We start from the raw sequence: 243,793 nt of genomic DNA on the forward strand, positions 1-243,793 counted from the left end.
GAATAGTTTTTTTTTTGTATGTATATACAAGATTGAGATATGCTAAATCTGTCTCAATAAGTAGTAAAGAGTTCTTTCAATAAATATACAGTAAAAAGTCATAATAAAAGAGCATTTTTGTCTTGGCTTAATTGGCAGCTTCCCTCCACCCCCCCCCCCCCCCAAACACAGTGGCACCCGAAATAATGGGAAAATACACCCATTGACTGTTAGGAACAATGAAGTACTGCAATAGTGGGAGCAGCCACATTGCATATTTCTAGATTGTGATGTGAATAGTTCCCTGAAGTTGCACAATGGGGAGACCCCGGTATTAGGTTACAAGTGCCTACAGGGGCTTCATAGTTGATACTGTCACCACAGATGTCATTTCATTTAACTGCTCACAGGGTGTTCAACTTAAGTGTGAGTGAAGTCTGCCGCTTGGGGTTCCCTAAATCTAGTGAAGGTTACTGAGCCAGAGGCATTTACTCGATGCTAACCGTGATATATTTGATCAGCTAACTCTCAAAAATAGAAGGACCTGAGATGTTACCTTACTGGAAAGCTGACAAGTTAGCCTGGTACAGGTTTGATGGTTGCTTCCAGGAGACACAGAATGCCTGGGTAGAAACAAGGGACTTGATTACTCATAGCAAAGCAGGCAGCATGAGCTTCAAGTCTGCACAGGTTCCCCTTGCCCACCTAGTGCCATGGGGCAATGCAGGGCATCCAGTGGATGCTCACCACATAATAGTGGCTCCATGAGGAGCCCCGAGCATAGGGAACTTCAGTCTTTAAAGGCGTGCAAGCAAATGTGTCTAACTTTGCCCCAGAGGGAGACATTATCTTTTTTATCCTGGACATCAAACTAATGTGCCTTCAGCTCTGGAGGGAGATACTCTTTCCATCTTCCAAGGATCTGTAGGACCTTCACAAAAAGATAGCCCAGAGTGCTGTCAGGTTCTCTGCTGAGAGGACGATGCCCACAGAGAATTGTTTCCTAACAGGAACACAGGTTCAGTTGTCAACTGGGAATGTAATTTTGAGTGGAGAGTAATATCTGTCCCTCATTTGGTCCCCAGCTGACATAGTCTTCCTATATGTCCAACAAACCTGTTTCTTTTTTGTCTGGACTGACAGACTTCCCTACCTCCCTTGAAGTTTGGCCATGAATTAGTTGGCCAAAGAAACATAAATAGAAGTGATGTTGCCATCTTTAGGCATGACCCATAAACCCTCTTACAAAATTCTCTGTGCCCCCATTTTCCCACCCTTTTCTAGCTCTGGTTGAATGCAGAAAAGGGCACTTCCTAAAAGGTGTTGGAGTCTTATGATGTAAGACAATTGGGTCCTTGAATGATTGCATAGAGTTTTCCCTAATATGCATCAAACTGTGAAGCAGATGAAAACTAAACCAAAGACTTTTTAGTGGCTCAACCATAAAAGTTAATTCTGGTGATGGACAGGGAGGCCTGGCCTGCTGCGATTCATGGGGTCGCAAAGAGTCAGACACGACTGAGTGACTGAACTGAAGTGAGCAATAGGTACTGTAAATAATACATCAGCTTTACCCGTATGTCATCCCCATATTAAATCTCTCTCCTCATTTCTCTCCCTGTCCATCGGGCCTAAATGGGCATCAGTATCTGTTTTCTTTTTAATAGCCCTGTACAGGTTTCCCAGGCAGCACTACTGGTAAAGAACCTGCCTGCCAATGCAGGAGACCTAAGAGATGTAGGTTCAATCCCTGGGTCAGGAAGTTCCCCTGGAGGAGGACATGGCAACCCACTCCAGTATCCTTGCCTGGAGAATCCAATGGACAGAGGAGCCTGGCGGGCTACAGGCCGTAGGGTCGCAGAGAGTCAGACACGCCTGAAGTGACTTAGCATGCATGCAGATGTTACAACATGAGAAGCTTTTGACTATATTTGCTATGAATATAGTGTAATTTGTGTAGGTTTTAGAAGCAAACAATGCCACTCTCTGGTAGTGCAAGGTTGTACCAGACACAGGTGAGGGCAAGAGGTAGGGGACTTGGCATCTAAAGGGCTGAGCAGAGCCCTGCTCTTTCACCTGGCAGAGCAGGTCACTGTCTGGAGGTACCACGGCTTATTTATTTATTCACCTACTGAAGGACATCTTGGTTGCTTTCAAGGGTTGATGATTATGAAAAAAAGCCACTAGAAACATCTGTATGCAGGTTTTTGTGTGAACATAAGTTTTGAACTCCTTTGGTAGATGCCAAGGAGCACAGTTGTTGGACTGTATAACAAGAGTGCATTTAGTTTTATAAGGAACTGCTGAACTGTCTTCCAAAGTGGCTGTACCATTTTGCATCCCCATCAGCAATGAATGAGCATTCCTATTGCTCCACATCCTCAATAGCATTTGGCGTTGTCATTGTTTTGGACTTTGGCGATTCTAGTAAGTGTATGGAGAAATCTAATTATTGTTTTTTCATTTCCCTGATGAATTACGATGTAGAGCATCTTTTCATTTGCTTCTTGCCACCTCTATATCTTCTTTGATGAGGTGTCTGTTAAGCTCTTTGGTCCATTTTTTAAGTTGGGTTGTATGTGTTCTTACTGTTAAGTTTTAAGAGTGTTTGTATATTTGGATGACCGTCCTTCAGCAGATGTGTCTTTGGCAAATGTTTCCTCTCAGGCTATGGCTGATCTTCTCATTCTCCTGACATTATTTTTCACAGAGCAGAAATAATCTAATTTTAATGAAGTCTATTTTTTCCACGGATCGTGTCTTTGGTGTTGTATCTAAGAAGTCATCACCATACCCAGGGCTATCTAGGTTTTCTCCTACATTATCATCTAGAGCTTTATAGCTTTGCATTTTACAATTAGTCTGTGATTGTCTGTTTTTGTAAATGAAGTCATACCGGAGCACAGCCACACTTTACTGTTTAGCAGATTATCTGTGGCCACTTTCCTGCTATAGCATCAGGGTAGATGCCATGGAGACCCGCCAAACCTAAGATATTTAGTCTCTGGCCCTTTAGAGGAGAAGTTTGCTGACCCGTGGTATAAAGTCATAATTAAGTTCATTGCATATATATAGAAACTGAGGGTCTATTTATAGACCCTATATGTATATTTAAACAACTGGATTTAATTCACAGAACCTGTCAGTGGTCAAGCCAGTCAGCTAGAAATTTAGATTCCATCTAAGACTCCTTCTGCCTGCACATGCTGTTAGAAATTCTCTACATATCTACTTAGCCTAGAGTGTGTGTTTGATTTAAAAATAAAAAAGCTAGAACATAGTATGTATGCTATTCCTGGCACACCTCTTTTCCATTCTTGACTGTCTCAAGAACTAAGGTGACTTCACCCATCCTGGAAGAAGAAGGAAAATAACAAGAACAACAAAACAAAACAGACTTTTTCAAAACCCCTGACTGAAGGAAAACTGAGGTGGTCTCAGAGTCTTAGAGACAACTTTGGAGACAGAGGGATGGCCAGTAACCCCCAGGGAGCCTTCTGTCCAAAGAATCCAGCTGCACTGACAGGACCCCCAGGCAGATGAAGCCTTGGTGACATGTCTCATATTTCTGAGGCTGGTGGGAGGTTTTTAGTTGTTTACTGGGTTGTTATCAAGCTCACCGCTTCCCCAGTGGCTCAGTGCTAAAGAATCTGCCTGCCAGTGGAAGAGACATGGGTTCAATCTCTGGATTGGGAAGACCCCCTGGAGAAGGAAATGGCAACCCACTCCAGTGTTCTTGCCTGGGAAATCCCATGGACAGAGGAGCCTTGTGTGCTACAGTCTATGGAGTTGCAAAAGAGGCAGGCACAACTTAGCAACTGAAACAACAGCAACATCAAGCCTACTATGACCTGTGTGTCATAACGTGTTCATTGAGAAAACAGGACCTGGGAAACCCCCTTCCATCACTGTCTCACTCTGAATTTTAAATGCCAATATCTCACCCTCTCCCTTTCTTGCTAGCTTTGTCTCTCTAGCTCACTGCATCTCTCTCACTGTCTCTTGGCAGCATTCACAGTCTCCTCTTCCTCCCACCCAACCTTCGATGAGTTCTTCTGAACATTCAGTCCCTGAACTGCTCCATTTTTATCTTACTGTATCAGCTCCCTTCTGAATTCCCAGCTTCCTCATCCATCATTTCAAGCCCTCTGTCACCCTCGGCTTGCACCTTGCCTAGTTGTCCTCACAGGCCAATCCTCCAACTTTGGATCAATCCTGTCATTCACCTCCTCTCCTACCACCAGCCTGCTGCGGACAGTCATAAAACCAAGAGGTATGCAGCCACTACAGATTTCTCTGTTCCATGAGCATCAGAACCCTACCTGAGCACAACACACCTTTGAAGCCACCCTACTTCCTGGGTGGGACTCGAACCCAGCCAAAACTCAGATTAGGACTCAAGCCTACGGACTGGGACTTGAACCCACCCACATCTCAGTTTGAGACTTGAACCCATGATCCCTGACTAGAAAGGAACTAGAACCCACTGTCTTTTGATTACAACCACTCATTTGGTGTCAGAACTCACTGATGCTTGGGTTCCTTTGTTTCATCACAGCAAGAATTCAGTATGAGGCAAAGTGGCAAAGAGTGAGTTTGTTAACATAGGATGCTTGTGGGAGATATTAATGCAAGCAGGCAGGCAAGGGAGCTCAGTGGCCCCCAAAACAAAGAGGGCTACTCTTTTATAATAAAAGAAACAGCCGGGAGAGGAGAAGACCACCTTCTTCCTCATTTCTGGGCAGACACTAAGGCTGACATAATTAGTTTTTCCTTTGGCCCTATGTGGTCTAATCAGGACTGCCATGGTGCTATTTAAATCATGTGTGAAAGTCGCTCAGTTCGTGTCTAACTTTTGCAACTCCATGGACTGTAGCCCACCAGGCTCCTCTATCCATGGAATTCTCCAGGCAAGAATACTGGAGTGGGTAGCCGTTTCCTTCTCCAAGGGAATCTTCCTGAACCAGGGATCAAACTCAGGTCTTCTGCATTGTAGGCAGATTCTTTACTGTCTGAGCCACCAGAGAAACCCATTTAAATTATATGTGTATATATATGTGTGTGTGTGTGTGTGTGTATTATGATAGCAACCAGGTGGTAACATATATGAAAATATGGTAATTCATTTCAGGTTTCAGTATAATGTCCCCTTTCACCTAGCTTCTTTCCTTTTTTACCTATATTTCTGTCTTGGCTCCATGCAGAAATGTTACTCTTCCTTGAATGTAACTCTCTGACTTCATGTAACAAGATTCAGACACCCACATCTATTGTCCTGTATTTTAAACATCAGGGTTTGTGGTTTGAGTATGTTTGGTGCTTGAATCCACCTGGTCTTCCTTTAAGGTAGTATAGATTGTTGCTAGGTTACTAGATTTCTTTCTTGAGTGGTCATTGGCTTACAACAGTCGCTAAACTCATTTAAAATTTCCTTTCTGTCCTTAATACCCTAGTGCAGTTTCTAAACTACTTAATTATCCTACTCTACCCCTGTCACCTTGACAAATGTTTCAACAGTTGCTGCTCACATTTTCCCCGGAAATGAACTATGGTGGACATTTTGTTGGTTGACTTACTGCATCTGTTCCCTGCCACCCTCCACCTCAACCTTTTCCTCCAAAAGCACCCAAGTTTTCCTTTAAGGCAGTGCCCCTCCCCCAGTCTCAGTGCTGTTATTTGGGTGGGTTTGGCTTCGGCTTCATTTGCATTTCCAGCAGTGGGCTTCGGCCAATCAGCTCTCCTGTTTCTCTGGATATGGTGATTGGTTCATCACCCAATTTGGACCAATGAGACACCAAGAGACAATTGTAGGGGCTTCTGGGAAATAAGCATCCCCTGTCTTCTGCTGGAGTCCTAAAGGAGACCACATCCCTCTGTATTGCAGTGAGGACGTGGTGCTTATAACTGCGAGGGCGAGAAGGTGAGGTTCAGAAGTCAGATGGAATCCTGACACTCTGAGTCAAACGATGCCTGCATCCAAGTCTGCCTTTAGACTGGCAGGTTGTATCAGTCAATCTACTCATTTTCTTTTATAAAAACAATTTTGCTTCCATTATTTATGGCTGTGCTGAGTATTCCTTGCTGCATGCCGGCTTTCTCCAGTTGCGTCGAGCAGGGGCTCCTCTCTTGTTGCGGTGTGCGGGCTCAATAGTTGTGGCACACGGACTCGGTTTCTCTGCAGCCTGTGGGGTCTTCCCGGACCAGGGATCGAACCCGTGTCTCCTGCATTGGCAGGTGGATTCTTAACCACTGGACCACCGGGGAATTCCCTCCACCTTCTTTTCTTAAAGCCAGCTTGTGTTGTGCTTTCCATTGTCGCAGCCTAACCGGTGCCCCATTCCAAAAGTCCTCCGTTTCACTCTACCCCCAGCAAAAGATCTAGCTTCCTGGTTCAAGCAGGAAATAGGCTAACTAGCGGGGGTGACATCAGTATATTTCCCTGGCACCTGCAAGTATCTGAATCTGAACTTTCCTTCTTCCTTTTAATCATTCCCCTCTGCCTTCTCAGAACCTCATCTTCTCCCATATCTTTGCCACCTTTCTTTTCACTAGTTTCCTCCATTCACCTTTCATTTGGTTAGCATACTTACCGAGGTAGAGATGGTCAGAACCGTGTCCAACCCCACCTCCTCACATTCCTGCCTCTCTTCTTCTATCCTTCTCTTCCAGACTTCTTAGGGGGAAAATGTACCACCACAAAGACTTCAGTTGGTGAATGCATATTCAGTCACTCAATCCTATCCGACTCTTTGCGACCCCATGGATTGTAGCCCACCAGGCTCCTCAGTCCATGGAATTCTCCAGGCAAGAATATTGAAATGGGTTGTCATTCCCTTCTCCAGGAGATCTTCCCGACCCACAGATCGAACCCAAGTCTTTTGAGTCTCCTGTATTGGTAGGCAGGTTCTTTACCACTGAGCCATCTGTGAAGCCCTATCTGAGGACGCACGGAACATTCAAGAGGCTCCATCCAGTAGGCAGGTTTGCATAGGAGGAGTGCTCGACCCAGAGGTCTGGCCGGGATGGGAGGATGGGGGCATCACTGGCATTTGTTGGAATGGAAACCAGTGAAGTTGGTGGTCCCCCAGGGAATGCGAGGAGTGAGAGGAGAAGAGGGCTAGGGAGGGGCTTTGGGGAATGTGGATGCCTAAGTGGAAAGTGGAAAAAAAAAAAAGGCATCTTTGAATGAGACCATGGGAAGAGGAAAGCTTACCACCAGAAATTTCCATTGCAAGAGGAAAATGGGAGAGAAGGCTGTCCCCGAAGCCAGGAAAGGAGTGTGCGCCAAGGAGGAAATGGTCCGTCAATTGGTACCTGGAGGTCAAGTGTGATAGAACAGGATCCCTGGATTTGGCAAGAACTGGCGATTCCAACTGGCAGGGACAGAGTCAGCTCTCAGTGGGATGGGAGAGTAAATGAGACATGAGAGGAGGAGAGAGAAGCTAGCGACGATTTTATTTTCCTCTCCAACTGCCTTAGTATAGGTTTCTCCAAAATTGACCGTGGACGAGTATTCGGGTACAGGTAGTATGCGGAAGGTGAAACCGGAAGCACAGTGAAGCAGGGTGAAGGAGGCGGGGACGAAAGAAAAGGCAGGACGGCGGGGTCCTCACAGGCAAGACAGCCATGCACAACGAGGATGCAGTCCTTCCGCCCGCCCCCTCGGGAACGGTGTGACCCAGGCCTCTGGACGGCTCCCCCAGCCATGGATCTGCTGCCTCCTGTGAGCCCGCTGGGTGAGGGTTGCCTCTGGGCGTCCCCACCACCAACACTGACCAGCTGACCACCTCGCCCTTGCCAAGTGAGCTCCCCTGGCTTCTGAGAAAACCCTCGGGCTCCAGGTGGGAAGAACTGTTGTGCTGGGGCTGAAAACCACACCTGCTGTGCACCCGGGCATCAGCCCACACATGACCCCATCAGTCACATGGTTAAGGTGATAGGAGGGAGCCTTTTGAAGTGTAATTAGAGGCAGGCATGAGAGAGAGGTTTTAGCATAATTGAGGAGAGGAGAAATACAGCTTGCCAGCAGGAGATGAATCCTGGCAGAGGTGGGAGAGGTCTGATCTGGGTTGTAGATAAAAAGTTTTCTCAGCCTTGCATTGTTCTCTTCTTGGAACTGGGGCAGGAGGAGGGGGCGGTGCAGAGGCTGTGGCAGTGCTCTGCCCTTTGACCCTTTGCTGCAGAAACACGGGGACACATGGTCATCCCCTTGTTTGTCAGGTCATCTTCCCACATTTTTCCTCCCTGTGACTGACCTCTGTGTACACTGCGTTCAATTAGAGAGCCCGATGACTTGATCTTTCTTTTCTTGACTGCACCTGCATTGTAACTGATCATGCACCATGTGCTAGGAGCTGGGGAAAAAGTTTATCTTAAAAGTGAGCAATGAACCAAGAAATGGCAGCTGCAGAAGCAACACAGCCTTGAAGCCAGCGTAGACGCCAGATGAACTAGCCAGCGTCAATCACTCTTTTTTTCTCTCTCCACTTTTATCCCTTTTCCTGAAGGTCAAGGGTAGAAGACAAACAAGGTGTGACTGGGGAAGGAGTAAAACTGGGGTGGCGGGTGGGGGTGGAAGAGGCTGGCAGGGCCGAAAGCTGGTAGAGTGTTGAGTCCCATGAACAATTTCCAGTTGCCCAGAAGGTCTCCCTTCTAGTGTATCATAGAGGCAGAACTCTAGGGCACATCCATGCCTTCTGACTATATACACTCTGAGGGGGGGAAAGACAGCCAAAGAATGAAAAGCCAGACGACCAAGAGGTCATCTCTTAGGAAGAATGATTCCTGCGGAGGCCACAGGAAGGGAACTGAATGATTGGATGCCTGCCCTCTTGGGTCTGTCCTGGATGACCTTGCCCTTGACATCTTTGCCTGATCACTGGACCCCTCACACATTTCTGGGGGCCCTTCCTGTGTCTCAAAAAATAGACCCAGGGGTAACAACACATGAGGAAGAAGCATGCTTATTTGCAGGATAGGGAAAAATGGGAAAGGGAAATCATAAACAGAAAGGTATAGGTGAAGCTCCAAGGGAAAGTGCAGTGTCCTGGAGCAGGTGACTCAATGTGTGTGAGTGTGTGTGTGTGTGTGTGTGTGTGTGTGTTGGGGGTAGGCCTGAAGGAACAAGGAAGAGGGGACAGATAGCAGACTCCAACAAGGAGAAAGTCATGTTGGAGAGGATGCCTTGACAGAAGCTGTGACTGCAGCTGAAGGACACAGGCCTCCCAGGGCAGCCACACGAGAGCCCAGGGACTGGCACCCAGCCACTGCCCTTCCCCACTCCCAGCTCCTGCCAGACTCCCCACTGGATGAGTCCCATCAGAAGCTAGGGCCAAAGGTTGCCCCTGTAGGTCAGCTTTCTGAGGCCCAGAGCAAGGTGAAGAAGATGGAAGGGGGTCTGGAGGTGCAAAGAGAAGCTATTTCCACCTCCAAAAGCAAACACTCTGATGTCTTTCTTAGGGTCAGTGTTTCAGAGTATAAGGACTGCCCCAGTCTACCAAACTACAAGGGGAAAAAAAGATCTCTTTCATCTTGACCTGGGGAGGGGACAGAGCTGGAAACTGCATCGTCCTTCCCAAGGAAGTAACTAGAACTAGAAGGGGGAAGAATGTGCTCCTCCCTCTGATAAAAGTTTATTAGGTTTATTACCCTTGGTCCGATTCTGATTCTGTATTACCCCATGCCCACAATCTTTTATCTCTAATTCTCCAAGCCAAGCTACTTCTGAAAAATAAAGTTCTCCATTTGTCAACATAACATGACCTACTGATATGAACTACTTATCACCATGACCTATTCCACTTAGTGTGAATGTCTGTTTTCTTGAGAAAAAATGTTTGGTTTCTGAAGGCTTCCCTAGACCCTGTGTTATGTAGCATATTCATATACTTTTGTGTACACATAAGTGTATAATATACTAAGTAAGACTTTTCAAAACCCAGAAACATTCCTAAATTCTGAAATCTATCTGGCCTCTAGGCCTTCCAATAAGAGATCTTCGACTTGCATTTTCATTCACATTAGCTTCATAATATCTAGGAAAAAAGGGAATGTTATGTTTTTCATTTATAATTAATATACTTTACCTAGAATTCAGCTCTGATATAAAATGTAAAGTTCTTTTAACTCAAAACTATTTTTTAATTTTCAGTCTCTTTTTTCATCTTTTGTAAGATTGTGAACAACCATAGACTATAGTGCAGAAATAAAGCAGGAAAGAAGTGACAGCTCTAGAGAGACACTCAGGGAATAACTGAAGGGACTCTCTGAGGGATGTGGTCAAGGTCAAGGCTACCAACAGGGCAGAGTGCCTAAGAGCATGGATTCTAGAGCCAAACTTTCTGGGTTCAAATCCCAGCTTCACCATGTGCTATCCATGTGTTCTTGGCCTACTTCCTTAAGCTCTTTGTGCCTCATCTTATGTTTAATAACCCAGCCAAATTATATTTAACTGATTTTTTTCCATAACCACCAGCCCATGAAGTAGATAAGACAAACCAATTTCCTTTTGAAAACCCAAGAAGTTATTTGCCCACGGCTAGGCAGTGAACTTGCAAGTGAGGACAGGCAGCCAGGTCTCCCTGCTGCCAAGCCAAACCACTTCTCAATCTAGCACCCACCTTATTCAGAGGCTTGCCCCTCCCTGACTGCTCTAGCAAGGGAATGTGTCACGTGCAGCGTTCTCAGTTCAGTCAATCTCAGCTAAGTCCCAAAGAGCAGGAAGGCCTTCTGAGGTATTTCCAGAAGCATCTGTCTTTGATACTCCTTGTTTCAGTTCTCCACCCTGATAATTACCCCAATTTAATTTAACAAACAATCACATAATCTAGAGTGTGAGACTTAATTTTGCTTGCAGAGGAATCAGGCTTGCGTAAGTGGATCTTATTGCCTTCAGGGAGTTACAGGCTGTTTTCCAGTTCAAAAGAAGAACTGAATCTAGAGGGAATCGATTTTCTTTTAAATGCATGAACCTTAACGGGGTCCTTGCTCTGTAGGTCTGGGTAAAACAAAGCCACGTGCAATATCATCTCTTGCCTCCCTAGGCTGGTGGGAAGGAAATCAGAGTCAAAGGGATAGATGTCCAGACCTCTCTCTTGTCCCGCCTTCTGCTCCCCTACCAGTGTTTTCCATAGATGGAACCAACCAGAAGCCTGAGGGCAAGGGAGTCCACACAATCAACCTCTTAAGAGAAGAGCAGACAGATGGAAAATGATCCCACATAAGTGTGGGGTAAAATGGAGAGCAAACAACTCAGAATTCCACTGATACAGATATCAAGTTTACTTCAGTTGCTCAGACATGTCCAGTTCTTTGAGACCCCATGGACTACTGCACGCCAGGCTTCCCTGTCTATCACCAGCTCCCAGAGGTTGCTCAAACTCATGTCCATTGAGTCGGTGATGTCATCCAACCATCTCATCCTTGTCACCCCCTACTCCTCCTGCCTTCAATCTTTCCCAGCATCAGGGTCTTTTGCAATGAGTCAATTCTTCACATCAGGTGGCCAAAGTATTGGAGTTTCAGCTTCAGCATTAGTCCTTCCCATGAATATTCAGGACTGATTTCCTTTAGGATGGACTGGTTTGATCTCCTTGCAGTTCAAGGGACTCTCAAGAGTCTTCTCCAACATCACAGTTCAAAAGCATCAATTCTTCAGCACTCAGCTTTCTTTATACTTCAACTCTCACATCCATACATGACTAATGGAAAAACCATAGCTTTGACTAGATGGACCTTTGTTGGCAAAGTAATGTCTCTGCTCTTCAATATGCTGTCTAGGTTGGTCATAACTTCCAAGGAGCAAGTGTTTTTTAATTTCACGGCTGCAGTCACCATCTGCAGTGATTTTGGAGCCCAAGAAAATAAACTCTGTCACTGTTTCCGTTGTTTCCCCATTTATTTGCTATTAAGTGATGGGACCAGATGCCATAATCTTAGTTTTTTGAATGTTGAGTTTTGAGCCAGCTTTTCACTCTCCTTTTTCACTTTCATCAAGAGGCTCTTTAATTCCTCTTTGCTTTCTTCCATAAGGGTGTTGTCATCTGCATATCTGAGGTTATTGATATTTCTCCCATCAGTCTTGTTTCCGGCTTGTGCTTCATCTAGCCTAGCATTTTGCATGATGTTCACTGCATAAAAGTTAAATAATCAGGGTGACAATATACACACTTGATATACTCCTTTCCCAATTTGGAACCAGTCCATTGTTCCATGTCCAGTTCTAACTGTTACTTCTTGACCTGCATACAGGTTTCTCAGGAGGCAGGTAAGGTGGTCTGGTATTCCCATCTCTAAGAATTTTCCACAGTGTGTTGTAAACAACACAGTCAAAGGCTTTGGCATAGTCAGTGAAGCAGAAGTAGATTTTTTTTTTGGAACTCACTTGCTTTTTCGATGATCCAGTGGATGTTGGCAATTTGATCTCTGGTTCCTCTAACTTTTTAAAATCCAGCTTGAACATCTGGAAGTTCTCAGTTTACAAACTATTGAAACCTCGCTTGGAGAATTTTGAGCATTACTTTGCTAGCATGTGAGATGAGTGCAACTTTTGCTAATTTGAACATTCTTTGGCACTCCTTTCTTTGGGATTGGAAAGAAATCTGACCTTTTCCAGTTCTGTGGCCACTGCTGAGTTTTCCAAATTTGCTGGCATATTGAGTGCAGCACTATCACAGCGTCATCTTTTAGGATTTGAAATAGCTCAGCTGGAATTCCATCACCTCCACTAGCTTTGTCTATAGTGATGCTTCCTAAGGCCCACTTGACTTTGCATTCCAGGATGTCTGGCTCTAGGCGAGTGATCACACCATCATGGTTATCTGGATTGTTAAGATCTTTTTTGTATAGTTCTGTGTATTCTTGCCATGTCTTCTTGATATCTTCTTCTATTATGTCCATGCTGTTTCTTTCCTTTGTTGTGTGCATCTTTGCATGAAATACTCCCTTAGTGTCTCTAATTTTCTTGAAGAGATCTCTAATCTATCCCATTCTATTGTTTGCCTCTATTTCTTTGCATTTATCACTTAGGAAGACTTTGTTATCTCTCCTTGTTATTCTTTGGAACTCTGCATTCAGATGGATATATTTTTCCTTTCCAACAAAAGTTGTCTTTCTCTTCTCTTTTCTCTGCTATTTGTAAGGCCTCTTTAGAAAACAATTTTGCATTTCTTCTTCTTGGGAATGGTTTTGATTGCCACCCCCTTTATAATGTTACAAACCTCCACCCATAGTTCTTCAGGCACTCTATCAGATCTAATCCCTTGAATCTATTTGTCACTTCGACTGTATAAACATAAGGGATTTGATTCAGGTCATACCTGAAAGGTCTAGTGGTTTCCCCTACTTTCTTCAATTTAAGTCTTAATTTTGCAAAAAGGAGTTCATGGTCTGAGCCACAGTCAGCTCCTGGTCTTGCTTTTGCTGACTGAATAGAGTTTCTCTATCTTTGGCTGCAAAGAATATAATCAATCTGATTTCAGTATTGACCATCTGGTAATGTCCATGTGTAGAGTTGTCTCTTGTGTTGTTAGAAGAGGGTGTTTGCTATGACCAGTGCATTCTCTTGGCAAAACTGTGTTAGCCTTCTTGGCAAAACTGTGTTAGACTTAGCCCTGCTTCATTTTGTACTCCAAGGCCAAACTTGCTTGCTATTCCAGGTATCTTTTGACTTCCAACTTTAGCATTCCAGTCCCCTATGGTGAAAAGGGCATCTTTTTTTGGTGTTAGTTCTAGAAGGTCTTGTAGGTTTTCATAGAACCGTTCAACTTCAGCTTCTTTGGCATTAGTGGTTGGGGCATAGACTTGGATTACTGTGGTATTGAGTGGTTTGCCTTGGAAACAGAGATCACTCTGTCATTTTTGAGACTGCACCCAAATACTGCATTTCAGACATTTTTGTTGAGTATGAGGGCTACTACATTTCTTCTAAGGGATTCTTGCCCACAGTAGTAGATATGATGGTCATCTGAATTAAATTCGCCCATTCCAGATCATTTTAGTTCACTGATTCCTAAAATGTTGATGTTCATTCTTGCCATTTCCTGTTTGACCACTTCCAATTTACTTTGATTCATGGACTTAACATTCCAGGTTCCTATGCAATATTATTCTTTAAAGCATCAGATTTTATTTCTATCACCAATCACATCCACAACTGCACATTGTTTTTGCTTTGACTCAGCCTCCGCGTTCTTTCTGGAGCTATTTCTTCAGTCTCCTCCTGTAGCATATCGGGCACCTACTGACCTGGGGAGTTCATCTTTCAGGGTTGTATCTTTTTGCCTTTTCATACTGTTCATGGGGTTCTCAAGGCAAGAACAGTGAGGTGGTTTTCCATTCCCTTCTCCAGTGGACCACATTTTGTCAGAACTCTCCACCATGACCCATCTGTCTTGGGTGGTCCTACTTGGCGTGGCTCATAATTTCATTGAGTTAGACAAGGCTGTGATCCAAGTGATCATTTTGGTTAGTTTTCTGTAATTGTGGTTTCCATTCTGTCTGCCCTCTGATGGATAAAGCTAAGAGGCTTGTGGAAGCTTTCTGATGGGAGGGACTGGCTGTGAGGGAATCTTGGTCTTGCTCTGATGAGCAGGGCAATGCTTGGTAAATCTTTAATCCAATTTTCTGTTGATGGGTGGGTCTGTGTTCCCTCCCTGTAGTTTGGCCTGAGGTCAAACTATGGTAGGGGTAATAGCAGTAATATGCAACCTCCTTTAAAAGGACTTATGCCAAGACTGTTTTATCAGTGCCCCTGACCCTACAGCAGGCCATTCTTGACCCATGTCTCTGCCAGAGATTCCTGGACACTCACAGGCAAGTCTGGCTCAGTTTCTTGTGGGGTCACTGCTCCTTTTTCCTGGGTCCTGGTGCACACAAGGTTTTGTGCCCTCCAAGAGTCTGTTTCCCAAGTCCTGTGGAAGTTCTATAATCAAATCCCACTGGCCTTCAAAGTCAAATTCTCTGGGGGTTCTCAGTCCCTTTGCTAGATCCCCAGGTTGGGAAATCTGTTGTGCACCCTAGAACTGTGAGAACAGTGCGAGAACTTCTTTGGTATAACTGTTCTTCAGATTGTCTGCTGGGTGGCTCCATGGTGGGGCTCACAGGCCACACCTCCCTGGTCTGCAGCAGTCAGAGCACCAGTCCCCGCGGCAGACCACTGCTGACCTGCGCCTCCACAGGAGACACTCAGACACTCAAAGGCAGGCCAGCTCAGTCTCTTGGGGGATCCCCAAGTCCCGGTGCACACAAGGTTTTGTTTGAGCCCTCTGGGCATCTCTGGCAGGTATGGGGTTTGATTCTAAATGAGTTTTGCCCCTCCTACCATCTTGTTGGGGCTTCTCCTTTGCCCTTGGATGTGGGATATCTTTTTTGGTGGGATCCAACATTCTCCTGTTGATGGTTGTTCAGCGGTTAGTTGCAATTTTGGAGTTCTCACAGGAGAAGATGAGCGCATGTCCTTCTACTCTGCCATCTTAGCAAGAATATGCTGTCAAAGGGCACCCCTTTCCTGTAATTGGGCCAGGCAATATATATATATATTTTTTTCTATTTATTTTTATTAGTTGGAGGCTAATTATTTTACAATATTGTAGTGGTTTTTGTCATACATTGACATGAATCAGCCAAATAATAACACACAGGAGGAATTTGCATACTGTATTAATTATCCAGGGCTGTGTAACAAGTTACCCCAAAAGTAGTGGCTTGAAACAAACATTTTCTCACACAGTTTCTGAGGATCATGACTCTTGCAGTGGCCAGCAGTGTGATTCCGGCTCAGGTATTCCAAGAGATTGCAGTAAGATACCCACAGAAGCTGCAGTCATTGGAAGGTTCAACTGGGGGTGAAGGGTCTGAGTTCAAGATTGCTCACTCACAAGGCTGTTGGCTGGAGGCACAGTTCCTCACCAGCTGTCAGCAGGAGGTGTCCTTTCCTGGCCTCTCCAAAGTGCTGCTCACAACATGGTAACTGGATTCTCCCAGAAAGTGAGTGATGAGACAGCAAAGAGGAAGCTGCTTGCCTTTCACAAACTACCCTCCAGAAGCCTAATACCAGCACCTTTGCCACATTCCATTGCTACTCTTCCTAAATCCAGCCCACATTTAAGGGGAGGGAATATAGGCTCTACCTTAAACAAAAACAGAAAACTAGTGTGTTCATTTTTTTATTTTAAATTTATTTTTTTAATTGAAGGATAATTGCTTTACAGAATTCTGTTGCTTTAAGCCAAACATCAACATGAATCAGTAGGTATACATAGTCCCCTCTCTCTTGAACTTCCCTCCCACCTTCCTCTCCATCCCACCCCTCCAGGTTGATCCAGAGCCCCAGTTTGACTTCCCTGAGCCATACAGCAAATTCCCACTGGCTATCTCTTTTACATATGGGAATGTAAGTTTCCACATTATTCTCTCCATACATCCCACCCTCTCAGTTTCTTTTGCCTTGCTGCATGTCAAGCAGGATCTTAGTTCCTCGACCAGGGATTGAACCTGAGCCCCTGGCAGTGAAACCTCTGAGTCCTAACCACTAGACCACCAGGGAATTCCTGGCTCCACCTTTTGAAGTAAGGAGTATTTCAGAATTTATGGGACTTCCCTGGAGGTCCAGTGGTTAAGAATCCACCTGCCAATGCAGGGGGACACATGTTTGACCCCTGGTCTGGGAAGATTCCATGTGCCATGGGGGCAACAAAGCCCATGTGCCACAACTACTGAGCCTGTGTGCCCTGGAGACGATGCTGTGCAACTAGAGAAACTGGCCCAACAAGACGCCCGTGCACTGCAAATAGAGAGTAGCCTCCACTCACTGCATCTAGAGAAAGCCCCGGTTTATCAATGAAGACCTAGCACAACCAAAAATAAATAAAATTAAAAAAAAAAAATATGGACCAATCCTAAACCACCTTACAGTCAGAAAGAGATTAGGAGAAAGAGTTCAGAGTAACTTCCTAGCAGGGGTGGGAAGGTCTCACAAGGTTCTCCGCGCCCTTCCACACCTTCCTCTTCTCCCACGTGCCGAGGGTCACAGGGCTCCCTGGTAGTTGGTTTGCCGCTGGGACCCATCCTTCCTGGCAATCCCTTCTCAACTTTCCCAACTCATTATCATACCTACCTCATTTCTCATGATTGCTATTGGCTACCTACCCTTGGAAAGCAGTTAAGCTATTTTGATTTGGGGTGTTCATAGTGTGGACTCACAGACCCCTGGAGAATTAATGAACCCAATGGAATCAATCTAATCTCTTTCATGTGGGGCGAATATGGTTTTGGTGACACTGGTAAGGCACTCTTTGCTCCTAAACAAATTATAAAAACAATAGAGCTGTTGCTTATGCATTATGATTTAATCCTAGGGAAACTGAAAACGTGTTTATGATTCCTAACTGATGAGGAACCTGAATCAAATGAACAGAAAGTGACTAAATGGCAGAGGTTATACCTGAAGTGGGGTTGGTTTCCAGTGTGGGGCTCCTTCATTGAACCCAGTTTCCTAGGGAGGATTCCCTGAAACCATCATCCCACCACCATCCTCTTCATAAAACAGATAGCCTACCAGGAGCCCAGGGAAATAGGGAATTGGTCTGAGGTTTTATTTTTGTTTTTTTTTTTATGGTTTAGGTAAGATGATGTGATCAGAGAGTAATTATAAAGCACTATTAGGATGCCTCTGGGTCTACAGAAGATGAAAAGGCTAAGGCAGAAATTCTCAACCTTTTTGTCAAGAACCCTTTCTACTCTTTAAAAGTACAAAAGACCTATAGAATTTTTGCTTCCGTGTGTTATGTTTATTTAATATATATTTAGTATGCCAATTTATATTTATCATATTAGAAAGTAAGACAGAAATTTTAAAATATTTAACTCATTTAAAAATAACAAAATCACTACCTATTATAAGCATTTTTACTAAAATATCTATATTTTCCAAAAATTAGGAAGAAAGGTGGCATTGTGTTCTATTTTTGCAGATCTCTTTGCTGAGCTTCATAGAAAAGCTGGATTTTCATATCTGCTTTTGCATTCAATCTGTTTTGAAACCACTATTGCATAAGCTGTTTAAAATTCGTCTATAAAACCATAGGAGCATGAGAATGGAAAAGGCAGATGGTATCTTAGCAGTATTAGGAAGACGGTTGACCTTGGAAACCCACTTTAAGAACCATTGAATTAAAGACATACTACAAACTCTCCCCGCTAATTTTGCTGATGACAGACAACTGAATGGTGAAGTCAGCACTTCCTAGCACTGGGACTATGGTGACATGTGCAGACACATAAAACCTCCATGGTTGGTTTCAGTATATAATGCAAACCACAGGGATGAATAAAGGCAAGAGTTGTCCAGGGGAACAGAACAGCTTGGATGATATTGCATTAAAACACAAGGGGAAGTTTGTTCCCTTGGTAAAATTTTTACTGTTCACCAATATCTGCTTCCCCTCTCTGCCAGGAAGCTAAACTTCTCTTCCCTTTGAAATTGTATGTAGCCACATGACTTCCTTGAAGCGGAATGATGTGTGGCCTTTCCAGGAAGAGGTTCTAAGAGCTGGTTTGCTCCTCTGCACACTCCTTCTCTCTCCACATGTTCTGTGTGGATATCAGCTTCCCCACCAACCTGGGGCTCAGAGTCAGGATAACACCAATGGGAAACAATTTTCAGCCAACCCTTACTGGGCATGTAACACACTTGAGAAACACTTGTGGTTTTCAGCCATTGAGATGTTGGGATTAGTGGTTATACCAGCACAATCTAGCCCATCCTGACTAATACAGCCACTTCACTGGAAAGGCAAATCAAAGGCATAGAATATACTATTTAATGCCCATTTATTGGGAGATTACTGTGCATTAAACACCATGCTAGGTGTTGTGATTACAGATGACTTAAATTTGGCAGCAGCCCTCAAAGAACTTACACTGCAGAAGGTACGTAGATAAACTGTTGCCCTACTGTAATTACCACTATCAACAAGGGTGAATCTAGGCTACTATGGGAGGGAAACATCCTTGAATCCTTTATCAGTCTTGGAACCAGCAAGAAACTGACAGTACATTTAGGTGGGATTTCCAAAGGGATCATTTTTGAGGTGTGGGCAGAGTCCAAATGGCTACAGGGATGCTGAGGCATCTGTGACCATCAGCAGAGGAAAGCCAACCCCGCCCCAGCTTGAAGGGAGGATGGCTAGAAACCGTGTTGTTGGACCTGGTGTTACTGGACTCAAGATGGAAGGGCCATTTAATTACAGTCGTAGAAAAGGACAGTCAGCGCCAGCCCACAGCAAAACAGGCAGGAGGAATAAACACTCTGATTTATCTCTCTTTCTCGTCTCTAGTCTCCTGCCTATGCCTCCTGCTAGTCAGGAAACCAGAGACAAGGGAGCCTAGGTGATGCCATCAAACAGCTGGTAGACACCAATATTCTAGTCCTCAGAGCAGGGTGGGGAGGGTCACAGGGAATCTGGAGAGGCAAATGGAGAACAGCATGAATAAGGTTCAAACAACATAGACATTAAATGAATTGTTGAAATAATATTTTTCAAAACTTTAAAAAATTTCACTGCTTAATTAAAATGCCTAAATTTGCAGAGTCCACAGCTACCGATGGAGTGAAGAGGGATTTGAATGAGTGTAGAGGGTACTTACTTGAGGCTTCTATTATGAGAGAGAGAGGCAATGGGCATAGAGCCAGAAAACCAATTGTGGGTTTTTGTTGAATAAAGACTTTGTTTTTTAGAGAAGTTTTAGGTTCACAGAAATATTGAGAAAAAGTTACAGAGATTTTCCACATACCTACTGCCTCTATACATGCACAGGCTTGTCCACTGTCAACATCCCCCACCAGGGTGGTACACGTTACAACTGATGAACCTATCCTGACACAACATAGCTATCCAGAGTTCATCATTTACAATTTGGTTAATTCTTAGTGTTGTTTTGATACATCCTGTGTTTTTGGACAGATGAATAATGATCTGTACCATCATTGTGGTATTATAGGAAATAGTTTCCCCTTCCTAAAAATGCTCTGTGCTCCACCTATTGATCCTTTCCCACTAAACCCTGGAAACCACTGATCTTTTTACTCTCTTCATAGTTCTGCCTTTTCCAGAATGTTCTATAGTTGGAAACATACAGTCATATGTAGCCTTTTCAGATTGATTTCTTTCACTTAGTAGCATGCATTTAAGGTTCCTCCATATCTTTTCATGGATCACTAGCTTATTTCTTTTTAGTACTGAAATAATATTGCATTGTCTAGGTATACCACAGCTTATTAACCCATTTAACCCACTGAAGGACATCTTGGTTGCTTTCAAAAGTTTTGTCCCGGGTCCTTTTTGGGAGTCGGGGGTGGTTGGGAAGAGGAAAGACAGGCATCAAACTTAGCTATGGACAGAGCTTGAACATCCTTCATGGGTTCTCAGGCCCTTTTCAAATAGATTTCCATCAGGCCTGTCCCACTGTTTCAAATGTACCCAAACACACTTTCAACCCCTGCATATATTGTCTGAACTTTGACTGAAACATACTACCTACCAAGTGTGTATTAGGAAATAAGGATACAGTTCCTGGTCTTAAAAAGCTGATAGACTAGTGGAGAGGAAAAGATAACTGACAATAATTGATTTGTACAAATGCAGTGAGACTTTCAGAAAAGCTTCAAATTGAAGGTGAGTTTCCAATGATGTTTTTCAGTGTTTGGTTCTAGCAGTTCTATAGTGATATAACAGACAGGCAGCCTATTTGAGTATAAGGATTCTTAGTACATAGATTCATTACTGAGGGTGCATTCCATGGAAAGTTTTAAAGATATACTCTTTGTTTTTGAGAGAGAGAAAGGGACCCTTCTCCCAGTTCCTGACACATACTGAATCTTGACTTTAGAAATCATATTGTCTTGGGTTTAAAGCCCAGTTTTGCCAGCTATCAACCACGTGACTCTGGAAAAATTACCTATCCTCTCCAAGCTTCTGTTTCCTAAGTTGCAAAGCTGGCATTCTATTTTCTGCAGGACTATTGTAAGTATTAAGTGATGCTTAGCATGGTGTTTGGTGTGTAGGGAGCATTCCAAAGATGATATCCACTTATTCTATGACTTCTTGCTACATATGTTTTTGAACACAGATGCCAAGATTGTTAGTGTCCTTTGGGGCACTAACAATTGGAGAAGTGTACCCTGAAGGAGGGAGCTGACCATCTTACAACCAGGGCCTAGACTCCGTGAAAGGAGTTAGGTAAGTCATAAATGTGCAGGCTCAGATATTGTTTTTTTAAAAAAATTGATTAAGAACTATTCAATAAACACTATGGGAAAGGTGCTGTGCTGAGCACTGTAGGTGATACAAAAATGACCGTGAGCATTGATCCCTTCTTTCTAGAAGACTGCAGTCACTAAGTACAGGAGCATTACAAATATATATAAAAGTATACTACCTACCATAATAGGTTAAAGGATTTGTGACAAAGGAAGAAATAAAAGCCTAAAAGTTTCAGGAAAAGAGAGAACATTTGGTTGAGTATGTGTTTAGGGCTGAGGGCACTGTTGAGATTAGTGAAACGGAATTTCTTCTGTGTCTGAGCATGGATGACCTTTAAATCGGCAGAGATGGGCAGAGGTGGATAGGTAGGAAAGCACAGTTGAGGAAATGGCCAATAATCCTGTGTCAGGGAATGCAGGACATACTTTGGGGAGAAATGGGTGATAATGCTAGAAAGATGGTGAGGGAAAAGCCTACAGCTATTACTCAGCTATGTGTTTTTTCCTCATATCTTTTTATGTAAAACGTTGATACTTTGTTCATTGTTTTGCTTTGTTTTGTTTTGGCATTCTGGCTTTTTGAGATATTGCATTAAAACATTATCTTGAAAACCTACTTTTTTGGCACCTCCTTAAATTTCATTCACCTGGCCCTAAAGCACTTAGGTCGTGGTATAAGACTGGCACAAAGTCCAGAGCTACCCGTAGGAAAAGACTCAGGATCTTTGGCTGAGTTTGCACTTGGCATTTTCCAAGCCCTCCCTAGATAGAGCACAGCCTGCCTGGGAAAAGGAGCCGCCGGGGTGGACTACAATTCCCAGAAGGCCGTGCGACCCGGCACCCACGCCGATTGGCTGCTTGGGCCCCGCCTCCGCCCCGCCCCTGCCTCGAGGACCCGGGGCGGCGAGTCCCGGGCTAGCGTTCTCCCGAATCGGCTACCCTGTGGGATCTTGCACTGCCGGCAGGCTTCAATGGCGGCCCAGCCAGTGTCCCGGGTGGTGCGGCGGGTCCTGAGAGCCGGCGTCCGAAGCTGCAGCTCTGGGGCTCCGGTGACGCAGCCATGCCCTGGGGAGCCTGTCGTGGAGGTGAGCCCGTCCGCATCCACACTTTTCCTGGGGGAGCCAGTGGCCAGGCAGCTAGCTGCCCAGAAGCACCCCGGCCCCTCCGCGGCAGCTGCTTCTGAAAGTGGTGTCCGCTCCTGGGAGGGACCCCCCTCGGCGCTTAATTAGGGGCACAGGGAGAAGTGTGGAAAGATATTCTCTAGATCGACCGCCCAGTCCCACCTGGAATCCCAACTGGAGGTGAAGGGGTGGGGGTGCTCCCTGGGGTCTGACTCAGAAGCTTCCCTGCCCACCCGGCCAGGCAACCTCCTTCCAGGTCTGAGTGACTCCCAGAGATGGGGGAGCAGGCGGGCAGGCAGGACTCTGGGACCAGTGTGATGTTATTAGCACCCCTCTCAGCCCTGCCTCACACCCCTAAACAGCTTCTTCCTGAAACAGTTTCCACCTTGTACCCCCCGGGGAGGTTGTCTGTGCGATCAGGTGTTTCTGTGACACCTACTTCATAATGTGGCACTGACTAAAAATGTCACTTTGTAGTCACCTGGCTGTGTGACCCGTCCTTCACTGGCTCTTTGTGTTACATCTTCATTTCCCTTAGGAGGGTTCAGCCTGATTCTGGAGCAGAGTGGAGCCCAGAACCTGGGCTCTTGCAGGATTGGGAATCTGCTGTCTCTTTAGGGTTAGGATAGCACCCCCACCCCCACGCCTGAGTCCTTAGCAGCATCTCAGAGGGATTTTTGGCGTGACAAGTTTTCAATTTGTTTTGCCCATCTTGTCAGGGTATCATTTTGGGAGAAGTCTCTTTTTATTTGGTGGAACCTCTTCTGGGTCCATTTGGTCATTCCTTTCCCACCCCCTGGCACAGGACTTCAGGTTCAGGGGCTCAGCAGGTCAACAGACTGAGCACCTGCTGTTGCTCAATCAGGAGGAGAGTCTCAGGTTAAATGGCTTTCCTCAATTCTGACCTCCCTCCTCACCCTCAGGATCCTTAGATAAGCAGTTCTCATTGCTGGGAGGTGAAGAAGTGTGTCCAAATTCTTGAACTCTGAACGTCATGGAGGGGAAAATGGGGAAACCAAGATGACTGAGAGGTCTTTAAAGAGTTCAGGAAAAGGGAAGTTTCTCCTCTCCACCCCCAGCCCCTAACTTACGTTGTACTTTTCAGCCTGTGCTAAGAGGCTTCATTTATGGTCTCACAGAGGCCTCATAGTAAACCACCTGAGGTGAGTAGAGTTTGTATCTTCAGTTGAGGGAGCCCATGGAAGTGAACTTCTCTGGACGCCCCTGAGCTGTAAAGTAAGTGAGCAGAGGCTCAAACGCTTGCATCTGTGCTCCGGCTTCTTTTCCGCAGGGAGGGTGGGGGAGGCTGCTCCCACCCTTTCCTTTGCACTGTGAGGGAGGAGGGATCATTGCAGGTAGGAAGGTGGACTTGGGCAGAATGCCTCAATTTGAATCCCAGCCCTGCCACTTATTAGGTATGTGAACTTCAGCAAGTCCCTCTCCCTCAGTGCCTCAGTCTTCTCCTCTGTAAAATGGGGATAACAGTGTCTCCTTCTTAGGGTGGTTATAGAGATTAAAGGAGTTAATGTAATGTGTATACACACTTGAAAAGTCTGGCCCGTGTACATGCTGTGCATGTGTATTTCATGTTTGTCTTCATTATTATCCTTGCCACCATTGTCACATGCTGTGTCCCGTAAGTCCCCTCCCACCTGGACACTCAGGACACTCATTCTGTCACCTGTTTGCTCACAGACCCCCCCACCCTGGACATCCCCTACCAGGGTTATCCTCCGCAGACAGGTTGCTCCCCTGTGTTTCTGGGCCGTGGAGGCAGCAGATATATGGGGCCAAGCTTTCACACTCGCCGTGCCCCCAGCGTGACCCAGCTCCTGGGCCTGTGGCTTCCCCTCTTTTCAGGTCTTTAAGACCAGGCCATCTGTACGCAGTTGAGGGAGGGCATGGCATGTCCTTCGGGGAGACTCAGAGGTGAGCAAGTCTTGGAGACAGGTGTGTTCTGCCCATCCACTGAGCTTGCCAGTTGGTGGGACCAAGGGTGGGGGATCCTGGAATCCCTGACCTCCCTTCCCTTCCAGCAGGGCGCCTTCCCCACACTGGGCCCTGGAGGTCTGGTTTGGGATGGGAGGTGCTGGGAGAGACAAGGGGAAGCCAGGAGGTGATGTGTGTCTGTCAGGGTGTGGGCGGGAGCTGGCTGCAAGGATGCTGGAAGGGGCCTTGGGCTGGGTCCACTGGCAGCTTGAGGAGCTTCTCCAGGGGCACAGGGGAGGTGCGTGGGTACACGGGGAGGTGAGTAGGGGAGATGGAGCTCCCTGCCAGCCTGGTTGGCACAGTCGGGACAGAGGGCTTCCCACAGTTGCAAGCACTACACCCCTTTTTCTCCGTCTCAGGCTCCGTGCAGGCTTTGTTGGGGTGACACGGTGCTGGCCTCAGGGCCCGGGCCTGCTGCCTTGGTTCAGGGGAGAGGCTGACTCCATGCCAGCGGCACTTAGTTATTCAGGGAGCCGGGAAGAACACGTGTTGGACAGGTTCATGCAGGGAGGGACTGGGTACATGAGGAGGATGGCCGGGCCAGGCCTGGGGCAGTCACCCTCGGGAGGAAGGCAGACTTTTCAGGAGGCCTGTCTGAACATCCAACCTTCCCAGCTCCTCAGAGGCTTCGTTTCAGTGAAGTGTGACTCTCCCTACAGATGTAAAGACCTCAGACTTAGGGTGGGGCTGGAGGGCAAGTGGAGGTCAAGGCCTGGGGCTGGGCACTTTGCCCAGGTTCCCTCATTTAATAGAGATGAATTTTGAACATCCCTGGGTATAGCTCTTCCCAAAGAGGGTATAAATTGGGCCAGTGATATTTGGATTTGGCCTGTCTCTTTGTCCCCCCCGCTCCTCTGGTACCTACCCTCCAGAGCTGTTTGGAGGTTGGCCTTCATCAGTCAAATCAAAGGCCCGATGTTACTGGATACCAGGGAAGGCACGTGGGGGGCAGGCCCCTCCCTAAACTGACTCCTTCCACTATCCTTCCCCACCTCGCCCAGTCTGTACTGGTGGGAGACGACACGTAACCAGTAGCATATGGCCGGCTGCCTTGTGCCCAGTTACTCACACTGGTGTCCATGGTCCCTGGGTGGCTCAGACCCTGCTTGCCCTGCTTCGAGTGGTGTGAGGGCAGCTCTGGAAACCCCAGCCTTGGGCCCTCTGCCATTAAGTAGGGCTTTGCAAGACTAGGGAAACTGATGTGAGTGGGAAAACTAGTCATAGTGTATACAACTAGTGCCCTTCCATGGATATATGATGACCGGATATTTCTAAGCAGGAGTTAGAGTAAGTGAATTGGAGCAGTCTCTTCCTGAACCCCTACTGTGTGCCAGGAGGTCCTGCAGTTGACTTAGGTAGGATTATTCTCCATACTTTATGGACGAGGAAGCTAAAGCTGAAAGGGTAGTAGGCAGCCGGGCCTGTCGTTCGGGTTTCCCTGCCTCCAAAGCCAATGCTCAGAACTGGAATCACCCAGCTTAACATGTCACCGGATTCTGGTGTGGCTGGGCCAATGGTTCTCAACCTGGGCTACAGAGAAGAATAGGAACGCTGTAAACAAAGCCAGGGCCCCAACTCAGAGCAGCTGAGACAGAATCTTTGGTCTGGGGCTCTGGCATCAGTACTGCTCAGAAGTTCTTCAGGTTATTTTAATGTGTAACAGGAGTTGAGAGTCCCTGTTAGAGGCTAAACCATTTGTTTTTTTAAACTTTGGAGAAGGGCATGGCAACCCACTCTAGTATTCTTGCCTGGAGAAGCCCCCAGACAGAGGAGCCTGGTGGGCTATATAGTCCATGGGGCCGCAAAGAGTCGGACACAACTGAAGCGATTAACACACATTGTCGCTTTACAGCGTTGTACCACAAAGTGAGTGAGCTATATGTATACATTTACTCTTTCCCTCTTGGCCCTCCGTGGGGCTAAAGCATTTTGACAGTAGAGATAAGCCTAGCAATGAGAGGCTACCCCAGTGTAACTAGGTTTTACACATACCACCTTTCTCTCTAGATTGGGGACCTGCCTGTCTGTCCATTGATACAGTTGGTTCGACACCTGCTATGACACGGGGATGCTGAGTCAAGCAGGAAGACTTCCCACCCCAGGCTGGGCCCGGGGAGTCTGAGCAGCCAAGGGTGTTCTGCTTGTGACATGTCCTAGCCTCTCCTGGGCGAGAGGCTTCACTGTCTAATCTGCCCGGTAATTCTTCCTGGATTCCAATCTCCTTTGACTGGTGCTAATATTTTTTTTTTTCCCCTTCAGGGGGTTTAAAGGAAAGGAAAACAAGAAAAAAATGGAAGAATGAAAGTAGGACATGTAGTGTTGGAGGAGAGAGGAGGCAGGGATGAGGCGTGTTAATATCCAAGTGATGAGTTTGCAGTCCTGGCTGGGAGAGGGAGAGGAGAGATGTGTTTTGTGTGTGTTTAGGAGGCTGCCTCAGGTACTGGCTATAGGATCTGAATGAATGTAGATAAGGTCCCTCTTGGTTTCAAAAATGAAATCTGGCCTGCCCCACCCTTGGCCAGAACAGAGGGCCCAATTCCTTGCTGAGTTGCCCCATTCCACATCCCCTCTCCGGTTTCTGCTGAGTCATTCGCCTCTGTCCTGTCACTGGCTCCCATTCTGAGATTCATTCAGGTTCCTCCCTCACCCAGCCACCTCCCCCAGGATGTTCAGATTAGGGTGAGGAGGACATCGTGGGAGGAGGGGCCCTGGAGTGATTAACCAGTTACTGAATTGTGAATAGCTGTTGATTTCTGGGTGTCTGGGCTCCTGGACTCTGGTGGGCAGTGGGGATGGGACTCTTGATTCTGCTGTGTGTCCCTGCCCCACCCGAAAGGGCATGGGTGGAAAGGCAGTGGGGTGAGTAGGGAGGGAGGAGGAAGCACTGTTGTGATTATTTCAGACTGCAATTCAGGAAAGTGACGGCTACTTTCTGGTCCCTGGACCATGAGCAGAGTTTCTTAGAGGATTGGGAAGCCGGTCCTGGAGTGAGCAGAGCGAGGTCAGTTTTATGGACCCAGGAAAAACCCGAAGCACCCCCTGTTCTCTCTCTTTCTCTCTCTCTCTCTCTCATTCCTTCTGCCTCTTGAGTCAGTCAGTGGCCCTTGACCTTGGCCGTACGTTAGAATCGCCCAGAGAGATGAAAAACACAGGCACCTGGAGATCTGAATTCAACTGGTCTCCACGGGAATGTTTTTCTTCAATTCCCAAGATGGTTCTAACATGCAGCCAGGGCTGGGGAGGTCCCCGAAGTAAATGTTTCTCTTTCCTGGACTGCAGGAGACCCAGACACCTGCTTTCTTTCTTTTTTAAACTTTTTAAAAAAATTTTTATTGGAATATAGTTGATTTACAATGTGCTGTATAGCAAAGTGACTCACTTATACATACATCCACTCTTCTTCAGATTCTTTTCCCATATAGGCCATGACAGAGTGCCGTTCCCTGTGCTATACAGTAGGTCTTTGCTAGATCTATTTTATAAAAAGTAGTGTGTATACCGGCTTCCCTGGTGGCTCAGTGGTAAGAGAATCCGCCTGCTGATGCAGAAGATATGAGTTGGATCCCTGGATCAGGAGGATCCCCTGGGGAAGGAAACGGCAGCTCAGCTGTGCATTCTTGCCTGGAAAACCCCATGGACAGAGAGGGGAGCCTGGCAGGCTACAGCCCGTGGAGTCCAAGAGCGTCAGACATGACTTAGCAACTGCGTGCACGGCACAGCAGTGTGTGCCTGTCAGCACACACACTTTATAAGCCTTCCAACTTGTCCCTTCCCCCTTTCTCCCGTGGCAACCGTAAGATTGTTTTCTACATCTGTAACTTTTTTTTTTCCTATTTTGTAAATAAGTTCATTTGTACCATTTTTTTTTTTTTAGATTCCACATGTAATTGATATGATATTTGTCCTTCTCTGTCTGACTTCATTCAGTATGACACTCTCAAGGTCTATCCATGTTACTATAAATGGCATTATTTGTTCTTTTTTATGGCTGAGTCATCTTCCATTGGGTATAAGTACCACATCTTCTTTATCCATTCCAGAGGCCTGCTTTATTCGGTTATAAGATGGTGATAATCTGGGGTGTTTCTCTGCCAGCATCCTGACTAACCCCCTCTCTTACAGCAGGACACTTTTACCCCATAACTGTCCTTGTTTTATAGCTGGGACAGCAGACCAAGGGGAGTCAGAGAGCTTTGCCAGTCTGTCAGGGCACACAGAGCCCGGAAATCAGGGTTCTTGCCCCCAGTCCAAAGCTCTATCCGTAGACCTCACAGATGACCACCACGGTCATGATTTCATTGTTTTAAAGACTCCAGAGAAATGACTTCTCCCTGCTCTGTATTCCATCCTGTGTACCTTCTTGGACACACCCTATGCAGTTAGGGGGAAGACTGCAGAACTTAGAAGACCTGGTTTTGAGACCTGGTTCCACCAGGGGTGTTTGTGGGCCCCATCCAAGCATTGGTTATAATAATCCTTTCAGGTGTGGGGATGGAGCAGAGAACATTCTTTGGAAACCTCAAGATGCCTTGCAGATGTTATTTCTGTGGGGCAGTTATCATCAACATCTGTCATGATCTAGGGGTGTGCTCTAAATCAGGGGTCCCCAACCTTTTTGCCACCAGGGACCAATTTCATGGAAGACAGTTTTCTACAGACTGGGGCTGGGGGTGGTTTGGGGATGATTCAAGTGCATTATGTTTACTGTGCACTTTATTTCTAATCTAATGCTGCCACTGATCTTATAGGATGTATCGGTCCACAGCCTGGACTTCGGGGACCCCTGCTCTAAAGGGAGGGGGGGAGACAGAGCAGATGATCTCAGACTTGGGAAAGGGGGAGGGAGGTTGGCTGCCTCCTTTCCCTCCCCCAGGATGAGTTTGCGCCTTGTGAGTAGCCTTCAGCAATCCCTTACCCCCTCCCAGTGGGTCCTTAATCCTTTCTGCTGGCAGTGGGTAGGTGAAGGGTAAGGACTGATGTAATCTGGGCATGGGGTTAGCACGGTGGCCATCCTGGCACCTCCACCCTCCCTTCCTGGGGACTGGTGGCCTCATTCCCTCTGTGGGTCCGCCTGGTTGTACTGTCCTTACCCCAGGGCCTTCTACAGGAGGGAAGACCCCCGTCGCAGGTGTACCACCCCTGGCTGGCTGCGGCCCCCAGCTGCTCCTGGGGGTGTAGTCTGTTGGGTCCTCCTGGGCAGTGGGAGGGCTCCAGAGAGCGCCGCCCCCCCCCATCACCAAGGGGGAGGCAGCTTGTGTGACCCCCTCTGCCACAAGGAGTAATTGCTTTGAGCTCAAGGTAAGAAGGGCTTCCCTTGTGGCTCAGCTGGTAAAGAATCTGCCTGCAATATGGGAGACCTGAGTTCAATCCCTGGGTTGGGAAGATCCCCTGGAGAAGGGAAAGGCTGCCCACTCCAGTATTCTGGCCTGGAGAGTTCCATGGACTGTATAGTCCATGGGGTCGCATAGAGTCAGACACGACTGAGCGACTTTCAGTTTCATTTTTAAGGTAAGGAAGGGGAAGCCTGGGTTGGAGAATCGGTTCCAAGCCAGTGGCCCTCTCAGCTGCCTGCTCCTCCCTCCTCATTTCTGGATGTGTTTCTTGGGAACTGAGAGGCACATGCCCTCCCGGTGACCCATCCAAAAGATGCTAGGGATGGCTGTTCCTGGATGGGCATCCTTTGAGGGAGGCGTGACAGGGAGGAGGTGGGGGCTGGGTGGGGTCTAGTGCCCTTTGCCCTGTCCTGATGCCCAAGCAGCTGCACCCCAGCAGAGGCCCTGCACCCCCAGGGCTGAGTGTGAGGCTTGGAGGGGCAGGTCCTTCCTTCTAGACCTGTCTCTCATCCTGTGAATGAGGGGAGACTTCCGGGCCCCCAGAACCGTGGAGCCCACATATGGATGGAAAGGCAGTGTGTGCGGCTGTCAGAGGTGAAGGAGGGGGAGGTTGATGGGAGGGTCTTGTCCCAGAGGTGGGCTCTCCCCACACCTGCCCCCCAGCCCATGGTTCCTCCCACCCCACTGCAGGTGCCGTCCAGGCCGAGGCCGTTCCTGAGGGAGGGCACCGCCCCCTTCTCCGCCTTCCTCACCGACAGCTTCGGCCGGCGCCACAGCTACCTGCGGATCTCCCTCACCGAGAGGTGCAACCTCAGATGTGAGTCTCCCCCCCGCCCCCTCCCTGGGGGGCCCTCTCTGGACACCTGTCCCTCTTCTGCAGTGGCCCCTGCAATCACCCCCAGTCCAGGAATCCCCTTCCCCATTCCTCTTTCTAGAAAACTCCACCCAGCCTTCTTCCTTGCTTGTCAAGTGGGGTTCAGGGGCAAGCTGGCGATCAAGAGTGAGTTTTGTGATCCTGGAAGCTGGGTTCTCCTTGGAATTAGGCTGGAGAACAGAATTGCTGCTGGGTTCAGGATCGAGGCTGACCTGGGACCTACCACGGGCTCGGGACTCTTCCTCCCTCCCTCCTATTTCCCTGAGGTCCGCACAGTGCAGGCCACAGCATGGGGCCCGCCGGCCACTGTAAACAGGTGAAAGAGGCCAGTGCCCTTGGCCTGCGCTGCCAGGTATAGCAAAACACTCCAGTTGCATCAGACAAGTCGTCTGGGGCCAGTCCTCATTGCATAACATCATATAGAAAGCTCTGGGGCAGATCCACTGCTGGAGGGACTTCCAAAGTGTGTGCGTCCATCTGTCCTGCCTTTCTTCCATCTTTCCTCCCTCCCTCCCTTCCTCCTACTATAACTCACAGTAAGAAATGTATTTACTTCATGGCCCAATAAACACTTGCCTGTGTCGTAAATGTTCAACCTAACAATACTTACCCCATGCAGTACTGATGTTCTTACCTAATCTGTTCCATCTTCAAAGACCAATTCTAGACCCTTCCCTAACCTGCCTGACTCCCTCGCAGGTCCTGACCACTAGCGCTAAACCTGTCCCACGGGAACTGAAGGGAGGAAATGGTGCGCCTTTCACCAGCCAGGGCTCACCTCGTTCTCCCCTTTTGCTGCCTTGCCCTGAACAGGCGGAACCTCAGTCTTCCAGCCTGTGAAATGGGACCGGTGTTCGGTCACCTGGAGGATGTAGCCTGGGTGTGGGAACACGTGTTGCCACAGAGGGGCGTGGCTTTGCCCAGGGCAGGGGGCACCTCCTGGCCTCCTGCACCTCAGGACACACAGAGGGCGGGGCTCACTGTTGGTCAAAAGCAGATGAGGTGAAGGAACTGAATGATTCGGGCCCTGGCCTTCCGGGCAGACCCCGCCCAGCAGCCCCTCACAGAGGGAGTCGGTCTGCCCCTGCCCCTACCTCCAGCCAGGTTGCCCTGGCGGCTCGTTTACCATCTTTAACCCATGGAGGACAGCAAGGCCAGATGGGGAGGGCTGTAGATGAGGAAGGTGAGCCTCAGAGAGAACCTGGCCTAGGGTTTGTGCCACCTCAGACCTGGCCGGGTCTTTCCTCCTGGCCGGATTCCGGAGAAACTTACAGCATGGTGGGCGAGTTGGGGACCGGAGGCCTCGCAGTCTGACCGCCGCACTCACTCCCTTCCTCCGCGTCCCCTCCCTTCCCTCAGGTCAATACTGCATGCCCGAGGAGGGGGTCCCTCTGACCCCTAAGGCTGACCTGCTGACCACAGAGGAGATTCTGACCCTGGCCCGGCTCTTTGTGAAAGAAGGCGTGGACAAGATCCGGCTCACGGGCGGGGAGCCGCTCATCCGGCCGGATGTGGTGGACATCGTGGGTGAGTTGACTAAAGTTGTCACCACCTCTCCCAGGTCCTGCTTCATCCAGCTTGATTCGAATACAAATATCAGAAGCCAACACTCCATTGGGATGTTATGCTCACAGAGTCCTGCCGCCCTCTGGAAATAGGCACCATTGTTATTCTCATTTTTGTTAAGAAATGAGGCACAGAGCTGTTGGAGAGTTCGCCCAAGGTCGCAAAGCTAGGAAGTGCGGGAGCCCAGTGTTTTGACGTCAGATTTAGATTAAAGTCCTCCCCCGGGGCTTGGAGGCCCCTGTGATCTGGTTCCATCAACCGCAAAGACCTCTCTCCTTCCCTCTGCCCCCATCCTCCCCCGCATTCACGCAACCAAGCCTTTCCACGTGCCTTTGCGCCTCCGCTGGGAGCAGAGGGCTGCCAGCCTGTCTCCTTCAGGGCTCTGCACCAGTGTCATTTCCTTAGGGGCGCCCTCCTTGACCGCTCTGTCTAAAGTCCCTCCCCGCATACACCCCCAGCCGTTCTGCCTCCCAGGAGCTGGCAAGATACAGCCCACGGACAGAACACGGCCACCACATGCTTGTGTGTAGCCTGTAAGCTAAGAATAGTTTCTCTGTTTCTAAATGTGATCGAAAAAGAAAATCAAAAGAATAACATCTGTGGCACATCAAAAGTATATGAAATTTTTAATTCACCAGCCATTAATAAAGTTTTATTGGCACGTAACCACACCCACTCATTTACATATCTCCCATGCTGCAAAGCTGAGGCATTGTCGCAAAGAGCATACCGCTGGCAAAGTCAGAAATATTTACTCTCTGGTCTTTCCGACAGAAAAGGTGTGGCAACCCTACTCTGCCACATTATGTTCTTTGGTTGGTTTTTTTCTTCTTCTTAACTAGCCTGAGAGCTCTCAGGGATCTGGGTGGGTTCTGTTCATAGCTGTGTTTTGAGCACCTAGGAAAGTGCCTGGCACACAGCTGGTGCTCACCAGTGTTTGCTGAATGAATGAAGGTGGTTCCAAGTGCAATCTCTGAAGTACAATACGCCCTTGTGGGGATCTCAGCTGCGCCTGTATACTACTATTAACAGTCGTATATCTTGGGAAACTTTTATAGTCCATCCTGAGCCTTCAGATGAAGAGGGTATCCTAACTTATAGGCTGGAGCTGGGGAAGAAATAAAAAGGCAGTATCCAGCAAGTGGCAAGTGCTGTGCGTGGGGTGGCCCTTGCTGTAGGCTGGTTCTAAGCCCTGAGGTCGGGCAGGGACTGTGAGTGTGCAATTATAGATGAAGTCAGAGGAGAATAAGGTTTCATTCTCTTGACTGCTGAGGCCCCCTCCCCTGCTGTCCGCCTCATTGGCTGGTTCAATGCACGTTCTCTAGAGTGCCTGCTTGGGTGCCTGGCACTGTGTTGGGGTCGAAGGGGAGTGATCGCAGGCCCCACCTTCGAGGATCCCAGCCCACTGGCAGGAATAGCAGCCATGGGGGTTCTGAGGAGGGGTCCAGGGACCCCTGCCAGCTCTTTCCTCCCCCTGCCCTGAGGCCAGCTCCCTACCATCCCCCGCTGGTCACTTGACCTGAAATCCTGGCATCATTCCTGGGGTGCACGCTCTGGCCAAGGGGAGCTGACCTGACCTGCCCTGTTCCAGGACACTTCTTAGGGCCTGATGGGCAGATTGGGTTCCAGGAAGGGGCCCGACCTGGCTGGCTGCCCTCGGTTGGGGCGCTACCTCTGCTGTCTGTCCAGGGCCTGTGGGTGAGTCAGGGGGTGGGGATCACTGCTGGCCAGAGAGGGCTGGCTGAGCACAGTCAGGGGGACACGGAGCTCTCCTCGCAGAGGAGGTGGCCAGGGAGCCAGCAGAGGTGGCAGCCGCGTTGCTACTCTGGGCTCTTCCACCCCCTTGCCGTGTGAACTTGGGCAGGTTCCTGCCCCACTCTGGGCTCAGTGTCATGATCTACACAGTGGTCAGCTCGGGGGTTCTCCTGCTCTGGTGGCCCTGGGTTACTGGTCCTGACTGTAGCGTGAGGATGGTCAAGGGTTGATCACTATATAGATGCTGGTTTGGGCAAGGAACCGGCTACAGTGACCTACTGCGAATGATTTATCTCTTCAAGGGTGTGTATTGGGGCGGGGCCGGGGGACTGTACCCCCTACCCCACCCAGCTCTCCCCCAACCCTCCCCCAGTGTTCTGAGACAATGGCAGTCCTAGGGCCTTGAATTCCCCTGCTGCCGTGTTTGCTGCCACTTTGACATCTCCCAGCCCAGCTTATTTGATTGGCAGAGGTGGTACTTCAGAGTAAAACTGCCCTGCAGGTCAGGGTAAGTGGGGCTAGTGAGGAAGAAAGGCTGGAGGGGGAGGGGAGGGGGCAGTAGGCAGAGCTGAGATGTTCACAAGCACTTGTCCCCCACCCTCCAGATGAGAGTTTTTAGGGACCCCATCCAGGGGGCAGAGTGAAGGGGTTGTGGGTTTCACTAAGTCAGCCGTCTTAGTCTCTCCGGGTCCCTGTGTGAGGCTGTCAGCTCTGGGACTGATGCTGCAGAACTCCCCCTGAGAAGACAGCTCAGCTTGGGAGCCCCTCCAACAATCCAGAGCTGATCCTGCTCTGCTCCTCCTGGCTAGGGTATGAGCAAGTTCCTCCCTTCTTGTCGTGGGTTTAGGGCAGTGCTGGCCGGTAGAACTTCCCGGGATGATGAAAATGTTCTATGTGTTGTCTGATACAGTAGGCAGCCTTGGGCTTCAGATGCTGCTACTGTGACCGAGAAACTGAATTTTTAACTTTATTACAGTTTCACTGATTTAAATGGCCATGTGTGGTTAGCAACTGCCACTGTTGGATGGTGACGGTTTGCGATTTTCAAAAAAAGGAAGCATCAAGTAGGCACACCTTACTTGATGATGCTTCGCTTTACTGTACTTCACAGATACTGTGTTTTTCTACAAATGGAAGGTTTGTGGCAACTCTGCATTGAGCACATCTATTGGTGACATTTTTCCAACAGCATTCACTCACTTTGTGTCACATTTTGTTAATTCTCACAATATTTCCAACTCTTTTTTGTTGTTACCTTTGTGATGGTGATCTGTGATCAGTTTTTTTTTTTTTAATATTTATTTATTTGGCTGTACTGGATCTTAGTTGTGGCATTCAGGATCTTCAATCTTTGTTATGACATGTGAGATCTTAGTTCCCTGACCAGGTATTGAACCTGGACTCCCTGCCTTGGGAGCTCGAAGTCTTTTAGCCACTGGACTGCCAGGGAAATCCCATGTGATCGGTTGTTTTAGATGTTGCTACTGCAACTGCCTGAAGGCTTAATAGTATTAATTTTTAGCAATAAAGTATTTTTAAATTAAAGTATGTACATTTGCTTAGACTAATGCTATTGTACACTCAACAGACTACAGGATAGTGTAAACATAATTTTTTTTTTTTTTGACCGCACTGGGTCTTTGTTGCTCCGAACAGGCTTTCTCTAGCTGTGGCCAGTGGGGGCTATTCTTGGTTGAGGTGCATGGGTTTCTCATTGCAGAGCATGGACTGTAGGTGCTCGGACTCAGTAGTTGTGGTGCACAGGCTTAGTTGCTCCGTGGCGTGTGGGATCTTTCCAGACCAGGGATAGAACCCATGTCGCCAGCATTGGCAGATGGATTCTTTATCGCTGAACCACCAGGGAAGTCCCACATAATTTTTACATGCACTAGAAAACTAGGAAAACCTGTGTGACTTGCGTTATTGTGATGCTTGCCTTAGTACAGTGGCCTTGGAATCAGCCCCACAGTATCCCTGAGATATGCCTGTGAACACACAAGTCCTGTGATGGTGTTGGCAGTGTTTGCAGGGCACTTGTTTTGGCTTCTGACTTCAACACTGACTTGTCACTGTCAGATAACAGCTTAGATGGAGAATCGCTCAGTCCTGCAGGCTTTCACTTTTTTGTTTTGTTCTTCCCTCCTCCGTTCTGTTCTGTCATTATGTTGAACAAATGAAATGTGGAGCATCCAGGTCTCAAAGTTTAGAGCCCATGGTAAGAGGCCTGATGCAATGAAGAGGCATGAATGATTTTTTGAAACGGGGTGAAGATTTTTCAATTTATTTTTGATGGACTCTAGTTACATAGAATTTTAGAGTAAATCCTAATCCTGGGTTCGTTAAATAATCTCATTATTGATCCATGCATGGCCTTTTTTACTTTATTCATACAAATGTATTTACATGTTTTGATAACCCTATGAATTCCTAAGGAAACCCACTACCTCATCAATTTTTTTTTTTTTTTTTTGAAGAATCAGATCCCTGGCAAAAACCTTTGTCCACCTCTGTGGACTTCACTACCTTGTATTTCTCCTTCCTAAGAAAACACTTTTAAATGCCGTGTTTATCATTCCTTTGCTCTTTAAGAATGAGATCATGTTCCTGAATTTGTAAGTATTGTGCTGTGTGCAGTCTTTCAGGACTTACTCTTTTGACGCAACTGAAATTCACAGACGTCACCGTGAGTTGTGGTTCGTTCCTTTTCACTTCAATCTTTTCTCTTCAGTCTCCTGTTACATTATGTGAATATACCACACTTCCTGTTAGTGAATGTTTGGATTGTTTCCAGTTTCTTGATGTTATAAACACTGCTGCTTTAAACACTTGTATTCTCATTCATGCATCTTGGTGTACAGTTTCTGTAGGAATGGAATTGCCAAGGTATGGAATATGTGAATGTTTAACCTTGGCAAACAATTCAGCATTGTCTTACAGTGGTTGTACAACTTTACACTCTCCCTAGCAGTACCTAAGTATCTTTTGGATCCTTCCCAGCATTCAGTATTATCATTCTGGACTTTTTCCAGTGGACTGTGTATAAAATGCCATTTTATTGTGATCTTGCTTTGTACTTCCCTGTTGAGAATGAGGTCAGGTGTCTTGTCATGTGTTTATTAGCTATATATATATATATATTTATTTATTTCTGTGTGTCATACCAGATCATGTCGTGTACCCATTTTTCTCTTTGGTTTTTCATATTGGTATGGTCCAAGTTCTTGATATGTGTTGCAAATATCTTCTCCCAGTTTGAAAAAGCAAGCCATACTTTGTGTAACAACTTTTTTTGATCAGTAGTAGCTCTTGAATTTATTAGTTTTGTCTTTTAATGGTTAGTGCTTTTTGTACTTAGTGAAACACGTCACTCAGGTCAGAATAATACCTATGGTTTTACTAAAATATTTGAAGTTTTGTTTTTGCATTTAAGTCCTTAGTTAATCTGTGGGTAACTTCAGGGAATCCAGTTTCATTCTTTTCCATGTGAATAGTCACTTTTTCTAGTTCCATCTATTGAATAATTTCTACTTCCTCCATAAATCGACTGTGTGTGGACTGGTCTGCTTTGGGTTTGTTTTATTCTATTTAGTTTGTCTATCTGTATGCCAGTATCACAGAGTCTTAATCTCTATAGCTTCCTAAGTCCATTATCTGATAAGGGAAGTCTGTTTTAATCTTCAACAGTGCTTTAGCTAGCTATACCAAGCTTTGTCTATGAGAATTTTAGAATCTGATAACCACGTTCCCTGGAAAATTCTGTTGGGATATCCCCCCTCCTTTTTTTATTGTGTTTAAATACACATAACAGAAAATTTACCATCTTACTTAAATGTACAGCACAGTGGTAGTCAGTACATTCACATTATTATGTAGTCATCACCACCATCTATGCCTATTATACATCTGAAATTCTACTCCTATTAAACAGTGACTCCCCATTCTCTTCTTCCCCAGCCCCTGGCAACCATTATACTTTCTATCTTCATGGTTTGGGCTGCTCTAAGACCCATAGCAGGAAAGCTATCACAAACCTAGACAGTGTGTTGAAAAGCAGAGACATTACTCTGCTGACAAAGGTCCATATAGTCAAGGCTGTGGTCTTCTCAGTGGTCATGTTCGGTTGTGAGAGCTGGACCATAGAGAAGGCAAAAAGCCAAAGAATTGATGCCTCAAACTGTGGTGCTGGAGAAGACTCCTGAAAGTCCCTTGGACTGCAAGGAGATCAAACCAGTCATTCTTAAAGGAGATCAACCCTGAATATTCCCTGGAAGGACTGATGCTGAACCTGAAGCTCCAGTATTTTCCTCATCTGATGCAAACAGACAACTCTTTGGGAAAGTCCGTGCTGCTGGGAAAGATTGAGAGCAGAAGAAGGAAGGTGTCAGAGGATGAGATGGCTGGATGGCATCACTGATGCAATGGCCATGAACTTGGGTAAACTTTGGGAGATGGTGAGGAAAGGGAGGCCTGGCATGCTGCAGTCCATGGGGTCACAGAGTCGGACACAACTGGGCAACTGAATAAGAACCTCATAGAAGTGAAATCCTGTAGTATTTGTGTGTGTATGTGTGTGTGTGTGTGTGTGTGATTGGCTTATTTCATTTAGCAAAGGTCCTCAAGATTCATTCATGTTGTAGTGTATTGAAGAATTTCCTTTCTTTTTAAAGCTAAATAATATTCCACTGGATGAACGTGCTACATTTTGGTAATTCATTCATTGATCAGCTTGGATTGTTTCCATGTTTTAGCTGTTGTGGATAATGCTGCTGTGATCATGGATGTACAGATATCTCTTTGAGACTCTACTTTGAATTCTTTTGGGTGTATACCCAGAAGTGGACTTGCTGGGTCATATGGTAATTCTGTTTTTAATTTTCTGAGGAAGTTCAGCACTGTTTGTAGGGAAGTCAGCTTCCCAGTTGGCACTAGTGGTAAAAAAAAAAAACAAAAAAAAAACCTGCCTGTTAATGCAGGAGATACAAGAGATGAGGACTTTAATTCATAGTTTTATTAAAGTGTAATTTAATTATATGGCCAGAGAATCCTATCTGTATGAAACTTACCCTTTCAAATTTATTGAGGATTGCTTTATGACCTAGTATATTGGCAATTTTTATGTTTTTTTAAAATTCTTGAGCAGCTTATCCTTTAATTATTACATGAAGAAATCTATATTTGTTTATTGGACCCAGCAGGTTAATTTTCTTATCTAAACCTTTGGTTATGTCAGTCTCTGCTGACTTTCTATCTGCTTGGCCTGCCAATAATAAATAAGTGGGTGGATTTGTTCGTTTCTCTCAGAGGTCCTGTTGCTTTTTATTTTATCTATAGTTGAGGTGATTTTATTAGGTTCATATGTGGTTAGAATTGTTATGTCTTCTTCATAAATTGGATCTTTTATCACTAAGTAGTAGGTCTCTCTCCATAATGATATTTTTGGTCTTAAGGTTTATGTATTTGATTTTACTCAAGCTATATCAGCTTGCTTTTAGCTTTCATAAGATGATTTTATCTGTTTTCATCTATTCATTTTTAACCACTATGTGTTCTTATTCCTTCGGTATGTCTCTTTCAATAACACATAGCTATTACTTTGATCAAATTTGACAATCTGTGACTTTTAACTGGCAAGTTTATTCTAGTTGCCTTTGTTGTAATTATTGAGATAGTTGGACTCATTTCAACAGCTTTTAAAAATCTGTTGTACTTTTTTGTGTTTTTTCCTGCTTTTTGGCTTTTACATAAATGACCACCTGCTTTTCTTCCAAACAAGGCAAAAGCTTTAGCACACCCTTAGGCCTTTGATTTTTTTTTTCAACCTTCCCCACTGTTATTGTTGATGTTTTCTAGAATTTTGCTTTCAGGTTATTACGAATAGTCTGCCCCTCTGTGTCTCTTGTAAGCACCCTCTCTGTCTTTTTAAGATAACTTTACCAAGATGTTTGATCCTGTGTAAATGCACATTGCTTTGCATTACCTCTTAGGTTTATTTCTCTTCTTATATGAATATTTTTGTTGTGGTTTCTAATGGTGACTCCAATATTGATCGTGAATCTAATTAAATCTGATGTGCCAAGTAGTTTTTATAAGGTTTTAAAGCAGTTCAGTTCAGTCGCTTAGTCGTGTCCAACTCTTTGCGACCCATGGACTGCAGTACGCCAGGCCTCCCTGTCCATCACCAACTCCCGGAGTTTACTCAAACTCATGTCCATTAAGTCAGTGATGCCATCCAACTATCTCATCCTCTGTCGTCCCCTTTTCCTCCCGCCTTCAATCTTTCCCAGCATCAGGGTCTTTTCAAATGAGTCAGTTCTTCGCATCAGGTCGCCAAAGTATTGGAGTTTCCACTTCACCATCAGTCCTTCCAATGAATGTTCAGGACTGTTTTGCTTTAGGATGGACTGTTTGGATCTCCTTGTAGACCAAGGGACTCTCAAGAGTTTTCTCCAACACCACAGTTTTATAATATTAAAGTAGTAATTTTATAATATTATTTGAATGCATATACAATTTTGTATTCAAGGTTCATTCCTTCATTATGTTAAGAATGTCACTGCATTGTCTCCTTAATCAGTCTGGTTATTGGGAGAAGTCTTATGTCAGTCTGGTTTTTGCTGTTGGTCATATGTTCTTCTTCTCTGGGTCGAGTGTCGCCTTTGTTGTCTAATTTCCTTACATTTACTATAATATGTCTAGGATAAGCTTTTCCTCATCTGTCCTGTTGGCATTCAATGAAATTTTTCTGATATAGGGAAATTTTTTTCCATTATTCTATTCCTTCTCCCAAGTTTAATTTTTTTCTTTTTCTGGAACCTCTATTTGGATGTTGACCCATCTACTTAGATCCTCCACTCTTCTTAAATTATATTTTGGTGTCTTATTCTCTTCGTCTTTTTCCTAGAAGTGCCCTTTAGTCTTACCTTCCAGCTCATCAGTTTCTCCTTTTGTGTGGATGTTACCATTTATCTTCTTGTGTTATTTATTTCACAACAATGTTTTTAGCTACTGCTTTCCCTTGTTCCCTTTTACCATGAAAAATTCTGTTTCATTTTGTTAAAAGCCTCTGTTATTTGTTTTGTTATATTTGTATTTCTCTTACAGTCTTGGTCTGTTTTATCATTTTTTTTTTGCCTATTGATATGAATGGAGGGTTGGAGTTTTTTTGTTTTTGGTCGGGGAGGCACTAGATGTACTTCTCAAGGGTCTCCTTAGTTTAGCCAGTAAATTTCCTTCCCTGAGGATATGAGCTGTTCTGTATGACACTTAGTAGGAAAAGGTTCAAGGCCAGATCATAGTCTTTGATAGGCCCAGAGAGCTCAAGATGCCAGAATATCACAGTTATTCACTTATGTTTGTAATGCTCCCCACCAGGGACCAGCCTAACCCTAAACCCTAACCCAAAACAAGTCTCTGGCGTTCTCACTAAATAAGGTCTTGATACTGTCTCTACTCAGGTCACTGACACTGCCTGTAATAGTGGCCTGACTCTCTTCTAAACACACTGATGCTGTCCTAACTCACTCCCTGTCTCTGGTCATAACTATAGCCTTAATGCTTGCCCCAACAAAGGCCCTGACAATGTCCCTAATAGCCTTAAATACCCCTCACTATCCCCCTAATCTTGTCCCTAACTAAGCCCCTGATGCTGTCCTTAACTAACAACCTGTCTCTTACTAGGGCCCTCAAGTTTTCTCCAACAGAGGCCCAAATACTGTCCCTAACTAAGGCCCTGAGGCTGGCCCTAACTAATGTCCTGACTATGGCTCTAACTAATGCCCTGACGCTGGCACTATTAATTCCCTGATGCTGGCCCTTACTGAGGCCCCGAGGCCCTTCCTAACTAAGGATGCTAATGTCAGACTGTGCAGGTTGTATACTGGGCAACTCCAGGAGATGCTGTCCACCTAGAGCCTGATGAGAACGGCACCTCCCGGAGTGATGTAATCCTGTGGTCCAGCAGGCCTTCTGCCCTCGGGGAGAAGCAGGTTGGAAGGAAGCAGTGACTCTCAGTGGGCTTTGGAGGAGGAAAGTGGAGGAATGGATGCCTGAGGCCAGACGGTCCCCCACTGTGGTCTTCGACTCCCAGCAGGACATTGACAGCTTCCCACCGCTCCCCCCCACCCACCTGACCCCCACCCACCTGACCTCTAGTGAATTCCTGAGCTAGTTCTCTGGTGCTCCTATCACCTATCACCAGATTCTTCAGTAAGGGGACAAGCAGTTATCATGCTGAGGCATCAGTGGATAAGGGCAGGGAGAAAGTTTACCTGCCCACCCCCCACCCCCGCTGGCTTCCTCTTAACTGCTTTCATTCCCAGTCCCCTTCAGCTCCACGCCCCCTTCCCCATACCAGCTCAAAAGGGACTGTCCATCATCCTGTGAGTTTCTCAAGACTGTCTTTTTTTTTAAGTTTCTAGATTTCTGTGTTTGTTCAGGGTTGATTTGCTGGAGGGAGCCAAGAACTACTACTAATTTTTTCACATTGGCAGAGTCCCCAGAGTAAAGTTCTTCACTTTGTTTTTAAAACAACAACTTTTATTTTTACACTTTGATTTTCTTATTGCAAAAGTAATATGTGTTTATTTCAGATAAGCAAAAATGACATCACTGCTGCCCAACTGAAACTGCTGTCAACATTTTGGTTTGGCGACCTGCCTGTCCTTTTTTCTTCTCTCCCTAATTTTTAACTACTGTTTTTAACCTGCACTCTGGATTTTGTGTATTTCCCAGCAACCTGACATATTTTGGTGCATTTTTAATTTCATGATATTCCATCATCTAGACAAAGCATAATTTACCAGTTGTCTGTTTTTGACCACCTGGATGTTTTCCTACTTCCCTTTATTATGTATTGCTCATTGATCAATACATATTTGTCGACGATATTGTTCACATCCATGATTATTGGTGGTTTTTTTTTTTTAGTTTTTTGGTTTAATTTAGATTCCATGTTTAAGTGAGATTATGTAATATTTGTCTTCTCTGACTTATTTTCATTTAACATGATGCTCTCAGGGTCCATCCATGCTGTTGCAAATGGCCAGATTTCTTTCGTTTTATGGCTGAATGATATTCCATTGTGTGTGTGTATACCACATTTTAATTATCCATTTATCCATTAATGGACAAGTCTGGGTTATTATAAATAATGCTACAGTGAACATAGGGTGCATATATCTTTTCAAGTTAATGTTTTCACTTTCTTCGGATAAATACGCAGAAGTGAAATTGCTGATCCCGGGGTAGTTCTATTTTTAAATTTGTAAAGAATCTTTGCTCTGTTTTCCATGGGGGCTGCACCAATTTACGTTCCTACCAGCAATGCACAGGGGTGCCCTTTTCGCCACATCCTTGCCAACCCTTGTTATTTCTTGTCTTCTTGATCATAGCCATTCTAACAAATGTGAAGTGATATCATTATGACTTTGATTTGTATTTCCTTGATGATTATTAACGTTGAGCACCTTTTCATGTATCTGTTGGCCATCTGTAGACCTTCTTTGGAAGAATGTCTATTCAGATCCTCTGTCCATTTTTTAATCAGGAGGTGGTTTTTGTTTGTTCATTTGTTTGGTGTTGAGGTGTATGACTTCTTTGTATATTTTGGGTGTTAACCCTTCATCAAATGTATCACTTGCAGATACCCTCTGCTGTTCAGTAGGCGGACTTAAGTCCACCATTTGCTTTGCTGTGTGCATGCATGTTCCTTTGATGTAGTCCCACTTACTTATTTTTGTTTCTGTTGCCCTTGCTTTTGGTGTCTGATGCAAAAAAATCATCACCAAGATCAGTGTCGAAGTAAAGCCCCTTTGACTTACTGCCTGTTTCCTCTTAGGAGTCCTATGGTTTTACATCAAGATTTAATCCATTTTGAGTTGAGTTTGATTTTTGTGTATGGCATAATAGAGTGGTCCAATTTCATTCCTCTGCACTTAGCTATGTAGTTTTCCCTGTCCTTTCCCCATTGTATATTTCTGGCTTCCTTGTAAATTAGTTGACCGCACATGCATGGGTTTATCTCTGGACTGTGTTCTGTTCCATTGATCCATGTAGCTTTGTTTATTTATGTGGCTGCTCTGGGTTTTAGTTGCAGCACGTGGGATCTTTAGTTGCTGTATGTGGGATCTAGTTCCCCAACCTGCGATTGAGCCCAAGTCCCCTTCATTGGGAGTGTGGAGTCTTAGCCACTGGACCACCAAGGGAATCCTTCACGGGTCTTTTTTTATTCCAATACTATACCATTTTGATTGCTACAGCTTTGTAATATAGTTTGAAATCAGGGAGTGTGATGCTTCAAGCCTTGTTCTCCTTTCTCAAAATTGCTTTGACTACTGAGAGTCTTCTGTGGTACCATACATATTTTAAGATTGTTTGTTCTCTCTCTGAAAAATGCCATTGGAATTTTGATAGAGATTGCATTGAAATTTGATAGAGATTGCATTGAATCTGAAGATTGCTTTGGGTTAGGATGGTGCATTTTAACAATGTCGATTCTTTAATCCACGAGCAGAGAATATCTTTCCATTTATTTGCATGGTCTTCCGTTTCTCTCATCCTTGTGTCATAGTTTTCACTGTCTTCTGACTGTCTGCAGCTACTCAGGGTTGCCCCCACCCCCTTCAGCTGGCTAAAGTGCTGTAGCCTTGGGATAAAAGCTGCTGCCTTCCCCCTGCTGGTGGGGATGCGAGGGCGGCCAGTACACCCAATCATCCCTGCACAGTTCCCTAGAAGGCGGCCTCCCTGCCACACGCAGGGCCCCTGCTCCTGCTCCTTGTCTAGGTGACTGCTCACTTGGTGCAGGCTAGTTTCCTTCCCACTTTGTGCAGAACCTCCTCCTCTGTGCTCTTTGGGCTCGGGTCTCCTTAATCCATCTGGTCCCATCTGCACCGTCGCAAAGGGAGCACTTGGTCTTTGATCTTTTGGTTGCTTTTTTAGATCATTGTTTTTATCCTTACGTTGCTTGCTAAGCTAAACCTGGTCAGTAGTAGTCCACAGAGAGCCCATTTTCTGTCCATCTTGCAGAGTTTCCTCTTTCAGCCCTTCTCCCGGCCTCACCAAGAACAAGCAGGCTGATACCCTTCTGTGTTCTCTCTCCAGCCCAGCTCCGTCGCCTGGAAGGCCTGAGGACCATCGGCATCACCACCAATGGCATCAACCTAGCCCGGCTGCTGCCTCAGCTTCAGAAAGCTGGTCTCAGCGCCATCAACATCAGCCTGGACACGCTGGTACCAGCCAAGTTTGAGTTCATCGTCCGCAGGAAAGGTGATCAGATGGGGTTCATGGTGGAGGGTGACCCTCCCAGGCCTTCGTAGTGGGGGAGCCGTGGCAAGTGCGAGGGGCCTGGTCTCTCCATCTCTGTGTCTGGGCTCTCGTGAAGCCTAGACGTTTATTCCTCCGTCCTCGCTCTTGCTGCATGTCCCTTTTCTCTGTGGCCACCCCCTTGAGGACATTTTGGGATCAGATGCTAATGAACCGTGGTGACCAGCCTTCCCTCTTCCCTGCCCAGCACAGAGAGTGTTCCCAGAACACAGGACTTTCCATTTTAAAACCAAGACAGTCCCTGGCATGCTGGGACAAGTTGTTTACCCTGTAGTGAGGTCTGAGGAAGTGTGCGGCAGCTGGGGGTGGAAGCCACCGTCCTAGATGCCAGGGACAGGGCCAGCGCTGCCAGTGGGGGGGGGTCCCCCAGCACCCAGGGGTGCTCGCTGGGCCCCTCCTGATGTAGCAAGCCTCTCCTTCACCCCCTGCAGCCAGCACACCCACAGCCACCTCCTGCCAGTCTCCGTCAGGGAGGGGCCGAGCCCTGGGTCTCACTAGATTGGCACCCGCCATCCATGAGCCCTGGGTTGGGTGGGAGATTCTGTAGAGGGTCGGACGCCCTTTGATTTGGGGAGGGCGGTATACTACCAAGACTGCTCTGGTGGATCAGAGATGGCTGGGGAGATCCGGCTCTCCTTCCCCTTCTCTGGAAACAGCCTGGAGCTCTCAGCCCCACCTCCTCTCCCCTATCCCCCCACCCCCCAGCTTGTGACTTCCTGTTTATACCCAGCAGTGTGCTGAGGAAACCTGGGACAGTCTTTGCTTCCTGCGAAGGGCCGCTCCAGGCGCAGCGGAGGGACAGACACAGGACACTGCTCTGCCTTATAGACTGTGAGGGGCTGAGAGTGTGATGCCGGGGGACCACCTTTGCTGGCCGTGTGGTGTCAGTTCAGGCCTGCATAGGGGACGAGAGAACTCTCTCCCATTAGGGCTGTCTCTCCTAGCAGGGGCATACTGGGAGGGCTTCAAGGAGGAGGCATTCCTGCTGGGCCTTGAGGATGGAGTATTCGAATCAAGGGAGCTCACTCTGATGTGGAGCATCAGTTGAACCTACAGGGGCTCTGAGGTGGGGAGGTGGAAGGTGTAATTGGGAGCTTTATTCATACCCACCTACCCCTAACGTCCACCTGCAAACACACACCTCCCCACACCGACTCCTTTCCTGGAATGAAGATTGGAGACAGTGGATCCTAACGTCAGATCCGCCCTCCCACTTGCCCCTCTGTGTCCCCTGCCTCCTTTTGGAGGGAGGGTGCTTTACAGAAGAGAGAACTTCCTAACAACACATTGTGTAAATCCTGCCCACTCTTTCCTTTGCCGTGTCTTCCTGCCGTCTTGGGGAGGGCATGGCAAGTCACTCCAGTATTCTTGCCTGGAGGGTCCCATGGACAGGGCTGCCTGGCGGGCTACAGTCCATGGGGTCAAAAAAGAGCCGGACATGACTGAGCAGCTGAACATGGCTGTCTTACTCCAGAAACGCTACGGGGAAGCCGTGGAGGCCAGCTGGGTGCAGGGGAGGGTCTGTAAGGCACCTGGATGTTTGAATGCATGAGTGAGCTGGGGCAGGAGGAGAAGGCAGCCTGGGTCTGCAGTCACTGCATTAACCACAGAGATGGGTGAGACCCACACGCGTGGGACGTGCTCACCAGCCCAGCCCAGCGTCTGGGCCTCCTAAGTGCTTGAGGAGAACGTGAAGAGTGGGTGAATGGATGCACTGGGGAGGAGGAAGCACTGTGAGGGAGTTGGGGAACCTGCATTCTGAAGGACAAACGCAAGCCCACCCCCACTCCTGTCCCCAGCCCCGGAGGGCACTGACTGTCTCTCTGCACCTCGCTTTCTTCCTCTTGAACATCAGCGGGCTCATCTAGATCAGGGTCCCCACAGCCCACCAGCCAAGTCCAGCCCCTGTGCCTGGCTTTTTACAGCCTGCGAGCCAGGAATGGATTTCGCTGATAGCATTTGCCATGAATTTAATGATAAGGAACATTCGCCATGAATCCCAATTAAGTGAAATATTGTCCCTGCAAAAAGAACTTCACTCTTCCATTCTATTTGCAGAGCTGTGTTATAAGTCATACTCAATTATTGTCATATTCTGAATTTAGTTAATGAAGCCTTTATGATACATGTCTATACAATACCCTCAATTTTGCCTCTTGGCCTACAGAGCCTAAAATATCTACTCTCTGGTCCCCGGATTCTGTGGTCTCTGAGGCTCCTGATGGCTCTGGCACTTCACTGTGGGTGTAGGGTCGGGGGAAGAGGGAGGCGGTGCCTGGACCCTTGCTTCTCTCCCTTCCCACAGGCTTCCACAAGGTCATGGAGGGCATCCACAAGGCCATCGAGCTGGGCTACAGCCCCGTGAAGGTGAGGACTTCCTGGCTCCTCCAAGACAGCCTCCATCCCTGGCCAGAGCAGCTGCAGGGTAGCCCCCACTACCTTTGGCCCAGTTCTTCCAGCCTTGCCCCTGCTCCCTGCAAGAGTGGAGAGAAAACCAGTGACCCCATGGGATTTTCCACCCCCATGGAGAACTGGGGGAGAGCTGCAAGGAATGGGATCCTAGGTGGAGAGCTGAGGCAGGTGCCAGAACCAGCCCTCTGTCTCGGAGAAAGAACACCGCAAGGCTAACCCTCATGGTTCCCTTATTCCCCGACAAGGTGAACTGCGTGGTGATGCGAGGCCTGAACGAGGACGAACTCCTGGACTTCGTGGCCTTGACCGAGGGCCTCCCCCTGGATGTGCGCTTCATCGAGTACATGCCCTTTGACGGTCAGTGGGTGCCACAGGGCAGAGTTGGTGGGGGAAGAAGAGGCCAGGCCTGTCCATGGAGCCTGGCCAGGGCCTCACTGAGAACACAGCGGGGGCACTGCTAAGGACCCTGGGAAGGGCTGAGTGAGCAGACAAGGTCAGGCCACCCCTGTGGATGCTGCTGACCTTAGACCCTGCTGTGTGTGTAGGAATTTCTCCAGGGACGGTGGGGAGGGGTCTGGCTGGCACCAGGCCCATGGTGGGGACTGGAGGCTTCTCTTGGAGAGCGTAGGTGTGGCTCCATCCCCCCATTTCAGGCTGAGCCTCATGCTCTCCTGGCCCAGAGGCAGAGAGCTGGTTCCTGGGCTGTGGGAGGGTGAACTTAAAGCGCCAGCACCCCCATAGCATGCAACTCAGTGGCTGCCACCCCCAACACAGGCAACAAGTGGAACTTTAAGAAGATGGTCAGCTATAAGGAGATGCTGGACACCCTCCGGCAGCAGTGGCCGGAGCTGGAGAAGCTGCCCGAGGAGGAATCCAGCACAGCCAAGGTTGGGGGCAGGACAGCGGGGCTGGGGCTGGGAAGATGGTCATGCCACTACCCTAAGACCCTCGGACGGGAGAGCTGGCAGGGGCCGCGCTGGGGGTGGAGTCAGTGATATAGGGCAGTGCTCTTTAAGCAGGAAGCGATTCAGGGCCGTCATAGCGGACTCCCTGCTTCACTGACAGACAGGAAGGCCTGACCTGGGTTAAGGAGCTTGTTGTGGGGCACACCGGGGTAAGTGGTGGACGGGAGCTTGTCTGGCCCTCCCACGTGTCTGTCTCTGGCCGTGCTGCCCCCAGCTCCCTGAAACTTTAGGAGCCTTCATCTTGGGCAGGCCAGATGTGGGCAGAGAGCTCAGGGTTTCTGTTGTCTGAGGGCCTTGCAGGCTGCTTTCTTCAGGGTTCCCACGGAGAGGAAATGGTGTCAGATCTGATGTCAGGGAGGGAGAGTTGGCCCACCCCCGTCTTCTCTGCGCCCGCCCACAGGCCTTTAAAATCCCTGGTTTCCGAGGCCAGGTCAGCTTCATCACGTCTATGTCTGAGCATTTCTGTGGGACCTGCAACCGGCTGCGAATCACGGCGGATGGGAACCTCAAGGTGAGTGTCTCCTCCCCCGCGAGACCCCTGCCCCTCTGTGCTCTGTATGTGCCTTCCCAGCCGCGCCCCCTGATTGGAGGTGGCTCGCAGGGTACACGGGGATGATGGTGAAATAGTGTCAGGTTTAGGGGGATCATGGGAGCAGCAGATGGAGGTGAACTTGTGGCTCCCGCGGAACTGCCTCCCTGGTTCCGTCGTTACTTGGGTCCTCGAAGTAGCTTCTGCTTGATCAGGAGCCCCTCTCCAAGACTCAGTGCTATGGAAGGCAGGGGGCCAGGCCGGGATCAATGTGCCTTTTACCCCCAGCTCCCACCCCAGTTGCCCTTCCCACCAGGCCAGCGGCTCGTCCCTGAAACCATCTGCTCTTCATATCTAATCAGCACATGCTGAGCTGTGCTGTGTGTTTGGCACTGGGCATAGGGGGTGGAAGGGAGGTGCAGACAGGCCCATTTTCTATGGGCACCAAAGGCTCCTTCTGAGACCAAGGAGCTAAGGGTGGTAGCATGTGATTCTTTGTCAAATGAGCAGCTGGACAGGCCTCAACAGGCCTCCCTCCAGGTGCGGGGGAGGAGGCATGTCTGAGGTTCACCCTAATTTGGGCCAGGGCAGGTTTCGGTCGGTGGAGGGCTTGAGCGCCCCCTTCAAAGGTACAGAGAGTGACCTGTTGGCAGTAGGATGCTGTGCAGAGTTTCTGTACAAGGTGGAGGTCGGATGCCCCATTCGTATTTTAGGAAGAATCACTCCCAGCTTGAATTTGGAAATAGAAAGACAGTTAGATGGCCATTTAGTGATGTTCCAAACATATAAGAGTTGAGGTGAAGGTGGAAAGGAAGAGAGAAAGAACCTGGAGATGCAGGTGGGGGTGGAGAGAGGGGCGCCCGGGTATCTGGGGGGCTCTGGGATCTGCCTGGGGTTGGGGGCAGGGGTATTGGTGGGTGGGTTTAGACCATCAAGATGGGCATCAGAACGGAGCTGTGCGGCAGACTGTCATAAAGCCAGGGGTTGGATTCCCTGGTGGTCCAGTGGTTAGGACTCCACACTTTTACTGCAGGGTTGAGGGTTCAGTCCTGGTTGGGGAACTGGATTGGGGGCGGAAGGGAAGTGCAAACAGCCCCATAAACTCCTACATACTGCATGGTGTGACTCAGCCAAAAAAAAAAAAAATCAAAACCAAAGGCTTATCTGGGCTGGAGGCATAGGACTGACTGGGCTGTAGATGAGAAATGATGACTGTGTCAGCCTCCGGCCCCGGCCCCGGCCCCAGGAAGTGGAGTGAGAATTTTGAGCAGAAAGTGAAGAATAGGCTGTTTATGGTGCAGAGTTCCGGGGGCCTGTTAAGGGGTGTTGAGGCACTGGATGAGCCGCAGCAAACTGCTGTCCCACCCTAGGGAGGAAGGGGCCCAGGCGGAGATGGTGTCCCTGGGAGAGCTGGAGCCTGGCGGAGTGGCGGCCTGGCCAGGGCTGTGGATGGAAGTTCCACTGCCGAAGTGCGAGGCCTCTCTCTCCTCTCTCCTTCTGACCTCCCAACAGCCAACCCCGCTGGGCAGAAGGCAGCTGGAGGGCCCCCCCGGCTGCAGAGAAGGGCAGAGAGTGGAGCCTCGGGGCTGCTGGGGAGCGAGGAGGGCACCAGCCCACACGGGGAGGTGGCTGTGCCTTCCGCTGAGCGCTCGTTCACATCCCCTCCGACCATCTCAGTCTGTCAAAGATGCTTCAGTGCCTGTGTCCAGAGCGCCGTGTATAGAGCTGGCACTTAGTAGGGGCTTTATGTGGCTTCGTGGGAGGCAGTAGGCATCTCGCTTTGTGGGACCGCCCCATCGCCCCCTGAGCAGGGGCGCTCAGAAGCAGGGGAGCGTTGAATCAAGTTTGACCCCAGGATGCCCTCTCCACCAGCCCTCTGCTGTTCATCCACCAGTCAGGGCCCACAGACAGAGTCAGGGCAGGCAGGCAGGGTCCAGGAGCGAAGGGACGGGGAGAGGATGGAGGGGAAACGGTCTGTGCCTGCTGGTCTCCCAGGAGACCGTTTGGACGTGGCTCCCCCTCTCTGGGATCTGTTCTTCTGGCAGCAAAGAGGCCATTCCATGGAATGTCTCAGGAGAAGGTATGCCTCTAGATTTTGATGCACTGTCTCTGTTGGCAATTATTAATTTTTTAAAGCACACTATACGCTGAAAGAAGCATAACTGGAAGTCAGACACAGGCCTTGTCTGGTTTTGCTCCCTGCCCTTGCAGCCCCTCTGACTGCTCCATCTAGCACCTTCGGCCTCTCATTGCAGGAAATCTTGCTTTGAGTCTGACCAGCCATGGAAGGCCCTCCTGCTCAGCCCAGGGTGGGGTACTTCTCTAAGGATGGGGGCCAGGGCTCAGGATCCAGAGGGTGCGTTGGCCTCACCCACCGTGTGACCCTCTCCAGGTCTGCCTCTTCGGGAACTCAGAGGTGTCTCTTCGGGACCACCTGCGGGCAGGGGCCTCCGAGGAGGAGCTGCTGAGGGTCATCGGGGCTGCAGTGGGCAGAAAGAAGCGGCAGCACGCAGGTAGGGTGCGGGGAGGCCAGGCTGGGTGGCGAGTGGGCTGTCGGTAGCAGGAGGGAGGTCTGTAGTTCTGGGGCAGGAGGATGAGGGGCAGCCTGGGGACCCCGTGTGGTCTGTGCTCTCCATCATTCCTATTGGACCTCTTGACTTGGGGTGTGGTGATGCTTCTTGACCCAGCAGAGCCTGTGCAAGACAGGGGATGTCAGATGCTCTGGGGCCATTTTCATCGGGTGGGGGGAAAAGAGGGGTGTCATTGCCTCTCTGTCATCCCACACATTGTCTTCTACCAAGGCAGGATCCTGGCACCCAGATTGTGTTCTGGGCTCTGTCATGGGCCCTCGCAGTGTCCTGCGGGGGTCTTTGTTGGGGTGCATGTAGGTGAGCATGTGTGCCCGCGGCTGTCACACCACTGTGTCCATCATACGTTTAGTGAACTCTCTCCCCTGCCCTCTTTCTCCCCCCATCCCTACTCTCCTCTCCTACCCTCCCCTCACTCCAGGCATGTTCAATATCTCCCAGATGAAGAACCGGCCCATGATCCTCATCGGTGGGTGACCCATCAGTACGTAACCACGCACCCTTGTCATTGGGGGTCCCCTGGGGCAGGGCCCCTGCCATAAGGCAACCCCCTCCCCAGATCCTGCACTTCATCCTGAGGTTCTCATCCTTCATCTTTTCCTGCCCCTTCCAGCCTTTACTGCTTCTTTCCTTCCCTTCCACGGCTCCCCCTCACTACACGTCCACAGAAGTCGTCATTCTGTCTCACAAGAGATCAGGCTGGGCGTGAAGGGGCTCTAAAGTTTATGATCGCTGCGTTAGTTGGCCCCTGAGAGTGGAGCTTCTGGTTGAGACAGAGACCTGTCCTCGGCTCTGGGACCTCCCAGGTCGGATGCAGTCATTGTCTGTCCCTTCCCTTCTGCCCTGTGGACCAGGCCACGAGTGTGTGGACCATCAGTGCCACTGGCCCACGTGTTGTTATGTCCCTGTGCCGAGCAGCGCTTTGGCAGCTAAGCGAGCGTATTGCTCAGCTCTCCATGGAGGAACACAGCCAGGATCGCAACTACCTAATTCCAGAACTTCTGGGAACTTGTGTATGTGCCCAGGGTGTCTCTAGGAGAAGGAAATGGCAACCCACTCCACTATTCTTGCCTAGAGAATCCTGTGGACAGAGGAGCCTGGTGGGCTCCTGTCCATAGGGTTGCATACACTCGGACATGACTGAAGCGGCTTTGCATGCATGCATGCATTGGAGAAGGAAATGGCAACCCACTCCAGTATCTTTGCCTGGAGAATCCCAGGGATGGAGGAGCCTGGTGGGCTGCCGTCTGTGGGGTTGCACAGAGTCGGACACGACTGAAGAGACTTAGCAGCAGCAGCAGGGTGTCTCTCCTGTGCATCGGATGCTTCAAGCAGAAGCATCTTGTTATTGAGCTGCATATGGGCTCCAACCCTGGGGACCTGGCCACTCCACGAGGAGCTTTAGGGATGCTGTCACCCCACTGGCACATGCCCAGGCTAGAGCGGGGGAGGCCTCACCCCCTTGGCCACAGGCAGATCTGGGCCCCTGAATCATGCCCTAAGCAAGAGAAGGCAGAGAGAACAGCCAGGGGCAGGGGTTCTTTTCTTCAGCGCTTGGAGCAGAGCCAGCCAGTGTCCTGAGGCAGCCCAGGGACCACACCAGCCTCCCGCACCACAGCATGCCATCGAGAGGAAAGCTGTGTCACCTGTTTTCTGCCCTCACCTCCACATCCTTCTCCTCCTGTATTGGGCCTTGACCCAGGCTGACACATCTTGATGGCAGAGAGCGGGGGATGCCTGGATAACCACCCCCGCCCTCCCACCGAGGGAGGTTGTATCTGTGACACTGACAAGTTAGGGGACCCAGAGCATGTTGGAAGGCTGGGAGTTGGGAGACCTGATTGATTCACAAGGAGTAAGGTTACTGTCAAGGATATAGAGTAACTAAAGTGGTCTCATTTTGCATAAAACTGAGAGTTGTCCAGAACAGGGCCTCTCGACTTTCACACGCATTTGAATCCCGTAGGGATCTTGTTATTTCAGACTTGGATTTGAGAGGTCTAGGCTGTGTCTCTAACAGTTCTCAGATGGTGCTGGTCCCTGGACCACCATTTGAGTAACAAGGTCCCCGAGGCCCCTGGGACCATGTGAATCAGCCTGTTGCTTCGTGTGCACTTCTGATGTGCTTGAGATGTCATTGAAACAGATTATTTCCCTTAGAATCTTGTCTGCAAAGCAGATGATTACTGTTAGCCCTTCCTGGAAAAGTTGAACATGAGAGTAACTAATTGGTAATTCATGCTGAGGCCTGGCTATAGTTTTAAGAAAATGAAGGGACAGAGTGGTCATGTGATCAAGACTTCAGTCTTCAGACCTTGCATGGTGGCACCGGATGGGAGCACCCCCACCCTTCACTGCAGGACGGGTAGAGACCCTGGGACCTTTGCTGTCTGTACCTCCTGGTGAGGAAGCCTGCATACTTATATTCTGGGGACACCTTCTCTGTGGATCTTCTGTTTTCTGTCTTCTCACTGTGCTCTTTGCCCTTCATTGCACGTTCCCTAACATGAATGGGGAAACTCGGGGTGGGGTGGGGAGGAGGTGGTTTTGCCAAAGACCCTTTTGGACCGAGTCTCCTCTTCTGTCTTCATTCTAGAGTTATTTTTGATGCACCAAGATTCCCCACCAGCCCTTCAAAGCACTTTCAGGAACTCTCTCGGTGTTCAGGTTCTGAGGCGCAGAGTGAATTTCTCCAGCCAGATGGTGACTTTATGGAAAGGAGGCGGGGTCCCCCAGGCCCCTCTTCTTGCCCAGCTGGGGGCCAGCCTCCCTCAGAGACACTTCAGTTCCCACCTGGACTCAGATGCCAACCCAAAGTGCCTTAGCCCAACAGAGCCTCGGGCTCCTGCTGCTGCCTCAGGACCTCTGCCAGCCTCTGACCAACTGACCCACGTGGACACAGAAGGACGGATGGCTATGGTGGACGTGGGCAGGAAGCCAGACACAGAGCGGGTGGCCGTGGCCTCGGCCGTGGTCCTCCTGGGGCCCGTTGCCTTCAAGCTCATCCAGGAGAACCAGCTCAAGAAGGGAGATGCCCTGGCGGTGGCCCAGCTGGCAGGCATCCAGGCGGCCAAGCTGACCAGCCAGCTGATCCCTCTCTGCCACCCCGTGGCCCTGAGCCACGTCCAGGTGCGGCTGGAGCTGGACCACGCGCGCCACGCCGCGGTGATCCAGGCATCTTGCTGGGCCCGGGGCCCCACCGGGGTGGAGATGGAGGCCCTGACCTCTGCTGCTGTGGCCGCCCTTACTCTGTATGACATGTGCAAGGCTGTCAGCAGGGATATCGTGTTGGCAGAGATCAAGCTCATTAGCAAGACCGGGGGTCAGCGAGGGGACTTCCACCGAACATAGAGCTCCTGCCCCCGCTCTCACCCCCAGGCCGGCAAGGTCAAGCAATGGGATGTGATTTCAACCCAAGGGAAAGAGGTCAAGTTCCTTTCACCAGTTACCTTCAGCCAGTAGGAACCTGAAGCCAGCCCACCCCTTCACTGCTAGATGACCTTCACTGACCTTCAGGGTTTCCTGTCTTCCAAGAGGAAACCAGCAGGCCCTTCAGCCTTCCTGAACCCTAAGGTTGTGCCTGGGAGGGTTATCTAACCTTGCTAGATAATCACAGTGTGACTTGTGAACTGTTGGAGACAATCCGTCGAGCCCATGACCTCCACTTCTCGAGTGGGTTTTCTCTTCTCCTCCTTTTCCCGGGAGGAACAAGGGCTCATAAGCAGAGGAACCCGCTCTGAGGAAGGGAGTGCGGCTTGTCCTGGGAATGGATCACTTAACTGCAGCCCTGGCCTCTCTGCCGTGCTCCCTCGAAAAAGCAGGTTATCCCCCTCCCATTGCCTGAGTCTGTCCCATCAGACAGGCTTCCAGCTTATCAGTTGCACCGTCCTGCAGCTTCTTGCCTTGGCCCCTCCTCCTCCTGAGCAGTATCCCCCATGGGCCACAGCCCCGAGGCCTCCTGACCGAGCACACCTTCTATACGCCTTCATCTTGGGACACTCCAGGCGGGGAGGAGCAGTGGAGCTTGACTTCACCCTCACCACGCACAAAATAAAGCCACAATTCCAGCTTTGGAGATGTAGGAGTGAGGACTGTCTGTGCCGAGGGCACGGAGCCGTGATGTCGGGTCTCCCCAGCTGCCCAAAGCCCTGCCCCCTGGGGGAAGAGATGCAGCAGAGATGCTGGAAAAGCCAAGGGGCATGCTCTCCGCGTGCCCCCGCCTTCCCTGGGGGAGAAGGGAGGCACGGAGCGGGAGGCATGGAGATGCAGCGTCTCCCGTAGCACCGTCAGCTGGGGGCGTCCGAAGCACCTTCTGTCACCGATAGAGGTCGGGGGTGCAGTTAGAGACTCCTAGTTTTCACATCCCCCCCAAAACACCGGACACGCTCGCTGGGCTCTCTCGACGTGGGTAGGTTCCTCTGGTTCTCATCTTAGTGTGACCCGCCCTCTCACCCCACTTTACCTGCCTCCCGTCTGCCCTACACCCAGGTCTGCTGGTAAACCATTAACAGCCACCCAGCTCTTAGACCGTGGAGACTGGCCTTTTCTTTTCCAAGTCCTCCCACCTTGGCTGATTTCAAGGTACTGTACGGTGTGAGCCGGCTTGCGGAATCCCTGAGTCTGGAGCAGTTGGTGCTCCTAGCGCTGGTAGGATCTGGTCCCAGCAACCCACGGGCTCTGCCCCCTCCCCAGCAGCCTCACACCCCCACCTGGGAAGGGGGCACAGGTTTCAAGGCAGGCTAGGTGAGGGTGGTACGGATTTAATATTTTTTAGTATTACAATATATTCTTATAAAAAAAAGGTGCAGGCGAAAAGGACACTGCAGATTTTGTACATTAGCCTCATCTGTCGTCTGAAAGAGCTGGTGAGAACAGCCTTAGTGTGGAGGTGGTAGAGGTGGGGGAGATGGTCACGCTCCCCCCACCCCACCAGTGGGTGCAAAGTGGGAGGGTGAAGCCTGGATCAGACCCTTCCCCATCCACCTGGAGAATTTTCTCCTCCTGCCGTCCTAAACACACCCTACTTCCATCTCTGAGAGGAGGGGGTGGGCGGTGGGTGCTGCTGCTGAGAAAGGGACAGGTTGCATCAGGTTAATTGGAATTTTACACTGGACACAAAATAAGACAGCTAAAGAAATTAACCCATAGGTGGCAGGTGGTGGGGGGGGCGGGAAGGGCATGGGGGAATGACCAAGGAACAAATATAACAGGCGTAAACACGTAGTGCATCGAGGACCAACTCGGCCGTCTCTAAGGCACCTGCCCTTCTTGCTGAGTCGGCCATGATGGTCCACGGTCCAAGGCACTGTTGGCCATCTATCTGGCTACAGCAGCGTCTGGTGTCAGAGCCACTGGCCAGATCTAGAAAATAATAAATAGAGAAGGCAAAACCTTTAGAAGTGAGACGCCTGAGCCCTGGAACAATATGTGTCCTCTGTAAACAGTTAAACCAAACTGTGCTTTTTCTGTGATTCCCAACGTGTCTTGCCAAACGCTTCCATTATCCCTTCTTTTCCTGGTGCGTATCTAGTCTTCCATGGTGGGTGGGAACGCTGGGATCTGGACGGGCCTGCTGCATAGAAGCGGAGGCCTCCCTGCCCCCATGGGTGAGGCGGACTCCGGCCTGGCCAGGCTCAGGGAGGGCCTTAAGAGGCCCCCACCACAACCTTCCCATCACCCCAGCACCAGCTTCTTAATTGGGGGCTTGTGGGTACATTGCTCTGTGGCCAGTCTTCCTGGAGGCCTTCCCCTGGCCCTCACATAGACTCCAGTGGCCTTTTCACACCTGTCCCCATCACACTCACACTTACTCCAGTCCCTCCCCCTCAAACCAACACGTGCTGGGCTCACCAACCCTGTGTTTCTCCCCCACCCCGCAGCTACTCTGGTTCCACCGCCAGAAAAGGCAGCTGAAGAGTGGGCCCCAGCCCACCAGTCTGTCCACTGGCAATAACCCTGAGCTGGAGGAGGTCGGAGGTGAGACTCAGAAGGGGAAGGGCAGGGAGCCTGTTGACCGGGGAGGTGAGGGGGGGGAGGGTCAGGAAGGTCTCCGACACTGAGGATGAGGGGTTAATTCTAGGAGATAGGAAATGTATTAAAAGTATGAACCTTGCTGGAGTTGGGCTTACCCTCCGTCCTCTTACGAGAGAAAACTATAGATACCAGTCGTCATCCTGCCCCACGAGGACAGTTCTAGATGGACAGAATGAAGGTGAGTGTGGACAGGAGAACCAGAATGGGCCCCCTGGAAGTCAGGTGGACCAAATAGGCACCAGAGATGGGCGAGTGGGGCCCCCTCAGCTTTCCACCATTGGCTCCACTGGGCAGTGTACTCGCCGGCTTCTCCTGCCTTGTTCTGCTGTGCCCTATGTCTGAATGCCGCTGATGGGGGGTGGGCTCTACCCCCTTAGAGGTGGCAGAGGGGTAGCTCTTGCCCTTGGGACCCACTCAGGAACCGATGCCCTAGGACCAGCCTCAGCCAGATACAGGCAGTTTAAAGCAGTCCCATGCAGGCTGAACAGAGCAGGAGCTCACTGCAGATGTTAAGAGAAGCGCAGGCTCTGAGTGACGTTGGTGACCCAGGAGCTCTAGGGTGAACCTAGCCGTTCAAGTGCTGGCCTCTGGAACCCCCAGCCAACCTGTGAGGTCACTGTCTCCAAGACAACCGTCAGGGTGTACCAGGTCGGGGTGGGGAAGGAGAGTTCTGTTCCAGGATCCCTGTGCCCAGCATCCAAGGTGTGGTGATGAATGGGGTCTTTCGTGAACCCTTACCAGATCCATCAAATACCTGATAGTGAGCTATGGTCATGGGAACCCAAAGGTGAGTTTTGAAATTCTGGATTAGTAGACTGGAGATGGCACGAAGGAAGGGAAAGAGACTTATGACATGCCAGAGAGGGGCCAGCGGACTTGTGATCTAGGAAATGGGCACTGCCACCCTGTCGTGATGACTTGGTCCCCGCAGCATCCTCCCAGCACTATTTTTTTTTCCGGAACACATAGCTGGCATCTCTAATGCCTCTTCCATTTGATAGGATACTTCACCCCAAATCAATGTTCCATTAACCCTACTCTTGAGAGCTGGGGGCCTGGGTGCCCCCAGCCCACTGTTAACTCCCCACAGCATGGGAAATCTGGACATGGTCTGTGGACCTCTCTCCAGTCTAAATCAGGAACAGCTCTGTGCCCACACACAGGCGCCCATGCTGAAGGGTGGGAAACAGGGCCCCTTCAGCTGGGGCTGGCCAGGGATGTCCAAGTCAGCCTCAGGAGAGTGACCCCTGGGGCTAGGGTGCAGGAAGAATAATGGGAAGTGGAGATGAGGAGAACCCCTTCAGGTGGGGAGACACCGGGGTCCTGCCACACACAGCCCTGCCCCCAGGACCCAGCCCAGGGCTCTAAGCCCAGCACCAAGTCATGTAAGTATCACTCTCGCCACCTCCTCCACTCGCCCCCTCGGGGTGGGGGGCCCATCCCTGTCTCCCAGTCTCCCGCTGCTGGTCAGTCCTCAGGTCAATAATTTAGCCTGTTTATCGCCCGCTCCCGGGTGGCTTCCAGGGCCTGGCTCCCTGATCGCTTGCGGCTGCGTTTGAGTTTGCACAAGTCCTTGTCGAAAACTTCTCCGGAGCGCAGGGCCGACACCAGGTCGTCAAACTCGCCGCCTTCCTCCAGCGCGCTGCCCGCGTGCACCTTCCGCTGCCGCTGCCACCGCTCACGTTCCCGCTGCTCCTTCAGCTGGGGGGGGTGGTGGGGAGGGGGAGGCGAGGAGGAAGATGAGGGGCTGGCAGTCACGGGGTGACAGACGCCTGGGCTGCGTCTGCCCCCTGGCCCCCAGGGCGCCCCGAGCCTCCCGCTCCCAGTACGCGCGCCCCCGCGCCCGGCTCGGCCCGCTCTCGCGCTGGCACCCTTACCATGGCCTCCATGCGCGCCCTCCGCTCCTCCTCCTCTTTCCTCCTGCGCATGGCCTCCAGGTCCTGCCGGGCCTCCGAGAAGGCCTGCAGGAAGGTGTCAAAGATGCCGAAGAACTCGTCCGGCTGCATCTTGCTGTCCTGCTCCCCAAAGTGCGTCAGGGCCTTGGAGAACTGTTGGGAGAGAAGGGTTGATGGAGAGTCCCCCGCCTGATCCCAGTGGGCAGGTGGGTTCCAGCCACAGTGGAGCTCATCCAAGTGGAGGACCTTGGGCTTGGAGGATGGGAGTAGGAGGAGAGAGGGGAGACCCCCATTGTCATCAGGGGTTAAGGGCAAGGCTGAAGGGAAGGCTTAACACCTGCCAGAGGTGAGGAACCCAAGCTGCCTCTGGGTCTGTTAGGGTGTAGATACAGGACCAGGAGCTACAGAGTTAGGGAAGCACATCCACAGGCCAGGACCTGCCTGGTTAGAACCCAAAAGGATGTCAGATCATCAAGTTATTGGGCTAGTTGTTTAACCACTCTGTGCCTCAGTTTTCTCATCTGTAAAATGGGGATAACAGGACTACATCATGATGTTGGGGGAGTTCAATGAGTTAGTGATGTGGAGTGCTAGCCACGTGCCCGGCTCTGTTTACTGACGGCTACGTCTCTAATTCAACCTGCTGAAAACCCTCTAAGACAGCCCTCGCAACTCTTAAGTGTGCTCCTTGGACTGGCAGCACGGGCATCTCCTAGAAGCTGGTTAGAAGACTGAATCTTCGGCCCCAACCCAGACCTTGAATGAGGACCCACATCTCAATAAGACTCTCGAAGCAGGGGTCCAGGGGCATGCCTGCAGGAGAGGCAGAACAACTGAGAGTGAAGCTGGGCTCCGGAGTTAGGCTTCTCAACCCAACTCTGTCTAACACAGCCGGGCAACCTTGGGCAAGTTACTTAACCTCGCCGGATCTCGCACATCTGTCGAATAGGACAGTACCCCTTCAACAGACCCATAAGGTGGGTGGTGAGGCAGATGGTGGAAAACACAACAAGGTGCCTGACACTGGTCATGGATGGTAAGTTTTACAACAGAGTTGCTTTTCTTGCAGGAGTGAGGACAGGGTTTCTCCTCAAAGCTCTGTGCCTCTGGGTGTGTCCCCCTGGGTGGGAGCGGTGCAGGCGGAGAGGAGTCAGGGTGGGGTCAGCCTGCGGGCTTGGGGGCCCCTTACCTTGGCCCTGGCTTCATTGAGCTGGTCCTCCAGCTCTGAGAAGCTGAAGCTGGAGACCGTGATGAAGTCGCTCATGACCGGGACAAACTTGTCATTCGGATCCCGCACCTGACGTTTCTGATATTCCAGCTCCTGGGGAGGGAGAGCCAAGGGCTGGTCAGACCTGTGCCAGGACGAGAGTCAGGAATCCCAGCTCACCCCATCCCCCACCCTTCTTGCCAGCTGCAGGGCTCTGAGCCTTCCTTAGGAAGGGGGAACACCCCAAGCCTCCAATTCCAGGGGTGGCAAAGATTGTGGGCTATCAGCCAGTCCACCTGCCTCGATTCTTCCCTCCTCCCCACTGCCATCTTTCTCTAGGTCCAGGGACCAGCACTGTGAAGTTTTCTATGAAATAGGTTCTCGGGCTCACTCAGAATTAGAATCTGCATTTTAATAAGACCCTCAGGCAATTCATGTGCAGATTAAAGTGTGAGCAGAATTTCCAAATTTCCATGTGATGCTGCTGGTCCATGGACCACATTTCAGGTGGTGCTTTAAAGAGCTATAAATTAGGAAGCATGCCCCCTCCTGCCACCATAATGGCAATAAAAGGTTCCTTCTCCTGCTTCTTTCTCTAAACCCTCTACTCCCTTAGCTGCCTACCCACTCCCACACAGTGAAGATGAGAAGGCTCTCTAGTTTCTAGATGTAGGGGCCATCCCCATACTGGGCGCCAGAGATAGCATATCATCTGAGAAGCCCCTAGAGCAGGAATAGAACAGACCAGAGATCTGGGTCACCAGCAAAAAGGAGAGTGGTCCCCAGTGTCACACTGGGTGCTACCTGCCCGGAGCCATTTCCAAGGCATGCAGATCCTCTCTCCCATCCATCTGTCCCCTCTTCAGGAGTCTAAATCTAAGCCTTGGATAATTCAGCTATCCTTTCCTGAGGGCCCACTCTGTGCTGGAGGCTGTATCCGTTATGCCAGCTGTTCTCTCAGTCCCGCCAGGAGCTTTGGGTCACAGAGATGCCTCTGACGGGGTCTGCAGCTGGGGTTCCACCCTCTGGCCCAGTGACAGGCAGCCGCCAACCCAGGCAGCATCCCGTCAAACCCAGGCGGGCACAGACGATGTACTCACCACCTCGACTGCTCTGAGGCCCCTCCTGAGGTTGCCCACCTCCTTCTCCAGCTCTGCCAGGCTGGGGGGGTGGGGAGGGGACAAAGGGAGGGAGAGGAGCTGGGGTTAGTTCAGGGCAGTGTCAACACCAGTGGCCTTGGGACTCAGTGGGCCTGGGTTCCAGCTCTGCTTTTGCTACTAACATGTGGCCCTGGCAAATCACCTCCCCTCTGAGCTCTGACTGTGCGTCTCTTGGAGATGGCGTCTATCAGCCTGTATGTGTTTAGGACGGACTTCTTGCCTGTAGCAGATGGCCTTGGTGCCCCCACCTAATATCTCCTTGGACCATCCATCCCAGTGCACAGCCCTGACTTCCAATCATTGAGCACTTTTTCTGGGGGGGGTCACAGAGTCATTGCCCCCCCAAAACTCCTCAGCCAGGGACCGACAGGAGATGATGTTCACCTCCTTTGCAGTTTGGGGGGGATAAGCAGAGTGAGTGTCCCATGCTGTCGCCCACACTCTGCAGGCAGGATTAAGCTCTGATTGCCTGCAGTGGTAATTGACTTAACAACACTCCTGTTGTTGGCATTCTTCCCATCCCTGGCTCCCTTCCCCACTCCCCACTGTGTTTCCTGGGAGAATCTCTGAAATGAGGATTTGAGAGCAAATAGTGTCTCTTGTTCTGGAGAAGGAAATGGCAACCCACTCCAGTATTCTTGCCTGGAGAATCCCATGGACAGAGGAGCCTGACAGGCTACTGTCCATGGGATGGCAAAAGTCGGACAGGACTTAGCGACTAAAAGACAACTACTAGTGTCTTTTGTTGGGTTCTCCCAGAGCAAACCCCGAGACACTGTTCATTCCTAGTGAGCCCAGAGTAGCCCTGAAGGAGGAAATTTAGATGAGAGAGTACGTGATCACAGGGAAAAGGAAGCCTCAGGGTCCCCTCACTTGACTTTGGCGGCTTCTGGAAGATGCTGCAGCTCAGAGGGCATGTTCAGGATGTCAGGGAAGTGCTTCTCCAGGATCATGATCAGGTAATGGAGCAGAGAGATGTTTCTGTGGGTGAAAGTCAGGTCGGGGTCAGGGGCCAAGGGAATTGGGAACGAGGGTCTGGCAGAAATTAGGCTGAGGTGTCAGAGGAAAGCTGTGACCTATTTTGGCAGGGCTTCCCCGGTGGCTCAGTGGGTAAAGAATTGACCTGCAATGCAGGAGACACAGGCAGACGCAAGTTTGATGCCCGGGTTGGGAAGATCCCTGGAGAAGGACATGACAGCCCACTCCAGTATTCTTGCCTGGAGAATCCCATGGACAGAGGAGCCTGGTGGGCTGCAATCCATGAGTCGCAAAGAGTTGGACACGCCCAAAGCAACAGCACACATGCAGAGGAGAGGAAGGAGGGAGAGGCCAGGGCAGGGTGAGACGGAGGCTACAGGAGCTGGAAGCCGCTAGGTCCCACCTGTCGATGCTGGACTTGGTGTCAGCGATCTTGTTGAGGCTGGCCACCCGGAACCCGTAGGCGCCCCCACGCTGCCCTTTGTTCATGAAGTTGCCGATGGCCAGGACCACCTCTAGCATCCGCGCTAGACGCTTGCTGCGGATCAGCTCCCGCGAGGCCAGCAGGATGGCTGGGGGAGGAGGGACAGGTCAGAGCCCTGCTCACACCGGGGCTCTGGGACCCTCAGATGGCGCCACCACAGAGCCCGGAAAAGGAGTCATCCGTCAACTTCAGAGGGGCAGAGGCTATTCCCATGTCCCAGAGGATGCTTTTCTCCACATCTGCCTGCCTCCAGGGGGAAGTTGACAAACTCACCAAAAGCCAATTCAACCACACAATCCTTTCTCAAAATGTGCCAACATTTCCTAAGACTGGACTTGAGAACGTATCTTTCCTTCCAAAGATTACTATTTTTTCCTATGAATATATGCAAGAATATAATGCTTTTACTTTTCTAAACTGAAAGTGTTAGTTGCTCAGTGACTCTCTTGTGACCCCATGGACTGTAGCCCACCAGACTCCTCTGTCCATGGGATTTTTCCAGGCAAGAATACTGGAGCGGGGAGCCATTCCCTTCTCCAGGGGAACTTCCCAACCAGGGATGTAACCTGGGTCTCTTGCATTGTAGGCAAATTCTTTACTATCTGAGCCACCAGGGAAGTCCTTTAGTTTTATAAACCTAGTGATTAAAATTTTTAATGTCAGCGTGTTACATACTATGAGACTATTTCTGCCTCTTTTGAAGTGCTGTATTTTGTTGATTTTTTGGGAAAGGAAAAAAATCCTTGTCAAATTAAAACATCAATTGAAAGTTTCATATTATGCTTTGCAGTTGATGGTGTCTTAGATTTGATTAAATAGGCTACGTGACAGCCTGTTGAATAGCATTTAAAAATGTTCTCCAACCTTTAGACATTTAAAAATTTCCCTCTAATGCCTTAAATGATATCTTTGCTGGAAATACAATCTAAGGCTAACCCGTCACCAAAACTTCAGTATTTCGTTCTGACAGGCTATTTTGGCCCTTCCCTCAGCAATTCTGTATTTATGGTGGGTGTGCAGAATTGGGACACAAAAGCTACACTGAAAATTAGGCTACTGGTTAAATAATATGATTTTGGATTATTAAATGTGATGAGAAGACCAAGCCATTGTATTATGATTTTGGCCTCTGCCAAAATGAACATTCCTTAAGATGCTGCTATGAAGATAAAATGAAAACCATTTGACTAAAAGTATGCAAAACTCTTCAAAAGCAGTTAAGTAACTGTCAAAAAGTTGTTAAAAAAAAAACGAGAAGTAAGTTGGTCAGTGGCTTCTAAACTCAAACATATGCCACCTAACAGCGGCATTACTCTTGAAAGGTATTTGAGTGGTTCCTAGTCTGCCTTTTTTTTTTTTTTAATTACATCTAGATTAGTTAAGTACATTATGGTATAGTCATACAATGGAATAAAATGCAGCACTGAAAATAAATAACCCACTGTTCCTTACAGTCATAATGCTGAACAAGAGGCCAGCATATGATCACACAGGTGAATCACTTTGGGATGGATCATCAATTAGGACTCTTAGGATTTATGTACTTTCAAAGTGCACATTTCAGCAATGAGTTTAAGTGCATGCATGCGTGCTAAGCTCCTTCAGCTGTGTCCGACTCTGTGTGACCCTATGAAGTGTAGCCCGCCAGGTTCCTCTGTCCACGTAGGAGCCTCCAGGCAAGAATGCTGGAGTGAGTTGCTATGCCCTTCTCCAGGGGACCTTCCCAACCCAGGGACCGAACCTGCATTTCTTATGTCTCCTGCCTTGGCAGGCGGGTTCTTTACCACTAGTGCCACCTGGGAAATTTCTGGCAACATATATTGGTTGTGGTAGTTTTTCTTAGATTGATATGCTATTTGAAAAATCTTCAGAGGAATCCTAAAAATGCTAAAATGTTGACAAAACAGAAAATGATAAGAATTCAAAGGGAATCAGTATAAATGGAAAAACTGCCATATGCAATGCAGACATTTTAGATATAAGAATAATGTATTCATACATATATTCATAAGAATATATTTCCATGTGAAGCCATATTCATCTTGACTATACTCAATAAATATGTTCATAATGAGAATTGGTGAATTTGGCATATTTATAAGAAGAATATATACAAGAAGACTATGTTCATGAATATATTCATAAGAGAATTGGTAAATTTGACAGATTTGATGAATTGCCTTTTGGCAAATTGACCCAAAAGCCCTGCCTGGGGATGGATGGATGGATGCTAGGGAGGAGAGTTAACAGCTCATCAACCAGCTAGGAGAGGCAAAATCTTAGCTTTCTCAGGAATGTTTCTTAGGGAGAGTTTAGGAGTGAGCTCCCGAGAACAGAATTATCTGAGATTAAATCTACCCAGTGGCTAAACTAGTTCCACAGCACCAAACTGCAGGCCATTGCTCACAATTGCTCCGCTGACCCAAGACACACAAATAGTTGAGCACACATCTTGGGCTGAATGCCCTTGTCCCTGCCTCATGCCCCAAAGGCAGTCAGCAGCAGAACAAAAGTAAGGACTCGCCCATCAGCAGGGCAGGAGGTGCCTCCAGACCACAGCCCTGCAGCGTCACTGCTCAACCCTTTGCTTCCCACTCAGACGTATTATCTGTGATCACACAGCCTGCAGACCCCTTGTTGTGTGTGTGCACAAGTGCGTGTGTGTCCAGATTACAGAAAATGTCAACCTCGAGCTCTGTCATGCCCCATCTGACCCCCCAGAGTCCTCACAAAGCAGCTCATCAAACTCCAGGAAGGCCCATTCTCCGGACCTGGCCTCCCAGGGCATGGTGTCCAGCAGAGGGGGCCCGTGCTCTGCCCTGCCCCGAGCCTGCCCCCCAGCATCCAGGACACAGGCTGTTTCCAGTCTGCTGAGCCTGTTCTTGCCACAGAGGGGCCCATGGCCTCTCCTGCTTCTCCCCGCCCCCCTCATGGCTGCCCATCCTCCTGAGCACCTGCCCTTCCCCCGGCTCCCTGCCCCTCCACCCTCTGCATCTCCAGGCAGTTCCACACGCCCTCTGGGACAGGACGAGAGGGAAGCGCTGGATTCTGAAGAAGGACATCTGCATTCCAGTCCCGGCTCCACCAAGACCAACAGTAACACAGCCTCGGGCCACTGACACAGATCCATCTGAGAGGTGAGAGAAGGGCCCCCAAATGAGACCATCCACGGCCCGTGTTTCACACGGTGCTTGACCTGTGGTTCTGGTCTAATGACAGAGTTTCCACCTGAAATAGGTGGAAGGGGTTCCCCAGGCCAGAAAATCAGATGCCTCTGGGGATCACCTCACCCAACCAAGTTCCCTACTTTCTGAGTAGCTCACACTTCAAATAACATATGTGGAGGTCTTCTCTGCACCTCGAACCTCTCCCAAGCAGGGTAATGATGGGTTAGTCCATGCCAAGAAGGGTGCTAGTTGCTTACTATTATCATCATTTTTTTTAGCATTTCTGTCCCTGACAGAAATGACAGAGCAGATGTCATCAGGTCCCCGGCCTCGGAGAACCTACATGCTGAGCCACAGGGAACAGGGTGCGTGGCTGGCATGGGTGCTCATATACACAAGCGCCACATCTACAAAAAGCATAGATTCACATCCTGTCCTTGGTTTGGGGGGTGAATCAAGAATAAGGAAGGAGTTTCCCTCTGTGCCTGTTCATTGGCTCCCACCGCCCCCAGGCTTGCTCCCCAGCCCTGGGCCATACCTTCCACTTTGGGCTTGGCCTCAGCCAGCCGCTCCTGGAACTTCTTCTTGAAGAAGAGAGCCTGCAGCCGCTGCTGGTAGTGGTCGATCCTGTGGACAGGGCGAGCTGCATGGTGAGGCAGCCCCCGCCCCGGCCGGCTCCAGGCCGGCCCCCCTTGGCCTGCCCACCCCCGCTGCCTCCTGCCACGCCCGCTGCTCTGACCGGCTCATCTCATAGAGGAAGCGGTCCGCGCGGGCCATCCGCTCGATTTCATGCTTGTGTTCCTCTAGGAGGTCAACGTCACTCTTCTCCGGGATGAACTTGAGGAGCTGCAAAGGGGAGTTGAAAGTCAGGAAACTGGGGAGAGGCTGGCACAGGGGTGCAGCCAGTGGGACCCCCCCACATTGACCGGGCTCAGATGAGGAGGGCCCCCAACTCTGTCAGAGAGACGCATCCTCATGTGGGTGGTTTGTGTTTCACCTGCTCCAAGGGATTCAGGGCACCCAGCTCCACACTTCCTTCTTTTTCTTTTTCACTTTTTAAATGTGAGCTCTAATTTACATATGTAAACTTATATACAGTGTTCTTAAGTGTACAGCTCAATGAGCTTTTTCTTTTTAAACCAACGTGATTGAGGTATGTGAAAGTCACTTAGTCATGTCTGACTCTTGGACTCATGGACTGTAGCCCGCCAGGCTCCTCTGTCCATGGAATTCTCTAGGAAAGAATACTGGAGTGGGTAGCTGTTCCCTTCTCCAGGGGATCTTCCCAATGCAGGGATCGAACCCAGGTCTCCTGCAGTGCAGGAAGATTCTTTACCATCTTTTTATTGCAGACAGATTATTTACCATCAATTTCAATTCAGTTCAGTTACTCAGTCATGTCCAACTCTTTGTGACCCCATGGACTGTAGCACACCAGGCCTCCCTGTCCATCACCAACTCCCGGACATCGACTCATGTCCATTGAGTCGATGATGCCATCGAACCATCTCATCCTCTGTCGTCCCCTTCTCTTCCCACCTTCAATCTTTCCCAGCATCAGGGTCTTTTCAAATGAGTCAGTTCTTCGCATCAGGTGGCCAAAGTATTGGAGTTTCAGCTTCAGCATCAGTCCTTCCAATGAATATTCAGGACTGATTTCCTTAAGGATGGATTGGTTGAATCTCCTTGCAGTCCAAGGGACTCTAAAAAGTCTTCTCCATCAATTTATTGAGGTATAATTTACATAAAATAAAATGCATCCATTTAAAATGTACAACTCAATGAATTTTGAAAAAAACTACCTTGAGAGTCCCATGGACAGCAAGGAGATCAAATCAGTCAATCTTAAAGGAAATCAACCCTGAATATTGGAAGGACTGTAGCTCTAATACTTGGCCACCTATGTGAAGAGTAGATTCATTGGAAAAGATCCTGATGCCGGGAAAGATTGAAGGCAGAAGGAGAAGGGGGCAACAGAGGATGAGATGGTTGGATGGCATCACTGACTCAATGGACATGAGTTTGAACAAACTCCAGGAGATAGTGAAGGGCAAGGAAGACTGGCATGTTGCAGTCCATGGGGTTGCAAAGAGTTGGACACGACTTAGTGACTGGACAACAACAACAAATCCACTAATTGAACCATCCAGATTAAGATACAGAAGATTTTCATCCCCTGCCAAGTTCCTTTGTGCTACTTTAATAAGCAAAGCCACCTCTTCCTCCAGTATAGCCTCTCGACTAAATTCTATCACCTCAGATCAAATTTAGCAATTTTTTTTTGGCCATGCCACCACAGCATGTGGGATCTTAGTTCCTGATCAGGGATTGAACCTGTGTCCCCCTGCAATGGAAGTGCAGAGTCTTAACCACAAGACCACCAGGGAAGTCCCAAATTTGGCTATTCTTGAACTTATTCTTGAACAAATGATGCTATGTGCTCTCTCTGGGGTCTGGTTCCTTTCACTTAACAGCATGTCTGAGACTCATTCACCTTTAGGTATTAGTCATTCATTTTTTATTCATTGATGAAAGTGAAAAGTGAAAGTGTTAGTTGCTCAGTTGTGTTTGACTCTTTGTGACCCCATAACTGTAGCCCACTAGGCTCCTCTGTCCATGGGATTTCCCAGGCAAGAATGCTGGAGTGGTTGCATTCCCTTCTACAGGGGATCTTCCTGACCCAGGGATTGAACTCAGGACTCCTGCATTGCTGGCAGATTCTTTACCATCTGAGCCTCCAGGAAAGTCCATTCATTGCTGAGCACTATTCTATTATGGGAATACATCACAATCTACTCACTTTCCTATTGATGGACAGTTGGTCTTTTCACAGTTTGAGGGTTTTATGAATAGTTATAAATATTCCTATAGTCAGTATTTGTACCCAGTGGGATTGCTGGGAAACAGAATAGGTGTGTGGACTGCTAAATGGTTTTACCAAATGAGAGTTCCAGTTGCTTCACATCCTTGCCAACACCTGGCATTGCTGGCCTTTTCAGTTTTAGCTGTTTAAGTGGATGGTTGGTTTTCCCTCACTGTGATTTACTGTATTTCTCTGATGACTAATAGTATTGAACATCTTTACCGTATTTCTCTGATGAGTGATAGTATTGAACCATGTGGAGATTCTCTTTCATGACGTACCTATTCAAATCTTTTGCTCATTTTTAGGTTGTTTGTCATTTTCTCACTGATTTGTAAAGTCCTTTGTTCTGAATATGAGATCTTTGTGATCTACACATAAAGCAAAGATCTAAAGCTTGGCTTGCCATTTCACTCTGATAATAGTGTCTTTTGATCAACAGAGTTCTTAATTTTAATGTCCGACTAATTGTGGCTTTGTTCGGTATTTTCTGGGTTTCTCTTGAAGGACACAACAGACTGATGAGGAAGAGATGCGAACCCGTGTCTCCTGTATCTCCTACACCACAGGCGGATTCTTAACCTGCTGAGTTACCAGGGAAGGCCTCAGCAGCACGTGGCTGCAGTCACTGTCTTTGCTCTGAGACTCCTGGGGGGATCACTCCTCGTGTTTCCTTTCTAGGGGCCTCAAGCCCCTGAAAAGATGTAGTCTGTTCTGGTTCTCCTCTCAGAGAGGTTGATCCAGGGATGTTTCTATAAACCTCTGCCTTGCTCCTCCAGCCTGACTTCTCCTTGACCTGAGTCTCAGCCTCCCGGGGGCTGTCGGGAGGGGGCACGGCCGCCCCCGAGCGTCAGGGGCCTCACCTGCTCCAGCATGTCCTTAGCGAGGTCCTCCTGCTCGTCCATCCTCAAGACGGCCTGCCGGATCTCCTCGTTGGACAGCTTCAACCTACAGCAAAACCCCACCTTGAGCAGCCTGACCTGGCCCCTCTGCCCAGGTCAGACCCCAGGCCTCCTCCTTCCGAAGCCAGAGCCGGGGCCTTCTCTCTCTCCTTTACCTTTGATAGCACTCCCTGCTCAGTAAAACCTTCCACACTAAACTCACATGCTTCCCTCTATAACTCGAGCCTGAGATATTTTAATCCCTAAACAGAGACGTGAGTACTCTGGTCTCTTGCTTGAGTCTCTGTCCTCACTGATGGGGATGTTTGGGAGGAAGAGGGCCATCTTCAGTGTAGACTGAGACAGGGCAGAGAGTTCCGATCCTTCTTCTCATGCCCACATCATCTCCACGGGATGGTGGGAATATGGGCAGGCCATTAAGGGGGCAGGCTCCTGTTTCCTTCAAGACAGAACAGCTCCCAGTCTTCCAGCAGCCCCTCGGCTCCCACAGAGCTGTTCCAACACTGGGAGAGGGAGGAGCAAGCCCCTGCACACACACTGCATGCACACACACACACACACGGATGCACACAGTCCCTCCGGATGCACACCCACTGGGAGCCCTGGGGAAGCAGAAGTCTCCCTTGCCATCAAGGGGGAGACAGCGAGCCCTGGGGCCCTGTCGGAGGAAAGAGGGGGTGGATGTCCTAGGGCAGCGCTAAGAATAGTAAGGGAGGTGGTGCCCTCCGACCCCAGCTCAGGCGGGAGGCCCCCGCACAGAAGCTAGGCTGTTAGCCCAGATACTGCCCTGTTTGTTCTGCAGCCGCGGGAAATGCTTGGGGGCTGACATCATGCTGCTCTGCGGCCTAAGCCAAGCGGGGCCCTCTGCGGGCTTAGAGCAACGCCACTGCCAGACGCTGACCAGGCAGGTCAGGGGCCTCATGACTAGGGCAGTTTCCTGTCTGCAGAACCTGCACTGCTGCTCCATGAGGGCTCCCGGGAGAGGATGCTTGGATCAGAGGGCCCCTGCCATTCCCAGGGGATAGCTGGGAGATGGGGGGAGCCCAGAGGTCACTACTGCCCCATCCCTCTGCCAGGCGCCCCTCTCTCCCCAGGCACTCAGCTCCCTCATCTTCCTCTCGAGCCCCAGCCCAGGCCTCCGCTTTCTGGGGGCGCATCCCTCCCACCCACAACCTTAAGCAGGGGCCGCAGAGCCAGGGTGGGCACCTACTTGGAGAGAAGGATGATGCAGTTCTGTGCCCTCCGGCCGTCAATGACGGACAGCTCTTTGACCTTGCGTGAGGCCAGGTAGATGTCCTCGGTGGAGCCCAGCTCTTTCTGCAACCGACAAGCCGAGCGGAAAGGGTGAGGTGTGTGTTTCCCCCAGTCCTCTTCCTGCCCACCCCCCACCCCTCACCCCAGCCCATAAGCCACCCCCGTGCCAACCAGGGAATGCTCCTGGTGTGAGCGGAAGAAAGAAAGGGAAAGAAAAAGACTGGGGAGAGAGGAGGGTGGTTAATATCTGACTCTAAATAGGACGCTCTGGGACTTCAGTCTGGGCTAGAGGGGTTGGGGACAATGAGAAGCCCCCTTTTCAAACACTGCCCTCCCTGGGCAGTCTAGACGGGGAGTGACTGGTCCCTGTGGTTGTGGGCAGTGGGATTTGATCCATGTCACGTCCCAGACAATCAACCCCCACTCCCCCCACCCTACCCAGAGAGGCTCCCCAATCTTATGGTGAGAAGCTGGCTCCAAGTCCCCACAGGGCCACGGTTCCTGGACCCTTGAGGACTTTGGGTGCCACCCAAGGTGCCCAGGGGGGAGAGCATCCACAAGTTCAGAGGTGGGGAAACTGAGGCACAATTCCCTGCAAAGTTCTCTCCTCTGGGATTCCAGCAGGCAATTCCCAAGAACTCAAAGACCCCCCTCTTGCCTTCTCTTGGCCCCTGATGAGGTAGACAGGAGGCTGGTTCCTCCACTGGGAGGTCGTTCCATGCATATGCTCCAGGGGCTGCCACTCACATCACTGCCTTTGTGAACTCTGCCCCTGGAATTGTGCAGTGCCCAACCTGTGCAGTCTTACAGGACGGCCTTGCCTTGGGCCTTGTGGGTAAGACAATAGACCTAGAAGCTTCCTCCTCACTCCTGTAGACGTTTACCTCCCTTGTGGCGGGGTCTGTTTGCATTAGCTCCTCTCCCTACATTTCTGCTTTTTCTTTGGGGACCCAACCTGACGCCACACTGTTAAGATGAGTAATAAGGCAGAAGGTAGAATTGACAAGCCCCCTCTCTTGAGCCCAGTACAGGGCAGCAGCCCAGGACAGTGGTTAAGAGTTATAGTGTCCAGAGCCCCAAGAGTGACTCACCTGCTGGGAAGGATTAGTTATCAGCTCCTAGGCAGGTAGCAGCCACAGCCAATAGAGAATCAAACATGCACAACGTTAGCCAAGAGGTTTGGGGACCCAAGAGTAGTAGGAAAGGTATGGGGACCCCTTAGCATTTATTCTGTCTGCCCCACCCAAAGGGAGACCCCCATGGTTGGAGATGGAGACTGTAGGTGGCACTGAACAGGAGCTGCTTCCAGCAGACATGCACTCACAGAGAAGCCAGACCAAGCGGAGGACAGGCAGCCTCATCTGTGTGCCCTGCGCCCAGGGAGACCACCACTTCCTGGTCGGACCAGGCCCCCTAGCTGCCCCACCGCAGGCTTTGACTGCACTTCTTCCCTCTCCTACACAGAGCATCCCAGTAACACCGCACGACTTCACTCTTCCAAAACAGGGCAGAAGACACAACCACAGCTGAACTTGAGCTGAAAGCACGTGGAAGTTGCATTCATTGAGACAGAGGAAAGCAGGTGTCCCTAAACTTTGTCCCCTGCCCTCTGCCTCCGGTCTGTCTCTTGATTTCCAAGGAAGCGGAGGGGGCAGAACCCACAGCTGGTGCTCCCTTCCCGACCCGGGTGGGGTTGAAGTCACCAACTCAGGACCGGCAGAGGGCACAGGACGGTCCCTGCCCTATGTGCCCAGGACCCCAAGACAGAAAGAGGAGGCCACCGAGGCAATGCAGCCTCTGGGATCTCTCCAGATCTGCTGTGAGAATTCAATCCCCCAGAGTCCGGGTGACCTGCAGAGTTGACAGTCGTCTGAGTGACCCCAACTCTAAAACAGGGTGATAGACTGAGTGGGCTCAGAGAGACATGGGGAGAAAGAGCAGGGCGCTGTCCATCTTAACTCTTCCCCACCCCCAAACTGGGGGTGGGGTGGGGGCAGGCCCCGCTTGTCCTACACCCCAGAGTCTTGCCTACCTTACTGGACCCTACCCTGGTCCTACCCCAGGACCTTGGAGTTTGGGCAGGCAAGGCTGGAACCCTGGCCTGGAGGAAGACTCTCAAAATCGGGGGGAGGCCAGGCCTGATCCTCTGCCACCCCCCGCACACCCTCTGCATCCCTCCCTGGTGCCCACTCTGGGGCACTGATCACAAGGGCAGCAAATGCCCTGAAGAACCCCTTCTGGCTCCAGCCAGGCCACAGTGGCTGCTCGGGCCATGCCAGCCAGACATGCCCTTGGGGCTAAAACTGCTTCCTGGAATTAGGGATACAGAATCAGACACCCTGAGCACCTACATTTAAGCTAAACAAACGCCGCTTGGGTTTTTCTAGAACCCTAAGGCAGGGCCAGAGCCCCACCCCCACCACAGCCCTTTGGCTAGTCCCCCCGGAGCTGTCACAGTGCCCGTGGTCCTGTCTGCCCTCAGGAGGGGTCACCCACAGCTCCAGGCTTGGCAGAAAGCAGTGGGGAGATCGGCCGAGACATGCAGACCCAGGAGGGCACAGAGCCTTCTCACGGGCACTGGGGGAAGTTCTCAGGGTTAGAACCCTGGACTCAGTGGAGAAAACACGGAAGAAAACAGCACAGCCCGGAGAATAAACAAAGCCTGTGCAGAGGGCCGGAGCGAAAGCAGAGGCTCCAAGGCCTCTTCCCACACTGGACCTCCGAGGAAGGCCCCAGCTCTGCTATGCAGACTCCTGGGCCCTCATACTCACGGGAGGCTGAGATCGAAGAATCGGCGTTTGTGGTCATCCCGGCAGTCACCACCTCGGGTTGGCCCTGCATCCTGCTATCCACCCCATGCCCTGTCCTGCCTCGGGAAGAGCAGGCTTGCTGGCCCACCTCTTTACAGCATGCACAGAGCAAAGCCCAGGGCCTCTCCTGGCCTTCCCCGCCCAGCTTCAACCCCTCAATGTGACCTGGAGCAGCGCCAACATCCTGACATGTTAGCATCCTCTGCTCCGCTCATGGGAGTGTCAGGATATGACAGCAGAGTGGAAAGAGTGGTGGAAAAGTGATCATGCCTTGTAGGTATAATTCCTAGTCCCGGGCCAGAAAAAGAACAAGGTCCGCCGTGGTCGGACCCTGCTACTCCACCTCCAGGGCTCCAAGACCACGGAGAGAAACGGACAACGTATTATGTCATCCTGTGATGGGCAAATACAAACTAATACAGTGGGATGTTTCCCCGTGCACACCACCCCTCCCTGCAATTCATGTCCCAGAAAGAACATGGTACCTGATAAAGAATAAAATCAATCAGTGTATGTGGGAGGGAGGAAGAAAGGCAAGGAGGGGCTGAGGGTCGAGTTCAGGGGTGGCGTCAAGTCAAGACTCAAGACACCAGGGCGGGCAGGGTCTTACCTGATGCCTCTGATAAGCTGAAAACATTTTTTCAAAGTCCTCAAGGTCTAGAATCCGAAACACCTGCATGTCATCAATCTCATTCCATATGGTGCCAGGGACACGTTCCTAAGATTCAAGGGGAAGGAGGAGACTGTGGTTGACTCAGCTCCTTCGTAATGGAGATGCTGGTGCCCCCCGACCCCATCTGTCCTCCAGGCGCACAGACGCTGGCAGCCAGGCTTCTAGGCCTTCAGAAGGGGGATGATTCCTCCCCGCGCCCCCTTTCAATACTCCACTCCAAGGGAGAGACGAGAGACCACCTCCTTTTCACCTGGGGCCATATGTCAGCACACCCCAGAAATCAACAGTAGCACTGGAGTGATGGGTGGGCAAGCATGAAAGAGGGGTATGAAACTCCTTCCAGAAAAAAACCAAGCCAGTGTTCTCAGCAGACGTCCCCCCGCAAGGTCAGGGTGGCTGCAGTGATGGCAGGAAGAGTGCCACCGCATACTCAGGGATCCACAAGTCCCCAGGGCTGCCTGCATTTCCTGTGTCTGAGACGGTCGTCTTCTCTCCCAGGGGTCTTCCTCCCACTTGCCCAGATTCCCAGAAAGCGGCCAAACAGCAGAGGCCGGGCCACCCTGGCCCTGTTAGTGACTGCTCTGGCCAGTAAGACTCTGCCACGAGCTCCTGATGGTCAGAGGCCGTCTCATCCCTCGAGACTGGAATGGACCCAGGGTGACATTCCAAGGTCTTCTCTTAACTGAGGCAATGTCCACCTCTGGGTAGGATCGTTGCACTGAACCCCACTCTGGGGATCTGGACAAGATCTGGTACCCATGCCGGGAATGCCCTAGTGGTCTTGCAACATCCCAATAATGGCCTAGAAGCTGAGACAAGAGGCCCCTGCCCAGGGCCCCTCACCTCACCCCGAGCTTTGCTGTCCTTTAAAATTGGACCTCCCTCACCTCTCTGCCTGAGAGGGCAGCCGGGAACCTTCCTAACACCACTGCCTCCTCCTGTCTCCATCACCCCTCAGCAAGGCTCGAAGAAAGAAACATACCTTTCACTCACTCTTATTTTCTTAAACTCTGCAAAGGGGAGGCAAGGCCAGAGCGGGAGGGGGGAAGTGGGGACATTCCTGCGGCCTTCCTAAGGCCAGGGACCCTCTCGTGGAATGCCGGGCTGGGAAGCTCGGAGCAGCAAGGGATGCAGGCAACTGGCCAAACCCAACACAGACACATTCTTTTCATGGCAGGAACAACCACTCTGTGTGTGTGGGTGGGTGGGCACGTGTGTGTACAGGAGAACGTGTGGGGTAGGGGACCGGGGAGAGGAGCCAGGCTCCCGGACAAGGGTACGTGGGAGGCAGAGAGGAGACGGGAAGGAGAACTGGACTGGGAAAGACAGGGAGGGTGGGTCAACATGGGGAAAAATTTCCATGCGTCAACAGGCTGAGGACCCAGCTCCCCCTCACTGCTTCTCAAACGCTCCCCCTGCCCCATGGTCACCCGGAGAACCTGGGACTCTGTGAAGGTGGAGTTGAGGTCTGGGGCCAGAGACCTGTACATTTCTTCCTAACATCTTCCACATCCTAAACAGCACCATGCCACCCCAATGTGTCTCGTCACACAATCACTCTCAAATTTAATCTTCACACCGCTCCGGCCAAGACCTCACCACTTCCAGTCCAGATCCCTGAAACTTCTGCCCCTCTAGGGACACCCCTTACAAGCCAGGGAATCTTGCTCAAGAACACATTTCAGTATGTTTCCCTCGAGCATCTGGGGTCACAGGGCCTCTAAGTGGGGCGGTTGGCAAGCAGAGGGGTTCTCTTCTCTCCCCTCATCCCATGAAAGGAAACTGCGTCTCACTCACGTTACCTGATTGAGCTGCAGTGAGGATGAAGTGAGGGAGTACACTTATGGCACACGTGGTGGTCGCACTCATAGTAACTCATCTGCTATTCTTATTTTAAAGGCTTTCTATGTGTCGGTCGCTTTGCATGTATTAAGTCAATCGTCACAACAACCTTTTGATCTGGTTATCATAATCACCCCCATGTTACAGATTGGGAAACCAAAGCCCACATGATGAGATGACCTGAATTTAGTCAAGCAATTAAAAGCTTGGGGCTGGGATGACAAATATGACTGCCCCCCACTCCCCACACCCTACAAGAGCTCCTCAACACGTGTTCCATCAAACCTGGATTCCCCAGTCTAGGAATGAGACTCTGGCCATCTCTGGGTCCCTGAGGAATTGATATAGACTTTATTATTGCTGAACCCCAGAGAAAATCCTAAGCACAAAGTTCTTTAAGATGAAAACATTACAAAGATATTAGATGCCTTATCTGTCTTCCTTAATTGTGGAGATGCCTAATCAATCCTTCGTTACATGATCAAAACCGTAAATTTTAAGTAGCAAGCATGGGAGGCAAAAGCAAAATTCTCTTTTTGATAGCAACTTAAAAACACTACTTCTGATCATGAACAACGAACACTTCTACACAGCCTACAGCTCTCGATTCTGCAGAACCATTTGCCTGCTCATATGCAGCTGGTCTTTCTGGCTGGTCTCAAGACCAGAGAGAAGCAACTACAGGGCACAAGTGTGCAATGCAGCTGTCACAAACTTTAACGATATTGCTTCAAAGTGCGGGTAGCAGGTGGCTCTACAATTTGAATAACGGAGAGTGAAGATGTTATCAGAACTCCAGGAAGTGATGGATGGGCTATATTCATCCTTTGTCTTTCTCTCCACTTAGATGACAAAACCAGAGGTAAAAGGAATCATCTTGCAGATGAGCAAACAGGTAGCAAACAGGTACAAAATGAATGATTTCTGCAGACCACACAGTCAGTTTGAGCCAAACCTGATTTGGTTAGAAGTTAGAACCGTTCCTTCAACCCATCCCCAGGACCTCAAGGTAGTTCCTTGGACATATTTCCTAATTTGCCAGATGCAAAGCTCCTTCAGGGCACTATTACGTCTCACCTTTTGTTATCATCACAGCCCCCTCCCCACCAAGACAGCAAGCTTTACATGAAGCATAGCTCAGACGGATGGGCTGGCTGGTCTACCACCAGGAGAAGGCACCTGGCAACCGCTGACCATCTACTTAGCAATCCGTCTCTCTTCCCACTTAAGTCTCCATTTGAGCTAATTTAAGCTCAGAGTTGTATAGTAATGATTTCCCCAAGAGTTAGCCCCTGGTCCATACAACAAGGTGGTGCCCCTCTGGGGCTTCCATTGGTCCCAGTTCCAAACTGTTTTTGCAGTGTGAATGGGCCAGGCTAACTGAGGCCAGTTCCCTTGATCACTGAAGTGAAAGTTGCTCAGTCGTGTCCAACTCTTTGTGACCCATGGACTGTAGCCCACCAGGCTCCTCTATCTGTGGAATTCTCCAGGCAAGAACACTAGAGTGGGTAGCCATTCCCCTCTCCGGGGTTTCTTCCCGACCCAGAGATCAAACCTGGGTCTCCTGCACTGCAGGCAGATTCTTTACCATCTGAGCCACCAGGGAAACCTACTGTATCTATTAGGTTGGCAAAAAAGTTTGTTTGGGTTTTTCCATGTTGATATGGAAAAACCCAAACAAACTCTTTGGCTAACTCAACGTTTACCTCAAGGATGAAGCCACTGGTCATTGCAAGAGGACATAGCACAGAGCCAGAGCAGGGCTTGGACCAGGCTGGGACTGGCCTTCAATTACTGGAGGTCCAATGTGATCCAGGGCATCTCTACACTCATGAGAATCCAAGAGAGAAATCAAGTCCCACATGTCAGCCTGGGCTGAGAGGTTCTTAGTGGATAATAGTCATGAAGACCTCTCACTGCTGAGCAGTCTAGAGAAGCGGCTAGTGCATGCACCTTCCCCTAAGAGGATGTCAAAGTGGCTGTACCTTGAGATCAAACTCTTCATTGTCCTTTTCCTGTTACCCTGTCATAGCCACATCATTTCAGTCCTTTGTACATACTGGTCTTGATCATCTCTAGACCTTGGCCAAAGATCTTCACCTATGTGTTCCACCCTTTCCCTCAAATCAACCCTATCCTTAATATTCTAGCCAAGCCTTTGTCTAGAAGGCACCCTTGGCTGGCCCTACATTACTCTGTGAACTCTCAGCACACTCATATTCCATTTGTAGGTGGCTCTGCCAATATGAGCATCACCACATGCCAAACCATCTCCTCCCTGTGCTCTTCCCAACAGCCAGCCTGTCATCTGCAGCCCCTTCTTCTGCATCCACTGTGTCTACCCTTACCCCTACCAAAGAAAGCACTCGCCACGGAGATCTGCAAACAGCAGCCTGCAGATTTATGGGGCTGGCTGCCCCGACCTGTAGAAGGGATCCCAGACAGACCTCTTCCCTGTTACTCACCTCATTCAGCTTGACCCAGTTGAAGGACTTCAGTGGGTGTGAGGGCTGGGGGACACACTTCTTCCTGAGCGGGACGTCACTGCTGGGGAAGGGGTCTGGGGGAAGGGGCATCCCCATGCTGAAGCAAGGCGGGGCACCCGGGGGAGTCGGAGGCCCCCCGGGGGGCAGAGGAGGGGGTGGCGGTGGGGGGCAGCAGGCAAATGGAAGAGGGGGCGGGGGTGGAGGCAGGTCGTTGGTTGTCAACGAGGAAGACAAGGTAAGTGGGCCCCCAGGGGGAGGTGGGGAAGATACAGGTCCTGTCTGTGGGGGAAACAGACATCAGGCAGACAAAGCCATCAATGAGGATACCTTTCAAATCCCCAATCACTATGCCTTCCCTTACTCTTATTCTCCCTCTAGACTAGACCCCAAAGTCTGCTCTCACCTCCCACACACGCTGAGCCCTGTTTTCTCGCCCAGTAGCCTGAACACCCAACACTCAGGTGCACCCACAAGTCAAACACAGACAGTGGACAAAGTCAGTCATTGCCGGCAACAGCAGGACTGATACAGATGGGTCTGCACAAGGCCATCCAGCTGCGAGGCGGAGGGGACCCAACACCCAGGGCCCTCTGCTTTCCAAGGTGTACCTCCTGTCCCGGAGGAAGGAGCATGGTTTTCGTCTAACACAAAGGCACCGACCTTGCAGACAAGGGTGCCCTCTACCCTGGTCTGAGATTCTCTCTCTCCCCTCCTTCATCCCAGGGTCCTTGGTCCCTCCCACACCCACTTTTCCCCGCCTGACCTGAAGGTTCCAGCTCAACTCTGCAAAAGGAGAGGAGAGGTCACGCACCGAGATTTCACTGAGTTGGGCCACCAGCTCGGCCACTTGTCCCCGAGCCTGGCGCAGCTCCTGGGACTCGCGGGCCAGCTTATCCTTCATCTTGTTCAACGTCCGCATCATCTCTTCCTTCTCCAGCGTCTTGGTCTCGCATTCCCGCTCCTTCCTCTCCAGCCTGCTCACCAGCTCTGCATGTTCTGGGGTAGAAGTGGGATAGGAGGGGAAATGGGAAGAAAGGACGTGAATGTGTGTGCCTTCTTCTCCTAAAGGGGAAGGACTTCCCTGGTGGTCCCGTGGTTGAGACTCCACCCTTCCACTGCAGGGGTCGTAGGTTCAATCCCTGGTCTGGGAACTAAGATTGTACATGCCCCATGATATGGCCAAAAAAAATTTTTTTTAGAAAGAAACAAGATGGTACGTTTAAAACTAAAAAAAAAAATAAATAAATAAAGAAGAAGTAGGAGAGGGGGTGATCCTGGCCGGGCAGGAGAGTGTGGGGAGCAGGTGGTGGGTTTAGGCAGAGCCCCTCACCTTTCCGGAACTTCTCTGCCTGGTCTCGCCACTGTTTCACTTCATTCTCGTTGATGAGCCTGGGGTTGGGGTGAGGGGATTGAGAGAAGGATCTGTTGACTGCTGGCTCATAGCTTCTCAGAGGGCATGGCATCTTCCAGTTCCCCACACTGGTACCCTGATTTCCAATCTGTGCAGCTAGGAGGCTAGGGTTCTGACTCTCCAGATGCCTTTCCAGATCCCACCCCTGACAAGGTCTCATCACCTGTCTCTCTGTGGGCTGAGAAAGTGAAAGCACCCTTAGAGTCCAACCCCTCTGTGACAAAGAAAATGACAGCTAACTCATGGTTAGGCTAGGATGACGTCCAAGGTTTCCCCTAGTTGTACAATGATTCATACCCCTTTGTAATAATAGGGCCTTGCATCTGAGAGAAGTCAAAATATCAGCCTTACCCATGATATTCCATAATTCATGGAGTAATATCAGCCTTACTCTTCGGACTTCCAGTCTGTTACAGCAAGAGAAATCACTCACCCCAGAAACACAGAGTGAGTGGGCAGAGGGTATCTAAGTCATGTGCCCTATTCATGTCAAACTCTCATTACGTGGGGTTAAAATGAGGGCTGTACCCAGACACATCAACGTATGATAGGTGAAGTTCCAAGGTGAGATCCCAATCATCTGGGATCATCCCAATCTGGAAGCATGAAGGAGATAGATCCATGATTCTTGGCCTCCTTGAGGAGGCCTTGATCTGGGTTGACCAGATCAAGGATACAAGGAGGGGACAGAGACTTCCTTGGTGGTCCAGTGGTTAAGGAAATGGGAAGAGAGGATGTGAATGCACGTGTGTCCTTCTCCAGAGGAGGAAGGACTTTCCTGGTGGTCCAGTGGTTAAGGCTCCATGCTTTCAATGCAGGGGACCCGGGTTCCATCCCTGGTCAGGGAACTAGATCCCACATGCTGCAACTAAGTCCCAGTACAGCCAAATAAACAAATAAATATTTTTTAAGAATAAAATAAAATAAAGAGGGGACAAGGTATGAAGGAGGAAATAATTCATGAAGAGATTTCTCTGGAGCAAGCTATTGCCATCCTCCCTTGGTGGGGAGGTTTGGGGAGGCGGGGAACAGGGAGGTTCTCCTTCACTGCCCTCTCGTGGAGGTGACCTCCTGGCACCCATGCAGAGAGTCTGACCCATGTCCCCTGCTGTTGGGAGGGAGGCATGGTAGACTGGGGCTAGGCAGGTCCGGAGGGTGGGCTGGTACCCATGGCACACCAAGAATTTGTTAGTATGAGAGATTGCATGAGGGTTGCTCATGAGTCAGAGAGCATCATGGAGGAACGAGGCTGAAGCTGTTGTAAGTCTCATCCAAAATATGCACCTGGGAGAAAAGTGGACACTTCACCAACATAAGTCTAAGTATACTGTTGTTGTTCAGTTGCTAAGTCATGTCTGACTCTTTGTGACCCCATGGACTGCAGCACACCAGGCTTCCCTGTCCTTCACCATCTCCCAGAGTTTGCTCAAACTCATATCCATTGAGTCAGTGTGTTGTATTGCCAGTGAATCAGGATCTCATAGAAGGGATGGTACTAGGCAGGCTTGGAGGGAGAAAAGAAAGACATGCCTAGCCAGTGACCAGGGTTTTGTGGTGACAGGCGCCCAGCAAGGAACATCTGAAGACCCCAGGGATATACGTCATCTCTTTATCCATGTGCTAAACCCAGAGAGCAGGAAACCTATTCACTAAGTTACCTGATCAAGCAGGGCCTTTTCCCATTTTTCCTTCCTGTCCCCATGCTCCCTCTGGTGGGGGTTCAGAAAATGGTTAGCTAGAGGAAAGGAGGGGGTAGAAGGGGCTGGAAGAGAAAGAAAACAGAGAAAGAAGCCAATCATCACACTCACGCTCACTCACACACACACACACACACACACACACACACACACTCCTCCCACTGCAGCTTCCAGCTCCAACCAAGGAAGGAAAGAGATTTAAGGCCGAATCAAATCTAGAATGCTGATTCACATCTAAGACTAGCCCTTCTACTTGCAGATTTGAGACTATGTTGGTGGCTGAAAGTGAGCCTAGGACTCATTGTCCAAGAAGCAGCAAAAAGTTCACTGCACCTGAGGAGTTGTCATCCTCAGCAGAGGAGAAGCTTCCCCACTAAATAGTGTAAAGAATGAGCAGATGATAAAAAATAAAGCTGTTTTCACTATTTATAATAGCCAAGACATGGAGCAACCTAAATGTCCATCGACAGAGGAATAGATAAAGAAGATATGGTATATGTAGAAAATGGAATATTTACTCAGCCACAAAAAAGAATGAAATAATGTCATTTCTAGTAACATGGACAGACCTAGGGATTATCATACTAAGTGAAGTAAGTCAGGCAGAGAAAGACAAATACCATGTGATATCACTTCTATGTGAAATATAAAAAAATGACACAAATGAACTTATAAACAGAAACAGACTCACAGACATAAAAAACAAACCTAAGGCTGACAAAGGGGAAAGGTGAAGGGAATAAATTAGGTCTTCTGGATTAACAAATACACACTACTATATATAAAATAGGCAGTCAACAAGGATTTACTGTAGAGCACAGAGAACTCCACTCAATATTCTGTAACAACCTATACGGGAAACGAATTTGAAAAAGAATAGACAGATGCTTGTTTACATATAACTAGATCACTTTGCTGCACTCCTGAAACTAACACAACACTGTAAATCAACTATACTCCAATATAAAATAAAAATTAAATTAAAAGGTTTCCTAATAAAGCTGCCTTTTGATTACAAGTTGTATTCTTCCAGCGTACCAGTTAGCATTTTGACTATAACACCTGGCTATTGGTGCAAATGAAAACAGTATCATGAATAGTTCAAAACTCATTTTCTACTTGGCTTTGCAATGTAGCACAATGAATCATTGAGAGCCAATGTATCTCCTTAAAGGCAACAGACTCAGACTGATACTGAAAGCAAAAATTTAAAATTAAAAATCACTGTGTTAACATGAGGCCTGGTCATTAACTGATGCAACTGTAAACTCATTTCTTGGTGTTTCTTTACACCCAGGGTGAGTCAAAGATGATAAGCCAGAGACCTTAGGCTCTGACATCCTTTTCCGATAATTCAATTGTCATGCTCTATTTTCAGGGGTCGGCAGACCATCTCTAAAGGGCCAGAGTAACTATTTTAGGTTTCATATGTGAGGTCTCTGCTACAGCGTCTTGTGCGTGTTGTTAACAACTCTTTTAAAATGTAAAACTATTCTTAGCTCATGGACCACACAAAACAAACTGGAGGATGGGGGCTAGCCCACAGCCATAGGTTGCTGACTCTTCCTCCGTGTTACATTACCATCTCCCTCAATCCACTCCACGCAGTGGATCATGGGGCTCAGTAAGCACCCTCTATAAACCTCTACTATCCAATATGGTGGTCACCAGCCACATGTCACGTGGCTACTAGAGTTTAATGAAAATGAAATAAAACGTAAAACTCAGCTTCTCAGTCCCACTAGCCACAGGTCAAGCGCCCAGGAGCCACGTTTAGACAGTGTGCATAGAGACCATTTCCACTATCTCAGGGAGTTCTATTGGATGCTGCCGCCCAGGGCCCATCTGGAGCCCTGTCTGGGTTTGCGAAAGGCAGCTAAGATTTTGCTGGTGAGATGCCAAGTAGGAGAGAGATGGGGAAGGAAGATGAAGACAGGCGAAGGATGGCCACTGCTCACATGTTGACGATGTTCTTGACGTTGAAGTTCTCCAAGGGAGCCAGGTCAGGATCCACGCCCCTCTCGTCTTGGAGGACAATCTGCTGTAGGATGCGGTCCAGGAGCTGCCACTGCTGGAAGTAGCCACCGTTTCGCTTGTCTGTGGAAGGACAGGCATCCTATCTTGACTGAGCTGCAGAGCCCCCTGGGGCCCTGCCCTAGGGTCACCGCCTGGGGCCAGGCTGGGGAGGCGAGCCCCTGACCTCCCTCGGCAAGCTCCCCGGCGATGGAGGAGGAAATGTGATTGCTGATAATGAAGGCTCATAAATCCTATCATTTCTTGCTGATCTGCAACTGACCTTTCATGCATGTGTCAACCCTCTAGATATATTTCTCTACTCCCTGAAATGCTTTCTGGCTGCCTCTTCCCTGTTGGTACCCTGAGCATCCCATGCCTTAGGAATGCAAATTGCTTTTTTTTTTTTTTAACAATTATCTTAGAAAAGCACATTCAAGAAAGTAAATCTGCTCCAAACATTACATGCTGAATAATGAAGTCTCTAGGGAAATTTTTTTTTAAAAAAGCAAAGGCTCTAGGATTATCGATGCTATTGTCCTACAGAGAAAGATGAATGGAAAATAATTACAGGTGTGTCCTGAGAGGGGGGTCAGAATGGGCTGGAGAAGCAGTCTTGGAATCCAGGCAGATTTCTTGGTGAAGGTGACCCTGGACTGTGAAGGCAAAGGCATTGTGCGTGCTGTGCCTATTTCCACAGGGCCCTATTGCCATCCGCCCGAATCACACTCTGGCTGGAGAAGGACTTTATTTTCATGGGATCGCCACAAGCTCCTCTTCCTGGGTTCTTGATCCAAGTACTGTATTCCTACTGACCACCAAGGGGGGTCAAGCAGCAAGATCCTGACCTCAAAGGCAGACCATAATGCCTACAAGGAGGAAGGTCACATCTGTACAACTCCATTTTGAGGCAGACTGGGGGGACCCATTCACAATACCCTTGGAACACCAAACACTCATGGGAGCAGAAGTCAGAATTCCCAAGTCTTTCACCAAGACCTTCTAGACTGGGTTTTGGAGAACTGGCAGCTCCCTGGTCCAGGTCACTCTATCTTCCCATCACTCCACTGGCACATGCATTGCAAAATGATAATGTCTTCCATTTACCTTTCATCCAGGAACACAGGGTAAAGCCTGTGTTCACAGAAGTGGAACGTGATTCATCTAAAGCCCTGAGCCCTGGGGACTTCCCTGGTGGTCCAGTGGCTAAGACTCCATGCTCCCAATTGGGCAGGGGGGTGCCTGGGTTCAATCCCTAGTCAGGGAACTTGATCCTGCATGCTGCAACTAAGACCCGGTACAGCCAAATAAATATTTTTGAAAAAAAAAAAAATCCTCTTAAAAAAATTAAGTTCTAACCCCAAAGAAACAAAATTCTTTCATGTGTAAAGACTGTCTGAGCCTCAGGTTCACCCACTGTAACATGGAGATACTAAAACACATGCCTTAAGCCATTTTGAGGTTTAGAGACACTATATTAATCTCCCATCACACCCAGCCCTGAGTCGGCAACAAGAAATTGTAGTTTTCACCATCACCTTGATTACCAACACCACCACCACCACCACTAAAGAGAGTCCGTCTAGGTTGACCATTTTGCTGGTCCATCCCAGTTTCCAAATCTGCTATTTTATGAAGAGCTTAAATACCAAATGGTGCAGTTACAACTCATTTCAGATCACACACTGGGGTGGCTAGTAGTAACTATGTATAATTTATTTGGCTACTGTACACACCTGGATCTTAAGAGTTTAGCATCTGCTCCTATAGATACAGACATCTGGTATTTGTAAAGTAAGGCAGGAACAAGGGTGCGAACCAGCAAGGGCTAGATGGAAGAGTGGATAAAATCTTTAAAAACAAACAAAGCAACAAGTGTGCTTTCACGCGATTGCCACAACCTCCATTCCACAGCTGTACAGCGCCTGCAAGCACAGAACTTCTTTCTGGAACGCCCCGAGAAGGCCCATCACAGCACTGCCACGAGCTGGCAGTCAGGGCTGTTTGATTTAGCAGGGATCAAGTTCTGCTTGTTGGTCCAGGATGTTGGCATTACTTAGGGCTAAATCCTCAGCCCCTGTGCTAGGGACAGTGAAAGTCCTGACTCCAAGAAGGATGGGTAGAGTAGGGGCCTGAGTCCTCCAGTCTGACCTCCTGGGAGCTAGGGTACAATTGGGCCAGGACGGAGACAGGGGGAGACACCTCGACCCTGGGAGTTTCTGACACCTTGTCTCAAGATGCCCTGGGCCAAGGGCTCAGACTGGCCGAGGGCAGGGTACTACTCACAGGGCATCTGTAGGCAGTGGTGCAGGACAGACAGCAGGCAGGGGTAGGCCTCCGTGTGCTTCAGCTTCTTGTGGATCAGCTCAAACATCTGGGAAGCACTCTTGGTGTCAATGTGGACCTGAGGGTGTGGGGGGCACAGTGAATGGGGTGAGGCGAGGGGAAGGAGCAGGGGAAGAGAACAGAGGCGGAGATGACCCTCTTTCCATCCACTGAGCCCCATCCTACAGGACAGCATTCCCTCCCTGCCTCTGGTCCAGGCTTGAAAAAAGAGAAGGGCAAGAGAAAAGGAGAGACATGTGCTAATTATATAAACCAGGGTTCCCCAGCCTTGGCACCACCGGCATCTTGAACTAGATGATTCTTTATCGGTGGGGGTGAGGGGCTGCCCTGTTCACTGTGGATGATTTAGCAGCATCTTAGCCCTACATCTACTAGATGCAGGGGCATCCTCCTCACACCTGCTGTGACAGCTAAGAACATCTCTAAACATTGTAGATGCCCCCAAGGGAAGTAAACTCACCCCTGGTTGAGAACTACTGATTCAACCTAAGGGGAGGAAGCAAAGCCTGGCTGACTCGAGGAGCACGTGGCCTAGATCCACAGCCTGGGTGCAAACGCCAGACCAACTCTGCAGTTGTGTGACAGCAAGAAGCCACTGGTCCTCTCAAACATCGGTTTCCTTCTCTTTAAATTTGGGGCTCTTTCTAGAATCGAAAAGGATGGGGCTTGGCCACTGAAGCACCAGCCCAAAGTAGGTCTCTATTTGGACAGGGATTTTCTAGCACCATATTAAAGCAGCAGATGTGTGTATTTTCAGGGTTACCAAGGCTCACATGATGGAAACAATTTTGTTTCCGAGCAGGATCTGGTTAGCAATGGGGAAAGGTGACTCAGGAGATTACTGGAAGACAGGGAGAAAGTTATCCCAGAGGAGGTATTCGAGGGCAGCCGTGTATAAGAATTGTCTCTCCTTCCTTTGGGGGTTGCAGTTTCCTCCAGGGGAGATGCTCTCCCGGTTTAAGGCAAGGCCCTGCAGAGCCACTATAGTGCCAGGCTCCAGAAGTGAGACCTGGCCAGGGTGGCACCACCAGGGAACCAGGCCAACACACAGCACAGGAGTCGGGACCCATGACAGTCGCCCCGCCCTTGCAGGCTCCTCACCATGTCAAACCTCCTGGCCAGCTCCAGGTCATCCTCATTCCGGACCATCTCAAAGAAATCCAAATGCCTAGATGGGATAGGAGGATAGAGGAAGTAGACATCACTGCCAGGTCAGCCCTGGGTGAGGGTTACAGCCCCTTTAAGCCTCTGAAATGACTAAATCTGAAGGTTTCATACAAATGAGGCCAAGGCAAAACCAGAAAGAAGTTAGCTTCGCGTACGGCAACACTCTTGTCCTTTATACAATCTCATGCCCATCCTTGGGGAGGCCAACCCAGGGTCCTATCATCACCTTCAATCAGGCTCTCCCAGGTTGACATTTGTGGCTGGATCATCCCTGACTCTGTGGGGGGAGGTGGACCTGTGAGTTGAAGGACATGAACCAGCATCCCTGACCTCTACCAACCAGAAGCCAGCAGCGCCCTCCACTTTGAGTTGTGATGACCAAAAATGTCTCCAGGTGCTGCCAGATGTCCCCTGGGTGGGGGCAGGGGGTGAGATCCCCCCCAGTCGAGGATCACTACCCTAGGCTGACCTTCCCCAGTGTTCAAAGACCATCCTAGGTCTCCACTCAGAGCCAATCTGTCATTTTCTACCCCGTCCCCTCCTCCACTCCACTGCAAAAGGATCCATCCACCCGTCCATCCTCTCTCCCTTAAGACCTAGTGTAATAAAATAGCCTCTGTGAATAGGGCGGACCAGAGGGGCCCACTGGTGATACACAGGAGCTTCATTGCGCTCTTTAGTCAACAAGGCCTTGATGGCTTGCACCTTGAAGGGCGTGTCTCTGCAGAGCAGGAGGGCACTGTGGATGTCTGGCATTCCTGGCTCCCTACAACCAGTGCAATAGTGCCTCCACCAGCCAGTTTGAAAACTGAAGAACACCCCTACATTTCCAAATTCCCCCCAGGATTGGTACTGCCATGGCAGGGGACTACTGGGTCCACCTGCCTCTAACATCAGAGACGAGACAGGAGGTTGGCCAGGAGGACAGGAGGGGACATAGATGATGTGGAGCAAGGAGGTGGGAGAGCCGTCGTCCACCTTTCCCCCAGACCCAGAGCTGGTCCTGAATCGATGCTGGGGGTGGCAGGTGGTCTCCTAGGGAACAGAAGCCTCTCTGAGGGTCTTGACTATCCCCCACTGAGGCGCTTCCCCCATAGGTTTGGGTGGCTTGGGCCTTACTTGTCCAGGATGGCATTCTCATGCTGCCGGAGTTTGTCAATCACAGGCTGTATCCCCAGCATCAGAAACTCGTACCGCAGATGCAGACGGAACTCCAGATTATCCTGGGGGTCACCAAGGGGGTACTAGGCTCACCAGCTGGTCTCCATTTCTGCAAGAGTCCCCCAGTGGTCCCCTCACGGCCACTCCAGTTCCACCACATCCCCAGCAGCAAATGCATCAGAACTGCTTCAGGTCCCAGAGCAGCAAGGAGGGGTGGGGGGAGACATCCTTTCACCTCGTTAGTCACCCGCTTAACTCTCCTGCTCACTTCACCAGCTTTCTCTAAGATTTTGGCCTCAAAGAGCGGAGCTAAAGAGTGATACAGAGCACATGCTTCGGAAATCAGACAGATCTTGGTTCCAATCCCTGCTCTGTCACTTACCAGTTTTGTGACTCTGCAGAAGGCTTAGTTTTCTCATCAGTTAAATGGGCATGACATTACTTACCTAACAGGAATGGTATTCATAAAAACTACCTAATGAGATATGGTTAGCAACTAATCAGAACAGATGTCAGTATAAATAGCTGGTACTGACCCAGGTGATGTCAGCATCTTAGGAACAGGTAATTCCCTCAACCTACCTCACCTAACTCAGGTCATCAGGATGGGGTGTAAAAAAAAAAAGAGTATGCTGGCAGACAACAGAGGAAAGCAGAGATCATTAAGTTGCCCCTTTTGATCTTCCACAAGCTGACCTTCACTGAGGCATCAGACTGCCTTAGAATTTGGGAAGTTCATCTGCTCTTCAAGTTCATCTTGTATTTTTGCTATTTTCATGGTCTGGGAATCCCATTTCTGACCCCATTCTGAAGGAAAATCAGAAGTCACACATCCTAACAGAAGATGCTAGAAGACAATGACTGGCTAACTCAGAAATCAGTCCAGAAACAGGTCTTTAGAAAGCTTTAGAAAGAAGGGCCAACACTTGTCCTCCTCCTATAAATGATCCCCTGCCATCCTAAGCCATTATTAGCCAGACAAGCTTGGGTTTTGACCACGACACACATAATGCATGATGCCACCTATGCAGGAAGCTCCCCAGGAACCCTTCTTTTCTTGGTGTCCAGTGCAGGGGGCAAGACGTGACACCAACCCTCTGCCTCCTCCCCTGGCAGCACTCACGCCCTCTTCCTGGGTCCAGAAAGTCAGGGCACAGCAAGGAAATGGAGAAGAGGCCTCACCTCTCCAGCACCAGCATTGAGGACAGCGTTGATGAAGGACATGATAGCTGTTTTCAGATTCACTTCATCCCGGTATCGGCCCAGACTTCGGTCCAGCTCATTCAGCAGAGTCTGGATGGAAAGGCAGGACCGAAAAGAAGGGAGGGATCAGGATCCTACAGGTCCAGCCTCACACCTTTGCTCCCACCATCCCAACCACCCAGAATGCTGCTCTCATTCTCTGTACCCGGTCTATCCAACTCATCTTGAATGTTCTCTAAGCTCACCTTTTCCAAGAAGCGTCCTTTGCCTCTCCACATCCCAGCCTCAGTCCTGCCTTACTCCTCTCCCCTCAGCTTTGGGGACTTGCTCTATTTTGCTGGGCGATGCCAAAATGCTGTTTCAGCACTTTATAGCTGTTTACAGCTCATCAGCCCTCCATATCCAGGGGTTCAACCAACCCCACATTAAAAAATAAAAATATACATATATATTTTATATTTCAGAAAGATTCAAAAAGCAAAATTGGAATTTGCTGTGCACTGTCAACTGTTTACATAGCATTTATATTTTATTTACAGTTATTTACAAAGCATTTACATTATAGTAGGTATTATAAGTAATCCAGAGATGACTGAAAGTATACGGAAGGATGTGCATAGGTTATATGCAAATACTGCACAACCATGAGAGATTTGAGGATCCACAGATTTTGGTGCCCGTGAGGGTCCTGGAGGAGGAACCCCAGAGGATACAGAGAGCAATGTATTCACTCTCAGCTCTTTAATAGCATGGTCACTACCTTTTATCTCCTTTGTATATTCCGCAAAGGGTCCAGAGTCACTTTTCAGAGTGGGTGCTTTAAAATGTTTGATGACAGAATAAACATGTAATCAATTCTGGTGGACAAACCATAAAGCTTGTGATGACAGGTCACATCTATTGAGACTTACTCTGTACCAAGACACTATACTTATTGTCTGTCTCTTTACTGGAGCAGTCAGGGAGAAGAAAAGGCACTAGTATGGCCTGAGCTCCTGGGACTGGTCCCAGTGTCGCCAAAGTAGACACTGGTCCAGGCTTAGGGCCTAACACCGTTTTTTTCACCTGGCCATGCCGAGCAGCATGTGGGATCTTAGTTCCCCGACTAAGGATTGAACCAGTGTCCCCACAGTGGAAGTACAGTCTTAACCACTGGACCACCAGGGAAGTTCTGAGGCCTAAAATCTCGATTCCAGCAATGGCATTCAATTCAATAATTCTTGCTGGAGCCCCTATCTAAGCCAGGTGCTGGGCTCGGAGTTGTAAAGCCACAAAAATGAAGCAGAGCAATGTTCCAGCCTCTACAAACCCATGGTCTAGGTAGGAGTGCATTATCCCAGCCAAACTCCCCTCTTAAGGCCCCCCCGGGGCTTCTGACACAAGCCCCCCGCCAGGCCCTGACCTGGAAGCGTGTCCGCTCGGCCGCGTACACCTGGTAGTGAAGCATGGCCTGCAGCACCTTCTTGTGGCCGCCGGGCACCAGGCACACGGCGCCCAGGATCTCCAGCACGGCCACCTTGGTCTTGCTGTTCTCCGTGCGCAGGCTCTGGGCGATGGTGCTGATGGCCTCAGGCTGCGCCAGCACGTGCGCCCGCCCCTGGGAGTTGTTCATCAGTGCCTTGATGCAGCCGATGAGGGAGGTGTGGATGCGGCTCTCACAGGTGGCATGGTCCATGCTCCGGAGGAAGTTCAGCAGACAGGTCAAGCCCTCCAACTCAATGAAGCGGGTCACAAACCTGCCCAGACCAGAGCCGTCAGCCAAACAGGTATCCTGCATTGGCATATTATTCTGTCTGCACTTTGCAAATAGCTACCCCTTGTCTAGGGACCACTGTGTCCCATGTACAGAAGCCACTTGGTTCATTTATAAAGTTTATCTAAAGCACTCATCCCTCCGTGGCTGCTATATGGTCAACTTATTAGGGCTTCCCTGACGGCTCAGATAGTAAAGAATCTACCTGCAATGCAGGAGACCTGGGTTCGATTCCTGGGTGGGGAAGATCTGCTGGAGAAGGAAATAGCAACCCACTCCAGTATTCTTGCCTGGAGAATCCCATGGACAGAGGAGCCTGGTGGGCTACAGTCCATGGGGTTGCAGAGTCGGACATGACTGAGCAACCAACACTTTCACTTTCAAAGCACTGAAGAGCTTCTGCTTTAGAACTGTGGTGCTGTTGAAGACTCTTAAAGGGCCCCTTGGACTGCAAGGAGATCAAACCAGCCAGTTCTAGAGGAAATCAATCCTGAATATTCATTAGAAAAAATGATGCTGAAGCTCCAATACTTTGGCCACCTGATGTGAAGAGCCAACTCTTTGGAAAAGACTCTGATGCTGGGAAGGATTGAGGGCAGGAGGAGAAGGGGTGACAGAGGATGAGATGGTTGGACATAAGTTTGAGCAAACTCTGGGAGACAGTGAAGGACAGGGAAGCCTGGTGTGCTGCAGTCCATGAGGTCGCAAAGAGCTGGACATCACTTAACAATTAAACAACAACAACAAAGCTCTAAATTCCTTACCACCTCACAAGGGACTCACATCTTGTTTGCATTTTAAATATTGTGCATTTGCATATCACTGTCAGTGACACAACTATGAAGGTATATAGGAAAGGGATGATTATGATAATTATTAGGATAATTATCACAGCTGTTAAACCTGAAGACTCATCACCAGTAAGGATGGGAATGAAGATAATTACAAGCAGACAACAAGGAAGACTTCCAGAGAGGAGAGCCATCAGGAGTCACTGCATCAAGGGATCAAAGCTGGGGAAGGCACTCTTTAAGGGATCCCCAAGACAACATCTGTGTTAGCTTAAATGTTAGCAAAAAAACATTAAAAACCATTTAGTGCGGGAGTTCTTAACCTGGAATATGTGTTCCCCTAAGGGGTCTATGACTAATGAACTTCCATGGGAAACAAAAAATACACATTTTTTGGTAATCCCTACCTTGAATTTAGCATTTCTCTCAATGATGAATGTAAGCAATAAAATATAGTGGCATTACCAGAATTTCTGACTTTCTCACCCAAAGAAATCACAGCTATTTTCATCTCAAATTGCAGCTGTTACAGATATCTCAAAATATCATTTCCAATCATCAGCACTTCAAAGTTATGGTGGTTGCTAGTTCTTTTTATTTAAGGCATAAAGCAGTACATTTACTGCTATCTCACAAATGTTTAAAATTTGGTGGCTGTATTTCAATTTAATTGGTTCACTTTTAAACTTTATCTATTTCTATCTATTATTTAAAAACATCATTCGAATAAGCAGTCAATAGGTTTCATCTGGGTACCAAAGTCATCCATGGCATGTGTGCATGCATACACACACATGCGCACACACGCACACACGCACACACACACACAGGCTTAAAACCCTTGATTTAGTAGAACAATAACTAATGATCTGAGGACACACCATAAATGAAGCTGACGGAAGCCCTCTCTATAATGAATACATTTGATTCCAAGGGCATCTGTGAGTATTTCTACATGATTATATAAATATACTTAGAAAAACAGAATGCATTCTTAAGTTGTTAAAAATAGGTATCATTTACTTTTTTCTATTATATACTCTTATGTATCCCACAAAATTTCCACCATGACTGTATATGACATTTGTAACCAGAATGTGATTAAGAGAAAGAAAAATAGATGGAAGTGGGAGATGAACCGGGTAACATCCCCTCAACCCTTCTACTTCCTGACTTTCTCAACCTTCCTGCATCCCCTTTCTAAATCAGACCCCCACCCCACCTGAGCAACAAGCAGGGGTTAGGGAGCCCCTGTTCTCCTTGAGGCTCCGCTTCCAGGCTCCTGGGGCAGAAAGGTCAGCCCAGACCACACACACACACACACACACACACACAGGCAGACTAGTGTGCTGGTAACAACTCGCAGTCTGGAGAAAGGAAAAGGCCTGACTGTGCCATTTGCCAATTTCCATGGTATCGATACTCCCAGCACAGCTGACTTCAAGCTAGTCATGTGATGTCACTGAACGAGCAACTGGGAAGATAATGTACCGTTTACATATTCCCACCAGGCACACACAATGGGTGCAATTTCAGTGAGCACACATGATGGTGTATAGTAAAATGTCATCAAATCATTAGGTAATTAAGGAGTGATAAGTTTCAAGTTCTTAATTACCTTTGGTTTTTATATCATTTTTTAAATCATTGAGTTGATATAATTTACATTTTAATCATAGTTTTGTTTAACAAGCAGCTTGCAAAACTGCTGAAAATTTAACAGTTGCCACCCCTAAGCCGGAAACACCCAGTTGCCAGCCTATGGCTCTCCTGCGCTCTTTCACAATGTGGCCTGGGACGAAGGGAGAGGTTCTTTTCAGCCCTGGAGACTTCCACCACCTGCTTCCTTGCCTGCTCCCACGCTGGATGGAGAAATCTCATCTGGAGACAGCACATCGCCCTCTAGTGGCTAGAGTATTTCTCACCCACTCTCACCTCCCTGGTGGGGCTCCTCCCTTCTCAGAGTTCTTGAGCACTTACCGGTGCGCCCACCTCTGGAGCGGAGGTTTATCCCATCTTCCTGTGTTCATCTCCCCTCCCCAACATGCTCAGCTTCTGGAAGCATCCCAGCTCCTCAGAGGGAGAGGGGCGAGGGGGGGGGGGGGGGATGGGAGCCCACATGAGAAAGAGGGTAAAGCAAGCATTAGGGGATGCTGAGAGTGAAGCCGGCCAAGGGGCCTGGGACGGAGCAGAGCTCTGTGTGAAGCTTCGAGAAACTGAGGGGCCCGCTGGGGGAGCGACGTAAGAGGAAGCGAGGGAAGGGGCATCACCTCATAGGCTGTGTCCGGAGGGCAGTCTTCAGGTCTTCCACGACTTGGTTCCTCATCTCCGTCTCTTCCTCATCAAAGGCGTACAGACTCTGCATCTGAGGCCAGAGAAAGCGCAGAGGTCGCGCTGGGCTGCCTCTGTCCCAGCTCCCTGCACGCCCAGCCTGCCTGTGAACCAGGGCCACCCTGGCCTCAGGAAGGCGGCTGCTGCTGCTAAGTCGCTTCAGTCGTGTCCGACTCTGTGCGACCCCATAGGCGGCAGCCCACCAGGCTCCCCCATCCCTGGGATTCTCCAGGCAAGAACACTGGAGTGGGTTTCAGGAAAGCTGAGGCCCCACCGAACGGTTTACTGAGACAAAGAGTATCTGGCTCTGAGAAGACCCAGGTTCTAGTCCTGGGCTTCACTTTCCTCATCTGTAAAATGGGGAGAATGATTAGCCTCTTTCTCAAGCTGGGGTGATCTACACATCATTAATCACTGTTTTAATGGTTTGGGGACTCTATAAAGCCACACAGGGGAGGGAGGGGTCATGATACAATCTCGGGAATAACTGGAAAGTTGCTGATCCCCAGAAGTGGGCTGCAGGGGAACATGAGGGCCACTCTCCCAGGAGCCTTTCCAGGTGGGGCCGGAGCAGGACAGGCGCGAGGCTCACCGCGGCCATGGAGTTGATGCGGTCGATGTAGTAGTCAGGCCAGCTGGTCGCCAGCTTGTTGGGGTCCTCCTGCTCCTAGAACAAGAGGAAGGGTTGTATGGACCACCTGGCAAGACAGGCCCACGGTCTGGAGTCCTGAGCTTCATTCCAGGTCAGCATTCAGGTTCATCTCCCAGCCCCACCTAGACGGGGTGACTTGGAGGAAGTCACAGAAGCTCCCTAGGCTTCTACTTCTTCCTCAGCAAGACGCAGATCATGAACATCCAAACCTCAGGACTGGATAATGACATGGGCAGAAACCATGCAGGTATACACACTTTCAATGAACAATATATATGGTTAAAAATAAATTATTTTTTTTCCCCTGTCATACTTGTTCTGACTCCATTTAATGAAATACGACTTTAAGTCTGTTGAATCTAATGAAAATGTGCACTTGTACTTTGTACATCTACTTTTTTCCAATTTCATTTTTTCTGATATCATTCTCACTATATTTTATAAAATAGTATTGGTCTGTGACAGTCTGGACCTTTAAAAAAACTTGGTGTTTCAGAGTTGTGAAAAATACTGATTGATATTATGTATTTGGTGTAGTGCCTGGCACAGAGTAGGTGCTCAATAAATTGTAACTTTAAAAAAGGAGAGAAAGAGATCCCCCCCCCAAGGTCCTGGGTTTTGGAAAGGGGGTGTGGGATGGGGTCTGTGCAGCCGGAAGGCAGAGCCTAGATCAGACTCAGCCCTCAGGTCCCAAGAGAAAGCCTCAACTCCTCCCCAGGGGTGGGCAGGAAAGATGGGAACTGGATAAGCATTGATGCTGATTGAAAATTCAGACCCCTCCTCGGCCAGTGGGTCTGCTCTTCACACTCCCTCCCACACTCCCTCCCGTTTGGATGCTCCCCTTTATTGGCTTTCTACCAATTTCCTGCTTTCAAATTAGCATGAAACATTCACCTCCTCAAGAACCTTCCTGATGAACCACCTGCTTGCCAGCCAGCCTGGACTTTGCCCTGCATCTTTCAGTTCCATCCACTTGGGTTTCATGATTTTGTTTCTTAAAATCCAAGACTTTAAATTTCTTAAATCTTAAAATTTTAGATCAGTGAGAAACCTGCTTTGATTGGGTCTTTGTGACTTCACTTGGCTGTATGCCTAAAGCCATGAGGCTCCTGTAACTGAGGCCCCCAAATTCTAGCTTCTGCCTTACAGAGGGGATCACAGCACATAAACAAATGTATCATGAAACATACACTTTCCTGTCTTCACTGGCTTCCCATTTAGCCACTCCATGTGCATTTAATGAGCACCTACTCCATGCCAATCACTGCTTGAGCCCTGAAAGTACTGAACAAAAAGCCATCCATGTAATAGCCTGTCTAATACCAGAGGCAGCGTGACCAGTGCTCTGTGGTGGGACTGTCTATTGTGGGCCCTGAAAACTGGGGTGGGGGTCATCTAACACAGAAGGCTAATGGGGAAGATGGGGTAGGGGGGTCTGAGAGGACTGAGCTGAGTTATTCAAGATTACTGAGGCTAAGACAGGGGAGAGTGTTAGAGGCAGAGGAAGTGCCATGTGGAAAGACGGGGAGTGGGAAAGTGTACTGGGAGATGACACAGTCTGGTCTGGAAGGTGGTGAGAGGCATCCTTTCATTTTAGCGCATTTTTATTTTAGCTGCATAAGGAATCAACATCAGGGATCTCCATCGTAAATCGATTTGGAAAGTGGGGAATCACGAGAGAAGATGAATTACTCCTGAAATTCATTTTCTCCTCCTTTCCTTCTTTATTTCTATAGTGTGAGTTTTTTAAAGATCTGCTTTCCTCATAATAAGACTCCTGGACACAGAGCATGGTATTCTGCAGGTGCTTAATAAATGCACTGAGTATACTAGACGGTGGCTTGCAGAGCCTGCAGGTTCTCAGCAGGCCAGCATTCCAGCGTCAGTGCAGCCACTTGTCATGCTGGCTGGTGACTCTGGGTGAGGCCATCACCCCTCCAGGCCTTCCTTGCGTCCTGTGTAGAATAAAAAACTGGACTGGGTTGCTCCTCAGTTCCTTCTAATTCTACAAGAGTAACCAACTTTATAAGCTCGATCTGGCCCAGTATGGAGCCTAGGATGGAACAAATATCCTGAGCAAGAAGACTAAGAGAAGAGCCAAAATGGGCTTCAGGGAGCATGAAGGGGAAGCAGTCCCACACTGCCCCAGACCTGCCCATCTTCTCCCGGGAGGGAGACTTCTAAGCCTTTGGGTGCTGGAATAACAGGTCCCAACTCCCAAACACCTGTACATTGAAGTGAAGGGATGAAGCTGCAAGCCTGGGAGATGAGAGGGTGGAGGGACAGGGAGGAAAGAGGGCCAAGGAAAGAAAAACAGAGTGAAAGAACCAGCCAGGCTAAAACATTGGGTTAGCCAAAAAGTTTGAGTTTTTCTATAAGACGTTATGGAAAAACCAGAATGAACCTTATGGCCAACTCAACAGAGAGGAGGCAAGAGAGGCTCAGAGAGAAAGAGATGAGGTGAAAGAGGTAGAGAGAGGGAGGAAGGGAGAAGAAAGCACAGCCCCTGGCCCTGGGAAAGTGGAGGGGAGAGAGGAAACCCAGCTCAGTCCTGACTGCAGCCCGGCCGCCGTGCTAGGGAGGACCGCAGTCAGGAGACTGACACCTTTCAATGAAGCGGGGGGTGGGGAGGGGACAGCAGAGACTGATGTGTGTCCCTGATCTGCATGCTGCCCTGGGGCAGGGACACAGCCTGGGACACAGCCCGGGCTAAAGATCCAGCAGAGACCATTCACTTCCCCCAAACCAGTCCTTCCACAGAGCTGCCCCTGGGTACCGCCCAGAGTGGCACGCCCTCCCCACATGCACACAGGCACAGAAAGGAAATCTGGACTTGTCATCTTGCATCTGCCTGACCCGGCAGCCCTCCTGGAACCCAGAAGAACAGAATCCTAACCCTCTGCATGTAAGCTCCATGAGAGCAGGGATTATTTTTGTCCTGATTTATTCACTGTCGTTCCTCCGACACCTAGAATGGAATGATGCTGGTGTGGAACAAAAGCTTGTGAAATGAATGAGTGAGCGTGGAAGCAAGGGCTGCCCGTGCTGTGGACCCTGCGGGGCAGTGGAAGGGATCAGAGAGGGTACCTTCTTCTTGCTGCAGTAGATCTGCCATTTCTTCTCAGGAGGCAGTGCAAATACAGCCTCCCGGTTTTTGTCGGTGAGATCCAACTCATCCTGCAAAGACACAAAAACACGTCTGAAACCCAGAGATGGTTGATCTTAGGATATTCAGCCTATAGGAAATTAGTTTCCTCAAATTCCTCAGCCTGCCATCTTCCTTCAAAGATACGCTAGGGCAATTTTTTCTCCAGAAGCACAGCCCCATCCTCCCATCCCCTTGCATCAAGCCCTCAAGCTTCTAGCCAGCTTCCTTCCCTTCCTGTCCCCGCCCCTGGCTCCGCCCCCTCCAGGCCCTGTCCCCGCCCATCTCCTGCATTGCTTTGCAAGCTCCGAGTCCTCCTGCCTGGAGTTTCTTGTCTTCTTCCTCTTGTCCTTCTTGGGCTGGTCAACACCATAAACCAAGGCTGGACAAAGAAAGAAATCAGTCTACCAATCCAGTCTCTTATTATTAATTTACTATTGGGTTGGCTGCGTCTGATCTTAGTCGCGGTACTTGGGATTTTCGTTGCATCATGCGAGATCTTTCCTTGCAGCAGCATGGGCTCTCTAGTTGTGGCACCGAGGCTCCAGAGTGCATGGGGCTCAGGAGTTGCCATGTGCAGGTTTCAGCTGCCCTGCAGCACGTGGGATCTTAGTTCCCCAACCAGGGATCAAACCTGCATCCCCTGCATTGCAAAGTAGATTCTTAACCCCTGGACCACCAGGCACGTCCCCTGACCCACTTCCCTCTTGGCCCCCCATCCTTCAAGTCTCTGCCCCCTCAAGTGTGTCCCCCAGAAAGCCTCTGGGCTCCCCAACCCCAGCATTGACTCCAGCATGGTTGAGGAGACCTGGTAAAGATGAGGAGCTGGGCAACTCATCTAACTCAGCCTCCTGCTGAGAAGGGCACCCTGTGCCATGGGAGGTGTTGGTCTGCTTTCCGTGGAGGTGTGCCCGACAGAAACAGCCCTCCAGCTGCACTGCCACCCAGACCATGCCCTGCACACACAAGGCTGGGCTCCAGCGGCGAACTCACACTTCCCTGGGAGCCAGACTGGGAAGTTTCTGACATCATCAAGTTTCGGGTAACTCTGTAGGTAGTTTGGGATGATTTTTACAGGTTTAGCTGTGCTGAATGGCGCCTAAAAGGCTCTTTTACTGAAAATTCTTCTCCTGTGATTCATGAGCTATGCCAGGACTCAACAACAGCAGCAGTAACAACAAAAAAGTTAATGGGCCATGGAAACATAATGGGCCTTTCAACATGATTCTTGAAAGCATTTTTTTTTTAATAAAAGCAAAACTTAAATTAAGACCAAAAAAAGCATCATATTACTAATCTTTGTATTTTCTAAAATGATAGTGAAAGCAGTATCTAAGAAAGTACAAGAGTCTTAAGTATATCTATACCTGTATTCAATGAGAACCTTTTAGACTTTCTTTCACGGAGATCTGACCTGTCCCATAGAAATATGAGCCACGTTTTTAAAAAATTTTTCCAGTCACATTAAAAAATTTAGGAGGAATAGTTAAAATTAACTTTAATAATGTGTGGTAAGTTGATTCATTTCGTGTCTGACTCTTTGTGACCCCATGGACTGTAGCCCGCCAGACTCCTCTGTCCATGGGATTCTCCAGGCAAGAATACTGGAGTGGGTTGCCATGCCCTCCTCCAGGGAATCTTCCTGACCCAGGGATCAAACCTGTGTCTTCTGCATCTCCTGCATTGGCAGGCAGGTTCTTTGCCACTAGTATCACCTGGGTACCTTGTATTTAACCCAAAATATCTAAAGTAGAGTCACTTTAACATGTAATCAATGTTAAAAAAAAAAAACCAATGAGCTATTTTACATTCTTTTTTTCAAACAAAGTTATCAAAATCTGCTGTGGATTTCCCATCTTGGTTCAGACCAGCCATGTTTCAAGTGTCACCAGCCCCATGTGACCAGCGGCTGCCATCCTGAGTGGCACCTACAAAGACAACTTGAATCTATGCCCACCAGGTCATGCCCACCACCTGCTTTTTGAACTAAAGACTCCTGTAGATCAAATGCTAAAGAAAAGTTCTTCCCTGAAACCACTCTCCCCATATCCCAGGAATGTTTCCAGACCCTATTCGAGGTTTCTGAAGCATTTCCTTTCTGTGGCCAGAATCAGAAATTAAATAAAGAGTTCCGTTCACCTGACACTGCCTAGCACACACTGCATCCTCTCCCGCTTTTGCTTATAAGTTAGTTCTACCCAGCCTGCGCTCCTGGCCCACCCACCCCATGGTCTAATTCCCAAGCTCAAAGTCAGCATCCTCCAGCAAGCCTTCTACAGCCCTTCCCAGGTAGGAACACCCCTCCCTACCTGAATCCAGAGTTGTTGTGTTCAACTTTGTATTCTGGTTATTTAGACACTTGTCTTTTCTCACCAGTGGTCTCTGCCACTAAATCAAATGGCATTTCTTGGTGATTTGGTTGGTTCAGCCCTGGTAACCTGTGACTCTGTGGACCGTCCACACTTCTTGAGTCTCTTTCCTTGTTTCCTGAACAAACACACCCTTGGGCCGTCCCTCCTGCTTTGCGCTATGCTCCTCTTGGCACCCCCGACTGACTGCTCCTCCTCTCTCCTATCGCCCCGCATTGAAGTCCCTCGGGGCACCATCCTGGGGCCTCTTCTCCCCTCCCTTTATGCTTCCTCTGGTGAATCCTTCGCAAGTCATTCCCAGGGACTCAGAGACAGTCCTAAACCCTCTCAAGCCTGTACCTCCAGTCCCCCAGTGTCCTGAGCGCCCAGTCCTGGCACCCAAATGCCTTTGCACCAATCAACTTGATGACCCTCAAGTACCTCATACACTCATGTAAGTGTGACAGTGTGCCAAGCACTATTATCAGTGTTTAAAGTTTATTCATTACATTTGCAACAACCCATTTTACAGATGAGGAAACTGATGTACAGCAAACACATGCAAACTGAGTTCATCATCCCAGTCCCTTCAGCCTGGGTCTCCTTGGCACATCCTGTCCTGTTGAGGGTCTCACCATCCACCCAGATCCTCATGTAAGAAACCTGGTATTCCCTGACTCCTACTCACTCATTAGTCCCAACGAGTCCTATTATACTTCCTTCTCAGTGGCTCCTGAATCTGTCCACTTTTCCCCATGTCCACGGCTAACACTTTAGTCCAAGCCACCATCCTCCCCAGCTTGGATTTGCACCAAGAGCCCCACAATAGTCTACACAGTGCCCTTGGAGCCCATTGGTACTCCAATAAAGTACCCCAGATGGTCTCTTAGAAAAGTATATTGGAGAACCTCAAACCTCTGCTTAACCTTTTCAGTGGCTTTCTATCACGCCTAGGATTGAATCCCAAATCCTCAGATAGTCTCATCATAATGGTACCCCCCAAAGGACCCAGTTTTTTCCTACTTGAGACTCTCACATCTGCTGCTTCTTCTGGCAGCGACTCCATGACATTATTCTGCACCTCCGTTCACTTACCTGACCATCACTCTGCTTTAAGATATGTCACAGCTTCAGGGAACCCATCAGGACCCTGAATCTAGAATAAGGCTCTCTGCTAGACACTCCCACAGACCACTCCCTCCCCAAAACATTCCCTCTCAAGATACTCTCTACACGTGTCAATACTGTTCAAGACCCACCTTCTCGTTAGACTTCATATTCCTGGGGGGGAGGGGCTGTGCCTGTGGGTCCATAACTAAATCCCTGGCAGCCCACGGAACCCAGCACATATCAGTCTCTCAAATATTTTTCATTTGTTTGATCAATACATCATGCCAGCCTGCAGACGAGACAAGCCTGACTCATTCTTGTTTTTTGCCAAACTACCTAGTAAGAAACCCTGCCACTTAACATGCTCAATAAATATTTGGAGACTAAAAGGGCCAAAGGAAGAAACACTGCTTGCCATGTCCTTCTTTCAAAGCTCGTGCACTCTTCTCAGGAAGCTGTCCCTGACTGGGATAATGTAAGAAATATACTGGGTTGGCCAAAAAGTTCGTTTGGGTTCTTCCATAACACGCTATGGAAAAACCTGAACTAACTTTATGGCCAACCCAACATTTCTTCTTTTAAAAAATCTGTTTTGGTTTTTTATGCCATCATGCTTTATTTTTTTTAACTTTTTATTTTGTATTGGGGTACAGTCAATTAATAAACAATGTCATGATACTTCCAGATGAACAGCAAAGGGACTCAGCCATACACATATATGTATCCACTTTCCCCCAAACTCCCCTCCCATCCAGGCTGCCACATAACACTGAGCAGAGTCCCCTGTAGGTCCTTGTTGCCTATCCATTTTAAATATAGCAGTGTCAACCTAATATTTCTGATCTTCATTCCCGGTTCCTATCTTAGAGCTCCTAAATCCCTCGGAATTTCATGAATGATAGAACTGACAGGAATATCTTTTGTCCCTGACATAGAGCTCCTAAACCCGCTGGAATTTCCTGGGTGATAGGAGTCCCTTTTCTCCTACTGCAGTGACTCTTGGTGGACCCTAGAGAGCTTCAGGGTGGGGGCTGGTCACCAGAAGGATCAGGCCTTGGTTAGAAGCCTTGAACTTTCAGCCCTACTCCCCAGACTCTGAGGAGGGAAGGGCTATAGATGGAGCTAAAAATCTATCATACCATTACAAATGAACTCATTTACAAACCAGACTCAGAGAACGAACTTATGGATACTAGTGGGGAAGGGTGGGAGAAAGGGATAGTTGGGGAGTTTGGGATGGACATATACACACAGCTGTATTTAAAGTGGATAAGCAACAAGGTCCTGCCGTATAGCACAGGGAACGCTGCTCAATGTTATGTGGCAGCCTGAATGGGATGGGAGTTTGGGGGAGAGTGGATACATACATGTGTATGGCTGAGTCACTCTGCTATGCACCTGAAACTATGGCAACATTGTTAATTAGCTATAAACAGCAGTAGTAGTAGTATGTTAGTCGTTCAGTTGTGTCCGACTCTCTGCAACCCCGTGGACTGTAGCCTGCCAGGCTTCTCTGTCCATGGAGAAGCATGCAAGATACTGGAGTGGGTTGCCATTCCCTTCTCCAGGGGATCTGCCTAACCCAAGGATCGAACCAGGGTCTCCTGTATTACAGGCAGATTCTTAACTGTTTGAGTTACCAATTCAATTCAGTTCAGTTGCTCAGTCATGTCCGACTCTTTGCGACCCCATGGACTGCAGCATGCCAGGCTTCCCCATCCATCACCAACTCCTGGAGCTTGCTCAAACTCACGTTCATTGAGTCGGTGATGCCATCCAACCATCTCATCTTCTGTCGTCCACTTTTCCTCCTGCCTTCAATCTTTCCCAGAATCAGAGTCTTTTCCAATGAGTCAGTTCTTCACATCAGGTGGCCAAAGTATTGGAGTTTCAGTTTCAGCATCAGTCTTTCCAATGAATATTCAGGACTGATTTCCTTTAGGATGAATTGGTTTGATCTCCTTGCAGTCCAAGGGATTCTCAAGAGTCTTCTCTAACACCACAGTTCAAAGCATCAGTTCTTTGGCACTCGGCCTTCTTTATGGTCCAACTCTCACATCCATACATGACTACTGGAAAAACCATATTTGACTACACAGACCCTTGTTGGAAAAGTAACGTCTCTGCTTTTTCATATGCTGTCTAGATTTGTCATAGCTTTTCTTCCAAGGTCACCAAGGAAGCCCCATAATCAGTTATACTACAATATAAAATAAAAAGTGGAAAAAAAATCTATCTTGCTGAAACCACCACAAAAGCCTCCAAAATGGCAAGGCTCAGAGAGCTTCTGGGTGGGCGCATGCATCCACATGATGGTAGGGTGGGACACCCCGAATCCCACAGGGACAGATGCTCCTGGGCTTAGGACAGGAACCTTAGCCTTCTGGGCTTTACACTCCGTACGCCTTCCTCTGGCTGTTCACTTGTATTCTTTATCATCTCCTTTATACTAAACTGGTAACAGTACACAAAGTGTTTCCTGAGTTCTTTCAGAAGTTCTAGCAAATTAACAAGCTTGCAGAGGAGATCGTGGGGACTCCTGGTTTGTAGCCACGTTGGACAGAAGCATAGGAAACCTGGGACCCACCACCTCCAATGGGTGTGTGACGTAAGGGGCAGTCTCATGGATCTGAGCCCTTAACCTGTGGGGTCTGTGCTAACTCTGGGCAGTAAGTGTCAGAATGGAGTTGCCTTGCAGGACATCCACTGGTGTCCATAGAAAACTGAAGAACTGCTTAATGTGGAAAATGGTGTTAGCAGTATTTGAGTGAAAAACTGATCTTAGCAGGACTGACAAACACGGATCAGGCTCCAAATATTATTCTATATAAGCAAAGTCTTAGTCACTCTGTCGTGTCCAACTCTTTGTGACCCCATAGGCTGTAGCCCATCAGGCTCCTCTGTCCATGGGATTTTCCAGGAAAGAATACTGGGGTGGGTTGCCATTTCCTCTCTCCCACCCCTGGCTCCACTTGGAGGAAAGGCATAACTCAGGACAGTGAGTTTTTCTGAACCTGATGTGGTAAGGAAGGTGGGTCATTTTTTCTCACCATAGGCATGGCTCCATCTTACAGTGTTCCTATGCTTTGAAGAGCTGGATTGTCTTCATCAGATATATCCATGACTGAATCCAAGTAGGAAACCCCATTCCAATCATGTTGTACCATTTCTCTGCAGGCAAGCCATGAGAATGAGTGACTGAAAGCTGACGATAGATGACCCCGTGTTTATGGGTCTCTCTCCCGGGGGTTCAGGCCCGAGTAATGGCCACGGATCCTGCTCCCCCGTCTGGGAATTTCTTTGGTGTGCAGGCTTTGTCTCACCACCAGACCTCCAAAGAGAAGAATCATGCCTTCTTCCTGTTCTGTCTCTTTGTGGTCAGAATAGGATGTTTCACACACAGGGTGCTGCTGTGGTCTGAATGGGTATCACAGAGAATCTGGAAGAGCTGCCGCCAGTATGAATGACAGAGGTCTGTCTGCCCCAGGCTAGACAAGGGGTGTTATCATCCCAGTCCTAACCCATGTTCCAGGTGTCTTACAGACGTCTCTACCTCCCTATTTCTAGTCAATCATCCCTTGATCTGAGACTCGCGATTGCCAAGCAGGAGAGGGTTGGAGGAGGGGTGGAGTAGGAAGTTGGGGTTAGCAGATGCTAGTTATTATATATAGGATGCATATATGACAAGGTCCTACTGCACGGCACAGAGAACCATACTCAATATCCTGTGATAAACCACCATGGAAAAGAATATACAAAAGAAGGTCTATATAGTTATAACTGAATCACATCGCTGTACAGCAGAAATTAACACAACATTGTAAATCAACTATACTTCAATTTAAAAAACCATCCCCTACATCTAAAAAGAAATGATACAAATGAACTTACAAAACAGAAAGAGACTCACAGACTTGGAGAATAAACTTATGGTTACTGGAGCAGGGGGCAGAGGGAAGGATGATGGGAGGAAGGGATAGTTAAGGAGTTTGGGATGGACATGTACACACAGCAATATTTAAAGTAGATAACTAACCAGGACTGTATAGCACATGGAACTCTGCTCAATGTTACATGGCAGCCTGGATGGGAGGGGAGTTTGGGGGAGAATGGACACTTGCATATGTATGGGTGAGTCCCTTTGCTATTCACCTGAAACTATCACAACGCTGTTAATCGGCTATACGCCAGTATAAAATTAAAAGTTTTTCAAAAATCCCCTATTCCGAGGTACCCAGAATCTGCCTACAGAATCCACCCTGTCTCTTATGTCTGAGATAAGAGGATCCCGGGGAAATTCCAGCCAGCAGATGAGAAAAAGGTGTCAAGCGCTCTGATGTTCTCTGAGGCTCCTCGGTGCCGACTTCACAAAGTCTGCACTGCTCCTCTCATGGGAGCCTACCGCTGCCCGGTGAGGTCTAGAGGCCAGTGGACATATGATGAAGGACCATCTCCTGGGGACAGGCTTCACGGTGTCCACCCCAGTGCTGACTGTTTCTCCCCCACAGCTGAGGTGCTCTGGGACCAGTCTCAGCCAAAAGCAGAGTTTCAGCAGGTGAAGATCGTGGCACACAGGCCCCCGTCCTCTGTCTGGCTCCTTCTGCTCCAGCCAGGGCCTGCCACTCCATGGCCAAGCCCACCTTGCCCCGCCCATCACTCTGCCCTACCCACTTCACTCTGCCCCGCCCCTCACCCTGCCCCATCCCGTTCACTCTGTCCCACCCCCTTCACTCTGCCCCTGCCCCTCACCCTGCCCCGCCCCTCACCCTGCCCCGCCCCTCACTCTGCCCCACCCCCTTCACTCTGTCCCGCCCCTCACTTTGCCCCTCCCCTCACCCTGCCCCATCCCCTTCACTCTGCCCCGCCCCCTTCACCCTGCCCCATCCCCTGCACTCTGCCCCACCCCTCACTCAGCCCCATCCCCTTCACTCTGCCCCGCCCCCTCACTCAGCCCCGCCCCCTTCACTCTGCCCTGCCCCCTTCACACTGCCCCGCCCCCTTCACTCTGCCCTGCCCCATTCACCCTGCCCCGCCCCCTTCACTCTGCCCCGCCCCTCACCCTGCCCCATCCCCTTCACTCTGCCCCACGCCCCTCACTCTGCCCCACCCCCTTCACTCTGCCCCACCCCTCACTCTGCCCCATCCCCTTCACTCTGCCCTGCCCCATTCACTCTGCCCCGCCCCCTTCACTCTGCCCTGCCCCATTCACTCTGCCCCGCCCCCTTCACTCTGCCCTGCCCCATTCACTCTGCCCTACCTGCTTCACCCTGCCCCGCCCCCTTCACTCTGCCCCGCCCCTCACCCTGCCCCATCCCCTTCACTCTGCCCCACGCCCCTCACTCTGCCCCACCCCCTTCACTCTGCCCCACCCCTCACTCTGCCCCGCCCCTCTGCCCCATCCCCTTCACTCTGCCCCGCCCCTCACTCTGCCCCACCCCTCTCTGCCCCCACCCCTCATTCTGCCCCTGCCCCTCACTCTGCCTCACCCCCCCACACTGCCCCGCCCCCTCACTCTGCCCCGCCCCCCACACTGCTCCGCCCCTTCACTCACCACCAGCTCTGCAAAGCGGATGTTCAGCTCCTCTGGATTGGGGATAGGACTGGAGAACTCCATGTACTGCAGAGGGTGGTTGTCCCGGAGGTTGATCTCAGGGAGGTCACTGCCCCCAAAGCAGCACAAGAAGCCCAGGCCATGGCGGCTCCTCTTGCGGGGGGCCATGGTCACTGCAGGCCAGGGGGACAGTCCGCAGGCAGATGCCCTAGGTCCTCATCGTGATCTGGGTAGAACAGAGAGGACAGAGTGGTCAGGCCTGGCAGCCAGGTGGGCCAGGACGTGGCCACTCTGCCACCATAACTTCTTTGGCCAACTCTCAGGGGCCTTTGACCCCACAGCCAAGCTCCTACTTTCTCCCACAGCTGCAAACACTTCCAGATTCTCCCTCTGTGCCCTGAGAGAAGATGGGAGGGCTGCAGTCACAGAATGTGACTTCCAGGGCAGAGCTGGCATTCAGCCTACCCCCCTCTGACTGTACAGATCGAAATCCTGTTCCCCGTCCATGGGCAGACCAGTTTCCATCATGGCTTCCTTATTCATGTGATTATTCCAGGGTCTGGGGATACCTGCTTTAAAGTGTCATCCAATGGGGAGGGAAGGGCTGAAGTCGGACGCAGGGGACACACTGAGCTAATTACATGGCCAGGCTTCTGCAGTGCGGGCCTCCATGGGAGCAGAGGATGGAAGGCTTGCACAGCTTTCTTCCCAGTCTGCTGTAGCCAGGCATGTCTGGATGAATGTGAAATATCAGCAGGGGTGGGTTCACCCATCCATCCAGAAGAAGGGGTGACCTGGGGAAGCCATTAGAGTGAACCCTGGGTAAAGAAATGGGGCTGATCATTGGAATGGTGTTCAACCAAGAGTGATGGGAATCTGGTCAAATCTGCTTTCCATGCAGACTGAGAACAGAGGACACGACTATGGTGAGAGCCCGGAACTGAGAGACCCAAGGGATGGGTGGGCACTGGAGCGGAAAGGATTGAGTGTTTGGTTTCCCTCTGGGAAAGCCTCGTTCTATGATGACCAGCCTAAGGAGGAACGCTGGCCCTAGTCATTGAGGCCACATAGCTTCCAGGTGGATTAAGTCCAACTATCCACACATGGGCTTCCTGAACAGGCCAAATGATCCTTGACCAATGCTTCCTAAACATGGTTTCAGATCTAGGTGGGTTCAGCAGAAAGACCACTGTTTACCTACCACACTGCTGCTGAACATACTCTCCCCACACTTCTGTATCTTAATTTTTTAATATAAATCAGATTCTACCTTTATCTGTAATATCTGTGATAAATCACAGGTTTGGGGACAAGATTTTGTTAAATTGTGGGTAAAATGCATATAACATGAAGTTTACTATCTTACCATTTTTCACGTGTATAGTTCAGTGGCATTAAATACATTCACAATTGCTCGGCAACCATCACCACTATCCATCTCTATTACTTTTTCCATCTTGTAAAACAGAAACTCTGTACTCATTAAACAATCACTTCCCATTTCCCTCTCCCCTCAGCCCCTGGCAACCACCACTCTACTCTCTGTCTCTAAGAATCTGACAACTCTCAGTATCTCATATGAATAGAATCCTACAGCAGTTGTCTTTGTAACTGGCCTATTTCACTTGGCATAATGTCCTCAAGGTTCATACAAGCTGTAGCAGAATTTCCTTCCTTTTTAAGGCTGAATAATATACCACTGTATGCAGAGACCACATTTTGTTTATCCATTCATCTGTTGACAGGCACTGGGGTTGATTCCTCCTTTTGGCTATTGTGAAGAACGCTGCTACCAACGAGTACAAATATCTGTTTGTGTCCCTGCTTTCAGTGCTTGGGGTAATATACCCAAAGGGGTCAAAGTATTTTTACCTTGTTTCTCCTCTATCTGGGTCATTAATGAAATGATCAGAATGTCCCCCTGGCCTTTAGTTGCATCATTGCTCTAAATGTTGACCACAACAAGGACACAGACAAACCCAGATGACACAGCTTCCTCGTCTGGGAATGCCAAAGAACTAGTCATTAACACTCTCAGGGGACAGTCCTTCAACCAGCTTTGAACCCCATGCATTGATTGATATAGCCCTCTTTCTTTCTTTCTTTCTTTTTTTTTTTTTTGTTCTTTCTGGCCGCACTGCCCAGCATGTGGGATCTTAGTTCCCCCACCAGAAATTTAACCTGTGTCCCCTGCATTGGAAGCATGAAGTCTTAACCACTGGACCACCAGGGAAGTCCCTGCCCTCTTTTCTTAAGGACACCACAGGAGATTGTTTTCTGCGTCCTTGGGGAGCTCCAAATATGTCAAATATAAGGCATTCCCTTGAACCAAGTTCTAGAACCTTATCGAAAAAAGATAACTGTGACATAACTTGTTCCTAGTGAACCCAAGGTAACTCAAGGAGAACACTGCTTTATCTCCTAAGCCCTAACAAATTAGCTAATAAGTTAGTCATCTGAGCTAGCCTCCCATATAAGGCATGATGCATACTACTCATCATTCAAGAGGTGTTTTTATTGATTCCATTTTATCTCTTTTTTTGGGGGGTGCACCACAAAGCATCTGAGATCTTAGTTTTCCCACCAGGTATTGAACCCACACCCCTTGCACTGGAAAGCGAAGTCTCAACCACTGAACCACCAGGGAAGTCCCTACTTTATTAACTTTGTGACAGACGTTTTAAATGTTTGCTAGCATTTATTAAATGTATTTTGCACATATCTACAATGGAATATTACTCAGCCATTAAAAAGAATGAAGTAATGCCATTTGCAGGTACATGGATGGGTCTATAGACTGTCATACTGACTGAGGTCAGACAGAGAAATACCATATATCACTTACATGCAGAGTCTAGAATATGATACAAATGGACTTACTTAAGAGAAAGAAACAGACTCACAGAGAATGAACTTATGGTTGGGGAAGGAGAGGAAGGAATAGTTAGGGATTTTGGAACTGACATGTACACACTGCTGTATTTAAAATGGATAACCATCAAGGACCTACTGTATAGCACAGGGAACTCTGCTCAGTATTCTATAACAACCTAATTGGGAAAAGAATTTCAAAGAGAATAGATACATGCATATGTTAAGAAAAAGAATAAATCAACCCTATTGCTACATTAAAAAAGAACAAATATATTGTTATATTAATAAATGTATTTGAACATAGAACTTTAAAATTTTTTTCTAAGGATTATTTTTCAAAGATATTAAGAAATATTACCCTATACAATCCAAGAATTATGTTTTATATATATATAAACTTTAGGTTATTCATTCAAAGGGATTTGATCCTTCCTTCCCTTTACTTATCAATTTATTAAATTAGGAGTTTGGGATTAACATAGACACACTACTATATATTAATGAATAACCAACAAAGATTTACTGTAAAGCACAGAGAACTCTATTCAATATTTGTAACATGCTATAGGGCAAAACAATCTGAAAAAAATAGATACATATGTATGTAGAACCAAAATCACTTTGCAGTTACACTTGAAACTAACACAACATTGTAAATCAACTATACCTCAATTTAAAAAAAAGACTTTTTAGTAGACCCAGGGATACCTAAAATAACACACTATCTGAGCCTGCCTGGTACTGCTGGCCATCTTTTCTAGGTTTGCACTTTTGTCTCCACAGCTACAGTGAAGGCTCTTGGAGGACAGAGGCCATGCCTCCTGCTTATTTGACAACCCCCCACCCCTTTATGGCTAATAAAAGGCCTTGTGCTTAGTAGATGCTCAATAATATTTTTTGGTCAATTGGGGAAAAAACCTGAGCTCATGGAGAGAGAAAAGAGGGGTCTTTATCAATCAGTCAAAAAATACTGATTGAAATATGATTCCTAGTAGTTAAGACATCAAGAACCCTTGAAAGGAACAAAGGGACAGTCTCGAGGCTAAGGGTGGAGGAAGCAGCTAGCAATCTAGGCAGAATCCTGGTTTATGTCAGCAAAGACCTGGAACAGGCTGGGAGCTGAGGACATCAAGGGAAGAAGGGAGACACTGAGGCTTTCCAGGGGACTTGATAGCCAATGGGCAGGAGTGGGTGGGACGAAACCCTGGCCTCCCAGTGTCAGGCTCAGTAAAGCGCTAATGCCATAGGTAGATAGGGGCAGGCCTCCCTGGGTCCCCTGCCCCTCATCCATTTGGGATGTTGATGCAGAGTCCAGGCCAGGTCCCGCGGGCAAGACTGCTTTGCTGAGGGCACAGAGCATGGAAGGGCAGGTCCCAGAGGTGTGATGAGATGGGCTGGACGGCATGACGGGGTTCTCGGGAAGGATGGCTGACATCTGGGAGGAACTGCGAACTCTAGGCCTGCTCCAGGTCTTTGCCAACATATGCCAGGAATCTGCACCAGGCTGCCAGCTGCTTCCGCTACCTCCAGACTGTCCCCTTGCTCCCCTCAAAGATTCCTGGTGGCTTAACTACTAGGACTCAGAGATAGCAGTCACTGTCCCTGCGAACTCTCTTTTGTCTTCACCTCCTTGACTTCTCTCGCCCCAGTCTCCTCCTGGTTCTTCTTTGCTTTTCAATGCCTGGGGAGGGGGGTTGGGCATCAGGGGCAGGGCTGACAGTCTTCCACCCGTGTTCATACCTGTGATCCCTGATTGGTTGGCGCCAGGCCCATACCCATCTTAAATATTTTTAAGGTCTTGCCTGAGCATGAGGAGTAAGGTGGAATGGCCTCAGGAGGAGAGAAGAAGGAAGAAGTAGACACAGACCTCCAAAGGGGAAGTGCCGGCCCCACAGAGAAGGGCCTTAACCAAGCCCGCCTCCACCCCACTCCCCGGCCGCACTGCATATTTGCCCTTTTAAGGGCGGCCTGCTCCACGGCTCCCGAGTCTTTATGTTCCTGAGGGTGCCCTCCTCCCCAGAGCCCTTCTTAAGTCTGTCCCTTCCTCCTTTTCTTGGGGCCCCTTCCGAACATCCAAGACTAAAACCAGAAGCCCTGAGCTAGAAAGCATCTAGCTTCACGGTAGACAGCTGAAAATTGAGGTCCGAGAAGGAAATGTCTTCTCTGAGGCCACATAACGATGGGGACAGGGCTGGGGCTGAAAATCAGGATGCCAGCGTCCAGGCTGCGGTCTGGTCACTGCCTCCCCAGGGCGCCTCTTCCCACATTAGTACCCTTTGTTCCCATCTTGGCCAGCACTCCCAGCAGCCTCTCTCAACCCCCCAGCAAAGACCAGACCCTACGGCTCTGTATAGAAATAGCTCAATGGAGTTCCCTGGTGGTCCAGTGATTAGGCCTTGGCGTTTTCACAGCCGAGCCCCAGGTTTGATTCCCATTTGGGGAACTGAAATCCAAAAAGCTGCATGGCACAGCCAAAAAATAAACAAAAATAAAAACCAAAATAGTATTAAAAAAAAAGAAATAGCTCCAGTAAACAAGGCCCCTTGTAGATCAGGAGAGGGTATGAAGATTCCAAAGGCTGCCTGCTTCTCCTCCACTGGGGGGAACTGCCTCCATCACCCACCACCCCAATTTCTCTCCTACCCCTACTCTAATCCTTCCTCCACTCCAGCAGAGGCTCTGAAGTCAGACGGACTGGGGTTTGACTCCTGGCTCTGCCTTTCCAGCTGGGTGAACCTGAGCATAAGGTCTTAACCTCCAAGAACCCCAGGTTCCTCATCTGTGACACCAAGGCAATAGCATCTTCCTCATACAGTTTCAGTGAAGAATAAATGATCTAATGTAAGTAAAATGCCAGGAGTACCCCAGACATTCATTTAAGAAGGCCGACACCGCTGCTGTGGCTTCGGTATCACCATGACCGGCAAGGTGAGACTGGCCCTCCCCAGAGTCTGAACCATGAGCACAGATGGACCATCGAGTCCTGGCATTGAAGGAACTTGCTTAGCCAGATTTAAGCAGCCACCCACCTTTGCCTTCAGTAACTGGGAAGCCTGGACCAGAGGGGTCAGGACCCTTCCTCAGGCTCTGAGTGACATCTAGTTGGAAAGATAAATCCTTGTCACTGACCCTGGGCAGGGCATGGAAAGGTGGAAGTGGCCAGCCCCATTCATTTCTGTAAAATCTCTTTTACAAAGAGGAGCAAAGGAGGAGAACTGAGAAGCAATATGGAAGAACAGGAAGCCACAACAGAACAAAACCCAGTGGACTTGGACTTGGGTCTGAGAAACTGGACCTGTGCCCGCCCCGCCCCCACCACCCACCTTTGTCTCCATGGAAACTTCCCCAACACCAACAGCTCCATGCCCTACACTTCCTGTCTGCCTGCTTCCTCCCCATATCCCTGTGGGGACAAAGCCTTCCCAGACCGTCAGCCCCTAAACACAGACCAACTGGCCTACAACATCAGATTGTCGGGTCGCCATCCACGGGCCCTCCTGTAACTCTCTCGGGGTCTCCTCTAGACCTCTGGCTGTGACCAGACTTCACTTCCTCATGATCACATCCTCCACGTTGTGAAGAAAACACAGCTTCTTAACTCAGGGGACGGGGCGAGTCACGAGGCAGCGGCGGGTCAGGGGCCACAGTGCTGTCCCCTCTGGGCCTCGGTTTCCCCTCCGTGCTGTGTCCGTGTTGGACTGAAGGCCTCCGAGGGCCCCTTTAGCCCTGACCATCCATACCGCCTGGCTGAACCTCCTTCACAAAGATTCCCCCAGAGGCTGTCCTCAGCGCCCCTGGGCGCTCCTCCCACATTCCACCCCAGGCCAGGAAGTGCTTCCTCTTACTTGAGTCCAGAACTCCCATTTGGTTTTTAAAGATGAAAATCCTAACCTTTAACCCCAAACCCTGGCCCTTAGGTCCTCGACTCGCCAGTTTTTATTTCCATTAATTAAAGCTTCAAAATTCCAGTATCATTAGTGCTTACTCCTAAGTCTTAAGTGAAAGCAAAACAATATTAGTACTTGAGACATTGGTATTTGCTGGCCACGGGGCTATAGCTACCCCTCTTGCTCTGAGATGGAAGGCACTAATTTTAAAAAGTTATTTAAGGGTGGGGGGGTGGGGGGTCAAAAACCTGTGGTTCAGAGAGGTTAAGTAACTTGCCTAAAGACACACAGCTAGTGATGTCATAGCTAGGATTCAAACACATGACTGTTTGACTCTAAAGCTACAGACCACTAAGCCAGAGGGCTCATGTCCATGGAAGGCATGTCCTGATCTGAGACCCACTCACAGCTTTCTCGAGTGTTCTTTAGGTTCAATAATTCATGATTGAGCATTTCCTATGGGCTGGGCCAGGTGTTTTCACAGCTCTGCCATCGCATTTCAGCTTCACAGCGACTCTGTGAGGTGGTTATTACTATTATCCCCCCTTACAGATGACGAGACTAAGGCTTCAGCAGCTGTTACACAGCTTATCAGTGACACCCACCCAGCAGCTAAGGAACAGAGCTGGAACCCCAAGGAAATATTCTGACTTCAAGTTCAGAGCTCTTGTCACAGAAGCAAGGCTGACTCATGGACCCTTCCTTTAGCTCTTGGAACCAATGCCAGGCCCCTGGGATGTTCTTCTCCATCCCCTCCCCCAAGCTCCACACATGCGGTAAAGGCAGGGTGTACGGTGGCATCTCCCCTTAGCCACCGCCCCAGTGCCAACCAGGAGCCAGGCACTGAGCCGACAATATTGTGCTTTATCTCAGCCCTCTAATAGCCCGACTACCCCTTCTCACCCCTTCTCACCTGAACCCCAAAGTTCAGCCAACTTGCGCAACAACCACATCCTGAGCACAGTGGTGATGCCCTGGAACACACATGCCTTGAACCCGTTTCCAGCCCTTGTGCTGGATGCTGACCTGTGTGGGGAGGGTGCAGGAGTAAACACTGTCTGTTCCCTTTCCTCAAGCAGGACCCCTCCTGGTGGGGGAGCTGGGGGAGTCGAGGCAGTGACCATACAGAAAGGTGGAGTGAGAAAGTCTGAGAAAGGGGACCTGGTACGCCTGGGGGTGATGAGAAGGTCAGGGAAAGCCTCCAGGAGAAGGTGACATTGGGCTAGCTTTGAGAAAAGTCTTTTTTTTTTTTATTTTGCCCAGGCACATGGTTTGTGGGATCTTAGTTCCCTGACCAGGGATTGAACCTGGACCCTTGGTAATGAGAACACAGTCCTAATCACTGGACTGGCAGGGAATTCTTTTTTTTTTTCCTTTCTTTTCTTGTTTTGGCCATATGGCTTGCAGGATCTTAGTTCCCCAACCAAAGATCAAATTCATGCCCCCTTGTCTTGAAAGAGAGAGAAGAGAATTAAGGAAGGGTGCTAGACATGGGAAAGACATTCCTGGCAAGGGCATAAGCAAAGGCACAGAGGGAGCAATAGTACAGAACAGGTGAGGTCAGAGTCCCGACCAGCTGCCTGTTAATCTGAGGCTAAACTAATGGACAAAGGGGATCAACAGGGTATCCGAGTGCCGTGACTTGTTGGCAGAGACCAGGCATCCTGGAGAGGGGGGGCGGCGCTCCTCTGCCCTCCTCTCTCAACCAGATCCCCGGGGTCCGGGTCTGGGAACGGGGCCCAGAGCTCCCCAGAGTGGCTGCATGAAACATAAAGAATGTCAGCCACGTCCTGTTCCCTTGGTAGATTCCTCCCTACACACTGACCCTTCACAAGGCGCTGGGCGTCAGCCGGGAAATGGCCCCAAGCCCAGCTTACCCGGAACCTGGCTTCCCAAGAAAGAGTCTATGCGTTTCCATCCCAGGCCACAATACTTCCCAGGCCTTCTGCCCACCCATCTCCCCACTGCTCACCTATACCACAGCTGCTCCACTTCAAGTCTCCGAAGACCCTCCCCTCAAGCTCTGCGGACAGCAAACAGACTCAAGACCCCTCACAAGCCTGCCCCTGCTCCCTTCCTGAACTGCTGACATCCCATTCTACCCCACAAACTTGGCTGGGTTCTGTTCAACTGCTATCAACTCTATGTGACTTCAGACAAGTTACTTAGGCTCTCTGAGCCTCAGTTTTCCTCATCTGTAAAATGGGGAAATAATAGGGTTGTCATTATTGTCCTTGAAGTGTCAACACACTTCATAGGGCTGTCATAAGCATTAAACTAGCTAATATTTGTAAAGAATCTAGAATAGCACCCAGTAATAGTAAACACTTAATAGCTACATAGTAAATACTTAATAGCTACATAGATACGCTACTGTTACAATTATGAAGAAACCTGAAATTTGACTGTATATATTACAGATGGGTTTTCTGTGTGAATGGCTCTTACATATTCGCAGATTCTTTACTAACTGAGCTGTGAGGGAAGCCCACATATTATTATAGGGGTGGGGGGTCAAATGCAGCTGCAGCCTATGTTTGGAAATAGTCTGATTAAAGCACAGCTACAAGCAACCATACTCCAATGAAAGTTAAAATCAACAACAACACAACTATACTCGTTCATCATCGATAAATGCTTTATTCAACAGAGACCCTAGGGCCCACAAAGCCAAAAATATTTCCTACCTGGCACTTTACAGAAAGTGTACTGATCCCTGTGCTATTAGCACGAATCATATGTAACTCACTGCTCAATTGTTTTTAACCCACAAAACCATGCATTTCATATGGTTTAACTTAGTATAGCATACTGGCTCATCACACACCCTGTCTTACCCACTAAAACAGAAGTGAGTGCATGCGTGCGTGCTAAGTCACTTCAGTCATGTCCGATTCTGTGCGACCCTATGAACCCTCCACGCTCCTCTATCCATGGGATTCTCCAGGCAAGAATACTGGAGTGGGTTGCCATGCCCTCCTCCAGGGGATCCTCCCAACCCAGGGATGGAACCTGAGTCTCTCGCGCTTCCTGCATTGGCAGGCAGATTCTTCACCACTGCACCACCTGGGAAGCCCAAAACAGGAGTGCTGATGCTTTAAATCCAGTGATTCTGATCATAATAAAGTGATAATGATCATTCTTTGAATACTTACCATGTTCAAGGTTTATCTGGAACTTCTACCATACTCCTGTAGGGTAAACACAATCACTGCCCTGATTCCCTCCCATATTTGAGGCTCAGAAAGATGTTAAAGTGTGAGTTGAGGATCCAAACCAGGTCTCCAGACTCCACACCTACCATACCGTTCCCACTGGGTGCTGTCTAAGAGGCTGTTGGGAGTGAGATCCATCTCTGATAGGACAAAAAAGTGGACAGCCTGAGGCCCTCCTATCTCCCTGCTTCTCTGCAGGTCCACCTCCCAGACAGCGCTTGGCCACACGGTGGGTGGGGCCCAGTTGCGACTTCCCTGTCGGCCTCAGGACAGGACTCCAAACAATCTGACTTGTCTTGTGAGCCACGGTCAGGGCTGGGGAGGGGGCCGGGAACACTTTCAAAAATAGGCAAGCTCTCTTTCCAGGACTGGGGGAGCTATTTTTAGCAGCTGCCTAAATGATGGTTTCCCCCTCGGCCCTGGGAAAAGCAAGAAAGCAAAAGTAAACGCTCACAGCCCCAGGGGCCCCTCTGCACCCCCAGGGGCCCCCCTGTGCCACCAGTCCCACAAGGTGGCAGGAGGAGAGGGAGGGAAAGGGGTGTCTTGCTGGGAAAGTGAAACTGAAAACATCCCCCAGAGTGACATTTCTCTGACTCAGGAGTGGGGACAATGTGGAAGTTGTGGGTTTTCCAATGGGTTTTCTCATTTCGAGAAATGCTGAAGAGAACATAGGTTTCTTTGTCTCAGTAGAACAGAAAACAAGCAGATAGTAGCTCTCCAAGACCATGGTTAAGTATGCATGCATGCATTCATTCATTCACTCATTCATCCATCCCTCTATCCACTCAACCCCCAAGGGACTGCCATGCACAAAGCAATTTTCTAGGTGCTTTATATGAACCACACATCAAATCCCATTCTCACCCCAGTTTACAGTGCTATTGGGGAGGTCTGTGTATAAACCACCAGAATTCTAAGGGGGCGGAGGGAGGGAGTTCCAGGCTCTGCGACCGCAGAGAGAGGACAGTGGCTTCTGGCCAGGGTGGTCTGGAACATTCACCAGAGTAAGTGGCCTTGAAGCCAGAACTCAGAGGAAAGAGGTGGACATGTGCTAGTTGGGAGGGTCTAAGAAACCCGTTCATGACAAAGGTGTGCCCAGGTGAGGACTTGGCATCCAGGTGAGTGAGGGGCAGAGGGGGTTCCTTTTACCAGGCTGGAACACAGAACTCAGAGAGGTGCGGTGGGAAACAAGATGGGCAACCAGGTAAAGAAAGACAGGCCTTGCAGGGCAGGCAGAAGGGGGGTGGGTGGGGCGGTGGCAGCTCCAGGCTGGTCGGCTGATTGGCCAGTTAGTCAGCTGGCTTACGGTAAAGGGGAGTCTGCGAGGCCTGCTCTGAGCTGGGATGTGGATGGACAACTTTTTATTTTTAATTGGTTGATGATTGCTTTACAATATTGGTTTGATTTCTGCCATATATCAGCAAGAATCAGCCATAGGTATACATATGCCCCCTCCCTCTTTACCCTCCCCTCCCATGTCCCACCCTTGCCCACCCCTCTAGATTGTTACAGATCCCTCGTTTGACTTCCCTGAGTCCTACACCAAATTTCCATGGGCCATCTGTTTTACATACGGTAGTATATATGCTCCCATGCTTCTCTCTCTCATCATCTCTCTCCATTCATGCTATCCTCTCCTTCCTCTCCCGTCCTTGTTCGTAAGTCTGTTTATGTCTGCGTCTCCACTGCTGCCCTGCAAATAGGTTTGTCAGTAACCGTCTTTCTAGATTCCATATATATGCGTTAATATCTGATATTTGTTTTTCGCTTTCTGACTTACTTCGCTCTGTGTAATAGGCTCTAGGTTCATCCGTCTCAGTAGAACTAACTCAAATGTGTTCCTTCCTACGTCTGAGTAGCATCCGGATGGACAATTCTGGTGGCACTGTCTCAGCGCGGATTATCGGAGGGACAGAAGCGAGGAAGGGCCTGGAGCAGCTCTGAAGAGTTAACGAGTCCCCGAGCAGCCCAGGAAGACAGCAGGGACTGGATGCCCAGCATGTCATGGACGGGTGTGCATGCCCACATGTGCGCGAGCCATGAGCGGACGCGGGGGCTTGGGCAAGACACGGACTGGGCACAGAAAGCAAGAGCTTGGGCTGAGAATGGGAGGGAGTGGAGGGGAGCTCTTTGAGCAACAGCTGTGAAGTAAGAAGAGGAGGAATTTCAACACCCAAATCTCTGCTACCCATTAGAGCCAGAGGCCTGAGGCTCCCGGCCAAAGGGAAACCACCCCACACGTGACAACCCGTCCTCACCCCCTTCTGCTTCCGGGAAGCCGAGCCCCCTCCAGCAGGCCACAGGGATGGAGAGGCCTTATTGAAGGGTGGCAGGGAAAAGTGCCCCCAGCTTCCTCCTGCGTGCTCCTCCAGGTCTCCTGCCAGAGTGCCAGAGAGCTGAGAACTCACACCATTCGAGGTAAACCCCGGCCTGGGCGCAGCTCCCCACAGCCACTCCTCTTGGGGTCCCGCACGAAGGCTCTCTGGCACTCGTGAGGGCAGGACCTCGAAGTCCCATTGAGGCAAGCTGGCCCTGGGCTCCTCACTGGGCCTGTGCGCCTGGTCATGCTCTAGACCCCAGGCTGACAGTCCTGCTAGCCCCTCTCCGCGTCCTCGCTCACACTAGGAAAGGCCTTGCATGTGACCCGGCCCGGCCGGACATAAATCCTGGACGCAGGCACATTCCATCTCTTCAGGGAACGGGGGAGGGCAGGGGCTGGGGGAGGGGAGATGAGCTGACTCCTGGAGGACAAGCGATTGAAAACGTGGACCCATCCCCTCCCCTGCCCCTCAGTCTTCTTCATACAATTTCACCCCTTCATTCATTCTAATATCTGTTAAGCACCTAAGTGCCTTGCTAGGAACTGGAAAAATACCAGAGTAAACAAAAGTTCAGCTTGGTGGGGAAGGGAGACAAATGAACATAATAAAGTGTGGCTATGAAAGTGGAAAGCCTCCACTTTCCTGGTGGCTCAGCAGTGGCTTCTGCCAACGCAGGAGGCAAGAGTCCGATCCCTGGGTCGGGAAGATCCCCTGGAGAAGGAAATGGCAGCCCACTCCAGTCTTCTTGCCTGGAAAATCCCATGGGCAGAGGAACCTGGTGGACTACAGCCCACGGCGTTGCAAACGAGTCGGACATGACTTCGTGACTCAGCCACCGCCACCACGTGGTTCTGTTAGGGGCAGTATGGGTGCTTGCGTCTGGGAATGTTTGCACAGCTCTCTCCCAGCGTGGGGCTCCATCCTCCTCTGAGCTCTCTGTTCATACAAATGGTATCATGTATGCCCAGAGCACTGGAAGATGGTCAGAGATGCTCTCAAGGATTCAGGACCAGATACCCGTCCCAGGGCTATGAATATTGGGTTGGCCAAGGAGTTCATTCGGGTTTTTCTGTAAGGTGTTACGGAAAAACCTGAACGAACACATTTTGGTCAACCCAATACTATAAAAGACTGAAAACAGCCAAAATGTTAAAACATAAAGACTGGTTAGATAGATGCAGACAGACACATACACATATATGACAACTTGAAATAATTATCTTTTGAGTTTAGGGTTATTTACTCCCAAAGTAATTATCTTTGGGAGTTTAGGGTTATTTTTCTTATCCTTTTCTGGATTTTTCTAAATGTCCAACCATAAGCATTGATTGATCAGAAAAGACAATATTATTTTTAAAAGGAGATAAACCCTAGAGTAAAACTGAGGAGACCCAGAAGCGAGTCCCAACTCTGCCCCAGCAGGTGACCTGGGCAAGACAGGAATGACCTTGGCTGAGAACATCATTTCTCTGAGCCCTGTCTGTGGATGAGGTCAAACCACATGCTTTCCAGAGTTCCTTCCACCCTGGACACTAGGCTCTGTGCCACAGAACACACGAGGTGCTAAATCATGCTGGTTGAATGGAATCCTACCCCCAAGCTCCCATTAGTTCATCCTCCATTCAATTGTTCATTCAATCCACCTCTGCTGTTTTCAGCACTCACTCTGTGGCTGGCCCTGCTCACAGTATTGGAGATTTAAGGGCAAACCACACAGGCGCAGCCCCTGCCCTCCTGGAGCTATAGCCTCCCAAGGTCAAGGTCCCCTTCCATGGCTCTTTGTCTTCTCTCCCTAACACCCCATCCTTTTAATGCTTCTTGCCACCTTTCCCCCAAATGCCTTAGGTGCATTGGTTTCATTCCCAAATACCAAGCTCCAGACCTGGTCCAGTCCCACACGGTCTCAAGCTGGGATGGGTGCTGACCTCTCATTTTCCCCCACTCCCTGCATTCTGCAAACAGCCATCTGAATAATATTTCGAGGAGCACCTAATTCTACATTCTTAGGTTCAGCATCACTCGGGGGGTCCCAGGCCAAACTGAAAGCCAATTGGTTCAATTTCCAGGTTTGGTCATTTGACAGGGCTCACAAATTCCATACCAACCAAGCCTTGAAATCAGAGCTACATCTGTGTGCCACTGAGGACATGGGGGAACTGGAGCTTTCCTTACTGCTGGTGGAAACCAGCTGGGCTGTTTCTTAAAAAGTTTAACTCACACCTGCTCATGAACCAGTCTTTCCACTCCTAGGTATTTACCGCAAACACAGAAAGCATGTGCCCATACAACATTATTCATGAATGTTCAGGGCAGCTTTATTTGTAATAGCTCCAAACTGGAAACAACCCAAATGTCCATCAATGGCAAATCAATAAACAAATTGTATAGTGTGTCCATAAAATAGAATACTCCTCAGCAAGCAAAAGGAATGAACTGCTGCAATGTGCCACATGTAGATGGAGCTCAAAATAATTATGCTAAGTACAAGGAACCAGAGGATAAAAGCATGCATATTGTATGATTCCACTTACCTAAAATTTGAGATAACCCAAATTAACCTATAGTGACTAAAAGCTAAGACTAAGATCTATTGATCTTTTGATCAATTGATCTTTCTAAAGATTGTGGTGGGTGGTTGCTTATGGAGGGGGTGGAGATGGGGAAGGGAGGGAGTAGATTATAAAAGGGTTAATAGAACTTTGGGGAATGATGGTCAAGTGTGATCTTGAGGGTGGTGATGGAGTCAAAGGTATACACATATGCCAAAATATATCAAATTATGTACTTTAATTATGTAAAGTTTTTGGTACTTCAATTAAATTGCAATGAAGTTGCTTAAAAACAAACAAAACAGAGACATTCATAGCCTCACAATACCCAGCCACCAAGGGCCCTGGTGTCTGAATGTGGCAACCCTCAAGAACAGCAGGCGTCTGAAAGAGGATAGGTCCCCTCCTCTTTCATTGGTTTGCTCTTGATTGCCTTCTTACTTCCTCTAGGCAAACCAGAATCAACCTGATGAATTGTTTTTTTTTGTAGGTGAGCATCTCCTGCAGGTTGGGAGCATCTCCCAACCATTTTTGGCACCAGGCACTGGTTTTGTGGAAGACAGTTTTTCTATGGACCAGGGTGGGGGATGGTTTCAGGATGATTCGAGTGCATTACATTTACTGTACATTACACTCACTTTATTTCTATTATTACTACATCGCCTCCACCTCAGATCATCAGGCATTAGATCCTGGAGGCTGGGGACCCCTGCTCTAGAAGACCACTAGTATCACAAGCTTCTCTACAGGTTATAGGAAAGACCTCACAGCCCAGAGGTGCTGGGAAGATGAACAAGAAACTCCCGCCAGGTCTAGGTCTCAGTTGATCGCGTCTGGTCTTCCAGGAGGCGGGATGGTTTCTTGTAAAGAGTATATGCTTTCATGTTAAGCCTGTGGCTAAGTTACTCAGGACCTGTGAACCTCACTTTCATATAGGCACACGGAGGACAAAGCCCCCCTCCCAGAGGTGAGCATCAAACAAAGAGCAGGCATCAAGCAGCCGGCACAGCTCTGGGCACATCAACTCCATCAGAGTTTCCTTCCTCTGTTCTAACCCCAGGCTCCTCCCAGGACTGGTTACGTTTCAGGGCTTCACCAAAGCATGAGAAAAGCTGAGGGGTCCCCAGAAGCTAGTCAAGCACAAGCCTGATTCTACCTGGATGCCTCTGGGGGTAGAGCTGAATTGAAAGCAGTCCCAGGCTTCTGGGTGGGTAAAAATAAGGCACCTTCAGCCAAGGTTACAGTTCTGGAATTTGTTAGAGACAGACGACATAGCAGAGGGGATTGAGAAAGGTGGCCATGACTTGGAGATTCTAGGACAAGACATCAGGAGAGATGAGGGGCAGGCGTGGGGGAGATACCCAATCCTTGCTCACTGGACAAGTATAGGAGATACTCAGAAATGACCAGAAAACAGAGGGAAGGAAGACATAAATGCATGCTGGCATGTGAAAGGGGTTAACGCCATGGTACAGAGGCGTGTGGATGACGCCATGGTACAGAGGTGACGCCATGGTACAGAGGTGACGCCATGGTACAGAGGTGACGCCATGGTACAGAGGTGTATGGATGATGCCGTGGTACAGAGGTGTGATGGTGTTGTTCAGTCACTCAGTCATGTCCAACTCTTTGTGACCCCATGGACTGCTGCACACCAGGCTTCCCTGTCTATCACCATCTCCTGGAGCTTGCCCAAACTCCTGTCCATTGATTCGGTGATGCCATCCAGCCATCTCATCCTCTGTCATCCCCTTCTCCTCCTGTCTTCTATCTTTCCCAGAATCAGGGTCTTTTCTAAAGAGTCAGCTCTTTGCATCAGGTGGCCAAAGTATTGGAGCTTCACCATCAATCCTTCCAATGAATATCTAGGGTTGATTTCCTTTAGGATTGACTGGTTTGATCTCCTTGCAGTCCAAGAAACTCTCAAGAGTCTTCTCCAACACCACAGTTCAAAAGCATCAGTTCTATGGCATTCAGCATTCTTTAGGGTGCAACTCTGGGTGGTATGTGTGCATGTGTTTATAGTGTTATGTAATTAAAAGACGTTTATTCCTTGGAAGGAAAGTTATGATCAACCTAGACAGCACATTAAAAAGCAGAGACATTACTTTGCCAACAAAGGTTCGTCTAGTCAAGGCTATGGTTTTTCCAGTGGTCATGTATGGATGTGAGAGTTGGACTATAAAGAAAGCTGAGCACAAAAGAATTGATGCTTTTGAACTGTGGTGTTGGAGAAGACTCTTGAGAGTCCCTTGGACTGCAAGGAGATCCAACCAGTCCATCCTAAAGGAGATCAGTCCTGGGTGTTCATTGGAAGGACTGATGCTGAAGCTGAAACTCCAATACTTTGGCCACCTGAAGCAAAGAGCTGACTCCTTTGAAAAGACCCTGATGCTGGGAGGGATTGGGGGCAGGAGGAGAAGGGGATGACAGAGGATGAGATGGCTGGATGGCATCACTGACTCAATGGACATGGGTTTGGATAAACTCCAGGAGTTGGTGATGGACAGGGAGGCCTGGCGTGCTGCGATTCACGGGGTCACAAAGAGTCGGACACGACTGAGTGACTGAACTGAACTGAACTGATAGTGTTATGTGTGGGCTTATGTGTGTATGTGGCATGGTACAGATGTATAGGTGATGTGTGTATGTATATGTGTGTTCATTCCCAGGAAATAAAAGCACACAATTCTACTGGCTTTCAAGTTTCTGCAGAGAGAAGACCCAGCTAGCTCCCTGATGAATATGAGCAGAGGAAACAGTAATATCATTGACAATCAGCCTCCATGCCAATTTAAAATCAGCCCACACTTGGTTTATGAGGAGCTGCCCAAATGTAATATTCAGGAAATGTTACTGTGGGGGAGACGCTGTCTTGTCTTCAGTTTCCTGTGAACCACATTACGACCTGGGAACAGAGATCCTCCAAAAGATGCTCGTACCTGCCATGGACCAGAGAACGTAGTGTTCACATTCAGCATCTCACTGAACCTCAACGCAACCCAGCAAGGTCAGTATTTCTGACTGATAAGGACACTGAGGTTTAAAACCAGGAGGTGACACCCACACTCTCCTGTCATACACCACCTCATTCCAACCCAGTTTCAAGTCAGTTCCGTAATGTGTATGTACACATACATGTGTGTATTTCTCTGGGTGTATGTGTTTGTATAGAAGACATAACTGGATTTTCGTTAACGTATATTAACAAGGTGTGCACACGCACCCCACTATTCACTGCAGCACTATTTACACGACATGGAAGCAACCTAGATGTCCATCAACAGATGAATGGATAAAGAAGTTGTGGTACATATACACAGTGGAATATCACTCAGTCATATAAAGGAATGAAACTGAGTCAGTTGCAGTGAGGTGGATGAAACTAGAGCCTATTATACAGAGTGAAGTAAGTCAGAAAGAGAAAACTAAATATTGCCTATTAACACATATCTATGGAGAAGGCAACGGCACCCCACTCCAGTACTCTTGCCTGGAAAATCCCATGGACGGAGGAGCCTGGTGGGCTGCAGTCCATGGGGTCGCGAAGAGTTGGACATGACTGAGCGACTTCATTTTCACTTTTCACTTTCCTGCATTGGAGAAGGAAATGGCAACCCACTCCAGTGTTCTTGCCTGGAGAATCCCAGGGACGGGGTATTGGTGGGCTGCAGTCTATGCGGTCGCACAGAGTCGGACACGACTGAAATGACTTAGCGGCAACACATAATCTATGGAATCTAGGAAGATGGTACTGATAAACCTAGCTTCAGGGAAGGAATGGAGCTGCAGATGTAGAGACAGACTTGTGGACACAGTGGGGGAAGGAGAGGGTGGGGCAAACTGAGAAAGCATCACTGACGTGAATATACCACCACATGTGAAAGAGCCAGCTAGCGGGAAGCTGCTGAATAGCACCGGGAGCTCGGCTCGGTGCTCTGTGATAAACTAGAGGGGTGGGAGGCGCAGGAGGAAGCTGACTGATACAGTTACGACCGATTCTAGCTGTCGTGCAGCAGAAACCAGCATGAGGATGTAAAGCAATTATCCTCCAATTAAAAAAAAAAAAAAACCAGACAATGTGTATACTGCCTCTATTTGAAATTCTGGTGGTATAGTTTAGCCCTTTCCCCAATAAGCCTGAGATGGGGAAAATAAAAACCAAATTGCTGACAATAATGTGTCCTCAAACTATACCACGCTCCATAGTTTACAAGATAGACATTCAGCACATTTTTAGAAAGAAGGATGCTAACATTTACTAAGAGCGAGGCTGGGCTCAAACATTCGCCTTTTTTATTTCACTTAATTATCCCAGCAGCCTGCAAAGGTGATCTTAGGCATTTTTACACATCGGGAAATTAAAGCTTAAGAGGAGGTAAGCAACTTGCCCAAGTTAGCAGAGTTCATAAAACATGGGAACCTCAGTCTAATGGATTCCAAAACTCAGACACAGCCTTCCCACTGCACAGAGATGGCAGCATCATGGTAAACAGTTGTCATTCCCTGCCCCCCGCTGCCCCCCAGCCATGGAAGCCTTCCCATCCCTTCCCCATCACCCACCCCGACGCCCAGGGAAGAAATGAGCACTGGCACAGAGAAGCCCTGTGCCCCGGCCGCAGGCAACAATCGGGCCCCATCATCTTACCGCCCACGCCGAGCCACAGAAAGATCCAGGCTACCCATCTTCAGGGCCAGCTTCTTGAGGATGAGCGCCAGGCACTCTCACAAGAGCCGCTGGCTTGGTTTAAGGCTCTGCCGCTGCCGTCCTGAAATCTTCAGTAATTTCTGAACAAGCAGCCTTGCCTCTCCATTTTGCACTAGGGCCCATGAATCTTGCAGCTGGTCCTGCCCATCTTCCAAGGAAGCCAGTTCGGGCAGCCTTTCCCAGGAAGAGCAGCCCAGCCAGCCACTCCCTGCGTGTTTCCAAAAATGTTACCCACAGTCCCTGAATGGTCAGGACAGAACGGAGGCAAGTTACTTTAATCTGGGGTGGCTTCCTGGCCCTAACGGCCTTGATGGGGCAACGCAGGAACTGCTGGGTTGCTCCCTACCCTGCTCTCTCCTCCCCATCCCACCTCACCCCTCCGGCCACATGCTCCCCGGTCACTCCTCCCTAAACACACCATTGCTCAAGGGATTAAAATTCCTGGAGGGCACGGACACTTCCGCTCTATCTCCAACTCCCCTGACCCGGGCTGTTTCTGCACACACAGCAGGAATTTGATGGGAGCGGATGGATTAGATACACTGCAGTGTGTATTTCCTGAATTCTTGACCCCATCAGTTACAGGATCTATCATCAATGTGATGACTTTACTCAGACACAAAGATTGTGGGTCCTTCTGCAATTGGATAAATATTAAAAGCAAGAAAAATGTGTTAGCTTTGAACTAGAGTTTAAAAAGAAAATTGGTTCTGCTTGTTCTACATTTGGATTTGCAACATTTGTCCCCCAGCCCACACGCCTACCTCTGCTTCCTCCCTCCTCTCCCTTCCCTGTGCAGGTCCCACCTTCTCCAAGCAGCCTTCTTAACCATCCTCAGCTATCTGAATTCTTCCAAACAAACTCAGAGCCCTTGCTCTCTACCCTCTTTATAGGATGCTGCATCATACATTACTCTGCGGCCCTTCCTGTTATTTGACGTCTTGAATTCATTTATCTTTTTTATGCCAATGAGCTTTTCCACCGTCTATACTGAGTGCCCCAGGAACATGACATAACGCCACGTGTGCCATGAATGAAAGCCATCTGACAGCAGGGAGTGTGGGTAGGGAATAGAGAGAGGAGGAAGTTATTAATCCCAGAAATAAAATCTTCACAGCAAACCCAGTGAACTCAGGTCCTTCAACCATTTCTCTCCTTAAGAGTTCACTGGAGGTCAAAGGCATCCAGACCTTGGCCAGACACCATCAAGAGGTGTCTCAAGTGGCACTTAGCAAGAGGCAAAAGCGTGCGCCTTGATAGACCTGCGTGGCTAAATGAGGTCTTGGCATTCCCAGACGAAATGCTGGACATTTTCATTCCTGTTTGTTTCTGCTGCCCTCGCTCCCTTCCAGAAAACCGAAGACATCTCGTATGTAAAAGGCGTAAGATATTTTTCTCCCCTGTGCTTCTAGAATGGGATGCTTCCTCCAAGGGAAGTGAGACCTTGGCTGGGAGACCTCAGGCTCTAGAAGCTGGGGTTTCCCTTTTGGAACCCAGACCATCCTCTCCATAGCTTTAAGACCAGTCTCTGCATCAACTCCCCTATCCCTGAGTCACATTCCTTTGACCCAGACACCCCTGTAAGCTGTGCCCAGATTCTCTCCACTGAAGGAACTTTATTCACCCAAGGGCCCCTCACGTGCCCCTCGCCTCCCTCCTCAGCGTCCACCTCGCCTGGAAACTGCACTTCTGCACATCAGCGTCACTTCTATCCAGCCTGTCTCCCCGCCCCCCACCAGAGGCTGTCTTCCCAGTTTCCTCTCCATGGTGTTTCAGAACAATGTGACTTCCAACCCAGCTTTCCCCACACTCCACTTTCTCTCATCTCCTTGATTTCAAACAGCTGGTCCCCCTGCCTGGAGCACCCCTCCTGGACCCTCCCCCTCCTCCCGGCCACCCACCTGGCAGCCTGCGCCCTTGCCCACAGGTGTGGTGAGGCGCCCCTCCTTAGCATCCTGTGTCTCTCGTCAGACATCAGAGTTGCCGCTGCCGCTGCCTGAATAACATCACTCTCAGTGGGCAGCGACATCCTTGAGTTTGGGACCAGCATCGCACGGTCTCTTGGGAGCCCTGCACCCAGCAGAGCTGGTCCCGAAGCTGGTGTGCTACGGCTCGGCCAAGGGTCACACCTCCGGTCTCTGTACTTCTCCCTCATCCCTTCTCCCTCCAAGCAAACCTACCATCTCATTTCAGACGCATTCAGCCAGTGGTCGCTCCCGAAGCATCATCTCCCACCATCTCCAACTCCTTATTTCCAATGACCCACAGGTCTGCTCTGAAACGCTGGCACCATTCCCACCAACTTCCTCTCAAACCATCTTCACTCCTCCGGCCCGTAGCCCACTTCAGCCTTCCTCTGTGAGGGACGCCATGGTCCCGAGGTTCAATCCAGAGACTCATCCTTAACTTCCTCTGTCTTGAGAAGTGCCACATGCCAGGCCTTTACACGTATTATCTCATTTCTTGACCACATCAATCTCCGAGAAGTGGGTATCAGCCTCCTGAGTTTAGACTAGGAAACTCTTCATCCCCTTCCCTTCGCTTTCACATCTGAGGCCGAGAGAAGTCTGGTGACCTGCCCAAGGTCACACGCACGTAACTGACTGAGCTGGGATGAGAGGCAGGTTCTGACGGGCTGTCCAAAAGGCCACCAAGCATGTGTGTACACACACACACACAAACGCACGATGTTCCCTCCTTTAGTTATAATTATCCAATCAGTCTCCATGACCAGTCAATTTCCACTTGGAAATGCTTCCTTCATAGGTCCATATGGGAGATCAAAGGGCCCATGGACTCAGACACAGGGCAGGGCGGGGATGGGAGGCCGTGGGTCCTGCCCGTCTGGCCAGCAGCGCTGACCTCACCTCGTGCTCACAGCTTGAAAGAATTTTTTCCAAGCCTCCATCCTTTCTTACCAGTTTGGCTGACCTCCAGCCCAGGCAGAGGCTGACCCCTTTTCCCTGGACCTGCACCTCACTCACTGCTCCTCTTGGCCTCAGGCCCAAAGTCGTCAACAGCCTACCCACCTGGAGCACACACTGGGTTTCCAGGTCTCTTCCCTCAATTTAGCTCTTGGTTTTCCCACTCGCTACAGAAGAATCACAAGGACAGTGGATCCCACCCTAAGGGGCTTCTCAACAATGCAGATCCCAGGGCCCTGCTCTCAGAGTTTCTCAATCAGCAGATCTGGGTAAACCTAAACCTGCATTTTAACAAGTTCTTCAAGGGATTGGGATGCAGGTGGTTTCACAGACTCTTCATCCCCTTCCCTTCTCTTTCACATCTGTAAAGAGATGTGATTCTTTTTTTTTTTTTTTTTTTTCACAATTCACCCTTCTTTCCAGAGCAGTGCTCAAATCCCCCAAGTTCTCATCCCTGGCTGCACAGTGGAATCACAGGGCATTCTGAAAATATTTATGTGTGAATCCCAACCAGAACCAATTAAAACAGAATCTCTGGGCTGGTGCCGGGGAGCCACTGGGGTGAGCAGCTCATCCTCCTTTGCTCGGGACTATCTCAGTTTTAATCCTGAAAGTCCCACATCCCTGGGAAGTTCTGAGTCCCAGGAAAACGGGATCAGTCATTTACCCTACAGGGCTCTGGGTGGGAGGGGGCGGGGCGAGGTGTAAATCTTTCCTGGTGATTCTAACTTGCAGCCAAGCTCACCAAACACTGGACCTCATCCGCGCTCATCTGCCTTTTGCTTTCACTCAGCTCAGCTAATCTCAAAACTATGTCTCTAGGCCAGCAGCATCAGTGTCAACTGCGAACTTGTTTTAAAAAGGTAGAGCCAACTCTAAATAGAATACAGAGGGCTGTCCTGGTGGCTGGGTGGTAAAGCATCTTGGGTCAAGAGGTTCAATCCTCTTGACACAGGTTCAATCCTTGGGTCAGGAAGAGCCCCTGGAGAAGGAAATGGCCACCTACGAGAGTACCCGTGCCTGGGAAATCCCACGGACAGAGGAGCCCGGTGGGCTACAGACCATGGGGTCGTATAGAGTCAGATACAACTAAAGCGACTAAACAACAACAACAACAGACAGCTACAGAGGGATCCTCTGATACCCCACCCAGAGCCACCGACATTCACTGACTTAAGTGAGGACTAAGGAGTTAACTGGTGGTGGAGGTTTGAGGCTGGGAGGTTTCAGTTCTCCCTGGAGAGGTGTAATGGTGACCACAGTGGGCTGCGTTTTGATTCAAATGCACTGACCCTTTACTGACCACTAACTAAACTAGCTGGCGTGTTCATGAAATTCAACACTAACCCTGTCCAGCCTATGGTGTTGGGGTTTTGCAGGGTCCATCTATGAAACTTTCCTCTTCTGGCTCAAGTAAGGGCCAGTTGAGAAAGAGATACATGGAGCAAACAGATGGAGGTCACAGTATCAGCCACGCTCCTGATAAAACTGTGGGAGTGTGCGGCTGTCTCTTTAGACAAATGGACTTCCTGATATTTCACCCATGAGTGAGGCCAGCTGACGTGTCCAATCCTTGGCAGAGGAGGGTGACCGTGGACCCTTCCATAGGAGGAGGTTTCCAACCTCACCACCCAGAGTTGGCCAGATGCGCCCACCCTGCAGACAGCAGAACCCAGAGAAGGGAGGAGTGTTGGCCAGCCCAGCTCGTTACCTCCCAGAGTCACAGGTCAAAGATGCCTCGCCTCTTCCCCTGGGGAAGTGATGGGGAGGGAGAGGCCAAGGTTCTCCACCCCTACATCCATTAAAGCCTGGCTCCCTCCTCGGATCAGGCCAGCATCTCTGGGGGTGGGATCAGGGCATGAGTGGCTTTAATATCTGATATTTATAAAAGTTCTCTGGGTGATGCTAAGGTGCTGTGTTGAGTAACCACTCTTGGGGAGATCCTCTCCTGGAAATGAGAAGCCAGAGAGATGCTCCCCTCCAAGGGTGGGGGTTGCTCCTATTTCTCAACCAGGGAAACAAGGTCTGGGGAAGCTTGGGCATCTAGCCCTCTGCCTGGAGCCAGTCACCAGAATCCTAAGGATGAGTAATAGCAGTGAATGAATCAGCTTTCTCCAAATCTTGGGTAGACCTGGAGGTTGATCAGCCAGGTTGGAGCCAGATCAGCTAAACCAGTGGTTCTGGAATCTCCTGGAGGGATTGTTAAATGCAGCTCAATGGGCGCCAGTCCCAGAGTTTCTGATTCAGAGGGAGGGCTGGGCAGCTGTGAGAAGAGAAGGGCACAGGTTTCTCAGCTGGGGAGATCTTTGGCACCAGCATTACAATGGCCTCGCCTGGGGTTCACGCAACCTCTCTGGGGCTTGGTTTCTTCAAACAGCCATCACAACGGAACAACGACCGCATGTGTTTCTTGTGAGCTGAACCAGTACGCATGGAGCACCTGGTGTGGCGCCTGGCACTTAGTAGGATGGAAGATAAGTTGTCGATGTTGATTATTATTTGTAGATGATGATGTTTTTCAGGGATGGCTTCTTTGAAAAGACTGGGAGGAGGTTTTGGGAGGCAAGCGAGAATACCAAGAGGCAGAACACCAAAGAGAGAAACAGCCAAGTCTGAAAGGATGCAAGAGGGGAGCCAGAAATGGAGCAGAAGCCGGGGCACGGAAGGGACAGGCAGACTGTGCAGAGGGTGGGGGTCTGCTGCAGACCTGGCTGGGAGAGAGGCTGGGCGTCAGAGCTGCCCAAAATAGAACTCCCTCCTCTCCAAGTCCTCAATGCTCTCCCCCTCCCCTCCCCATCTCTCTGGGCCACACTCCACATGCCTCTGTCCAGACTCATTTGTTAGAACTGACCCCCCCCCCCCCGCAACTGCACCCCCACCCCTGCCCTAGGGACTCAAGGAATTTTAGCAATGTGTTCAGTTCCAAGTGCTGGAGGAAAAGAAGCACAGTAAAAAGGGAAAAACCCTCTCTCTAGGCTTGTGTCTTTGTATGGCTTCCCAGAGCCCCCCAAGTCTTCCACTCCTCTAAGAGATGGGCATCCGGAGTCAGCATCTGGTTAGAAGTATCCAAGCCAACCGGTACCAATGGCCTGCATCCCCTCACCCAACCACAAAGTCCTCCCTGCCACATCTGCCAATCCATGTCCTTCCCTCTTTCATAACTAGACTCAAAACTCATCTCCCTGAAGTCTTCCCTGGATGAACTTCACTTGATTGTAAGAGCTTCTTCCTCCACGTATGCATCCATCCACCCATCCATTCAGTCCACAAATGTTTATTCAGCATCTGCTCTTGTAACAGAGAACAAACCTGACCCCATATTGGATCTGTTTCTTTAGCTCTAACCCTTGTGCGCTGTTGCCGGAGTTTAGTTATGTTAACTATGTACATTTGTAAAAGAATGTTGCCTACAGCCTGAAATATACATAACAGCCCATTCTCAAGGCTCTGACCTTTAAAGGTATAATACTTTCCCATTTATATAGAGATAAAAAGTAGAACCGAAAACAATTATCAATAAATATCTAATTCATGTTGGATATTTATAGGAATACTGTGATCAGACCTACATGGACAGCTGCAAGAACGAAGGATTACTGCACCAGGTTCGCAACGACCAGACACACCCTCTGCTCTTGGGGTATAAAAGAAGCCTGAATTCTAACTCAGGTAAGATGGCTCTTTGGGACACTAGTCCATCATCTTCTCAATCTTCTGGCTTTCTGAATAAAACCTCTATTCCTTGCCCCCCAAAATCATCTCTTGATTTATTGACCTGTCGTACAGTGAGCTGGTGACCTGGTGACCCTCTGACTAGGCACGTGCTGGGTAGCCCGGACTCCAGTCCCTGCCCTCCTACAGCCTAAGGAAAAGAGCACTAGGTGGGAGCTCACAGTTGAAAGGAGGTAACAGTGTCCCTTTGACATGATCTTCAAGCTCATGCTCATGCTCTTCAATCCTCTTTTTTGGCATCAGAAAAGACCTCCCAGGCAAAGAGTGAGACAGCATCCTCTTTGCTTACACACAAAAATCACACCAAAGAAACCACACCTGTATAACGTCCTTCGTGGTTCCATGTTGCTTTCCATCCTGTGGACTTTAGAAACATGTCTGAGCCTCAGTGCATGTCATCTTCAGTAACTCACTCAGCCTCTGTATCTGGCACCTTAAAGACCATCTTAACCGACATCTATTAACCTGCTTGGATGAACCAGGCACGAGAGATAAGAGCTGAATAAGGTACCTAATGATGACAGTCCAGTGGGAGAGCCAGGTATGCAAATAGCTAGTCTAGCACAATATGGGATGGACACAGGTGAGGCACTGTGATGTGAGTGGAGAGAGGCATCTGCTACAGTCTGGTTGTTGACCTAGAGGATACCAGGGAGGCTTCCTGGAGGAGGCAATGAAGAGAAGTAGTAAGTCTTCAACTGAGCCTGTGCACTGGCTTGGCTCCTGCCATTTCAGATCATCTTAACCACGTCTCACTGACTTCGCTCCCTTCCCTTCCTTGTCCCTGCATCTCAGAATGTCCCGGGTATTGGGACTTCTGGGAAAATGAATCCATGTGCATGTGGTCAAAGGGAAAAAATGTTACAATACCAATAACTTCATTATGTCATAAAAGCTAAATATATAAAGCAAAAGGTTATTTCCCCTGGCTATTTTTAGGTGGTGCTCAGATACCCGCCTCGGCCTATTCAACACCAGTGCAACCAGGGGCCAGAGCTGAATTTTTAAATGTTGCACCGCGGTCTTCAGAGCCGGAAAACAGCTACTGGCAGATGGAAAAGGGCAGGGCTTCAGCTGACTTGTGAGCTGAGTCAGGGCTGTACCAGGCTCTGCACAAAGCAGCTACAGCTGTGAGTCAAAGGCCTCTTTAGCTAGGGAAGCTGAGTGAGAAGGAGACTGTCACATCACACTTTCTGTCAAGCAAAGTCATCATCCCAACAGGTAGTGAAAATCATTGCTTCCAATGCAGGGGGCACAGGTTTGATCCCTGGTCGGGGAACTAAGATCCCACACCCAACAGAACACAGCAAAAAAAAAAAAGAAAGAAAGAAAAGAAAAAACAAGAAGGATGAAAGTTTTTATATCCCTAGGAACAGGAAAGAATCTGAAGACAGCCCTTGCTAACATGGAGTGAGATTTTCTATGACATGAGAGGTTTGCCCTGATATTCACCCCTAGCTGAGTCAACTTGAAGCCAATCCCCCTTTCTCTGGGGAGGATTATATGTTATTCAAGGGGCAACATTTTATTTTTACTGAGGGCTAACGAACTTTGACCGCAAGACTCCTTTCTGAGAAGCAAAGGCCCTAGGAATAGAATGGAGCCGAGAATCCAGAATTTGAGCTTCTAAACTTGGCTCTGCCAGTAACCCACTCTAAGACCTTGGGAAAGCTTGCTTCCTCCAAAGCCTCACTTTATCACGACAGGACACACCCCACAGGGTTGTCACGAGGAGTAACTGACAAATTCAGGAATAATATTGCAGGTCTGTATAACAGAGTATTTTAGGAGGAAAATATTTTCCAATATATTTCGCCTCTGGGAAATCCAGATGTTTAATTTTTTTTTCCCTTTTCTCCTGTACCCTTCTGATTGTTCTTGTGGGTTTGTTGATTTGGGGCCACTTCATGCAGCAGCGCAGTGTCCCTAAACCAGGGATCGAACCTTGCCCCCTGCATTGGGAGCCAGGAGTCTTAATCACTGGATCATCAAGGAAGTCCCTCCTATATCCTTCTATTAATATGAGAGCTAAGCCATGGCCTTTTCTCTGGTCAGAGAAGATTTATAAACTGCACCCCCCACCCCCCACCCCCCCGCAACAAAAAGGCCAGCTGAGCAGGGAACAGTCACTGAGAGGCAATGTTGTTTACTCTGGACAGGAGGAGGCGATAGAGAAGCTTTCTAGGAGTAGGAGGGGGAGGAAGTAAATGACCAGGATTTCACTTCCATACCTGAGGGACTGCACACCCAGGGGATATACCAAGCCCCTTGGAGAAGCCCCACCTTCTGCTGGGCTCAGAACCGGGTTCTGCCAGGGGCAGGTTGGGAAGGACCAGGGGCTGTCCTCGGACCTGCACAAGAATGGGCCTTCACACCCACAGCAGCTGGACACTCGAGCCCTCCAGGGGAAGGTGGGTGTCTGGGAGAGTGGGGGACCCAAAGAAGCCATGGCTTCAGCAACAGGTGCCAGGGAACCCTTTAAAAGCCCCAGGGACAAGAGCAGACCTGGCCCCTTCAGCGGATTTCAGGACATCGACTACAAACTGGCACTTGCCAAGAACAGTTGCCAGCAACTGAACAACAACATGGGCATCTGCCATGTGCCGCCGCAGAGACTGAACCCTGTCCGCTGCAGCTGTTCACCTTCAACACCCCCGGAGAGAGTGCAGGGTGCAGGGAGGCGCTCGGGTCCACGGAAGCTGGTGCAACAGTTGTTTAGTTAGGCAGATATCTTCAGGAACTGACTGCATGATCCCAATCTCTGCATCTTTTCATAACTAGAAAAGCACGAAATCCCTTCGTGGTAACATCAGCTCCTCATGACTAGCAGAAAACCTTCTGTAAAGTAAGCACTTGACTGTACTGAACTCCCCCTTCACCAAAATCTTATACGTTGACCTTGCCCCACTGCCTCTTTGGAGTGGTCTCTCGGAGCTATCTGAGGTGCTGTTTCCTGGGCTGCAGTCCTCATTTTGCCCCAAATAAAACCGAATTCATAACTCTCGAGCTGTGCATCTTTTTTGAGTTGACAAGCACCAGGATCCTAGACGCAGAGGGAACACAGAACACGTGTCAGTGCGTATCAGCAGGGAACCTGCGGCCTTGAGAAAACTGGAGCTTCCCAGCGAGCAGATCACTAAGGAGGGGGGCCCTGGAAGACTGAATCCTGACCTCACTGGACCATAAGTCTCTGTTTCACATCACAGAAAAGACGAAGAGACCTTTATTGACCAGGCTAAGATTTTTTTTATTGCAAGTGATCAATTCCAGCAAGTAATTATTTTTCTTGCACATGTGAGTTGTAACGTACACATGTTCCCCAGCCATTTCAAGAAGTCTTCAATAAATATTAGCTGCCTTCACCATCATAACTAAGTTCTTCCCAGACTGATATGGAGGGAGGGCAGGTTAGAACAAGAGCAAGAAACAGTCCTACTTACTTCAGATCTGAGTTGGAGCTGAAGGAGCCTGGAGGGACCAGGAGAGGAGAGAACTGGGAGCGGGGGGAGAGAGAGCTGCATCTGGAGTGTTTACCCTCTATTATTTTCTGCAAACATACTCAAGCCCTCCCTTCTCAGTCATTTAATTCTAAAGAATCTGCCTATTGCTCTGCCCTTTCCTCCCCCTCAAAAGGGCCACAGAGGAGGGGGCACCAGGACACTTACCCCCTTAGCACCTGCCTGCCCTGTAATGGGGTCCTGCAGGCCCACTCTTCTGCCCACCCACTTACTGTCTGCGAAGCCCTAGGAGGACAGCATAGTGGTAACGAGCCAGAACTCAGGTTGCATGAGTGCAGATCCCAGCACCACTGATCGGCTGTGTCGTCTTTGGCAAGTTACTTTGCCTCCCTCTACCTCTCTGTCCCCTTCTGAAAATGTAAATAATAGTAATTTGCCTCCGAAGGTAGCTGCAGGGATTAAGTTAGTGGGTTAGTGGTCTTGTACATGGCGATCAGGGTCATGCCTGGCTCCCAGCAAATACTGTGTAAGTAGCAGTAACTACTCACCTTTTCAATGAGATTACTTAAAATAACCCTTCTTCCAGTGCAAAAAGGGAACCCTCCACACTGCTCGTGGAAATATAAACTGGTATAGCCACTGTGGAGAACAGTATGGAAGTCCCTTAAAAAACTAAAACTAGAACCATCATACAATCCAGCAATCCCACTCCTGGGCATATATCTGCAGAAAGCCATAAATTCGAAAAGATACATGCGCCCCAATGTTCACAGCAGGACTACTGACCATAGCCAAGACATGGAAGCGACCTAATGTCCATCAACAGAGGAACGGATAAAGAGATGTGACATATAAACACACAATGGAATATTACTCGGCCATAAAAAACGAATGAAATAATGCATTTGCAGCACCATGGATAGACCAAGAGATCATCATACTAAGTGAAGTAAGTCAGAGAAAGGCAAATATCATATGATACCACTTAAATGTGGAATCTTAAAAAATGATACAAATGAACTGATCTACAAAACAGAAAGACTTACATAGAAAACAAACTTAAGGTTTCCAAGAAGAAAGGTGGGGAGGGAATAAATTAGGAGTTTGGGATTAATATATACACACTAGTATAGATAATAAATATTATCAACAAGGACCTACTGCCTAGCACAAGAACTCTACTCAATATTCTATAATAACCTATATGGGAAAAGAATCTGAAAAAGAATAGATATACGTATATGTGTAACTGAATCACTTCTCTGTACATCTGAAACTAATACAACATTGTAAATCAACTATAGTCCAATATAAAATAAAAATATTTTTAAATGAAAAAAATTTAAATGCAACAAATATAGTCAACGATGAATATGCAACAATAGAAATAATAAAAGTTTAAAATTAAAAAAAAAAAACTCTTCCAACACCATCCACTCCCTTTCCCCTCCTCCTATCTTCCACATAGACTCATCACCATACAAGATGCTATATATATTATTTTCTATCTCTCCCTGTTTGTCCATCATTTTTTTGTCCATCATCCATTGTGTATCCACAGGGCCCAGAATTACTGCCTAGCACATAGCAGACCCTGTAACAAAGGATGAATACAGGAACTTTTCTTACTAATTGTATAACCTTAAGCAGATTACAGGGGCTTCCCAGGTGGCACAGTGGTAAAGAATCCACCTGCCAATGTAGGAGGCGCAAGAGACACAGGTTCAATCCCTGGGTTGGGAAGATCCCCTGGAGTAGGAAATAGCAACCCACTCTGGTATTCTTACCTGGGAAATCCCGTGGACAGAGGAGCCTGGCGGGCTACAGTCCATGGGATCGCAGAGTTGGACACTGCTGAGCACCACCACCAGCATAAGCAGATTATGTAACTCCACACACCTCAGTCTACTCATCAGGAAAATGGGACTGACATGAGGATGAAATGAGATGACATTTGCAAATACGTCCTCCCCGGTCCTTGGTACATGGTGGACGGATGCCAGCTAATCTGGGAGGACCAGTCTCAGCCTGGCTCAGGCAGGGCCTGCAATGGTTAATCCCCAAATCTCTTCCCCTGTGGCAAGGCAAGGCTGGACTGCAGGGCCACTGGCAGCTGTCCAGGTGGTGGAGAGATGTCAGAGGTGGGCGCCTATGGAGCTGCCCTGGTCCTGATGCTGGGTCCTGACCCAGGCAGCTGGAGTCTGCCCCCACCCCCTCCTGCTGGGAGACACCGCCTGGGCTTGGAGCGTTTCGGGTGCAGGAGCCAAGTGGTGGGAACCTCCGCCTGCCTGGGTCCCACGCCACATCCTGGCCTTGGGGGAAGTGGGCCCAAGGCCGGGCCTGACTTCCCAGCCGTTCCCAGGCGGCCTGCTCTCCAGCAGGCCCAGCTGGACTGAACCGGAGGCCCATTGGGGCAGGTCTGTCCCTCAGCACTGCCTCATCCCCACCCACAAGGAGGGAGACACAGGCCTCAGCAAGGAGGGTCCACGTTCACGGCTCAGCTCTGTCGGCCCTGAACCCTACCCGCCTTCCCGGACTGGGGGAGGGAGTGTGTTCAAAGGGAGATGAGCCCCAAGTGGCCAAATCCCAGAGAGTACGCTCAGAAGAGCTGACTCCAGCCAGAGTCTTCTCCCATTTCCCCCAGTTTTCCAACTTTCTGGCAGCTTCCCCAAGAGTTCACCCCGCTCCAAGGCTCACCCGGAAAGAGAGAAGAACAGATGTGCAAGCTGAGCATGGATGGGGAAGATGGACAAATGAAACCAAGTGTTTGCCCCATGGGTCATTAATTCCACAGTCACATGTGGAAGCCCCACTCCGTGCCAGGCACAGCATGCTGCAGGGGTGTGGTCATGAATAGAAGACAGACCTGGGGACTTCCCTGGTGGTCCAGGGTAAGACTCTGCACCCCCAGTGCAGGGGGGGCCTGGCTTCAATCCTTGGTCAGGAAACTAGACCCTATAGGCCCAGGCTGCAACTAAAAGACCCAGCATGCTGCATTGGAAGGACTGAGGCTGAAGCCGAAGCTCCAATACTTTGGCCACCTGATGCCAAGAGCCAACTCACTGGAAAAGACCCTGATGCTGGGAGAGATTGAAGGCAAGAAGAGAAGGGGGCGACAGAGAATGAGATGGTAGGATGGCATTACCAACTCAATGGACATGAGTTTGAGCAAGCTCTCGGGAAATGGTGAAGGACAGGGAAGCCTGGCGTGCTGCAGTTTATGGGATTTCCAAGAAGTGGACACAACTTAGCGACCAAACAACAACATACTGCAACAAAGACTCAGTGCGGCCAAATACACAAATATTTTTTAAAAAACAAACCAAAAAAGCATAGACCTGGTTACCAAAAAGGCTCTCGGTTGGTCAGGGAAAAAAGGTCCACAGGTAAGCAGGTTGGGGAGGGGGCAGAGTTGTGCAGGGCATGGTGGGAGTCTAGGGGAGGGGTCTCGAACATGCCCTGGGCAAGGAGGGAGGGTTGAGAATCTGCAAGAGTGATACCAAGGTGCTTCTAGCAGGCAACATCTTGGGGAAGGATGCAGGGACTAATGAATGGAGAAAGGATACCCCTCACCAAGAGGCCAGCTCAGAATAGCCTTGGAGGGGGGCACCGGCCTCAGCTCCCATCCTCTTGGTCTTCCGGGACTTTCAGTAGAAAGTAAGCCTCCCCGAAGGCAGGGACATGGTCAGGTTGCTCCCTCAGAGCTTAGAACAGTGATGGACACACGTGGGAGGCACTCAGCAAATGGGTCTGAAAATGCTGGAGCGTAAACAAACTCACTCCTGACTCTCAGCAACCAATGCTCTCCTCTGATCCCCCTGGCCTTCATGCAAGTTGACATTGCCCAGGTTTCTCTTGATAAGCATGGAAAGCTTGACCCACTAGAACTCTCTAACTGGTACCCAGTAAGTTGTCTCCTCAGCCTCCAACACAGGTGTCCGTCACAGGCACAAACTGTGTGGTTTTCCCCAAGTGCTGCTGGAATCACAGGCCGCTGGGGACGATGGCAAGGAAGAGCCGCATGTTCTCACACCTTGGTCCCTAGAGAAGGACAGCACAGTGCTGCCACCTACACCAGCCCTGGGCTCCCTGCACGCCCATCAGCCCAGCTCTCAGTCCCTGGCATGGAAGGGATATGGGGGAGCAGGGGGCTGATCAGCATGCTCTGTTCAGACACCACCGTGGAGTTGGGTCCTGGGGAGATGGCCCAAACACAAACCACTCCTGCCTGCTTGCATCTGAAGCCTATTATACAGAGTCAAGTAAGTCAGAAAGAGAAAAACAAATACTGTATTAACACAAATATATGGAATCTAGAAAGATGGTACTGGTGAACCTATTTGCAAAAAAAAAAACCGCAAAAAGCACAGGTTCCCTTTACTTGTCATTTGGCCAATGTGTAACCGAGACCTACCTACTATGGACTAGAACCTGTCACTGGGACTAGGAAAGCCCAGTGGAAGCTATTGGAATCCTTGCCTTCTGGAAGCTCCTGGTTTACGAGAGCCAAGCAGAAGAGTGGTTTTCAAGCAACCTGCTAAGTGCTACATCAGCGGTAGGTCTGGCTGGCAGAGGGAAGAGAACTTCATCTCCCTGAAACCAGGGGAAGGGGGGTGGGAGACTTTATAAAAGTGGGGGGGAGTTATCAATCTTCAGGCAGAGGGGATGGGAGGGCAAGAGTGAAGATACAGCCGGTGAGAGGAGGGGTGTGCAGGGATGGATGTGGCCAGACCTGAGAAGTGTAGCCCACGACTTGGTCTTGAGAGGACCACCCTCCTTGGACTCTGAAACTGGGTTTGGGATTTTCCAAACTCTCCTTAGGTCCACTAAGAGGATCCACGCTCAGAGCAAGGAGGTCAAGGGGAAGCACATAGAGACAGAGGCCCTGAATGGCAGCCCAGGTTCATGCCCCACAATCAGCCAACACAGGGATGTCTCAGTGGACCTCCACTCAGAGAGCCAAGGCAAAAGGGCCACTGTCTCTGGAGTGACCAAGTGCCATTCCACCAGCTCAGGTGCAAAAATCTGACCCTGGGAAAGACTATTCTGTTCTGCTTCTGGATGGTTCCACCTCCCTCTCCACCATTCCCACTCCCCCAGCCTGTGGGTAAGGAACCGGACTCCTCTTTTCTCTGACTATCCTGCAGGGGGCTCTCTCAAGGATTTGGGGAACCACAGGATTTTTTAATTTATTTATTTTTAATTGGAGGATAATTGCTTTATAATATTGTGTTGGTTTCTGCTGTACATCAACATGAATCAGCCATAGGTATACATAGGTCTCCTCCCTCTTAAACCTCTTTCCCACCCCTCTAGGTTGTCACAGAGCACTGGTCTGAACTCCCTGCATCATGCAGCAAACCCACACTGGCTATCTATTTCACATATGGTAACGTGTATATTTCCATGCTACTCTCTCAATTCACCCCACTCTCTCCTTCCCCCACTGTGTCCACAAGTATGTTCTCTCTGTCTGCATCTTCACTGCTGCCCTGCAAATAGGTTCACCAGTGCCATCTTTCTAGATTCCATATATATGCGTTAACACACGATCTTTGCTTTTCTCTTTCTGACTTGGCTCTGTATCATAGGCTCCAGTTCATCCACCTCATTTAGAACTGACTCAAATTCGCAGAAGCACAGGGTGCTGAGAGTGGAGGTGACTCTCCTTTTCAAGCCCACTTTACAGAGGGGAAAACTGAGGCCTGAGAAGCAAGGCCACTTGCCCCTGGGAAAAAGCAAACTCATGAGACCCCACGGCTAGAACTCCATCCTCAAATTCTCAGCAGCAGACAAACCCTGGCTTGGTTCTTCAGTTCTTGGTTTCCTCTAAATAGTTTCTCCTGAAGATAGTGTATATGAAACAACAGCTGCAACAATGTAGTAAATAAAAAACTCTGAAAACCTTCACCCAGATTCCTCAATGAATACTTCCCTAAAGACTGTGAATCCTGTGAGGGCCTCTCCCTCTGGAAGATGTTCCCTAATAGTCTAGAAACAAATTCACAACTTCTGGGAGATGTTCCCTAGTAGTCTAGAAACAAATTCACAACTTCTTTTGGTCTTTATCTCAAATGTTCTCTTCAAAGCCTGGAGGATATTCAGAAACTCTTTAAAGAAGAGATGGTCTTCCCAACAGTCAGTCCAAAAGGTTCTGACCTGCCAAGTCAATGTTATAGAAAGCTGTGACTTCGTACACAATTAGCATTATTCATCTACCATCAGTACGCGGTCTCATATTCCACGCCTGATTTATAGTATATTTTCCTTAATTAAAAAAAATTTTCCTCAATTTTTGCATGCACATGGTCCTAAGGCAAAGTGAGAAAAATTAGCAATAGAAGCTGAAAGCAAACAAATCCACCTGGTGTCCAGGGATTTGGGAGTCTGGGGAGGATCAGGTGGCATTTTGAATAGGTTTTCCAGGAAATAAGAGCTATTGGTCATATCAGCTATACAACATAAGGATTGATTTGGAAATTAAAAGGGAAAATAAGTGGGGCAGGGGAGGAGCAAAGGAAAGAGGGAGGAAATGAAAAAAAAAAACAGAGAAAGATCGGAAACTCCCCCTCAAAACCTCAAATGGCTTGTGTCCCACTTTAGAGCACCACAGGGATTCTCACTTTCTGGGAGATGTGCCTTCCCCAAATGACCCCACCTTCCTGCGAATATGGCCTTCCCTGTGGGTGAAGTGGTCATTACCTGGGGAAGGCAAGGAGCCCCGAGGCTCCCCAGGGCATAAAGGCAAGGGCCTCAAAAGTCAAAAAATATCTGCCACCAACTGTTGATCATTTGGACAGTTAAACCAGATACAGAGAGCTCACCCTACAACCCCTCCATCCCCAGGCTGAGCAGGAGCTAATCACATCTTTGTTATTCCTCCCCAGCATCTTTTCAGGGAGCGAGATACCTGGCCAGTAGGCAGGATGGAATAAGACAGGCATCCAGTGGGGGAGGAAGCCAGGTTCCCTGAGCCAGGACGGGTATGCATAGGTCTTATCTAATATGTGGAACATCCCCGGTGTCTCAGGCAGCAAAGAATCTGCCTGCAGTGCAGGAGACTCGGGTTCGATCTCTGGGTCAGGAAGACTGATCCTCTGGAGAAAGGAATGGCTACCTACTCTGTTATTCTTGTCTGGAGAATTCCATGGACAGAGAAGCCTGGTGGGCTGCAGTCCACAGGTCACAAAGAATTGGACATGACTGAGCAACTAACACTTTATCCAACATTTACACACACCTACACCTTCTGGACACACATTCTATGTGTGCCTCATCCCCATCTCCCATTAGAAACCAGGTTCACAAAGCCCAAATGATTTGCCTGGACTGTTTGGTAGCGGTAGCGCAGGACTGGGTCTCCATCCTGCCGCCCTCGGCCCAAGGGCAGCAGGACCACTGCATGCAGTGTCCAGGCTGTGCAAGAGAATCCCCCTTCCAGGGGGCTGTGTGACTTCACGGGGGCTGAAGCGAAGGCATCTGTGCTCCTATACCACCCAGAAGCCCAAGTCCAGTCCCCACAGATGTCAAATGACGCCTATGTCAAGGAAGGGTGCTGGTGGAGGCCCGGCATTACTTCCAGGTACCCCAGAGAGTGTGGGCCAGGAAGAGGGTGGGCTGGGCAGCTTCTGCAGCAATCTACTGATGTTTAGCTACATTTCCCTTAAGAAAAGATACCCTTCTAAATTCACACCAAGGCTCTGCATGGGTGAGCAACAACCCTGACCCCCTGGCAGGTCAGCCCAGCTAAAGCTATCCCCGGCCCACCTCTCACTGCTGTCTTCCACCAGCCAGGAAGATGGAATAACCTGGTTCTGGGGAAGAAGACAGGCAAATTCCAGGCTCTTGAATCCTCCTCTGCTACCCTCATCCCTCTGGCCTGGATCCATCCTCCATCCGTTCAGAAAACACCCTGAGAGGGGCAGGTGGGGCAGAAATTCACACTCTGGGCCCTGCCTGGAGTCGGCTGCCCAGGATGCAGTCTCAGAGCATCTTCTCTTCCTGAGAAGGCACGTCAGCACCTCTCCAGCTCACCTTGCCTACTGAAGCTGGGAGGCCTTTCCTGCACGCTGACATGCACCTTCTGCCCTGAATCTGCAGAACCATCACAGTGAGGGATTCAGGGCTTGTTTTCTTAATTAACTGAAAATGCTAACACAGGAGCCCGGGAGCTGGCAGGGGCCTGGCCTTCAGCGGCTACCAGAGAAAATTCTTGCTTTGAAATCAGGATCTCTTGTGTCCCCACTTGGGCCCCTCACGGGATGTCAAAACAAACAGGGCCACCTGATCACGGGGTGCAGGGAATGGGGAGGCTCAGGTTACAGGCCCAGAGATGGATTTGGCTCTGGGATGTTTCAGGGCCTGACACGTGCCGAGATCTTGATTTCCCAAAATGGCTCAGCTAGACCCCAGAAAGCCACCAGCTGTGGCAGGGGCTCTGAAGGTGGGGAAAGGATAGGTCATGAACCTTTGTGCCAACAGGACTTCCTGCCCGCCTGCTGCCTGGCAGGCACGGAGCCAGGGATGGGGGAGGCAGTGGAAATAGCCAAGTCTATTGATTCCTGCCCTTGAAGAGATACAGTTAGGGACAAATTACTAAAGTGCAGGGTGTGAAGGCAAGTATGAAGTGACAGAGTCACAGCGGAGAATTCTCTGTGTTGGAGAGGTTTCAGGGGTGCAGGGTCATGGCAGGACACAAAGAGGGAACAGCTGGCCTGAACACGGCATCAAAATCTTATGAGTAGATAGGACTGGGTGGGGTGGGGGGTGGCGGCGACTGGGGGGACTGCACAGACAGGGGTTCAGAGGCAGGGAAGAGACGAGTAAGTTCAAGGAAGGGCAGGCTGGGTGGGGCGGCTGGAGAGTGGGGCCCATGGGGGGATGAGAAGGACTCAGTGCTGAAACTAGGCCCAGAGATGTAGAAGCGGGTGGGCGCAACACGTTAAGGAGTCCAGCTGGCCACGGGGAGCCAACTTGTTAGAGCCAAGTGAGAGTGACAAAGACCTTGTGGTCCCCAAAGCCAAACTCTGTGCCCTCAGGACTTCCCGGCTCACCAACTGCTAACGCAGGAGCTGGATGGTGCCAGAGAGAGGGCTGGAGAAAGGAAACCCAGGATGATCGGTCAGGATCCAGGGAAAGGACAGGAACCGGAGGATACAGATAATGAGAGTGTTGCTCACAGGGAGGTGTGACCACAAGTGGCCTCACAGCAAGACCCAAGACCTCAGCAGGAAGAGGAGGAGGAGGAACAAGAGGTGGATGAGGAGGGGGGGGGCGGTCTGGGTCCTGGGTCTCGTCTCTGGCCACCTGCGCCGGGGGTCTCTCCGATCCACACGGGGTGCCGGCCACCCGGCCCCGTATCCAAGGGCCGAGGCTCGAGGCCAGCACAATGTGCCTGCTCGTGTCCAGGGGGTTGAGGCCTGGGTTGCATCCACAGTTCCGGATGTCAGGGAGCCTGCTCTGGCCTTCTCACCCAAGGGCTGGACCCTGGGAGAGGTCTGAAGTTCTAGGGTGGCCAGAGAACACCCCTCTTCGGGAGGAAACCACACAGCGCTCTCAGGAGGCCTGGCACTTTCCCTTCCCAGCCTCGGCACAAGCTGTCCCATCTGGAAAGACTTACAGAGGAGCATCCATTTGCTAGAGGTCAGAGAGGGTGTGTTGGAAATGGGGCTCCCTGCCCCTAATTCAGGGACTTTCCTCTTTCCTGACTTGCATGTTCTTCTCTGAATCTCTGGACTGGGTCCCCCCTGATCCTGCGAGATCAGAAATCCCTGCAGCTTCACTCCCCCTGCCCTGGACAGAGTCCAGTTCACTCTGTCCCGAGGGGGAGAAGGGACGTTAAACCGTCTCTTTCCGGGATACCCTTACTGCACCTCCCCCTCTTGCAGTACAGTCAGTGTAGCCTTTCTTAATCTTGGGTGTTTGGGCCTTCCAAGCACACAATGCAGAATCCGGTTTAAGAAACAAAGCATTAACGTTAAACACTATCATTTGAGGAAACCACTTGGTGCCAACTCGCACAGAAGCATAAACTTGGGGACTAAAATCTCAGGCCAGTAGTAGGTTCTGTGATGCCTCCTCAGATGATTCAAAAAGAACACATTCATTTTTAAGATTACTATTAAAGTGAAAACAAAATGAAACATTTAAGGGAAAGAACATTCACAAGCAGAGTTCTCAACACAACTCTCTCCCAGGGTCTCTGGGTTCATCTGGAAGACTCTGCCTCGGGCTGAGCACTGGGCTGTGGAGTGAGGCTGGTCAGGCTTTCCCCAGCCTAGCGCCCAGTCTTCAGTGCCCATCAGAATTGCTGGCACACAGAAGGCTCTCAGGCTCAACATTTGTAAACCAACACAGGAATGAATGAATGAATGAAGACGTTCAAGTCCTGGTTCTGCAATTTACCAGCTCTGTGTACCCAGGCAAGGTCCCTCGCCTCTCTGAGCCTAAGTTTCTTCATCCATAAAAATCTCCAGGGACTTCCCTGGTGGTCCAGCGGCTAAGACTCCGCACTCCCAATGCAGAGGGCCCTGGTTCAAACCCTGGTCAGGGAACTAGATCCCATATGCTGCAGCTAAGCATTCACATGCCTCAACTGAAAGATCCCACAAGACCCGGCGCAGCCAAATAAATAATAAAATAGATACGTTTCTAAAAAAATCTCCAAAACTATTCATGACTCAAACAATTACTGCGAGGATGAAATGAAATGGTACCCCAAAAGCCCTTGGCACTGTGACTGGCACATTCAAGCTACAGGATAAATGGTAATTATTATTGTCACTTGTCCAAGACAGCTTTAATCTCATATCCAAAACATCTTTCTAGATCTTCACACCCGCCAATTCCATCATGGCATTTTTTTTTTTAATCTCAGTAAACCCTCAGCCACAGCCTGGCACAAGATGGAAGAGAGGAAAGGACTCTTGGAGCAGAATTCGGCAGTGAGCATCTCTGATCTGGGGCTCAGGGACTGAACCTGCTTCTGTAGCCTGCATCCTCTGTGGGGGTCACAGACCCTAGCCCTCCCAACTATAATATCCGGGCATTCTCAGCGAGGCAGCTCACCTGTGCCCAGGCCTCAGGAAACAGGGCTGGGGGACCTGCAAAGTGGGGAGGTACCAGCTCAGTCCCATTCTGCCTGGGGAACCCTCCCCCATGCCTTCTCAGGCTGAGCTGGGGCAGCCCAGGGCAACGTTCCCAGGCTTCAGAACAACAGGCCTTCATTCTTCCCAACCCTGAGCAGACCTGCCTCCTCCCGCTCCAGCCCTGCCTGCGTAAGCTCGGGCAGCTGACTGGGTCCAAGGGCCCTGGAGACCAAGCCCAGGGCCTGGTCTGTACCCCGACCCGAGTCCCCAGCTGAGACAGAATCACAGTGTCACTCACTGCCTTTGGCCTGGGGCATCTTCGCACACAGCCCTCCCAGGCCACACTTTGTTTTCCCCAAATGAGAGAAAACTGACATCTGCCCCTCCTTGATCTTCACCCCTCGGGCCTGGCTCCAGATGTTTCCAGATGTCAATCCTCAGCTCCCTGCCTCAGGGGTGACAACCACTAGGAGAGGGGTGGGGCTAGCCCCTAGTCCAAGGCTCCCTACCCACTGGGAATCCCAGCTGGCCCTCCCCCCCGCCCCCATCTCCTCCTTCCCACATTTACCCATCAGATTCCATCCAGCAAGAATCACCAGACTCAATCCCCAAACTGCAATCCACAATCGGAGGTTTCTCTCACTTCCCAAGTTTATCCAGCTATTTTCTAACTTTCTTTTTAGGGATCCTGAGCTCAGCCTTTAAGAATGATCCTTGTATGTCCCAGAGCCAGGGCAGAGGGATGGGAGCCCAGGGCTGCAGCGGGGGGCTCCAGCCAGAAAGTCCTTCCTTGGGCATGGATTCCTGGGGGTGTGCACTTGACGCAAAGCAGCCTCCTTCCTAGGGAGGGTCCAGCCCACAAATCCAGCCCAGGAGGGTCCCAGCTGCAGCCTAAGGAGGCACCCAGCAGGGGAGGCAGGACTACCAGTGGAGTACACAGCTTGCAGCTGCTTTCTTAAAGGGACAGCCTGCCTGAAAAGCCCATGGGGAGAAATATACAGAGGAAGGAGGCTGTGGGGATGGTGGAGCTACTCAGAGAAAAGCTGGCAACAAGCACTAGGACCCTGGCTTGTTCACAAACCTAATCCTGGGACTTAAAAGGCTTGACCCTCTCCTGCTGTGTAGGACAATGAGACAGAAAGACAGTTCTCACAGGCTGACTTCTCCACCTGCAACCACCCACCCCCCAAAACCTCCCCCCTGGGGGGGGGGGGCTGGACTCACCCAGAGGGCAGTACAAAAACCCATAACAAATGTGAACCACTTCCTGTGTGCAAGACCCCTTCCTATGTCCTTTGCACCAAAGAACTTATTTGGTCTCCACTTGTGTACACAAGCAGGTGGGGCCAGGGGTGAAGAACCCACCGGCCAATGAGGAGATTCCATCTCTGGGTCGGGAAGATCCCCTGGAGGAGCGCGAGGCAACCCACTCCAGTATTCTTGCCTGGAGAATCCCATGGACAGAGGAGCCTGGAAGGCTTCAGTCCATTAGGTTGCCCAGAGCTGGACACAACTGAAGCGACTTAGCACACACATACTTGAGTGTGGAGATACTGCTATTTTCATTGTTCCTACTTTACTGATGAAGAAATTGAGGCCTAGAGACAAAACTGCCAAATGTTGCGGGTAGTAAATGGAAATATTTGGGGTTTGAACATATCTGGTTCTACTCAACCAGTTTTCCCTAAAGTGGTCTAGGGGAACCTCCCTCTATCAATCGACAATGCAGATGAAGCTCCTATCAGGGTCAGGTTCATGCAGTGAGAAACGCAACATGCAAGACGAGGTGTCTGCCCTCAAATGCTCGCTGGAAAGAATTATCCAGATAGTAGCACCAAACTTGTCTGGAAGGTGGAATTACTTGTATTTTTTTCTTCTTCTTTACTGTTTTATTTCCTACACTTTCTAAAATAAGCACTTACTCCTTAAAGAGTCGGACATGACTTAGCAACTGAACAAAATTTTAAAGAGAAATAAGATTCTGCCTCCTATCTCCTACTTGAATATTTCAAATGACCAGAGAGCAGGGAGACCTCTTTATTCTATGTGGAAGTTCTAAGAGGTAGGAGAGTAGCAAAATGAATAGGACAGCGCAGCAACTCTGTAATTAAATCTACATTTTACCCATTATCAATCTACAGGCAGCAATAGCTTGTAGATAGAATTAAAGCAATAGCTTTTTTTTTTTTTTCCACCAAAACCGAAATTAGAAAGTTTTTCCACATCTGGTAATTAAAAGAAAACAAGACTCAGCAAAGACTCAACTCCTATGCTCTTCCAGACCCTTCACAATGTGATCACCAGCGCCCTGCTGCTTTCCCCTCACTTGGTCCCATTTGCCTCACCCAGCAGCCAGGTCAGACTTCCCGAGGTCTGCCTCAGCCTAGCCAGCACTCTGACCTTTGCTTGCTGAGCCTTCTGCCTACGGTGCCGCTCATTTCCTCTGACAAAGTCCTTGACACTAAGACCCAGCTTACAGTCACTGCTCCTACTGCCTCCTATGGAGGCTTCCACCCTGACGAGCAGAATAGATTGATCCCTTCTCTGAGCTCCTATAAGCTTTGCCCATCCAGAGCATGCTGAGATCTGGCATCATGGTGTATTCTAATGAACTTAGTGTCTCTGTTCACTTTTCCATTCCTAGTGCCAAAATATCTATGGAATAAGGCAGTGCACGATATTGATTTTTTTTTAAGGAGGCTATTGTGATTCTCTAGTTTCTGACTGAAAGAAACCGGTTCCTTCAGAGGAAACATTCTTTTTATTTTTTTAATATTTATTTGGCTGCGTTGGGTCCTGGTTGCATCATGCAGGGCAACACGGCACATAGATTCGCCAGTTGGGGTGCACAAGCTTAGCTGCTCTATGGCATGTGGGATTTTAGTTTCTGAGCCAGGGATCGAATCTGCATCCTCTGTGTTTCACAATGGACTCTTAAATGCTGGACCCCTAGAGAAGTCCTGATAGATAATATTAATTAATGTTTGAACAGCATGTATAGCTTTCCAGGTCCTTTCTCCAACATTATCTCACTTGAGCTACAACACAACTGGTGATACTGGAAGCATCAAATATGAATACTGTGACAGCAAGTCATGTTGACGTCCCTAAAAGTCTGCTCTTTGGGGGTTAGGTTTGCCTGGATGGCCATAAAGGACTGGCCTGGCTCCCAGACCCCACTTTTAGGTAAGATGGATGGTTCCATCTCCTGGTCCTGTCCTCTGCATGCTTCCCAGAGCTCCAATGTGACACATCCTCGCCCTGGGCTCCCCCAGCAACCAGGAAGGGGGATGGTGCTTCCACGCTGGGCTGAAGAGTGGATTCTCTCTGGGCTCATGAACACAGCATGGCCAGAGCACTAATGAGGCCACAGCTTCAAGTGAGAACCCAGAGTGATCCTGCCAGTTTCAGGGAGGAGAACCTTGCCATGTAGCCCCCACTGGACCCAACCAGGCAGCCAGTCCACAAACCCTGGCTCTGGAGGGGGCGGGTCATGAGGAGAGGGTATGTACCAAAGATGCCCACAACATTAGATCCAGAAGGAAACTTTGAGATTCCAGGGCTCAGTGCCCCTCTAGGTAGCTGGGGAAACTAGGCCCAGACTAGGGAGGGACTTGTCAGAAGTATAGCATGTGTGAGTGGCAAAGTGAGGGCTAACAACTGAGCCTTTTCTCATCCAAGCAAGAAAAAACACAACCTGAAGACTCTACTAAAAGAGCCACAAAGGCCAAATTACTGTTTCAGGGCATTCTTCACAACATGCAAGGATTCTTGAATGCAACATCACACACAGAAAACAATAAAGGAAATAGTAAAGAAGTAACAGAGGAAGATGTTTAGTAACAATCTAAAATGTAGTATCCCTGGAGGCCAGGACGTGTCATAACCCACCCCTCATAACCTCTTCTGTGAGCGATGAGGGCAGACAGGTCTCAGTCTAAAACTAATTCCACATCAAAAATAAACAAACAACCCAATCAGAAAGTGAGCAGAGATCTAAATAGACATTTCTCCAAAGAAGACATCAGTTCAGTTCAGTTCAGTACAGTCGCTCAGTTGTGTCGACTCTTTGCAACCCCATGAACTGCAGCACACCAGGCCTCCCTGTCCATCACCAACTCCCAGGGTTTACCCAAACTCATGTCTATTGAGTCAGTGATGCCATCCAGCCATCTCATCCTCTGTCATACCCTTCTCCTCCTGCCCCCAATCCCTCGCAGCAGCAGGGTCTTTTCCAATGAGTCAACTCTTCACATGAGGTGGCCAAAGTATTGGAGTTTCAGCTTCAACATCAGTCCTTCCAATGAACACCCAGGACTGATCTCCTTTAGGATGGACTGGTTGGATCTCCTTGAAGTCCAAGAGACTCTAAAGAGTCTTCTCTAACACCACAGTTCAAAAGCATCAATTCTTTTGTGCTCAGCTTTCTTTATAGTCCAACTCTCACATCCATACATGACCACTGGAAAAACCTTGACTAAATGGATCTTTGTTGGCAAAGTAATGTCTCTGCTTTTTAATATGCTATCTAGGTTGGTTATAACTTTCCTTCCAGGGGGTAAGCGTCTTTTAATTTCATGGCTGCAATCACCATCTGCAGTGATTTTGGAGCCCAAAAAAATAAAGTCGGACACTGTGTCCACTGTTTCCCCATCTATTTCCCATGAAGTGACATACAGATTGCCAAAAAGCACATAAAAAGATGCACAACACTGCTAATTATTAGAGAAATGCAAATCAAAACCACAATGAGGTATTATCTCACACTGGTCAGAATGGCCATCATTGAAAAGTCTACAATTAATAAATGCTAGAGAGAGTGTGGAGAAAAGGCAAGCCTCCTACACTGTTGGTGAGAAGGAAAATTGGTACAGCCACTATGGAGAACAGTATGGAGGTTCTTAAAAAACTAAAAGGAGAGTTACCATATGATCCAGCAATCCCACTCGTGGGCATATATCTGGAGAAAACCATAATTTGAAAGGATATATGCCCCCCATCATGTTCACTGCAGCACTGTTTTCAATAGCCAAGACACAGGAGCAACCTAAATGTCCATCGACAGAGGAATGCATAAAGAACATGTGGTACATATGTACAATGAAATAACTACAACAGGCATAAAAAATGAAATAATGCCATTTGCAGCAACATGGACGAACCCAGAGCTAACTGTACTAAGTGCAATAAGTTAGAGAAAGACAAATGTCACTACATCACTCATATGTGGAATCTATTTTTAAAAGTGATGCAAATAAACTTATTTACAAAACAAAAACAGACTCAGAAATCACAAAAACTTGTGGTTACCCAAGGGGGAAAGATGGGGGTGAGGGATAAATCAGAAGTTCAGAATTAACATATATGCACTATCTATAAAACAGATAACCAATAAGGACCTACTATATAGCACAGGGAACTCTACCCAATATTCCATAATGACCTATATGAAAAAGAATCTGAAAAAGAATGGATATATGTATATGTATAACTATAACACCTGAAACTAACTCAAGATTGTAAACCAAGTGGTGGTTCAGTCACTAAGTCGTGTCCAACTCTTGTGACCCCATGGACTATAGACTGCCAGGCTCCTCTGTCCATGGGACTTTCCAGGCAAGTGTACCGGAGTGAGTTGCCATTTCCTTCTCTAGGGGATCTTCCCAACCCAGGGATTGATTTCAGGTCTCCTGCATTGCAGGCAGATTCTTTACTGACTGAGCCACCAGGGAAACTAGGTTAATCAAGTATACTCCAATAAAATAAAACAACTGAAAAATAAAATGATTTCTTCATCAACTTTGCAGAATGCATTGGAATGGGGACCACATGGACTGAGGCTTTCTTTCATCCTCAGGTAACAGAATTCACAGCTGTGATGGTTATTGGTGCTTCATCAAATATCACTGGTTTCCACTCCTCCCTCTAGGCACATAATAGATCATGCATCCTGAACTCTTGTGTCTGAGTGGGGCCATGTGACTAATTCTGGCCCATGACCTGACAGTAGATGCTGAGTGTTAATGATGTTTAATTATGATGGTTAATTTTATGTGTCAACTGGGTCAGACCATGGTATGATCCCAGATATTTGATAAAACTAGATGTCTGCATGAAAGTAATTTTTTTAAGACAGGATAAACATTTACATTGGTAGACTTTGAGCAGAGCAGATTACCCTCCGTAATGTGGGTTCAGTTCAGTTCAGTCGCTCAGTTGTGTCCAACTCTTTGCAACCCCATGAATTAATGTGGGTGGGCCTCATCTAATCATCTGAAATGAAATGGCCTTAAAGAAAAGATGGACATCCTCCAAGAAGGAATTCTGCTCCTAGACTGTCTTTGGATTTGAGCTGCAACACTGACTCTTCCTGGGGTCTCCAGCCTGCAGGGGCTTCCCTGCCCCCACAATCAAGTGAGCCAGTTCCTTAAAATGAATAAATGACAGGAAGGAGGGAGGGTAAGTAAGAGGAAGGGTAGCGAGGAGAGAGGAAGGGATACAGGGATACAGACATACACATCCTATTAATTCTCTCTGGACAACCCTGACCAATACAAGCGTCATTAGTGATCTTGATTCTAGAGCATCTAATGGTCAGAACTGGATCCTCTTCCCCTTTGGCACAGCATCACCTACACCTGGGGAGGTGCCTGTTCTGCCAGGCTTGGTTAATAAGTTTTACTATAATGAGTACAGGTCTTAACGTTGACCCACTACAAACAAGTAGCGTGAGTAAGAAAGAAACCTGTTTGATGTCACTGAACTCTGGGGACTCTGTGTTACCACAGCATAATCTAACTCATACTGGCTGAAGTACTACTGGCTGTTCCTCTTAGATTTGAGATGCTAGAATGTAAGGGAGAAAAAAAAAATTCAAAAAAATAATGGAGCCATAAAAGGATTTTCATTACAGCCTCCCACGGAGCCCCAGACACACGGCTCTTCCTCTAGTTTCCTTCATCTGTCTTAGATCCTGGGAAGTCTTAACGCAGAATCCAACCTCCGTCATGTACGTGTACCAAAGGTACAATCTCCCTGGTGAAAGAAACTTCCCTAGAAAATGTTCAGAGTTCCACTGAGGAATCTGACCCTATGCCTGAAATGGGAAACTCGCCAAAGAACAAAAGTTTCCACTACGGCAACAAGAATGTTAAACACGATAAAAAGTTTTTTTCTCAGTAAGAAAAATGAGACCATGAGTATTTATAAGCCAAAACCCAAAGGCCATTCCTAGTTCCTGTGAGGTTTCCTGCTGTGGCAGGGGGGTGGGGTGGGGGCTTGGGAGTCAAGAAGCCGATTAAACGGGTACTAGGGAGAGAGCGAGATGTCCTTGGCTCAAACGCAGGTGAATTAAGTGTGGAGCCTTCCAGGAGATGCAGCTACAAAGTGTTGGTGATTCTCCCTAGGAATCGCTGGTGACCCAGGACCTGCTGGGACTCTGTATCCTTCTACTCAACGGATAAATCCAGTCCACTAACCATGTATGTAGGGCTTCCCTGGTGACTTGGAAAAGAATCCGCCTGCTCATGCAGGTGACCCCGGTTCGATCCCTGGAGAAGGGAATGGCAACCCACTCCAGTATTCTTGCCAGCGAAAATCCTATGGACAGAGGAGCCTGGTGGGTTATAGTCCATGGCGTCGCAAAAGAGTCAGACACATCTTAGCAACTAAACATCAACAACCATAAAAATACACTATCAGAGGTAAACTCTGGGAGAGAGTAAGGTATAATGGATTTAAACTACTACAGAAGATTTAGCTTAGACCATTCTTAACTGAGTGTGTGTGAGGGGTGAGGGGCGGTGGCGGGCAGTTCCAGAGACATCTGGCAATTCTAGAGACAACTTTGGTGTCACGACCAGGGGACGCTACTGGCATCTGATGGGCAGAGGCCAATGATGCTGCTAAACATCCTATAAAGCCCAGAAAGACATCCCCCCTCCTCAACAAAGGATTATCCAGGTAGTGTCAAGGTTGAGAGATCCTGGTTGAGACTAAACCCCTAGTTGGACAGGTGTGATGGTTTACAACAAACAGCAGGACAAACATAAAACATTCACAACATGCTCTGACAGATAAGATAAGCAGATCCAACTCAATATTCATACACATATGTAGATAAACCAAAGTTGGCTGCGCCGCTAAGGCACTCTGAGAGGTACCATAATGTAGTTTACATGCGAAGGGAAATATATTTCCCTGCTGCTCTCTCTTCCCAGAGAGGCAGAAAGCCAGTGTGCAGGTCAGATGAGAAGGTCTGTTATTCAAAAGCTGTCTGATTTACAAAGGAGGCAAAGAGAAAAGTTTACAAGTGGGGCTAGAGGAAAGGCAGCCAAACCACTCGGCAAAATAAAGAGGGAGCTGGTTAAGTTTCTGATGAGCCCAAGAAAGGAGCAAGTTAAAAAGTCCAAACCATAAGACTGCTCACCAAGCCATCAGCCTCTTAGAACAAGGCTGTCCAATCTTCAATTTCAACTGTTTGCAGTGTTGTAATGTAAACACCATCCATTTCCTCAAATCTCCTTCATTTACCATATTCACAAAGCCCTTGTGTAAATGGTGTGTGTGTGTGTGTGTGTTGTGTAAATCAGGGTATAAGGACTAAATTTCACATCTGGGTCAACACACTGCAAAAGAGAGTCCGCCTGCACAAAACCAGCAATAAAAAAAGTGAATGTTGACTGCAGGCCTACTATGTACCAGGCACTGTTCAAGCAGTTGACGTGCAAACACACCAAACGCTCCCAGCTGCCTTGTGGGGAATGTGATGTTAACCTTATTAGGGATAAGCGGTCTGAAGGAGAGGGAATGTAAGCCACTCACTCAGGGACCCCAGTGAGTAGAGGTCAAGAATTCAAATCCAAGCGGTCCAGCTCGAGAGCCCAAGTTCTTAACCTCACAGCCACCCTTGTTCATGACTCACAGTAATTAATAATCTCAACTGTGTGTGTGCGTGCGTGCATACAAACACTAAGTCGTGTCCAACTCTTTGCGACCCCCTGGACTGTGGCCCACCAGGCTCCACTGGCCATGGCATTTTCCAGGCAAGAACACTGGAGTGGGTAGCCAGTCCCATCTCCAGGGGACCTTCCTGACCCAGGGATTGAACTCGTGTCTCTTGAGTCTCCTGCTTTGGCAGCCAGATTTTTTACCACTGTTCCATACTAGTTGGATGGAAATAGGAACGCAGAGCTGGAGGTGACAGGAAAAACTGAAGCCATCACCTTTTACTTGGGAATCTCTAGACCAGTGGTTCTCAACCTTTACTGTGATCAGGATCACCTACTGGGCTTGATAAAACACAAACAGATTGCACCTGCTGCTTCTGATGTAGCGGATCTGGGGTGGGGTGGGGCAGGGAAAGGACTTGCATTTCTAGCAAGCTCTGGGAGATACTGATCCTGCTGGTCCAGAACCACTCTTTAAGAAACACCGCCGCTTAGGAGGGATGTGGGGCTCCCAGTGCTTTGGGGGGCTGGATCCAGCTAATTTATTCTGAGTCTCAGAGACAGGGCTGCTCAGGTGACATCTGGCCACAGTATTATCTACTGTATAGCTGGAAACTGGAGAAGGTTAATGCCGAAGAGGATGGAGGAAAGGAAGGACAGATGGCAATTAGACTTCAACCTGGAAGACTTCCTGGAGGAAGAGCCTAGTGGGGAGAAGTGGTGACTCTGGACTTGTTGATTTGATGCCCACTCTAGATACCAGGACTGAGGTGTTCCAGTTCCCTCCCTAGGGAAAACAGCATCATTCAATACGTGCCCTCCCTGGAACCACTTGTCCTCTCTGGTGGCTCAGTGGTAAAGAATCCGTCTGCAAAGCAGGAGATGTGGGTTCGATCCCTGGGTCAGGAATATCCCCTGGAGAAGGAAATGGCAACCCACTCCAGTTTTCTCATCTGCAAAATCCCCTGGACAGAGAAGCCTAGTGGGCTACAGTCCATGGGGTCACAAAGAGTCAGACACAACTGAACGACACCACCACCTGAATCTGCAGCCACGAGAGGTTCCTTTCTCAACTGAGCATCTTTCCTTGCACTGACCTGAGATGTTCTGGAAAGCACAGCTGCCCCAAAGTAGGAGAAGATGAGCAGCTGATCTAACTGTCTGTATCCTGGGATCCACTCCCCCACCTCCCAAAACAAAACCTCAGTAGCATGTTCTTCATGAGGTGAGCGGCTCAAGCCAAGAGCAGCTACATGAAAGAGACCAGCAGTGAGGAGAACTGTGTACACACACATATGCATGCAGGCACCCCAATCTGCCTCTTCCTTCCTTCTGTATCTGGAGGAAATTATCATCTGGTTAGTGCCCTCAGATGAACTAGGGAGGCAAATTCGCCAGTTGTGGTTTGTGAGGGGGTGAGTAGCCCGGGAGATGGGTGTTGGGGGGAGCCAATCCACTTCCCTCTGGCTCTGAAATCCACAGTTATTTGCCTGGACCGGCCTAGGATCTCATTTCCCAATGAGAGGAATCTCGCTCTCTTGGTGACACACACTTTCCCCAAGAATGCTTGACTTTTCAATGAGGAATTCTTGTATATCTGGGATTCTTGGAATCAGGACAAACACAAACAGACTGCTGGCTCTATCCTAGGATTGCAAACCCTCTAGAACTCACAGGAGTAGAAAGAGAAGGGGCGCTGGAAATGGGGAGCACCATAGGGAGGCAATGGCAGGACTGAGATGCAGGACCCAAGGGTTCAAAGCCCCAGGTTCTCCAGAAGCTCCCCACTGACCCTGGGATCAGAAGACACCTTCCATGATGTGACTAGATGGCCACCCGGGTGCGGGCTCAGTCATTAAGTCATGTCTAACTCTTTGTGACCCCATGAACTATAGCCCACCAGGCTCCCCTGACCATGGGATTTCCCAGGCAAGAATACTGGAGCGAGGTGCCATTCCCTTCTCCAGGGGATCTTCCTGACCCAGGGATCGAAACTGCATCTCCTGCATTAGCAGGCAGGCTCTTTTACCACTGAGCTACCAAGGAAGCCTCCGGGCAGGGTGGAAAGGTAGAAATACAGAATAATGCTTGCTGTTGCTACAGAGTTATAGCATGGTGGAAGTCACACGGTTGGTGAGATCCCCCTGGAGAAGGGAATGGCTATCCACTCCAGTGTTCTGGCTTGAAGAATCCCATGAACAGAGGAGCCTGGTGGGCTACAGTCCAAGGGGTCGCAAAAAGTCAGACAGGATTTAGCAACTAAGCACGCATGCCCCTTGCCCAGGCACCTGTCTAATCACAGTGCAGAAGGTGCCTTCTGATCTGGCGGTCAGTGGGGAGTTCACTATAAAAGGAGATGGGGATCCAGTGATCCAGCTCTGGTGATCCAGTGGCTAAGACTCCACGCTCCAAATGAAGGGGGCCAGGGCTGATCCCTGGTCGGGGAAACTAGATCCTGAGTACTGCAATTCAAGATCTGGTGTGGCCAAATAAATATTATATATATATATATATTTTTTTTTTAAAGGAGATGGTTATGACATATCAGGGCGTAGTACAGAGGACTAGGGTCTTTGAGTCAGGCCCTCTGTGTGGCTTCAGGAAAGGTGCCTAACTCTCAGAAACTTGGTTCTCTTTTCTGTAAAATGGGATAACACCCGCTTCGCACATCTGTTGTGAGCATGAGGCGTGCTGAAGTGTGCAAGCGCTGAGCCCAGTGCTTGGCACAGAGGAGGCCTTGGACGTATGGCAGGTATCACTCAGGGAGTTTGAGGAGGAAGAGTCTGGAAAGCTCTCTGTGTGGCGGGCCAGCTGCAGGAGGCCCAGCAGCAGGAAGACGCAGCTCCCGGGGTCAGCTCAGCCAAGCTTCCTACGCGTCCTCCAGCCCCTCGGGGGCTCCGGATGCTCTGGCAGGTTAGGGCCAGACCACCCCTCCCCAGGCCACAGTGCAGCCCCAGCTGCTTTCATCTAAAGTGCTAATGCGTGGGTTCCAGGTCACCAGAAAGAAATGGTAGATGGTCTACAGGGATCCTGGGTCCCTTGGCCTCCTCAGCTTAAAATGCTGGCCTCTCCACAAAGATCAGGCCAACACTCCAACCTTGCCATCTAGAGAACCCCAGGAGCTCTTCATCCAACCAGAGAAAGCCGGGGCCTGAGCATTTGCCCCCCAACCCCACCCCCTCAGCTCCTGCCAAGAGCTCTACAACCTGGGCAAACAGACCAGGCCCCCAGGGTGTTTTCCGTCTAACTGAGAAGGCAAAACATAGACATGAAAGGCTTAAGAAATACAGAAAAACAAGGGGGAAAGAAAACAGTTGTCTTTCCAAGGCGCTCATGTATGCAGAGGGATCATGAGCTGACCTGGGGAATTCACAGTCCACACGATTAATCTGGGGAGACTTTCAAGGGGGAGCGGTGCTGGGTGGGGCAGCCGCTCAGGGTAACCCGCCAGCTTCCCCCCAAAGTCCCCTCTCTTAGGCCCTGTGGCCTGACTGCAGGAGAATGGGCACTCTTGCCTGAAATAGTAAATTTACATAACCTCCCCATTGCAGCGATGCTCCGCGCGGCTCTGGTTACAACAACAAGGGTTTAAGAACAGGAGAGTTTGCAATGGCAAAGGCAGAGGGGGGAAAACAAAACAAAATCCACATGAGGTTTTCATTTGCTTTAGCCACGTGAGAATGGCCCTGTAGATCCAGCTATAAATACCCCACTGCCATTGCCGCAAGATGGAAAATCGTGCACGCGCACGTGCGCGCGCGCACACACACAAGACAAGCCTTCTCAAACAGTTCGTGGGCTTAAGAATGCAAATCAATGTTTCTAAGAATATCTGCCTTGAGAAGATAACAGTACTGGATTCCATCTTGTGCCGAGTCCTCCCCAAACACACTGGACAGGACTGGCAAAGACGCGGCTGCACAGTCATCACGAGGGTGAAATGCAGAGCTGTCCCCACAGCCTCCAGGCCAAGCCAAAGAGGCCACAGACAGGGCTGAGGGGTCAGGTCTTATACTAAATCCCTCAGAAGGAAGTGGAGACCCTCCCCACCCCTCAAGCTGTTTGACCCAGGACACCTTAGATCCAATTCCCTGGAAGCAGAGCCTGAGACAGAGGTTCGTATACATGGCATGTACTGAGGTCGTGCTCTCAGGAGAAACCAGGAAGGGAATAAGGGAAAGAAAGGGAAGGATCTGCCAAGAATGTGGTTTTAGGAGAAGTCGAGCTTCAGCCTAATTCAGGGGGAGCTCTGGAGAAGGAAGGGCATTGCCATATCTACCCCAGTTGGGGCGAGGGAGTGGGGCTTTTGTACGTTTTCCCCAGTTAGTCATTGGCCACAGGATGCAGGGGGAGGTGGGGGTAAGTATGATGTAATTCCCAGGCACCTCGGGGTGAGAAGGTTCAATAACCCCAAGGCAGTCCCCACAGGTGTGAGCCATTAGCTGGAACACCCACGGCGGCCAGAGAGGTAGAGAGGCCTGCACGGGGCACCAACAGCATCTTCCCAATGAGTCAGTGAGCCCAAGCGCTTTATTGCTTGGAGTACTTTCTATTGATTACAAACAGTAGTTGGGTTTCCTTGCTTGCTTTTATTTCTTTGGCATGGGATGCTTTTAGAATAAACCTGCTGAAGAGAGAAGCAAAGATTTGATCAATCAATGTGGTGCATGATGTGAATGGCCCACCTAACATTAATTCTCTCCTTTTTTCATACTAATAGGTCCCTGGTCCGGTCTGAAGCATCAAAATACCCATTTTAAAAGTTTTTAGCTTCTCCTCAGACTCTTGCAGTTTGAAGTCCCCTTAACAGAGTTTCAACCAGTTTCTAGAGGTTGGAAAAAAAGCTTGTTAAAAGCTTTTCAGAAAAGCTTATTAAAGAGAACGAATTAGCTGATATGCACTTTTTGTACTTTGTCCTTCTTTCTTCCTGCCTGGGATGCAGATGTGAAGCTAGCGGTGATGCAGCCATCTTGTAACCATGAGACAATAAGCACAAAAACAAAAATCTATTCTAAGGAAGGCTGAAGTAGAGAGACAGAAGGAGCTCATGTCCCTCATAGCACTGTGGTGCTACTCTGCCAACTCAGGACTGCATCTACTGTCCTGAAAATGAGAAAAAATACAGAACCCGAGTTGATGGAGCCACTCTAGTGGGGCTTCTGAATTCCATGGACAGAGGAACCTGGTGGGGCTACAGTCCATGGAGTTGCAAGAGTCGGACATGACTTAGCGACTAAACCACAACCACCATCACTACGTAGCTGAACAAAAATTCTAACTGATACACGTCTAAAAACACTAGTTCTATGGGGTGTCCTATGGAAAAAGTCCTCTTCAGATAAAGAAATTGAGAGAACACTATTTAGACAATGTGAAACCAGATTTGACTACAGTGCCTCTCTGAGCACTGTGGCTCTGTGAGCAAAAGAAGGTCAAAGATGGAATGGCTGCTTCAATTTCTTTAACCACAGAACTTTCTTCCCAGGGCCATTGTGGGAACCCAGTGGTTTATCAAACGAGGTTTGGGAAACACGAGCCAAGATGGCCCTTCAGACTTTTCCTTCCAAACACTTCTCAATTCCTCACCTAGAGGGGACCAAGCTGATGGCCAGGTCCATAGCACCCATGTCACCTGTGATGGGACGTGAGTGGGAGTCAAAGAATTGAGGCCTGCGAGGTGCTCTGGAAAAGGGCATTGACCTAGGTCAGTTAAAAGATTCAAAGAGATGCCAAGTCCTCTGAAATCTTGGAGTCCTTACTCCTTTTCCCAAGTGGTGATTAGTATTCACCTCCAGGAATAATGATGGTGCTAATAATCACCAATCTTTATGGAGCATTTATTGTGTACTAGGCCCTGTGCCTCATATGATGTCCCCATGTAACCCCTGCAACTGCCTAATGAGAAACAGACCTTTAGTTTGCCCATTTTACAGATGAGGAAATTGAGGCATACTGAGAGATGTCAAATGTTAAGTTAAGGTTACAGGGCAAGTGGGGCTTCCCTGGAAGCTCAGCAGGAAAAAATTCACCTGTCAAATGCAGGAGACTTGGGTTCAATCCCTAGGTTCAATCCCTGGAGAAGAAAATGGCAACCCACTCCAGTATTCTTGTCAGGGAAATCCAATGGACAGAGAAGCCTGGTGGGCTACAATCCATGGGGTAGCAAGAGTTGAACACAACTTAGCAACTAAACCACCCCCCTCCCCCAAAACAGGGCTATTATTCTCTGCTCCCAGTGGCTCTATTCTCTGACCCCCTTTTACCAAGCACACATTTTGCTTGTATATTGTGAACTTTCTCATTATATGTTCCTTCACAGGGGTTCCTTATCTTTGGTGGGTACATCCCAATTCTCATACTACATTTGGAATTCTCGAGGGCAGGTCCTGTATCCCCCCAAGTTCAGCTATCTTATTTTCTCCTTCCTGGGTATCCTGCCACAATGTTTAGAGACCTTGTCTACGTAATCAGGGTCATTTGATCAAAGCTGCCCCTCTGACATGTATCACAGCCTTCACAGGTAAAACGTGCTCAAGTGAGCCTCCAGGAGAAGGTAATGAATAACACGAATGAAGGTGGAGCCAGGAGGAAAACTCCAGGAAGATCATCTCCAGTTCAGAGCATCATCAGCTTCACGTACATGCGTATAGTCTGGGCACTCATGACCAGCCTGGTGTGTGTCACTTAGGTTAGGCTCAGAAAAGGTCTCAAGGCTAAAATTTGCCACCTGAGATCACCAAGTTCAATCATTTTTAAGGTATGACAACCACCTGGAGCATGAAAAACAGCCAATCCTCGGGTCTCATTCAAATCATCTTTTTCAAAGAATAGAACAAAGAACATGACCCATATCCTTGAATATCAGTCCCTCTCCCTCCCAGATCTCCTTCCTGGCTCACCCATCTAGGCAGGAGTCAACCAGTCCCAGAACCATAGCCCAAGCCGCCCAAAATGCTATTACTGGTTGAACACCAATTACTCCTGGTCTACCTAGTTACATGGTGACAGCACAGAGAAATATACATTCCTCCTCTGCCTACTCCCTGCCCTTCTCTGCCATGCTCCTGCCCGGGTGGCTGGGGGCTGACCTTTCCAGAATGCATCACTCAGCTTCCTGGGCTTCTGGTACCCGGTTGGGATTCAACCAGTGGGAAGCAACTGCAGGTGGCTGGAGGGCAGAGGGAAAGAGATCTCAGGTCTCGGCTAAGCCATGGCTCTGGCAGGGGCTGTGTTCCTCTAGGGCCACATCTCCAGCCACGCAGCCCCTCCTCCTTGGCTTCAGCTGGCACAGGGCTCAGTGATAACACCAGAACTTCCTCTGGCTTCTGCAGGCGTAGGAGTGTTAAGAGCTTCTTGCTGTTGATGGCCCCTGGGTGCCTCATCATCTCCTTAGCCCTTTATCTCTCTGCAAATATCCCTCTCATTACATTCTTATCAGTTTAACCCTTTGGGGCATGCCAACTGCTTTCTGCCTGGAGCTTGACTGATGTGGACTACAGTGTCCATTCTCAGAGCAACCTACGACTTGCTCCCCAAAGTCCGAGCTTCGAGCGACTTTCTCCCATTTAAAGAAGATGAATTAAATGATGTATAAATAAGCCGAAGGCAGAGAGGAAAGTCACCCCAGCTACAATCCCTAGCTGCAAATGCCATGGGAACGAGAGAAAGCGGCTCACTGTTGCAGAACCACCGAGCAGGGAGGTTCACGGGCTCGGTCAAGGACAGCAGCTGCGCAATACAGGACAGGGCACTCAAGGCCAACGCAGTATGTGTCACCAGGATTGAACTTGGACCAGATTCCAAGGGAGACGGGGCTACAATAAAAAGAGAGGCACATAAAAGAGACAGATCGACTGCATTTCAATGAGCACCCGGTAGAGGAGAAGTCAGCATGGCTTCACTGGCAAGCAAAAGAAAGTGAAGCAGTTCCCAGTGGTGGGTGCTTTCCCATTTCACAATGTTTGCAACAGGAACAGAGCTGGGGCTGTACTCATGGAACTGAGAAGGGCTGGAGGGCTTCACTGAACCAGGCAGTTATGGTGGAGGGGGGACTCCTCCCCCCACCCTCGGGCAATCAGAAACACTTAAGAATGTCAGCGCCATGTCCTTATCAAAGGGATGTCAGGATGGCCGTCACTTGCCAGCACTAGCAAGGGATCCCAGTAACAAGGAAGAGATGGCATGTGAGGAGGCTCCAACAATTTGCTAGCTGGAGAATAAGCCAGAGAGATGCCATTTGGTTTCTATTACTATGGCCCTGTTCTGCCTTTCCACCAACAAATCAAAATAAGATCCCCCAAACCCCACAAATCAGGGAAAAAAAGATGTTTAGTTCAAAAAACAGTGACCACCATGTGCACACAGGGTCCAGTGTAGATGTATGGGGAATGTTCCATTTGAATATGGTCATACTCAGTCATGTCCAACTCTTTGCAACCCCACGGACTGTAGCCCACCAGGTTCCTCTGTCCATGCGACTTTCTAGGTGAGAATACTGCAGCAGGTTGCCACTTCCTACTCCAGGGTATCTTCCCAACCCAGGGATTGAACCTGTGTCTCTTATGCATCTCCTGCATTGCAGGCAGACCCTTTACCATTAGGCCACCAGAAAAACCTTTGAAGATGGTCACATCTACTTAAAATTTCCCACATGGACCCAGACCAAATGGGGAGAACTTCCCAGTCACTCACTGGACAGCATCTCTGTGCAAACAGGCAGAGGAGACAGAATAGGAGTTCGTGCCCATTTTATAAAGTTACCTTGTTTTAGATTAGAAAATATTTTACATATATACAAAATATATATAATAATGTAGATAATAATAAAATAAACATCTGTGTAGCCATCACAAGCCATAGATATCATGGATACAAATGGAGGCCCTGTGTGACCCTTCCTGTCTTCCCTGCAGGGAGCTACTTCTTTGAATTCGGTGTTTATTCCAACATAATGTGTTTCTTATACTTTAATTACACAGGTAAATATATGTAAATAAAAGTATTAGTGTGTATGATTTAAACTTCATAGCAATGGTATCCTTCTGTGACTTGCCCTTTTCACTTCATTTTGTTTCTGAGATTATGGAGATTATATCTCCATAGCACAGTCTATGCATTTTTTTTTCACCACATTTCATCACACATAAATATCAAATTATGTAACCAGTTTTCTGGTTGATGATAGATATTTGGGTAGTTCTCTAGCTCTTAAAAAACATGCTGTCATGAATATTCTTGGATATTTCTTTTTTCACATGTATTAGACTTACCTAAGAATGAAATTCCTGGGTTGTAGGGTAAGTATATCTTTGGTTTTGCTGAATAGCACCAAATAGCTCCCTCAACTGTCTATAACAATTTAATGCCTACCATGAGTGAATGGGAGGTTTCTTTAAAGGAAATCAGTCCTGAATATTCATTGGAAGGACTGATGCTAAAGCTGAAACTCCATTACTTTGGCCACCTGATATGAAGAGCTGACTCATTGGAAAAGACTCTGATACTGGGAAAGACTGAAGGCGGGAGGAGAAGAGGACGACAGAGGATGAGCATCACTGACTCAATGAACATGAGTTTGAGTAAACTCTGAGAGATGGTGATGGACAGGGAAGCCTGGCATGCTGCAGTCCATGGGGTTGAAAAGAGTTGGACACGACTGAGAGACTGAACTGAACTACATACAATGGGAGGAGTATAATTTGGGGGGCCAATCTGATGAGTGTGAAATGGTTGTCTCCCAAAGACTTCAGTTTAGGGTAATTCCCTGATCCCAAGTCAAGTCGAACATTTTTTCATATGTTTATTATTCTACAGCATCACTGCAGTGTTAGCACTGCATATGCATGCTCTGGAAAACCCCAAGAATTTTTCTTTTAATTTATGAAAGTTTGAATAAGTTGGATAGTATTTCATCACTTCTTCACCAGGAAACTTGGAGAGGGAGAAAGATCTATGGCTGGAGCCAGTGGGAAGACTTCCTTTTGTTAAACTGGCAATTTTAAAATGACAATTTTAAAATGAGATAGACAATTTTAAAATAAGTCACAATAAGTTAGAGGTGAAGCCCATGAAGCAGAAATTCCAACAATCCCTGGGCACTGTGACAAGCACATTTGTGTAGACCTTGTCAACAACAATATGGGGCATTTCCCTGGTAGCTCAGATGGTAAAGCGTCTGCCTACAATGCGGGAGACCCGGGTTCGATCCCTAGGTCGGGAACATCCCCTGGAGAAGGAAATGGCAACCCACTCCAGTATTCTTGCCTGGAAAATCCCATGGACTGAGGGTCCTCGTAGGCTACAGTCCATGGGGTTGCAAAGAGTCGGACACGACTGAGCGGCTTCACTTTCACTTTGTCAACACTGTCTAGGAAAAGTTCAGAGTGTTTTCTCATCATGCCCTTTACCTGTGGGACACCACAGACATACCGAAGGAACCACAGGTACCATCTGTCCATCCTGCTGCTGCTGCAGGAAGCACCATACATTTACCATCCCACCATCACAACAGAAACTTAGAAGGTGATCCCTGAACATCCTCACATTCCCAAACACTCTTAAGTGGAACCTAAATTTCTCAGCTTTGAGCATCTCCCACTCACGGCACTGATGACATGGGATAGTACTCTTCACTTCTAGATCCTTTCTTGACAACACTGTTAGTACCTGCAGGACTCATCTGAATATCCCCTTGTCCCTGACACAAGGATGGAGGAACTAATTTGGAAGTAATGAGCAGGGGCTACTCTCTAGTTGCAGTGCACTGGCTTCTCGTGGTAGCTTCTCTTGCTGTGGAGCGCAGGCTCTAGGCATGCGGGCTTCAGCAGTTGTGACACACAGGCTTAGTTGCCGCGCAGAATGCAGAATCACCCCAGACCAGGGATCAGACCCGTGTCCCCTGCATTAGCAGGCAGATACTTAACCAGTGGACCACCAGGGAAGTCTAAACTTACGTCTCTTAAGGAAAGATTTTTTTCTACAATAAACCTTCCTTTCCAAGCTTAAAGAACAGAGAAATCATGGGCATGAACTTTCTGCTCTGAGTGTAAAAGAATCAACCTTGAGGATGCTTCTTTTCCATGAAGCCTTCCCAGACATCCCCATCACAAAACGACCTTCCCTTCTCTAACTATGTATTGCATCAGCACATCGTATTCCAATGGACCACATATTATTCGGCCAATAATAATAACACAGGTTTACAGTGTATATACGGCGTTTTAGGCACGCTCTAAGTACTTTTCAAGTCTTATTTTTGTCCTCATTCAGTGGTAAAGTGAAAGTCGCTCAGTTGTGTCTGATTTTTTGAGACCTCATGGACCACACAGTTCTCCAGGCCAGGATACTGGAGTGGGTAGCCTTTCCTTTCTCCAGGGGACCTTCCCAACCTAGGGATTGAACCCAGGTCTCCTGCATTGCAGGCGGATTCTTTACCAGCTGAACCATAAGGGAAGCCCCATTTAGTGGTAGGTACTATTATAATACTATCACCCTTTTACAGATGAGGAAACTGCATCTCAGGGGAGGTAAATACTTGCCCGAGGCTGCAATTCTAAGAAACAGTGGAATCTTAAATTTGGGTCCCAGCAGTTTTGACCCCAGAATCTACATGAGAAACCATACCAAAGATACTGTGGGATACACATTAAGCCCTTAAATGCTTCTTTCTGTTGTTCTGGGGAAAATGCAGCTGTGGGCTTAATGAGAAATTAATCATCCTTTGCATCCTTATCTTTCGACACCCACATCAAACCCCCTAAGACCTTGAAGAATTTGCTGAGTGCTTCCTGGTTTATTAATATGAGTTCCCAGACACATGGGGTTGCCACGTACATGCTGATGCCTCACTTTGAGAGACCAGAGGCCCTGGGGGGCAGAAATAGATTTAGCTGATGGGGGATTCATTCAGCTGATGGAGGACCTGCTCAGCACACAGCGCCTCCCAGACTGGTGCTTCTCAGAGAGCGGCTGAACCACTATAGCCACTAACAACGAGGAATTACACAATGATCCACAGCATACTGAGTGCCTTTCCTATACCCTGCTCCACAGACTCATTTCACTCCTTTACCCCTGGCTTTTATTACTGTGTTTCCACTCCACACACGGCCGAAACAGAGGCTCAGCAACGTTAAACTGCTGTATCACTTATCTAAGCCAGTGCAGCTCATTAGTGGATGGTTGAAACTCAAACCTAGATCCTGACATCAAATTCCATGATGTGTTTGCTATCCATTAAGTTGATCCCTTGGATTCTTCATTCTTTGTGTGCATGGACCGCCCCACCACACACACACACACACACACACCCCTGACTTCTTTCTGCATCAGTGGAATAGGAGTCAGAAAAAAAAAAAAAAGAGGTTAGGATAAAAAGGAACAAATCTGAGTCAGTTGAACTGAGGTGGATGAACCTAAAGCCTGTTATACACAGTGAAATCAGTTAGAAAAACAAATATGGTACATTAACACCTATATATGGAATCTAGAAAAATGGTATTGATGAACCTGTTCACAGGACATAAACAGGGATGCAGAAGTAGAGACTGGACTTGTGGACACAGAAAGGGAAGGAGAAGGTTGAATGAATTGAAAGAGTAGCATCAACATATACGTTGTTGTTGTTCAGTTGTTCAGTTGTGTCCAGCTCTTTGCAACCCCATGGACTGCTGCACACCAGGCTTCCCTGTCCTTCACCACCTCTCAGAGCTTGCTCAAACTCATGTCCATTGAGTCAGTGATGCCATCCAACCATCTCATCCTCTGTCGTCCCCTTCTCCTCCTGCCTTCAATCTTTCCCACCATCAGGGTCTTTTCCAATAGACAGCTTGTGGGAAGCTGCTATATAACACAGGGAGTTCAACCCAGTGCTCTGTGATGGGGTGGGGATTGGGAGGGAGGATCAGGAGGGAGAGGATGTATGTATACTGACAGCTGATTCACGTGGTTGTCAGCAGAATCCAACACCACATTGTCAAGCCATTATCCTCCAACTAAAAATAAATTTTAAAAAAGAGGCTAGGATCTAAACTAAGCTCTTTTTTAATGAACTAAGAATGAATGAAGAAGCACATGGATAAACATCATATACAGTCAAGCATTCCTGGAGTGCTCACTCTATGTCTGTCACCCAGCTAAGTGCTGTAGAAAGCACAGTGACTAAGGCACAGTCCGAGGCTTCTAGAAGCTTCTCATCTGTTGGCGTATGCATCTCAGTGTGACAGGATCTGTTTTAAAGGAAGCTTACCTTGTCAGAGCCCCATTTGGGCAGAGAATGTTGTATAGAAGGGAAGAAGAAAACCAGACTTGCTTTTAGTATAAACAGAGGTGGCCAGAAGACATTACATCAGGGCAGAGTGCAGACAGACAGTGTTCTGAAAGAGTTAAAAAGAACCTGTGCGGCCCCACTTAGCAGGAGAGCCATTCCCCCTGCCCACCCCCACTTAGACTTCTGGGGGGTGGGGGAATGCAAAACTGGGAGGGTCCCAATTTACGCCTGCCTCCCCAGCCTCCTATCCAGAGAGCACGCTTTCACTCTTGAACGAGTCCTGGTTTAGACAGTAAATTACATGGTCGCCCTTGCCTTCCAGGAAAGTTATGACTTTCTCCAACCATCCCTGGGCAGGAAAACAATTTGACCTCCCAAGGTCACCGAGTTGCTTATTTCTGCTCCCTCTCACAGACCATCTTCTCATGACCACCACTCACAGCTGGCACAGGTTTCGAGACTGGTCTGTGTTTCTCTCTGCTGTTAGCACCAAAAGCAAAACAATGCACCATCGGATCCTAAAAGGCACATGTTTCAGATGCAGGCACTTGTTTTCCTGACAGTTTTTTCCTGAAGGACCTCAGGGATCTCATTCAACTGCTTTGAGCCTCAGTTGCCTCATCTGTAAGAGGGGTTGATAACAGCTCTCAGCTCGTGGAATGGTTGAGAGGATTTGGTGAAGGAACGTAAGTGATACACCTCATGCAGTGCCTGGTTAAAAAGGACATGCCTCCCTCCCCAAGGCTTTCTACAACCAAGAGCTTGGAGAAGATGCACATTTCAGGAGCCCCAGGATACGACCAGGCCTCATACCCCCACACTACCAAGTTGGAACAGCTTGTTTGTCTTCTCAGGAAATGGAAAACACGGTACAACCACTCCATAAAGCTGCTGGGCAGTATTTCCTAAAGTTGAATATATGTAGTCCCTAGTGCCCAGCTGTTCCAGTCCCGGGAACACAGCAACAGAGAAACATTCCTATGTTCATCCGAGAACAAGTGCACGAGTGTTCACAGCAAGGCTTTTCACAACAGCCTCAAACCGGGAGACCGCCCAAATGCTCACCAACCGAAGAGTGGATCATAGTGGATAGCCCCATAGCGGAATACTACACAACAAGAATGAGTCATCCACACATCGTGCTGAGCAATCACAGACACCTACAAACAAGTACACAATGTATGATTCCATTTACATGAAGTTCAAAAACAGGCACAACTAATCTTTGACATTAGAAGTTAGGATTATGAAAGGGGAGTAACCAGAAAGGGACCTGGGGGACTTATCGGAGCAGGGGAGATTGGACTTTTGGAATGTTGTGTTTCTTGATCTGGATGCTGGATACACAGGTGTAAAAACCCACTGAGATATACACTTACAAACTGCACTTTTCTGAATCATGTCGACCTTTAATACAGTTGAAATAAAAATATTAAATGGAAAACATTTTTTCAGTAGAGAGCCGAGCAGACTAACCAGGCAGTGGACGCTTGGCAGAGGCAGTGGCGAGTTTCACTTGATACATGCTTGGTGGGCCCCAGATCTGTGCCAAGCGCTGCGGGGGATGAAGGGCCCACGGGGCTAATGAGACTGGATCCGTGCTCGCCACCATCACCTCCACCACTAATACTTCCTAGTGCTACATGACAGCCATGGTTTCAAGTACTGTGTTTTTTTTCTTTTTACCAAATCACGCATTAACTTTACCTTCATAACAGCCCATTTTACAGATAAGGAAATTTAGGCACAAAGAGATGAAGTAACTGATGCAAGGCCACATGGCTAGCATGAAGTAGACCCAGAACCTGAAGCCGGTGCCCGTGCTCTGACCCACAGCTTTATATTCAGAAGTCTGGTCTGTTTATCAGCTGTCAGTCCCAGCTCCCATGTAGGAACCACAGTCATCAATAACATCACCTCTGTTCAGGGAAGTGGTAATGGTAAGTTATCAACCAAGTGTCTCGGAAAGGCAGAGGCAGTTCCTAACTCTCTTTCTCTGGGCAGCTGCCAGCTCAGTGTCACATGATGGGGAACAGACTGATAAATATATTGATGGAGACTTTTTTTAAAAGAGAAAAGTTAAAATGGCTGGGCCTTTCTATTGCCCAAAGTCCACAGAAACTGAATTTGCTTCAAATGAATTTCAGAGCTGCCTCTGGCACTGTGGAGATGCTGATGGGTCTCCTCACTGACCTGGAATCACTCCCTTCCCTTATTACCTTATCAGGGGAACCTGAGGCTGCAGGCCATGGTGTCCAAGAGGAGGTGATGGAGGGAGTGTTGACACTGACCCCCAGGAACTCGGTCAGACATGAACTGTCAGTCTGGCACATCGGGAATCCACGATGCAGGCAAGCTTTGCTTTGGCACTGGGGCAGGCGATCAGTGTACATAACGCAGAAGGAGGAATGTTCAATGCATAGCCTCAAAGACCTCCCGTGCTTGGGGCAAAGCAGTGAAAAAACAAACACCCCCATAAGAACAAATCAGATCTGGCAGAGACCCAGGCAGGCATGAAAACCTATACAGGCAGGAAGCTGACTCCCAATGAGCCAGCAGAGTTCCTTGAGACCACCCCCCTTATACAGCAGACGCACTGGTAAGATGGAGAACAATTCCCAAAGGTCAACTTGTCCAGATCCTATCTCCAGGCAGGATGGCAACAAAGCTATCCAGTCATGCTTCCGACCTGATATACCCACACCTCTCAGCCTAGACTTGAGGAGCTGAGGGAGGCAGCAGGCACCAATGCAAATCTGGCAATAAAATCAAAACATGTGCTCAGCCTTCCCAGTTATAACACAACTCTATTGAAGAGAAATCAGCTGGGTCCCACCTAGAAAACATACAAAATAGAGCACAAGGGAAAAAAGAAAAAAAATGTACTTTTTCATATAGTGACATTTTTGTTGTTCAGTCACCCAGTCGTGTCTGACTCTCTGCGACCCCATGGACTGCAGCACGCCAGGCATCCCTGTCCCTCACCATCTCCTGAAGTTTGCCCAAGTTCTGGTTCATTGCATGAGTGATACCATCCACCCATCTCCTCCTCTGACGCCCTCTTCTCTGACACCCTCATAAATTCCCAGTTCCCACTCTCGGGAATCCCCTGGTGGTCCAGGGGTGAGGATTCTGCACTTCCACTGCAGGGGGATCAGGTTTGATCCCTGGTTGGGGAACTAAGATCCTGCATGCCGTGGAACAATTATCTGGATAATAATGGGTTGCTCCAAAGTGATTTCATGTAAAATAAGTAAAACTTCTGGGGGCAGGCAGCGGGTTATTAGGAAGGGTTCTTAGAATTAACCAGTCATGGGAGGGAGGTTCAGGCAGGAGGGGAAGTACAGCTGTCACGCAGCATCAGTGAAGGCCTCAGCCAACCCCATGGGGAGCTCTGAAGCCAGGATGCCCTTTAGAATTTCCCCCACACTGGGGCAGAAGGGACCCAGTAGGAGAGACTGCAGCTGAGGCAATTCTAAAGAGGGCTGACCACTGCCAGCACTGTTTGCTGCTGGGAATCAGTCCTGCTGGGGGCTGGTGATCTGAAGACAGGGTCCACACACGTGACCATTAGCCTGCACTGCCTGACTTGCTCTATCACCGTTGTTCTCCAATCCAATGTATCAGTCTTTGACGTTTCCTGCGGCTCTTCCTACATATTCAGTGATTGAGGAGACCCAAGGAGGGAAGACTAAATCTGATGAGAAGGAGGGATCGGCCAGAGGGACTGATGCGCAAGAGCTTTCCTAGGGGACAAAGACCACAGGCAGCATGGAGGTGCACCCAGGATGGTCACCGGCTAGGGTACAATAGTCACTTATCTTTCCTGGGTGATGGATGCTTTGGTATGTGAGACTCAGGTACCCAAGCTGGTGGTCACCCAGGATGAAATCACATGTAACAGCTGACTGATGAAAAAAATAATAATAATGAGCTTTGCTGCAAGAATGGCATGATCTCAGACATATAGAGCTGTTTGTGTCTGTATACTCAGTCGCTCAGTCATGTCTGCCTCTTTTGCAACCCCTCCAGGCTCCTCTGTCCATGGGATTTCCCAGGCAAGAATACTGCAGCAGAGATGGGATCAGTGTGCCCTGCATTGCAGAGGGATTCTTTTCCACTGAGCCACCTAGGAAGCGCCTGTGTGTGTCTAGGCATATAAAGAAATCAGAAAAAATAAAGGTTCCATTTATCATAGGGATGACCCTGATAAATGGTCCAAAGAGAAGAAATGTATGCTGCAGGGTAATACACAGAGATTCCATTTCAGTGAAAAACAGTCAAACAACAAGAAAGTGAAAGTGAAGTCGCTCAGTCATGTCCCACTCCTTGAGACCCCATGGACTGTAGCCTACCAGGCTCCTCCGTCCATGGGATTTTCCAGGCAAGAGTACTGGAGTGGGGTGCCATTTCCATCTCCAGGGGATCTTCACAACCCAGGGATGGAACCCGGGTCTCCCGCATTGCAGGCAGATGCTTTACAGTCTGGGCCAAGACCCCACCATAAGGGTATACATACCTATAGTAGTTGTATGGACAAAGGAAAAGATAAGGAAGGATTAATTCTAGGCTGTAAACATTAGTTCCCAGGGTGTGGAGGAGGGGTGGAGATGCTATTCGCTTTCCACTTGTCCTTTTGTATCTCTGCATGATATTGATTCACATGGTTAAACAAGGGAGAATTACCATCATAATTTTGAAAAATCAAATAAGAAACACATTTTAAAAAATTATCAACATGGTGCTATGTGCATAGTGGGACCTACTAACAATACGATTTCATTCCCAGTCTTCCTTGCCCTCTTAGAAATCAGCTCCTAATTGTCCATTTGGGGTTGCTCAAAGAGGAATATTTAATTTAAGGCCGACATTCTTCTATGCCTTTTCCATCATTAGAAAATAACAATTTTAATATTATTCCATATATGACACATATTTGTCATGAGTATACATCTGCCACTAAAATCCCTAAAAATTAGGCAACACATTCTGCGTTCAGATGGCAACATTGTGAATTATCTGCTGTTTTGCTACTATGCATGACCATGCCTCTCTTTGTTACCATGATAATGAAAGCTGACCATCCCAAGCCAATTCCCAATTATCTTGGCACATACACATGAAAAGCCCAGAGAAGCCAAAACCCAACTTCTCACCGCATCTGCTGACAAGAAGTCAGAGGGTTGGTTTCAAGTTTCTTCCCCCTTTCCCTGTCCCCGGCTACCCCTTAGGAGAGGTGCTCCAGAGGGCAGGAGCCACCACGGAACAGAGGCTAAGGACACAAAGCTTCCACGTCGTCTATAAACTGGACTGCTCTTCGACATCTGCTTGGCTCTGGGGATTTGCTCTTGCCATCCCATCAGCACCCAGGCACGTACCATAGGCATTCCTCAAGAGTAAACTCAGCTGTCAGAGTCGAACCAAGGGTTTAACTGACACTGGCTACCAGGTGTGGCTTCTACAATGTAATTCGGCTTTTATGAGCTCCAAATACATAGAAGGCAAGACAGAGACTCAGTCCTTCCGGGATTCGGATGCCACGTGTGAGATGTCATGTCAGAGCTGCCTGCTAAGTTTGCAGAGTGAGGAGGGAGTGACTGGGCGGGGAGGGGAAGCCTGGAAAAGAGGGAGAGAAGGGGCCACCCGAGCAAGTCTGGTAGGACAAGTAGTCCCAGGAAGATGGGCCATCCAGGCAGAACAAACTACAAGCACGGGAATAGAGGTGGGACATGCCTGTAACTAAGCTCAGTGCAATAAAGCCCAAGTTAACCCTTTTAGGGCAGGGTTGGGAGAGAAGGGGCTTCCCAGGTGGTGCAGTTGGTAAAGAATCTGCCTGCTAATGCAGAAGATGAGGCTTCAACCCCTGGGTTGGGAAGATCCCCCGGAGTAGGAAATGGCAACCTGCTCCAGTATTCCTGCCTAGAAAATTCCATGGACAGAGGAGCCTGGCAAGTCTACGATCGAAATGGCCACAAAGAGGAAGACACGAGTGGGCCACTGAATACAGCAGAACTCTAACCCTTGAGGGATGATGGGACTGATGGCTGACATAGCCATGTAGCCGTCAGCCAAACAGCACCACACTCGCACACCAGGAGCCTGTCTTGTGTTATCTTAAAAAGATTCCCTTTGCCTCAAAAACCTCACATCAGTCCTTCTTCCTCACACCAGCTTACCAACTGATTACTTTTTCCCACCACATCCCCTATTCTGTTAGTGATACTGGATTTAGATTTTGACTTTCGTTTTCCCTCTAGTTGGCTAGGGATTACAACCACCACCACCACCATAGAGATAGTTAACATTGATTTGAGTGCTTACTCCAGGCCAGGGGCTGGCAATCTTGGCAACCATCCTTCGAGAATGGTAGCATTTATCATCATCCCCAGTTTTCAGATGAGGACACTGAGGCTCAGGTGAAATAACATGCAAGGTCTTACAACAGGTTAAGTGGCAGAGCCAGGATTCAAACATAGATCTGATTCTAGAAGACATATTCTTGACCACCAAGCTACAACAACCTTCCCTAAAGTGTACTTGGTCTGTTCACGCTGAGAACCAGGGCAGGAGCCATCAAACTTTGTCTGTTAGAGGGCTGGGCAGTAAATATTTTCAGCTCTGCAACGCATACAGCCTCGATGACAACACTCCAACTCCACCCTTTTCTCAAGAAAGGGGCCACAGATAACACATACACAAACAGCAAGGCTGTGTTCCGGTAACACACAAGGTTTGTTTTACTTACACAATAAGATGACAGGCTGGATTTGGCTGCTGAAATTGTCAGCTCCTAATCTACAGCAGTTTGTTCATTCCTTCAGCCAACATGGATCGAATGTCTACCTTGTATCTGGCATGTTCTAGGTTCCAGGCAGACGGAGAATCACACAAGTTTCCACCACCACGGAGCTGAAGCCCTAGTAAAGATCTGACTGTGTGTTTCACCTCTGCCTGTTAAGACTTCCTCACCTTGGTCCACTTCTCGCTTCCCTTAGACCCATGGCTCTCAACTCATACTCCACATCACCTGGGGACCTTGCAGAACAACCAGTGCCTGGGCCCCACACCCCAGAGATTCTCATTTAATCATCCTGGGGTGGGCCCAGGTACTGATAATTTTACAAGCTTCCCAGGTGATGGGTTGAGACCTACTGCTTGGGTAGCTGTTTGCCTCCTGTTTTTTCCACTTATTTACGATCTGAAATAGGGAAAGTCTTTTAAGCCTCCCGCTTTGAGTTGTAAAATGTGGATTATACCTGTTTCATAGGATTGTCATGAGGATAAAATGAGGCTACATGCTTTTCAAACGTGAGGTACAACTGTCTTTGCGCCATTATCATTCAACTTTAATGCTGGGTCCTACATCAGTGGTTTCCCTCTCCAGTTTTGACCTCAATTCTTTGAACCAAGACAGTGTTTGGGACTTCTAAACCAAGCTCGAGTGGTAGCTCACTAACAGCCCAGGTTCATGGGTGAGCGAATGGGTGGCCTTTTCCTTTACGCTAGCAGAGCCTTGCATGGAGCTGCCACTTGTCTGGCATGGGGAGCGCTGGTCCGTGCCCCACTTTTGTAGTGAAGGTCTCCATCTCCAGGCAGAGACAGCTGACCTTTGAGCACTGCTGTGAAGACTTGAATAAGTGGCTTATTTACTGTGACTCATGGACAAATGTCCAAATCCAGGTACTTTCAAGAGCTTAAGACCTAGAAAGTGAAGGGCATTACCATTTTGCTGAACACTGATCAGTGCGCTAGGTCCTTCCCACATACTATTTCATTTCATCCTCAAAACAACCCCTGAGAACACCTCTTGCTCTTCTTTGACAGAAGAAGACGACTCAGAGAGGCTGAACAGCTTGTGACCCCGTGGTTCCAGGACTGGACTCACACCTGGGTCTTGTTGATTCTGCAGCTCTTTGCACAGACCCATGGGCCATCCTACAAATAATTCAGCCCCTCTGTAGCCAGGATTCAAAGAGCTACCCAACTGCCTCAGGTTTATTTTTCTCGGTTTTCTTTTTCCTTTCCTTTTCTTTTTCTGGAGCAGGTGTGGGGGCGGTGGGGGGGAACCCAGAAAGAACCCCACAACACCTGCTAATGCCCATACTCCGATAGCCTCGCTCAGCACTAGCAGGATGACCCACGGGTCCAGAGAAAAAGGCATTTCCTTCCTGCACAGCATTCGGATGGTGCAGTTTTATAACCTCATAATGAAACAAAAAAACAAACAAACCAAAAAAATGTGAGGAGAGAGTTTGGAGAAATAGATACTGCCAGGAGTGAGGAATTCACCGACCCCCAATCTGGGCCATCTCAAGAGAAGTTGGCCACTGGCTGAGCCTCTTAAAAGCTGAAAAGTCATCCCAGGCCACGGTTAAAGAGAAAGCTTGAACAAAACAGAAACAAATGTGATCTTCAAAGTCTTAAATGTCAACTTGAAGGATAACTGAGAAGCGCTGAGATGGGCCAAGAGAACCTGCAGCTGCTTTCCCCACATCAGATGGTCCTTCAGTCCTCTGGATCGGCCACCCCACACAGCTGGACGGCGTGTCCATCAGGGAGGGGGCAGCCCCCCAGCCCATACCCGCCAAGCTGTTTACAAGTGGCTAAAGCTTCCATTTTTACCACCCATCGGATTCTCCCCTCTCACCCTGAGGAGCAGTGACCGGCTCTGACCTGGGGCTTGTTCTTCAGGATGCCTTTGCTCCTTGATCTTCCCGCCCACTCCCACCTTCCCACCCCATCCATAAACCGGCTGCTGGCCTCCTCCCCCCAAGAACTGAAACACAAGGGTGGGCTCCAGGACAGATATCCAGGATGCCGGGTGCCCCCTCCCAGCCCTCAGGATAACGGAGCAGCCCTGCTCCTGGATAATCCCCGCTGGCTACCGATTCTAGAGGGAGGAAGTAAGGGTGACCTGAGCTCTTGAATCTCCACCCAGGTGTCTTCAAGAACAGAAAACAACACAGCCAGATTTGGAGAGAGGTCCTTTCCAAACCACGTAGGTGGCTGATGGCTAAAAAACTAGAAAATACAATTATTAGATTCCGTTTATGAAAGGTCTACAACATTCCTCGCTCTGTTTGAGCCCTTTGCATAAATACCATATTTGTAACAACCTTGAGCAGTAAGTATCATTCTCATTTTACAGGTGAGGGAACTTAAGCTCAGAAAGAATAAGTAATATATCCCAGGTTACCGCTTCCCTGGTGACTCAGTGGTAAAGAATCCAAGTGCAAAGAAGGAAATGCAGGTTCAATCCCTGGGTCAGGAAGATTCCTCTGGAGAAGGAAATAGTTATCCACTCCAGTGTTGTTGCCTGAAGAATCCCATGGACAGAGGAGCCTGGCGGGCTACAGTTCATGGGATTGCAAAGAGTGACACGACTGAGCACGCATGCCCAGGTTACTAATTCTCTCCCGGGCAGACTGCTCTGATGTCGGTCCTCTTTCCATTGCGCCAGGCTGCATCTGAAGTCCAGAGCTCAAGGACACCAGATCCCTAAACACAGAGACTCTAGTTGTGGAGACTTAGGTCAACGGCTGTCAAAGCATAGGACACCTTCCAAGCGGTTCTTTCTGCCAGGTGCCCTTGACCTTTCAACCTTTTGGAGAGCCTGAGAATGTACCCTAAGTATTCTGATCTCAGAGATGACCAATGAGCTGGTCAGATGCTTGAGCTGATAGAAGGGCCAGTCAGAAGGCTTCCATTATCAGCCCAAGCATCAGTGGTCTGAGAATCTGGTAAAATGTCCCCCTGAGCAAACTCTAAAGGGTCAGGATCCCACTGACCCTCCAGGGAGGGTGATGAAAGAGCTGAAAGGTCAGATCTCAACCTCAGCTGTCCCTGAGGGGTCCTGTGCTGGGTCAAGAGGCCACCCTAGACTCCAATTTTTTTTTTTTTTTTTAGCAAGCTCCAGGAGATAGTGAAGGACAGGGAAGTCTGGCATGCTGCAGTCCATGGAGTCACAAACAGCCGGACATGACGGAGCGACTGAACAAGACTCCAGGATGGGTCCCCTCCACCCCTGGATAGTCAGTCTTCTATTTGTACACGGTGGGAATGAGTGGGGACCTTTTAGTCGTTACTTAAATCAGCTCCACTGTGTAGCCAGCCTCTGCCTCACTGATTATCTTTGCATCCTCCTGACCACCTACACTTCACCCTGCCCTGGATCCCAGGCTCTTCAGTCATGGCAACAGTTTAACCTGTTTTGTGTCAAAAAAAAAAAAAAAAAAAAAAACTTTGGTGACACGGGGCTGGGGAAGAAGACTAGGGAGGAGACTTTTTTCCACAGAAGGCAGTGGCTTTTCAACCTCCCCCACAATCACCAAAACTAAAACCCTCCACCTCCACCGGCCTTTCTACTGGTCCCCCCCACATACACTTTCCCCCTTCCTGAACTCCTCACTCTCTTTTCAGTTCTGAGGTCCAGGAGAAGTTTCTCTCCTCTTTTTGTCCTGATGGGGGCACGAGTATTCCCTCAACATCTGAGGATCGGGAGGAAAAACCCTGGAAATGCAGCTAAGAGTTAGGAGCTGGACTGTGCAGCTACCAGAGAACCAGACAATAATAGCACAGCTGTTTTTTTGTTTTTTTTTTTTTTTTATGGAGAAATGAAGGTCGATGCAACTCCCAGAGCAACGGAGAAATGGCCCGATTATGCTTCCAGGCCTGAGGCCACGACCATCCCCACGCAGTCGCCAGTGCATAAACAGGCGCCTACACATGCATTTCGCGGCGGGCACCCCACTACCCCTTTACAAGCACTTTTGTTTAGACGGCCCTTAGCGTGATTTCCTCCTCCTTCACTGCACTCAAGTTAAAGACATACTCCTGAAGTTAAAGGAGTCTAGAGCTGACTTGCTGTCTGCTCGGTCTCTTGCAGCTCTTCTCCAGGGGTCAATTTGTATAATTTCTAAAACCTTTCCCAAATCTTCAACTTCCTGTGGGTCCATTTTTTATATCCATGCTTCCTCCCTGTCCCATTTTTTAAAATTCTCTCCTTTTTTCTAGGACACAGGGAGAGTCCAGCAATCTTCCTCCCACCCAAATATTGCAGGTTGGTTCTATTGCAAAATATAAAACCAGAGAGCCGGGTAGGATGACACTGAAAGGACTCTCTTTGTGGTCACTGGTTTGCTGAGCAGCTATGGACATCCAATGTGTGCATTGGGCAACCCCCCGCTGGTGGATCCATACGGCCCCGCTTCCTGCCACACTCAAAGAGCACAATTCCCCCTCTAAGACCTAGGGAAAAGCCATTCCCTTCTTCAGCCAACTTTTCAGAGAAACTCAAGAAACTGACACCAAACTCGGAAGGAGGAGGGGGACACAAAACCTGAAACTATTTAAAGATAGAAAGTTGCTCTCTTTCCCTTGTAGGGTTCAAGGAAAGTCTCCAGGGACTCTTTCCTGGAGAGGTGGTCCCCCCCCCCCCCCAACCCCTTCCCATCTTCCTAAGAACTTTGCAAAACCACCACAGGACTTTGGAAAAGTGGCCAAGGCAGAGAGAGAAGAGTTAAATCAAGCCCAGACCTCAACAATCTGTGTTCAATTTTGATAAAAATCTCTCTCCCTCTCCCCCACCACCCCCCTTCCTCCACTCCGCAACTCAGACATGTCTCTTTATGTTACGAGCTTGCATCTTGTTTGGGGGCACCGAGGGGCTCCCAGAAAATCCCCAATGGCCCCCACAGTGGGCACATGTGGCAGACACATCCATTCCACTCTCCGGCACGGCTGGACACAGAGTCTCAGTCCTGCCCACCCCCTCCTTCTTCTCCTCCCCCTTGCAGTTACCTGCCTCCAGCCCAGCTCCTTCATTCGGGTTAAGTCAAAGCCCCACTGACCGGCGCTGTCAGGGCCCCAGCAGGCAGACGGACGGGCATCAGCCGCAGGTGCTGGGATCCCTGAGCAGGACGCCTTTCCTGGGACGCTCCTTCCCTCTCCCAGGTCTTCCCTCTTCTTGCTGCTTCTGAGAGCAAGAAGCTGAGAGTTTGCTCTGAGAACTAGAAGCCCCCCCCCCACCCCCGCCCCCCAGGCCTGGCCTGCTGGCCAGGGGCCAGGCTTGCAAGTGGGAGCTGGGGGCGTGTGAAGAGTTAAATCACCCAAAGGCAGGCACAAGGGAACCGGGAAAAGTCACCACCAAAAAGTTGTCCGTTTGGGGGGCACCGGCTCTGTCTGTCCACTTATGACAAGAAGGAATCGGATTTCAAAGCCATAAACATTTTTTTTTAAGTTTTCCGAAGACATTTCCTGTGTCCAGATGTGCCCATCCAGGCAGACCCGACAGGCACATCACACCCGCCAGCACCAACGCGCACGCACCGCCCCCCCACCCCCACCCCCGCCGGAACCCCGCTCAGGGATCCCCGGCGGCTCCTGCAAAGCACTTTGGAAACACAAAAACAGGCAGCCGGTGGAGCCGCTGCCTCGCCAAATCCCCTTTCAGCCTCGGAAAGAAAAGTAGAGGAGGAGAGAAGTGGGGAAGTGGCCCGGAAAGCCTCCCGCGGTCCCCTGGCCCCCCGGATGCGAAGCGGGGAGGAGAGCGGGGCGGCCGTACTCACCCCGGGCCGCCCATGGCGCGTCCTCGGCTCCCGCAGCCCCGCGCCCGGCTGCGCGCCCGCCCGCCCGCCGCGCCCGCTCCGCGCTGAGCCGAGCCGAGCTCGCCGTCTCCCGACCGAGACCTCGCCGCTCCCCCTGGGCCGGCCTCGCGCCCGCCCGCCCCGCTCTGACGTCAGGCGTCTTGGAGCGGGATATTTATGGCCAGGATACTCTGAATTTTCCCTAGGTAGAGTTCTGATTGCAGTTCCTTGGGATTTGTAATTTTCACACTTTCAGACAGAAAGCAGCGGAGGGAGGGAGGAGAACGCAGCCGGCAGGGCGAGGCAGACAATGAGGGTAGCTGTTTTCCAACTCTGGCAAAGAGCCTTCTCAGGGCTTCCTCTGTTTTGGAAACAGGGAAGGGGTCAAGCAGGCAGGAGTGGTGACCTGAGACGGTGGGCTTCTCCTCGTTTCTCTCCTGGTCCGAGCGGGCTGAGAGGTCAGGTGCTCGGGACCGGGAGCTCTGCCCTTCGACCAAGTCCCTTCACCGGACACTGAGTCTCAGGAGGTGCTAGGGCAAGAAAGGAGATAAATCAGGAAGAACAGAACAGCTAATTAGAAGCCCTGGTCCACACCCTAACAACTTTTCCATTTCTTCTTTGGGAGTGGGCGCGTTAAAAAAAAAAAAAAGTTTATTTTTATTAAATTATGTTCCACACTCCCTGCCTCTGTATAGCTTTTCCAACTCAGTACCAGTCAGTTCATCTTACTTCATTGCTTACATATAGAGTTTGAGCCATTTACAATAGTCCTTATTCATACTTTATATAATGGCTTTTAATTTCTTTTTTTTTTCTTAAATGTGATTGTGATCCATCTCCTTGTCTGGATAGAAGTTGCCTTAATCAAGAACAACAGTCTCCTCCATGACTGGCACCATCATCAGGATGGAGTCTGCATTGTTTCACTCTCCCAGGAGTGAGCAAGCAGATAGAGCTGGCATTGGGTGATGAGCCGGAAGGTGGGATTTCCTCACTGTTCAGGTCTGGATTCTGATGGTTGTCTATTTCTCTACCTAGCTGAAGAGGTTTGGGGACATGACTTGGTTTAATGGCCATCTTTCCAGAGTAGAGGAAAAAGAGAGAGCATAATGCCTTATCCTACTTGGTGCCCAAGGATTGGAGAATGAAGTGAAAAATGAGATGCATGGGATGTAAATCGCTTGTTCAGTTGGATAACATAAGTGTGTAGGTATTCAACTCCCCATTAAGGAGAAGGAGGATAACCACAAATCATCACTAAAACAACACAGCCCTAGCGAGCATTCCGTTAGCCCAGATGGGGTAAAGGTGGGGGTGTGTCTTAACCACAGTTACAGTGCAGCAGGGACTCAAGGACTTGGAATGTGTTTACCCCTTTGGCAGCAGCTGGTTAGGGCTGATTGCCAGAAGGAGCCAAGTCTTGGGCCTGGGCCTCTTGGTGGGAGACAGCCAAGATGTTTTGGTCCAAGCCACAGAGAGCTCAGAGCCCTGCAGTTTGGTCACTGTCTGGCTGTCCTCCTGAGCATCATACCCCACAGCAACATCTCTCAATCCCCTTCCTCCCATCAGGGTTCCACGGTGAACTCTGCTTTGTGGTGGACACTGCACATTAGCTTCCAAAATCCCCTTCTCCCTTGCTTTCCTCAACTAAAGAAACTGGAGGTCTACAGTAGTCACCATTCCAGACACCCTTGTAACTAGCAATAGCTGTGAAACCCATTTCCATCCAGTGAGGTTGGCATGCAGAAGGCTGGGGTCAGCTTCCACAAATATTCTTTAAGAAAAAGTCAGATTCGGATGGCATGCCCCTTCAACCCCTTGACAGCCCCTATTTCGCCTTCCTCCATTTCTTCTCTCTTAGGACGTAAATATGATGTCTGGAGATATAGCAACCATCTTGCAACCTTGAGAACAAAAACCGCTCACTTAAGAATGGTGGAGCAGGAAGGTAAAAGGAACTGAGGTCCTTGATGACATCCATAGTGGCTGAACTTTCCTCTGACTTCTTGTCAGGTGAGAAAAATAAACTCCCATGTGTTCCTGTTATAATAGTCATCTTAGGTTTTTTTTACAGTCAAATACAGTCTTACCTGACACATTTCCATCAATCCACCAAAATGCAATATTGGAACGATTCCTGAAGATTAGCTCACAAGTATGATAATTCCTTTTAACCGTATGTGTGCTTAGTCACTTGGCCGTGTCTGACTCTTTGTGACCCCTGTAGCCACAGGGTGGACTGCAGCCCACCAGGCTCCCCTGTCCATGGGATTCTCCAGGCAAGCATACTGGAGTGAGTTGCCATTTCCTCCTCTATTTAACCTTATACTGACATCACTGTTAATAGTTTTCAAAGCCTGTCCGCATATATTCCCCAGCAAACTTCACAATTTGGAGAAGTATCACAATAACCTCCATTTTTCATATAAGAAAAGAAGCCAGATTTAATAGATATCCTGCCCAAGATCACACAGTCTACAAAATAAGGGACCCTTGAACCCCAGCCTAGTTCTTCTAACTCCAATTCTGTGTATTTTCTGCAACACCTTAGATAATAAAACCACAAAGCCCAGTGAAGATGCCTAATGCATACTAAGTCTATGTCAAGATGCAGGAGATTGAAAGTAAATTCTGGAACTAGAAAGTGCCACAGTCCACTTGGGGAATTGAGTCCAGTCCATTGTCTCCCCAAATCCCCATCACCTTCCAGCTACCCTCTGATATCCTGCCCGGAATCCCCATAGTTGCTCTTGCTAAGGTCACATGAACTTTTAGTTGAATCAAGTCTTGGCATCTTCATGGTCATGTCCTGTAAGATGCTTGGAGCACCCCTTTTTTGAAGCACTCCCCTCTTTCAGGGACATCTTAGCACAACAACTTCCTTTGTGCAGTTTCTCTTCCCGGTCCTTCTTCCACCTGACTGTGGATGTTCCCCAGGGATCTGCCAGCCATCTTCTTTCTCTTGCCAAGAAGGAGAATGAAACTCATCTCATGTGATTTCATCCTTTCTTGTTAGTTGTACCATAGGCTCCATGACAGTCTGAGAAGGTCAACCATCGTCTTGACATCCAAATCTACATTCCAACCACCATTTTCCTCTCAATCTTAACCCTGCTTTTCCAACTGGTTTTGTCCATATTGCCCAGCATATGGTGAGTGGTAAATAATTGGTATATGTTTTAAATTATTATTATAAAGAAGATGCAGAGAAGTGAGTAAAGCATAAGAGGATTTTGTGACTGACTCATTTCTAGTATTAGGAGCCTTGGTGTGATCATCCTCCCTTGAAGATCACTCCACAAGCCAATCTACTTGTCTCTAGCCACAAGGAAATGCAACAGAATTCATGGAAGTTAGCAGGAGCAGACCCGATAAAAAGGTAGACCTAATGAGAAATAGCCTCATTTACTCCTTTTTACATGTATATGTATGGCTGAGTCCCTTTGCTCTCCATCTGAAATCATCACAACATTGTTAATTGGCTAGACTCCAATATAAAATTAAAAGTCTGATAAAATTAAAATGTCAAAAAAAGAATTTACTCCTTTTGGAATTAACTCCTTTTAGAATAGCCTCATTAATTTCTTCCAGGCAAAGTGAGAGACAGGAAGGGATTAAAGATGAGCTGAGATAGGGCCAGTCAATCCTAAAGGAAATCAGTCCTGAATATTCATTGGAAGGACTGATGCTGAACCTGAAACTTCAATACTTTGGCCACCTGATGCGAAGAGCTGAGTCATTGGAAAAGACCCTGATGCTGGGAAAGATTGAAGGCAGGAGGAAAAGGGGATGACAGAGGATGAGATGGTTAGATGGCATCATGGACATGAGTTTGAGCAAGCTCTGGGAGTTGGTGATGGACAGGGAAGCCTGGCATTCTTAGGGTTGCAAAGAGTTGGACATGACTGAGCGACTGACCTGAACTGAACTGAGATAGAGCTGGAGACTTAGAGGTGGTAGGTGGGAAGCATGAGGAGGATGGGATCAGAGGAAGAGGCCATGCACCAGAATATTCCAGGTCTGAGGAGAGGAGGAAAAAAAAACTCCATCCCTCCCCAGGTAAGCTTACTCAGGTTCTACTGGGAAGAGGAGCAGGTGAAGCTTATAAAATGCATGGCCCTCCATGCTAAGAGGCTGTTTTTGAGGTTGTTGAGCCTTGAAGAACCCATAAAGTGGGAGGGGCCCTTCCAAGATCATCTGTTTTCCCCCTACCCCAACATTATTGCACATAGAACCCTAATGTAGGGAGGACGGAAGGTAATCACTTATGCTCAAGACTGCCCTGAGGGTGGGGTGGGGCCCATCTTCCTTCACCTGTCAGTCACCTGTATATCCCAGGAATGTGGCTCTGTGTGACACACTATTCATCTAGAAAATTCCACCTGCTTCCTAAGGGACTCCCAAACAATTCAGGAAGCTTGTCCCTGCATCCAAAGCCAACTGTCCACTTCCGAGGCCCGGCTAACTCGTGGGAGAAGTAGGCATCACAGTTGCCCCTCCTTGCCCACTTTCCAGGGCACAGGCCCCAGGAGCACTCAGCAACGACCTTGTAAAGGATCAGTGAGCACCCCATGAGTAGCCATCCAATCATCACAAAATCACCTTCCGCAGTTCACACTGGCAGGCTAGAGAAGGTGGTGATAAGGACTCAGGTGTCAGAGACCCTGGTTAAATCCCCACCTCGCCTCTTTCTGCTGTGTGAGCTGCCCGTGACCTTCTGAAGCTTGGTGTTTGACGGTTAATCTTACATGTCAACTGGGCTGGGCCACATACCCAAGTATTTGGTCAAATATTATTCTGAATGTTTTCATAAGGGTGTTTTTTTGGATGAGATTAACGTTTAAATTGGGGAACCTCTATAACATAGGTGGACCTCATTCAGTCATCTGAAGATCATAATAGAACAAAGCATGACTTCCAGGATTCTCCCAGCGAATGACATATCAGATCTGAACTGTAACTCTTCCCTGGATCTGCAGCCTGCCAGCCTCCCACAATTAAATGAGTCGATTCCTAAAAATCTACCTGTCTATCTACACACACACACGCGCGCGCGCGCACACACACACACACACACACACACACACACCCATTGGTTCTGTTTATCCAGAGAACTTTGACTAATACAGTTTCTCAACAATATCATAGAATGAAGAACATTCCATCCCTAAAGGATTGTTGACGAGATTAAATGAGGCAAATGGATTGAAAGTCCCTACTCCAGTGAGTTCTTCTAAGACAGGGGAGAAAGAGGAACCCTCAGAGTCATGAGGTCCCTCTCATCCCACCCATGAGGCCGTCAGAATCCACCTTCGGACCCCAGGCTCTGCTCAGGAAAATGCCAAACTCTGTCTCAAGGGCGTTGGTAATGTCGAGAGTGCAGAAGAAGGTGGTGGTAAACTGGGCCCAGGTCAGCACAGATATATAACACATTAGGTGTTTTGATCATGGACCATTCTGTTTCTTTCACTTATATTTAGGCGTATAATCTCCATTGATTAGAACCAGCCTCCTGAACTTCCATTATCCAACAGTAACTTCTTTTTTAAAAAAACTTTTTATTTTGTACTGGGGTATAGCCGATTAACAAACAATTGTTTTGATAGTTTCAGCTGAACTGCAAAGGGGCTCGGCCATGCATTTACATGTACCCATTCTCCCCTAAACTCCTCTCCCATCCAAGCTGCCATATAATACTGAGCAGAGTTTCACATGCTATACACTATGTCCTTGCTGATTATCCATTTTCAATATCGCACTTAGCCAACAGTAACTTCTAAAACTATAACTAAAGAAGAAAGGTCAGGTTCCACAATTTCTTCCTGGAAAGGACATGAAATTAGGACATGAACTGCCTGAAAAATGTTTTAGGTTCTCATCATGGTGTGGGGTTGTAGAATGGCCTCAGAATATGGCATCAGTAAAAGCCTGGTTTCTAACCCCAGCTCAAGATCTTACAGCTAATTAAGAGCATCATTTAGTTTCTCTGGAAAAATATGGAATAATAGGAGGATCAAGCCCATGGTGCCGGAGTGAGGATTGAATTGCGGAATGTTTGTAATTACAGATGGCCATTATTCTTACAAGCCTCTTCCTCTATTTGCCCTTTTCCATCTCCACCCCCACCCCCCACCACACACAGCTCTTCTGTTAGTTAATACCAAGAATGCACTTAACATTAATGTACAATTCACCAGGTTCCTGGCACCTAGCTCTCTGCAAATATCTTTGCCTGGAGTTAAGAAACCTCCCCTGGCTCGGACATGACCACACCAAATAGGCAGCGATTGGAAAATTGGACCCATAAAAGCCGTCTCCTTCCGAGACGCAGGACAGCATTTTTGAGAAGCCTGCTCAGGTTGTTTGCAGCGGCTTTGAGGGTCAGCTCTGCTGCTTTGCCTACGTCAGAACCCTAAGTGTTTAACCACAAGACACAAAATCCTGGGACATTGTGGCGGCAGCCGTCCACCCCCACAGCAAGGCAGGCCGTGCGTGCATCTAGTCCGGTATGTGCCCCTACTCCCATCCCCAGCAGAGGCTAGACAGGCTCCACACCTGGCCAGATGTGGGATGGGATATGGCCCAGTGTGCAAAGTACTTCAGCAGCTGAGAAAGGGGGTGGAATTCCTGCCTGATCCCCCTAGACAATGTGTGATCCGAGTCTAGGGTCCCCAGCCTGGGGAAAGGCCATGCCCACTGGTAGCCACAGCAGCTGATGTTATTTCTGGAGACAGAGTCCTTGCAGTTGGGGCTGCATACAAACTCCCATGATGGTCTCGGCTTCGGTAGCTCAAGACTCTTTGAAGAATCATGCTCAGGGCTGAGTGCTGCAATCAAGTTCAAGGTGAAGTTGTCTTTTGAAATGTTTGAGAGAAAGAAATCTTCCCACCTGATCTATACTGGGAATGGAGATGGGGAAAACACACAAACACTCATTTTTCTCCGTTGAAGAATAAATGGAGGCTGCTTGGAATCGTCAGGTCTGTGCACATGTGTGTATATGCAACTGAGCAGGGACTTGGGGGAGGCCAAGGGACATCAGAAGAAGCGTAACACGTTTCATCATTCAGTGGTTTTGTCTTTTAAAGGAAAGATCTTAAACATGGTAAAGTGATGATGTTAGGAATCTGTTCTTAATTACCACTCAGTAACTTGGCAATCTGTTTTATCCCATTCATTTCTTTTGGAAAGTTCTCAGTGACTCGTCTCTTCAGCTGTGTGTACACAATCATACACAGAAATAAAGAAAGAGAAAACCCACCCTGGTTGCCCTTGGAAAAAGCAAGGACATCTAATGAATCCTCCTGCAGACAGTCATGAGCACAGATTTTTAGATATTTTGGGGGAATTTCATAAACACAAAATAGGCATATTTGATGGATGCATATATGTGGTTTTGGACTCTAGTGTAGGGACTTTTTCTAACTTTCTTTAAAAGAAAGAAGCAGGAGCAGAAGCAGCAGCAAAGAACTTCACTAATGCTGTTTATTCACTCATCCTGCTAAGTCTCAGGCATTGTGATAAGCCCTGGAGATGCGAAGTTGCACTGGATGGGGTTTCCATCAATTAGGATTTTAATCTAGTGGGAAAGAAAGCTCAACTTCATGCAGGTTAAAAAATAAATGAAAGCACATGAAACTTTCAGAATCACAGTGGATGAAATGTAGTGAAGGTCAGTAGTGGATTGCCTGCCTTTGGATGAAGAAGAAAATACCTTCCCTTTCCACTGGTAACTTCCAGGCCAATTGCGATTCCAGGCCAAAATGCAATTACCAAAATGCATTCTATGGAATGCTAATTCCTTTAAATGGCTTGCCAAACAAGGCAGAGGGAGTGTTTTTTATGATCAAATAAGCTCGAGAAAAACTGTATATATTCTACCCCTCTCCACACACACACACCTTGAAACTTCACACTGCCTGTTAGCATATGGAAAATTCTAGAAGGTCCACAGCAAACGAGATCTCCCGAACTTAGCTCAGCACAGTGCTCCCCAAAGTTCTTTCCTCATAGGACCTGTTTTTCCACATAACATCTATGAACATCCCGTAACTTTCAGAAACATTGTTTAGTCTGAAGGGGACCAGAAGAAGTCTCTAAAAATAAACACAAGTGTAATGGGATGCTGAATTGGAATTTTTAATGAGGCAGCAAGATGCAATAGATAAGAAATTCTTAAATAATGTTTCATAGTGAGAAGCGGATTTTCAAAAGGAAGTATCTGGGAAGTGCTTTCATGTCTCCAAAAACTCCTTCCTATAGGAAGAATCAGAAGCATGGAAGTTGAGAAAAAATGTAATGAGGAAGATTTCTCTGAGATGCCTGCACCAAAATTCCTTCCCTTTACCCCCCCACCCCCCCCCCCCCCCCCCCCCCCCCCCAGTGAGAACAGCTTGAGGGGGATGACTCAAGGACCTAAGTGATTCCTGAAGTTGGGAATTGTGGACAGTGTCAGACTCCAGCCTGGAAATATAGAAGGCAAGACACAGATGGTAAATTGATTTGGTGGTGGATCAAAGGAGAGAAGTTGCTTTATTGAGAAGGCTGGCACTCTACATTGCGAGGACAAGAATTAATACATGTGTCCCAACAACCATATGTGGGCCACATGGGTGAGAAAGTGAGCCAGGAGACATATTTAAACCTTATCAAAGAGAACTACCTGGAAGAACTGTGGACCCATGATATCAAGGGTTGGTACAGAGTGGGCCACTGGCAAACCAACTAAATGGGAGAAAATCAGCTGAAGAAAGAGAATACACAGCCCATATCACAGGAGTTGCAGTTGGAGAGACCCAACTGAATGGTCTTTGAAGAACCCACCATTAAAAGAATACATTTGAATCAGTTCTAATGAGATGGGTGAAACTGAAGCCCATTATACAGGGTGAGGTAGGCCAGAAAGATAAACACCAATACAGTATACTAATGCATATATGGGCTTCCCTGGTGGTTCAGATGGTAAAGCATCTGCCCGCAATGCGGGAGACCTGGGTTCGATCCCTGGGTCAGGAAGATCCCCTGGAGAAGGAAATGGCAACCCACTCTGGTACTCTTGCCTGGAAAATTCCATGGACGGAGGAGCCTGGTAGGTTACAGTCAATGGGGTCGCAAAGAGTCGGACACGACTGAGCAACTTCACTCACTCACTCACTCAATGCATATATATGGGATTTTAAAAGATGGTAATGATAACCCTATATGTAGGACAGAAAAAGAGACACAGATGTATAGAACCGACTTTTGGACTCTGTGGGAGAAGGCGATGGTGGGATGATCTGAGAGAATAGCATTGAGACATGTATATTATCAAGTGTGAAACAGATCTCCAGTCCAGGTTGGATGCATGAGACAAGTGCTCAGGGCTGGTGCACTGGGAAGACCCAGAGGGATGGGATGCGGAGGGAGGCGGGAGGGGGGATCAGGATGGGGAACACATGTATATCCATGGCTGATTCATGTCAATGTATGGCAAAAACCACTACAATATTATAAAGTAATTAGCCTCCAACTAATAAAAATAAATGAAAAAAAAAAAAAACCCACCAAAGGCTCACAGGGAAAAGAGTCTGATATATGCAAACCATTTTGCAACCATGCCAAAAAATTCTCTGCAGAAGAGGGGACCTCCACCTATGGCTGAGTAAGGAGATCAGCAAAACTCATCCCCCCACAAAGCAACTACAAACTGAGATTAAATTAACAAAACAACCATTTTGACACAATGGAAATCAACCAAATGCAAAAGACAATCTGAGAAGTGTTCATACACTTTACATAATACTTTACAAACTGATGAACTTTGGGTAAGAATTTGGGGATTCTTTAAAGTTCTGACTTGAGGCTGTGGGAAATTGACTTACCACTATACTAGGAAGATAGAAGTGTGATCTTTAGGAAGCCAAGCTTATAAGTGAAAGTAAGTATATCCAAACAAACCTGATGACATTGCACAAACAGGTTGAAAACAAAAGTTTGGAAAAAAACAATACACAGTGCAAACTGCATCCACAAAAAATCTAGAGTAGCTATTAATATCAGATAACATAGACTTCAAAAGCAGAAATAGTATGAGGCAAAGAAGCATATTTCATAGTTATTAAATGGTCAAATCATCAGAAAGATATATTGAATAACAGCAGAACCTCAAAATACATAAAGTAAGAAGTGACAGAGTTGAAAGGGGAGATGGAAAACTCAATAATAACAATCGGGGACTTCACGATTACACCCTCAAGAGCTGATAAAATCACCAGACAGCAAACCAGAAAGGATATAGAAGACTTGAACAACTCTATCAACCAACTTGATATAACAAACACTTTGTATGTATGTGTGTCTTAAAGTCTATTTTGTCTGATACTATAATTTCCTTGTGACCAAACATCATACTTTGTATGACTTCGATGTTTTAAAATTGTTTGAGACTTGTTTTATGGCCTAATTTATGGTCTTTGCTAGAGAATGTCTCAAGCATGCTTGATAACCTGCAGCCGTTGGGTGACTATTTTATCATTAGGAAATATTTTCCTTGTCTAAAATTCTATTTCTAGTGTACCACACCTGGAACCTTCTCTAGAAAATACCATGGCCATAAAACAAGTTTTAATAAATTGTAAAGGATTGAAATTATATGAAATACAGCATCTGATCACAGGTCATCTAAAGTAAATTATAAAAAAAATCAACAAAAGAAAATCTGGGAATCCCCAAATATTTGGAAATGAAACAACATACTTTTAACTATTCTAGATTGAAAGACTCAGTATTGTTGGGGATAAATTTGGCATTTATCTCCAAATTGATGTATAGATTCAATGCACTCCTATCAAAAACTAAACAGGGTTTCTTTGTCTTTGGCAAAATGTTACATTGGCAAGCTTATCCTAAAATGTATACAGAAATGCAAAGGAACCAAAAAAAAAAAAAAAAGAAAACAAATTTGAAAATGCAGGACAAATTTGGAGTTTTTATATTACCCCAATTAAAAAACTTACTATAAATTTACAATAATCAAGACAGTGTGGTGTTGACATAGAATGGACATATAGAATCTACATATGATCTATATTGTAGATCATCAGGATGAAATTAAAAGTTCAGAAATAAAACCTTACATTTCTGTACAAATGATTTTCAACAATTCAATGGGAAGAGGATAATTTTTTTCAACAAATGCTGCTGAACACCTAGATGTCAAATATGAAAAAAATTAGGTTAAATCATAAATAAGTGAAAGAACTATGACTATTAAACTTCTTAGAATAAAAATAGGAGAAAATGTTTGTGAACTTAAGTTTAGCAAAGAGACCTTAAACATGACACTAATTGCATAATTTGTAACAGAACAACACGACAAACTGGACCTTGTCAATTTTTAAAGTCTTACATTTCAAAAGACACTATGAAAATGAAAAGACAAGTCATATGTAAAGAAAGTATGTACAAATCATTTATCTGATAAAGGACTAATATTCAAACATATAAAGAACCCTTAGAACTCAGTAAGTAGTTGACAAACAACCCAGTTTTTAAATGGGCAAAATATCTGAACAGACATTTTGTAAGAGGAGATACACAGATGGCTAATAAGTACATAAAGAGATACTAAACATGGTTAGTCATTAGGGAAATAATTGAAATCACAATAAGATACCTCTATACATCTACTAGAGTGGCTACAATAAAGATAGAAAACTAAGTGTGAAAAAAGTGAAATTTTCATACATTGTTGATGGGAATGTAAAATGGTACAACCCTTTTGGAAAACAGTTAGTATATTTCTTAAAAACTTAAATATAAATTTACCATTAAGCTCAGAAATTCCTTTTCTAGGAAGAAAGCCAAGAGAAATAAAAAGATGTATCCCCACAAAGACATGTTAAGTGAATATACGTAACAACATTGTTCATAATAGCCCCAAACTGGAAATAACCCAAATGCCCATCAACTGGTGAGTGGGTAAATAAAACATGATATATCCATACAAGTAAATACTATTCATTGATAAAAAGGAACAGATTTCTGATTCATGCCACAATATGGATGATCTTCAAAACCTTTATGCTAGATTCCACATATAAGTGATATCATGTGATATTTGCCTTTCTCTGTCTGACTTACTTCACTCAATATGATAGTCTCTAGGTCCATCCATGTTGCCGCAAAATGGCATTATTTCATTCTTTTTTATGGCCGAGTAATATTCCATTATGTATATGTACCATAGAAAACAAACTTTCGATTTATCCCCACCAGGGGTAGAGGGAAGGGATAAACTGAGAGCTTGGGATTGACATATACATACTACATGTATGATAGATAACTAAGAAGGACCTACTATGAAGCACAGAGAGCTCAACTCAACATTCTGTAACGACCTATATGGGAAAAGAGTCTAAAAAAGAAAGGCTGTGTGTACATGTGCAACTGATTCACTCTGAGGTACACCTGAAACTAACACAACATTGTAAATCAACTCTACTCCAATAAAAATTAAAATTAAAAACTTGATGCAAATGAAAGAATCTGACACAATAGAGTACATAGTGTAGAATTCCTTTCATAGGAAATATCCAGAAAGGCAAATTATTTACAAAGACAGAAATCAGATCAGTGGTTGCCTTGGACTGGGGAAAGGAACAGGAGTTGACTGCAAATGGGCACAAGAGAACTTTTGGGGGTGATGGAAAGTTCTAGAAGAGTTAAAATCATAGTGGTTGCACAACTCTATAAATCTGCTAAATATCACTGAGTTATACACTTACAATGGGTGAATATTATAATATGCAAAACTGTTTTTATAAAAGAACAAACTCACTTTCCTGCCTCTCCTACTTCCTCCCAACTTTAAACCTGAGGGAGGAGAGGAGGAGGGGTAGAATCAGACCAGAAAGAGAATGTAAACCACATCCTTTCCCCAAAGGTAAGCAGTTAGACTGCAGCTAATTTTAGCTGGGGAGGAGGTGGGTGTAGGGGGTTCAGAGAAAAAAGTACTCTGAATAAATTGAAGTGCTAATTAATATACAGGATTGGACTTTAAACCAAGTCTATGTTTTACCCTCTAACACATTTATAGAACTTTATACTGCCTACTAATGCACAGAAAAGTCACTTGACCTGAGATTTTACCTAGTGAGAGGGATAAGACACCCACCACATGGCAGGAGCTAAAGGTCAGTGGGGGACAAAATTATAGCTGATTTTATAATCATACCCCGGGAAAACAAACCTTTTAGCCTCTGGTGACATGAAAATCAGGAACAGAGCAACAAGGACCCAGTTCAGCCATATAACAAAGTGCAGATTGACAGTGTTTGGGGGACAGAAGAATTTTAAACTCAAAATCTGTTAGACCTGAGTTTGAGTCCTGGCTTGGCTATTTAATAGCTGTGTGATATGGGGACTGTCACTTAGCCTCTCTGATGTCCAACTGCTTATGCTCAGATTGATAGTGATATCGACCTCAAGGGGTTCTTATAAGAACTAAATGGCATAAGGTAAATCAGAGAATTTTGAGAGAGGACTTAACAGTCTAGGTATATCAGTCAGGGTTCTCTCAGAGAAGAACCGCTGTGAATGATCTAGAATAACGATATAGAATAACGATTTATTATAGGGATGAGACCACGCATGGGGTAGTATGGCAGTCTATTTAAAGCTATCACTTCTGCATGTCATGTTGGGCCCAAAGTCAGCAGAGTTGGCAGTTGTGAAGGGAAGATGCTTGTGAACTAGGAGATTAAAGTTTAATTAGAACTTGGAAGGGCAGACTGGAACTGTGTCGGTGCGTTACCACCTCTACTCCAGATGACCCAAGTGGCCTGCAGGATGAGTTTACAAGTACCTGGCCTAGGATTCAGAGATGGGAGGAGGATATCAGCAGGGGTGGGGGGTAGCTGGTAGAGCTGTGTGCCCAGTTGCTACCCCTCACCAACAAGCCAGCAGATCAATCACAAGATGCTTGAGCTGCAACAGTGACTGCCCTTCAGCCACCTCCAGAGCATACTAAAAGGACCATAGCATCCCTTCCGCCTTTCAACTCTTGTGCAAATTTTCTCTTGTGGCCATGGCACTTAACCATGCAGAGAAGTGAATTCTGGGAAATATAGTTTCAGCTTTACTAAATTGACAGAATACAATGTTACCACAGTCCAGGCCATGACAACTTGGCATCCATACCTATTTCTTTTCATCATATTTAATGTCCAAATAAAGACGACAGCAAGGTCTTGCTTTGCCTTACATGATGCAACTATCTCATGTACCACCCAAAACACAACAACTTTCTCTGTAAAACAGGGGCCCCCAATCTCGAGGATCTAAAACCTAATGATCTGGGGTAGAGCTGATGTAATAAAAATAGAAATAAAGTGCCCAACAAATGTAATGTGCTTGAATCATCCTGGAAGGACCACTCCCACTCCACCCCCTCCCCGGGTCCATGGAAAAACTATCTTCCACGAAACTGGTCCCTGGTGCCAAAAAGGTTGGGGACCACTGCAGAGGATACAAAGTTCTTTTATCCATCACTGCCAGATGTTCATCCCTCCTCCAGCTGAGTCATACTCATCTGGAGCTATTTGGTAACTTAAATTCTAATATATCAATCAAGTTTACTATTAACACATCTTATATTAGATGGTGAAGAAATGGGAGCGGGAAAGAAAAATATTAATGTATTCATAGTAAAATGAGGAAGAAACACTGTTATAGTCTTCATTTCTACAACTGGTTATATGGCCATAGCTGGAGTTTACCTTTTTCTGCTATCCATTCAATATAACTTTTGCTTTCAGTAAACATCTTCAGGTGGTCAAAATTTCCTACCTGATGGAGTGACTCCATCTTTATTCCTAAAGGCTATGGAGTACTAACACTCCAACCTGTACTAGGCTGCTGTCATTTACCATTCATCTGTCTTTTGTTTTTGTTTTTATTATTTTGACAGTGCTACATGGCATGTGGGATCTTAGTTTCCTGACCAGGGATCAGACCCATGCCCTCTGCATTGGAAGCATGGAATCTTAACCACTGGGTCACCAGGGAAGTCCTACCACTGGAGAACCAAGAGATGCTCTGGGAGATCTGCATCCACACATAGCAGTGTACTCAGCCTTCCCTTGTTGTACACATGTGCCTCAGTTGTCTGACTCTTTGTGATTCTATGGACTGTAGCCCATCAGGCTCCGCTGTCCATGGGATTCCCCAGGCAAGAATAATAGAGTAGATTGCCAGGCCCTCTTCCAGGGGCTCTTCCACCACCTGGGATGTCCCATTGTACAGTAGGCATCAATTGCCCCTTGACAAAATCAATCACCTAGGCCTGCACAGTAGTCCACCTTGTTTTTCTGTTGATTCTCCAGCGTGGAGAACCTAAATGGGTCAAGAGGCAGTCCCAGTTTCCAGTTTAATGAATCACTGCTGTGATGGACAGATTTCCTCTTTGGAAAGAAACTGAGTCCTCTCAACAAGAAGGGCCCAAAGATGCAGAAACAAAAAGCAGAAGTTTAAGTAGAGGTAATAGAGGTCTTAATCACTTTCCCACTCTTTAAGAACCCATGAATCCCAGCTGTGAGAGAAAAAGCACCATCCCTTGGTCACCAATTTAGAGCATATGCCTTATGCTGTAGGATATTGGGCTTCTTTGGTGGCTTAGATGGTAAAGAATCTGCCCCCAGTCTGGGAAACCCAGATTCAATCCCTGGCTCGGGAAGATACCCTGGAGTAGGAAATGGCAACCCATTCCAATGTGCTTGCCTGGAGAATTCTGTGAATGGTAGGACATTGCCTCAGCTCTGCAAGGTATTGACACCCAGCTGGTGCCATAACTATGTCTGCAAAAGGTCATTCCATTGTTCTATCAGTCAGTTGCTTCACAGTGATGGGGAACAAGGTAAGATCAGAAAAATCCATGAACAAGAGTCCACTTCACTGGCTCTGAAATGAGTTCCTCGGGCAGCAGCAACACTGCATTGAATACCATGACAGTGGACAAAGCATCCTGTTTAAGCCCACAGATACTAGTTTTGACAAAAGCATTATGAGCAGGAGAGGCCAGTCTATATCCAAAGAAAGAATCTATTCCAGTAAGAACAAAGTGCTGCCCCTTCCATGATGGAAGCAGTCCACTGTAATCAACCTACTACTCCATGGTTGGCTGATTCCTCCTCCCTTCCCCCCAAGAAACAGTGTACTATCAAGGGCTCACTGTTGGTCCCTGTTCTTTGGCATACTGGAGATTCAGCAGTGGCAGTAGCCAGATCAGCCTTGTTGAGTGGTAATCTATGTTGCTCAGCCTCCATTTCTGCCATCAAGGCTACTTTGTTCACAAGCTAACTGGTCGAGGAAAGGTGACTGGGGGAGAGGCTGTCTGACCTGCAGAGTGAGTCATCTTGTCTACCAAATTCTTAAACTCTTCCTCTATTGAGGGCATTCTTTGGCAAGCACAAAGATACAAAGTTCTTTATGTTATGTGCTCATTCAGAGAATTTAACCATATACTTCTTCCCCAGGCCTCCTCGTCACCGATTTTCCAAGTCTTTGGCCACCCAGCCAAACCATTATCCACTATGCACAAATCAGTATAGCTCCAACCTTTGGTTGTCTCTTCTTCCAGGCAGGATGCGCAACTCTGCCCACTGGAAGGATTACTTATTCACCCTTGTCCTTTGGGGACACCCGGGGGGTGGGACTGTGATTATTGTATTCTACTATCTTCACATAGTGTCAGTATCTTGCAGCGAATCATACGTAAACCAAGCCCAAATTTTTCTTCTGAAGTCAACGGATCATAGAAAACCCCCATGTAGCCATAGGGACAGGTTGAGAGGGAAGAAGCAGGGTGCAGGAACAAAGCCAGCTGCATCATTTGTGGAGCCCGGGGCAAAATGAAAAGGAAGAACCCCTTCACCCCACATCACGAATTTCAACACGCTGAGAGCAGAGCATTAAACCAAATGTGAGGCCCTTCTGAGCTCGGGCCCTGGGAGCATGCCCGCGACCCGCAGTGCACCTTCATTTTTTAAAGGAGGTTATCTTCTTTTAAAATCAGTTAACTTATTATCTAATTTTGGCTGTTCTGGGTCTTCCTTGCTGTGCACGGACTTTCTCTTTTTTTCAGCGAGTGGGGGCTCCTCTCCAGTTGCCGTGTGTGGGCTCCCCTTCGCAGTGACTCCTCTTGTTGCAGAGCATGGGACCTCAGCAGTTGTGGTGCATGGGCTTAGCTGCTGCACAGCATGTGGAATCTTCCTGGACCAGGGATTGAACTTGTGTCCCCTGCCTTAGCGGGCAGATTCTTTAACCACTGGACCATTAGGGAAGTCCTGTCACTGCCATTTGATTGTGGAGTGGTCCCTGCATGCCCAACTTTGTGTTGTAATGTGTCAGATATTGACACCCAATTCATGATGTGTCACTCAATTCTTATGGTAACTTGGCCCAAGGTCAGGTGGTTTTCAGCCCCTAGTAGGACCTGGGAGCAAAACAGAGCTATTTCTCAAAGGAGAATAGTTATTCCACATAGGATGACATATCTGCTCAAAATTCTGCTGGTTTATGCTGTGATTCACCTATGAAGGCTTGCCAAAGGCTTTCAGTCGCATCCCAGTGGGCCTCAGACACTTTGAGAATCACTGGATGTGCTGGATCACATAGTCCAAGAGGCAAAGCACCTTGCACCTTAGTCTGGATCTACTGAAGCACCCTCTCCTGTCCTAGGTCCCATTCAGAACTATGCAAACAGGAGTTGAGAATTTATACAAGCTCTACCCATTAAACATAGGCCATAAATATGGCCATAAAGCACAGCAGACCAGAAACTGTGAATAGGTCTATGTGACTCCATCATCACCAAAGGAAAAATATCACTCCAAAGATATGGTCTATTGATGTTTGGTGAGCAGTACTAGATTCCTTGAACACAAAAACTAAAATCTTCAAAGTCTAGAAAGCCATATGGCACTCTGGAGTCAGACTCCCCAGAACCTAAACCTAAGTCCCATCACTTTCAAGCTGTGTGAGTTTAGTGAAAAAAAGTACTAGTCATTCAATAATGTTCGACTCTTCGAAACCCCGTGGACTATAGCCCGCCAGGCTCCTCTGTCCATGGGATTCTCCAGGCAAGAATACTAGAATGATTGCCATTTCCTTCTCCAGGGGATCTTCCCGATCTAGGGATCGAACCCAGGTCTCCCACATTGCAAGCAGATTCTTTACTGTCTGAGCTACCAAGGAAGCCCATGTGAGTTTGGGCAAGTCATTGGACCTCTCCGAGACCCAGAAGGGATAATAATGGTTATCTATCATTTATACTTGTCAACAGTTTTAATAGTTACCTAAGAGTTATATCCATCTTGTAAGCTTGTTACAAGGATCACATGTACTGTGCTGTGCTGAGGCCCTCAGTTGTGTCCAACTCTTTGTGACACCATGCACTGCAGCCTGCCAGCTGTCCCGCATTGCAGGCGAGTTCTTTACCATCTGAGCCACCAGGGCTAAGGCGCAGAGTGAAGACTCGACAAATTTTCTCGAGAACGCTTTTCTTAGAGATGAGCACAATATAGACGTCACTTGATGGGGGTAGGAAGAAACCAGAGGTGTAGCTCATGCAGCCCCTTAAACATGGAAGACTCTATATGCCTCCGACTTGAGGTGTAAAGGGAGAGAGGGGAACTGAGAATGTGTTCAGGTTACCATTATGCTTTCTAAAGAGTGAAACAAGCAAGTCCTCTCCATCTCTGCATCTCAGTTATTTCAGGCATAAAACAGCAGGGCTGATCTTCATGATCAAGATGGACTATAAAGAAAGCTGAGCACTGAAGAACTGATGCTTTTGAACTCTGGTGTTGGAGAAGACTCTTGAGAATCCTATGGACTGCAAAGAGATCATTCCAGTCAATCCTAAAGGAAATCAGTCCTGAATATTCATTGGAAGGACTGATGCTGAAGCTGAAACTCCAATACTTTGGTCACCTGATGCGAAGGACTGACTCATTGGAAAAGATCCTGATCCTGGGAAAGATTGAAGGCAGGAGGAGAAGGGGATGACAGAGGATGAGATGGTTGGATAGCATCACCAGCTCGAGGGACATGAGTTTGAGCAAGCTCTGAGAGTTGGTGATGGACAGGGAAGCCTGGCGTGCTGCAGTCCATGGGGTCACAAAGAGTCAGACACGACTGAGCTACTAAACTGAACTGAGCACTGCTCTTCATGATTTCCTGGTCTCCCTCATCCCTGACGGGGGCTTCCCTGGTGGCTCAGGCAGTAAAGAGTCTGCCTGCAGTGCAAAAGACCTGGGTTCAACCCCTGGGTCAGGAAGATCCCCTAAAGAAGGAAATGGCAACTCACTCCAGTATTCTTGCCTGGAAAATCCCATGAATGGAGGAGCCTGGCAGGCTACAGTCCATGGGGTCGCAAAGAGTCAGACACAACTGAGTGACTTCACTTTCTTTCCCATCCCTGACAGTCTGTGATATGATGACTCCCACCTCTTGTGAGATGTGGGACCTTCCCCTGCCACGGCCATGCGATCCCACCCATGATCCCAGCAGACAGTGCTGTGGCCAGGTCCCTGCAGCTCTTTGCTCTAAGAGCAGGTCTGGCAAAGACCAATCAGAGGTTTGGGGTATTTATTAAAGCTCTGGCAATGGCTCCCACGTCTACAACTGAACTATTTTCAGCCCCAGCTATTTTCTTTTCCTTTTGAAGAGTGGGTGGATTTTAAGACAAACAGACTAATTAGGTATATGTTAGCATCGCCACAAAATCCAAACAGTCAGATTTCCCAACACGACACCAAGTTGGGGCTTGGAATTTGGAGGATTACAAGGGAAGCCTGGTGGTCTTTCCATTTCTCACACCCAGGGGTCTTGTCTTTTGACCAACTGGCCTCTCCCTGGGACAAGTAAGGGGGAGCTTCTGGGAGGGTCTCCATCCTGGGGGTGGAGGGGCGGCGACAGCAAGATTCCCTCTTTTCATTCTTCAGGCCCCCAAGTTAAGAGCAAAGACACCACAAACACTTAAGCAATTAAAGAATAATTTAAAACAAATGTGCACTGGAGTCCGCGCGGAGCAGAGCAGGCTTGGCTTAATACACAGTGTGGCGAGAGTCTTCCTAGGGCTTGATCTTTCACTAGGGAAAAGGGGTTCCTTCCTGTACCAAACACACCCAGGATTCTGGTGAAACCTCCCCTGTCTCCCCACACACAAACACACATGGGGCCCTCATGACTTTGCTGTTCCAAAGCAGCCTCTAGCCCAGGGGAGCTGCCCTTGAAGAGAAATTCCCTGGCATATAAACCAAATAAGTTTTGGCTGCATATGACAGGAAATCCAAGATAGCAATGGCATAAATGAAATAGAAGTTTATTTCTTCTATTCATGCAAAAGAACCCCAGAGGTAGGGAGTCCAAGACTTTATATGGTATAGAGGATGAGGGAGGTACCCAGGGATAACCAAGGAATGAGGCTGCTCTGGCAGACCTTCCAAGGATGTGACTCTGACCTTGAGATTGTATCTGGCCAGCAAGGAGGCAAGTATTGGCCCTAACCTGCCCATTGTCTGCCCATTGGGCATGAATGTATTATTTTTCACTCATTCATCCCACAAGATACTGGCTTAGCCAATAAGTTCATTCAGGTTTTCCCATAAGAAAAACCTAAACAAACTTTGTGGCCAATCCAATATTTACTGAGAAGTCACTATGTGCCAGGGACTACATCAGGTGCCAGGTCAATAATGTGACTAAGGCAACTATAACCACACTCTGTGAAGTTCCCAATCAAGTGGAGAAGACCCATAAGAAGATTTCAATAGAAAATGAACTCTGTGGCTAAGCTCTACCTAGGAAACAGCCAGGACACTGTAATAAAGAATATCAGGGGAGACTGACTTAACTCAGGGTGGTACAGGGCGCAGCTAGAAGGTTGTGGAAGTGGTAAGGGAGAGACATCAATGAAGAATGTCGTCAGGCCAGCCAAGGTTCACAAGAAGCAGATAGAAACAATGGCAGATCTTTTGAATAGGGCTGATGTCAACCAAGTGGTCGCCAGTCACCCTACAAAGAGACCCAGATAGACTCAGGAGAACACTGGAGCTCTAACCACCTGCCGGGCTCTAGCCCTGCCCAGTTCAGTTAAACCTACATAATAGAGGTGATGAGGCCCATTTAATGCAACCAAGATGCTCTTAGGACCGTTCAGTGACTGGCCCGACTTCATTAAACAGCAAGGAGGAAGCAAAGCTGCAGTTTACACTCAGGTCGTCAGGATCCAGGTCCTTTGCATACACAGATAAGACGAAAATGATGTGTTTCGGCGCATGCTTTTGGGTTAAGGGGGGCAGGATATTGGCCCAAAAAGCTGGGTGCTGATGCCCATGGAGAACTAACAGACCAGACAGAGAAGGGCAGAGAGGCCAGCCAGCCTGCAGCATTGCATTACACTCCCCAGACCTAATTGCTTTACAGACTAAACAGCACAGTTTACAGTCAACCCAGGGATAATGACGTCTCCCCGTCCAGTTCTGCTCCGTTCCGAGGGATTCCAGCGTTTTCCTCGGAGACATTAGACCAGGGGCCAGCAAGACCAAGGTTTTCTGGACTCAAAGGCAACCATTGTGAAAGAGGCCGGGGAGGGGCCCGTGGGAGGAAGAGGGGCTAAGTGCTATTGCAGGCCCAAGCCGGCCGCGGGGCCACCCCAGATAAATCTCGCCCGCGCGCATCTGGAGAGGACATGATGACACAGAGGTCAACCAGAAAGCCGGCAAATTAACTGACTCATGCTCATTCAAGTTTTTAAGTAATCAAATAACTCAAACCCAGGTAGACAGTCTTAATCCCCAGAAATAGCTTGCTTTATAAATCACCCACAGAAAACTGTTTCTCCTTATTTCCCCCAAGTCTCCCTTCTTAGTAGAAGGTCGTTATTTTTAGATTAAAAAATAAGCCTTACGAACAAGTCAGATTATCTTTCTGTGTCACTGCTTTAAAATATAAAACCTGAATTTCATAAAGCGTTCTTCCCTTTTTTCCAGAGTGTCATCTCCATCTATCTCCAGGCTGTGTCTTTTATTTACAAGCAGAAGGTCAAATTGTACAAACTCCGTGACCTCATGTGCAGAGATGTCAGGCCAAGAATTCTTACAGGTCTCACTTAAGTGTGCACTCTGAGTGTGTGTGTGTGTGTGCAAAGTCACGGTCAGCAGACTTCCCTGTTCTCTTTATTCCTCTCATTTGTTTTCCAAGTTACCTTAGAAGCTAAGAAAAAAAGTGCATACATATTGGACAAAATCAGGTGAGAGTAAATGACAATATGAGTTGAAGCTAAGCTAGTAGCATATTTATCTGCTCATGGAGTTTCATCAGTTGTTTGGTTGTCTGTGCTTCTGGGAAAGTTGGGTACTTGCAACTGTCATCAGCCTTATGATGAGGCCAGATCAGAGTGGCTCAGAGGGTTAGGGCTCTGTCCTCTTTATTATTTTTTTTTTCTAAGCCCCTCACCAGACACAAGATCTGCTGGCATATTTTAAAAATATTTTTTAAAAGTATTTTTTCGATCACACCTTATGGCATGCGGGGTCTTTGTTCCCCAACCAGGGATGGACCCCACGCCCCCTTGAGTGGAAGTGTGGTGTCTCAACCTCTGGACAATCAGGAAAGATCCTCTGTTCACTTTATTCTTATTTTTAAGTGTCCCTTGGGTGCCTTCTTACTTTCTCCCTGAACTAGCAAGTCTGGAATTCAGATGGTTTTGTTTTATCAAACTTCTTGGCATTTCAATGTCTTCAGCAGCACCCAACATCAGACAATAGTGTGAAGGATGAGAAGGTGAACTCCGGAAGCTGCCAGATCTGGGTCTGAATCCGTTTGCTCTGCCTTAGGAGCTGTGTGGTTATGACCATGTTACCTAACCTCTCTGTGATTTGTCTTCTGCAAAACGGGGATGACAGGAGTAATGCCAGCATGATGCATGTCAGGCACAGTGCAGGGAATCCAAAACACTAGCTACTGTTGTTGCAGTATTCATCATTATGATCATTATTATTACCCACATGAACAGCCCTGGAATAGATAGTACTGATGCATGCTCTTTAACAAAACGGATTTCTCTCTCTAGACAAAATCACACACACATAAATCATTGTTATGTTATTTTTGACCTTGTCATCTGATACATCTCAACAATAAATAAATCCATGTACATAGATGAAAAGCCCTTTAAACAGGATAGTGGAAAGGAGCAGTGGTGTGGGCCATCCTAACTGGTGGTTAATCAGTATATGCAAGACCTGTAGTGTAGACAAACCTAGGGCATTGCTTGCTGGTCTCTACAGTAAGATTAAGGGTGTGAATCCAAACAGTAGGCAATCATGAATACAGGCTCGGCTCCACACCAGACTCCTGCCTTCTGCCCCGTCTGCTCCTTCTAGGCCAGACCATTAACACTCGGCCTCTGACCAAAGAACAGGATCTTCAGCTCAAAGGCTGAGTGGCCAGTTCCAAACCAGAGACTCAAGGACTGGCCAGGTCAGTGAAGCCAGAGAGAAGAATCAGCCGGGGAAGCTGGGTTATGGCCAGACAATGTCGATGCTTTCAGATGGTTCCCTGAAACACTTTTTACCATTTCTCTGCTCATCCCCTATTTTGTTTGGTGTGATTTCAATCTCTGCACCTTATACTCCTCTTCAGTGGCCTATCTTCCAGTTACTAGAGCTCTTTAACCCTCACAATGACAGAGGATGAGATGGCTAGATGGCATCACCGACTCAATGGGCATGAGTTTGAGTAAACTCTGGGAGTTTGTGATGGACAGGGAGGCCTGGCGTGCTGCGATTCATGGGGTCGCAAAGAGTGACTGAACTGAACTGAACCCTCACACAGCTGAAGGCTGCTCACAGCCCTCTCTTTTAACCCATGACTGGGATGGGAGTGCAAAAGTCCAGGTCATTTGCCTTAGTTGGCAGTCATTCAGAGGCAGGATCTCAGTCCAGTGGTCCCCTGTAGAATCTGGCTGAACCTTTTCCCCACTAAACTTCTGCCCCAGGCAGCTCCTTGCTCATCTTCCTCCCCTGTCTAGCCTCCCTACTCCCTAATCGGCATCCCCAGGAACCATTTTTTAATAAATTATTACTACAAAAGTCATTGTTTCAGGTCTGCCCTGAGGGCATCCCACCTAAGCCATGAGACAAGGCAACAGCCTAGCATATGGAAAGCCACTGAATTCGCCCCTAAGATTCCCTTCCTTCCAGCCACATACTGAATCAGCATTTCTTTCTCCATTTTGTCTTTTGGAATTTTATCCCTATCAGATGAACCAAGACTCTTTCTTGAGTTTGCAGCATTCTGATCCCTGATTCTGATTCTTCTCCATCTTCAAACCCATAGCACATTAATAGTGACACATTAGGTCTTGGGACTAAGAGAGACCCCTCCCAAGGGATCAGAGAAGTCTCCTGAATCCAGGGCAATGGGTGGAGCCTTTACAGGGTGAGGCAGTGGTTACCAACCTTACCATTAAGTTCCCTTTCAGCACTCTTTCTGGGACCTACTTAGCCTGATCCAATAATGAATGAGAATGATGAACAAGATCCCTTTGGGCATTGGGGTTCTTAGCTGGCCCCACAACTTGTCTCATCTCTCAAAACTCCTCCCAGGGAGACTTAGTCTTTATTCAGGACCCACACGGAGGCCGCTGGAAGACAAAGTCCTGTTGAGTTCCTGCCAACCCCCTTGCTGATGTTTGGAGAAGACAGGTGAGGAGATCAGGAAAGTTCTTACACTGTAGTGTCTCTAGTTGGAGAAGGCAATGGCAACCCACTCCAGTACTCTTGCCTGGAAAATCCCATAGATGGAGGAGACTGGCAGGCTGCAGTCCATGGGGTCGCTAAGAGTCAGACACAACTGGGCGACTCCACTTTTGCTTTTCACTTTCATGCATTGGAGAAGGAAATGGCAACCCACTCCAGTGTTCTTGCCTGGATAATCCTAGGGACGGGGGAGCCTGGTGGGCTGCCATCTATGCGGTTGCACAGAGTCAGACATGACTGAAGTGACTTGGCGGCAGCAGCAGCAGTGTCTCTAGTCTTCATTCTTGTATAGGGTAGTCACCTGGGAACCTTGGCTTGGGAAAGTCAACAGAATTCAGGAGTGAAGCAGGTCTTGTACATCTTGGCAACCTAAGCAAACAGTGAGGAACTGGGCAGGATGCATGTTGGAGGAAAAGAGGAAAATAGCCTGTGGCTCTGAGAACCAGAGCTGATGCACTAAAAGTGTCCCAGCAAGTCCAAGATACCACCAATAGTCAATCAACACTCAGAGCAGGAGGTAATAGCATTGTGACATTCTGAGCTAATGTAATGCTAGCGGTAAGCCAAAAACCTATTCTTTAACCGTTACATGCAGGCCTATTACCAAAGAAGTAGACTTTCAAAAAAAACTTCTTGAAACACTGAAACCAGTTCTAGGTATTTTCGACATAAGCTTCTGTATTATAAACATTTTTGCTGCATTTTTGCCACAAATGTTTTTGCCACATAACTAACTAGCCATTAGACAATTTTGCCATGAAAGATAAAATATGAAAAATAAAAGAGGGATGATAAAAATGATATAAAGAAACATGAGAAATAGATTTTAAAAATTAAGACTTTATTGTGACATACAAGATATTTGAATATATTTTAAACGGATATAGATTCATGCCAATCTGTGCAAATAATTGATTTTATTTTTATTTTGTAGGTTGATCCTAAGCACTTGTCTTCCAAGTCTTTCTTTGTATCTTACTTTTTTTTTTTTGCATGTTTATTTGTCTCCTTATTTAACACTGCACTGATTCTTTTATTTATTTTTTTTGCAAGTATTTCTTCATTCATTAAGAGAGGTATCAGGGGCTTCCTGGTGGCCCAGTGGTAAAGAATCTACCTGCCAATGCAGGAAACATGAGTTTGATACTTGATCCAGGAAGATCCCACACGCCATGAAACAACTAAGCCTGTGAACCGCAACTATTGAACCGGTGCTCTAGAGCCCAGGAGCTGCAACTACTGAACCCAAAATCCCTAGAGTCTGTGCCCCACCAAAAGAGAAGCCGTCACAATGAAAAGCCCATGGACTGCAACTAGAGAGTAGCCCCCACTCACTTCAACTAGAGAAAAGCCTACGCAGCAACAAAGACTCAGAGCAGCCAAAAATGAATAAATACAAATTTTTCAAAAAGATATGGTATCAGGACTTCCCTGGTGGTCCAGTGGTTGAGAGTCTGCCTGCCAGTGTAGCAGGGGACACCAGTTTCATTGCTGCTCCGGGAAGACTGCACATGTCGAGGGGCAACTAAGCCAATGCATCACAGCTACTGAGCGCACGCGCTTGAGCCCGAGTGCCGTGCCTACTGAAGCCCATATGCTCTAGAGCTTGTGCCCTGCAACAAGAGAAGCCACCACAATGAGAAGCCCGTGCACCGCAACTAGAGAAAGCAGGTCGAGAGTTGCTTTCTGGGGACTGAGCTTCTTAGCCTGTCCACAAGGTAGGTTTGCCCATGGCTATCTGTCTCCTTTTGTTTTTGCAGAGAAAAATTCCAAAGAGGATATTCAGTCCAGCAGTAGAGTGGCTCGGTTTCACTGAGTGGGGCCAGAGTCACGCAGGAGACAGTTATTTTGGATTCTGGCGTGGTCTACCCTTCTGCCCCTCTACTGAAGACCATGAGAGATCAGATCGGGTTGTCTGGTTCTGATCCCCAAAGACCACCTGTAGGTATTCCCATGACCCTCACTGTAGCCTTATGTGCAGCAATGAAGACCCAGCACAGCCAAACATAAATTAATTAAATTGTTTAAAAAGGTAGAGAGAGGTATCTGTTTCCCAGCACAGGATGCATGTTTGCAACTGAGCTTTACTGAGTTGTGGAAGCCTTTACACCATTGTGTGTCCTTGGCATGTTGTCATGTGTCCACGGAGAGACATTCCAAAGTTCTATGGGAAGTGAGGGTTCAACTCTGTGCCCTCAAGGTCTTTTTCTCCTCCAGTGTAGTGTGTTTCAAAATTAAGAAATCAACTCTCAGGGCAACTCATTGTTATTTGTCATGATCTTTGCACTGTATACATCAAACCAAACTGTCAGCCAGTTATTTTTCCTCTTACGACACAATTGCTTTATGGCCAATTACTTATGCAGTGAAAATGTTTGTGGCAAAAATGTCTGTGGCAAAGAAACATACTGTGAAAATCCTGGACACAACTCAAAACAATGCATCACTTTTGATGGATCCCTAGACCCTGGAAACCCTAGGCAAGGAGGCACAGAGATGGACCTTTTCAAGATGTTTACCATGTTGATGATGTTCCCAGTGGAGGGCTTAGGAGCAGATCAAAATGGATATAGTTGGCTGCACTGATTTCCCCTGAATCTCTTCTGTCAAAATATGGGCTACAGTGAGGGTCATGGGAATACCTACAGGTGGTCTTTGGGGATCAGGGCTAGACAACCTTATCGAGGTGGCTAAAGTCTCTCATGGTCTTCAGTGGCGCAGAGGTGCAGAAAGGTGGACTATACCCTCATCCAAAGTAACTCAGTCTCCCCTGTAGAACCGAGCCACTCCCCCACTGCCCAACTGCATATCTGCTTTGGCATGTTTCTCTGCAAAAAAAAAAAAAAAAGGAGACAGATAGCCATGGGCAAACCTACCTTGTGGGCAGGCTAAGAAGCACAGTCCCAAAAAAATCACAGGGTGGCGACAGTTAGGGGTCTTTTCCTGGTGTTTCTTAGCATCCACAGATGGTGCTTCCACAGACATCGAATTCGCTGCATTCCAGGCGTCTGGAATCCCCAGACAGCAGACTCCGGCAGGGTAATTTGGGGCAGCGATATTCGGCTGCAGCGCAAATGGCTTCACTCCATCGTGCACTCCTTGTTTCTTTTTATCCTGCCCCTAACTTTTTATGGGATCCTGCATGTAAGGCCAAAGTTATAGTGCCAGCAAGCACACAATGTATCCATTGGGGAAATCATTATTCTTGTGTGTTTGAAGCGTTTGTTTGAACCATCTTTAAATTATTTCTCTGGAAATTGGTCTGGCTTAAATATGTTTATCCCTCTGCCTTTGTGAGTCCTTGTTTGCATTCGCTGGGCATTGGTAACAGATGAGAAGAGTCATCACAAGGTATTTAGCCCTTTGAGACACTGTAGTTGCTTCCACATTTTGAGCCTAGATAAAATCAACAAGAACCGGGAAAGGACGCCATGGCTAGATGCCCAGGGAGGGGAGAGGAGAGTTTGGGGATAAAAAACTCACCAGGGCTTCCCAGGTGGTGCAGTGGTAAAGACTCCGCTTGTTAGTGCAGGAGATGCAAGAGACACGGGTTCGATCCCTGGGTCGGGAAGATCCCCAGGAGGAGGAAATGATAACCCTCTCCAGTATTCTTGCCCGGAGAATTCCATGGCCAGAGGAACCTGGCGGGCTACACTTCATAGAGTCCCAAAGAGTTGGACACGACTGAGCGTGCATGCGCGCGCACACACACAAAGAACTCACTATGGAGAAACTAGAGAAGAAATCACCATTTACACAATGGAGTGTGTGTGTGCTTGTGCATATACACATACACACATTTCCCCCCTTTTCTTTCTGAAATGCAGTAGATATTGCTGGCATCTCAAATCAGAACCAACATAGCAAGGGGCTAATGAGTAAGAAATTATGTCCAGAGACAGAAAAGAAAAGCAGTGTGGAAGTTCTTTTTGGGCCTTTCCCTGTCTCCTGTGTGACTCTGAATAAGTCACTTTTCCTCTCTGAGCATTGTAAAACTTGGACTAGAACTGAGAAGCCTCCAAATTTTTATTTTCCATGATTCTCAAATATAAGAGAATTAGTGGTGAAAAAGATCCCTGGGGTGCCCAGGCAGGGGGACATTCCCTAACTCAGAAGGTGTATTATGAGGGGGTAATGTGGCACAAGTGGTAAGAAATTGTTCTTAATTGTGCGGGTTCTGGAGTCACATGGCACAGGTTCAAGGCCAAACTTTGCTACTTCCCATCTATGCAACATTGAACTGGTTCTTAACTTCTCTGTGCCTTTATTTCCTCATCTATAAATTGAGGCTAACAATAACAGCTACCTCAGAGAGCTTAAGGAAGGAATAAAAAATGTGCACAAGGAAATTAGAACTGTGTCTGCATCAAACCTGGGTCTCCTGCATTACAGACAGATTCTTTACCATCTGAGCCACCAGGAAAGCCCCTGACTCACACACAAGACAATCAGAATTGCCCACCCACCTATAAAGTGCTCAGCGGGTACTTTTTAATGCAAATATATACTTACATGTGCACCGATGTGTGTATGTGTACATATGTACATACATTGTTCCCCTGGGGTTGGAAGGTCTAGTGAGTGTAGCAGAGGGTGCCAGAGGCCTCCTAAGAGCTTTTAACCCTTAGGGAAAAGTCAAAACAAAATAAAACCCTTGTCTAAGATGCCAGGTTTCAAATCCCAGCAAGCTGGTTTCAGAGCCTTGGCTGCAAGCTGTCAGGAGGGTTGATGGACTGAGGTCAGGAAGTTTAATTGGAGATGGAAGTATGAGGGGCCAGAGAGCCTTGTTTGTGTCCTGCAGACAGCATGGAAGCCTCTGGAGCTACAGAGCCGGGCTGCGGCTGGACCTAGAGGGTCTAGGCAGGGTGGAGAGAATGACGGACAGGGCTGTGGCAGGGAAGCCCAGGGAGGCTGTTACCACCCTATATGGAGATGAGGGAGACCTGAGCTAAGACAGTGGTTGAGGGTAGGGTCTGGGGGTCAGAGGGTTCAGAGGCAGAGGATTCAGAATTCTCCTGCTTAGGAGAATCAGGAAAAGTCACCCCAATGACCTCAGTCCATCAACCCTCCTCATGCCCTGCCACCAAGGCTCTGAAACCAGCTTGCTGGAATTTGAATCCTGGCAAAGAAGGAGAAGGATATTTAAAAAGTATTCATTTATTTTGGCTGGGCCAGGTCTCAGCTGTGGCATGTGAACTCTTAGTTGCAGCATGTGGGATCTAGTTCCCTGACCAGGGATCGAACCTGAGTCCCCTGCATTGGGAGCTGAGAGTCTCAGCCACTGGACCACCAGCGACATTCCAGGAAAAGCAATTTTAAAGAGGAGAAAGTAGTTGTCTCAGTTTGGGATAGTAAACAAGGCACCCGTGGGGTCTTTGAGGGGATTTGCTCAGGGATTGTCAAAACAGGAGTCAGTTATTTAGGAGAACAGTCCAAGCTGAGCACAGAAATACAGGTGGAGGGAAGCTCGTCTCGATCCAGGTGAAGACTGAAGGAAGCTCGTCTCGATCCAGGTGAAGACTGAAGGAAGCTCATCTCGATCCAGGTGAAGACTGAAGCCCTGAGAAGGATGTAGCAGGTCAGGGAGGCCTCACTGAGCATAAGAAGAGAATGTGGCGAGAACCCAGCTTGCACGGCTCTGCGCCTCCCCCAGCGTGCCCAGAGTGCCAGATGCCAACACCGGTAAGCCAATCAGTTCCCAGATCTTCACAGCATTCTGGTACCCTCTGGGGTTTTCCCTGAACCAAGCCCAGGGCCTGCCATCTAGGGCCTTGGCTCCCTTTCAAAGCCCTGCAAGTTCCGGTTGGGAATTCTCTTGCCAGCCACTGACCAGGCTGCCCAGCCCTCCCTCTGATCTCTGGCCACAGCAGGTAGCCTCCCTCCTCTGGGTTCCCTTTCCCAGATGAGCCTGAGGCTCCTTCAGAAGAGACCAGACACGGGGGACACTCTGCTTTGATCTTCGAACCACACGAGAGGCTCCAGCAGGCTGCTCACACGCTCAGCCAGCCGTGTCTAATGGCCTGGGCAGTACTGGGCAGGAGCGGTGGCCTCCCTACCTCTCCTGGCCTTTTTGTGCCCCTGTCAACTGGAGCTTCTCAAGGACGTTTTTCAGCAAAGGAGTTTAATAAAGCAGTTGATGTGTATAACTAACTCAATTCCCCTTAACCTCCCATTTCCCTTTCCCTATCTTTTAACTCAAGGATGGTGGGGAATAAGATGATCATGGAGGGGGCATGGGGAGAGTAGAGGTGTGGAAAAGATGGTTAACTGCACTGAAGATTTATACCAAGTTGGACTTTTAGTTGGGAGAGGCCAGGAAAGGTTAAAACCTACACTGAACTCCTGCAGACGAGATTGATTTTCTCTGTCTGCTCTGTCGTCCGGCCTAAGGGGGTGACACATTCTCCCCCTCCATAGAGCAGCGATTTCACGACCCACAGGTCTGCGAGGAGGTTTTATAGTATGCTGCTCACCCTCTGCAATAAGAGCATAGCAAGAGAGAAGTCGTCGAAGTACAGCAAGAAATATTTGGCTCGGTCATAAGAAAGAACTTCCAGGCAGTGAGAACCATTACGAGAAAGTCCTAGAAACGGTAATCATCCGCAGTTGTCTGGAAGTAGTTTTATTGGAAGGCAAACGAGTGGATGAGGCAAAAGTTTCCAGCTCTAGTAAGGCACACCCGAGAAGAAGGCTAAATACCCCTCAGTTCTGGAGAAAAATTAGTTGGTGTGGAAGTGTGATGAAATCGCTGATGCCTAGGCTTTGGAGTCAGAGGGTCATAATGTTTTATTCCAACTTTGATACTTGTTAACACAGTGGCCCTGCCCAAGTGAAAAGAACCACACGAGCATTGGTTTTCTCATGGATGAACTAGGGACAGCAGGGATCGTAATAAACGTGCAGGGTTGTTTTTGTCTACTAGAGAAACTATATGTAAAACAACCCACACATAGTAGGGACTCAATTTTTAAAAACTTGGATTGGGTGTTTTTTCCCTTCCTTCTGTTTCTTTCTGTGCCCATAATAAAGTCCCCAAGCGCTTAGCTCTGGTTTCTATTACAGTTGCAAATGCATTCAGATCTGACTGGGAGCGAGAGATTCCCGGGGCAAAAAAACAAACCCCATTGTCTGTTTGTTTATAATTAGTGACATATTACCCATGATGTCTAGGACTGGCTGTGACTGGTGAGGGAAACAAGGGCTCTGTGAAGTGTCTAGTGCTCTGGTTTAAGCTGCGGAGCTGTTATGATACCCAGCTCCATGGCCTATTGTCGTGGAAGCATGGTCCAGGTCCCTTTGAAAATACCCAAGGCCCAAAGAACCCCTGGGGAATGTAAATGAGAGGAGAGATCACTTCCAAGTAACATGAAAGCCAATCCTTTGTCTTTTCCTCATGTCTCTAGTGCTAACCATACAGCTTCTCTAAAGCTCAGCCTTATTCCCTCCTTGAGCTAGAAGCTGATTTTTAAAAGTCTCTTGTATTGGGAGACTCTCAAAAGCCAAGGCAATGATGCTATGTTGTACTTGTGAACTCGGAGGAGCAAGGACAGCAGGAAAGCATCTCATGATTAAGTGTATTTGGCAAATGAAAAATACCCACCACCTGCAGGCCCTTCACTGACGGTGGGGATCCATTTATACCATCTCATCTGTATCCCCCAGAGAAGCCTGTGAGACAGCTCGCAGGACTGGGTGGCCTTCATGTCCATGAGCAATGGAGATGAGCTGACTACACGGGGATTGGACCCTTCAGTGTCACTCCACGCAGTGACTTGCCTAGCCGATGTTGGTACAGCTACTCGTCTCCGAGCAGTTGAGCTCTTGGGAACACTTTGAAGCACCAAATAAATGTCATGCCTTTCTATTTCTGGTCTCATCCTATTCCAGAAGGGCCTCAGAAACCCCAGGGATAAGAGCAACAAAATTCTCTTAGGTCACGGACCCCACACATAATATCGCAGCTTGGTATTAATACGCCCCTATCAGCTAATAGGCTATGAGAGACACGTGGCTTATATACACTGATGAAACCTATTATGTTTTGTATGTCAAGAACATGTCATGAACAGGGTTAATACACAAAATATATAAGCAGCTCATACAAGACAACGTCAAAAAAAAAAAAAAAAAACTGAGCAACTTGATTAAAAATGGTCAGAAGACCTGAATAGATATTTTTCCAAAGACATGCAGATGGCTAACAGGCACATGAAAAGATAAAGATGCTCAACATCATTAATCATCAGAGAAATGCAAATTAAAACCACAATGAGATGTCACCTCACACCTGTCAGAATGGCTAATATCAAATAGACCACAAATAAATGTTGAGAAGGATGTAGAGAAAGGGGAAACCTTGTATACTGCTAGTGGGAATATAAATTGGTGCGGCCACTGTGGAAAACAATATGAAGGTTTCTCAAAAAACTAAAAATAGATCTACCATATGACCCAGCAATTCTACTCCTGGGTATATATCTGAAAAAAATGAAAACACTAATTCGAAAAGATACATGAGCCCCAATGTTCTTAGAAGCATTATTTACAATAGCCAAGATACAGAAGTAACCTAAGTGTTCATCAACAGATGAATGGACAAAGAAATATGTGATACATATATAAATTGAATATTAGTCATTAAGAAGAAAATTTTGCCATTTGTAACAACATGATGCTGGGAAAGATTGAGGGCAGGAGATGGGATGACAGAGGACGGGATGTTTGGATGACACCACTGACTCAATGGACATGATTCTAAGAAAATTCTGGGAGGTGGTGAAGGACAGGGAAGCCTGGAGTGCTGTAATTCATGGAGTTGCAAAGAGTCGGACACAACTGAGCAACTGAAGAACAACAACAAAAACATGGATGGACCTGGAGGATCTTATGCCAAGTAAAATAAATCAGGCAGAGAAAGAGAAATACTGTATGACATCACTTATATGTGGATCTTAAAAATAAAACAGTGATTTTTAACAAAAAAGAAAGAGACTCACAGATGTTGAGAACAAACTCGTGGTTACCAGTGGGGAGGGGGAAAGGGGAGGGGCAAGACAGGGATAGAGGATTAAGAAGTACAAACTACTTTCTATAAATTAATAAGCTACAAGAAAATATTGTACAACTTGGGGAATATAGTCAATATTTTATAATAACTATGAATGGACTATAACCTTTAACAACTCTGAATCACTATGTTGTACTTAAATGATATTTGCACATCAACTGTACCTCAATTTAAAAAATGCAAACATTAAACAAAAGGAAAATAAAAAAGAACATGTGTGACCACTTAGCAGATATGTAGATAAGTATCTTTAGGGCTTTTAAATAGGGCAGTGCATGTGAGTCAGGGACCCGGCAGGAAAGAGGCAGCCACTCAAAGGGCTAGCTGAACAGAGCCTGGGGGGACCGTTGACGTGGTGTGAGCAGAGTTAGGGGGTGGTGCAGTACCCCTGGGGGGCCTCCCAGGTGGCTCAGTGGTAAAGAATCTGTCTGCTGATGCAGGAGATGTAGGAGACGTGAGTTCGACCCTGGGTCGGGAAGGTCCCCTGGAGAAGGAAATGGCAACCCGGTATTCTTGCCGGGGAAATCCCGTGGACAGAGAAGCCTGGCGGTTACAGTCCATAGAGTCGCAAAGAGTTGGATACAATTGAGCGGCTGAGTAGGAGCAGCAGGAGCAGCACCCAGAGACAAGCAACAATAGGAAGCCATCATCACCTGTATTCCTGCTGGAATAGTTCCTACAGCTGTTGTAACAAACTACCCAAAACTTAGTGGCTTCAAAGCATACCTGGTTTATATCCACAGTGACGTAGTTCGGAAGTCTGGTTGCAGCGTAACTCGGCTGGGTCCTCTGATTGCTCTCACAAGCCTGGAGTCTCCGTGTTCTCAGGCCCATGTTCCTTTTTGATTACTCTGAGGATGAAGCTGCTTCCAAGCCCATGCAGGTGTTGGCGGGATCTGGCTCCTTGCAGGTGCGGGGCTGAGAGCTGTTTCCTTACTGACTGACAGGTGGGAGTCAGAGCTCCCATCTTTCTGGCTCCTCCAGCTCAGAACCAACAAGGAATCCTTCCCATATTCGCAATGTCTCTGATTTACCCTACCGTGGCATCTATCTTATTCCAGCTAGAGAAAGTTCTCTGTTTTTTAGGGCTCATGTAATTAGATTGGGCCTGCCTAGATAATCCAGGTTACTCTGCCTATCTTTTTTTTTTTCTTTTTTTAAATGTATTTGGCTGTGTTCATTCTCAGTTGCAACACACGAATCTTTGTCGTGGCACTTAATCTCTCTAGTTGGGCACTCAGGCAGGTGCCCCATGACATGTGGGATCTTAATTCCCCGGCCAGGGATCAAACCCATGTCCCCTGCATTGCAAGGTGGGTTCCTAGCCACTGGAACCAGCTGACAAGTCCCCACTATCCCTGTCTTAAAAGGGCTGTTACCTTAACCACGACAGCTTCCCTGATGGCTCAGATGGTAAAGAATCTGCCTGCCAATGCAGGAGACCCTGGCTCAGAAAGATTCCCTGGAGAAGGAAATGGCGATCCACTCCAGCCTGGAGAATTCCACGGAGCCTGGTGGGTCACAAAGAGTCAGACATGGCTGAGCAGCTAAGCACCCTAACCACACCTGCAAAGTCCCTTTTGTCATGTAATGTAACATACTTGCAAGTTCTAGGGATTAGGCTGTGGTCATCTTTGGGGGGCAGTTACGCCCACCACACCTCCTAGGACTAAAAGGACAGAGGGCTGGGTGGTGGGTACTTTTACAAGAATGCAGCAAAAGCTGTGGCCCTGGAGAGAGTGACCTGGTAGGTACTGTGACTGTATATAAACAACTACTAGCAGCTGACCCCAGCCGCACCCTCTGAGATCTCTCTCTGTTCACACGCTCATGTCCTGTGGCTGCCTTCCACTGCCTGAGTCCAGATGGCACCAAGAGGGCAGGGGGCACCTAAGTGATGGGATCCATAGAATTTGGCGTTTCCGAGCACAGATTGATGCAGATAAGGGTAGAGGGTGGGGCTCTAGGGGCACAAGTAGAATGGCCAGAAGACTGAGGGTATCAAGTGAATCTAAGCTGAATTGCCCGGAGGATTCAGACATTTCTAGGCTGGTCTGGAGAAATAAATAACAGGGCAGCCCCACAGGGCACTGTTTACATGAGAAATCTGACTCCTGAGAAAGAACACTTCCCAGGGGAAGGATAAATGGAGGTGGGGAAGTTGGTTTAAGGACAAGGGGATGCCTGATTCTGAGATCAGTGCGTGCTCTGTCACGTAGACTAAACTCTGACCCATTCCACTGGGCTTAAAACCAAGTCTTTGGCCGAGTGGGTTCTGATAAAAAGCAAGCAGAGATAAAGAGTATCATTTCCATGGAACACTGAGAATGGAGGAGCGGAGTGTGACAGAGGCAGCCAGGACTGGTGATGGCAGCTGCAATTTGAAAGCCACAGTATCAGCTATAGAGGTAGTTTTAGCGTCCACACCAGGGACCTTGGCCCAGACACTCTGCAGCAGCTAACCTAGAGGAGTCAACAGGGGCAAAGCTGGCACTGCTGCCTTTTGAAAAGGTTGGAGTTGTCCACACACCAAACTGGGGCGGAACAGAGGAAGGCTGGGTCTCCAAAGGGTCAAATCAAGCAGACTCATCGTTAGGGCACCAAGGAGCTGAAATTTCTGCAGGAAACATGGGGGCAAAGGACCAAGAGAAACACTCTTTTGTGTCTGTTATTATTGTTGCACTCCTACCTGCAGCCTGGGACACATGGAGTCACATACGAAGAGGGGTGAACTAAGTCTGTGTGGTCATCAGGGCTCCAGCAGAAGACAGGCCATCCTACTCGCTGGGTTACTTAAGCCCAGCCTAACAAAGGGGCTGCATGCCTGCTCAGTCACTCAATCAAGTCCAGCTCTGTGACCTCATAAACTATAGTCCATCAGGTTCCTCTGGCCATGGGCAAGAGTACTGGAGTGGGTTGCCTTTTCCTCCTCCAGGGGATCTTCCCAACCCAGGGATGGAAACTGCATCTCCAGCACCTCCTGCACTGGCAGGTGGATTCTTCACCGCTGACCCTCCTGGGAAGGCCAATAAAGAGGCACTTCCAAAGATCTGGGTGGGAAAGAGAATCTACAGAGCATGACAGCAACCTGGGGCTAGACATAGCAGGAGCTATCACAATCCTAGGCCTGAAAGGATGAAAGGAAGGAGTGGTTACCAGAACCCAGAGGCAGAGTGGACTGCCCCAAAGGAGCCAGGGGCTTAAGTAGAAACTGAAGATAGAGGGAAGTGGCTACCAGGTAGGTTAGGAACCAGGAGTGGGAGCAGTATATCTTGTTCTCTGCTTTCTTTGAGTCTCCCAATGCTATATTCTCCCTCCTTATCGGGCAAGTCCAAGATCAGCCTCCCTGAACACAGAGAAGGATGGAAGGGGGTAGGGAATAAATCTGGGGGGACAAGTCAAAGACCTTCAGAGCAGTCACTGGGCAGAAATACATTCTACCACCAGCTGCCTGGCACTATGTAACCTGTCTATCTAATGCATTAGGTAAACCTAGTGGGGTTTGGTCTGTTACACAGCTCACCCCACTGATCTTGGGAAATACTGAGTTGGCCAAAAATTTTGTTCAGGTTTTTCTGTAAGTGTGAACTTTCCAGCCAGCTCAATAGGTCAGAAACAAGGCCATCCCCTGTGATATGATGAGCATCAACACCATGGAGTTTTCTTTGCTTTTGGTGAACTTTACGTTCTTTTTTGAGAAATTTATTGGCTATAAAAAGATTTACACTGTGAGTAAATAGTTTTCCCATTTACAGGTGATGTATCTCTTACCATTCAAGGATAAATAATGATCAAATCAATAAAAATGAGAATTACTTGCTAACATGTATTTTTTTTCCAAAACAAAAAATTTAATGAGTGGCATTTGTCTATAATTTTGTTAGTCTCTTTAATTTGTAATATTTTATAATCTGGATTCTCACCTCTGCTCCTTTCCTTCTCTCTAAAAATTATTTTAACTGGAGGCTAATTACTTTACAATACTGTAGTGGTTTTTGCCATTCTACATGTTTTTAAATTTTTAATTTATTTGTTTAGGTTGTGCTGCGTCTTCGTTGCTGCGAGCAGGTTTTCTCTAGCTGTGGCGAGCAGGGGTTACACTCTAGTTGTGATGCATGGGCTTCTGATTACGGCGGCTTCTCTTGTTGCAGAGCACAGGTTCTAGGCCCATGGGCTCAGTAGTTGAGGTAAATGGGTTTAGTTGCTTCGTGGCATGTGGGCTCTTTCTGGACCAGGGATTGAACCCATGTCCCCTGCTCTGGCAGGAGGATTCTTAACCACTGAACCACCAAGGAAGCGCTGGTAAATTTCTTGTGGGTGTGTGTGTTTGCTAAGTCACTTCAGCTGTGTCAGAGCCTTTGTGACCCTATGGACTATACCTCTCCAGGCTCCTCTGTCCATGGGATTCTCCAGGCAAGAATACTGGAGTAAACTTCTTAGCAAGACCCAATTTATGTGTCTGGTTACTACAGGCCAAGGCTAAGGTGATGGTATTAAAAGGCAGTGTCAAGTTAATGCATTCAGTGTAAAGGATCATGGTAGTTCCTGAATTGCGTTTGAATTTGCCATGGGAAGATCAGGTCTGATATTCCATGTGCAGTAGGAGGACATGAGTCGTGCACGGGGCCAGACTCAGTGCCACGAACGAAAAAGCCACTGAACAGTTCCCTAGTGACCGGACTTAATCAGATTTCACCAAATGCCTGACCACATTGTGGAAGAGAGACTACATGTGGGAGACACTGCTCGCTGCATCTCCATTTAATCTCTTTCTCCTTTGAAGCAACGTATTTCCCACAGGGTAAGTTTCTAAAACTCAGACCATTTAATTTGGGGGAACAATTTTTTATAAAGGGAAAACTTAACTTTGTGTGTTTTCTTCCAGATCCCCTGACTTTCTGAGATTATGTATTTTGCTGTTGGGGAGCTTTTTTCCTCCTTAGTTATACAATAAACTCTTTGTTGTTTAACATTCTATTAACCACAACCCTCTAGTAACCGGCACATCTGTAAGTCTCCAGTACAATAATTGTTGTTCATAACCATGACCCTGGGGCTCTGCGTGGTCTCAGATGCTTCCAAGTCATCAAAGGGAATGCACTAAAATGATTTTGCATTCCCAGAGCACACATCAACCAACCACAGAGGGAAGGAGTCCAGATAAGTGCTAGGTAGAAGAAGAAATAACGTGAGGATTTCAAATTTGCCACAGGTAATTCACTGTATGGATAATGAAATTGATACATTTGTTACAGCTTGCCCCCACTCAATGACTTTCTTCATGGTCAGTGGAGACTCAACCAAAATACTTGTGCACAATTTTCAAAAGTACACGGCCATGAAAGCAGATGTCAATGTACCCAATTAAATCACTGCTTGTTTGTGCCAATTTGTATTATCCATTGACAAATTAGAGGTCGTTAAAAAGCTTTTAAAATTGGAAACTTTCTGAGCTTAGGAGTGGGTGAGACATAGCCATCTGCTGACCACACAGTGGCAAACACCTAGGTCATTTCCAGAGCTTGGAATGGACAGTACTAAGCTTCACATGGAATGCTTTCTTCCCTCCAAGAAAATCTCTGCATTAGTCACAGCTACACAAAAGAGTAAAAGCATAAAAAGAAACAAAGGAGGACTAGATGAGCAAGGTTGACATTAGGAGGAGCAATTTCATGGCCAGACAGACTGATCAGGACTCCCAAATTTAAGCTCACTTCTTAAATGTATCACTGCAAGAGAAAGGCTGCAGAGTACGTTTCTGCCACACGAGGTGAAGTTTATTCTGGAGGAAAAGCAACACGTTAGACCCCATTTAAGGTTCTACATGTCAGGTTCCCCTGCCATCAGAGACTGGACTTGACCCTGTAAGCCTGGTGGTTTGGCAGGTAGGAGAAAATCAGTTTGATTGGGAGAGAATAAAGAGGATTCTATACATGTTAGCAGAAACATCTCTTCACAGCAAAAATGAACATGTTTTATTCTGAATAAGAACAACAAAAATAGGATGCAGTAATTTCCACAGATGGAGATAAGCCAATCCTTCTTTTCACAAGGTTATGGTACAACTTTATTTCTATAAAAGTATTATAACATTTTTTGATGCTCCAGCTATCATTTCAGAATTGTTGAGATAAGTGAGGAAATGCATGCTTTCAAAGGTGGCCTTTTTGGGGGGTACATGATCTAAAAACTGTATTTCCTACAGGCACCATGCTTCCTACAGTTTAGCAGTGACTTACTGGACTTACTAGAAGACAGCAGCCTACTACGGAATCTTGCAGCCCCTGCATCTTCCAAATTCCATCTTTCCACCCACATACTCAATATCACCCCAATTGTCTACCTTGTGTTTCTCAGTCAGGGTGCCAGTGGCATTTGGGCTGCAATAATTCCCTGCAAGTGTGCAGGGTGTTTGAATACTTAGCCTACCTGGCTCTTAACCACTCAACACCAGGAGCACTCCCACCAGCAAAGGTCTTTAGGATGACCACATCTACAAGCAGTCTCTAGAAGAGCACCGCCTTTTCCTCAATAAGAACACTGGCTATTTCATGTGAAGCCTCCAGAGCTGCAATGAGGAAGTCAGATGCAGCCAGGACAAGGGTAGGCAACTAACTGCTTTTCTGGCCCCATCTTTTCTGAGCCATTCTTCTGCCCACTCTTTATGTAAAGTTATAAGCTTAGAGACATCAGTAACTCGAAGATGATGCAAAAGGAACTTGTTTTTGTACAGATATTTGACTTTGTTTTTAAAAAACAATAATGTCAATATACATCATTGGATTTTTTTTTAAATTTTATTTATTTATTTATTTTTGACGGTGTTAGATCTTTGTTGCTGCATATCGACATTCTCCAGTTGCGGCAAGTGAAGCATACTCTCTAGTTGTGATGCTCAGGCTTCTTATTGCAGTGGTTTCTGTTGTTGCAGGGCAGGGACTCCTGAGCACAGGCTCGATAGCTGTGGGACACGGGCTTAGTTGCCCTGTGGCATGTGGAATCTTCCTGGACCTGTGACTGAACCCATGTCCTCTGCACTGGCAGGCAGATTCCTAACTGTTGGACCACCAGGGATGTCTGATGTTTGACTTTTTTTAAAAAATCCATGGAATTGTGGGAGGCCTGATTCATGTTGGCATAATATTCCTAGATTCTTTTACTCCTTGCCCATAGGATTCCCTAGGATCAACTTCCTGTTGCACTATGTCTGGACTCCTACCTGAAGTTTGGTGCCCAACTGCCTAAACTTTAATAACCATTCACATATCAGCTTTCCCTCCAGATGCAGCTCTCCCTGGCTTAGCCTGATTTCACGCTCTTCTCCAAAGCCATCATCTGCCAGCCCCACCTTCTCAGACTATGGTAGAGACTCTCCAGAGAGGGCTGCCATCAGTTCTTTTCCTCCTTTAAGATAAACAAAGGTGCATGCTACACCATCAAGATGAGGGGGTCCATGTCTCTTCCCTTTCAATCTGGACTGGCTTTATGTCTTGCTTTGATCAACAGAATGCTACAAAAGCAGCAAGTGGTAACTTCTAAGACCTGGCGAAACCAGCTGCCATGACAGCAGCCAGACTACCTGGAGACCACCATGCTGTAAGGAAGCCCAAGCTAACCATGTGCAGAGGCAGCCTGATGGGGTACCAGTTGGCAGACCTGTGAGCATAGTCTTCCTGGACCTTCCAGCCCAGTTACCAGCTGAATGCTTCCAAGTTCCCCAGCTGATACCACCTGGAGAAGAAAAGAGGTCAAATTTGTGCTGAATTATGAAAAATAATAGCTTGTTACTTCAAGCCCCAAGTTTTGAGATAATTTGTTATGCAGGAATAAATGAATAAAACTCACACCAAGGACTAAGGTTAGAAAATATCTCTCTGCCAGGTTGCACTGGGATGTGCTTTAAATCTCTGAATTTGGGCAAGACTCTCATAAACATCTTTTTTTTTTTTTTAAGAATAGTTTTTATTTATTTTTGGTTGTACTGGGTCTTTGCTGCTATGAGGGGGCTTTATCTGGTTGCCAAAAGTGGGGGCTACTCTCTAGTTGTAGTGCATGGGCTACTCATTTTCAGTGGCTTCTCTTGTTGCAGAGCATGGATGGTAGAGTGTGTGGGCTCAGTTGTGGCACATGGACTTGGCTGCCTTGTGTCATGTGGGATCTTCTGGGACCAGGGATCAAACTTGTGTCCCATGCATTGGCAGGAGGATTCTTAACCACTGGACCACCAGGAAAATCCCTGTTATAAACATCTACAATAGTCTCCCAACTCACACCAGGAAAGGAGGACCTGCCTACTGTCACTCCAGCTCTGGTACTGTAACCTTCATTTATTGGCCTTTCTAAAACCATTTTGGTAGGATTCTACTTACTGTTTGTCCTTTGTCAAGGAAAGGAGGTTCTTCCTGTCACCCTAGGCATAACCTCTCCTTTTTGTACAAAGGACATAAGGATCCACTGTGGCTCAGCTTCCTGGGAGTTGGTATTCCACCTCACATGACTCCATCCCAGCTTTATCTAAGTAGATACGATTCTTCCCCAAGGGATGTCTTGGCAACTGCACCCAGAATTTCATTCTATTCCTCAGAAATCATTTTTTCCCTGAAGTATAGACTCATGTTTAAATAAATCAATCATATAATGTGTGTGATTTATTTCACCTTTGAACATGAGTTGCTTATCTAGCAAATTTTTTAGAGTATCCCAGTGTTTTCATTCTCAGCGCCAAAAAGTTTTTGTTACGTCTCTATTTCTATGTTTTATTAGCTTGCAGGAGTTCACCATCACACTTGAAAAATAGCAAAAAGGTTATGAACTGCCTGTTACTATCTTTGCATAATCCTACCCTTCACTTCAGAGAGATTTCAAGTCCTTTCTAATCCATTTTGTGGGACTTTTTCTTTAAGCTTGGAAATCTGTAAAAAGCAAATTTTGATTTGCCGTCTCTGTTACATACTCTTACCCCGTAGCAAATCCCTTGCAAACCAGGGTGGAAAGAACAATTCCAAATTAGGCACCACTTTGGCAACTGCTTTAGGAAATGTCCTAATTTTTAAAAAAATAAAGTTTATATCAACACGTTTATATATATAATATATATTCCTCTGAAATTTGGACACATCAAAGCCCATTTAAAGAGATCATTTTCTCAATGACTGCTGCTTTGGTGATATTACTTACTGTCCTGTTTCAAAGTTCATTTTGTAAACTTTGAAGACGCTCTGAAGACATGTTTACAAAGGCCATATGTGCTCACCATTGAGGCAGGGGGCGAGAATTAAAAACCATGTTGATAAAACCAAAGCCAATGTTTGGGGAAATAATTGGGTTTATTTAGCTATGTATTTCTTTCAGTATTTTTAAATGACCCTGGAATGGCCACTCCTGGACTGTAGGAGTAAATGACAAGACAATATACATGTGAGAAGTGACAATTCCCACGCACTGCTGAGACATTCACAGTGAAGATGGCTTATTTGAGTTATAAGTCTGGCAGTCTGAGGAGCCTTTTGGGTCTTGAATTTCTCCCCTCCAAGGGAGACAGCTGGGCTCATCCAGGGTCTGTGAACTGGTTATCTCAGTGAACTAAAAAGAGTCCTAATGAAACAAGATGGGACACCCATTTCCTCAGCCCCCAGTATGGGAGTTTACATCTATCATCTCGCTAGTTAAGCCTCACAGTAGCCCAGAGAGGTAGAAAACATTCTGAAATTAAGGAAACAAAAGCTCAGAGAGCTTAAATAATTTGCTCAAGGTCATTCACTTCTCTAATAAGATTCCCTGGGATGTGAACTCTGAACTGATGACTAAGAGACTTTTCTCAGAGCCTATCCTAAATCTAGATCAAAGACTATTAGCTTGTCTCTGTGCCAACCACCAAGCCCACTCCTAATCCTGGCAGAGGGCTGACTAATGAATGCCCCAGATGATGGAGATTAGATGGGAGAACATGGCCGGTAGGGAAAAACTCAAATAGCTATGAGCAGGTGGTAGGTCGGGCTCATTTCTGTATTCTAATCCTACCCTTCAAAAACATACTATCTCCCTACTGGCTCCTAGTATAACACCTGGCGGGTGCTCATGATTTTGTTGCATTCAATCTGTCACTAATAAGACTTATAATGGTGGTGATGGTAACAGTGGCAACAATAAAAAGAGTTAAAATTTAATAAGCAATTTACTATAAGATAGACAATGTCCTGGGCTTCCCAGGTGGCGCAATGGTAAAGAATCTGCCTGCAATGCAGGCGACTCAGGTTCGATTCCTGGGTAGGGAAGACCCCCCCTGGAGAAGGAACTGGCAACCAACTCCAATATTCTTGCCTGGGAAATTCCATGGACAGAGGAGTCTGGCAGGTTACAGTCCACGAGGTCACAAAAAGAGTGAGGCACAACTTAGCAACTAAACCACAAACAACAGACACTGTCCGACATATACCAAAACAATTAACTCTTTGTGTGCTCACAGAAACCAATGCGGGAAGTACTATTCATTATAGCATCTCACAGATGAGAAAACAAAGGAGCTTGTCCAAGATGACACAGCTAGCAAAAGTCAGAGAATCAAACTGATCAGGCTAGGTTTAGTACTTGTAATCTTAACCACTCTACCAGTATTTTTCAAACATTGTAGTGGGGCATTTGTCCAAAATACTCTTCCCAGTTACCTTCTCTGGAAAATCTAGTCTAGGAGTTTTGGGTTGGGACCCAGAGCCCTGCAAATTTTTAAGAGCCCCATGAGATTCCTGCGATGGTAAACACAGCATGCCTGCCTGCTGTCTCTCACTACTGACAAAACCTCTCCAACAGCACATTTGAGCACTGTCAGAAGCATTGGGTTTTGCAAGGAAGAGTGAATTTATTTATGAGTACAAGGAGAATAACTCCCTATGGAAAAGGGTTTGTTGTTTTTTTTTTTTTCCTTCCTCCAACATCCACAGCTCAAAAGAAGGTGTTGAGGGTATACATTCTTTAGAAGGGTTGACTTTTCTTTGGAGTTCCTGCTCTTCTTACTGTTAATGGAAGAGAGTCTGGAGACCCCTTCTCCTGTGGGCCTCAGTTCTTGGTAAGAACACAAAAAAGAATCTGAGGTTTTACCTGTTGCAAGAGAGTTTATTGAAGGTAAAGAGAGAACAGAGAGAACACCTCAGGAGAGAGGTGGGCCAGGCCAAGGAAGCCAATGGCCTTGGGGAGAGCTGGGGTGTAGGGTTTTTAAGGTAAGGTTCTTTTGCATAATCCAGGAGGGTGTTGATTGACAGTCTTGATTGAGAGTCTTAATTGACAGCTGCAGTTTGTATAACAAGAGGTTCTACTGCACCTTTCCTTCCAATAATTCAGTCTATTATAATTAGATGTATGTATTCGTAGGCTATTTATGAACACTTAATGAGCCCTATGGCCACCCAAGGTTATCTAAGGATATGATAGCATGAGGTCTGTACATGTGCCGGAGTGGGGAAAGTCCCTCCAGTTGGCCGGTGAGGGATTTTTCCAGTCCCTTGACCATTTTGGAATACTGATGGGATATGTGCTTGGGAAGGGGTTGGCAAATAGCTTGAGATTAGGGGGCTATTTCACATTCAGTCAATGGGGCCACCTCTTGTTGCTCATGGCTAACTTCCTGCCTAACATTACCCATATAAGGCTTCCTCAGCACATTATCATAGCCTTTCTACTATTGCAGATGGATTTTTCTTCTGCTGCTTCAGAAGTCTAAACAAAAGAGAGCAAACTGGCAGGAGAAGCCCTGGTTCCTTCTATAGTCATCATGAACTGGAAGAAGACAAGTTCACTGACAACTGAGGAGTCAGCAAGATTACAGAGGGGACTGGATCAGGAATGGCCTTGTTGGTAGTGGCATGTGGGTTCTCTGAGAAGCAGATGCCAAGATAAGACTAGACATGTGAGACGTTTATTGGGGAAAACACCGGAAGGATAAAGGGAGAGGAAATAGAAGAAGGCTAGAAGAGCCTTCAGATCGTGATGTACGTTTGACACCTTTGAAAGGAAAGAAGGAAGGAAGAGGACTTCCTTGCAGTCCAGTGGTTAATACTTCAGCTTCCAAGGCAGGGGATACAGGTTTGATCCCTGGTCAGGGAACTAAGATCCCACATGCCTTGTGGCCAACAAAGTAAAACATAAAACAGAAGGGATGTGGTAACAAATTCAGTGTGTGTGTGTGTGTGTGTGTGTGTGTGTGCTGAGTCATGTCTAACTCTGTGACCCCATGGACTGTAGCCCTCCAGGCTCCTCTGTGCATGGAATTTTCCAGGCAAGAATACTGAAGTGGTCTGCTATTTCCTACTCCAGGGGGATCTTCTCTACCCAGGGGTCAAAACCCCATCTCTTGCATCTCCTGCATTGGTAGGCGGATTCTTTCCCACTGCACCACCTGGGAAGTCCAACAAATTCAATATAGACTCAAAAAAAGGGAACAATTCACAATGAAACTTAGAAAATAAAAAAAAAAATGAGGAATGAAGAAATTGGGTTGGAAAAGCTCCAGAGACTGCAGCAAAATCCTGAGAAAGCCTTGGCAAAGCTGATTAGGAGCTCCTAAGCAAGGGTCACCTGTTAGGAGAGTCTTGCATTGTGGTCAGTCATGGTCTTGTGCAGTTTGGAGGAAGAGTGTCCGTGCAGTGAGTGCTGTGGCAGACCCACAGCCCTGGTGGCTGGATGCTGACAGTCACCATGCTCTTTGCAGCAGGTTGTTTGGGAAGCGATGTGAGGGGCATCCCTCCATAGTTGTCACATATGTGTGGCTACAGAGCTTATGTTTAGTCCTGAAAGCAAAGGTCATTTTAGAAAATGCAATGGGGAGATAAAGAGACTAGTCAGTAGGCTACTAGAGAAACTCAGCCATGAATGGAAAAGAACTGAGAGCAAAGAAGCATCCATGGGAAGAGAGGCATGAGCCACATTCAAAAGTTAGGAAGCTATATGTTAGCTCTTCAAGACACCAAGAAGAAAATGAAAAGGCAAGTCACAGACTCTGTGAAAATATTGGCAAAACATATATCCAATAAAAGAGTCACATCCAGGAAATACAAAGAACTTCTATGACTCTATAATAAGAGACAAACAACTCAATAAAGAAAAGCAAATGATATTAATAGATACATTACCAAAGAAGATAAATGGATGCAAATTTCATGAGAAGATGCTCAACATCGTTAGTCCTTGGGAAGATATAAAATAAATGATAATGAAATGTGCTGCTAATCCTATTAGAATGGCTACCATTAAAAGATGGCTTCTCTGGTGGTTTAGCAGTAAAGAACCCACCTGCCGATACAGGAGACATGGGTTTGATTGATCCCTGATCTGGAAGGAAATGGAAATCCACTTGAGTCTTCTTGCCTGGAGTATCCCATGGACAGAGGAGCCTGGTGGACTCCATGGGGTCACAAAGAGTTGGACATGACTTAGTGACTGAACAAAACATCAACTATTAAAAGACGGATAATTCCAAGTGTTGATGAGGATACAGAAAAACTGGAACCTAAATACAGGGATCGTGGTATGTAAACTAGAGCACCCAGTTTGTAAAACTATAGCAGTTTCTTAAAAAGCTAAGCATACACTCACCATATAAACCAGCAATTCCAGTTCTAGATATCTACCCAAGAGAAACAAAAACCTGTGTCCACACTAAGACTTGTATGAGCACGTTCTTAGCAATCTTAGTCACAATAGCCAAACACTGGAAAAGCAATCAAATGTCCATAAACAAGCAAACTATGGTATACTCATACAATGGAACACTGTTAACTATAAAAGGAACTGCTGAAACCCAATACTTCGGCCACCTGATGAAAAGACCTGATTGGAAAAGACCCTGATGCTGGGAAAGATTAAAGGCAGAAGGAGAAGGGATCGACAGAGGATGAGATGGTTGGATGACATTACTGATTCAGTGGACATGAATTTGAGCAAACTCCGCAGATTGTGAAGGACAGAGAAGCCTGTTGTGCTACAGTCCATGGGGTTGCAGAGAGTTGGACATAATTGAGTGAGTGAACAACAACAAAAAGGAACACGCTATTGATACATGCAACATCAATGGATCTCAAAAACATCATGGAAAGTGAAATAAGCCAGATAGAAAAGACTTCATATTATGTAATTCTATTTATACGGGATTTCTAGAAAAGGCAAAACTGTAGAAATAGTTTGTTGTTTGAGGCCAGGGTGGGAGTACAGAGAAACATACAGAGAACTTTTCAGTATAACAGGAGTGTTTTAAAACTGAATTGTGATGACAGTTGCCCAACTATATACATTTATTGAGACACATTGAAGAACCTATTTAAAGTGAGTGAATTTTATGAAATGTAAATTAAATCTCAAAAAACTGTGAAAAATAAAATGAGCTAAGAAGGCAAACAAGACGGGATATGGCAACTCACTGTATCTCTGGAGAGTAAGATTGAAGAAAAAGTCAAGGATGATGCCTAGGTGTCTAGCTAGGGTCCATCAGGGAGGATAATGTTATAAAATAATATTTGAAATAGGAGGAAAAGCAGATTTAGAATTTAGCTTTGCACATGTTAATTTTAAGCTGGCTTTTGAAAACCCGATGAAGATTTCCAATGAAGACTTGGAATGAGTAGTCTAGAGATCCTGAAAGGGATAGGAGTTGGAAAGTGTTTGAGAAATCATTCACTTTTAAGGAGGTAGCTGAAACTCTAACAGTGGCTGAAATCCTCCAAGAAGAATGTTCAAGTGAGGGTTCAAGCTCAGTTGAAATACATTTTCAACTAATTGTGAGCAACCTAATGAAGATCAACTTCCCTAGAGAGTATTTCATTATTTGTGTGATGATAGGAAGGAATTGCCTTATACTTTGTATATTTTTTCAGTAGCTCAAGACCTTAGAAATTCTGCTTATAAATGTCAGAGCTATTATGTAGAGGTAATTTAACCCAGCCTGTATTATCCAATATTTATCTTACGTCACATAACTGGAAGCTGAACTATGGCCAAGTGAACAATATCTGAGGACCTACCCTACACATGATGATGTGTTAAACATTCTTGAGATTGCAAGGGAATTTAAGTTTGAGGAGCTGATTTCAAGAAGTTTGCAGTCTGTCCTACAGATGCTGTACCTTTTTAGTATGTGGATTCTGGGGTAGGCAGAGAATGGTGGCAACAAACACCTGGAACAGCCAAACAAATAAAAATAAATATTAGAAAAAAAGAAGGTAGCCCATAGCCTGAAATATATAGGATAGTCCATTCTTTAAGGGTGTAACACTCTTCCATTCATACAGAGATTAAAAGTTGCTGAAAAGAGAATAACACTGGTCTTGTTAGAGGTTTACAGGAACACTGGAAGCTGATGGCAGCAAGAACAAAAGATTTCGACCAGAGAAGTCTTTAACAACTAACCACACCCCTCCCTCACCTTACCCTTAAGAATGCTTTGCAGATACTATAAAACACAGGGAACTCAGCTTCGTGCTCTTGAGGGAGGCTCAAGACAGACGGGATATATGTATACTTATGGCTGATTCATGTTGTACAGCAGAAACCAACACAAAACTGAAAAGCAATTATCCTCCAATTAAACATAAATTAAAAAATTTTTTTTTAATTTAAAAAATTATCCATAAAAATTGAAATTCTTTGCCAATGAAAAATGCTTTGTTGAAACACTTCAAGAAGTTTGGGGTTGAGGGGTCACAAGTCATCCTTTCTACTTGCATGTCCTGCAATAAGCTTCTCTCTACTCCAAAATCCAATCTTTCATTTTGTTTGGTCCCTCTGTATGTTGGGCACACCATCTTGCATCCAGTAACAGTAACTGTTGGGTTATTTGTCTCTGTAATGATCCTTTACTGGAAATAAACTTGAGGACATTGCTCAGGCCAAAAAGGCTTCTGTTTTGTTTCAAAAAGTGAGTTCTTGTGGGTTTCTTTTTTAAGTTCACATTGGTCATTTTATTTGAAGTGAATTTTTTATCCTGATTTTCCAAGAGACACGGTAAGCATTATTTTCAGAAGCCATGAATATGTTGCGTAATTCCATGCAACAAGGGGTGTGCTCCAGACAATGGAGAAATGAAACAGGTCTCTTGACCTTTTGTAAACAACCTCCCTACATGGAAATACAGAGGCAGGAGCTGGAGGTGGGTCTGACAAGTGATTTGAGCGAGAAAGGCAGCTCTATAAATTCTGTGGCCAGAGGGAAGGAAATTATTGGCTGAGACTGGCAAATGGATAATGAGGCCTTTGAAAGCCACTGAGGAGTAAAAGTAGCAGCCATCAAGAGTGGGAACACAGAGAGACGACACATTCTGACGATCACGGGCAGGGAGTGGCATCCCCCTGCGGTGTGGTAAGGAGGCTGCTGTGTCAACAACTGCAGTGATGCTCCAAATGACACAATATGGCTAAGGGAGAGAGAACTGGAGTGGCCCATCAGTTCCAGCATCAGACAAGGGAAGGGACCCACCAAATGTGTTCCATCCATGTTAACTATGAGTGAGCTGGAAATATAATGTCATTCTTCAAGTTTGCTCCACAAAGGATGGCAAGCTTCTTCTGTCCTCCAGTAGAGAGTTAGCCAAGAACTCCAGGACGACCTAGGGCAGTGGTCCCCTACCTTTTTGGTACCAGGGAAGACAATTTTGTGGAAGACAATTTCCCCTTAGACGGGGAGGCAGAGAGAGGGGTTGATGGTTTCATTTCACCTGCCATTCACCTCTTGCTGGGCAGCCTGGATCCTAACAGGTACCAGTTCATGTCCCAGGGCTGGGGACCCCTGGACTAGAGGAAGCTGGATGCCCCCTGTCAGTATCCACAGCACAGTAGCCTCCAGACTCTATGCACCACTAAGCTGGGGGTGTCTCCACAGACACATTTTCAGAACTGTCCTGCAACTGAGCACCACGACAAGATAGCAAAATACATAAGCATTCTTGGGACATTTCTTTTTCTTTCTGCATGCAAAATGAGTTTTCCCAACATCCAAGTTTTTTCAGCTCAAGAGCATATTTTTAAATTATTTAAAAATCACTTAGTTCAAGAGGAAAATTTTTATATAGTCTCCTCTAGTTTTTTTTTTACATGAAATTTGGACTCATTTCTGATTTACACAAACTGTATTCCTTCACTGCTTACAAATCTTCAACAGACTCCCACCACCATGAAAGAAAATGTTTGTGACTTAAAAAAAAACACAAGCAGGTGATCTCCGTATAACTTGTCAATTGCCAATGGTGAGGATAAATAATGTACACACAAGGAGATTCTTAGGTAGTTATTATAATCATTACATCTTGCTTCAGAACTGTCTTTGTTGTTGTTGTATTGATACTACAACAGAAGGGGTCAAAAACCTTGGCATGAGGAAAAGGAACTCACATGATCCAGAGGGCTTGGGCAGGCATGAGAAATGGTCCAGATCCAGTTCTTCCTGGTCCTCCCTCCAACCATCTTAGCTGTGCATCTACTGAAGTTCCCATAAAACATTTAGTCCAATCCACGTATCCATCTGCCTTGGATAGGATTGTGTTTTGTGTCCATGTCTAGATTTGATGCCTCTGAATTTTGTAATTATGATCATTTTCTTTAAGAAAAATCTTGCAGGACTTCCCTGGTGGTCCAGTGGCTAAGACTCTGGGCTTCTACTGCAGGAGGTCTGGGTTTGATCCCTGGTCAGGGAACTAGACCCCTCATGCTGCAACTAAGAGTTCACATGCCACAACTAAAAAAGATCCCACATACCATGATTAAGACCCAGATAAACAAATTAATAAGCAAACTTTTTTCTAAATTTAAGGAAAAGAAAAATCTTGCTAGTAACTTACAAATGTTTTTGCACAGGCTGAGAACTTGGATTTAATTTTAATACATATTGATTTGTTCCTGAATGGGATTTTATTGAGCCTCTTTGGTTTGAAATTCAGCCCACCTCATCTGATGCATACTGGAGTAGGGATGCTTGAGAAGTGGTTATGCCTTCCACGAAACAGTGGAAATACACGGTCAGCTCCTTCTAACCATTCAGACTTTGCCTTTGACCTTATACCCAGAGTTTTAGGTAAAACCAGTGAATGCAGAACATTCTTTGATATTTCAGGCTTTTTGATATTCAAGAGGGCACATTGTATCAGAATCTGTTGGTTTGTTATAGGCATCAGTTTCATCTCATAAATTGAATGTTCAATCTGGTCTCATTGACCATGTTTGTTGTAAGATCATATTTATTTTTCTTAAAATTAATCTTTTGCTGTCATTGTTGATCAGTGACACAAAAGATGCATTTTCTGTCCTATGAAGTGTCTATTTGGGTAATAATTTACACGTAAGAACCAAATTGCCACATCATACAAGCTCTAGCTATTAAATAATCTGTCTGCTTAATGGGAAGCCTTGTCCCACAAATGCACTCTTAGTGTGGGCCCCGGATATAAAGATCAGTCATGACACGTGAAATCAGACTTTTTCTTCCTCCAGAATGTGTCCTTCCGTAAAATATCGGAGGTAGTTTATAAATCAATCAGGGCAGACTTATAAAGGTTGCTAGTTTTAAAGTCATTTGTATTTATGTAAACTAGTATATCTGTTCATTCACCATTACTCTGGGTGAAGATGCTGTTAGCTGTTATTTTTAACTTAAAAAAGACTGCCTAAATCACCACTCTTCTTTCTGTTGGCTTTAGTACACACAGAAATGAACTTTCATATATTCCTTCTCAGGCACAATATATTTGCCAATATATATCCCACCTCACATGTATATTGGCATATATATATCCCACCTCATGGGCTTTCCTCATAGCTCAGTTGGTAAAGAATCTACCTACAATGCAGGAGACCCCAGTTTGAATCCTGGGTTGGGAAAATCCCCTGGAGAAGGGATAGACTACCCACTCCAGTATTCCTGGGCTTCCCTTGTGGCTCAGCTGGTAAAGAATCCACCTGCAATGTGAGAGACCTGGGTTCGATCCCTAGGTTGGGAAGATCCCCTGGAGAAGGGATAGGCTACCCACTCCAGTACTCTGGTCTGGAGAATTCCACAGACTGTATAGTCCATGGGGTCCCAAAGAGTTGGACACGACTGAGCGACTTTCACTTTCACATCCCACCTCATATAGTTTTCTTACAATGTGGCTGTCCCTCTTCTGAGTCAGACTGGGGAGGTCACGACTACATCAACCAACAGAGTATGGTAGGAAATCATGCTGTGTGCTAAGTCGTGTCCAGCTCTTTGCGAACCCATGGACAGGCTCCTCTGTCCATGGAATTTTTCCAGGCAAGAATACTTGAATGGGTTGCCATTTCCTCCTCCAGGGCATCTTCCCAGCCCAGGGATCAAACCTGCATCTTTTGCATCTCCTTCATTGGCAAACTTAGGAGAGATACTATGTAAGTTCCTAGATAGATCACAAAAGTTTCAGTCTTATTCTCATTCTCCCACCCTCTCCCTCTCTCCATCTGTTTCTCTCTTTCTCTGAAAGTGCTAACTCTGGATGATGCCAACCCTGGGCTATGAGGAAGCTCAATCTAGTCTCTGAGGGAAGTCCCCCTGGAGAGATCCTCACAAAGAGTCTCTGAGACTCCCAGCCAGGTATCCTCATCAACAGCTAGACAAGTGAGTGAAGGAGCCTTCAGATGATGGCCTGATTTCTATCCCCAGTTTCAAGTCTTCCATCTGAGGACTCAGTCACCTGAAATAATGGACTCAGGGAAGTGCATTTACTTTAACCTTAATTGTGGAAATAACTTTATCTGAAATAAAGATTTTTTTCTTCAAAAAAAAAAAAAAAAGCTGCTTTAGACATTGTGAGGCAGAGACAAACCTTGCTCACTCTACCCTTTCTGAATTTCTGACCCATGAAATCCATGGGTAAAACAAATGGCTACTTTCTGCTACTAAGCGTGACTTGTTACACATCCACAGTACCTGGAACATTTTATTTTTTCTCTTCATATCTTTTCCTGGTTCTCTAAGATTAGTACAGAATGGAGCTAGGGAAGAAGATGTGATAATGAGGTATACTGGTGGAGGAACACTTGATACTCTTGCTTTTTCTTTTCTGTTTCCTCTCCTTTTTTTTTTTTTCATATACCATATTTAACAAACTGATTTCTGGAGCCAAACTGCTTGTGTTAGAATCCTGGCCTTGCCCTTTATTAATTGTATGACCATAGAAAGTTATTTAACCCTCTTGGGCTTCAACTTTATCGCCTGTAAAGTAGGACTAATAATAATACCTCTCAAAGAGGGTTTCTGGGAGATGATCAAATGAGCTAATACATGTGAAGAGCTTAGAATAGGGCTTGGCCAAAGTAATCCTGAGAAAGAAGAATGGAACTGGAGGAATCAACCTGCCTGACTTCAGACTATACTACAAAGCCACAGTCATCAAGACAGTATGGTACTGGCACAAAGACAGAAATATAGATCAATGGAACAGAATAGAAAGCCCAGAGATAAATCCACGAACCTATGGTCACCTTATCTTCGACAAAGGAGGCAAGGATATACAATGGAAAAAAGACAACCTCTTTAACAAGTGGTGCTGGAAAAACTGGTCAACCACCTGTAAAAGAATGAAACTAGAACGCTTTCTAACACCATACACAAAAATAAACTCAAAATGGATTAAAGATCTAAATGTAAGACCAGAAACTATCAAACTCCTAGAGGAGAACATAGGCAAAACACTCTCCGACATAAATCACAGCAGGATCCTCTATGACCCACATCCCAGAATTTTAGAAACAAAAGAAAAAATAAACAAATGGGACCTAATGAAACTTAAAAGCTTTTGCACAACAAAGGAAACTATAAGCAAGGTGAAAAGACAGCCCTCAGATTGGGAGAAAATAATAGCAAACGAAGCAACAGACAAAGGATTAATCTCAAAAATATACAAGCAACTCCTCCAGCTCAACTCCAGAAAAATAAATGACCCAATCAAAAAATGGGCCAAAGAACTAAACAGACATTTCTCCAAGGAAGACATACAGATGGCAAAAAAAACACATGAAAAGATGCTCAACATCACTCATTATCAGAGAAATGCAAATCAAAACCACAATGAGGTACCATTATACACCAGTCAGGATGGCTGCTATCCAAAAGTCTACAAGCAATAAATGCTGGAGAGGGTGTGGAGAAAAGGGAACCCTCTTACACTGTTGGTGGGAATGCAAACTAGTACAGCCACGATGGAAAACAGTGTGGAGGTTTCTTAAAAAGCTGGAAATAGAACTGCTATATGACCCAGCAATCCCACTTCTGGGCATACACACCGAGGAAACCAGATCTGAAAGAGACACGTGCACCCCAATGTTCATCGCAGCACTGTTTATCATAGCCAGGACATGGAAGCAACCTGGATGCCCATCAGCAGATGAATGGATAAGGAAGCTGTGGTACATATACACCATGGAATATTACTCAGCCATTAAAAAGAATTCATTTGAATCAGTTCTAACGAGATGGATGAAACTGGAGCCCATTATACAGAAGTAAGCCAGAAAGATAAAGATCATTACAGTATACTAACACATATATATGGAATTTAGAAAGATGGTAACGATAACCCTATATGCAAAACAGAAAAAGAGACTCAGATGTATAGAACAGACTTGTGGACTCTGTGGGAGAAGGCGAGGTGGGATGTTTCAAGAGAACAGCATCGAAACATGTATATTATCTAGGGTGAAACAGATCACCAGCCCAGGTTGGATGCATGAGACAAGTGCTCGGGCCTGGTGCACTGGGAAGACCCAGAGGGATCGGGTGGAGAGGGAGGTGGGAGTGGGGACCGGGATGGGGAATATATGTAAATCCATGGCTAATTCATTTCAGTGTATGACAAAAACCACTGCAATATTGTAAAGTAATTCCAACTAATAAAAATAAATGAAAAAAAAACCCAAAAAAAGAATAGGGCTTGGTACACAGGAAGTGCTCATTAAAATATAAATATTACCTTTTTACCTTTAAGGAACTTCATTTTACTTTTATGATTTATGTTTAGTACATAAACATATTTCAATATAAATAATGGAAAATTTTAGCACACACAATCCAAATACCCAATAAACTTATATCATTTCTCCATGTTTTCTTTAAGATCTCATCTACTCATAAACATAATTTTTAAAGCCATAATCATTGCAAAGATACAGAAGGACAGAAGTAATTACTTAGAGTATACCCTGTGAGATTAATTATTGCGAGCCAGGCAGCTACCCCAAGAGGTAGGAATATTCCTGTCTTATAAATGAGGAAACTACCATTCATTTGATCAACAGAATGTTATTCAGATACCAAAATTATAAGACAGGAAACTGAGTAGCATTATGTGAACAATACAATGTGAAGTGAAAAAAAGTAGGCTATAGGACTGCAGATTTTAAAATTACTAGCGGCAGATTACCAAGAAAAACTATGTGTAGTATATTCAATAAGCTAAAAAGACAATCTGAAAATTATAGCATGGAACTGGAAACCATAAAAAAGTGACCTGGAATTTTTTTAAAGAAACTGAATAAAAAGTTGCAGAGTTGAAAAATATAATAATAAAAACAAGATCTCAGCAGGGAGGTTTAATACCACCTAAAGAGAGACTTGGAGAATTGGAAGATGGGTAAAAAAGATTAAAAATGAGTTGGGTGTAGAGTCCATGTGCAAAGGCATCCAGAGCCAGCGGGGCAAGGACCATGTTGCTTCCAAACATCCTGCTCACTGGTACACCAGGGGTTGGAAAAATTACATTAGGCGAAGGACTTGCATCAAGATCAGGACTGAAATACATTAATGTGTGTGATTTAGCTCGAGAAGTTTGACCACCAAATATCAAGGAGTCTGGCAAGATGGCTTCTCCCAAGAGCATGCTGAAAGATGCACAGATGATGGCACAAATTCTGAAGGGTATAGGGATGCCAGAATATGAACCAAGAGTTATAAATCAGACGTTGGAGTCTGCTTTCTGATATGTGACCACAATTCTAGATGATGCAAAAATTTATTCAAGTCATGCTAAGAAAGCTACTGTTGATGCAGATGATGCATGATTGGTGATCCAGTGTCCTGCTGATCAGTCTTTTACCTCTCCTCCCCCAAGAGATTTTTTATTAGATATTGCAAGGCAAAGAAATCAAACCCCTTTGCCACTGATCAAGCCATATTCAGGTCCTAGACTGCCACCTGATAGTTATTGCTTGACTGCTCCAAATTATAGACCTAAGTCTTTACCAAAAAAGGCTTCTACTTCTGCAGGAAGAATGATAGTTCCACAGTTAAGTGTTGGTTCAGTTACTAGCAGACCAAGTACTCCCACACTTAGCACACCAACCCCACAAGCCATGTCCATATCAACTAAAGTAGGGGCTTCAGTGTCCCTCACAGGGCAAAGGTTCACAGTACAGATGCCCACTTCATTATCCCCAGCTGTAAAAGCATCAATTCCTGCAACACCAGCAGTTCAGAATGTTCTAATTAATCGGTCATTAATTGGGTCCAAAAATATTACCACTAACATGGTGTCATCACAAAATACTGCCAGTGAAGCATCAAATGCATTGAAAAGAAAATGTGAAGATGATGATGACAATGAGTATGATAATTTGTAATCTAGCCTTGAAGCATGTAAACATGTATACTTGGTTCTGAATCTATTGTACTGAGATTAAACATGCATGCTAGATGTTTCACGTTGTGTTCTAGAAAAATAGTATTTAATGAGTAAATATGCTTACCATACTTTTCAGTTGAGCTGTTGCGTCGGATTTTCTTTAGTAGGATTAGTAAAGGTTTCTTGTCAGCCTTTAAGTGTAAAAAATAGAGTTGCAATTCATACATTTAAAAATAATATTAAAAATGAATCCTGGAGAAATGAACATATCCTTAGAAAATGCAGAAGTGAAGATAAAAGGTATAGAGCATGTAATAGAATTCTAAGATGCTTAATTGGATTCATGAAGAAAAAGTAAAAGATGAAGGAGCAACATTTGAAGAATGATGGATGAGAATTTGCTAGAACTGATGAATAACACCAAGTCAAAGAGCATAATGAGTCAAAAACTGGATGAATAAAGGAAATTCACACTTGGGTGCATTAGAGAGCACCTTTATAAAACCAAAGACAAAAACAAAATTGTAAAATCAGTCAGAAAGAAAAAAGAAAGCCTTCAAATGAGCTGTAATTAGACTGACAGCTGACTTCTCAACAACATTGATGGAAGCCAGAAACCAGTCTTTGGTGTGCTGAAAGCAATAAATAAATGATAACTGCTAGAATTTTGCACCAGGAAAAATATCTTTCAGGAATAGCATTTCTTTCAAACACTTAGTTCACCACTAATCAATCACAGCCAAGGATTTTCTAAAAGGTACATGTAGGTAGAAGAAAATAATCCCAAATCTCATACTAAAGCATTTAGATGGTCTTTAAGTCTTAAATATAGATTTTAAATCTGACTTTAGATTTTGTTAAAAAGGAAGAATTTTCACTATATACTATTTTTGTTCCTTGGAATTGTATTCATGATTTTAAAAGTCAACATAGAAAGTGCTTCTCTTAGTACACTTTGTATGTTAATATAGCCAGACTAAAAGAAAGTTAACCCCAAAGTTGTTGTGGTTCAGTTTAGCTCAGTTGCTCAGTCGTGTCCAACTCTTTGCAACCCCATGGACTGCAGCACACCAGGCCTCCCTGACCATCACCAACTCCCAGAGTTTACTCAAACTCATGTCCATTGAGTCGGTGATGCCATCCAACCATCTCATCCTCTGTCGTCCCCTTGTCCTCCTGCCCTCAATCTTTCCCAGCATCAGGGTCTTTTCCAATGAGTCAGCTCTTCGCATCAGATGGCCAAAGTATTGGAGTTTCAGCTTCAGTATCAGTCCTTCCAATGAACATCAGGACTGATTTCCTTTAGGATGGACTGGTTGGATCTCCTTGCAGTCCAAGGGACTCTCAAGAGTCTTCAACACCACAGCTCAAAAGCATCGATTCTTCGACGCTCAGCTTTCTTTATAGTACAACTCTCACATCCATATATGACTACTAGAAAAACCATAACCTTGACTAAACAGACCTTTGTTGGCAAAGTAATGTCTCTGCTTTTTAATATTGTTTTTAATATTGTCGTTGTGGTTAGAAACTAGAAAATAGAGTAACAAGCTCCTTTCAGGATGACAGCAGGAGGTAGTAAATTAACATGAATCCCAGTCTTAAAGATATATGCATATTTATGCTTCTAAATAGTGGAGATCAAGCTGTAGGTACAATTAAAAATCTAACCAGCACAATATGAAAAAGTAGGATGCTCTCTATCTCACTATGTAAGATATTTCAATTTGGATTTGACAGAAGTCAGGAGTATTCAGAAGGACCTACTAAACTCAAGACTACAAATTCTGTTTGACTTTTTCATTTAATCACAGAATCATGAAACTGCTATGGCTGATGTTATCCTGCACTGCACACTCATAATAGATAAACTATAGAGAATCATATAGATCAAATCATAATATTTTAAATTTTGAAGGTACTCAGAGATGTAGGAATTACATGTTTATTATGCCTGAAAAGTTTGAATCCATTCACTGACAATGACTCACTGCTTTTTATTCTAGAACTGGACATTACCAATTGATTGAAAAATTTTTCAGTCAGTTCAGTTCAGTCGCTCAGTAGTGTCCGACTCTTTGCGACCCCATGAATCGCAGCACGCCAGGCCTCCCTGTCCATCACCAACTCCCGGAGTTTACTCAAACTATGTCCATCGAGGCGGTGATGCCATCCAGTCATCTCATCCTCTGTTGTCCCCTTTTCCTCCTGCCCCCAATCCCTCCCAGCAATGAGTCAACTCTTCACATGAGGTGGCCAAAGTATTGGAGTTTCAGCTTCAGCATCAGTAGTTCCAATGAACACCCAGGACTGATCTCCTTTAGGATGGACTGGTTGGATCTCCTTGCAGTCCAAGGGACTCTCAAGAGTCTTCTCCAACACCACAGTTCAAAAGCATCAATTTTTCGGCACTCAGCTTTCTTCACATTGAGCCCAATTTCTTTTCTATAGGAGAGTTTCCCTGACAGCTCTTTTCTATGACTTGTTTTAAGTTGTTTAGCTCCATCCTTTCCATAGCAACAGAGGACAAGCTTATTCACTCTTTCTTTCTTTTTATTCCCCTCTAGCATATTCCTTTTTTTATATAACAGACCATTGCATGTTAAAAGTGACCATAGGAACTTCCCTGTGGTTAAGATTTCTTG

The 243,793-nt window shown here is 47.7% G+C and overlaps 2 protein-coding genes, 1 long non-coding RNA gene, 1 other non-coding gene and 1 pseudogene across 8 annotated transcripts; 4 read left to right on the forward strand and 1 right to left on the reverse strand.

Moving 5' to 3' along the window:
• The first annotated feature begins 22,121 nt into the window (after window positions 1-22,121).
• On the forward strand, window positions 22,122-55,764 carry MOCS1 (molybdenum cofactor synthesis 1). 3 transcript variants are annotated; one of them, XM_020871875.2, is made up of 11 exons: window positions 22,122-22,323; window positions 30,372-30,498; window positions 31,915-32,082; window positions 44,974-45,138; window positions 47,501-47,562; window positions 47,853-47,964; window positions 48,382-48,494; window positions 48,973-49,083; window positions 51,494-51,614; window positions 52,111-52,158; window positions 54,286-55,764. In XM_020871875.2, exons 1-11 carry the CDS (start codon window positions 22,210-22,212, stop codon window positions 55,038-55,040), a joined length of 1,896 nt encoding a protein of 631 aa, XP_020727534.2. In that variant the 5' UTR covers window positions 22,122-22,209; the 3' UTR covers window positions 55,041-55,764. The 3 variants fall into 3 exon arrangements, with proteins under 3 accessions (XP_020727534.2, XP_020727544.2, XP_020727536.1); XM_020871885.2 differs by having other exon boundaries at window positions 52,111-52,173; window positions 54,286-54,376; XM_020871877.2 differs by lacking the exon at window positions 22,122-22,323 and adding an exon at window positions 22,580-24,288.
• Window positions 55,765-56,433: 669 nt separating this feature from the next.
• DAAM2 (dishevelled associated activator of morphogenesis 2) lies at window positions 56,434-183,930 on the reverse strand. Of its 3 annotated transcripts, none has more exons than XM_070456498.1 (26): window positions 183,659-183,930; window positions 108,123-108,348; window positions 99,056-99,145; window positions 95,909-95,983; window positions 95,256-95,350; window positions 91,844-92,177; window positions 90,421-90,531; window positions 89,197-89,300; window positions 88,012-88,078; window positions 86,851-86,968; window positions 84,510-84,648; window positions 80,774-80,832; window positions 80,255-80,439; window positions 79,423-79,722; window positions 75,053-75,160; window positions 72,724-72,750; window positions 71,589-71,695; window positions 70,340-70,424; window positions 67,353-67,459; window positions 67,152-67,240; window positions 63,366-63,534; window positions 62,858-62,965; window positions 61,925-61,985; window positions 60,807-60,938; window positions 59,600-59,770; window positions 56,434-59,423 (listed from the first exon to the last, which is right to left on the reverse strand). In XM_070456498.1, the coding sequence occupies exons 2-26, from the start codon at window positions 108,288-108,290 to the stop codon at window positions 59,202-59,204; spliced, it is 3,231 nt and encodes a 1,076-aa protein (XP_070312599.1). In that variant the 5' UTR covers window positions 108,291-108,348; window positions 183,659-183,930; the 3' UTR covers window positions 56,434-59,201. The 3 variants fall into 3 exon arrangements, with proteins under 3 accessions (XP_070312599.1, XP_070312600.1, XP_070312601.1); XM_070456499.1 differs by lacking the exon at window positions 183,659-183,930 and adding an exon at window positions 182,892-183,064; XM_070456500.1 differs by lacking the exon at window positions 72,724-72,750.
• On the forward strand, window positions 63,530-70,254 carry LOC139031442 (uncharacterized). The gene is made up of 2 exons (XR_011483929.1): window positions 63,530-66,583; window positions 69,984-70,254. It is a non-coding gene; the product is annotated as an uncharacterized lncRNA (long non-coding RNA).
• Window positions 134,170-241,146, forward strand: LOC110123714 (transcription initiation factor TFIID subunit 9-like; annotated as a pseudogene).
• On the forward strand, window positions 148,271-148,343 carry TRNAG-CCC (transfer RNA glycine (anticodon CCC)). Its single transcript has one exon. It is a non-coding gene; the product is annotated as a tRNA-Gly (tRNA).
• Window positions 241,147-243,793: the final 2,647 nt, after the last annotated feature.

The sequence above is a fragment of the Odocoileus virginianus genome, chromosome 27, assembly GCF_023699985.2.
Source record: "Odocoileus virginianus isolate 20LAN1187 ecotype Illinois chromosome 27, Ovbor_1.2, whole genome shotgun sequence".
NCBI lineage: Eukaryota > Metazoa > Chordata > Mammalia > Artiodactyla > Cervidae > Odocoileus > Odocoileus virginianus.

Bases quoted from the DNA above. Each gene is read 5' to 3' on its own strand.
- MOCS1 (XM_020871875.2), top strand. From the start codon at position 22,210: ATGGCGGCCCAGCCAGTGTCCCGGGTGGTGCGGCGGGTCCTGAGAGCC. The intron at 45,139-47,500 runs GTGATCAGATGG...CCCTTCCCACAG, and splicing joins GTTCATCGTCCGCAGGAAAG to GCTTCCACAAGGTCATGGAG. The intron at 48,495-48,972 runs GTTGGGGGCAGG...GCCCGCCCACAG, and splicing joins AGGAATCCAGCACAGCCAAG to GCCTTTAAAATCCCTGGTTT.
- DAAM2 (XM_070456498.1), bottom strand. From the start codon at position 108,290: ATGGCCCCCCGCAAGAGGAGCCGCCATGGCCTGGGCTTCTTGTGCTGC. The intron at 88,079-89,196 runs GTAAGGCCCAAG...TATCCCATCTAG, and splicing joins GAGAATGCCATCCTGGACAA to GCATTTGGATTTCTTTGAGA. The intron at 70,425-71,588 runs GTAGGTGCCCAC...GTTTTGCTGTAG, and splicing joins TGCATCATCCTTCTCTCCAA to GTTGAAGCTGTCCAACGAGG.